The sequence below is a fragment of the Dermacentor albipictus genome, chromosome 1 (genome assembly GCF_038994185.2).
Source record: "Dermacentor albipictus isolate Rhodes 1998 colony chromosome 1, USDA_Dalb.pri_finalv2, whole genome shotgun sequence".
NCBI classification, from domain to species: Eukaryota; Metazoa; Arthropoda; class Arachnida; order Ixodida; family Ixodidae; genus Dermacentor; species Dermacentor albipictus.
This window is the reverse complement of record NC_091821.1, coordinates 354,436,626-354,675,391: the sequence shown is the minus strand read 5'-3', so window position 1 is coordinate 354,675,391 and position 238,766 is coordinate 354,436,626. Positions and strand designations below refer to the sequence as shown.

At 46.7% G+C, this 238,766-nt stretch overlaps 2 protein-coding genes and 3 non-coding genes across 9 annotated transcripts; 3 read left to right on the top strand and 2 right to left on the bottom strand.

Moving 5' to 3' along the window:
* The first annotated feature begins 16,650 nt into the window (after positions 1-16,650).
* On the top strand, positions 16,651-59,091 carry LOC135918578 (propionyl-CoA carboxylase beta chain, mitochondrial-like). Its single transcript, XM_065452205.2, has 14 exons — positions 16,651-17,051; positions 17,136-17,249; positions 17,330-17,398; positions 17,467-17,523; positions 19,700-19,924; positions 22,503-22,544; positions 33,548-33,614; positions 36,781-36,901; positions 39,901-39,982; positions 40,806-40,929; positions 44,674-44,781; positions 51,286-51,386; positions 56,759-56,957; positions 57,346-59,091. Exons 1-14 carry the CDS (start codon positions 16,848-16,850, stop codon positions 57,465-57,467), a joined length of 1,635 nt encoding a protein of 544 aa, XP_065308277.2. The 5' UTR covers positions 16,651-16,847; the 3' UTR covers positions 57,468-59,091.
* A 13,401-nt stretch (positions 59,092-72,492) lies between these two features.
* Positions 72,493-213,879, bottom strand: Pka-C3 (Protein kinase, cAMP-dependent, catalytic subunit 3). 5 transcript variants are annotated; one of them, XM_065452197.2, is made up of 9 exons: positions 212,728-213,879; positions 97,306-97,471; positions 90,764-91,027; positions 85,889-85,999; positions 85,603-85,722; positions 84,469-84,564; positions 82,901-82,958; positions 81,395-81,472; positions 72,493-72,910 (listed from the first exon to the last, which is right to left on the bottom strand). In XM_065452197.2, the coding sequence occupies exons 1-9, from the start codon at positions 212,936-212,938 to the stop codon at positions 72,782-72,784; spliced, it is 1,233 nt and encodes a 410-aa protein (XP_065308269.1). In that variant the 5' UTR covers positions 212,939-213,879; the 3' UTR covers positions 72,493-72,781. The 5 variants fall into 5 exon arrangements, with proteins under 5 accessions (XP_065308269.1, XP_065308271.1, XP_065308268.1 ...); XM_065452196.2 differs by lacking the exon at positions 72,493-72,910 and adding an exon at positions 79,344-80,009 and having other exon boundaries at positions 212,728-213,874; XM_065452200.2 differs by lacking the exons at positions 72,493-72,910; positions 212,728-213,879 and adding exons at positions 79,344-80,009; positions 196,567-196,692.
* On the bottom strand, positions 139,684-139,765 carry TRNAS-GCU (transfer RNA serine (anticodon GCU)). Its single transcript has one exon. It is a non-coding gene; the product is annotated as a tRNA-Ser (tRNA).
* TRNAS-GCU (transfer RNA serine (anticodon GCU)) lies at positions 178,659-178,740 on the top strand. Its single transcript has one exon. It is a non-coding gene; the product is annotated as a tRNA-Ser (tRNA).
* Positions 201,121-201,309, top strand: LOC139055069 (U2 spliceosomal RNA). The gene has a single exon (XR_011511635.1). It is a non-coding gene; the product is annotated as a U2 spliceosomal RNA (small nuclear RNA).
* Positions 213,880-238,766: the final 24,887 nt, after the last annotated feature.

Genomic DNA, 238,766 nt, shown 5'->3' with positions numbered 1-238,766 from the left:
GTGCGGCTTTTCAAGCAGCTGCGTGCCGTTCGTGCCCGACTTCCTCGACCGCTACAGTGCGACCGCTGCGGCGTTTTCGGACACGCCGGCGCCACCTGTTTCCGCGACGCCCGCTGCCTCCGCTGCGGTGAGTCGCATCCTACAGGAGGCTGCCCCGCGGAGAAGGCACACTGTGTAAATTGCGGTGGTCGACATCCCTCGACAGAGCCGAGCTGTCCGGAGTGGCAACGCGAAAGGAAGGCGGCCGTGCTGTTGTCTTCGTCCGAGCGGCCCCTCTCGAGGAAGAAGGCGCTTCAGCTGGCCGGCGCCACATCGCACGAGCCGCATCTAGCCACCCCTTCGAAGAATGCTCGCGCCCCGCAGGGCCGATCCTACAGTGACGCCCTGCGTGGCCGCAACACCCAGACGGCCGCTCCCGAGTCGTCACGCGGCCCACAAACCGCACCAAGCAGCGACCCCAGGGACGCACTCATAGCCGCCCTCGCGGCTGCACTCCGTGCCGTGCTAGACCAGTGCCCAGCCATCGACAGCAACATCCGACAGATGTGCGACGCGGCTATCGCGGCACAGGAAGCTTTGCTGCCTCACCACGACTAGGAGCGTCACCGCGCCTTACAAGCGAATGCAAACAACCTGCCCGCGCACTGTCTGGGCAGCCGCCGCCGCGTCTATCACCCTTCTTTCTATTCCCTATCCCTCTTGTGCAGTGCGGTTGAGGTGTCCTCATCCGAGAGACAGTTACTGCACTGCACTTTACCCCAATTATTTCCTTCCCCAACAAGAACCTCTCTCTCTCTAGCGCGTGAAAGGGGCGCTGCTTCGGACTTTGTTGCGGGTGATGCGGCTCCGCGCCGAGAGGACTGAGAACCCCGAAATTATCGTGTGGTCACGTGACTCAGCTTAACTGAAGAAAGAGAGAGAAAGGCAAAGAAAAGACAGGGAGGTTAACCAGAGATCAGCTTAACTGAAGCTTTACAAAATAAATAATACAGACTGTCTATTTTCAAATTCCTAGGTTAGTCATTCAGGAAAATTCCGCATTGCGCTAGTTGGCTCAACATAATTAATACTGTTGCGCAAAGTGACGAAGGGACCGGACTTAAGCGAGAAAACAACACACCACACCTGATCGCAAGCTATCAACTGGTTTATTTTTCCGCAAACGAAGCGTGCATATAGCCTATACACGCATGCGCATGGGTGCTCTTCCCGGTCTACCTACGCCCTCTATTGTCAGTGATTATGCTAAGCTCTTTATTGCTGAGTGAAATGGACGGCGCGCGGACACGTGAGCCCTGTGGGTCCATCTTGATGTTTTAGTCTTCTACAACTTCTCTTTTTCTTTGGTTCCTACTTTTCAGCGTAATCACCGTCTGTGGAAGATAGCCTTGCACTTGCATGAAGCTCAATAAGTGGCTAGGTACCCTGGTTCTTGTATCAGACTGCAGTTGTAACGATGTTCTCGCATTCTGTCATTTACGCGCCTGCCTGCTTGGCCCACGTGCCTGTTTGGCCCACAAAGCAAGGCAGGAAATTTTTGCGAAGAGGCAGGCATCCAGAAGCTGGCAAAGGCACTCAGAGCAAGTAAGGGTTTAACCTTGACACCATCCTTCTTCGCAAAAACCCACAAAACAGGAACTCCTTTCAGACCGATTGTGGAAGACATTGGAACCTGGCAGAGTACTGGCTGTACCTCAAAAAAAATTTGGTTGAGCTTAAGCTCATGGATCCTTTCCTGATAACAAATTCTGAAGAAGTTGTAGCTTTTGTGCAGGATCAGTGAGCCCATACGTGCTTTTTCTGTGGACGTCACGTGCATGTTTTACCAGCTCTCACAGCAAGTTGCCATCATGGCAGTTGAAGAGGGCATTGACTCATATGACGTTGTAAAATTCCAGAACCAATGTGGAACCATGGCACGTCGAACAAGTTTATCGACCTCCTGCACATCCACTTAGAGTCCCTGTTCTTGTGCTGCAATGACAAGACCTACCTGCAAAAAGATGGTATTTGCTCGTTTCCCGGATCGCCCCTGTTCTCTGTGAACTGTTCCTGGACAGAGGAAACTGGAAGCTGGCAGAGCCGCTAAAAACATTAAGGGTAACCAGGTGCTTCAGGTACGTAGGTGACCTCCTTGTCTGTATACCTGCAGCAAACTTTGCTGAAGGCTGTAAGGACGAGGTGCTCAGGCTGTTCCGCTATGATCACAACGGGCTTCAGTTTACATTCGAACTGCCGCGCGAGGATTGCTTTCAGTTTCTAGACCTGAATTTAACCTTTGACAAGCAGCACACATGATGGACCTACAAGACAAAAAGTGAAAAAAGAATTCGGCTGTATGACTCGGGGCACTAAAAAATATTGAAGAGAAGTGTTGCCACTGCGTGCCTGATCCACGCTACAAAAAAATCATGCGTACACACGGTGTAAGTCGGCGTTTGGATGCAGATCGAGCGCTTGAAAAGGAGTAAATTACCGCACAATTTCATAGCTTCTACCATGAATACTTTGCTTTAAGGAAGCCCTGGTGAGCAAGGTCACAAGGAAGATGCAAGGGGCAAATCTTTCATAACCATGCCATACTTGCACACAGTGTCACAACGACTGAATAAAGTAGCTGCTGGGTATGGGCTTATGAGTGGTTCTCACAGCACCACAAAAGCTAAAGGGATTGTGCACAAAAGTATATGGAATGACCAGAGAAGGGAATACCCATATTGCATGCACTACAAACCACGACAAAAGATTTATTGACTGCGTGACGGGAGTGGTCCACAGGCTACCTAGGATACATTTGTCATGTGGGGCTGATTATATGGGCCAAACAGGCAGGTGCATAAATGACAGAGTGCGCGAACATGGTCCCAACTGCAGCCTCATACAAGTACCAGGGCACCTAGCCACTAATTGCGTTTCATGCAAGTACAAGGCTAACTTCCACAAGACGGTAATGCTGCTGAATAGTAGCAGCCAAAGAAAAAGAGGAGTCATGGAAGCATGCAACATTAATATGGACCCACAGGGCTCATGTGTAAGCGCGCAATCTATTTCACTTAGCAATAAAGCTATTAGCATAATCACTGACAATAGAGGGCGTAGGTAGACCAGGAAGAGCACCCTTGCGCATGCGTGTAGGCTATATTTACGCTACGTTTGCTGAAAAATAAACCAGTTAATAGCCTGCGATCAGGTGTCGGGTGTTGTTTTCTCGCTTAAGTCATGTCTCTTCGCCGCTCTGCGCAACAGTGTTAATTATCCTAGGTTAGCTTATCACTTCGCAATCCTCACAAAACTAAGAAATTTAGTTTTATTTTAAATTTTGTTAATTAGCTACTGCATGTATTCTCATGATTTCTGATAGAGGTTAGTATGCAAAGTTTAAGAATATGGCATTATTTTGACAGATTTTTAAGTGGAAAATTGATTGTTAGGGCGAACCAAAAAATTGAAGATGACGTTGCGTGACCTTGCTGAAAGCATCCATGTAATGCTTAGCATTAATAATGTGAAGCTGGCAATTTGGCTCTAATACCTGAACTGTTTTTCTTGCTTAAGGTCTGAAGTCCACTGTTTGAGAAAGGATAAAACGAGCTGACAAAATTAAAGATCTAACTCAGCGGTTGCACTCTTTAAGTTGGACGGATGTGTTCAAAATAAGTTTTCGATGGACAGCATTGTTAAGCTCCTGTAGGGGATATCTTTGAGGGGTATTGTAGGACTACATTTAAATTTCAGTTACGTATATTACCATTAATTCGCACTCTGCAATAAATGTTTGTTTGTCTTCATAATTGCACTTCAAAACATTCCTTTTCAACTCTGCACTAATTTACATGTGTGATAGGAGTTTGGACTATTTGAATGTCGCGGCCGAATGCGCGTGACTGCTGTGCGGCGGCGACGGACGAAGAGGAAGAGAAGGGCCGGTGTCTGGGCGGAGGCGGCGGCCATGCCATCTGCCTGAGCTGCCTGGGCTGGCCTTCCGAACGAGCCGAGCAGTTCGTCTACCCAAGGCCGGTGTGGTCCTGGGTGTGCTGGCAGAACAGGCCGGGCTGTCCTTAGGCTTCAACCGGCCTGCTCCACTGCTGGGCGAGCATCCGACGCCGACATGTTCCGGTGCAGCTAAGCCTTCCGAACGGTCTACCCTGTGGCGGGCAGACGTCCCGACCCAGGTGTCGCGCGAGTAGCTGGTCGTGCGTCGGGCATCCGCCCCGGCCTCCAGCGCCTGCGCCACTCGCCGCCATCGCCGCTCCGGATTCATCTTTGCGCCTCTTCGTGCCGTGAGTGTGTGATACCGACGAGCTATCGGACGCCTTCGTACATTGACGCTGAGCGTGACTATACCTAAGCGACAGACATTCATGATAGGAACTGTGTGTGTGTTATCGTGTACGTTATCCTAGTCCCGTCCCCGTGTCATTAAAGCCTCTCTGTGTTCATTGTGCCATCCCTGTGTGTTAGAGGCCTGGGCCCACATCTTCCTATCACAACATGATTTTTTTTTATATTTTGGCCATATATTCAAGAGCTGAAAATGCAACATTACTTTGCAGCTGGGTTATATGGAGCAGCCAAGTGAACTTGCATGAGCCATTTCCGATTTCCAGTGAGCTAGTTAAAAAGATTTGTCTATTAAGCTCAGGAGCTTATATATGGTGTGAATTATCTTGAATAGTTTAAGGAATTTCAATGACAATGGCATCCTCCTCACCATGCTCAGCAAAACTTCCCGATGCATTTACGTACGTCGAATAAAAGGTCTCGCAGTACTTTTTGCAATGACCGCTTCTTCTATCAATGCACTAATTGAAGGGCAATTGTACATAGGATATGTGAGGAATATACAAGGTGTTTTTTTAAGTCACAACATTTTTTTTTGTGTAAAGAAAGGTTGTAAGTGCAGCGAACCTGGCATTTTTGCAGAGGAGTTCCTAGGCGAGCTGGACATGGCTTGCCCCGAATAACGTGAGGTTCAGAAGACTAATTAAAAAGCATTTATTACTTAGTTTCCTTTATTAGTGCCTCAGAGGCACGCTTTGCCTTAATTTTCGAGCATGTCCGGCTGCGTGTCGAGTCAGGGTTTACTGCGACATGCTATCGTTCAAACTTCGCTTTTCTTCTTCCTCATTTCCTCGATTGAGCTTTGGAATTTTGACGATGAATATCTCGTATTAGGTGCGATTTTCAAGATTTTTGAAAGATGGGTGGGCACGAAGATGTCACTGCCTCCAAATTAGCTATTTAGACAACTCCTCCGAAGGCACTAATAAAAAATTTATTTAATAAGTTTTGATTAATTAGTCTTCTGAAGCTCACGTTATTAGCCGCAAGGTATGTCCACCTCGCCTAGGATCTCGTGTGGTCTAAAAAAACACCCTGTATGTGTAGTTGAATGACGAACTTTCACGAGTTCACGGTTTTTGTTAGTGCGCCCTTGTGCTGCCAACTGCTATGGTGTCCTGGCTACTATGCAGTTGGTTGAACGGACGGCCACGATCAGGCAGTGGTGCTGGGTTTCACTCTAAAATTTGGGGATATTTTTTTCCTTGACTACAAAGTTTGCTTTTTGAGCAATGCACATGTTTCTTTCGTAGCACAATGATGAATAATCGGGAAAACAGACTCTCGCACGGAAAGCGCGAAACTTCGTGTGCCGCTCGTCAAAGTTTTCAAATACACTACTGTGAAAAGTGGCGCAAATGTAAGAATTCAGGGGTCAAAGACTGATGCACGTCGCATCTAAACGATGAACCGCCTCATGCTGCAGAGGACATTCAAACAGGCTTCGCATAGCCATTTTCTGTCTTAAAAAAAATCAAGTTAAGTTGTATTTGCATTTTTGCCCAGCAAGTATAATCTCCACATAGCACATTTTCCAAACACTAATCCCATTATGGCTGCTACGTTTTTAGTGGCTTCCGTAAGTTTCCATACTTTAACAAGTAATAAATAGTCAAAAAGGCTCATAAAGAAAGAACACTGGACCTTATCAGCACCGTCAGCATCATCAGCCTATAGAGACGTGCGGTACTTTGCTCCATCCCTTCATAGGCGTCATGTCATCTGTAAGTCTTCTGTAAGTGAAGTCCTCAGTGAAAACACTTTGTCCGTTGCACATCTAAGTCATGTCCTGATGTCTGTGCACCGTTTCGGAGAAAGACAGGACATCCATCGGACGTCCATTTTTTTGTTGTCTTGGCCACTACGGACGTCCCAAGGATATTGCACATGGACCTTTTTTGACTTACACTTGAATAATTGTCCTCCAAAAAACACTTTGTACTTGAAGGAGCCCTAAACCACCTCTAGGGCTTGGTGAAATAACGTAGTCCGCAGGTAGCATACGCTGCTATGAACATCTCAGCGAAGTTTTGCTGGCGTACGCGGCGCGTGGAGCTTGCAAGCGGATCGCGAAGTCACCTTTCTCTCAAACGCTCTCTTTTCAAACGAAGGCCCGGCCCACACCCTCTTCTGGGTGCACTGTTTCATCATCGGACGCACTATTTCGTCATTTCCTTAGACAGCTGCTATTGGCCGATAGCTGACATCAAGCTGCGGTCGGCTACAAGGCGTAGATATTGCGGCCGCCGCGGGATGCCGCTACGAGTCCACTGGCTAAGCGCACTGCGGTTCGCTGAGGAGAACCGCGTTTGGCTATGCTTAGCGCGTCGTAGGCACCAAAGGCGGAAGTCGTAGCGACTACGCTAACATTCAAAATGAAATTTCAACTGCACGCCACGGTGAAATTGCGCCGTAGTCTTCGCAGTGCAAGGCATTGAAGAAGGAACGGGAGCACAGCGGAGGCCGTGTTTGAATGCCAATAACTACGCTTCTGCTGAAAGCATTGAAGTACTTTTTGCGGCAAAGTATTTGTGAAATAGGCTATTTTCATTTCAACTGCATTTTCCCACTTCGATTCAAAGTGTTTCAGGGGTCATTTAAGTTTCCTTGTAGGAGAATTGTGTTTTATCGTGGGCTCGAATTGCCATCCAATGCTATTTCTGCGGCTCATGTGTGTCTAGTAGTTTGCGAGCTTTCTGACCCAATTTAGTTTGATAACTTCATTTAGTCCAATGAGCCACTTGGACCTGGCGGATAGGTGAATGTGGAGCACACTGCACTTCCGTGCGCGTGCACATGCACGCGTAACGAGTGCACGCAATGTAGCTACCCTTTCTCTATGGGTGCTCTGCCCATTGTGTCAGCCACTCAGAATAGTCTGCTGTGAACTTCATATTCATTATTGCAAGAAATACGCAAAAGGCCTTGACATGTCGTTGAATTGTACGCAGCATGTTCCCACGATGTTCATCGCGGACATGCAACGAATGTCCGCACGACATGGTAAGTACTTGCGTCCAAACGTCCGTAGGAGGGACGTCCACTGGACGTAATAAATACATCCCTAGGACGTCCATGTCCGGTCAGAAGACATCGACAGGGTATCCCCTGCCCGTCATTGCAGCGGGCGCCACTCGAGGCACTTTGCGTGTACTCGCGGGCTTCCATCACGCTCGGGAAAACACTTTTATGTAGCACGCATTGAGCAACAGAAAGCTGTATCGGAAGTTTCTCATGTTGCTGTACAATTTTATCATTGGCACTTTTCATGTAATTATAATATTTGAGAAGTTGTATACTTAAATAAGACTAATTATGCAATTGAGCGGACTGCACAACATAATCTGGGTATCTTCAAGCGACGGCAAACAATATTATTTTGGTTCTGTCCAGCTGCGTGGTATTTGCATATTTTTAAAAGCTTGGTGCATAATAGCTGAGACACCTTGTGAAAATCATGCCGCCAGGGTTCCGTATCAATTGCTGTGGCGAGAAATCGACGGGATCTTGGCAATCTTCACAACTATTAATGTATAATATATTTTTGTTTATTTCGTATATTCAGGGTTAAATTGTCGTGTTTATTTTATTGCTAGAGTAAGCAGCGCTAGTTAGTTTCGTCACTAATATAAACGATAGCTTTCATTGGACAGGATAAGAAACAAAGCTATACGCTACTGCTACAAGATGAAAAAACATGCCCAGAGGACACAAAGGCACCATATAGGATGTCAAATGAATATCCGGACCCCTGGGGAAATCCTAAACATATATGTACTGAAATCATTGTGAAAAATTCTCAAGTGAAACACTCAAAAATATCCTATTGATGCACCAGCTAGGCCTTTTCTTTTTTTTAGATGTCATTGGAAGATTACTTGGAGGTCGAATCCAGGAATAGGATTTTGTCTATAGATGTTATCGTTGGTTGATGCGACCCTATGGTTTTACAGACTTGTAGTATGTCGTGCAGAGTCACTGTGAAAGTTTCAATGTTTTATTGCAAGTTCCTGTATTACAAAATGTCAATTAATACTACAGCAAAAGATAACGAAGCGATATATCCCTAATTTCTTTACAAATATAACACAAAAGCAAAACCGGCTGCCTATGTCAGTTGCGAGTACTCGACGTGGAAATGTGCAGTGTAACACTGAACGCTACTCATTGCATATATCCCCGCAGGGGCGTCTGCGTAAGCAGGCGTTTGGTGTGTTGCGACACCACGTACCCGAGCACACGAGGGTTGGACCCTCCCGCGTGTAGCCGTGCGCGGCTTAGCCGTGTCTGGGGAAAGGGGGATCCTGGGGGTTGAGCTGAGGCTGGGTGTTTGGACCTTAAAGGCCCCCCGGCGGAGGCAACACACCCCTTTGGCCTCTGCTTCACATAGACGGCACCCCCGGACTGACCCACCCGGGGGAAATCGGTAGTTGCCTTTTCCTGTCTCTCTCTCCCTACAACCTTCGTCTGTTTCTTACTTTCCACCTTTCCTGTCTCCTTCTCATTTCTTTATTACTTCCGACCTTCCTGGCAGCAAGGGTTAACCTTGTGTGAGTAGCCAACCTTGGTTATATCATATTGGGTTATAGTGGCAACGTACAGCTGGCGTTTGCAGGCCCTGTTTTTCAGGCCCTGCAGCGTCCCCTTGTTTGGACTCCATGGTGGGTGGCTAGCGTTGCTGCCGAAAACTACACATCCACACATGGCTGCTTTCTTCCCTCCGCTACCTGATCGCCCTCAGAAAAGAGGGCGCACCGATGAAGTATTCCAGTTTTTTGGCCGCCAAAAAGAATCCTTCCCGCGCTTCCATGTCATTCATTCTGCACAACCAGATAAACCAGTACGAACAATCTCACCCTTCCTTGTTTCCAAGTCATTGACTGAAGTCTTTGGTCCTGGTTATAAGGCGTCGCGGATGGCAAGCGGTGATCTGCTCTTGGAGCTCCGCGATGAAAAACAATACGAAAAAGTGTCAAAACTAGTGTCATTTGGGGAAACCCAAATAATTATAACCCCGCACCGCACGATGAACACCACCCGTGGTGTTATCTCTGACGATGACTTGATGGAGCTCACTGAGGCTGAACTCTTGGAGGGCTTCCGTGACCAGAATGTAATCAATGTTAGACGAATTAAGATGAGGCGAGATGGAAAAGAGATCAAGACGAAACACCTGATACTCACGTTCGGCTCAAGTGTCCTTCCCGAGTCCATCGAGGCCGGTTATATCAAACTTCGTGTACGACCATACGTTCCCAATCCTCTCAGATGCTTTAAGTGCCAACGTTTCGGCCACAGTTCACAGAACTGTCGAGGCCGGCTGACTTGTGCCAAGTGCAGTGACAAAGAACATTCCTCTGAAACGTGCCAGAACACTCCACATTGTGTTAATTGTGACGGTGAGCACGCCGCGTACTCGCGGTCGTGCCCTTCCTGGAAAAAAGAAAAGGAAATCGTTACAATCAAGGTCAAGGAAAACATAACTTTCAAGGAGGCACGGAGGCGGGTATCATACCTGCCCAAGAAAACCTTTGCCGATGTGGCGCGTCAGGGGGCAGCGTCACAACGGCCTCCGGCGGCTGTCCGACTCACAAGCAGTGAGTCGGCAGTTACGCCTTCTGCCCCCGCGGCGGTAGCAGCTAGCGCTGCTCCGTCAACCGAGGAGAAGGGACCATCGACCCCGAAGGTGGGCGCAGCCGAGGCTGCCTCAACTTCCCAGGTCCCTTCCAGCGCTGGCAATGGCCGGCGCAGCCAAATCCCCCAGGGAACCCCATCGACCTCCGGGCTGGTGGGCGCAGGGGTCTTGCCCTCCAAGGCGGGACTCTCCCTGGTAACTTCTCGCTCGCAAGAGCATGTGTCCGGCGCCTCACAAGAGGCAATGGACACTACACCTATCCTCCAGGGGCGCCAAGCGCCTAAGGAGCGGCGAGGTTCACTCGAACGCTCCAGAAAGGGCAAAACCCCGATTACAGGGCCTCGAAAGAGCTCTGTAATCTAATCTCTGAAATCTCTGTAAATAATAGTTTTGTTTCCGTACACACAGCACCTATTTACTCCAAATATGGATACACAGGTAATACAATGGAACGTCAGAGGTCTTCTTAGAAACCTTGATGATGTGCAGGAACTCATCCACAATTACAATCCAAAAGTGCTGTGTCTACAGGAAACACACCTAAAATCCAAACATACAAACTTTCTCCGACAGTACATAACTTATCGCAAAGATCGCGATGATGCTGTCGCATCATCGGGCGGTGTCGCCATTGTTATCCATAAGAGCATTGCGTGTCAGCCTTTACAGCTACAAACGCCCCTTGAAGCAGTGGCGGTTCGAGTTGTCCTACTAAACAAACTCATCACCATTTGCTCCCTTTACATACCCCCGCATTACCAACTGAACAAACATGAATTTCATTGATCGATCAATTGCCAGAACCTTATGCTGTTCTTGGCGATTTCAATGCGCACAGCTCCCTGTGGGGCGACTCTCGTATAGATGCGCGAGGTCGCCTTGTTGAACAGTTCCTTTTCTCTTCTGGAGCGTGCCTTCTCAATAAGAAAGAGCCCACATATTACTCTCTTGCAAACCGATCCTTTTCGTCAATAGATCTTAGTATAGTCTCCCCGTCTGTACTGCTTGAACTTGAATGGGAAGTTACCGACAACCCTTACGGTAGCGACCACTTCCCTATACTGCTAAGATCATATAAAGAAAACCAATATCCACCATACGCTCCTAGGTGGAAGATTGAGACAGCTGATTGGGAGAAATTTCGATCTCTAACTAGTATCTCATGGGCTGACCTGTCTTCGTTAGGAATTGACGCTGCAGTCGAGTTTTTTACAGCATTCGTAATAGATGTCGCATATAAATGCATATCAGAAGTAAAAGGCTTGGCCTGCAAATGGCGTGTCCCATGGTGGAACGACGATTGTAGGATCGCTCGTAAAAAACAGAACAGGGCGTGGGGGTTGCTACGCGCTTCTCCCACTGCAGAAAATCTAGTCAACTTTAAAAAAGTAAAATCCGAAGGCAGGCGAACCCGCCGACAGGCCAGACGAGAAAGTTGGCAGACGTTTCTATCAAGTATTAACTCGTTCAGAGATGAGGCGAAAGCCTGGAACAGGGTCAATAGGATAAGAGGGCGACAAGCACATGCACTCCCTTTGGTAAACACAGAAGGCGATACCCTACAAGATCAGGCGGACTCACTTGGGGAGCACTTTGAGAGCGTGTCAAGTGCCAACCATTACTCGCAATCCTTTCTGAAATATAAACAAATAGAAGAATGTAAGCCACTCATGAGAAAATGCCAACAGAATGAACCATACAATTGTCCTTTTAGCATTGCCGAGTTGAGAGCTGCCTTGAGCGCATGCAAGAGCTCTGCCCCGGGATCCGACAGAATCATGTACGAAATGATCAAAAACTTACATAAAGACACCCAAGTTACACTAGTCACAATTTTCAACACGATTTGGGCTGCGGGATACTTCCCGACTGCATGGAAAGAAGCCATTGTGATCCCGGTTTTGAAACAAGGCAAAGATCCTTCCTCAGTGGCAAGTTGCCGCCCGATAGCCCTGACAAGTTGCCTATGTAAGGTATTTGAAAAAATGATCAATCGCCGTCTCGTGCATCTCCTCGAGTCCAGTAAAATGCTTGACCCATTTCAATGTGGTTTTCGTGAAGGGCGATCTACAATCGACCATCTTGTGGAAGCGAGCATTCGCGATGCCTTCGTGCACAAGCAATCTTTCTTATTTGTATTTCTGGATATGGAAAAAGCGTACGACACAGCCTGGCGGTACGGAATCCTGCGCGATCTTTCCGCGCTAGGTATCCGCGGGAATATGTTAAATACTATAGAGAGCTACCTAGACAACCGTACATTTCGAGTGAAAATAGGTCCTGCACTGTCGCGTACATTTATACAGGAAACTGGGGTACCCCAGGGTGGCGTACTCAGCTGCATGCTCTTTGTCGTAAAGATGAACACGCTTCGTGCATCCTTACCACCCGCCATCTTTTACTCTGTCTACGTGGACGACATTCAAATAGCTTTCAAATCTTGTAACCTCGCAGTCTGCGAGAGACTGGTACAGCATGGCCTGAATAAAGTCTCAGTGTGGGCAGACAAGAATGGATTTAAGATCAATCCTAACAAAAGCTCTTGCGTTCTTTTTACAAGAAAGAGAGGCCTGGTTCCGGATCCTTCCTTAGAACTGTGTGGACAACGAATACCTATCAGCAAAGAGCACAAATTCCTAGGTGTCATACATGACTACAGACTCACTTTCGTCCCCCACATTAAATATCTTAAAGCAAAATGTCTGAAAACAATGAACATAATCAAACTTCTATCCCAGACTACATGGGGTAGTGACAGAAAGTGTTTAATGAATATCTATAAGAGCCTCATTCAATCACGACTAGACTATGGTGCCGTGATCTATCATTCTGCAGCCCCGAGCGCGCTAAAGATGCTAGATCCGGTCCACCATCTAGGAATCCGTCTGGCCACTGGCGCTTTCAGAACGAGTCCCATACAAAGTTTATATGCAGAATCGAATGAGTGGTCTCTTCATATCCAGAGAACATACATCAGCCATACGTATTTTCTGAAAGTCCACTCAAATCCTCAACATCCCTGTTTTAATACCATTCATGACATGACATATGCTACACTCTTTCGCAATCGTCCCTCCGTAAGACAGCCTTTCTCGCTGCGTGTGAGGGAGCTTAGTGAAGAAATGCACATGCCACTCCTCGAGCTTCGCCTAATGCATCCAGCCAAGCTGCTACCTCCTTGGGAGTGGCAGCTCATACAATGTGATATATCTTTCGTGGAAGTCACAAAGCATGCTCCAGAGATTGAAATCAAGATGCATTTCCGGGAACTCCAGCACAAATACTCCTGCACGGAGTTCTACACAGACGCATCAAAGTCACACGACGGGGTGTCCTATGCAGCCGTCGGTCCATCCTTCTCAGAATCCGACGTACTGCACCCGGAAACTAGTATCTTTACGGCTGAGGCCTACGCCCTGCTGTCGGCCGTAAAGCATATAAACAAATCACAACTCCCGAAATCAGTTATATATACGGACTCCCTCAGCGTTGTGAAGGCCTTGATGTCTTTCTGTAATCACAAAAATCCAGTAGTTATTGAACTTTACTCCGCACTGTGCAAATCATATATATCTAACCAACATGTGATCATATGCTGGGTGCCTGGACATAGGGGCATCGAGGGAAACGTTCTAGCCGACCAGATGGCCACATCAATCTCATTGCATGCAGTTAACTCTACTGCTTCGGTCCCTGTCACAGACCTGAAGCCTTCTTTAAGAAGGAAACTACGAAACCACTGGCAACGCATGTGGGACGAAGAAATAAATAATAAACTGCATGTAATAAAGCCACAATTAGGTTTCTGGCCTCCTGTAACAAAATCCCGCCGGACAGATGTCCTATTCTGCCGTCTAAGAATAGGACACACTTTTGGCACACATAACTTTTTACTCACAGGAAACGAGCCTCCAACCTGTGGTAGATGCGGGGAGAGGCTGACCGTCCTCCACGTTCTACTGGAGTGTCGGGAAGCCGAATCTGAAAGAAGGAAACATTTTCTCTTAGCATACCGGCAGCAGATCCCCCTTCATCCTGTTATATTACTTGGTCCAGAACCACTCTGTGACACCAATGCCGTCCTAGGCTTTTTGAAAGATGTTGTATTGCATGTTATTAGCCCCACACATTCGTAGCGCTTCCTCTCTTCAGAGGATGCCGCTGTGATCATTATTTTGAATAGCACATGCCTCTAGGCTCTTGTGGTTCAAGGGCTCAGGCGAGGCAGCAGTGCTCCAAGTAATTCTACCATCTTATATATTTTATATTTTGCATCATTATTCTACGATGGATTTGTTTAGAGTATTCGTCATTAGTCATCGCCATAATTTTATAGCACGTAGATTTTACGCACTTTACAGCGACAATTTTTTAGGCCACTTTACAGCCAAGTCACATCTCCATAATACATCGTCAACATCACCACTTGTCATGGCGCTCTTTGCGCCATTAAACACCACATATCATCATCATCATTGCATATATATCAGATATATGGGGTGCTTTTGTGTGCGTGTGTTTTAAACCATACTGCAGTTTTAAAAGCCTCCTGTGGCAGATAACGCAATTGTAGTCCTTGAGCTGGATTACTAGTAGCAGCTTAATATTGTCGCACGAAAAATCAAAATACGTAGCCGACTAATTCACAAAACTGTATTAATTAGCATTTAATTAATTAGCTAGTCACTCATATTGCAATGCATGAATCGTAGCGGGTGTGTTTACAAGGCACATCCACTTGGAACGGATTCTAAGGATCCCACCGGTTTCGAGATATGCGCCCTGAGACTTGCGGTTAAAATGAACTATTGTTCCACTTACTTTTTTCACCACCCTTTGATGAATTGAAGCGCGAAAGTAACTGGAACGTCCATGCATTTCGTCGCAAGCTTTGGGAAGTAACATTTCGAAACTGGTGTGTGTCATCCCGAAAATTCGTTCCAAATAGATACGCCTTTCCAGGTCGCGGGCTACAATTTATAAATTGCAACACTTGTCGTAAATCAATTAATTAAAAAGGGATTTAGCGCATTCCTGTTGATTAGTCGATTATGCATTTCGATATATATACACACACACACACACACACACACACACACACACACACACACACACACACACACACACACACATATATATATATATATATATATATATATGTGTGTGTGTGTGCATGTGTGCGTGTTTACGAGCGAGAAATCGACAGGCACCCCAGCCTGAAAGAAAAAAAGGAAGAGAAAATAGTGACGAATGATAGGCGCGGTTGCGTTTCGAGCGTGCCCATTTGAATCTATGCGAGTCGGGCCAGGCTTCTTTTCTGGGTGGCGTTGGCCTGCCTCCATCTCTAGAGTTACTGTATATGCTACCAAAGGTAGCTTTGGTAGCATATACAGTAACTCTATCCATCTCACTCTTACAGCTCCAGCCAATCAGCGGCGGTATAAATGGACAGTCCACGAGATGTACGACAGCTCCCGTAACTGATGGAGATATCGAAGACCATGCTCTCACTTATTCCATGCATTTGCGTTTTTCTTCTGACATTCTGAAAGAAATGCATTTAAGGCAGAAAGCTGGGCTAGTTGGTGGTTATTCCTATAAGGGGGCATTGCACTAGCGTAACATGAAACACGCACGCACGCACGCACGCACGCACGCACGCACGCACGCACGCACGCACGCACGCACACACACACACACACACACACACACACACACACACACACACACACACACACACACACACACACACACACACACACACACACACTGCTGCTCTATTTTCGTTCAAATTTTTGCTGCAAAGTTGCATTTTATTGCCTGAATCATTCAGTATAACACTTGGCACTGCTACTTGTGTGATTTGAAAGAAATAGCAACGAATATGCCTTCGCGTGCGCAGCTTGCAGTGAGTAAACTCAGTGAAATGTTTAAAACAATGCCGTTACGTCAATTTTGAAGCCATGCCATGTTTACGACTCTGGAATCGCTTTCGCTCCAAGCAACTTACGAAAGCTGGGCTTTTGCGATCTGTTTTTGAAAATCTGAGACCTTATCGCTTGATAGATTTTGACGCCCTGTCTCTGGACAATAAAGCAAATCTCGAAGGTCATGCTTTTATTTCCATCACTGTAAAAAAAGTTTACGCGCCTTGGGGCTTATCTTGTTACCAAACAATAATCGTCAACTGCCCTGCTTGCGTTTCTTCTCTTGAAAACTCGGCGCTCGCTACATAGATTTAGTATAATTAGTTAGAATAGTAACTCTGTGGCTCGCTACTTTCCTGTCGATAATGCTGTGTTACAGTGTACTAGAACAGTACACTGTAGCTGTGTCAAGCTGATAACGCACAAGCCGTTCGTGACCAGGAAGTACCGGGCTCGCAGCGTTAAACAAAGTAAATATGGGCAAGAAAGATGAAAATTTTTGTCTGGAGACAAAATGCAACCCAAAGGGGGGTAAACTTATTTGAAGTGATGCGTCAAAAGCGAGCGAGATGTCAAAAGTACGTCATAGCTACCATGTTTAATTTTATAATTGCCGATCTTGAAGGCTACGCTTTAGCTGGTTGCATGCGGCGGAAGTGATTTTGGGAGCCGTCATAAATGTCGGCTTCTAGAGCCGCTTATTATGGCTAGGGATCTTGCTGCAGCCGCGGCTACGACTGAGGCTAACGTCGCCTGTTCTTGTTTTTGCATTGTTTCAATTGCTCAATGCTCCAATTTAATTGCTTTTTGCAGCCGGTGCGAGCCAGCTTGGTCCATAGCTTGTTCCACTTTCTGCATTAAATGTGTCGCACGTGACGTTAGTTTTCGCACATAAAAGGAGAACTTGGACATCTCTTTAAACGCTTAACCGCGGCAGTGTCATCATGTCTGCCGCTTTAGCTTACACGACAGCGACAGCGCGTCGTGTTCTTCCGAGGTGCTTCGCGGGCCGGTTTGCAGTTCCCGGGCTGTCACTGCGCTACTGTTCAGTTGTCAACACGCTCCGCGTCAAGCAGGAAATCGAAGAAAAGCGCAAAGCAGCTTTGCTCGGCGGAGGCGAGAAGCGCATAGCTAAGCAGCATGAAAAGGTACGAAAAAGAATCCGTCATATGCATATGTTGTAATGAGCTGTATGAAACACGGGCTTATGCTTACTATTCGTTATCCCACAGGGAAAGTTGTCGGCAAGGGAGCGCCTATCTATCTTGCTCGATCCCGGAACGTTTGTTGAGTATGACATGTTCATGGAGCACACATGCAGTGATTTCGGCATGCACAAGGAAAAGGTAACCATGCGTTAGACGCTATGGAGTTGTGCGAGCGTAAAAAAAAAACTACAAATTGCTTACCGTCGCTCACCTTGCAGTATTCCGGTGACAGCGTCGTGACTGGGCACGGCGAAATTCACGGCCGCCAAGTGTTTGTGTTCAGCCAGGTGTGTACTACATAATACATCCCTAAAGCACATGTGCATAATTTCGCATTCTTGGACTCTTTTAACAGGACTTTACAGTCTTTGGCGGAAGTCTTTCGAGTGTACACGCCAAGAAGATATGCAAGGTAGGTTTCGTATGATACACTTGTGGTATTCTCGGACGATCGCTTTCGGCATTACTATAACTTTCGCGTGACGTAGTACATGGCATATTGGATGATTCGAGCGGTTTTGCTCAACCAGGCATTCGCACTGTAAGTAATATCTCCAAAAGTGATCATCTGAGGACACTTCCCTGCTGCACGCAGAGTTTGGGGGCACACTAACCCGGTCGCACTAACAAATTACAAGAGGCGAGAAGCACGAGGGCGGTGTGCCACCCCCAAGGCTACGCCACTGGCCGCAGTTGTTGGGGTTCACGATCAGACTTTATGTTCTGTAAGTACCCTATGTGTTCGTTAAGGGTCCCAAAAAGGGTGTCCATGAATAGAGAAGGAATAGAAATTAGCTGCATATGTGTATCAGACATCCATGCTACAAAGAAAAGCCAGATGAGCTGCTTGTGCACTTCTGTGCCATTATTTAACGTACCTCTCCCATTAACTTTACCACACAGACAGCACTCTGCGCCAAACTGTTTGTAACACTGATTACTGTGTTTTCCTGTTCATTTTGTGAAAGCTTTGACTGGCAGCAGCTACATTTTGCCAATAAATAATATGGTCCTATCAAATGAGGTTCCAACAGTGGAGCTCTTGATTCCTAGGCTAACATGCCAGCAGATTGAGGCTTAGAAGTCCCCAAGCGACCCTGAGCGCGAAAATTAGTTTTAGGTGGCTTATGTGTACTAATCCACTGTGAACATATTGCCGCAAGAATGTTTTGAAATGGTGCAGCAATAGTAAACGTACTGGTAAAGTTTCATGCATGAAAATGCGACTGCCACTGTTTCTTGCTCTCCTTCACCACCCTTCCCACTCATTCTCTCCCATTTGCTGCATACGCTTTCCAACTCCTCGCAATGCCGCATAATCTACAAGTTGTGCATGCACACTAGGAGAAAGGCACCTTCCTTTATTGGCCACCCCTAATCACCCTCTGTGTGAAGCTCACTGAATGGATGCTTCGTAAAAGGTACAGTGGCGCAGAATGGGGGCAAGCCCTCTTTCATTCTCGGAACACACAGTTGGCTCTGGTCATGTCGGCACTGTCATTCCTCAATGACTGATCAATCGAGTGGTTTTACTCCTGGTGACATCACCCGAAGCACCCTATCGACATTGCAGTGCACAAAGGGCCCACCAGAAATGCTGGAAGAGGAGCATGGGATTGTTTTTTTAATTCATGCCATTCCTGCAGCATGTATCGCTGCTGCCCTTGACAGAGATGATGGTAACAGCATTCTCCATGTGATGCGCGCATTTTTTTGAAATGTGTAAAAAAATGTCACATTTTGTTTCGGTGCCCTTTAAAGGTGCAGTGCATTTAGTAGGAAAAAATAGTGTGTCATGCTAAGTGTGGTCACACACTCTTGCCCATAGGTTGACAGAATAAGTTACTCAGTCGCCAATATATTTGTAGGCTATGCACTCACTCATATTTACCGTATGTTCACTCACTCATCGAAGCTCACTCATGATTCTACTAATGCTCACCAACAATCACTTGTTTTCATAGTCTCTTCCATGTGCACTTACCAACACCCACCCGCACTCATGCTTGCCTGAATTCCCACTCCCCAGCACTTGTTCGCATACATATTCATATACACACACACACTTGCTGATATTCACTCACATTCATACAACCATTCAAACTTGACCACCGACTTTTGTTCGTGCTCGCGTCCACTTCCACCTTTCATCGCGAACGAATGCTCTATTTCACGCCTTTGAAGTGGGTGTGGAGTGAGTTCGAGAGGCAATTACGTTAACCTTTGTTCTTCACAGTGATGACCAGCAGCCAGCTGCTTTTACCTATTCAGGTGTGTAAATTGAAGTTATGGTTATTCTGACTGGGCACACTATTTATGAAAGTCATAAAGATTGCAAGTGGGTGACAGTAAGTTCCACACTGAGCCAGCTTTTCACATGTTTAAGAGCATCACTTGGAGTTGATAACAAAACAAAGAATAAGCTTGAATGGTTAACAGTATAGAAAAAAACAGTTGTGGCAGCTACTGAAACAGTGCATACATGTCAAGCAAGGAAGATTGGACATCGTAGAACTACGAAAGGAAAAGCTTGCTGCTTGCACTGTCAGCTTTATTAACACTGATGGGCATTTTTCATCCCCTGCTAGGTTATGGACCAAGCTATGCTTGTAGGAGCTCCTGTGATTGGTCTCAACGACTCAGGGGGAGCAAGAATCCAGGAAGGCGTGGAATCTCTGGCTGGCTATGCCGACATCTTCCAGCGTAACGTTCTCTCCTCTGGTGTTGTGCCACAGATCTCCGTGATTATGGGACCCTGTGCTGGTGGTGCTGTTTACTCTCCTGCCATGACAGACTTCATCTTCATGGTCAAGGTAGGCACTCATATAAGTAGAATAGGGGCCACTGTGTAGGCATCTGCTAATCAGTACTGGCATATACATGCTAATATTTGTAAAAACAACCACACGCTTCTCGCATGGAGAAGGATGGCACATAGCAAGTATGATTGTTGGAAAACATAAGTTATTTTAATTTGATCCCCAAGGTGGTCTTGAAACTCTGCACCTGGCATCATAGACATCGTTATGTAACTACATGGTATAATTTGCTGATGTCATGTAACTATAAGGCTACGCATGTTGCTGTTGCTCACAAAAACATATTAACAAGAATGCTGCGGGCTTAATTTCGCTACGCTTGCATGGAGCAGGCATAGCGATCGCACAAATTAAGCGAACCACTGTATTGCGATGTCGTGATGCATCCACCTATCTAGTACTGAAACTGGCTCATGTAGACAGCTATTCCAGTAAATTATTTAGGGTGCTCTAATGTTTGCAGTATGTTTTCATTTTCGAGTCTGCATCTCCATTTGAAGCAAAAAAAAAAAAGACATGTCAGGGATGTCATGTCGCAACTCATGTTAACTCTTTTCGTACCGTGCCCATTGGGCATCGTTAGCCCATTAAGAATGATTTGAAATGCCGCTTTCCAGACCTTCTGCGCCGCTCACGTACATACTGCATTATCGGACATGAATGAGCAGAACTATATTTTTATCTTCTAAGCAGTTCGCTTTTTTCTTCCGGGTGGTGATTTTTGAACGCGCTCAGAAGTTCTCGCAATTGTCAAAGCAGAAAGCAAAAATGGCTGCCCACTATCGATGGTTTGAAACGGCACTTTCGAGACCATCCATGCCACTCATGGTCACTCTGCACCATAGGACGTGAAGGAGGAGAACTATATTTTTGTTTTCTAAGCAGCTCACTTTTTCCCCACGGGGTACTAATTTTTAACGAACCCCAAAATTTCTCAATCATCAAAGTAGAAAGCGAAAATGGCCACCTCTGAGAGCAGCGCACGCTTCGAAAGATCGCAGATCTCGCGCTTCCACTGCGTCTGCAATTTATTTTATTGATGGCTTGCGCAACAGCGAGTCTGAGGATGCTGCCGTTTCGTCAGACTTTTGATTCTGAGAGTGATGACAATGCAAGCCAGCCTGGAATGACCGCAGCGCAGCACACTATACTGTAGTGCTTGCACTTCAGTTTATGTAGTGGAATTCCTGTTAAGAAAAATGTTGAATTTTTTGGAGATAGTGCCTATTAGACAGCAGTACATTTCGCATTTCTCATAATTCTTTTTACATTTCTTTCTTAGAAGATATAGAATATAGCATGTCTTTACAAACTTTGTTCAGTTTTATCCAACAATCTTGATTCTGGTAATTTGTGTTTTTATTACATACATCTAATTAATATATTTTTTATGCATGAAAAATCCATTAATTCTGCTTTTTGTTCATGTATTATAAAATATTGAGTGCATTAGTTTATTGAGAAAACAAAATCTGGCGTAACCTACAAATGAACTAGTATTTTCACGACGCTAGGGAAAGATTTAAAGGAATAGTTAACCCAAATACTGTACTGTAATGTTTGTTGTAATCTGTAATAAATACTGTAATGAAAATACTGTAATCTTTGTTTCCTGACTGCATTAAGACTGTCAAGCTGTGGTTGTTTGACTAGCACTGTGATAAACAAAGCAAGCCGCAGTTGTTTAATTTTATATTGGGTAATGTTGCTAGATTTGTTTGAAAGAAAAAACAGGCTGAGGGATTGAATTGAAAGGATCAGTAAATGTGAGCGCTGGATTTGTTCAGAGAATTTGAGGCTATTCAAATGAAATACAGAACAGATATTGTGGTATTTTTTATCCATGCTGAAAGTAGAGCATCCCTGTAGTAAATTATTGATATTTGTTGATGCAGAAACAGTAAACTAGAATGGAATATAATGTGTATAAACGGTCTTAAAACATGCGAGAGCTGCGGATTTCAAGGTCACTGGTTTGATTATGGCAGTAACAGTCACATTTCGATGGAGGCAGAATGCAAAAACACGTGTAATTTTATTTAGGTGAACGTTAATGAACCCCAAGTGGTCAAAGTTAATCCGGAGTCCCCCACTATGACGTGCATCATAATCATATTGTCGTTTTGGCATGCAAAACCCCAGAATTGAGTTTAAAACATGCAGAAGGAAAACTTTGACCTAAAGTGGTTGTTTGAAAGCTTGCCCTAATTGCATACTCAATCAAGATAACTGAACTTGTTAACTCTTCCGGTGTCACTGCCGTACCAGTACATTTTTGGGTTTCTGTCCTGTCTTGTCACAAACATCAGATAGGAATATGAGGACCATACCAAGAGAGCATTGGCCATTATCCATGTCATCTTTTTCCCTTCTGCATAACCAAAAAATAAACCATTGTGTTTGTTTTATAATATCAAAGACAAAATGAAACTGACACTGGAGGGGCATCACCTTCGGAAAAAAACCTGGCACTGAAAGAGTTAAGTAGCTAGCATTATTTCATGTGCTCATTTCTTGAGTATTTTGAAGTTCATCTGCATGTAACTTTTCTTCCCTCTTTTTTTTTTTGCAGGACACTTCCTACCTTTTCATAACTGGCCCAGAAGTCGTAAAGGTATGTAGCAGCATCTCTACATTTTACTTCCATCATTTCAGTTCTCACCATGCTAGGGATTGCTGTATATATTACCTAAAGGGGCCCTGAACCACTTTTTATTGACGTGGAGAAAGGTATTTGAAGTGAAAATGGGCTATTTCATAAATACTTTTCTGCAAAAAGTTCTTCAATGCGTTCAGCAGAAGTGGAGTCATTGGCAATCAAACACGGCCTCCGCTGTGCTCCTGTTCCTTCTTCAATGCCTTGCACTGCGAAGGCTATGGCGAAGTGGGGCATGCCCACAACTCTCCGCCTTCGAAATGGCACTGTGGTGAGGAAATCAAATTTGAATTTATACGTTAACGTAGACGCCACGACTTCCTATTTTGGTGACTTCAACATGCCAAACGTAATCGAAAATTGGAGGACGCTTAAGCTTCGCCTTCAAGAGTGGAACGCGACAGCGTTCCCGTCGACCCGCCAAAGGGTGTAAGACAATGGGCTACAGGGCAGCCATTACTTACGAGGTGCCCCGCATCGGACGCGGTGAGCGTCGAGCCATATGGTCGAGCAACGCGGCGTTCGGCGCAGCAACGAAACGTGCGCCTGAGCAAGCGGAACGAACCAAAGAACTCGGTATCTCGGAGGGGGAAATGATGCACGCCAGCCAAACGTCGTGATCGGCACGGGCAGAGAGATAGACAGATAGTGATCTAAAGAAAGGAAGGACACTTGATTCTGCAGAGAGAGCAAGGCGAAGCGTTGTTAGGGGTGAGAGAGTCCGCGCCGCGACCCACCTCGCACAGCTCCAATGCGCGCGTGGCGCGCCATCTGTCGGGGCAGCGCCGTACATGGAGAGGAGGGGGTCTTCTGTGTTTGCCGCAAGATGGCTCTGCGTGTGCGGAAAGCGCAGAAGGAATGCAGGGGAAACGCACTTCGCTACTAGTGTAATTGCGACTTCTGTAAGTTACATGTTCATAATTACCGATATACACCGCAGTATAACTTTCCACGGCTCGTTTCGAAGGCAACACCGCATTCACTAGAGGCGCGTTTGTACCGCATGGAAGCATCGAACTCGTGGCTGAGTGGTAGCGTCTCCGTCTCACACTCCGGAGACCCTAGTTCGATTCCCACCCAGCCCATCTTGGAAGTTGCTTTTTATTTATGAAGTGCCTGCCGTGATTTATCGCTCACGGTCAACGCCGCGGACACCGACGACGACGACACCGGCTTTTCTGCGACACGAGCTCCTTAACGCTATCGCGTTAAAATGCGAGCCGCAGTGTGCTTAGCCAGTGGACTCGTGGCAGCACACTACATAGAAGACCAAGCTACCAGTAGCAGTCGCATATTGGAACATGCTTTATTACGAAGTAAAGTGTCCAGAAGAGAATGAGGAGCAGGCTTCTGGTTAAAAGAGAGCGTTTGAGAGAAAAGTGTCTTCGTGCCTTCCTTGCGTGCTCCACGCACCACGTATGACAGCAAAACTTGGCCGAGATGTTCCCAGGAGCTTATGCTACCCGCGGACTACGTTATTTCACCAAGCCCCAGGGATGGTTCAGGGCCCCTTTAAGCTTTTCAATGAAGGAACAGTAGTAGAAGGCGTAATACATAATTTGTTCCACACTTTGTTCAAGATGGTGTTGTCGATTTTTGATCCTGTTAAATACAGTTTAGAAGGTTTGGTGGCTAACGCAGCACCTGCAGCTGTGAAGACCTTTTCAGTGATTGCAAATTTGGGACCTTTCAGACATAGACTTAAATCTTTAAGTGCATGGTAGTTGCAAGGAGCCAGTGTGTCGAATGCTTAAGCACTGAAAATCATAATTTTGCTGGTTTCTACTGCTGGAGAAATGATCGTGTTGTGGGCTGAAGCATTATCCTGAAAGAACAACTCTTTTTGAGCATTTGCTTGTTAAACATCAATTTGTGTCAAGGTCACTTTTCTAAAGGTATCGCTTAGTAAACTTTGATGACACTCACTTCTTTCTGGGGTTAGTTCTCTAGAAATATCCAACCTTTATTTCAAAATATAAATGCCATCACTTTGTCGGCTGATCTCAGCATCCAAGACTTCTAGGCATGTGGAGAGCTGCGTTGCAAGCATTCCTTATTTTCTCCTTGGTCTTTGGGTCAAATAAGATTCAGGTCTCATCTAGGGGCACTATGACATAAAGCTATTCCAAACGTTTCGATCCCAATTCTGTAATCCGCCATCCTCGATGGGTCAAAATATTTTCGGGTCACTCCCACTTTGCCTGTCTATCACGTGACTTGACAAGAACCGCGAAAACGCCCAATATGATATGATATGTGCACACTGATTATGCATGATTAGACCGAATGAAACAAAAATAATTATTTCTGATTTGATGCCTTTTTCATCATTAGCCCTCTGCACTACTCAGTACTTTGCCTGTCTGCCACGCGACATCTCAAAAACCATGAAAACTCGCCACAGCAAAGGGCCGTGTACGCGTTAAAGGGGGAGTAAAGGCAACTATTAAGTCAAGCTAAAGTGATTAGTGCTCGAGAATGTCTAAGGTGTCAGTGTTATCGTGAACAGGGGCTTATTAATCGAGAAATTGAGGTAAATACAGGGACATGATTACTGACTCCTCCGAGACATTCAAGTACTGGCCCGATGACAGATGCACTCCTCACATGAATTCTGTCACCAGTACTCAACCACTGGCTATAAAGACATTGTTATATTGCATTATAAAATGAAACAAAATGCTACTTGTCCAGTTCTGCTCCATTCTAAAGAAACAGAACTCGCTGCTATTACTTTTGACAACCACGCGGGCTGTCGAAAAGTTTCATATTTGCACGACTTTGTGCCGCCTGCGCTTTCGAGCTTCAATAGTTTCGCTATTGCGTAGTGCTGCACTGATTTTCCTGGCTCATGAAACTCGCACAAACTGCAAGTAGCAAATAATTCTACGACCATGTGATGTCTGGGGATGCCCAAATGGTCCACGCCACTTGACCGAAGTAGCTGCAGCAGCAAATCCACTGCTCTTTGTTGGCTCGGTTTCTCCATGGCCGTGCATTTGCGTTTTATGCACGTGTTGGTCACCGTTTTACTCGCTGACGGCAGCAAGGGCGGTGATCACACATGCAACGTCGCCACTCCCTGGTTAGGTGGTAAGAGACCTGAATTGTGATGGTGTACCGACCCTTCAGATACAATTTCCTTGTAAACTAATAAGAGCTTTCTTGGCATGAAACGAGTGCTGTGAGGCTTCTGGAATGGTATTTAAATGGTCCACATCAACTTAGTATTTGCCTTTAGTGCCCCTTTAAAGACACGTTAATATGCCAAACAAAACTGGAATTTTTTCTGAATAGCCTGAGACTGCCCCATTCCAAAAGGAATGGAAGATAGTTGCCGCTGATTGCACTGACACTGGGCTACTCAAAGCTGCCAGGAAGCATGGATTTTGTTGCGTATAGGGTCGAGCCCACTTATAACGATACCGGTTTTAACAATATATCGGTTGTAACATTGAGAAGCTGCTGCCCCGTCAACTTTTGTATGTTTTCCATGGTGAAATAACCTGCTTACTACAGTGCCCCGATGCCGCATTAACGGTTATAACGATGAAGTCTGGCTGTTGTATGTCCGAGCCGAAAGGTAGTGAACATGGGCCATTGGATAATCCACGGTCTAATGGGTAAAGCACCGGGCTGCTGTGCTGAGGGAACAGGGCTCAAAACCAACCATCAGACCAACTTGGGTGTCTGGGTGTGTGCCATTCCTCAATGAACTTCTTTCATGCCTACTTGGGGGACATGGGTATGTGCCACTGGGTATGTGCCAATCATGAATGAACTGCTTTGACACCAACTTGCGTGGCTGGTTATGTGCCACTGAAAATGTGCTGCTCTTCAATCATAAAAAAGCCTTTAAAATTTCTCCAGTGTGGGGCAGAATCAAAGCCGCATAATATATTTAAACATTCTTGTATGAATATTAGGGGTGTGCAAATACAAGAAAATTTTGAATAGTATCTAATACCCTTGTAATATTGTATTCTTAATATTCATACACAATTTGAAAACGTTTTTATGTATTCAGTTTGATACAAGTATTCGAAACAAATTGCATATGTTGATGGTCGTGAGGGAGAAAACACTGTTCTTAGCATTTCTCGGTCTAATCTAAATATAGGTGTCCGATTTTGTGCTGAATTTCACCAGTAAAGCATGCTGAACTACTGGACAGCTAAGCTGTGTGATAAAGCCAGCTTCTCAGTAGCTAGGGGGCACTGGTTTGTAAGCAGCAAGAGTGTACTTAAGAGTGCAACGGAAGGGGTTTGAGGTTACTGCACAAAAGAATACAACTCCAATAAGAATGCTCCTTCGGGAGTACGGTCCAATGAGGCTTTCCTCAGCAGTAATTCCTCAATCCTAAGCTTACCGCTTGACAGCAAATGCTATGAGTGACGGCTGGCAGAGGCTCAAATACCTCCAGATTTATGGACATTTGATGCTACTTAATAAGGGACAGGTTGGCGAGAACAGACAGCTAGTGGGAATAACTCAATTTCCCAAGTTAAGATTAGTCAAATGCACTATCCTTTAGTGTAATTAATGACTTACTAGTCTAATTTTTTACCGTTGGCATTGTAATTGTGATGTTCCAACATGTTAAAATTACCAAACTTGCTAATAAATGTATGTGCACATCATTATTCCATATTCGCTTTGATATTCGAAGCCAGGTATTTGTATTCGCTTCGCATTTGAACAATTTGATATTTGCACACCCCTACTGAATATATATTCACACATGTCATGCGTGGACTTTGCAGCGGTGCCACTAGACAGTGCATCATGTCTTGTAGGAAGCGTGAGAGAGGGCCCGAATGTATACACACCTTACGCATGACACATTTCAGCGTTGACAGTGGAATGCATCGCTATATTGCTTCAGTGCTAAATGCATTAACATTGACACTCATCTTGAGATTGGTTCTGCCGTATTTTATTTTGTCAGATATTTATATTATTTTCCACATCATTCAAAAAGTTAACAAAACTGAAGTCTTATCAGCACTCTTACTACTTATTGCTCTTATTGGGCTGCAAAATACAATAAACCACAGGGTAGGGAAAAAGCATTTCAGAGCCAAAAGAACAGCTGAAAGAAAAATGGCGTACTGATGCTATGTAGTGTTGCACATTCCTCATAATTTGGCACATTCTGTCCACTCGCATGGTGTATTTTAAACAAGCTGTTTAGTATTAGTCAGTGACACTAAGCTTGAGGACCTCTAAGCTTGATGACAGAGAGAGCAGCCGGGGCAGGTTGACTTTATGTGATGCAAGCTGTTTTTGACAACTAGCAGAAGTAGCCCCCAATTTTAGTTACTAGAACTGCACACATAAGCTGAGAGACATCAGAATTAGTTTCAGTTATCTGTGGTTGGTTTGAAAGAACAGCCAAGTTCATCCAGATTTTGAAACGAGGCACAATAAATAAACATAGTGAGCCTGCCTCAAGAGAATATTGAGATGAGTTCAAAGCATCCGACAACATGATGAATTAGCAAAGAGCTGGTACAGAATGAACTCATCTAGCAGAGGACAGGAAGGTCGGGCATGCAGAATAATGTGCAAGAGCAGGAAGAATGGCACTTTTATTGGAAGTTGGCCAGCATTGGTGAAGCGAGCAAAAGGCACTCCATTAGCATGCACCAGAAATTACTTAAAACTGTTTGTTTTATTTATTGAGGTGGTCTGAAGCTTCTTAACATGGCAATTGCCAGGGTGTCTACCAACCGGGAAAACCGGGAATTTTCAGGGATTTTGAGTAGTCTAGAAAAACTGAGGGAATTTGTGTTTCCATCAGGGAAAATTAGCTGTAATTTTATTGAAAGGGTCGAAAGTCGAGGTAATGCTGGCTCGAGTAACAGACAGGAATCGTAATGAATTGTCTTTGACGCCCTGTCGTCGGCTGGAGGAGTTGCCAGTGTACAGTCAACGACCGACTTTCCGGATTCCCGATAATTTGGACAGCTTTGCGGCACCACCACGTACCCCATAGAGTCAATGTATTAGAACGTCTGAAATTTCGAACGTAAGAGCTCTTCATCGTCCGATTTTCTGGAGGTTTTTCCGTGACTGCAGGTCCGAAATGGCATTAATCAAAGCCACCACCGCTGCCATTTTGATTACCTTGCTGCCTCGAACAGGCGCTCTCGCACGCAGATCCGCTGGCAGCCGTAACCACCATGGCGGCTACGCTAGGCCTAGCTGCTTCAACATTCGCTGTAAAGCTTCTTGCCGTTGGATGCCGTGTTTTTTATTGAAAGGATTCGCTGCTGTCAGCAATGGCTTGGACTCTGCTTTTGTGGTCCTCGCGATTGGCTTAGAAGCTTGGAAAGCATGGTGCGTTGCACAATGCCGGTTCCCAAAAGTCAGCTTCGCCTCCGTACACAAATGTTACTTGGTGAAGCATATGCTAAAGTATTGCAGTGAAGCATAACAAGCGTGGGAAGGGGCTTCAAGTGGTTTGTGCGGTGAACGAGTGGCGGAAGGAGGACAAGAACAGAAAGGACCCACGCATTGAGGAATGAACGGGAAAGTAAGCGTGTTGCCGCCGATTTGAAGGAGCTTGAGCTCAAAAAACAGTGTTGGCTGATGCCGAGATGCAGGTGTCCCTCACACAAACCAAAATAAACTCTTCGAAGCAGTGAAACACAACACCGAGGTGTAGTGTGCGGGCTGAGAGTATGTCAGGACAGTTGAGGCTTACTTATGAGCTGTTGAGAGAGAATCTCAATTGTGACAAAGTTTGGGCCTCGTACCAATGAGCTTGTTATCAGTTGATAGAAATAGCTCATATTCGAAAATATTTGCTTCTGTATGCATCTCCTTTTTATTCATATTTGAGAATCTCCGACTCGATTTGCAATTTTTTTCGAAGACATTTCATATGCTGTGCTTTTTACTGACCTATCCCGTCTATTCTCTTTTTGAATAACATAAACAATACTCCTTAGTATTCAAATTGGACTAAGTCGTATTTCTTTAAATTTGTCGTATTCTTACTAGAGAGTGACAGCATCGGGCGATCTGGTTTCAGCCAGTTTGACATAAAACATATTTCTGCATCACTCAGGGAATTTCGCAAAGGCACTCAGGGAAAACGTGGGAAACTCAGGGAATTTGTAAACGTCAACTTGGTAGACACCCTGAAATTGCTGATAACTGTGCCCGCACATGGTGTTGTTATAAGGGTTGGTAAGAAGGTTTCATAAGCTAGAAGATTCCGTTCATTTATTTGTGCGTGGTCGTAGACGTTTGGCCAAGATTGGCCAGTGAACCCTGATGAGGCACTGGAGCCAGTGGCGTTGCTTCTTGAGTCTGGTGGTGGTACTTGACCCTATGTCAGAGTTATCATTGTCCTCTTCTTTGACATCATGCAGGAGATCGTGTTTGGCAGAGGAGTCGCAGTTGAAGTCAAATGGTGGTCCGTGGTGCATGAGTGTAGACAATGAAGCCACTCGGCTTTAGCTGCTTGAAGTATTGTGTGTAGTTGCTGAAAGTGGTGGGTGCAACAATGATGTCATTGGGGTGTTGATTTGCATGCCCTGTGTCAGAGCAAAGCACATACGTCAGAGGTTCACAAGCTTGGACAGAGAGTTGAACCTGGAGGACATGGTGTTGTAGGGCTGAAAGTGTCAAGTAGGCCGACAGTGCACCAGCCCATCCTGTCGTGATCTTTGGCAGGAAGCAAACTTGTAGGAGATCTCCTTGTGGAAGAGGCACCTCTGACTTGTGTCAAAAGTGTTGGTTGGCTATGGATACCATGCACCACTCGCTAGGTGTGTCAGGGATTTGTAGGTTGTGAACAGAGGTACTTGTGCTCAAAGTGGTCAGGCTATTCATGTACAGAGGATGAGACGAGACTTGACTAGTGCACAAGGCCTGCTGGTGCTTTTACAGTGCGGCCGAGTACAATGTGTAATTTTCCAAAGGCAGAAGAGCGTGGGGCTGAGAAAAAAGAAATTTGGGGATAGTCGAAGCAGCCGGAGTATTGCCAGTAACCAGTGCAGATGGCATGGGTGGCAAAGTGTCACAGTGATGGTTGGGATTGCTGCGTGAAAAACTTGCAGTGTCAGGTGTTGCTATCACACACTGCTTGAACATCATAGCCTCGAATAGGTGCGAGCTTTTGAGAGGATGACAGGGATTGCAGATCATCAAGAGCAGTTTTCGTCTACAGCTATGGAAATAACGCTCTGCTGTCATTGACATGAACTTAGATCTTGGACACTGCCATGTGCTGTCCTGCAATATGACGTGGGTTTATTGTGGCGCTTTCAGCAGAGCATGAATACAGAGTTGCGCCATCTCTCAGTCATGCTGTGGTCCCAGATTGCTAAAAGAATAAAGGTTGTTTTGCTGCACCGATTCTTTGGTTAATGTGCAGGTGGCTACACAGGATATGTGCTCAACTGCTAAGTTATGTGGATTTGTAGAATAAGGACAGTTCCTGTCATATGCTGTGGCCAAACAGTGAGGTAGACACGAATCTCTGGGCTCTGATGAGACATGTGCAGGAGGGCCAGGTACGCAATGCACTTGTGGCAAAGAAGGAAAACGAGCACGAGGATTGGGCTGGTCATAAGGGCATCTGAATGTCTGTGAGATGTTCGTTGCTTCCATCTCCCGAGCTGGGATGACGCATACTGTGGCTTGGGGTTAGAGGGTCATTAAAGGAAGGTGTGAAATGCACTTGCTTTTGCCGAGAGGGAGGCTGTGCGGAGCATGGAATAGCCAGGGGATATTCATGGAAGGAGGGTGCTTGTCGTTTTTGATGAACAAGGTGAGGATAAATTGAAGCTACGCCAGAATGTGTGAGGATGGTGTGCTTTATAATGGCATATTGGTCATCAGTTGGAGCTCCGAGAAAACTGTCAGTCACAAATGGCTGTGAAGACAGCAGTCGAGAAGGGCAGCAAAAAACCAGCTCGCATGGTGCCGCTTGCCTTGGGATGCAGTGAGTCCAGAATATGCACTTGGATCTGCAGAAACCATAATTCTGGGTCGTAGGCATAGTAAGCGGGCGGAGGGGCTCGCTGTCTGAGTTCATGGTTAATGAGTTTGCAGAGGTTCAACATCATGGGTCACCACTTGAAAGGGGACGCTCTTCATTTATTTTGGCCCTGCGGTAAATATCTGGCCAGCATCAGCTACTGAACCCTGATGTGGAGACCTAAACGTGGCATTGGGGCTTGAGTTTAGCTTGAAGCTTTCATTGCTGTGGGGATTGAGGTTTGCGTTAGCACCATTGTGCAGGCACTCACCTTTTCTGCCATCCCTACGCCTCACCCTCTTCCCACTTGTGACCAGTTGTCAGTGGTGGCACTCCACCTGCGATGGTTTGCGGTGGGGCGGGGCACTGACGTCACGGCGCAACCGTGTTAGGCTGCTGATGGCGGGGAGTGTCTCTTGCCACCGGGACTTCACTTGGTACGTACATGCTTCCTCTCGTCCACCGACACATTTGTGACTAGGACTTGAGCTTGCGCACAGTGCCTTTGCCTGTGTGGGGAGCACGTACTTGGTGTTGATCCTTTCTGGACACTAAGCCGAAGAACAAATGCCTAATGCTCGTGCGAGGTCGTACCACACCAAGCTGCACTTATTGTCGGCCCAAGCCAAATGAGATTGCCCGAGGTCTTGCAAGTTGGTCCATTGGTTATCGTGAGCACAAGTAGCATAGCTGCCAGGCAATTCCAAGCGGCGTGTCCCAGCTTGAGCCTGTGCTCTCACAGCGATGTGCTATAGGCACCCCTGTCTGTATTTTCGCCCTTGGTGCGGCACCCCTTTCGTTCCCATGCCGCCCTGGGACCAGGCATTTTTCCAGTGTTCGGTGCCACTAGAAACAAAAAAACGTTTTTCGTCAACTCGGGGCAATAATGTGTTCTTGTGTGCATTGCTTGGTAGCCCCTTGTGGCCTGAGCTCACACACTATAGGCGACGGCTTTCTCGCTAAGCTCGAACCCATGGTGGCCGGTACTCCTGTGAGACCCTAACACTTGATATTGTCATCTTCTCATGCATCACACAGGCGATGGTTGTGCAGCTACAGGCTTATGGCAATTAGTGCCGCACATGTTTCATGTATTTCTTAAAATTTAAAACATGTTGCAACGACCTTTTAACTCGCCTTTTGTTAAAAGTATTTGAGTGCACGTAGCATAGTAAAGCCTAAACACCCTTTCTTGATCAGTTTAAGCTGTCATCTAGTCGACGAGTGCTATCAAATTTGGTAGCTTTTTCTTTTTGAATTTATAGAAATCATGTGACCTCAGCTAGAGGTCCTTTCCCTGTGTACTAGATTTTAACGCGATAGCGTTAAGGAGCCAGCCCGTGTCGCAGAAAATCTGGTGTCCCGCGTCAGACATTGCATTAGCAAAAGGATTTTCGAACCACGTATACCCAGTCCTTCCACGTGATGCCAGCAATTGACTGAACTAATAGAATATCTCAAGTTAAAATGCGTTGAAAAATTTTAAATTATGACTGGCACACAACCTACAGACATGATAGCTCGCGGATTGTAATTTGACTGTACGAGAAAACAAGCCCTTTCACACACACAAACCGGCCGTGGCATTCTCAGACCGGCTGTGTCTTCCACCATTTTGTACACGGCAGTGCAATGGGTGTCTTGGGGGCCAAGGAGTAGCAGATTTGGTTCTTTGCATTAACTCCAGCTGGCGCTCGTCTCCACCGCATCGTGGCCCATGCAAGGGGCCGAGGTTCCACCACAAAACTTGCCTTCGTGCATAGCGTTCGCGGCAAGCGTTTCCAGGTAAACATTACAGTTACGTACGCTCTAGTTGCAGGGAAGTGTGAGAAGCAGTCGGGGATCTTTTAATGCTATCGCATTCCACTCTTAAGAGGCGAAGTTTGAGCATCCTCCAAATGTTTGTTATCTGCCTCCAGTAGATTCATATTTTGTCGGGATTGCAATCTCTTTATTTCCTTCGCAGGCTGTTACAAATGAAGATGTCACTCAGGAGGAGCTTGGTGGAGCCAAAACTCACACAGTCACGTCCGGTAACTATATCCCTTGCCTTTCAAGATTTAACCTGTAGTTTCATGCGGCTGCTCTGTCGGAGCACCTTGCACAAAAACTCACAGGGTATTTTGTGCTAACTCTAGGGTGACTTGAAAGTGAAAGCCCAAGTGCCAATGCATTAAAGATGGACACATGATGTACACATCCCCCTTAATTTGCTTATTGTACTTTGCTTAGTCATCCCTCTTAATTCCAAAGGTGAAGGGTTTGACTCCCATCCAAGGTCGTGGGTTTGAGTGCCTTGACTCTATCTTAATTAACTGCACCTTATTTAATTATACCTTAATTAACTGTACCTTAATTAACACCAAAGGTTGGGGGTTTAACTCCCACCTATGGTCGTGGGCTCGAGTGCCTTCATTTACTCTAGCTTGATTACATGTGCCTTAATTGCCACCAAAGGTTCTTGGTATGACTCCCACCAAAGGTCGCGGGCTCGAGTGCCGTAATCCTATCTTAATTAACTGTGCTATATCAACGTCGCCTTCATTGACACCAAAGGTTCTTGGTATGACTTCCACCAAAGGTTGTGGGTTCGACTCCTGCTAAAGGTTGAGGATTCGTAGCGTTTTTGTACCTTTCATGTCGTCAACGCATTTTCACTCAAGGTTGACTGACTGATGAGATGTATAAGGCCTTCACCTTAATAAAGGCCTAGATAAGGAGTGAAGGCTCCATAGTAGATATTATGTAGTGGTCAGTCCAGGTCACCAGTCAGAGAATTTCATTAAAACCGAGTCGTGTGGTTTGCTGCCAAACATCATTTTCATTTTTGATATTCTTACCGCATTTTCCTTATCTTATTCATATGACAAGAATGTGACCCAAACTTACGGACATGTTCATTATGCCAAGAACAGGTTAAATACAAACTATGGTAGACTCCCTTAATAGGGACGTTTAAAGTCCAAAATAATTGTCTACCCTAACACTGAACTGTTGTTAAACAGTAACAAGTATCCCAATATAGCTACAAGCAGAAGCAGAGTTTCTGCAAAAAATTAAATAGCAGAAATGTAGGATACAAGCAATTCCACCATATACGGGAGAGATATGAAGCCTATTTAGCAGAAACATACTATTTAGCAGAAAAAGCTTACTAAACTGGTGTGTGCAATAAAATTGGTGTGCCAAAACAAGTTCCCGCTAGCCACATTCTGCCATCATAGATGTCAAACGTGCCCTGCATTGAGGATGCATTTTGCACATGCAGAGGCACCACACCTGCCCCGCAAGAATGGCACAAATTGGCAGGAATAACTGTATCGTCAGTGCCAATGCAGCTCCTGTTGCATACTTCCTGCAAATGACATGATGAAAAGTGCCTCGCTGATATTTGTTTTACCTGCAAATGCTATGGCTGGTTACTATTCAGGCAGTAGTTTGAAGGGGTAATTGATTACTTACCGATTGATGTTCCAATTGTCAATCTAAGCTCGGCTCTGGCAGAACCACGTTTGATGCATGGTGGATAATGCATGGTAGGTTTAAATAACTCGCATGCGACTTAGGAGCTGCTCAAGATGCGAGTTCTGACAGTTTGCATTGTGTATTTTTCATGTTCTGTTTTTTTGTTAGCTGCAGATGTGAGAAAGGGCTTCTCCACATGAAAAACGTTTCCTGATGAATGCTGTTGCATGCATACAACACGCAAAAGAATGTACAAGTACTGAAATAGCTAATGTCCATGTGTATGTCTGCACATATTTGGTGGCGAAAAGGTAGATTTACTACAACTTATGATAGCATCAGCAATGCATTTGATGGGCGTGCCGGTAGCAACAAATCTTCCGGTCCTGCTGCGCTACTCTAGGAATCACTCAACTGGTGTGCTACTTGTTGCAACACAGCAGCAGATGGGATGGCTGATAAACGTGTCACGGTTGAACGACGATGTGGTAACCTGTTTGCAACTGATGACAGATAACATCGTTGGAGCCATCCTTTGATAGGACGAAAAGGAAGCTAAGATTGACAAAGGCAGAAAATATGATGAGCCTGCAGACAAACCAAGAATTCTGACAAGGAAGGCAATAGCAACATTTAACTTTATGTAGCTCTACCTTGTATTGCTGCCGGGTTTTGCTAGGGAGCATGCCATAACTTTGATATCATAGGGTCAGCTGTGCCGCTGTTTTGCAGCGATGCCTTTTTTGATGCTAATGCCCTTTCACGCATTTCACATTTGTAAAGGGCCACATTCAATGTTCTGCCTACAGCGGAGCGTTGCTCTTAAAACTCACGAACACGAAAAGTGTGAAAAGGCAGCGGCATCGAAAAAGCATCGCTACAAAATTGTGACCCTGCAGATGCACATTGTCAGATGAAATCTGCATATAAAAATTAGTGACTGCTTCCACTAAGTATCTCTTGAATTCATGCTAAATATTTTCTTTTTCTGAATGCTCTTGGCCTGCTCTCCTGCAGATAACATTGTGCATGATCTTTACAATGCAGTGACCTTATAACAAAGAATTTTGAGGTGCCAAGTGCTTCATTATTATAAAGATGTTTGTCTATCTATTGTTCTGAATGATGGTCCAATGCAAAAATTCCAGCTGAAATTGTGCATTTTCAACCTGTGGCTGCAGAAATAGTGCTACTATCCAGTTCATCACCTCTACCGGCATTCCCAATGCTTTAATGGGGCGTAAAGGTTAAAATAAGTTGAGCTTTACTAATAAAATATTTTATACTACCACAATACTAAATAAACCTTCCATACCATGGAAGATGCTTGGTAAGCCATAAAAGGATGCAAAAATGAAAGGTGGATAGCAGTACCACATTGAAGTTCCTGCAACAGCTCACCATGACATGCCTTGTATTCTAAAGAAGCCAGAGAATGAACTTCACAAATTTTTAGAACCTTTACTGCAGCTGAACCACTCCAATACGAGAAAATCCATATAAGTCCATAACATCACATAGGCATATGGGGGCTGGGGTTTCAGCGCAAAATTCTTTATAAATTTGAGTGTGGCCTGTATTTTTTTTTTCAAATGATTAAACCCTTACCAGAAAGTAACAAAAATGGAGTTTTGAACGAATACTTTATTGTCCTTGGGCTTAAAATACAGCTCTTCTTTTCTGCTTTCCAGCCCATAAGGCACTGCTCATTTTCATTGTTTTGTTCACGCTCAGGTGTGGCTCACAAGGCATTTGAAAATGATGTGGAAGCCATGATGGAGATGCGTCGTTTCTATGACTTCATCCCGATGAACAACAAGTCTGGGCCCCCTGTGCGGAAGTGTTTTGACCCCTGGTGAGTGCGGTTTGTCAAGGAACGCACTCGTAATTCATCCTAGAAACACTCAAAGCTGTAGACAAAGATAATCATGAATAGCCAGGAAAGGGAACAAGAGTTCAGTATCGCCAATCAGTCTCTAGAGCCTGTGAAACTCGCAGCCTAGGTCAATTAATCACAGGGAACCCTGACCTTAAAAAGGAAATTCACAGAAGAATAAAAATGGGTTTGAGCACATACGACAGACATTGTCAGCTCCTGACTGGAAGCTTACCATTATCAATAAAAAGGACAGTGTACAATCAGTGCATTTTACCGGTGCCGACATATGGCGCAGAAACTTGGACACTGACAAAGAAGCTTGAGAACAAGTTAAGGACCGCGCAAAGAGCGATGGAATGAACAATGCTAGGCGTAACGTTAACAGACAGAAAGAGATCGGTTTGGATCAGCGAGCAAATGGGTATAGCCGATATTCTAATTGACATTGAGAGAAAAAAATAGAGCTGGGCAGGTCATGTAAGGCGTAGGTTAGATAACCGGTGAAGGGAGGAGAGGAGGAAAGAGAAAAGAAGAAGGCAGGGAGGTTAACCAGAATAACGTCCGGTTGGCTACCCTACACCGGGGGAATGGGAAAGGGGAAAGCAAAGATCACAGGGAGAGAGAGGAGGGAAGGAAAGAAGGAAATTGCGGCAAGTTCGCTGACGCGTGTGGTTTTACAGAAATTGCCTTAATAGTCACAGGTGGTCGCACAAACCCGTCGTCCTTAAGAAACACAAAAGTGCCTTCACCGCTTTATGGGCCGACGGGCGATGTGGGCGGTGTTCCAGCAGCACCTCCACAGAAAGCGGCCGATTGTCCAGTTTTTGGAAAGCTTTGGCAAGTTCTTGTCTCTCTAGGGCATATCTTGGACAGTGGCACAGCAGGTGGTTGATGTTTTCTTCGGTGCCACAGACCTCACATGCTGCACTGTCAGTCACTCCAATTAATGTAGATTATGCCTTTGTGAAGGCCACTCCTAACCAAAGGCGACAGAGAAGTGTAGCTTCACGTCGAGGAAGTCCGGGTGGAGGTCGGAGCTGCAGGGAGGGGTTTAGTCGATGTAGTCGTGTCAGTCGTAAGTTTTGCGAGTTCCACTCGGTCACTGTGAGGCTATGTGCCAGGTGTCGAAGCTGCCTTGCAGTGTCAGTCCTCGAAAGCGGAATCGGAACGCTGTGCTCTACTTGATGAGCTGTGCGAGCAGCGTTATTGGCGGAATCATTGCCACTGATTCCACAGTGGCCAGGTACCCACTGAAAAACGACTTCGTGGCCTTTTTGTTGGACGTCATGGTGAAGTTTCATGACTTCGTATGTCAATTGGTCATGACATCCGTGTCGGAGAGAAGGGAAGTGTAGTCAAAGATGGCAGAAGACCAGGTGGCGTGATGAAATTAGGAAGTTCGCAGGTGCTAGTTGGAATCAGTTGGCACAGGACATGGGGTTATTGAAGATCGCAGGGAGAGACCTTCATCCTGTAGTGGACATAAAATAGGCTGCTGCTGCTGATGATGATACACAGCAGAACCCTGTTCATGCATTTTAGGAAAAAGAAACTACAGAAGGCCGTAATAACTGGGTAAACATACAATTTGAAGCTGCACAATTGCAGTCGAGGGGTTTTCTGAAATGAAATATACCCTTAAAAAACATAGTCCCCGTGAACCATGTTTTATTTTCCCTGTTTCATTTTCCCTTCACTCTCTCCCCTCCTCAAGGGCTCAGATGTGCTTTACAACAGATTTTGTCTCTTATCTCGGTCAACGGCTGAATTTAACAGAGCCAGTTTACAAACTTGTAGTGTTGTCTCTCGTGAATGTGTAAACAGGTGTCAAGCATCATTTAGTGGCTGGGACTTGCCTGTCTTTCCTTAAGTTTGTAAATTAACTCAAGCATGCCTCATCACAACAAAACACTTACTCTGTTTTTCCGATGAAGTCTTCAATAAGTTTTTATGCCTGATGTACCATCATACCAGAAAAGTGCTGCTTGTGAGGAAGGCTGTTTATTTATTTGCTGCTTCTGCAAGTAAACGGTGCAGCATGTTGAAACCTATACAGCTTATACTGGGAGGACAATGGCCTTGCAAGAAGAATAACCCAGTGAGGCCAACAGAAGTTTTAAAGGGGCCCTGAACCACCCCTTGGGCTTGGTGAAATAACATATCTCGTGCGTAGCATATGCTGCTGTGAACAGCTGAGACAAGTTTTGCTGTCGTACGCAGTGCCTGAAGCTCGCAAACGGATCACGAAGTCACCTTTTTCTCAAATGCTCTCTTTTCAACAGAAGGAACTGTCCTCACTCTCTTCTGAACACTTTATTTCATCATCGAACGCTTTATTTTGTAATTCCCTTAGACGGCTGCTATTGGCCGATAGCTGACATCAAGCTGCAGTCGGCTACATGGTGTAGATGTCGCCGTAGGGTGCTGCCATGAGTCAACTGGCTAAGCGCACCGCGGTTCGCTGAGGACAACTGCATTTGCCATATGTTTAGTGCGTCTTAGCACCAAAGGCCGAAGTCATGGCTTCTACGTTAACATCCAAAATGAAATTTCAATAGCGTGCCACGGTGACATATAGAAGGCGGAGCGTTATGGTCACACCCCACTGCGCCTTCACAGTGCAAGGCATTGAAGAAGGAACGGGAGCACAGTGGAGGCCGTGTTTGATTGCCAATAACTCCGCTTCTGCTGAACGCATTGAAGTACTTTTTGCGGCAAAGTATTTCTGAAATAGCTTATTTTACTTCAAGTTCCTTTCTCCCGTTTGATAAAAGGTGGCTCAGGGCTCCTTTAAGACACCTAAAATATGGATAGCTCAAACTTGCCCTCAGTTTCACAGTGCACATAAACACACTGATGGTGGTGCTCTTGGTGCAGTGTACAGTGTGTAGTAAAAATGTGGCTGTTCTTGCCGAGCCCACTGACAAGACATTTTTATGTGTGCGTGCCCTGAATTCAATGTTTTCATTCTGCAGGGATAGGATTGTTCCAAGCCTGGACAGCGTGGTGCCCGTCGAGACGACAGCTGCTTACAATATGCTTGACGTCATTCTTGATGTGAGTTCATAGTGGTCAGCATTTTTAGCCATATCTACTAAAGAAAATGCCACTAGAACATCTCATATATAGTGGCCAAACGATTTTTTTGGTGCAGCAAAGGCTGCAAAAATGACTGAATGATCTGGTTGTCCAAAAATGCAAATTTTTAGATAAAAGTATATTTTGTTTGTTTTTACATCTGCATCTGTACAGAATATTTGCTTACAGAGTTTTCTTTGGCGCTGTGGATCAGTCAAGTAACATCAACTTGAGATTTCGTGATGGTTGAGGACTCAAAGGCGTGCACAAACGTAAGCTTGCCGAAGCTGCGAAAACAACAATGCATGCTTCAGGCTACCTATGCCCCACCAGCTTAGCGCACATCAGTGTCTTGTACTGCAATATTTTGCGCAACATTTTGCATTCTGTAGATGTCAACTACAGTTTAGGCTGCCAAATTTTTAGTGACTTTAGATCATCGCACCTTTTCCTTGTTGGTGCATATTTCCTTGAGGTGTTCTGCAAAATGTTTGAACCCGGCGGCGTGGGAGGATGTGCCCCACGACGTAGCGGGGATCAATGTCTCGAAACTTTTCTAATAACGCAACCTGCACACAGAAGGCGCGGTTCGCCACCTGATCTACCTTTGCGCGTGCCAGTGCCACGTGCAAAGTATGAGTAGTTGAGGACATCTGAAAAATAAATCAGTGACTATCTTCTGCCTGGTTGTTTTTCTTTGTGAAAGTTGCTCTTGTGTATTCATTTTGCCCTGATATTTTTTACTTAGTCATTTTATATCTTTGAAGTTGGTTTGTGTGAAAGTACTCTTTCTTCTGTGCAGGTAGTAGATGACCGTGACTTCTTTGAAATTATGCCAATGTATGCGAAGAATCTAATTGTCGGATTTGCTCGAATGAACGGCCAGACTGTTGGCATTGTGGGCAACAATCCTAAGTCAGCAGCAGGTGAGTTTAGAAGCACAACCTGTCATTTGTGCTACAAAGCAGCCTGCATTCTTTTAAATAGAAAGAGCGCCCATTCATAAAAAGAAGTTCCCAAATCTCGGAAAGCAAGTAAAAGATGGCTGCCCGCATTGGGCATCCGGGTAGAAATAACTGGTCTGTCTGTCTGTCTGTCTGTCTGTCTGTCTGTCTGTCTGTCTGTCTGTCTGTCTGTCTGTCTGTCTGTCTGTCTGTCTGTCTGTCTGTCTGTCTGTCTGTCTGTCTGTCTGTCTGTCTGTCTGTCTGTCTGTCTGTGTGTGCGTGCGCGCGCGCGCGCTTGGGAAGAGGAATGCTGTTGTCAGGGCACATTTCAGAAATTCATCAGATGTGGACATTGTTGGCACAGGGAGGTGCATTCTTGACAGTGGAATATTACACTGCCGAAGTCATCTCTCTGTGCATTTCTTGCAGTATTGGGCATGTGTCTTGTGGTTAAGCTTGAGTTGAGTATGTTGGTAAGCACCCATAGTACTGAAAGACAGATGTGCAAACTCAGGCACAAATAGAATGAAAAGAATGGCACTTGTGTTTTCATTCTACTTGTGTCTGTGTTGGCATGCCTGCCTTTCAATACAATGGCAGTTAGGCAAGTGACACTAGTTTAGAAAGGTTGCCAAGACATTACTGGATGGACAGTGATTTGCAGATGGTTCACCAGCTTTTGAAATTAATACGGCAAGAAGCACAGCTACTTTGGTGAACCTGTATTGTGCAAGTTATTGTCATCATTGCTTTTGATGTTGACTTCATTGAAAATGCCAGCCAACAGCATGTGACTGTGAAAACGTCTGAAAAATTGGGCAGTACGAAAAAAACGAATGCATGCGTTTTACTACCTTCCAGGTCTCAAATCACAACAGCCCCATCAGAAATAGCTCGGAAGGCCTGCCAGTACGCTTTATTGGGCATCTCGGTACATGTACAGTGAGGGGAGATGGCAGGTTTTCACATTTATGATTAAAAGTGACCTGTGATACTGGCCCCTTTCTACTCTTCGAATGCTTCACCACAAAACTTTGCACATGCTTGTCAAGGAAAATTGTGTCAATTTGTGTGTTAATATTGAGATTTGAGTGTAGGTCATGAAGAAAAATAGCCAATTGTGTTTCGCAAGTTAGTCCCTTGCGGAATTCGTTCTGGGATTGGTTAAAGAACTTCCTATCAAGAAAGTTAATTATATAGGTGTATATGACATGTTCCATGATCTTGCAGGGCATCGACGTGATGGAAATGAGGTGGTAGTTCAAAGGCAAGCCTTTATTGCCCGATTTGTAGACTAGAACGACCTTGCTCACTTTCCGCTCTTTTGGAAGGTTTCTGGAAGACAATGACTGTGAAAACGGCAATGTTAGACATGCCGCAGAGATGAATTTAGTGCGTTTTAAAAACTTCGATGTGTTTTTGTCGAAACCTGCAGAAGTTTAGTATTAGCTATGATATTTGAAATTCCATATACCAAAATAGGGATAGCAGGCATTGTAGGCATAGAAGGGGCAAAAAAGGAAGGTAAACGTGCATCGGATTTTTTAGTAAACACTGAAGAAAAGCAGTATTAAACGTGTTAGCAGTGTCCGTGTCTGATAAGATTTCACCCTGCTCATCGGTAAGGAGATAGTGCAAGATGGCTGTGGGTTAATCATTTGCCAAAATTTCTTTGGATTTTCACTTATCATGTTGGCTTGGTCGAAATGAAAGCAAGTGTACTTGCGTGCGCGGATTGCTGTTAGATATATATGTTCTGCTTTATAGTACTTGTTCCGCGAGTGATTGTAGGTGTAGCACGGTGAGGCATTTTTTGACGGCATGATACAGTAAAACCTCATTAAACCATACCCGCATAAACTGTAGTTTCGTTTTGAAAGTAGCAAAGTCAAATCTCCGACTCTGTGGTCATCGAACGTAATGCATTTTGTACCCACTTGAACCGTAGCAGCTTATTGTGTACGTATCGGTTAACACATAGTGTTTAAACATTTTGTCGCGCAATCACGACGGTGCGTCATCCCCGTTGGGCAGCCTGGCAGAACAACAAGCCTCAGAGATCAGAACACCAGCCTCGAAGCACCCTGTGGGTTTGTGCATGAAGCCACATCATCATCATTTTGGCGCTATCCCAGAGAGCATTGTGGCATCATGCAAGCTAAGACTCACGTCATGCTGAAGCACGGATAAAAAACACCGGGTGCTCAGCATAGATGAAAAATTGGATATTGTTCGTGCTCTCAAACATGGCATGAAGAAGTCGGCGCTGGCACGCGACAGGGATCGACCGTTGACTACGGTGTGTGACATTTGGAATGCGAAGAAGTTGCTCGGCAGCATTGCTGCGACCATGAAGAGATGTCGGCTATGACGTTCGCCTTTTCGCCATAGTTGCCTCTGTTGTTGCTGAAGTGTCGCCTAACGACAGTGATAAGGACAACGAGGAAAGCAACAGCACGGGCAATTCATGCCCGACAGTTGCAGAAGCTGCACATTACATCAGCCTCATAAATGCAATGGTCACGACGAGAACAGCAACCCGCTGTGAAAAAGGCGCCCCACAGCTTTTGCAGCGCTACCACGCCCGTGCACGGGGAATATGCAACACCAACAAGGAATCTGCCATGAGAGTGTTTGCCGAGAAGAGGGGGCTGGCTTAAAAGCTGGTTTGCAGCTTCAGTAAGCTTGAGGCTGCTGTCGTCGCTGCTAGGCCGCCGTGGCATCAAACAAAAATAACACTTATGTCACGCGAAGTGAATAAATACTGCATGTTTTTGCCCTTTCATTGCACTCTCTCTTAGTTTTGTTTTTGACAGGTAAGTGGGCGGTCTCATACTGCTTTGGTTAAGCAGTGTTAGCGTTTAGTGCAGACTTTTTGGAGCTTCGGCAAACTGTGGTTTAACGAGGTTTCACTGTAGCTGTGTTTCTTCTTGGACACTTTGGGATGACTCGTCAAAGACATATAGCTTCAAGTTGATGTGCAGTGTTTTGTAATGATTGAATAAGGCATAGATTTTTTTGTAAAAGCGACAAGATGGTTCCGCAAATTTTGAACCTGGCGGGAGTAGTCTTCACTAATGTCGAAGAGAGTACCCTTTAACTTGTGGCTATTAGATAAAACTGCTTCTCTGGTTTTGAAGGAACTGAATTTAACAATAATTGGACAATTTCAACCTTGGGTGTGTCTGCCTAGTCGATATGCACGTTCAATTAATTGAGGTCCTAATGTGAATTTAAGGTACTCAGAGTAATGGCGAATAACTATTCCTTCAGAACACGCAAAGGATTCTTTTGGGTCAGAACCTCTTGTCGGCGACGCTTTCGGTGCTGAGTCACATGAAATTTTGCCAAAAGTTAAAGTATCTCCCAAAGTTATCGCCTGAAAATACTGCCCAAAGAAAGTTCCATCTCCTCAGACAATGATGATAAGTGAACTTGTTTTTTGAATTGATTCATTGAATAAAGGTACCATTTCTCTTCATCTCGCGTTACATTTGCAGTTTGATTTTATTTTTTATTTCGCAAACTCAAAGCTCGACCCTCGCAGTATAATCGTGGTCACATTAATTCGAGTAAATATGGCATGTCTGAAAATTGGACGTCCTAAAAGTAGGTCATTGACTGTACATGTGTAAGCAAGAGAGAGGGGGCCAAAAGACCAGTTCTGCTTTTTCTTTTCTATCGACTGTGTCGCTAATCATTTAATTCTGTGTGTACATCTTGCAGGTTGCCTTGACATCAACTCATCCATAAAGGGTGCGAGATTTGTCCGCTTTTGTGATGCATTCAACATTCCCATCATCACATTTGTGGATGTTCCTGGATTCCTGCCAGGTAATTTAGTCTATTTTGATATGACAGGTAAATCTCAATATAACAGACTTCAATACAGTAGATTTTCACTGTTAGACTCCGGTTAATTCAATATTTAGGTTAATTTGATTTCACCAGCACCCCATGCATTTCTATGAGTCCAATCTTTCATTATTTCTATCCTAAAATTAACATTCACCAGAATTTGAACTTCACCAGTCAGCATGCATGTTCCTGACCTCTACGGTGACCCCGATAGCAACCCCTTTAGTGACTGTGTCTGTCTCAGCACAGTTGAGTGGACAGCGAACGCGTTGAACACGTCATTGTACGTTGAAAACGCCATTTTCGGCCAGCCCTAGGCAGATTTCCAAGCAATTACTGTAGCTCACACTGCCCGATTGCAGTGTTTGCCCGGTTCTATTGTGCCATCCTTTATTTTTTTCTTTTAAGAAAATTGGACCGAAAGTTACCTGCGTAGTGCAATCGGACAAGAAACCAAAACTGCTTTTGCAACGTTTCTGTTCTTTACCGCATAACATGAACGAATTGCGGCAAAGCTAATGTTAAGAAGCTTTGTGGTGGAGATAACTTCAGGAGGCTGGCTGTCATTGTGCAAGAATATTTCTTTCTAAAAAATCAGGTGCACATTAGATTTCTTCTTTCTTTAGGAGCTTTAATGTCATTTCGACGTTAGTGTTCTACTTTGGACCCATCGGAAGTTGGCACGTGTTTGATTTGGGGGCATGTTAGACTCGGCCAACTAATGCCAATGGATCAGTGGTGTGTTGTGGCATTTTTTCTGTGTCTTTATTATTTCGACCTGCCGGTTGGCGTCCGTCTCCTTTGCTAGCATGGCTGTGGCTTCACGCAGCTATCAGTGTGGCCTGTTTTAGATGTAATATTCCGCATGTGCAAAGACAGAGTGAGCTGAGATGGTGTGGCATCTGCACTCTTCCCACACGTTTAGTGCTAGAGGTTGCGTTATCTCGAGTTTGGAAGACGCATTAAAGCTAGAGGCAGATAAGGCATTTTGCGCCTCGCTGCCGGCTCTTTTCATGATAGTGTCCCACTGCCACCAGGGCGGAATGAGCGCGAGAGCGTGGCTGGCTTCGCTTCATTCCACCGACATGAAGATGGGGCATGAAACCACATCTTTTGTCGCCGACTCTCAAGTACTACAATTTTTTTTTATTCAAATTTGCTTTTTCCAATTATCTGATAATTCAGAAAATTTCGCAGCTGCTACCATGTAACAAAATCTGTCAGGTGCTGTACTTATTTGCATAAAAAATAGAATTTCAATATAACAGAATATCGATATACTGTAGCAAATTGCCGACTTCACCAATTTCATTATATATTGGTGTTTAACTGTATATTCTTCTCCTTCTTTCTTGGGCTTATACTTGCGGACAACTTTCTGTGGCTATGAAGGGAACGCTATGGGCACGTGGCTGCTGCACATGTGTTACCACACCAAGTGGTCCGGTAGTATTAGTGTTAGACAGTGCTTTTGGTTGCTTGGAACAGACACTGAATCGGTGCAGCTTCCACATGCAACAGTTTTGCGTTTCCCAAGATGCGGAAGGGAAAAGCCGCAACATAAGTAAACCTTTACACTCAGTGGTGTGTTCCATCTTATTTAACTGTTGCTAATAAGGCGTTTGTTTTCTCTTTCCCAGCCTAAACTAACGTGGATTAAAATGCAGCACTTTTTTCAGAAGCGCTCTCACTCGTGCACGCTTTGCCTCCGTAGCTTTCCCTTCATAGCCAGAGAAAGTTGTCCTCAAGTATAGTCATGTACAGTGCTCACGGAATGAAATAGGACAAGGAGCATTTAGTAGAACCCTACATATGTGCAAAGTATGCGAGAGCACCATGTCATGTCGCTAGGAATTTGGTCACCACACGTGACGAGGACTCCGATGTAAGCATACGCGCCAAAATTACGTCGATGTGACACGAACTGCAGCCGGTTGAAACGAAAGTATGCGCATTACTTAGCCCTAAATTGACGCGTTTCATTCCGTGAGCACTGTACATTTGTGGGGCCAGCTCTTCTGCATCTCTGTCTCCATTTCTCTTGATTATGGGCTTTGTGTTGAGTATTGCAGCAACTAGATAAGTGTGTAGTGTGTTTGCCCAGCATTATTTCACCCAGCCCCTTGGATGCTTTTGAGGCACTTCGAAACTGCAGCTGATGTGTGCAAGCCAGTCAGCATCTAATCCGAGTATGTGGCCATATCGTCTAAAGCTGGCTTTGCACCGGCCCGCTTGTATTTTGTTGCTTATTTCTGTTCCCCATCTCCAAAAAATCCTTGGAAAAATGCTGCTTAGTCAACTCTTTTCAAACATCTATGAAATCTTCTGCCAGAGAGTCAATTTGGATCTCTTATGGGGGATAGTGTAAACTTGAGCGTAAAACATGCCCTTTCTGTTTCTACGATGTGTACCGTATTAGGCATGAGTGCACTCAAGTTAAGCTCAGCTGTAACTGCAGGTATTTAGTGGGAAAAATCAGATCTCCATTGTGCATAGTTCAACCAGTTTCATTTTCTTTTCTGACACTTAATAGAATTAAGAGTTGCTCTTAGTGGCAGTCATGACACGAGGGCCTGCGAACAATGGATCTTCTTTTCTTGAACTATACTATAGTCACTTTTTATGATGTCCGGGGCAGCTCCTCGAGTGAAAACATGTTTTGGCGGCTCTCCGTCTCTGAACATTTCCAAAAATATACTTTACAACTTGCACAGGTGCATCCAAAAGGTACCCTTGTGACTCTGCTAGCAGGAAGCAAAACATGTCACAGTCACAAATATGCAGATAACTAGGAAGGGCTGCACTGAAAAAGCAGTGTAGGGGGAAAAAAGGGCCACTGCGCAAATGTACACGCAGAGAACGTGGCACCATAGTATGTGACAAGGCAGCAAACATTCACATACGCAGCCGTGCGTCATGACAATAGGGGTCAGAAGGGAGAAACCAACGTTACTAGATTACTTCATCAGCTTGCAAACTCCGCCGGGGTGCGACGGCAAATGTGGCCCCCTTTGGTTCCTGCTCGCGAGATGGCGCTTCTGACACCATTGGCCCGGTCGCATCATCGTTACAGAGCTTGCGCGAGCGTTAAACGCAATTTACGCAGTTAATTATGTGTAAGGGGAGTTATTTTCGAGATAGTGAGCAAACGTCATTTCCAGTTCGCTACTAGAGTATCGTTTGAGCCACTAGAGCAATGCCACTCGCCAGAGGCGAGACTGAAATGCCTGAATCTAGCTCCTCGTATGCGGGACTCCTATCTATTCAGCTGTGAGGATTCATTGGTTTCCTGTTCTTTTTAATTCAGTTTTGTATAAAATTACATGTTAGCGGTGAGCCAAGTAATATAGGTATCTGATGCCGCTGAAAATACTGAATGCTAAAGCTTTGAACCACCCTTTTGTTCCAGAACACTCAATGCTAGGATACGCGTTTATTAAACACAATATACTGAACTACTTCAGTGAACGCTCACCGTTTTTAAGGCTATAAATCGCGAAATATGACTAGAACAAAAGCCAAATCCAAAACAATTTATTGAATCAATGCAATAAACATCTATTGGGAACCACTTTTCAAGAGCCAGAGTTACAAGAGATGCACTTTTTGTTTGGTATAGCCACCTTTTCCTTGCTTTGTAACCGATGGCTAAAATCGCAGGAGAAAATGTGCATTCTTGTCACACTGACAAAGTTCAATATCTGGCATGGGAATATCTGGCATTTCCAGCTTGTGCACCACACCACACTAACAACCTCAAATGACCAACCCTGCAACTGTTGGCCTGCTGCTGCCATGCCACACAACTCACTGAAAAGCTGTATGTTGTTCCCCAGCACAACAGTGCAGTCAATATCACCACTGCTTTCCCTGGAAATGCAGAAGTTCGACGTCACCGCTTCTTGGTTGTTCTCTTTTTGCTCTTTCTGACGCTTAGGCCCAGGTGGTGCACGCACTGTTGGAGCCTTGAGTTTTCACACTGGCTTCGACGAGTATTTAGGGCAATCGGGAAAAATGCGCGGCACAGCATCTTCCTTGAGAGCCCACTTGTCACGCGATATGACAACTACGTCACCATGAACTTTGTGAACGAAGTCTTTCACAATATCTTCCTCGTGAAAGCGGAGGTCACAAACAGCGCATGAGCTGGACAGCTCCTTATCCAATCTGCGTATAGCCCGTGGCCACTGTTGAAGGCGGAACTCATCAGCGGGTGGCTTAAAAAAATGTCTTTTTTAAGCTTTGGATTTCGTCAAATTGTAGCCACTTCAGCAACTAGTCGCAAAGCAATGAGCCATGTTTTCTCATGTTCAGGACACGTCACAACCAGGCACTACAGCCAACGACCGATTTTTCGGACCCTCTAGGGAACCTAAAAACATCCGAAAATTCAGGCTGGCCGAAAAAATGAATGCATGCAAAAAAACGCACCTTTTTTCTTTTTTTCTCGGATCTAGAGGTAAAGGGCGAAGTACCACGCTTCCGAAACCCTGCCAAAGCATCAATGAACGTGCTATAAAAAGAGGCGTTCAAAAACTCTGTATGCAGCCGACTGCCGGTTTATTATGTACATGTGCATCGTCGGGCAGCCGGTGTTATTGCTGCAGTGGCTTGAAGAACTTGATTGTTGTTTGGACGGCGTTCCGGTTGCATGCGATCATATTCGCCTTGATCTGAGCAAGGGTCATATCAGCACTGTACACCGATGAAAGAGTCAACAGTGCTCGCGCAAACTCGGCGCTTGTAGGCGGCACAGGCATTGGCTCCTCATTTTCAACATCAGAGTTTCTGAATCCCCCACAACCTGACGGACTATTCCCTCGTCAGTCAGTTCTGCGCAGAAGTTGAGCTCGTTGTCAGTGTCAACAAACTGTTCAAAAGTTATTTCTGTGGGTACGGTACTGCTTTCTGCGTTTCGATGCTATCGGCAAGGACGACGAAGACGAAGTGGGGGCCGTCGAAGGGAAGCGATATCCTCAAGTTGCAAACAGTGGAGTTCGCTGACGAGCGTCGAAGCACCTAGGCCTAGCGTCGTAGAGCACACTTGACACAACGGCACAACCACACACCACGCTAGCCAAAATGTGGCCTGCGCAAACAAATGAAATAGCGCCGCTCCGGAAACTCCGCCGGAGGCGGAAGTGCGGCCATTTGCGGCAATGAACATAGCCAGCGTGGCCAGACCAAATCGGTGTGTGACGGCTATATTCGGCTAGTTGTGGTTCAAAGCGGTGATATGCTTCGGCTGCAAGTCGATTTCCTTCGCAAGGGCGCTGTGCGAGGAGCCAAAGGACCTTCCGTCGCGTCAAAAACTCCGGAGAATTGGACGGCAGGGGGTTCGAGCGTCCTAAACTTCAGATGTCCTTATACATTGATTCTATGGGGCTCGTGGCAGTGCCGCGAAGACATCCAAAAATTCAGTCGTTGACTGTATATATATGCACTTGCGATAATCAACGGTGATCAACCGTAGTCTCACATTACGTTGAGAAGCTGTTCTTGCCTTGATATGAAGCGAGCAAGTCAAGCTGCATCACACGATCTGCAAGACGCACAGCTCGGGTGCAAGGATGCCTCACGTGGTCGTAAAAGTGACAAGTTGCAGCGGGAGCACACGCCGCACGAGCTGCGTCGATAGGTCTCGCTGGCACTCACAGGGATAGTGATCACTACACAACACAGTCGAAGGCAACGAAGAAACACTCAGCACGGCACCAAGCCTGCATTGACTTCGCCAGAGCAGTTGCAAAAACGCACCGACAACACCTGCCGAAACCGCCGCCGCCACCGTCAGACCCAACAAGACCGGTCAAATGGCGACGAGCGCGCCCTCGCTCGGAGGAACATGCAAGGGTGACACCCGTGGCATGGGAGTTTGCAAACTGAAAGAGGTAATCAAGTAACGTTGGGAGAAACTGCACAGGCAGTTAGCATCCAAAATGCTGTAGAAGTGCATGCGCATGTGCTCAGTAACATGTGCTAGCAGGCGCTGTGTAAATGAATATTGCAGAGCCAGTGTTATAAGTTTATATGCACCTAAAAACAAACACATGGCAGAATAAAGAAAATGAGCAAGAGTAATTGGCCTGCATGCAGATAAAAATTTTACTTTAAACTACATTTGCTGTATTAGTTCACAAATGGTCAAACTACATATCAATAGCAATGCCCAACTTCTGGTGGTTTTTATGAGTTGCCCTATTACTCACTATGTTTAATATGTGATTCCGTATACTGACGACCTTTAAGTCCATTATTTCAATGGAGAATGTACTTGAGTTGTGTTCATTTTTCATAAAACACAGGAAGCTGCATGCACCACAAGTTCGTTAACAGCTTTCTATTTTATAATACTGTACTCTTTGTTCTAAAGTGCAGTGCTATCAAGGGCCAGAATTTATTATGCAACTTCTTTAGGCTGTGCTCTCATCCGAACCTGCCATGCAAACAGCTTTGCTCTTGTCTTTCTTGTCTGTAAAGGTACTGCTCAGGAATATGGAGGCATCATCAGGCATGGGGCCAAACTTCTGTACGCCTATGCTGAAGCGACTGTACCGAAAATAACCATAATCACCAGGAAGGTGAGTATACCCCTTCACACAACTTCTAAATATTATAAGGGGCCTTAACATTTTCCTGCCCATGGGGAAAGCAGTACACTTGAACCTCGTTATAATGAAGCGAGATATCACGAAATAATGAATATAACAAAGTACATGGATCCCCATAGAGACCCATGTATTTAAAACCTCATTTTAACGAAGTGAAGTTGTCCTGCCAATGGATATAATGAACTAGATTCGTTTCCGTAACCAAAAGATATCCGACCATTGCACGCCCAGTACATAGCTTTCCATGGGGTTCGTCATTCATTTGCCACAGCAGTTCAAAACTCCCACGTCCCCGCATCGAATATGTCGTCAAGCAACACAACTTTCACACCGCGATGCGTAGTTGTGCACCTGCGCACAATGAGCAGCTCACTGTCGCACATCTCCACTGACCTCTCTCTCTAGTGATTGCCTGGCTGCGCAAGTCGTGTCGGGCTGTCCATGTGCAGATGTGCAAAAGATTAGTGCATTCACTTCTATTGGGCAAACGTGCCACGCAGGCAGGCGTAGTTGGCCGTGGCCTTCGAGATCTCTCTAGCTCAATCTCGGTGGTCACATACAAGGCTGCTCGATTAGGCCATGCTGCGCCACTACGCAGAGCAGTGTGAAAGATTAGTGCATTCTTTTCTCTATGGCGCACCACACCGGAAGCCACAGCTGGGCCTGGCCTCGGAAATCTCCCCAGCATAATCTCAATGGTCACACCCAGGCCATGCATTCATTTCTCCCACTTCCTGCGGCGTGCCCTGCGGGCTTGCAGGTGGGCGTGGCGTCTGAGATCGCATTAGCAATGGTGCAATTTCAGAGCCCACGATCCGGCCAACCCAAGCCGGCACGGCGAAGTTCACTTGCCTCCTCGGTCACTCAGCGGAACGCTGATGAGACGGTCATTTCAGGAATCGCCCGACATTTGTGTGCAGGCACAAGTAAAAGCATGTGCAAGAGATAAAATTTGGGGGTTTTTGCTCCTTGAATATCTGACTTTGCCTAGATACTACAGAGGAGAAGTTTTGTATGCGTTTGTCCCCAGGCTTGCTGGCATTCAATACAAAGTATCTGTGCAATATTCCAGCACATCATGACTTTCTATGGAGAGAATTTCTTGAGATATACAAGAGAATGTTAACAAGGTGTTGCACCAACCGGGAAAACCAGGAAAACTGGGAATTCTCAGGGATATTGAGTAGTGTGGAAAAACTTGGAGAAAACTTAAAGAAATTGTGGCTCTATCAGGGAAAGTTCGCTGTAATTTCATTGAAAGGGTCGAATGTCGCGGTAATGCTGGCTCGAGTAACTAACAGGAATTGTAATCAATCGTCTTCGACGCCCTGTCGTCGGCTGGAGGAATTGCCAGTGTACAGTCAACGACTGACTTTCCGGATTCCCGATAATTTGGACGATTTCGCAGCACCACCGCATACCCCAGAGTCAATGTATCAGAACGTCTGAAATTTCAGACGCAAGAACGCTTCAAACAACGATCCCTGATCGCGCCCCAATCGTGGTGCAGTAAGTACTCACTTGAAGCTTCACACAAAGTATTTATTTATTTGGCTGAAAGTACTGCAGCAGTGTAAGTTGCTTCTTATTGGCAGCCGCGTGCTTAAACACAGAGTCCTCAACATAGTCTACGCAATCCACAAGCAATAGGCCGGTGCCCTCTAATGCACTGCAGTAGTGGCGTAAAAGGGCCGAAGCCAGGCCAAAGCCAGGCTAAAGCAGCTACAGCCCCAATTGAAGTCGGGAGCAGGGCAACATAAGCACTTGCGGGCTCAACCTTGGCAGCATCTTAGTTTGGCCACTACTTCTGCTGCAATATCCACGTCTGTCAAAGTATTAGGTGGCTTCTGCCAAGGAGTCTATGAGTGAGCCCAGGAAGTGCGCGCTCTTGCACGTCTTAGTGGATGCAAACCACCAGACCTCGTGAGGCGGCGGCAGGTGCAGAGCGCGGCATCGAGGAGGAGTCCGTGCAGTAAATGAAATGCATCATTGAAATTGTCAAACCAGCCAAGCCGCCGCGTGCGTTCGCCACTACCTTCAAATGGCGTCCTCGACGCAGCAGTCGGGAACACAAATCGGGCCACTGCTGTTGCAAGAAAGCTCACCGACTGTCACCAACTGCGACATGTAATCTGGGGTGGTGGTGGATATATGCAGTAATTTGCTATATCCATGTTGGATATATCGAGGTTCGAATGTAGCATGATGTGTAAGCATGTATTTTAGCATGTAGCATTGCATATACATGGTTTGTTGAGTCTTCTGTAAGCCTTCCAGGGTGTCTACCAACCAGGAATTCTCAGGGATTTCGAATAGTATGGAAATACTCGGGGAAAACTCAGGGAAGACTGAGAGAATTTGTGCTTCTATCAGGGAAAATGATAAAATTTTATTGAAAGGGAATGAAAGTTGCGGTAATAGTGGCTCTAGTAACGGAGAGGAATCGTAACTAATCGTTTTTTGACGCTGTGTCGTAGGCTGGAGTTGCGAGTGCGCAGTCAACGAACAATTTTCCGAACGCCCGATAATTCGGACTGCTTCGCGGCACCACCACGTACCCCATAGAGCCAGTGTTTAAGAACGTCTGAAATTTCGGCCACAAGAACCCTTCGCAGACCAATTTTCCTGACTTCTTGCCGTGACCGCAGGTCCGAAACAGCAATCAAAGCCACCACCGCCGCTGTTTTGATTACCTTGCCGCCTCGAACCAGTGCTCTCGCAGGTAGTCCTTCTGGCAGTCGCAGCCAACTCGGTGGCAACACTAGGTATAGCAATGGCACTGACTCCAGCTTTCTGGTCCTCGCGATTGGCCTTTCTGGTCCTCGCAAAACGTAAACGCGCGGCCAGAAACGGAGCCATGACAGCCGACAGCAGCGCCAAAGCGGAACTATGGTGGCTAGCGGAAGGGAAAGCGCGCGACGATAAGCTGGTTCTTTATTCTATGACGCCAACTTTGACGCTCGTTGCAATGGATGACCCTGACAACGACACATTGGCTCACGATGCTGGGCTCGACTTCAGCGATTGAAGCACTGATGAACGTGACCTGCTGGTGAGGGCTCTTGTTGCTGGCATCGTTGCGTACTACTACGACGGCAACTTTATGTCATGGCTGTGGATATTCGCTCATTTGTAGCTTTTCCTTCGTGAAAACCAAATGCCGCACTCCCCACCCCGTCTTCAACCTGCAGTTGTTCTTGCGCTTTGGAGAATGCAGGCACGACTGATGGAGCAGCGCTACGGGAAAGCATTGCTTTGAAAGGCACACCACACGACTTCAGTAAGTCGGCGTTGAACTCGTAATCCTCTGGACGAAAGTGTAGCGAGCACACTATGCAATTTTTCGGCTCTTTGCCAACGCGCTGTGGCACAGGCACTTAACCACTTCGAACGGAGAGGTTCACTCGTTGGCACACAGTGATAAGTAATGTGGATTCTCCGCTGCAACTGCCCTTGGCCAAGTTCCGCGGACCGTTCGTGCATCCCACGACATCAAATGGACGTGGCACTCTCCCTGCTTGTTCCAAATGCAAGTTTTGCGAGCCAGCAGAACTAGCGCAGCACGACGCCATAACGAAACAACTGAAACTCCAAAGCGCGCGTGGCGCAGAGTCGAGCGAAAACAAAACCTTTCGACCACCCGTACTATACTAAAGGGTAACGTCAAAATGTTATTTTTTCTTAGAATCGAACAGAAGTAGACAAGTAGCATTTTCTTCCGTCTTATAACCTAATGAAATGATCTTTTTAATATGAGTAGTTGAGTATTAGTGACATAAATTATGATGAGGAGTGCCTTCTTCATCGAGCTAGTACCGGAATGTCGCTGGGGGGTCTCAAATCATGTCATGCATTTACTCAATTTCTCGGTTACTAAGGCTCTTTTCACGATTATGTTGACGCCTTAGACGTTCTACAGCATTGCTTTATAACTTTAACTTGACTCCATAGTAACCTTTAGGGTCCCTTTAAGGGCAGTAAAAGACATGCGTACATTTTTTTCGAACTGACTGATTTTTCGGTCGTTTTCGCGGCCCCTAGGGAGTCCGAAAAATCGGACGTTGACTGTACAATTACGAGGACGCTTCAAATGGTATGTGGGGTGAACGTTCGTGGAAGGTCGATGACAACAGAAATGACCTATGCATTGAGAAATAAAGAAAAAAGGAAGCGTGCCAGCGCTTCTTTGAAGGAGCTTGAGCTCAAAAAACAGTGTTGGCTTACGTTGCGATGCAGTTGTCCCTCATAGAAACTAAAATGAACTCTTCAAAGCAGTGAAATGAAACACTGAGGCATTGTGCGGGGCTGAGAGTATATCAGAACAGTTGAGGTTGGCATTTACCAGCTATTGAGACAGAATCTCACTTGTGACAAAGTTTGGGCCTCATACCTGTGAGCTTGCTATCAGTTGATAGAAATAGCTCATATTCTAAAAGATTTGCTTCTGTACGCATCTCCTTTTTATTCATATTTGAGAATGTTCAACTTGATTTGCTTGATTTTCAACTTGATTTTACAATTTTTTTCGAAGATATTTTTTTCGCTGTGCATTTTACTAACCCCTCGCTTCTTTTTCTTTATGAATAAAACAAACACCACTCCTTCTTTTTCAAACTGGATTAAGTCGCTATTCGAACATGATTAAGTCGTTTTTATTTTTAACGTGGTTACTATGGAGTTACAGCATCGGGCAACATGGTGTCAGCCTGTCTTGACATAATGCAAAGTTCTGTCACTCAGGAAATTTTGCAAAGGTACTCAATGAAAACCTGGAAAACTCGGGGAATTTGGAAATGTCATTGGTAGACACCCTGGCCTTCGAATGTGCTGCGCTAGGTTCCTCCTGACACAATTTAAGTGCAGAGGAATGTGCGCCTGTCTCGTATCTTTGTCTTTACATGCTGTTATGTTCATTGGAACACTTTTCTATTAGGAGCAAGTTTACTAATTTTTATTTAAAACATTTTGCACGACATGAAAAAAGCAAACTGCCATAAAGACTATTTTCACATTAAACGCATGTTTTCACTGATTCTTCAGGCTACAGACCCATGTCATTTTGTTTAATACTGCTAGAGCCACACTACACTCATGGACAGGTCATCATTTTGACTGCACCACAAGCTGAAATTCATGGACATTTTCCATATTTTAGCGTTGCTGAAGAGGCACACTTGTCATTGGTACTTATTTACCATTGTAAAGTAGGGGTACCAAAACATAACAGATCTTTAAAAATTTTTCTTAGTTTTATCATTGTAGCATTTCATTTCCATTATAAAAATCAAAGTCCCAGTCAACCTAAAACAGCCCTTTCCTCACTTATCACAATACATGTGCAGGCATATGGAGGTGCCTATGATGTGATGAGCTCCAAGCATCTCAGGGGAGACACCAATTATGCCTGGCCCACGGCTGAAGTTGCTGTCATGGGAGCCAAAGGTGCCGTTGCAATCCTGTATCGGGGCAAAAAGGATGTGGCGCAGTACGAAGAAGAGTACATCCGCAAGTTTGGCAACCCTTTCCCGGCTGCCATCCGAGGTGGGTAATGAGTTGGTAACCATCGATTGGACCTACCGATTCCTGTAGTTACTTTGTAAGGTACTGCAATTGAAAACCTTACACAGTTAGAATGAATATGCATTCAAATTGGCCTCCTTCAGTCAACTGCTAGTGCACTCTAAACAGTGTTTGATTCCATTGCATCTACTTTGAGCAGCATGTCAAGCTCTCCCATAGAAGTTTTGTAATCACAAAATAAGTTTTCAAAACACCCTGACACTGTCCTTAGAATTGTGGCTTCCTGTTGACTATAAATAATGAACAGTGAAAGAAAATTCTGGGGTAGTTAAAGGCAGACTAAGAAAAAAAGAACTTTGAGACTTATTTACAAACTGTTTATGCTCAGTAAAAAAAAAACTTTTTGCAGGCTTTGTTGATGACATCATTGAGCCACACATGACTCGCAAGAAGATTTGCAAAGACCTAGACCTGTTGCAGACCAAGAAACTGAAGAACCCCAAGAAAAAGCATGGAAACATTCCTCTATGATTCCATTTGCAACATTCTTTGTTGCTAGCCACCAGACATTTTATAAGCATATTCTATTGTGTCCATAGTGTGAGGAGTGTATCTGGGGCTTTCCAGTGTGTGTGCATTTCAGGTTGTACAGTGTTGATATCGTGGGTTGTCTTTCTGCTGAGATATTGTGGAAAGCATGGAAAAGAAGTACAATGTGCAACAATAACAGAAGTCATGAAAAGCTGCTGTGATTAAATCTATTTTTGAAATGTCACATGTTGCATATTGCTAATTCTGGGATATGTATATGTGTGGCTCTTACTCTTTTTCTGATGCCACTGAGTTGTTTCTGTGTTAGCTTTACAATTGTGTACTATCTTCCAAGCTTGTTCTGAGTGCAAAAGAGGAAAGCAAGAAGCTTGCTTTTTTTTATTTGTTTTACATCATCTTGAGAACTTCGTGTTGTCTTTCAAGCTTGTCATCTGTAACGGGGGGGGGGGGGGGGGAAGAAAAGCTTGATTTCACTGTGGGTTGCATTTACTGCAAAGCTGACTGTTTCCTGAGATACATCGGCATATACTTTTGTTGTCTCACTGTAGTCATGTCATCTGTGCATTTTTTTGAGCATTTTATGTGCTGACTGCTGTTCATGACACTATTGTTATGTGGCACTTTGCATTTGCAACATCCAAGCCCAAGGCTTGAAGAGTAACTGAGTGAGATTTACACATGTTAATTTCTTTTTTCTGAGGGAACATTTAAAGGGTTGCGTGTCGTGTTCCATGAAGCATGTCTCGAGAACTGCAGTGTGAAATCTGTATACGAACTGAACATAACACAAATGCTTTACCCAACTCTTTGTTTTATTAATTATGTTTTATTTGTTTGCACCTTTCTTGCACGCTAACTCTGTTTTTTTGTAGCTAGTGAATCTCGCTGGTGCTTTGTGTAACCCAGAGATTGCATTTTGTGCCTCCACTATTCCTGCTACTCATGCATGTTTTAAGAAACGATGGTGCATGCACTGCACTCCTTTTTCGTTATTTCAAAATTTTTCTTTTTTTCAGAACTTTCACAATTTCTTTTCCTTATAATTTGCGCATACATGCTGCTTGCTATGTGAATTTTTACTCTATATGCTCCCACTTTTGCCCAGTGCTGTTTTGACATTTTGCCATACATAACCATAACAGAATTTAGTGAAGGTAAATAAATGCCTTTTGTGCTATCCAGAGTTTCTGTGCAATTAGTTATGGTAAACATAATTACTTGCCATGAATCTTGAGATCACTGGAAGGCCAAGAATTTTTTTTTTCTTGTTGAAATTTTGCTTTTTCAGTGCAGTGAATGGCAGAGTCTTTAAGAAAAGTTTACCTGATATCTGATTTGCTGCTGCTTAGTAGATTTGTGACTCACTGGTGTAGTGAGACTGCATATAAATCAATTCTTTAATTAAATGGAGGCCTTTTTATTGTATTCATGTTGCTTTGCTTTATCTTAGAGTGTCTATGCTCATTCCACACTGGTTTTATATTCTAATGAATGCTCTGAAAATATTCTTTTATTTCCCTGTTCCTAGCAAATACTTTGTCATTTGTTGCAACAGGTGAATGTGTCAAATGAAGTCTTTACAAACCTTCTTGTGCATTTCTTCTATGTTTTGCTTTACATTTGTGTCATCATCCTTTTCTAACTTGAATTTGTCTTTGAGCCTGAATGGTTCGCAACACCACTTTTATGGGGTGTTTTTATTTTTGCTTTTGACAGAGTACCCACAAATGTAGCGGAGAACTTGCACAGTCGCATATCGTAGACACAAGTATGTTTTATTGCAACTGGTTGAAGAGCTCACCAAATTTTGCACCTTCAAGTTATTGACGTAATAGCCATGATTATGGGAATGTGCAACTTGTAGGCAATGTACAGGAACACCTGAATAGGGTGTTCTGACATGCTAACCCTTGCATACTCGTTTTTTATGGGTAAGCAAAGTAAGCCCCTGAAATAAAAAAAATGCTGCCACTAGCAGCCATCGTCATCCTCCTCGGCCGCCTTTTATATATGGCGCTCTCTGGCACATGTCTCGTGTTTCATGCTGTGAGGTCAGAAGAAGCAAAAAAGTTTTATTCAGCTCCTGCTATCGGTCCAAACAGTTCTCAGGCCTTTTGCTCGCTGACTCGCACATTGGTGTAGTGAACCTAACCTTGGTTGCTAAAACGTGGTGACCTGGACGTAATTGTACGGCGAGCACAATGTCATGGAGAGGGCCACGAATTAAAAACTGATGACTGCACTGTGGCGAAGGCCTCGCCACAGTGCAGATTCATCCGCCGCCCTTTTGGCCTCAAAATCCTGCAGGCTGGTTTACTCGGGTGGAGGCCATCTTTGACCTTTGGCGTATTACCTCGCAGCATGCGAGGTTCCTCCATGCGACCTCAGCACTGCCTACAGAGGTGGTTGAGGAATTCTAAGACGTGGATGCACAATATGACACCACCCCCTATGACCATTTCGAAACGACAGTGCTGCAATGAAAGTCGGTGTCTGTGCACAGGCACCTCCAGCAGCTTCTCAGCGAAAAGGATCTCGGCGACCGTCAACCATCAGAACTTCTATGTTGTATGTGGCGGCACTTCAATGACTGTAGGCTGTATGCAAATAACCCACTGCTGCCTGAACTGTTCCTTCAGCACCTGCCTCAGAATCTGGTAGTCACCTGGCAATCTCACAGGCTAGCCTGTCTCGGCGCCAAAAGATGACAATGAAGCGTATGGTGCCCTGTATCTGCCTTTTGAACATAGCTATTATAAATGACAAACCTTCAGCGTACTAGAAATTACAGCTTGAGTGATACTGTGTAAAATAGGAAGAACTCGGAAGCAATATTTTTTGTAACTTGTTTAGCCAGCAACTAGCCTATGCAATGCGGTCCTGTACAAAGGGTGCGGGGCCAGAGACCGCATTTTCTTATGTTTTGACTGGTTGCCTGAATGATCTCATTCTGTTCGTGCAACTTGGCGAGATAACGGCTCTGGCTTTTCACTCAAGATCACTTGAAGGCCGCCGACAACAGGAGCTAAAAGCATTTCATGCTTAAAAGCGTTTCTGCATTTTACATGTATTTTAATAAGCAGCATCGAAGTTGGGCCCAAGCTAAAGCTTCCTCTTAACAGGAAGCTTTAGCTCGGGCCGAAATCCGATGCAGCCTATTCAAATACATGTAAAATGCAGAAACACTTTGCTGAGATAAACCCTAGACCGATTTTGATGAAGTTTGGTGCATTTGAGAGAGAAAGGTAAATGCTAGTGACTGCTGGAAGCGGAATTTCTATTTAGGGCCTGAATTTTCTTGAAAAATTTTCAAAAATTCGAAATTTTGAAAGAAATAGAAGCATGGAGTTTACAAGTTAATAGCTCTGCATCAAGAACAGATATCGCGGTTCTGTAAAGGGCTTCCGTTAGATGATCATAAGCGGACAAATTCAATATGTCAATTTGTTCTTACATGAATTTGTACGTTGTGTACAAGGGTTCTGCAAAAGCTGTATTTCCATATTACATTTTTTGAGATTCATGTGTAACTTGTCAATTTTGTCTACTTTAGATGTACCATTAGATGCAATTCAAATAGTTGTGATATAATTTTTCATTGCTTAGTTACAGAGTTCTAAACTTGACAGTTTCGTTTTTGAACATTTTCGATTTTTGCCAAATTTTTGATAAAATGTTGACGGCCTAAATCAAATTCGAAACCAGCAATCGCTAGATTTTCTTTTTCTTTTAAATGCAACAAACCTCGTCAAATTTTGTGCAGTAGTTGCTGAGAAAAACTATTTCTCCTTTTACATGTATTGAGATAGGAGCACCCGAGCTAAAGCTTCTTAACCTGTTTCGCTTAATGAGGTCAAGGGAAGAATACTTACTGGTCTGTGTAATACACGATAGAACACTTTCTTAATTCATAAGGGCACATTTTTTCCAACTGATGGTGGCACGAGTCATTCAAGTTAAAACGGAGTGCTATACTCGCCAACAACGTTTTGTGTGGCGAAAGGGAAAGTACGGAGGCAAAGCGCGCACTAGGAAGGGCGCTTCTGAAAGATGTCCCGCATTCTCGTTAGTTCATACTAGGGAAGAAAAAACTTAAACATCATATTTACAACAACAGCGATATCTGAGGGTTAAATATGACCACTAAGGATTAAATATACTTACTTTTCTGCAGTTTTCTTCCACGTCTGGAAAAATGTGAAACCATTGCACGTGGACGCTACGCTGATACCAGCATCTGCAGGGCGTCTACCACCCGGGAAAATCTGGAATTCTCTGAGATTCTGAATAGTCTGGAAGTACTCGGGGAATTTCTGCTTGTATCAGGGAAAATTGGGTGTAATCTTTTTTTAAAGCACGAAAGTCGCGGTATTGCTGGCTCGAGTAAGAGAGGAATCGTGAAGAATCTACCGTGTCGTCTGCTGGATGAGTTGCCAGTGTACAGTCAACGAGCGGTTTTCCGGACGCCCGATAATTCGGACAGCTTCGCGGCACCATCACCTACCCCATAGAGTCGGTGTATAAGAACATCTGAAATTCCTCATGCAAGAACCCTTATACCGTCCGAATTTCCGGACTTTTTGCTGTGACCGCAGGTCCGAAATCGCATTAATCAACGCCACCACTGCCGCTATTTTGATTACCTCGCCGCCTCGAACCGGCGCTCTTGCACGCAGATCCGCTAGCAGCAAAAGCCACCAACCGCGGAAACGCTAGGCCTAGCTGCTTCGACGTTCGCTACCAACCTTCTTGCTGTTCGACGCCGTGTTTTTCATTAAAACAATTCGCCGCTATCAGCAATGCCATCGACGCCGCCTTTGTCATCCTCGAAATTGTCTTCGAAGCTCGGAAAGCACGACGCGTTGCCTAATGCCGGTTCTTGAAAGTCAGCTTCGCCGTAGTACATAAGTGCTACGCGGTGATGCATAAGTGTGGAAAGGGGGCAAATACTGGCAGGCTTTTTAGGATGTGCCTATGGCGATTTGAGTCCAAAAGGACCCCTCACCAGCTCCGGCCATTTTGAGCTGACAAGCGCAGAGCATACATTGTGTGATAACAGTCCTGTTCGCAAAGTATTGCATCGCTACGCACCGCGGAAAGACCTGAAATTTCAAACCGAACGCCGTTTTCTCTTCTCCTCGCGGCCGCCGCGTACCAATGACATACACGTGCTGTGCGCCTACGTACACGTGTTTGCACTGTGGCGTCGCTCGTGATGACACGTCACTTCAAGAATTATTCAAGTCAACATCTGTTTGTATAATATGTTGCTTGAATAGACGAATTAAAGCTTAGAGAAATAACACAAACCGAATTTCTGCATGTTTTTGTTTTACTTCGTACCGCAGCAAGAGAGGTGCACTTCCGTTTCAGCTGCTTTTTCCCACGTCGTGCAGTCGCCCGCGCAGACACCGAAAGCGCGGGATCATGCTCTGTGATCCGCTTGTGTCTGCCTCATTTTAAATAAGAGGGGGGAAAGGACCGAACCTTGAGGCGTTCCTCGATCCCCCAGGTAGATCGGTTGGGATGTCTCCTCTCCTATTCTGATCCTTGCCGTTCGGTTACGAAGAAAGTCTCGGATGTAGTTGTAAGTTTTCACTCCACAACCTTATTTAACCTTATTAACCACCCTCTTATTTAACATGGCTCTCCTGCCGTTGCCCAAGCTTCTCGAATCAATAGATGGTCTGGGCCATGCATTATATGCCGACGACATCACCCTCTGGACTGCGAGGGCAGGGTCGGATGGCTGGATAGAAAACACGCTCCAAAAAGCGGCTGACACGATCAACAGCTATGTGAAGACATGTGGCCTTTGCTGTTCGCCTCAAAAATCGGAGCTGACCATTGTCAGACCACGTGCATCACGTACACAAGCAGAAAATATAGAAATCACTTTGGAAGGGAACCGGATCCTCCCGGTACCACAACTCAGGATCCTGGGCCTCCTGATCCAGGCAGACGGCAAGGCAACAGCCATGATTAGAAAAATGAAGCTCACGTCAGACCAAATCTTGAACATGATCAGACGAGTGGCCAACAGGTGGAGGGGTCTGAAGGAATCGGACACCTTGCGCCTCGTTGAGGCCTTTGTTATATCACGAATCGTCTACGCGGCGCCGTACCTGCAGCTCCTCAAGAAGGACGTCTCACTACTTGACGCAATAATCAGGAAAGCCACGAAGCAGGCCCTGGGTATTCCCATAAATTCATCCACGACAAAATTACTTCAAATGGGAGTCCACAACACAGTAGCCGAGCTCGTAGAAGCCCACCTATCCAATCAAAGGGTACGCCTTAGCCAGACCAAGGCGGGCAGAAGCGTCCTCCGCAAGCTAGGATGGCAAGAATCGCACTACACCCGCCACGACCAATTACCCGAAAAGTTGAGTGAGAAGTTGGAATGCAAACCACTACCACGCAACATGAACCCCACAAGGCATGCCGGACGACGCGACGCCCGCGCAAGAGCCATCTCCAGGATCCTGGAGGAAGACGACACTGTTTTATATACAGACGCCTCTCTATCGAAACGCTCCACGAGGGCAACAGTCGTGGTCACCGGGCTAGAAAAGCTGGTCACCTGCGCATCAATCTACACTCCGTCTTCGGAGGAAGCAGAAGAAGCAGCGATAGCTCTCGCACTCCTGCAACCAAACGTCACCAAGATCGTCACGGACTCACAAGCTGCATACAAGAACTACAGATCTGGCTGGGTGTCCCTTGGGGCACTAAAAATTCTTGGTAAAGCTACGCCTCCTAAACAAGCAATCGAATTAGTTTGGGTCCCAGCTCACTCCTTAGTTGAGGGCAATGAATATGCTCATCAACAGGCCCGAGCGCTAAACTCCCGGGCCAACGAGGAGGAGGCAAGGGGATGGCAACCCATCACAAATTACAGAGATATAGTCAGATATTACAGGGACGGCAGGAAGACATTCCCGCACCCCCACCACTCCTTGACCAGAGCCGAACAAACAATATACAGGCAAATCCAGGCAGGATCCTTTCCCCACCCCTGCCTCCAGAACAAAATGTACCCAGAGAGATATAAGAACACATGTCCTCACTGCAATGCATTAGGCACCCTTCGGCACGTCATAGGAGAGTGCAATTTTTCCATAGACCACCCCCCACCTATACCCATAACTAACCCCCCTGCTATCCCCACTCTTTCCGAGCGATGGGAGATCATGCTGTCCAGCTCCGCCCTGGAAGACCAGCTCCGACTGATCCACAGGGGCCAGGCGGCCCTGGAAGCATATGGAGCCCGCGAAGAGGGAGCCACCCCATCAGACGCTTAACGCGTTTCAGTTCATAATGCACCAGTAAAGTTGTTTCTCTCTCTCTCTGTCTGCCTCAGTATTCGTGTAGCACTGACTTACATAGCTAGTCAGGTGTCCTCGTACACAGGATTGCGCTGCGCGAAACGGGACAATCACAACAGCTCGCGCGCAACGCCGTCAGCGCAAGTGCGCAGCGTCACAAAAAAAAAAAAGGTGGGGGGAGGGAGGGGGGGCGAGGGGAAAGAAGAAATGAAGCCGGGGCCCGTGTCGTATGAGTCGCGCGCTCCTCGAGCGCCGGTGGGGGAGAGCGCAGGGAATTTCGCTTGCAGAGGTTAGACGGGGTGAGTGGAGAGGGTGTCTTGCTTGGCAGTGGAGCTCACCTGAAATCATGGGTTGGTGGCACTAAAATACTTCCATCTCGGTTATTAATGAGCCGATTTTATTCTTTATTTTATTTTTGTGGTAGAACGCTTTCTAGAGGACACGTAACAACTTCCAGCGTATAACAAAAATTTGTTATGGGGCCTGGTGAGTGGCCCTTTAAGGGCAGTAATATACATGCATTCATTTTTTCGAACTTCGCTATTTTTCAGACCTTAGATTTAGGTGCACGTTAAAGAACCCCAGGTGGTCGAAATTTTCGGAGTACTCCACTACGGCGTGCCTCATAATCAGAAAGTGGTTTTGGCACGTAAAACCCCATAATTTAATTTTTATTTTTTGGACGTTTTCGCGGGAGTACGAGAAATCGGACGTTGACTGTGCAACTGACCAAGAGGATGCTTCAAATGGTCTGTGGGACGAACGCGTGGCAGATGAAAGACGATAACAGAAAGGACCTACGCATTGAATAATGAAGGGGAAAGAAAGCGTGCCACTGCTTCTTTGAAGAAGCTTGAGTTCACACACACACACAAAAATGAAGTGTTGGCTGATGCCGAGATGCATGTGCCCCTCGTGCAAACAAAATAAACTCTTTAAAGCAGTGAAACGCAACACTGAGGCGTTGTGCGTGGGCTGAGAGTATGTGAGAACAGTTGAGGTTTGCTTAAAAGCTGTTGTGAGAGAGAATATTACTTGTGAGAAAGTTCTGGCCTCATACGAATGAGCGTGCTATCAATTGACAGAAATAGCTTATATATTATATCTGCTTCTACATGCATCTACTTTTTATTCGTATTTTAGAATGTTCAAGTCAATTCGCAATGTATTTTGCCTTTTTCTTTCTCGAAAGTATCTTATTTGCTATGCATTTCACTAACCCCTCCCTTCTGTTTTCTTTACTCTACTCATTATTAAAACTGGATTAAGTAGTTTTTCTTTGTTTTTAAGATACTAGAGAATGACACCGTGTCACCCCGCCTTGTAATAAAACAAAGTTCTCTCACTCGGAAAACCTGGGAAGCTCAGGGAATTTGGAAATGTCAACTTGATAGGCACCCTGTATCTGTTCCAAGAAACCAAAAGTTCTGTCAAACGCTGCTGGACTACAGACGCAGTAACTTGTGCAGACGTTCAGCCCCCATAGCTTTCCCTTCTTTGCCACAGAAAGTTGTATGCAATTACAGCTGCACATGCCAAGGAAGAAAAGAGGTAAAAGGCAGAGAGGTTACACCAGATGAAGTGTCCGGTTGGTTCTGCACAGGAGGATGGGGTAAGGGAAGATAAAAAAGGAACGCATTAGTTCGCACATTCCATAGTTTTTCTATGGAATGCTGTTTTAAAGCAGGTCGTCCCACGTCGGCTGGGAGAAGGGTCTAATAAATATTCTGCCTTCCGTAAGGGGGCGGTTGTCAATCTTGTGAGACATGGTGCTCAGCATTTTGTGCATTGAAACGACGACAATCACATAGAAGGTGCGCTATCGTCTCATTGCGCCCGTAAACTTTACAATCTGGACTTGCGGCCATTCCAATGAAGTAAGAGGACGCATTGGTAAAGGTTACTCGACATATGAGAGCTACCTCCCGTCGTGATAAGCCACGTGGAACACAGAGCTTCAGATCAGGATCCAGGGAACAAATAAAACTCTTGCTTGGGCTAGTTGGTTCATGCTTGAAGTAGGTAATGGCAAGGCGCAGAAGACTAGCCCAACTAGCCCAAGCAAGAGTTTTACTTGAGCACATTTCTTCTACATTGGGCCCTTTCTTTCATCAAAGCTTTCGCACCGATCCTGCCATTTTGTGGGTCAACTTGATCGCCGTCTCAGCTTGCCAGTCTCGAGTGGCGCCCGTCTTGTCGTTTGTGTTCTTCTTCCTAAGTCCTGGTCTTCTGCGCCTTGCCATTACCTACTTCAACCAGGGAACAAAGGCGCTTGTTCTTTAAGTCTACCGAATTCAATTGAGCCAATGAAAGCTCGCGAGCAAGCGCACCGAGCTTTCGCGCTGCGTCTGTTCTTGGCAGCGGGATAGCGACACAATCGGCACTGGTACGTGAATATCGAGCGACTGCATCTGCTTGTTTCCATGGATAGAACAATGACTTGGCAACCATTGAAGTACGATATCATGTCCTTTCTCAACTGCCCGAGGGTAAATTTCATGTGTGTTCGCGAGAAGTTGTTCGTGTGGTCCACAGCGTAATGCAGAGAGCAAACTCTGAAGGGCGGCCTTGTAATCGCAGATTGACCATTTCTGGGACGTTTCCTGATCGGTCAATTGAATTGGCACACGCAAAGCTGCAAGTTCAACAGCCGTCATTAATGTCAAGTGCGATGTCCTGAATTTTATCACTAAGTTTTGCTGGGACAAATACTGCATGCAGCTACTACACTTGAGTGCATGACTGGCCCATCGGTGTAAACATGCAAGTGGTCACTGTGGACCTCATGTAATAGCAATAATGCTGCCTGCTTCAATGCCGCTGACGGCATTTCTGCCTTCTTCTTGATGCCTGGAATGATAAGGCATACTCGTGGTGAATGCAGAGACCTCGGTGACAACGAAGTCCATGCTGCTGGGACGTAATGGGTGGTAGCGATGATCCGTGAGTTGTTCGCAGGCAAGCAAGATGGTGAAAGGGTGTCATGCTGCTATAGGGGGGTCCTGCACTACGGCGATTGTGGCTGCCGTGGGTGCACACTTAGGGAGGCTGAGGCACGTCGGTAGAGCTTGGGCTTGTATACCCAAATGTTCGTTTTACTGGTGCTTCCCAGCACGGGCGTGCTGTATCACGGGAAGCCCATAAATAATTCATGGTACAGTTGAAGCAGCGATTGCACAGATGCGCTACAAGACTTTTAGTCAACAAATTTGAATACATAGGCTGTGCACTGACTGTCAGCCTCTTTTTCATATAGGAAATATGTGGCGTCCAAGACAAATCATGGTCGATATGATTCCGAGGAAACGGTGCTTTGTTTCGTAAGCAATTATTTGTCCGTTTGTGCGCATAGCATATGAAGTCATTGTTTTGCGTGCAAATGCGACTACTCGGGTCTTTTCTGGCGAGCGTTCTAGGCCTTTCGTATGCAGGTAAGAAGACGTTTGCGGAACGCCTTTTGCAGCCTCGCTCGTGTCTGCGGACGTGTCACGCCGGACACTGTTACGAGTGGCGTGTAACGCCCCGTCCAAAAGGATGATCGAAAGACTATGCCTAATCGAAACGGAGGATGGATCCCTAATTTGCTGTGGGTGTCTCGAGAGGTAGCCGGTCTGGCGGGCGCCACGCTGTGATTACGGGCCCCTTTGTGTGTGTGCGTGACAGGAGAGAAGGCCGCCTTCCATGAACTGTGCGACTCAAGGGGAGACTCCTTTCCGCGAACCAAACTGGACCCTAGGGTTGCCGCCAGAGGAGGCAAGCACGTCCAATGTCGCCGAGGAGAGGGAGCAGCCACCCATCACCGACCGGACTCAGTACATGTCACGTCACGTTGACGTGAGCAAAATCGCGCCTACGATTTTGGCGGGCCTATTTACGCGGCCCCGCAATGTATTTTGATTATTATTCTCCTCTTTTATATCCTTCAACTATCATGGAATAAACAGTGCAAGTTTCGCACTAGAAATCATCTCGCCCCTGCCTGGTCGCCATGGTCTAACGGACGCCTGCACTCTGTCGACAACGCCATGCTACCCAGTAGTAACGCCGGACGAGGTTCGAGTAATTGGCGTCGCAATCATGCCCAGTTGCAGATATCGTTTGCACATGCCAGTGGACATTTCTCTTATGCATGGTTACATCAAGACAGCAACGTGTACATTTTGCATCTCATAAGACAAGAAAACTGTGCTCATATCCACTGATTGCAAAAACGAATATGTTGTCATTATAATTTTGCAAACTGCCTCACAGGATGGCCAGCTGGACACTGGACACAGAACTGCAGCTTCATTGGCTTGTTACTGTATGTTGTTACATTCCATTTTTTATGTCTGGATATTAAGTTAGAATAATACTTTATTTCTCCTTATGCCGATATTTCAACTGTATACTTTAGCATTACACATCCTTCATTCCACTTAGAATCCATGACAATGGGTAATCTAAATTTTCCTCGAACACCACAGAAAAAGCACCAGCTTAGCCTTGGTGCTTAACTTTCAACTCCCATGGAACAGCTTCTTTGTTCACTAAAATAGAAGTTGTTTACTAACCTCGTGGTCACCGTGGTGTCGTCCTCGTAAGCACTCCCTTACTCTATAGTATTCAGCACCACGTGTGCTTCATGGCAACTTTGAATACAGTTTAGAGTGTTCGAGAAGGCAAGGGCTGACTTTTGGCATTGTTGGTAGGACATCTTTTCCAGTGGTTAGCCAAACCAGATGGAGAAAAGAGGAGACGCACGCAAGCACTGCTTTCAAGAATTATTTATTAGTAGCTGGATCATGGGTTTATACATACAAGGCAACAAATCAAGCATGCACAAACTATGAGGCACCTAGAAATGACATTTCTTTCCTTGATAAACATAGCGGAGTCGTACTTACACAATCTTGGCCTAGCTTGTGTATTGTTGCCGACTATATTATTGCGATAGCAATTATATGGACACGCCAGGCGCATTTTTGCCGTTGGCATTACCGTTGCATTGCCGTCGCCGTGAGGTTCCGCATATATTCCAAGGTCCACGCATAAAGTCCATAAAGTCCATGCTGTATGCGCGAGTGAAGGCGTGCGAGGTTCAGCCGGCGGACGAGGCTCAACCTCGCGTGTGCGACCGAGGCAGGCTGGCCGGAAGCGAGCTCTCTGCTGTCACGCCCAAGGCACACAGGGGCGAGGCGAAGGAGGGGGCTGGGGGTACTTACGCGGCGGCTACTGCTTACGGCGCGGCCGCGCGGTCGCAGTATCTTGAAAGCGATCTGCTACGTGGCAAAAGTGCGCGCCCGATCGGGCAGCATCTTCAATGCGATCTGCGATGTTTGCAGAGTGCACGCAGTGCCGATAGCTTCGTACGCGCTGTGATTTTGGCGCTAAGTATGGACAGCTGGGCTAGTTGGTTATGATGTGCCCTATGTTCCCTGTGTGCCCTATCTTGGAGGAAATCTGCGGCGCGCACAATGACTGGGCGATCCGATATGGCTGGTGGCGTCGCGTTTGCTGCTGTGCTCTCGCGCGCCTGGTGTTGGAGGTCATGTATCAGAGGCGCGTTAACGTGAGAAGCAGCACGTTTACTCGCCGCTGCTTGCGCTCTTCACGCCAGCGCTGTGACAGTGACTGAAATTGAAGCATTGATTCGTGAAAGGAAAACTGCGACTTTTCCTTTGCGTTTTAATTCAGATTTTTTTTAATTGTGTGGAGCATATATATTGCTATTCGACTTGTTCAGGTGGATTACTTGGGAGATTACTATGGAGGACGAAATTGTGCTTTTTAGAGGATAGTCGCGTGAGTTGATGATCGGTGTTCCCCTTATACAAGGCCCCTTGTCAGGCCCTGTAAGAAATTTTGGCTATTCACTGGAAGTTGTAAATTGAGCGACGTCCAGAAAGCGTTAAACCACAGAAATTGTTTAAAATAAGGCATAGTTGTAACTGATATGAGCGCAATTAATGGAACGTCGCGAGGTCATGGTGCGAGGTAACGAGCTTCCCTCCCCGCAGTAGACTCTCTCCGACATCGCATCGACAAGTGCCTGGAAGACCCACTCCTCTCCTTCCTTCTCCCATATCGAAGCCGAGGCCACCGGCCCAAGCGCACTTCCAGAGGCGGCTTCGCGCGATCTGCGTTTCACGGGAATCGCCGAATTGTTCACACTTCAAGCACTACGACTTTCATGCGGAACATCACCTCTACTGTGACATCTACTGTGCGTTTTACATCGCCTCTACTGGTGAGCTCGGAGTGGCTCCTCCGAGAAAAAGGGCGAGCGGGCTTTTGCATGCTTCAATATTCACCGGTTTTCTACGGCGGGCTTACGTGTTATACCTTGCATACATGCTAGATCGTTACCGCGTGATGTACTCATTGCGCTTGCCAGTTTGCAGAGCCCAAATCTAGTGAAGTGCCCCTAAAGGTATCGACTTAAGCCCGCTATATAGCCCGACTTCATGCCGAGCACTGTGTACAACTCGAATATGGAACGACAAAATTTGCTTTTATGCGTTTGTCTGGCTCAACAATATCAAGATGAAACAATTAGGATAATGTTCTAACCTTCTGCTGTCTACAACCCTGCGAAACAACGGGGCCGCAATTGATACTCGTGCAGCGTTGACCGGCAGCTAAGGCAGTCACAGGAAGGCCCTCCGGCTGAATTGTGATGATCTGTCACGCGAAGGAAAAAAAAGGACACTTCTTTTTTATACGTGACCCGCCGTGGTTGCTCAGTGGCTATGGTGTTGGGCTGCTGAGCACGAGGTCGCGGGATCGAATCCCGGCCACGGCGGCCGCATTTCGATGGGGGCGAAATGCGAAAACACCCGTGTGCTTAGATTTAGGTGCACGTTAAAGAACCCCAGGTGGTCAAAATTTCCGGAGTCCTCCACTACGGCGTGCCTCATAATCAGAAAGTGGTTTTGGCACGTAAAACCCCAAATATTATTATTATTATTTTTTATACGTGTTTATTGGCTGTGTAAAATGCCTCGTTTTGTTACATTTGTAGACGTGTAGTATAACGACGGCCTTTTCTGCAGTTACAAAGCCCACGCAGGCTGACCAGATGAACCTGCCTTGGTAACCGAAAAAAACAAAAATAACTCTGAAAATTCTGCTATAGTCGCCTACTTCTTTCACAGTATTCTCGAATTAAAAAAAAATGAAAGAAATAGAGGAAAACGCGTAAGTAAAATCGCAGGTTCTTCCGCTCATCTTCTCGTACGGATACGGTGAGCATGCACTCTGTTCTGCCGGTTCGCTGCTGTTGAAAGTGGCGAGGCTTTGGTTTCCCACCCCACATCGCCAAGAACGGCTCCGGTCTAACGAGGCCGACCGTTTGTCGCTGTGTAAGTCTTGCGTAAATATGCATTTACGTAAGTATTTCCAGTGAACGAAACTTGTATTTGACGAGCTAAAAGTTCGAGTTCGCAAACCTAGGCACTCCATCTTCAGCAGAGGCAAGTCGGCGGACCTATAGGTGCTCGCCTGCTTCGTACGACAGGCAAAGGTGAGCGAAACAATATGGACTTTACTGCGTGCAGAAGTTTCAGAAGTTCAGAGCTCTTAAATAACAAAAAGGGAATCTGTCGGAAAGGTGACCTTTCTTCTTTTTCTGAACAAACGTCCAAGTTTAAAATGTCATTGTCTGATCGGACGGTAGTTAGACTAATATCAACAATAATATAGTATTCATGAGCGCACGGCCTCAACTACGCGAGCTCAAGCGAGCTGACAATTCGGCGCAGTTCGTTTCCAGCGCAGAAATAAAATGGAACTGCGGTCCAGCACGGCAACAATATAGTCTTTGGAGAAATTGATGCAAAAAGGTCGGACGAGCAAAGCTCCATCTTGGAAGTGAAAAAGGTTAACACGGGAATGCTGACCACAGAACATTCACTTGTGTGCGTGTGACATTTGCGTGTGTTTGCGATCTGTTTGCGCGACGCTCGGTAAATATAAATGCGCGAGTCAGAAATCGTCGAAGAGTGCCAGCTCCTTCGGCGTCAGTCCGTGCTCGCTCGGCACCACTTTGCTCTCCGGGCAGCGGTCGAAGTAGCGGGTGTCTCCGTCGTGGGCCACGCGAGGCACGATGGGGGGCTGCAAAGGAACCGACGGGGACAAAGAACATGTGCATGCACCTTGCGAACATTTCTGGAGTTCGCTCCCGAGTGTGGATAAAGGACACTGAAGAGCAACACGAGGTCAAGTTAGAAGCGTATTCTCTGAAACCTACTTGTACTCACTTGGCTGAAAGAGGACGATTACTAAGGAAGGCAAGATTTCCTTTGCTTTTTAATTTCGCGCCCAAAACAAACTCAGTGCGTGCCTAAAAGGTACCCGGAGCTAACTACGTCGATTATTTCGTTCATTTGTATTGCAATGTAGTCCTCAGTTTTTGCCAAATATATGGCCTCGAGCGGACACTCTCCGAATTCATGACGTCACGGGAAGATGATGCGGAACGTCAGAGTGGCGTCGCCATTTGTCCTTTATATTTCACGTCTTTTTCTGGTTTCTTTTTCTTATCTGCTTTTTACACCTTCACGTTCTTGGCGTTTCAAAATATGCTTTAATAATCCAGCATAAAGTTCCGCTTTAAGTGTACCATTAACAATAAAGGCAGGGCGGTCAGCCTGGGCTGTGGTGTGGGCCAGCAAGCAGCGAAGGGAGCAGCCGGAGGATGGGGTAGAATAGAAGGGTGAAGATATGATTATGACGACTTAACTCTGCACACTTCTCAGCTAACTCGTGGTCTTCAATTTTGTAAATGCACAACTGCAGGCTTCGCTCGAGACGTCTGCTGTTGCGGATTTACTGAACATAAGAGGGAAGAATGACGATGCGAAAAGATGGCGTACAAGTAGGGCCACTTTCAGAAGTTAATGGAACACGGTATCAATAAGCAGGAAACCAATTTTCGCGGCCATCACCGCGTGTGTCCATGAATTAACTGAGCTGCAGACTGCAGTTTTCTGCTCAACATAAATATACATGTACATCAAAACGTTGGAAGAAAGCTTAGCTTTTTTTCAGAACACTTGTGTCCTGTTTACTTGTATATACGACTGTGCACATTTCTGCAATAAATATGTTCTCTTAAAGCTATGCGAGTTCGGCCTCCGCTGCTGTGAAAAATGTTGAGCACTCGTCCCTGGCTGTGCTTGTTTTTCTACTGCAATACAAGCTTTCTAAAGAAAAATATGTCCTACTAACTGGAAAGAAACGCAAAGACGACCTTCCTTCCTTGAATTCGTCGCTCAAGCGATCGTAACACAAATCCTGCAATTTCATAAAAACCTTGATCGACAGTAAACACTTTCTTTCTTTTTTTCACATGCGGAGGGATCGCGTACTTGTTTATATTGTATCGGTGCTTTTACCTGTTGTCCACCATTGTCACAGCTTCTTCATCCGTGGTCGGAAATACACAACCAGAAAAACATTTCGCCGAAGTTGCCGGGAGCTATCTCATGGGCTCCTAACGGTTCCGCTGGTCAGCCGCCGGGGTGTCTTTGGCTGACGTCTATTTTAGATTACTTGATCAATCTTCACAAGCTCTGCACAGATGCAGAGGCCCCAGATTTAAGGAACTTCACCCATCTCTGGAATCAAGCACAACTCTAGTTTTCGGAGTGCATAGCATGCAAAGGAAGTTTCCGGCTACGAAAAAAATAAAATAAAAGGTCCCAAAAGAAAGAAGGTCATACAAACGTGCCGTTACTCACCGTTGAGTCGTGTAACCCGTTACCAACCGTTTTAGTCACATGCTCAAGAGGGGAAAAAATACTACAGATGCATGCATGTTTGTTACACTGTTATACTAAGACTTTCCAAGTTCTTCTCCGGTCTTGCATGCCCCGACTGAATGACATCCTTCGTTTGCCAGGAAGTCGTCCCCACCCATATGCATCATTTTATTTAGCGTTATCATTACACTAGCTGTGCTTGACTTCCTGAAAATAAAACTTCGATGAGGAAGCACCGATATGGAGATCAAAACTGCTTCGACCAAAAAACCGAGGCAGCAGCGAGGCATGTTGCGACGCTTGAATGAAACAACGTTCAACGCCACTTTTTTTTCTTGCCGTGAAGCAGCGGCAGAGCTTTTATTATCACATCATCTTGTATTCTTCGAAAACTAAGAGAACAAACTACTGTTCACGTAGAAATAGCGTCGAAATAAAACTAAGCTCACAGCTATATATATACGTTGCACGGGGACACCAAATAAGTGACTGGCGCGAAGTGTATCTCACAAAGCGCAATACAATACACAACGGTTATGTGCCTTGTTGACACTTCTCATGGTTCCTATACACGCTACAAAGAGCCGGGAAAGAGCCCTGTACTCAAAGCAGGCATCGTGGCAAGCCTTTGATCTTTCTGCGCTAACACCACACAACCTGGCAGCGAAAATTTCGATGCCGACTTCTTGGGCTCTGCTGTCCAGCATAATTACTTGGCACAATACTAAAGCTTTGACAGTGTATTGGCCATATGAAGGATTATCCAATACTCTCTCTTTCCATGATCACGCTTTTGTGTCCAAGAAAATCGCGATGAAGTTGACTTCAATGGCCACACAAGCGCATATTTCGCGTTTTGTCCATATTCGCATTCCACCCTCCCCGCCTCCTTTTTTTGCCCTTGTTTCTGCACTCAGAGATTACCACTATATATGTTTCCATTCGCAGTAGAATTTTTCCCCTTCATTTACGCGCCACTATAGCTTTCACAAAGTCCCTGTGCTCACGATGTCAGCTTTTCAATTCGTATTTCAAAGCTGGGACGGTAGCTCGTATTTCGTCGCTGTAAAAACAGATTGTCACCCGGTCGATCAGCTGCTGTTCATGCAATATATAGCACACGAATAACAAAGGCACGTAAAGAACGCAATTTATAGCACTCATGTTTTTCTGTACATCAAGGGAAGATATCGCGGAATATGGTTTTCAAATTGATACATGACACGCGTTTATATTCTTAATTACTGTCTTTTTATAATATAAACTTTGCCTGGAACAAAACGAATATTGCACATATTACAGGCGTTAAACAGCACTGGTTCATATGTATGTGCCGTCTGCCTTACAAGCGATCAGAATCTGCAACTTCTTTCGGCAAGCCCCTTTTAAACACCACAAGCATGTGCCGGCTAAGCGAAGTCGTGCATCAGCGTGTTGGTACAAAGACGCTCATAATTAGCTGCGGCGACGACATTTGCGAAGTGGCTGCCGCTTTCACGTCGGCTGCAAGCAACAAATGCTCAATAAATGGGCCTATAGATATAAAAGTCGCCTCGAATACCTCCGCATCAAAGCCGTGCACTGAAACATACTCGCTTCAATCAAAGGTGCCATCGACGTGTCGCAATCACTAACGTGAGTCTAACATAATTAAATCCATTTTGGCATGGCGTAAACGAACTGGCTTAAACGTATACCGGGGATACCGGAAGACGCGTAGATGTGAACATCAATGCTTGTGATAAAATCTCGTGGTGCAGTAAAACACGTTGTGGGGTTAGTTGGTGCATCCCCTCGTGGTGCCGTGCCTCAACGGAGCACTCACAACTCTTACAGCAATCACCTACTTTGTTCCAGTTATCTGGGGCACAATGTGTCGGCAGCTAGGCAATCAACCCGAATACCTGGCTGGCACACCCACGTTTTCCCACTGCTAGCGCATCCCTCCCTCTTCCTTCTTTTTTTTTTTTTTGTCCCCTTACCCTACCCCCCGGGTAAAGGGTAGCAAAACGAACACGGTTGTGCTTGATGTCTGTATATTTAACTTTTATATTCGCTTTATCTCTTCTTCGTATAGAATGATAAAAGTTGTATGCGCAGGAATGAGGGTGCCTCAGAAAGACTGGCGGACGTTTCGATAGGTGGACATATCTTTTTCCTAACTATACCGTCGATAAAGATCGGTCCATTTATCAAAACGTCGGCCAGCCTGTCTGTGGCACTCCAAGGCACCCTACCTCTGTTCACCCAGTTTTTTATCACATCGCGTTTGCATCTGTCGGCCCCGATATTAACTTTGAACTTCGTACAAATGAGTCGTGCAGCACAACATTTCGAGCGTGTAACGCGTGATCACAGCTTCGATTTTTCTCTGATATATCTTCGCTGTTCAAGAACACGTCTAAGCTGTATACGTCTAAGCTTCACCAATACACTCGAATACTTGTTGTTGCTAAGATGATCAGTTCATCTGGCGAAAAACAACAAAGCGCAACTTCGATGACAGCGTAGAAGAAAAATGGAACAGATGCTACTTTCGCACCCGGTACACCTCGTCGCAATCAAAAAAATTTGGTTACGAATTGGCGGCTCCTGTACTATATTCTCCGTCTTCAACGGATGTTCCTCAAGTGCAAATGAGAGCACTGAAATCCTGAATATTCATCATAATGGATAGTGGTGTTATGCCTGAGCACCGTGACCAAATTCGTTCTTAATTCTTGTATCGCTTATTATACCATAATCTGAAATTCATTGTTGTGACTGTACATTTTTCTCTTCATTGCAGCAGGTGCATTACAATTTTCACAAACCTGAGATTGAATGGTTGAAATGCGCCAGCGGCCAAGTTGATCGCCTTTGCTTTTTCTATGTTGTGCTCATATCTCCTCATATGAGAATGAGGCGTAGGGAAGCCAGTGACACAAGTTGCCTACATGTCAAGTGTCACTATATCAATCAATCCACCCTCTGCTAGTAGTAATCAAAGTTGCGCTTCTTAGTTCTTGTTCTTACCGAAAAAAAAAGAAACGGATTAGGTTTTTCTTTAAATCACCTGGTAGACCCGTTGCACGGTCACAAATCTCAAGAAAGTGGTGACCCTCAGAGCTTTAATTCTGCCTACTAAGCTCAATGTTTTACCACCCGCACCGCACGCACGCTCGTCTTCCCCGGGCCCAAACGCATGGACTCAGTTACAGTTCTTGGCATGGTCACAACGTCTGAGTGAGTGAATGTTTCTGTCAAGTGTCACGTCGCGCGAGAGATGAAAAGGCAATCAGCTAAGCGCAAATGCGCGGGTGCCGGCTGTTATTTGTGCTGTGCACCTTCTAGCACGTCGTTTCGTTGAAGTGCGGCTGGCTCCGATGTGTATAAAAATAGCAGGCAGTATAGCTAATAAAACCCTGTTTCTCTCAGTGGTGGCACGTTATAGTGCGTTGTAAGCACTTGCGTCTTCCCCTGCTTGGCTACGCCCAGCTCTTTATAAATGCTAATAGAAAGCCCCTGAAAACTTTACACTCATACGACAAAATGCCGTCGAATGAGAATGTGACGTGTAACCGTCGCGCGCGGATATTTCCATATACACGGGCGCACACGGGTATCGTACAAGCGCAGAGCTGACGGTGTTGAAATTTCCCACTCGGCATCCTACAGCTTTTTCTTTATTTTCTTTCTTTTTTACTTTTTTTCACGTACGCTTCTCTGTGACTTGCAAATGAGCACAAAAAAAAAACTTCGTCTAACGTGTTGCATCATATTCATCAAAAAGAAATCCTTCAAATGAAGTTTGATCTTCGCAAAGAATAGTTAATGCCCTATAAGAATGCCTCATTAGTTCCGCTCGTGCAGAAAGTTTGGCACTGGTTAGGGGCACATAGTGTTGGACGATCTTAAAAAAAAACTGCCGTATCAATTTATCTCTTATTATTTGTCCAGTCCATTTTCCTGCCTTTATTGTGTGTGTGCCTTTCGTGGTCCCTGGCGATATCTATTGCGGCTGCTTCATAGGTAAGACATGCGCTTTTCTCTACACTCGTAAGCAAACTTTTTTGCAGTGAGTACTATTTCCTAATCCTGCAGAGCATACTCAAGTTTTCTGCATTGGTTGCGCTATGTTTGGGATCACTGTTGCCAGAACTGTCCCTTTCCGGCGTGATGTTCCTAGTGGTCGAAAATGGCCAGCTAATTGGCGTTAGCAAGGCAAGGCTAAGCTGTAAACTGACCAGAGCTTCGCTTCGGAGCTGAAGCTACGATGCGCACATCTCTGTAGACAATGAAGCCTGATGGTCATAACTCGCAAAGAGTTTGCACAACGACTACATGCACGTGCTTCTTTAACAACAGTCAATCTACGACAGAGCAGCCACTTACATATTCAGGGTTACAACGCGGCTTCGAAAACATGTAATAACACTACAGACTAGAGGGCAAAATCAAACCCATAGTGACTAGACTAACATGAGCATGTGATAAACACAGCCATTTTGTCACACCGTACACTTCTCGAAGTTGTTTTTCAATGTCACACTGTTGTAACTTTCTTGTGGTCATTAAAGGACGTAACCTCCAGCTATCAAGCTTAACCTCCAGCCACTGACATGCACTGCGCCAAGAATGACGGCGGTCAGCCGACAGTCAGTCGGGGTTACCGCCCGAAAGGTTGCAACTACGAAATTACCAATGTATGTGCAAACGTCAGAATGTGATCAAAACAGGCTGCTCATGTAGCTACATCAAGCACTTCGTTATAATAAATGATCACTCAACGCTCTAACTCGGCGCAAGAAATTTTCGACACTGTGCCGATGGCATGATAGCGTGACAGTGTCGTCTCTCGTCTTAAGAGACAGAAAAGCTTATGCGAAAGTAGAGGAAAAAAATACAATACTACAGATCAATGCGAGCACAACGAATGTCCTCCACTACGGCGACTTTTGTCTAGCGAGAGCAGCGAAGGCTTGTACACGGTAGCCATGCGAACCGCAGCATATAGCCGAGGCAATTGCCGTGACGGACAGGTAGACGCCGGCGTCTCGTAGCACGGCCACAGTTCATGTTCAACCACTGCGGTGCTAACGACGCTGGACGTAGTGCGTTCGTGTAGAGGACGGCTGTCTGCCTGGTTGCGAGGGATCACGTGACATGACCTTCTCCCCCGCTGAATCCTTTAGGCCGCCCTACTCAGCCGCACTAGCCAACGTCCTTTGCTGAGTCAAAGTCTTCCGCCGAGGCCGAGACAGAGTGAGTAAAGGCTCGCACCGTCTTGCGCTGCATGTGCTGGGTTGTGAGTGGACGCTCGCTCCTCAGAAGTCGTCGAACGTCTCCACGTCCTTTTCGCTGAACGACGAGCAGGACGAAGTGGGTCGCTTCTTGAGACCGTCCCGTTCGGGATAGTCGTCGAAGTTCCCGGTGTCCCCGTCGTGCGACACCTTGGGCACTATGGGCGGCTGTGTTGTGGTGGTGGGCCGTACGCGATTGGTGCAGGGGGCGGGCAGCGGGCAAGTGAGAGGAGGAACCCATGGCCAAGTGCAGTTGGTTGGCAGAAGTGGGTGTTAGACCACGTTCCGTGCAATGAGGAAGAGGGAGAGAGAGAGAGAGGGAAAGAAACATTGGGAGAGGAGAGAGAAGAAGAGACGAGAGTCAGTCAAAGAAGGTTAAACTGTTACGCGCCCATACCTGTTCCTCTAGTGGCAAATGGCGTCAGAGAACGCGACGGACAAAAAGAGGTGACGAATACGATCAGAAGGCGCGTTGTGATCGTTCCCGTCTCTTTTTCTTGTCCGTCGTGCTCTCTGACGCCGTTTGCCACAACAGTAAACCAACTAGCCCAGCAATACGTTTTAACCTGTTCATCTAGCCTTTTGTCAAAAGTCCGCGGGCAACTTCGCAAACTGGTTAGCGCAGACGCCGCGCCGCGTTCCGAGCACTATAAGCCCTTCCGAGGCGACAGAAAGTGAGGAAAGCGTTTTCTTCGTATGCAGCCCTACAGCTCCAAAGCGCCATCATCGTAGTAGGTATTCCAGCGGTGGACCCTAAAGATCGCTCTGGCCACTTGCAAATCTACAAAGATTCTAATACAGGGATTTTTTCAGCGAACATCATTCATCGTTAACATTTGCGAATGCTCTTGTTGAAACGTCTGCTTTGTTCACGCAGTTAAACAGCAACAGCGATTGACAGACCTAACAATACGATTTTTTTTTGCGACCAGTGGTTTGTCTGCCCGCGATAATGCGACGTGTTGCCGTAGATCAGCTTTGACATTTAAATTGTGGTACTTAAACTGAGTATTTATGCCATCAAGCAAGTTAGACGTAGTTCGGTAAGGATCCTATTTATAACACGAGAACGCTCATTACCTGCATGCAACGTCACTACGCGCAGCAGCTTGTGTTCTTAATGTAAAGCGAGCTGATGGAATGTGGTCTGCAGAAAACTTAGTTGGTTTCGTCGCACGATTCACCGGTTTACAGAAGCGTCACCGAAGCAGCTCTGCTGGGTATGCCAAGCTTCCTAACATTTATTTTGCTGCAGCACCGGTTCGTCATGTATTGACTCGTTGCTAGACTAATTACGTTTCTGGGTGTTGCGCCCATCTAGGAGTTATACATCGTACTATAGTCCGGCAAAAGAAGCCCGAAGCGTCCGTGAATTTTACTGTGTTGCTTGTTACTTGGCACTTGCACAAAAATGATAATTAAAGAACACATTTATTTTGTAACTGGCAGCTGGCTTTCAACGTATCGCCAATGGTTCCTTCTGGGACGTTTCTAGTACCTCGATATGCAAAAATCGTATACACTTCGTTAAAGAAGTAAATGTTCCTGCTCACCTTGAGTTTCTTCTCGAGGACGTCTTCCCAGTTCGTCCCTTTGAACCATCTGTGCCGCTTGACGTCTTCGGCACCGTTCTGAAATGTGTTCGCGTATATAAAGCCATATTTCAAGACCAAACAATTAAACAAGATTTCCTTGTACGACTATAGTCTATAAAGAAACTACGCTAGGAAAACAATCTGAGAACAAAGGAAGCATTAGTGACCTCTTTTTGCCTTATTAACTGCTACCTGCCCCAACATGTACGGCCCTAGCACAAGGACCCGATGTGTGCCCCCTGTTGTGGACTTGCCCAGCCAAGTCCACAGCAACTGGTACAGCAGGCTTCATATCCAGCAACCCTTGATTAAAAGGTATTACCTCCGCAGTGACCGGCTTAAGTGGGTTAAAAAGGGCTCTTATTACAAAGCTGCACTTAAGTTCCTGCACAATGTGGGTTGCATCCGTTAATATAACGTCTTTTTTTATGCAATCGTACACCTAGAAACATCCTTTGTAAAAAAGTATAACTCCGTGTCCCCTATTTAACGTCATTCTTGAAAGCTTTCGGAGAACTCCTAACGGAGTATACAATCACTCTTATTCGATACAAGCAGAATAAACCTACGCCATTCTAAATAGTGTGAGAACTATTAGCAGCGGAGTTGAGCCCAATACATTATCATGCTCCTACACAAAGGAGTTTGCAGCCCTCAATCGCTTTCAGAGTAAAGGTTCGGTAACATCACCGTAACCTACGATAAACATTGACTGTTTTCATCATACACAGAACATTGCCACTGAGAAATTAAATCCGGCTTTCATCAGGGATCTGCGGACCACCCGACCTTGCGTCATAATGGCAAACGGTCAATCCGTCGAGGTATTAAAGAAGCTTAACCGAGGAAGCACTGCTTATGCCGAAACCGGACGGTGCTACGGGGAGTGACGTCATCAAGGCAAGGGTATAATGATTTGCTCTCCTGCCACACTGCTTAATTAAAACCTGTCACGCAGTGCTCCTTCGTTTCATGAAAGCCATGCACAGGCCGACCCTAATTAACACCCTTAAAACAAGCAAATACAGAAGCATAATTAAGGTGTCATTACAAGTATCCTCACAGCAGGCGGTATGTACACATCATGCAAATACTTGCACAGCACACCGTGGTCAATTTACGAAACTACGAAGGCTTCGCTGTGAGGCAGCGCATTCGAGAATTTTTTATTGGAACTGGCTAATGAGAAACCAAGAATGTGCAAAAATAAAATCTTTGACATAGAAGAGGAACCTATCTGAGCGCGGTTCCCTACGGGCTCGTTAACAAAAGTTCGTTTGACATTTAGGGAGTACATAAATGAGAAACTAAATTAGTAAGCTAAGGTATTACTCATTTAACAAACTTTACGAGGCTACAGAAGTGAATCTGGGTTCTCCTAATCATAGATTGTATTCTTTCATTGGAAGAGAGGTGTAGCACATGCGACTTCGGCAGTTGCAACACAAAGGCGCCGAAAATTACCTTCATGCTTCCAAGCCTTTTCGTCCGGTCGTTCACCAGGAGCTTCTTTATCAGGTCTCTAAAAATGTGAAAGGTAAGCTTAATGAATTTCTATTATAGTCTAGACTGAAAACCTTTACTTTGAGTCACGTTAACCGTGAGAACTGTTCCTTCGTGCAGAAGTTTCAACTAATGCAACAGGACTCGGCAGAATCATCTTTTCCATCACTGGAGTTTACGCCCCTTGCTCCGCACTAGCGTTAACAACCATTATACTCCTTATGTATACAATCTTATACAAGAAGCAACACGTTAATGTTTTTGAAGGCTTAAGAACTCGGGAAGTCTACGTGATAACTACCTTAGTCTGCGAGGCAAACAGTGGTCGAGTTCTTTATTTTTAGGATGGTGTGCGTTTGTGTGTTCTGCTATTGCATCTATAGCACGGCACTTAAAGTAGTAATACATCCGATTGTTATAAATGTCATTTAAATTCATTCCATGCAATAATAAATGCGCCTTCTTACTTTTTTTTTACTTTTTGTAGATTTGAAGTGGTGTCTTATTGCAGAGACACGTTCCCAATTCACTCCAACGCTTGGGTTTGACCTTGATTCGGAGTTTACTTTTTAGCCGCAAATGTTGGCTGGTTCCAAAGCTAGCCAAAACTGAATCGCACCCATAGTTGTCAGGCTACTGCTGTGTTAACGCTACAGCTGAAGACCAAGGGCCGAATTCAGAAAGCTTTTCTTTCGTAAGTGCTGTTTGTTACCGGCCGGTCGCAATCACTAATAGTGTCTATACAACATCACGGTTGGCTGACATCTCTTCTCTGAGAAACAGTTTTGGCGTGAGAACGTTTTGTGAGTACGGACCCAGTAAATAATGCGGTTGGATGCGGTGGGCTTGGGGAAAATAAGTTATTTTATTGACTCTTGACATAACCTGGCGATTAAGCGACGTATATAGTGCCTCACCGTGTGAAACGGTGCATACAGTAAATGGAAACGCGTGAAAGCTCGCTTCCAGATGCATGCGCAAGTACGGCGTATACGTGACAAACATCGTATGTGACTATTTTCACGTAGTAGTTAAGATGCTGTTACTGGTGATCGAGCTCTTCATTTGAGAAATTGGCCGCGGACCATTGCCACGGGTTACATGTCCTGCTTATGTATGCGTGTTTGTCTTCTTTGCTTCAAGAAAGTGTATAGAAGGTACACTCTTCAAGGTTCGCCATATAGATGTTCCTTTCATCAAGTACGGAACACTCTTACGACGCGAATACAGGAAACACTGCCTAGCTCAAATGTCCTTTTCTGTATTTCGAACAGGCGATGTTATTTCTGCGTTAAGATAACTACAATTTCAAACACAGAACTTGAGAGAGAGGAAAGGTAGGGAGATTAACCAGCTGAGAGTAAATTTAAATATTTATGACTTACGTATAGTTAACTATTTCGAGTACAGTGAACACATATAACTGAAATCTTGGATTCGGGTAGGGGAGAGAGTTACGGAAGTCGGTCTTTGATTGCCACCAAATGAAACCTTTGCGCTACCCACTTTGACTAAAGACAAGAACTTACTTTGCGACGGGATCAATGTGTCTTGGCCACTCCACCTTTCCGGCCAAGATTTTCTCGTAGATGGCAAAGGGGTTGTCGTCGAAATAAGGAGGGTACCTAACAGAGAGCAAAATCAAAGTGAGGTGCAGCGGTGTGCGCGGGACATACGCGCTGTGGATTTAACCAGCAGGCAAATGAACCGGAATGGCGCCGTTGTGCGTTCGCCAGTGTCCGTACATTGACATAACTCGTTTTCAAGCGCGGATACGCACTTCCCCCTAGCTACCCTTTCCCCTCGTCTTTCACGTTTGTGCCGTTATATGGCAAAATCGCTCGATCTAGCGGAAGCAGTCATTTTCCTTCAGCGTTCCTTTACACCAGTATGGTTTGGTTGTTTCTGTTTCGCAAGATTTCTCAACTAAAACAGTTACTACTTCTATTTTCGTCACCGGTAAGGAATTTGCCGCCTTGAAGGGAAGTTTAAGGCCGCACACAGCGGAGATAAAATTATATATGTACGTGCTGTCATGTGTAATGAGAGCAACAGCCTAAATGGGTGGCAAGCTAGCCTCGAGCAAAGCGTTCAAGGGGCAAACCAGTGACTCCGGCGGACAGCCTGACATGTCACAAACGCTCTAAGGACGGCTTGGCGTAGGCGAGATATAGCTCTACTACACAGGTGCTCTCGAGCGTGGTTTATTTTGTCGATTGCTGGTCTAGTTGGCGTTGCATATCGATCATTGCGCTCAGCGGGGTGAAAAATGTCGCAATAAAAGAGGTGAAGTGGACAGGACAGTCGCTCGTCTGTCCTGGCCTCTCGTGGCCTCTCTCTTCCCGACATCCCCCCACCCCCTCTGCTCAGCGCAGTTATCGCTGTTTAGTCAGTACAGATCAACCTTGGTGAATATGGAGCGTTGCCACATGGCACTTGAATTCAAGCAAGCTTCACTCTCACGCTTCTTTGTGTCAGAGGTAAGCTCATCCTAAACGGTTAGAAGGATAACCAAAAGCAGCGAGATTGTATTACAACACAAACATAGCACAAAAACGACGACGCGCAAGGCGTCATCGCGAGATTATAGTACGATAGGCTGGCGTATGCACAACGACGCTATTTTCATACTGCATAGCAAGTGTACTGGACAATGGACGTACCCAGCAAGCATCTCGTAGATGAGGACGCCCAGCGCCCACCAGTCGACGGCGCGGTTGTGTCCCTTGCTCTGGATTATCTCGGGTGCCAGGTACTCGGGCGTGCCGCACAGCGTCCACGTCCTGCATTTTGTGTGTGCGCGCGAGTGCGTGCGAAAGAGACAAAAAAAAAAAGGAACAAGGGTTACACGCAACATTGTCGAGGCCACCGCGTAATTTCCACACCCGCAATCCTCCCCCGCCTTTATTTGTATTTTTTTTTCACGTCACGATTAGAGGCCGGATTCACCTAATTGACTCCTCTGAGAGGTCGTCCCTTTCGGCAACCAACCGCAACGGCGGCGACTGGCTCCTCAATCCTCCGCGCAGTGCCACGGCCATCGCCAGCAACGACCAGTCGCTGCGACGCACGATGGACGAAAGGAACGATTGGTTAAAGGAATCGATTAGAGAGTTCGGCAGCGCGCCGGGTGATTATTGCCGCATGCGGCGAAAAGTTGCAATATTTCGGAAACGATTCACGTGCATGCACTTTTTTTTTTTTGAGCGGTATGTTACGGGATTTCGAGGTGGATACAATGATTAGAGAGAGAGAGAGAGAGAAAGAGAGAGAGAGAGAGAGAGCAAGGAGAGTATGAGTAGAAAGAACAACCAGACGATCGTCCGGATTGCTACCCTACACTGAGGACAAGATAAATGGGGAACAAAGAGTGAGAGAGAGAGAGAGAGAGAGAGCAAGGAGAGTATGAGTAGAAAGAACAACCAGACGATCGTCCGGATTGCTACCCTACACTGAGGACAAGATAAATGGGGAACAACAAAAGTAGAAGGATGACTTTGTGTTCACTTCTTTTGTATACCCATTTGTGTTTGCTGCCAGTAAGTGGTAGGGTGTTTCGTGTTGGAAAGAACGGGGTTGAGAAAGTAAAGGAGACGAATGACGTGTGTGCCTGTACCTATAGTGTGAGGACACTTCAACCGCGCCATATAGGGTAAAGGCAGATAGAAGAGAATGATATGAGTGGATTAACACGGCAGTGTTTGGAGGGTGGTTCATAGGAATAAGTCGAACTCGGAGGATCAAAAGGCGCTTGCGTACAGGCCCGTTTTTCGTTGTTCCCCAGTGGCCCCTCTAAGCGAGCAGTCTGAAGTCTGTATTCACGAACGGATTTCAACTCGATCTCCCTCAAATTAAAGCATGCAGCGTATATGGAACAACGTCGCTGATGTTTGAATAGCGCTCCTCGGTGATGCATTTCTCCCCAAAGTTCGGGAATTAATATCTATGAACTGGTGTCATCCTGAGAAATCGTTCCAAGTGGATACGCCTTGCGAACTCCACGGCTGGAATATGTAAATTGCAATATGGGCCATAAATTTATTTAGCGAAATTCTGTTAATTAGTTGATTATGCATTTCAAATGTTTTTGCAAGTAATGTCCGCCTCTTCGAATAGACCAGCACATGAACTAGAATTGTGATATCTCTCATAGTTAACCTTTAAAGATTTTTGTAAGTGTTCGCTGAAACACCCTGTACATATCCCCAATGAGTGACGCTAGAACTGCGCTCTCAAGACATTCTTTCAGTCAGGGCCTGACTGCAGCGCCTTGGCAAGTACGATCACTAAAGTCGCACCCTGAGGCAAAATACATCTCACGACGGTCGGATTACAGGTAACCGTCATTCTGTATGACTGCGCCAGGAATCATACCGAGAAGAAGAGCAACTCGTCGTCACCGTCAAGCTTAAAGAAGCGCCCAGACTTCGCAGCTCTTATACGCGTAAAAGCTTTTGCGCATGTGAAAACGCTAACCTTCTTTCCAGGCAATACGGGCTTGGGATGTTAGAGGAACCCACGCGCCTCAGCGACGTATAAAAGACGCACAAGCGCGAGCTTTCGACTCGTCGCTCCGCAGCGCGAGCTCGCTGCTTGCGAATGCAGCACTTGTAAAAACACGGCGCCCGTGTATGCGCCGTCTCATGAATTGTGCACGGGTCTGTGGAAGCAGAGGGCGCGCACAAACACGCCGCTTCCTACGCGACACATATGGCGGACACTAAAACGACGAAAAGTCCCCGAGCTCGTGAATTTTGCAGCGCGCACGTAGGCTTATAAGAAATGTAGCGATGGTAAGTCGTTTCGAGAAGAAATGTGTCCGGGCGACGCGAGCACAGATGCCACCAGTATCGACGAAGCGGCTATGAAGATGCAATTCTTCCCTCCTGCCGTTGCGACTTCCTCCAAACTGTAAGTGCCAACGTTGACCGAATGCCGATAAAGCACGGAGAACGATTACATTTGTGCCGGCGCTGATTCTTTCCTAAACTATATAATATTTTGGTTCCTTTATCGGCAACGATTTGGCGCCAAGAATCGGTAGGAAGAAGGCATGTGACACTGTCTTGTGTCGACTCAAAATGTTACATTCCTTTCTACAACTCTCGCGCGCGCAACGTCAGATAGCCATGTAGCCAATTCATATATACATGAAAAGTTGACAACGTCGGTCGACGGGCACCACTCTGAACTGAGGGGTCGGAGAAAACCAGACACGCGTGACGTTTCGACAGCACCGCCAGCACGGGAGAGCGGAATGAAATGAAACTAGATACGCAAGCGCTTGGATTGCCGACAAAGAGAGGGCGGTGCGAACGTCAACATGGCTGACGCGGAATGCACAGCGGCAAATCTTTGATAAGCCTTTATTATCTACGGGGGAGTCTACTGAACTTGAAAAAAATGGTGCCTATTGATAAGTAATCTATACTCAAAATGCATATCCGAAAGGCGCCGACGAGCCAGCTCTGAAAGAAGACGTTGACGAACGCACGAGCAGTGGTACAAGCGCATGCGCGGAACCTGTGCATTTGTTGATGCAGAAAAATAATGAACGGAGGTCTAGCCGTGAACAGCTCCGCTGTAAAAATCCGAGGGCACCTAAGCACTTGTTAGTAGTTGTGAATGCGGAAGCATTAATGTCCAATTGAACGCCGCTGAGCGGTCCTTCGAGTTATGAACTCCTCGCGGGCAATTTGGTCTTACCGAGGCGCAGTTAGAATGCAGGTGAGAGTTTGCGCGGACAAGGAACGCGCGGATAAGGCAGGTTTGCGAGAGCGAGGGTGATAAGGCAGAGCGCGCTTGACCTGCCTGATGGAGAGCGATTTGGTGTTTCGGCGATGGCCACTCCCCTCATGCAACACCTGGCGCGTAAATGCCACAGCAGCTGTTCGCTTTCGCCCGCTCTGCTCCGTCGAACCGCGCTCGTGACGTGGCGGTACAGCCAATGGGAATTTAGGTGCCATTTCGCTGCTACAGACGCGAGACGCCGGCTTTCTCGCTCGATGAGTCATTTGACGCATCAAAAGATGAAAAAAATCGGCCACCATTCCACCCCGTGAAAGTGAATGTACGGCGAAGATGTTTTCGACGTTAGACAAGCACCACTACCACAAACGACGTACGTCACGCGCGCACCCACGTGTGCGGAAGTGCAACATACATCCTCATTCTCCTAGGCCCTATGCCAAGCGCAACTGCATTACTGAACTAATTGAATTTTTCAAAGTAAATTGCGTCAGAAAATATGTAAAGTATGACTTACACACAAGCTGCTGAAACGATAGCTTCGGATCGCAATTCGACTATACGAGAAAACATAATTGTGTTATGACGAAACTCAAGGACAAAGCCGTTTTCCAGCTGCCGCTTGAGGTCTGTCTGAGTACATGGCCGCTAGCTGGCGGTACTGTTCTTGGATGAGCACGAGCCCACGAAAAATTCTGACCAACCCAGAGGCTGTAGCAGCTTCGCTGGGGAAAAAAAAGTACAGGTGCAACGACCTTACACGCCTGACTCTGCATGCTGCCGTCTTCCGCAGACGACGAGGCAGAATGCTGTTCAAGAGCTCAGAGTAACGCCCTCTGTTTTCCGCATGTGCCCGTCTTACCGCTTCTGACGGCTTCAAACTGCGGGTGCGCGAAGCGCGTACCTAAAAGCGTGACTTGAAGACAACACGCGCGTATATTTAGCTCTGTTCCTGGAAACGCCTACGCTGCCAAGTCTCGCTCTGTGGCCAAGTGGCGACGGAAGCTGCTTCCCTAAATGACTATACTAGTTCCTGAACATCGGCCTTTGCTTTACGTGGGAAGAGTGTCTACCTCGAATAGACAAGCGACCGCTTATGTTTAGGTGCAAGCACCGAATAAGCTCGTAAGCGACTTAAGAACATGCTAATACAACATTCTCTGTCAAAACGTGACGACTAAGAAGTTTCTTGGGTGTCTATACCGTGATAAAATGAGGCAAGAAACGCAGGCACAGCGCCATTCGAAGAGAAGTGAATCGTCAAAATTTGCAAGCATACGGAGAAGTCAGACGTTTCTACCGTGCGCCAGTGTTCTGCACCGTCTCTTTTACTATGAAGGAAGTCGACGCCGCTTCTGGGACAGGCGTACACCATTTTGTTGTAGTTATTTAAGATTATATTTTCAGTGTGAATTGATAAACCTCTTTTGAGAGGTCAAAATTTTAGACATATATAGCAGTATTTCGACGCTCAGTGCTAGTTTTCTTTTCCTGAGTAAAGGCTGATGGAACATTATGTCATATTTGTGTAAAAAAGGCTCCTCTAAGGTCTTCAGGAATATCATTGCCTTTTCACCAAGTTTCAGACGACAGTGCCTTTTTTACATGGCTATCTAAATGAATGAATAAGTAAGTGAGTCAGTGGGGGACCCGGAAAAGAAACATTGGGCGTTGCCTATGAGTAGCACCGTGTTGTTATTTTTGTAAAACACTCGGCAGTCAGGCCAGCCAATAATTTGTTTCATTGTTCCCGCAACATGTGATGACGCACAGGCCACCAATGTTGCAGGAGTGATGAAACACAAGACCAGCCGGTATTACTGTCGAGCGCTTTATTCAAGGCAACATGACATTCATGCCGGACGCGCGCCGTCTTCTCATTATGTCTGAATGAATGAATGAATGAATGAATGAATGAATGAATGAATGAATGAATGAATGAATGAATGAATGAATGAATGAATGAATGACAGATTTCTAATCGCGCTGACACGTCTTTTTTGTGAGGGTGTTTCAAATGAATCCAGGAGGCAAGTGTGTCAGAGAAAGAAAAGAGAGAGAGAGAGCGACAAAGACCTGTCGTGCAGCTTCTTGGCGAAGCCAAAGTCGGTTATCTTGAGGTGCCCCTCTCGGTCCAGCAGGAGGTTCTCAGGCTTGAGGTCCCGGTACACGATGTGCATCCGGTGCAGGTACTCCAGGGCGAGCACGATCTCAGCCGCGTAGAAGGATCCCGTGGCCGATGTGAAGCGACCCGCGTTGCGCAGGTACGTGAACAGCTCGCCGCCCGAGACGTACTCGAACAGCATGTACAGGCAGGTTGCGTCGTGGTGCGTCCAGGACCTGCGCGCCGGGAGCACCGGACGGGGAGAGAGTTGTTCTGAACGTGACTTACAAGCAGCAACTGAAAGCAATCTTCATACCACCATTTGCATTCTACAGGTCCACGACTTATATGCAAGCTTAAATGTGTTGATAATGCGCCCCGCGAATTAGAAATGGCTAGAATTTTCAAGCTCGTTTATTGTGGCTGCACTAGCCTCGTGCAAATGTAAAAACAAACAAAAAGAACACGCACTTGTGGGCCGGGCAGGCTTGAAAGAAAGCTCTAAAGAAGCTACGACAAGAACCACGTCAAATGCTACGAAATACCAGCTCCGCAATTGGCTTCGCTCCAAAAAGTCAATGACTCAGCCTAAATTTGTCTCTGAGGTCTCTGCACCTTGCGTGGGACATCTGAGCTCGGGCCATCTGAGAAAGTGGCCGCGCGAACACCGAGTCAGACATAAAGAGCACTTTTCCTAGACAGCAGAACTATTCGTAAATGTAATATGCTTCCCCAACAGCTTACTACATTGACTCGTTTTTGATCACTTCTTTCTTTATTTATTTACTTGTGTTACATTTATATTTCTTCTATATCACTCTTTAATATTTAATGTTTAGAAGATGTTGGCGTCTTTAATTGGCGCCGGCAACTTCTTTTCCCATAGAAATACAAATAACTAACACTACAGACAAAAAACATTACCTAATATCATACTCAAACTTATAGTCAACTCACACACACACACACACACACACACACACACACACACACACATATATATATATATATATATATATATATATATATATATATATATATATATATATGTGTGTGTGTGTGTGTGTGTGTGTGTGTGTGTGTGTGTGAGGAATATATATATATATATATATATATATATATATATATATATATATATATATATATATATATATATATATATATATATATATATATATAAGGCAAGCCCATATACAAAGTCAAGCAACATAAATAAGTGAAGCGCATTCAATCTTAAAGCCAAGTCACATATTTTTAATCCCTTTAACCTGGTACAAAATAACGCTGTTTTTATGTGCATGCAGTTTCCTTCTGTCTTTTTTTTAATTAGTCTTTCTTGTGACATTATCTTTTGACCAGTGGTTTAATTTTCTTTCTATTGTTTAATAACAATAACAATAATTTCTGAACTGGTCAACCTTAAGCCCACTGGAAATAAGTATGATACACGCCAGCATAATCTCTGGTTAGTACCTCGATCATGCACCAAGTATGGCGACCAGATGGTATGCAAGTTATTCCAAAGATGGTAAATTATCTTATCGGCATTGATGTGAACATAGAAAGTATGACTGCAACAGATCTTAGTTCATAGTGTTTATAACCTTAGTGCTAATTTATAGCAGCCATTCATTATAAGTGTGGTTTATCCAATTGCATAACAGTAATCCAGTTCTATGTCTTTTCAACGTGCGTTTATATTTTACCTTCTAATTTTTTAATGCTTGAGCAATAACTATTGTATTGTGTTAAACTTTGCTCTGTAATAATTCTGAATTATTGTTGTAATAATTATCCGATCTTATGTTTGATATCTTATGTTTATTACTAGCTAGTCAAGCGGCTTTTGTGCAGCTTTTACTGCCGCCATCCTTCATGTACAGCACATGATAATAAAGAGTAAATTCAAATTTCTATTATAATTTTGGGCTATCCACCCAATTGTCGGCCAATTCTTTGTTGTGGGTGTGAGTCACGAATTGAGTGAGTGAAATAACTTTATTGGAGGTCCGGCGAGGGGCGCCTATTCGGCGCGCACCCGGCTAGTCCCACGGCCACAGGGACGAATTGATGAAAGGAAAACAGCCGACCCTAGCCAACAACTCGTTCGTTTTGTCGGCTTCCTCGCACGCTTCAATGTTCGGCAGAAAAGTCCGCTTGCGCGTAAGCCGCTCTTTTCTCTTTTTCTACCCCCCCCCCCCCCCCTCTCTCTCTCTCTGCACTAGCGAGTCTTACGGACGAGGACATGCGGCCGCGTACTACGTCGTTTCCCGGAGAGCTACTGAGATTCCGAAGCGCGTGCCTAAGAAGGCTATTTGTCGGAACCCTTTTTTCGCCGACGTCTTGGACAAGATAAACAGAGAGGACGTATTTCCTATCCGTGACAGAGAGGACGGCTAACAACCCCAGCCACAAACAGGATACTTCTACGCATGCAAATATGCTCATCGCAAAGAAGCCCCGACGCGTAAGGCGTGTGCAGCGCATACCGTCAACGTTCCTCGCAAGCTACACGCAGTTCATTCAACCTCAGATGAAAATATTTTCATTCCAATCTTTCCCCTCTTCTCGCACCTGCTGCTTCTCCGCACGAGAACATCAATCCTTTGGCAACCATTTCATTCACCTTCGCTGTTCTGAAAGTTGGAATCACAAGATATGGCAAATATTTGGCCATCGTTCGTAGCATAAGACATTGAAGAAGAAAAAAAAGAAGAAGAAACGGGCTAAAGCTTTTAAAGTTCGGCTTAGCTTCGCTCTGCAAGCACTACAACTCATGAGTTTCTTTTCCCGACTGTGGCTGCGTGTTTCGCTGAAGTGCAGTTAAGCCCGGTAAGCGCCACGAAGCTCTCACCGTAATTGAAACCACGTGCTTTTTCGATCACTCTCCCGAGCGGCCTCGCAGGCATACAGTACATCCCTGCTGAGAACCAGAAGCGCTTCGCTTTCCGGAAGATTGACCGGCACCTCAGCTAGCGCTTCCTTTTTTCTTTTCTTATGTTGTACTGACGTTGCGCCTGAGATATTCCCTCCTTTTACTTTACTTTTCACGCGTCTCCCTGCAGAAGGTGTTAACAAAACAAGAAGCCGGGAGAAGTTTGAGCTACCACTCTGTTGTCTAGTGAGTTCGAGCGAATGAAGCAAAGCAGCAACAGCACCGAATCCGTTTACGGGGAGTCGAAAACGTGAGACACGTGGCGTTTACTTTGAATCGTGTTCGGCAGACGTGGAGTGAATATGCGCTGTGTCCGCTCTCGTTTCAATAAAATAAACACAGCGTCGTTTCCTGTGAAATATTATAACGCGTTCACTGTCACCGTCAGCGGCGCTTAGCGGGGCCAAGTCGGGACGTATCCTTCCTTGTAAGACCGCCCTGACTTGATTTGACTTGTTTTCGAAACGACGCTGCAAACAAGAGTGAAGTGATCATTTATGTATTTCACAATGTTGGCTATGCACTTGCTTTCGTTACGCCTGTGTATTATTATGTTTTTCTTTAAATCTCGTATAAGTCTGAATTATTTGCCTGACAATGCCATGTTTAATAGCCTTTGTGAACTGTTTCTTTCTTTGTTCCTTTGATGATGTTATTCAGTTCCCTCTGTGTGTTTTTTTTTTTATTCCTGTGGAGTTTTGTCATCCGAGCTAAAGTTTGGGATAGGCGGACCTTTACAGTGAGAGAGGGAGAGAGAGATGAAGAGAAAAGGCAGAGAGGTTAACCGTATATCAGTCTCTGGTTTGCTACCCTACACTGGGGATGGGAGATAGTGGTTAGAAAGATGACAGAGAGGAAAACGCTTAAAAAACACATACACACACACAAAAGGTGCTCCAGTTAAAGACGTTCGCAAAGGCCAGTAGATCGCAGGAAGCGCAATAGCGCTTGCACGGCCTTCTTCTGGGACGTTAGGTCCCTTCAGTGGCGTAGTATTCTTTTTTCCGACAGCGGCTGATCGTCCAGTTGGTCAAGTTCGTGACCTTTACAGTGAGAGAGAGAGAGAGAAGGGAAGACGGAAAGGCAGGGAGGTTAACCAGACTGAGTCCAGTTTGCTAGCCTACACGTGGGGAGGGGAATGGGGAGTGAAAGAGGAAGAGAGAGAACTTAAGTGTAGGATATCTATAGTCGGGCACTCAAGTCTGTTGCCTTTAGGTAGCGAAAAAGCGCTCGAACTGCTTTCTGGGCCAATGAACTGTGAGGCCAGGCTCCCAAGATCTTCGCTTCCGTAAATGGCCTGTCATCCAGTCTATTTAAGGCACACTGGAGAGTCTCACGTTGATTATCGAAGCGAGAACAGTGGTACAGAAGGTGACTGATGGTCTCTTCACACTTGCACTTGGCGCACATTGGTGAATCCGCCATTCCAATATGGTAGCTGTAGGAGTTGGTGAATGCTACTCCTACCCACAGCCGACACAGCAGTGTTGCGTCACGTCGTGGAAGGTTCGCTGGTAATGTAAGTTTCAGTGATGGGTCGAGGCTGTGTAAACGACACTTAGAGTTCTGTGGTGTATGTGAGTTTTCTTATATGTTTCTGAGCTTCATGCACACAGTCTTTTCTGCGTAGGTCGCTATGATTATACTTGTATGTCGGCCGTTACAGCTCTTTGTTTCGTTGAGACGCAGTGCATAAGATGCAGAATAAAGAAAAAGAGATAGATCAACAAGAGGAGCACCGTAAAATGTCTCTAAGCAATCTATACTCCCAACTTCGTTATTGATCTGCTTTAATGTGACACTGTGCTTGAAAACAGAGGTGGTTCAAACCAGGTTGCGTGGTAGCTGTCCTCTGTGGCCTGTATAGATGACCATTACCATGGTAGGCTTGATTTTTTTTATTAACAGCGAATCTGCAGTTCCACGAGCCCGCACAAACCTCCAGCGCTGTCGAATGTTCAGAACAGCGTCAGTTCAAACGTGTTCACTCTCCCTACCATGGGGAAAATAGGTGTTTTTGTAGGTTACGCCAGATATCTTTTTCTGAAGGAACTACTGCACTCAATATTTTATGTAATACCTAAAAAAACGCAGAATGAGTGCACTTTTCACCAATTAAATTTTTATTAAGAAGATGTAAGTCATAAAAGACATAAACTGCCAAAATCAAGATTGTGGTATAAAATTGAAGAAAGTTTGTAATGACACGCTTGTATCTACTATTAAAAAAATGAAACAAAAATTATGAGATATGCAAAATGTACTGCCGTATAATTGGCACTATTTCCGAAAAAACCAATAAATTTCACTGAACAGGTATTCCACTACAAAAATTTAAGTGCAAGCACTACAGTTTGGCGTGCCAGGCTGCGGCCGTGAATGTTCCAGGTTGGCTTGCGTCGTCATCGGCCTCAGAGTCAAAGTCCGAGGAAAAGGTAGCATCCTCAGACTCGCTGCTGCTCGAACCAAGGATACAGTCAGCCGCAAACGCGGCGGAATTGCGAGGTCTGCGGCCTTTCGAAGCGCGCGCGCCGCTCTCGGAGGCGGTCATTTTTGCTTTCTGCTTTGACGATCGCCAAAACTTCGGAGTGCGTTCAAAAATTAACGCCTAATGGGAAAAAAGAAAACTGCTTAGAAAAGAAAAATATAGTTCTTCTCCTTCACGTCGTATGACGCAGAGTGTCCGTGAACGGCGCGGAAACTTTCGAAAGCGGCGTTTCAAACCTCGATAGCGGGTGGACATTTTTTCTTTCTATACGTTGAGGAGCGCAAAAACTTTGGAGCGCGTTGAAAAATGACCGCCTGGGGGAAAAGGGCAAACTTCTAAGGAAACTAAAGAATAGTTCTCCTCGTTCACACCCGATAGCGCAGTGTGTCCGTCAGCGACGCGAGAAGTTGTTTTAAACCATAGTTAGCGGGCTAACGATGGCCAATGGGCGCGGTAGGAAATAAGATAGCTCCTCCATCCGGAAGCGAACCAAACCCACTCGCCACCGAATGATGCAGTCTTTCTTGGACATCATTTAGAGCACCAACAAACTATAGCACAAATATTGTGGTCACCTTAGCGAGATGCGTTCATAAGGTTAATCTGTTTCGGTCTGCGGGCACTGTATAGTCTTGGAAAACGTTCGGTATTTTCTGTTTTCTGCATGAGATGTCAATACTCCAGCGCACCGGGGAAATGGTACACAGCAGCCTGTCTGACCAAGTTGCTGTTTGCAGATATACCACACAAATATGTCTTAAGCACGAGAGCCTAAAGGTAGAAGTCTCATGCAAGAGCTATATAATTGAAATCCTTTCCATGGAAAGCTGGTTTGCGACCGTGCGCCCCGCGCCTGTTTCCAGCGCATTACACTGGTGCTCCTGATGATGATGATATTTTTTAATGACACCGCCTTAGTACTCGGGTGGTGGGACCCCTTCCCCCTTCTCCCTTCCCCATGCCATCAAGCTCGTTCTTTGAAACATTGTGTCGCATTTCTATATTTCAGTATCCATACACTCTAAGCTACAAGGGAACCCTGCTGAGCGCAGGTGGGAGACGGCAAAAGGAGATGCATCGTTTCAACTCACATGCGGATGATGAAAGGGTGTTGCACTTGGAGTAGGATGGCCTTCTCATTCTTGACGTGCTCGACCTGTTTCAGCCGGATGACGTCCGAGATCTCCAGGATCTTCATGGCGTGGAAAGCTCCGCTCCGGTCACGACACAGGCAGACGCGGCCGAAAGTTCCCGTTCCTGCGTGGAGGAGAGACGCCATCTTAAAAAAAAAAATGCTATCACCTTTACGAACGTGGACGGGCCTTCTGCAGCCCGTCTGTGCTGTACCTTCATAATGGAGTGCCTGACGTTAATCGCCGGACGTGTGGCTCACGCCATTGTTTTTACTAGGGGACTTCGTTGGGAGTGCTCAATCGGCACCCACATAGGGAACGCATTTCTGGAGTGTTTTCTGCGCGGCGGCGCAGATAGATTGATATTGTTTTCAAAAAGGCATCACAACGCACGGACTCTCTATGAAGAAAGTGTGGTGTTTGCAACTTCTGCGCAGAGTGAACGACGAGCGAAAGTGTTCAGTCGTGAAGTATACGGGAGTGAGAGCGGCGTCTTTCCGCTGGTCGTATTGCCGTGGAATTCTAACAGAGGGAGAGTCCGCACGTCCACTTTCTCCTGTGGCTGAATAATGCGCGGAAGGAGGAATTGAGCAATGAAGCATTGGATACTTCCCTCAGGAGTTGTAGTGGTGGTTTTCAACAGCTTCGCTGGAAATCCACTTCCGCAGGGCCGGGATGGCGAGTCAATTCTAAATTTTTTTTCCTATGTCATCGTGCGCAAACAGTGGAAATGTGCATCTGTCAGAAAATATGGCGTGGAGGTGGTTATAGTTTTACCGTGAGAGACAGAGCGTGTTATAAGTGCACTTGGACACAAGGATACTACGTCACAAATGGCCTAGGAAGATGCAGCAAAAAGGAAATTAGAAACAATGTAAGCAACTAAACAGAACGATCGAGGAGTCGAAGGGAGAGAGGGGAATGAAGAGACGCTGTCCTATATGTCTAGTTTTCTGTACCATACAGATACAGAGAAGCTGACTTTGACAAGCAAAGTCAAGCGGAACAGAAACGGAAGTAAGGTAATATAAGAATAAGGAGGCAAGAATTCGCGGCGGCGGTGTCGTAAATCTGCAGAATGACATTATAGGAGCTTGTGTTTCGTTTAGAAACGCAAAAGAGTATTAGGAATGGCCGCCGACGCAATATTTCGAAATCGCGAAACGAAATCTGGCGTGATGGTACAGTGAAACCGGTGCCCATTCGTTATACATCTTCCCAGATGAATTCAACCTGACCATCAATAAAGGGTGCGGCACAGCATAGCAATATCATGGCGAGCGAGACTGCATTCTTCTGCGGACCTTTGCGACTGTTTACACTTTCGTCACTGTTTTTTTCCTACGCCGTGGAGCGTTACGAGTTCTTTCTTTCTTTCTTTCTTTCTTTCTTTCTTTCTTTCTTTCTTTCTTTCTTTCTTTCTTTCTTTCTTTCTTTCTGTCTTTCTTTCTTTCTTTCTTTCTTTCTTTCTTTCTTTCTTGCATTTTCTTCTCCTTTTCTTGGGCTCTGTATACGAGGAGTTTCAGAAGAAAGAAAGAGAGAGAGTGAGAAAAGTACGCCAAAATATTTGAACGTTTTCAACTCTCCCGCCTACTTCATGCGCGACTGCGTTTGAATCAAAGTCTGCGGCCCGCTCTTCCAACGTTTTTCGTGGTATGATTTCATCCGTGGCTGAAACAGAATAAAGATCGGTACGCGATTTCAATCGGCCTCCGTTCGTGTGAATGTGAGAGGCAAGAAAAAACCTTTTGTTCCCACGCGTGCGACGCTTTCAAGGGGCCCGTTTACTCAGACGGCGGAATGCTAAGTGCTTTCGTGAAAGAAATGCTTTTTTCCATCTTTCTTTCTTTCTTTCTTTCTTTCTTTCTTTCTTTCTTTCTTTCTTTCTTTCTTTCTTTCTTTCTTTCTTTCTTTCTTTCTTTCTTTCTTTCTTTTTTTCGGGTCGCCGCTATCTTCTTGCGAAAGCGTATGTAGCGCCGCGAGCCATTTATCTTGGAGAACGGCATCTTCGTGCGATACATTGCTAAGGTGTTTGTAAGGCACAATGCCGGCGAGAAATAAGAATTGCAGAGGCAGAAACAGTAGCGTTTGCGCGAGACCGTCGACAGCGATGAATCATAATTCGCTTGAGTGGAGAAATAGAACAAAACTGGCGTATATAGGCGGGCAGAATAGGTTTCTCGCTCTCTCTCTCTCTTAAAGCAAATGCGCGTTGCGCCCCTGGAGTGACAAATGATGGCCGCCACTGCATTAATACACTGAAAGCGCCATATATTTCTGCTTGCCGACTTTTAAAAAGAAACGTTTATAAGTCGCGGAAGGCATTCGCAAAGCAGATAGTGCCAATAACAGCGCGCTCACGATGTACCTGGTTTGTGATGATAGTTGTTCGAGACATATCAAGCTGGACAGAGCAAATGAGCATCACATGCGATTTCTCTAAACGAAAAGCGATAGGTCCAATGCCCGTGTCAGCAGCGACTATAGGATGGTATAGTCCCCCTCAGTCACCCTCAGCCAAAATGTTTTCAGACCCGAGGCACCGCAGAGAAACATCAACGAAACACCGTGAAACCTATGCGCTATCTGACAATAATACGTCACTGGCGCGGGAGTTACCGGGATGTGCTTACCGGAGCCTGAGCAGATGATTTTCGGTTCGTGAGTGCCACCATCTTGAGCCGTAGCACAAGACTTAACTCAATTGTGTGGGCAGCAACGTCACGCTACCACGCTTGTCAAACGCCGGACGCGTCCGTGTAGGCATTTTCATCTTCAGAAATCAACACGGTACGTTGCAGAATTGTGGCTGATTAATCAGCATTAGCAATGCGTGATGGCGGCCGCTCCAAGGCCTCAATAAAATAGTTTATAGGGCTACGCGCCATCGCCATCGTAATTGATTGGCTGACTCCAGCTGCAGTTACACATTATTGATGGTGAAACAGAATAGCAATCTGTGTGGGTGTGCAGTGCGGTGAACTCTCAAATATATACAGGCAGAACATGTTACCAACAGGATGCTTGCGTATAGACAGTGTGTCCCAACTATCATGCACTAAGATTTAAATGTACGCAAATACCACATAGCTAGACAGAACCAAGGTAATGTTGTTTGCCGTCGCTTAGAGATACTTAGATTATTATATTTTTTTTGCGTTCCGCCTGCATAGATAGTCTTAACTATTTATCAACTTCTCAAATATTATCATTGTTATAAAGTGTCAATGAGAAAATTGTAGAGCAGCATGAAAAACTCCCGCTACAGCTTTCTGTTGCTCAATACGCACTACATAACTGTTTTTCACAGCGTGAAAGAAGCCCGCGAATACACGCTAAGTGCCTCGAGCGGCCAGTCGCGCGGCAATTTTGCTTGTATTCGCGGGCTTCTGTCACGCTCGAAAAAAAAAACATTGTTACGTAGAACGTACTGAGCAACAGACAGTCCTATCGGCAGTTTTTCCTGTTGCTCTAAAATTTCTCATATAACGTTTCATCTAAGTATAATATTTAAGAATTGAGAAGTTGAATAATTAAATAAAAACTAATTATGTAGTTAGGCAGAATGCAAAAAAATGGTTGAAGTATCTCCAAGCAACGGCAAAGAACATTACCTTGGTTCTGTCCAGCTACGCGGCACTTGCATATTTCTAAATCTTGGTGCGACCTATGCTGGGTCACCGTGCATAGGTTGCGAGATAACTTGATAGTGTTGTGAGAAAGAATAGCCGGCGGTTGTTTAGCTGCAGCCGGTAAACAACCGCCGCCACCGAAGCATCACGTTTCTGTTTAATGGCGATGTAAACCGAGGAATACGGGGTACCGAAAGAGTGCCTATCCCAAAATCACCAGTAGTAAACCCTAGTGACTATAAAAGGAAACAAAACAGAGGCGCAAGGAAATGACGCGGGCAGAGGGATAATGACGCATGAGATAGTTTATACGTAGCCTTCCAGTTCAACTTAATATGACGCAATGAAGTTCGCTTGAAACATTATCAATGCTTTTTACATTTGCTTACTTGAAAGTAATTTAGATGCCATGTTGAAATGATTTTTCAAACTTAATATCCCACGAATTGTGTACGATTTTTTTTATTTGTTTACTTGTTCCCCTGTTTTTAGGGACTATAACCACACAAATTGAAAAAAAAAAACATATCTAGGACGATTTAGCCATACAGCTGCAGTAAGCAGCCAATGCCTTACGGTAAAAGCATCGATAAAAGCAAAAGACAACAAGATTGAGCATAATAATAGGTAGTCTTATGCTTCGTACCCCAAGGTATATGAATAAGGCTAATTTCCGTTGCATGGGAATAATTTCCCATGCTACGGAAATACAGCAGCTCCAATGCATCATCTGAAAATATCCGTGTAAAACTTCTCTGAAAAAAAGAAAAAAAAAATTGCCTATGGAATAGCTATAGAAAGCGTGGACTGATTTGCTTCTGTATAGACTTGTTCTCCTGGCTGTACACAGAGCTTATAGTGGGTCGGTAGACTAAGCTCTTTAGGACGTCTACATATTTGGGCACATTTGTGACTCACTGACTTCCACAGAGATTGCTGCCAGAAAGTCGGCAGGCATCAGTTGTGTAAATACGTGTAATCCCACACGTCCACAGGATGTGTACTGACATTTCGCGTATTCGCTTCATAGTGAAACGCCCGCGAGGCTTCTACAGACTGTCCAAATGCATCGTTTATTGGGTTTACCGCGCACACAAATCCCTCCCTTCCCTGCAGTTGCACGCAAGGCAAAGTGACCGTTTCCAACGTGAGCAAGTCTGTCTCCGCACATTCGCTCTTCCGAATGCCCGGTGGATCGATGAGGGAAACAAAGGTCACCACCCATCGTTTCTTATAACGGCCGGCTTTCCGCGTCCGTCCCGCAGGCACGTCGGGCGGCTGCCTGCTTGCGCTGTGCGACACGCCACAGGGAGCGGTGGCACGTATACGGCGAGGCTCACACGCAAGACAGCCGGACGTGCGTAGGAGGTGCGACGTGTGTGTGGCGGCAACCAGCTCCGCTTCCGGCGAGCCAGAAGCAGCGGCCTAATTAGGCGTCGCCCTTCGATGTCACTCGCTTCCCGATCGCCTCGTCCGATCACTGTTGTGCCATTACCACAAGCCCGGATTCCGAATCTGCAAGATGCGGAATCTATCCTGCGAGCGCCATAATTCTCCCTTCACAAGACAAGATGCTGCGCCGTCGTGCGGGAGAAGCCTCGGCGAGCAGCGTGTTTTGACGTGTCCGCGTGTGCCCGACGGCCCGGCGCCGCACCTCCCTTGCCTGGAGGTCACCGCGCGCGCGAACTTTGAACCGGGTGGCCAGCGCGGTCGCTGGTTGGACCCCTCGGACGACCGTCGTGTGCTGACTTTGTATTGGGCCGTTTGAGTGACAATGGGCCTCGGGGATTATAAAAGCAGCGACACGCCGCTCGAAAACAGGATCTGCCGACCCCACCGGGAGAGAGTGTCGCTCCCGACTGGGGTGAGATGTGTAACGCGTTTTCGCCGGACGTCGTCGTGCGAGAACAGTCGCGTTTGTTGTGAGCACTCGGCCCCAGTGCCGACCCGTTCATGTCCTGTATGATAACCTGTATATAATGTATAAAGTCCCTTTTGTTATTCTCATCGACGCCAGGCTCGGAGTCTTCGCTACCAACGCTCTGTCACGAAACGGGTGACGAGCGCTACGGGACCACAAAGCCGTATTCGTGGTGCAGCGGTGCAAGTTCGTAACACTGCTGGCACCGGTTGGATGTCCGTAACACTGGTGGCACCGGTTGGGAGTTCGTAACACTGGATGGCAGCTACGGGATTGACCGGCATCAGCTACCTCGGCGCGGTGAGTGCCTGAAGTTTACCTCAAACACCAGACTTTCTCTGACACAGGTTATAGTAGCTTAGGGAAGGATTTGGTGTTGCATTGTGATAACCTTGTGTGGTTCAAGCCTAGTAAGAGTGTTTTGAAAACCAGGGGATGCTGAGGGGGTAAACAGGGCAGTGTGTGATATACTTGCATATGTCTTACTAGTAGTGTTATAGTAGCGTACGGCAGGTATATTCAAAAAGGGTAAACAGCAGGAGGACAGTGTGAACGATGGAGAAGTACAAGGTGAAGGAACTTCTCGAAATTTGTGAGGAGTTGGGCATTGAATTGGGCTCAACCAAAAGAAAGAATGCGATCCTTGAGGTCATGAGGGCTGGGGACGTAACGGCTGAGGAGGCCGCTGAGGCCTGGGCGGATATCAATGAACGTCGGGAAAGGGAGGAGAAGGAACGTTGCGAGCAGGAAAGGAGAGAACAGCAACGTCGCGAGGAGGAAAAGGAGGAAAGGAGAGAACAGCAACGTCGCGAGGAGGAAAAGAGGGAGAAGGAACGTTGCATGGAGGAAAGGAGAGAGATTCGTGAGCACGAGCTTAAAATGAAAGAGTTGGAGACCCGAAATAGCTCGCCAGCGCCTAGTCTCACTTCTAATGTTCCAAGAATACGCGATCAACTTCCACCCTTTGTCGTCGGAGAGGATATGGCCAAATACCTCGTGAAATTTGAGCACGTGTGTGAACGGAATAGCATTGAGCGATCCCTTTGGGCACAGAATCTGTTAGCGTTGCTTCCTGGGGAGGCATCAGACGTAATAACTTGCTTATCGAAAGAGGCGTTTGAGAGCTACAGTGATGTGAAGGAAGCGCTACTGCGGAAGTACAAATTGTCGCCCGAAGCTTTCCGGCAGAGGTTCCGGTATGCAAAAAAGGGTAAGGAGTCGAATGTTGACTTCGCGTTTCGTCTAAAAGCCGACTTGGTGGAATGGCTGAAGGGCGAAGAGGTTTACGACGACCGCGACAAAATTGTCGAATGCATCGCGTTGGAGCAGTTCTACCGTTGCATTGATGAGGATGTCCGGCTCTGGCTGCAAGATAGGCTAAAGGAGGTTAAGCTAAACAAGGCAGCAGAGTTAGCGGAAGAGTATTACACCCGCCGCAGCTTGCACAGCAAGGCAGTGCGCATAGAAAAAGCAGATAGAAGAGATGGGTTTTTCGGGAAGCCCGACGAACGGAAGGAAATCACGCGTCGCGAGTTTCGGGACGACGAGTCCCTTCCCAAAGAAACTGTAAGGGATGGACAGAATGCATCTCAGAATGATGACGATGGTCCGAAACAGCGAAACGAAATGACGCGTTCTTTTGAAAAACGGAGACCGTTAACCTGCTACAATTGCAAAAAGCAAGGGCACATCGCTGCAAGCTGCCCAGAGAGAATTGCTTTTGCAACGATACAGGAAACTCACAAAAACATACGTCTATTGGAGCCCTATGTGCAGGAAATTAAGGTAAACGGCAAGAAGTGCCGAGCACTGCGGGACTCTGCAGCAACTATGGACGTTGTTCACCCGTCTTTCGTCTCCTCGAGTGATTTTACGGGAGAGTGCGTTAGGATACGGCAAGTGGCCGAGAAGGAGAGTGTCTGTTTACCGATCGCAACGGTTAGCATTGAAGGAGAATTTGGGAAACTTAACACCGAAGCCGCTGTGTCAGCCGCCCTCCCGGAGCAGTTTTCCTACCTCTTCTCAAATAGCTCGGAGCAGTTGCTAAGGGATCACGGCAAATCATTCTTTGCCGACGTGGCGTACATGGCCCCCACGCGATCCAAAGCGCGCCCGCTGTCGAGGGAACTTGACTTAGCGTCGGTGAGCGAACAGCGGTGCGGCACACGGACCGATCACGGTAACTTGAGTGGCGAGCAGTCACGGGAGAGGCAGAGCTCGGAGGCTGGCCTAGACGAGCGGGTCCTGGAAGTGAGTGGGAGTGACGCGTGCAGTGCTAGCCGCGATATAGACTCGACGCCGCAATTAGGCGACGCGGGCTCCGCACTCGCTCCGGTTTCCGCCAGCCGGCAGGAGCAGGCTGCAGTTGAAAGAAAAAGTCTGATTCGCGAACAACAGGAAGATTGTTCACTAGCCGATCTGAGGAAGAGCGTCAAACGGGGAGTGAAAGAAAAGGGGGTTTCATTTGGCAAGGAATCTGGCTTATTGTACCGCCGCTACACGGATAAGCAGGGTCGCAAATATAAGCAGCTTCGGATTCCGCGAAAATATCGCCGGGAAAAATGAATGACCTCATTTGCTTCCTCAGTAGTATGTTTTCGGTCCAAGCGATTTCAAGGGGACCATTCTATTTGTAATTATTATTGCTGATTAATAATTGTTTCTATTTTGTTGTGTTGATGATTTGAAAACTGGGGCGCGATCGGAGATATTTTGTTCGCTGCGCGTTCTGTTCAGTTGCTGCAACGTCACAAAGTTGCAGTATGCAAAATTTGTGACAGCGGGGCGGAGAGAGCAGCCAGTCAGGAAGCGGTGACCTCCCCGGAAGTTTACTTCCGTCGTTTGTCGTCTGCTTGCAAGCAGTATACTACAAAACCAAATGTTTCTCGTCTTCCAAATGAATTAAATCTTTATCTAAAAAAAAATGTATTTTTCTTCTCAAGCCCAAACACGTTTTCAAATAGTAGTACGTGTGACTACTGCAATTTATAACTACAAGGTTCTTTGCGTCGTCCCTAGGTGGTGTCGCGCACAGCGAGAAGGAAAAAGAAAAAAAAAACGACGGGAAGAGTGGCGCACTTTTCAAGAGGCAGCGACAACATCCCAGTGGCTCGCTGGCACCGATGATGTTGTCGATTTCTCTGTGCAACCGACGAATTATTTGTTTCGAGAAAGAAAAACGACGCCGGAATTCACTTTCTGTAATTTCTTCAAACGCGTTTCGCAAACGTGCCATTCTGCAGCCGCAAAGGCCGCCTGTTGGATCCAATCCAATCCACCAGACGCGCCATGCGAAGCCGTATGATCGCTCCAAACTTCTCAACTCCCGTCGCGTTCGGACGAAATGCTCGGTGGGCGGATGATTGACAGGAGCGGGTCGTCATTTTGACGTCACCAAAAACGGGGCGGCGCCCCGCGGCTGGCGACGTCGGCGCGGAGTAGGCCAATCGCGCGCGCCGGTAACCGAACGAACGCGCCGAACAACCATCTCCGATCGCACCCCTGATTGTTTAAGCCTTGTGTGCTAGATCGTACACCTGCCTCTTGTTGCAGCGGGAGAAAAAAGGGGAAAACAATTTAGTTAGGTTGATTTGAATTATGGCCTTGTCTGGTGTTTGACGGGAGACAGAGGGCACTTGTTCGTGTTGGGTGTTGCCTTTTGCCGGTCGGTTTTGCAAGCTGCAGAACGACCAAGCGGGACCAGTGGCGAGAAGCAAGGTCTTAGGAACGACCCGAGCGGAGCTGGTCAAGGTGCCTTGGCGACGACGTGGTGAGCAGAGCTCCTGTCCTGGCGAGTCGGACCTGGGCACGTGATGTTACCTGGCGTCCCGACACTGGACGTGAACTTGGACGAGCCTGACGAACGTGCGCGCCTGGCATCCGAGCCACGTGGAGGCAGCTCGTCTTCCCGGCGCCTTATCTGAGGGCGGGGATGCTGTTGTGCCATTACCACAAGCCCGGATTCCGAATCTGCAAGATGCGGAATCTATCCTGCGAGCGCCATAATTCTCCCTTCACAAGACAAGATGCTGCGCCGTCGTGCGAAAGAAGCCTCGGCGAGCAGCGTGTTTTGACGTGTCCGCGTGTGCCCGACGGCCCGGCGCCGCACCTCCCTTGCCTGGAGGTCACCGCGCGCGCGAACTTTGAACCGGGTGGCCAGCGCGGTCGCTGGTTGGACCCCTCGGACGACCGTCGTGTGCTGACTTTGTATTGGGCCGTTTGAGTGACAATGGGCCTCGGGGATTATAAAAGCAGCGACACGCCGCTCGAAAACAGGATCTGCCGACCCCACCGGGAGAGAGTGTCGCTCCCGACTGGGGTGAGATGTGTAACGCGTTTTCGCCGGACGTCGTCGTGCGAGAACAGTCGCGTTTGTTGTGAGCACTCGGCCCCAGTGCCGACCCGTTCATGTCCTGTATGATAACCTGTATATAATGTATAAAGTCCCTTTTGTTATTCTCATCGACGCCAGGCTCGGAGTCTTCGCTACCAACGCTCTGTCACGAAACGGGTGACGAGCGCTACGGGACCACAAAGCCGTATTCGTGGTGCAGCGGTGCAAGTTCGTAACATCACGCGCAGGTCCCTTCTCTGCGCAGCAGTCTTCCTCATCCTCCCCTTCTTCCCGCTGTAGTGTCTTGATATAGGCTATTCTCTTCTGCCCAGAAAGAGCGCAGCAGTAGGTCGTTATCGCGTTAGCCGCGCGTGCCACGTGGCCCAACGAAGGTGTGCGCAGAGGTGCCTCCTCGAACCAAAGGAGCCGGAACTTCACACAGGCGCCACTCAGTAATGTATACGGCAACTCTTGTAAGCCTTCATGTGAGCGAAAAAGGTTGGCGTTGTCAAACATCTGACAATAACGAGTACGTATTCTGAACGGTAGTACTGCATGCGAGTGGAAAGTGCGCTGGCGAGATGGAGGCAGGCGCGTGACAGCATGCAGTGATTGCCGGGCCACACCAAGGGGATACTGTCTTAATTCAGCGAAACCCTCCTCCTATTTCCTGTTGGGTGCAACGAGAGTGGGAACGCAACAGGAACAACTGGATTTCAAACAAAGGACCAGGCGACTGCTCTCCTCAATAACACGACGACGTGTGTGCGCGTACTTCCAATGAAAAGCCAGCGTGACGGAGGTACGTTTTCAGGCGACGCTTTCTTTGCGAACGTATACCCAACTTTCCTTACCGTGGATACTAGAATAGTTCCTACTTAAAGCTGCTGTGTTGCCGAATAATTCAAACTTAAAGGAAAATGAATCGCGTGCCTTCTGCTGGGATGCAACACCAGTCCTTCAGCGATAGCACAGCAGCCCGATACACTATACCATTAGGCCATTGTCGCACCTTATACGTCGATATAGCGCCAACGCCAACTAACTCTTTGGAATTATCTGCGCTCGTGTCGCATCGCGTAGCACGGTTGCGCGAGAGCACATGCGCGAGCACCAGTTTCTTTAGTACCAAAGACGCAAGAGTGAAAAAGGCAAATTTATAGCATTTCAAAAATCGCTTCACGAAATCTTCGCCTTACATAGATTCCAAGATGCGCGTTGGATGTGCACATTTTTTTTTTCGTTTCGAAGGGACGGGGATGGAGGGGAGGGGGTTCTTGCAATCGAGCTCGACCAAACAAACGATACGCCAAATTCTTCAAGAGGGCTTCCGTGCATAATTCCTACGCCTCCTATTGCCGTGTCACTCTCCTCTTCCCTTTTCCTCATGCAAAACGCTTCCTTCGTAGACAAAAAGCGGAGAGTGTGCGTGCGCACGTACTCACGCGCAACTCTCCTGCACAGCGAGGGCCACAGCTCGTTGCTTTCCCGGAGTTACGTCCCGAAGTCATCGTAACTGACGACCGACAACGTCTTAAAGCCTTCTATAGGGCAGAAACGGCGCCAAGCTCCACCATCCACATTGGACAACGCGGGGAAAATCGTTAGCAGAATCTCGGTGCTTTCGACAACCGCGTTCTCTCAAAATTATAAGGGGCTCCTATGCTGATCGTGTTTCGAGACATATCATTGAAGCCCTGTACTCGCAGCGCACATGACGGCTACACAGAAAAGAAAAAAAAAAGAAACAATCGCGGCGCGCGTCGCCACTAGCGCGTGAGCTATAGGGAACTTAGAGTTAGTGAAGCGCGAGCCGCCTCACTGAACCCGTAAGAGGTTAAGAAAAAGAAACATAAAGCGTGTGAGCAACTTGTTTTCAAAACACTGGAACGGCGCCGACGCAGTTTCAAGCTTGGCTTTACGAGCTTGCACAGTACTCCCTGTTTTAGCGAGAGGCTGTGCTCTTCCCGTGAAATCACGCGGGTCCGTTTACTTTACAACGCGCCTGTTCGAAGAAAAGGCCGGCCAAGAACCACCTGGGTTCTACCGCGCTGAAAAGCGTCGTGTGTTTCTGCGCCGTCCAAAGATCGTGCTAAACACACACACAGACACACACACACACACACACACACACACACACACACACACACACACACACACACACACACACACACACACACACACACACACACACACACACACATTATATATATACTAGATTTTTTGCCGTGTTTCTGGCTCTCAAACCCCCAGAATTTCATTAAAGTTTCACATATTTGTTATGATGGGTGTGGAATTGGAGATTAGCATAAGGACGTGGCAGCCGTATGGGAAGTCGGTCGAAGCGGTAAAGTGACTTGTCGACCTTGTGGCAGAGAGCACACACGTCCTGAATATAGGAGTTGTTCGGCTGTGCAGCTGTCTGGGCTCGAAGTGCGAGTTCTTTCTTAACCGCTAGTTGCCGTCCGATCGGTTTCCCAAATAGATCGCGTAATTTCTGCTTACAGACGTCCCAACTTGACAAGCCTTCCTCATGTGTCTCGAACCAGAGTCGCGCAATGTCTCGCAAATAGAAGAATACCTTAAGGTATCAGCGTCGGCATGAAAGAGGTTAGACACGAGAACCGACAGTTATATATCGCAAAGTGCGTGAAGCATCCTAAATGTGGTATTTGCATTAAAAGATGAGAAAGAGAGAGTAAAAAATATACAGAAGGAGAAGGAAGACGGTGGGCAACACGTTTACTATGGCATACGGTGAAAGGCGCTTGTTAACGCAGGCCTGTCGTTCTCAAAAATCACAGAAAGGGCTTTACGTGCAGGTTCAGTGCTGCTTTCTATTTCAACCATCCTTAGAATGTGCAAGGACGTTTATCTGCTAAGTTTGCAGAGCCATAGCCGTGAACTTATCGCCTTACAGTTTTGAATGTTGCCTATGTGTTGTCTGTAAGCCGTCCGTTCGCAAATCTAATCAAGAAACACAGTGGAAAAATTATTAACACAAGCACGAGAGGCTTGTCAGGCGCTTGCTCATCATGCTACTTTAGATGAAGGTCTATGGAACAAACAAAAACAAACAAACAAACAAACAAACAAGCGAAAGATGTGCTAATGAAATGGTGGAGTCATTCCTAACGCGCAAGATAAAAGAGTGTACACAATTGATTCGAGAAAGAAGCACACACGCGCACATGCACAGGCACCACATATTTTTAACCCTTACCCCATTCCCAATGTAGGGCAGCAAATCGAATGATTGTCTTCCGATTAACCTCCCTGCCTTCTACATCTTATTTCTCTCTCTCAATGATTTGGTGCCCAGCGCTTGCTATGTCTGACAAAATTTCTAACGAGTTCTTTTTTTATAGAAAATCTATAAAAGAAGAAGACTAAGACAGAAGGAAGGCAAGTCAGTCTCTTAAAGATCTAGAAATATTTTAGATACAGTGTCTAAATTCCTTTCTTTAAGGCAGTGCTTCTGGTCTAACTAAGTAGCTCGGTATGGTAAGTGAGGCAAGTCCCGTCAGACCTCACGGCCTCGAGCTGTACCTCCCTTTTCTGCGGAAATAAAGCACTGTGTTCTGTTTAGACTTACAGAAAATTAAGAAAGACTAAATAAATGAAGGAAACGCAGCAACCGGGCAGAATGAACTGAATGTACGTGATATATGGCATTAACAAGGCTACGTTTAATTTCACCCTTTATTTCTCGTTCACATCCCTAAATTGGTCACGATACACAGAAGCGTATTTACACTGGTGAGTTGTATTCACGTAATTTTTACTAATATTCAGCGCCTACGTGGCACAGGAGTCGCTTTAATCCGGAGAGAGCAAATACAATTTAGTGAACAAGAATTTTCATATCAAGTAGATGCTTGCTTCTTGTCTTGTCTTCCATTGTATCCAACAAACAAAAAAAGAAAGGATTAAGAGAGACAGAGAGAGATGTTTCTTCACAAGAACCAGCCAATAAATAAACGGGGCAGCAAAGGGATTGCACGTTTATTTACGTCTGTCCACGCGTCTTTCCCCCTTTCCTTGGTTTTCTCGTTTCTCTTCAGAGGAGACTTATTTATTTGAAAAAGTCGTGCAGGTGCATCTATCGAATACGTCACGTCACCCGCGGCGGCCCGTTGCCTGCAAGCGTTTACCGCTTGCCTGTTTGACTAGGCGACCTGAAACTGACGCCACTCTGTGCGATGCGCACTAGCCCGGAAAATGGCGATGAGAAAGCAGCATAATGCTTAACGGCGGCACGCATTAGAGTGCGAGACAGACGTAAGAAGAGAGAGAGGGAGAGAAAGAGCAAAGGGCTCTTTAATAAAAACTGAAGAGGTCGGCCTAGCAGCATACCCATCATGCTTTGCCGGATGAATGGAATGATAAATGAAAGGGGGACAGCAGCAGTGGACTACAACAGTGGTTCATATAAGCACTCAAGTACTCAAAAGTCAACGCGTTTGGCACGAAATGCCTATGGTCCCTGTAAACGGGCGCTGCGCTTGTTCATTTTCCTCGTGTTACACTGCGACTACTGTTACAGGGTACTGGCTATGAAGCTTTTCAGGTTTAGAAGAAAACGCTTGTTATTTCAAACACGAATAACATTACTAAGCTAAATAGCACCTTAAGTGACACTTCAATATATATTGTACTAAGTACAGGTGGTGGTAAAAACGTTTTTATTTAAAATTCAAATATTGGCCTATAAGCCTATGTTGGTCATGCACTTTTTTTCTCCTTCAGGCTGAAATCAAGTGGTACGCACCTTACGTGCGGCAGTTAGACCACTCATTAACACCTACCACGACTATGCTAGAAAATAGAGAAGAAGAGAGAGAGAGGGAAAGAGAGAAAGAGAAATAAACGTTTATTCGTGAAGCAGCTATCAAAGACTAATCCTTGACAGGCGGGCGGTATCCCTAGTTCAGGAAACCAAATTGAATTCTTTAAATTTAGCTGTGGACTTTTATTCCCGACTCTGTATGGCCAGAAAGGATGCACTATAGCGTTAGCAGAATCACGAAATGGCAGCTCGCAAGCACCACAAGCGAATCACCAGTGACGACATGGGCTCATGCATCACAAACCTGCACACATGCACAATGGATGAACGACAAACAGGTTCTTACAAAAGTCTTACGCAGAAGGCATCTTTTATATATGTCACCTGCGAGATGCTATACCCCCGAACGACCACCTACTGCCTCTTGGTCTATACCATGCGCCAGGTAAGTGCTTTTTTTCCTGCTGCAGTCTGGCTTTGCCCTCACGCCAGGTGTGCTAGAAAAGCAGCGCACATACGTGAGACGTCTGGGCCGAAGCAAGTCAGCGAGATGCGCACACTGACAACGACGCATACTGGCGCCCTCAGCAGCGGCACACCTCAACCGACTGCAAGAAATCCTTACGAACCACCGTCAAGCACCCTGATGTGGGACTGTGTGGCACACGAAGTGGCGCAGACATGTCATCACCACCACAAATATATCCCGAGTTACGAGGGGTGGATCCGAGCGGTGAACGGCCTATAGGGTCCGTCGGGCAGTCCTGAAGACTCTCCTTTAGCTCTTGCCAGGGAACCTGGGCTATTACACCGATTGTAAATCCTGCTCCTCGCAGCGCGCCTTCCATCCCCGACAAACTCTGTTCCCTTTTCCATTACTGGTATCAAGCCAAATGGCCAAACCATTGAAAATAAAACATTTACGCAGTCAATCAATCAATTTGGTCCGGTTACTCCTTGCTGTATTGTACAACTACCATATTAAAAAGCTCGTGTTGCAATTCGATTTATGTATAGGTATTTCCCCGGGAATTCTGACAGACGCGGAGTACTTGCATGATCGATAAAACGTTTTTCTGCAACGCATGCCTTTCAGCCAATTTCTGTCTTTATTTCTTTCTTTTTTTGTGCGCAAAATCATTCATAATGTCAGACAATATTGCCAAGCCTGCAGCACAAGAACACAACGATGTTGCCTACAGTCACGCAAACATGGCTCGTACGCTATAACAGGTACGTTCGGGCAGTTTAGCCAAGCCGCTGCCGCACCCTTGTATGCAGTACAGTACTACTTAGGAACACTATGCTGCGAATTGAGCCATTTCCGGCTCGACGCAGAAGAAAAGAAAATAACGTGCAAGTCTGTCGGCGCAATAAGGTTAGGCAACCAGCACAAGTCACTGCTGGCAAGAAAGAAAATAAGAGAAAAGAGCGACAAGGCTTAAGCGACGCTAGCTACATTCTTAACCTAACCTCTCCGACCATATGGAAATCGATGCGCGGCGACACTGCGCTTAGACCGGCGTCGCAGGCGCTTGGAGGCGCCAAACAGACCGCCGCACGACTCCCGTGTCTTAGGATTCAAAGGGCGCTTTTACATACGTACACACACGCACACGCACTTTTTCCAGCACCGTGAACAGAGCAGCGAGGGCTCGGAAAGGGCATCCAGTCATTCATCACGCCTGGAAGGCACCCGAGGCCGAGGGGAAAGCGTGACCCGTTATAGCCTCGCGCCAAAGAAAGTCGTCCCCAGACGGCACGATGCTAATGAAATTTGTCCGCGCAGTCTTTGTCTTTCCCTCTGTCTCACGGTGGGGCAGAATGTGTACTCTCACTCTGTACAGGGAGGTCTGGCACATGTGTCTGCCTTGGAACCCATGGTAGGCGCAGGATCGGGCACAAAGCGAGCGAAAGCTTCGGAAATCCACAAGGTGGAAGTAGATAAAAGTGAGCAAAACCTGTCATCCACCTGAAAGTACGGCACCAAGCTATGAAGGGAAGTGGTTATTCAGACAGAGAGCTTTCAGGTTGATCCAGGAATCCAACACGGATCTAGCGCTTTTCCTGGCAGTTGCTCTGGCATTTGAAATAATGTTTACGACAGGGCTGGGGTGAAATAATCGACAACTGCGCGATCTCGCACTGCTGTACTCGTATCAATTTTTCTTCATCTGTGAAGCTCTCTTCCCGAAGAATTCGCATGAGTTTGCTATTTATATTCGTTGTCTTCTGTCACGCAGACATCAACTTTGCTAATGAATGTGTGTCTTCTGTTTAGTGGTATAGTGGTACACTTTGCCAGTGTATATCTAGAACAGAAAGCAGCTTCAATTTAACACGGAAGCTTGAAGAGTAACTTTGCATCAAGCGATCTCTGCGAACGCATCATATTGACTGCATCTTCCCCATAATTTGAAGAAATGTTGAAGGTGTGCTAGTTTCGATACCAATTTCCTGTTCCGTCTAACCATGGTGCGCGATCTCAAAGAATGTTCCACACAAAGGTAGGTCCACCTAACGAAACGTCGTCGAGCCTTTTCGGGACACTTTGTCCCTGTTTATACAACTCATACCCACACAATCGCAGGAAGTTATTCGTATGTTCTAGGGACTATAAGAAGTAGACTGAATTTCAAGAAGGGGGCTGACGACGGCAGAGAACGTATGAAGGCTCCCTTGGTACTGCCATCATGATCACAAGGCAAGAACTGGAAGCATTAGGAAGTTTAATCTAGCTCAATCCCTGCACGCCGTCGCATTGCGAACAGCCAAACTACACATGCCGCCAACCGTACCACATCATTTGTAAGCCAGAATCTACGACAGCGCGCGTAGATGTATACCCAGGACAGGGGCGTAAACAAATGTTCCTCCTCAAGAAGACGTGCCAGACGTCGGCTCGCAAAACAAAGCCCTCCACGCCGTGATCGCACAAAACGGGTCTTGGCAGCGCGGCCTCTTCGTGTGCCGCTGCGTGCTGTATAGCGGGGCCCCAAGGGCCACTTGTTGCCAGCTGGCCCCATGTGGCCTATTTATAAGCGTGCTCACCTCTGGCGCGCTTCGAACGCTGCGTTCACGCGACCACAGTGCGTCTGCCTGCCTGAGTTGCGTGCCGGGCTAGCCCGGGCCCGTTTGCCGATCGGCGAAAGCGCGTTGATCGCAAGCGAGCGAAAGCGACGCCATCGGTCGTTCTCGGTCACGCTATGCCCGCGGGGTCACGTCTGACCGCTACCGGTGGGGAGGAGTTGGGACGTCGATAGGGTAAGGGCGTTTGCAGAGCCGCAAGGGCTGGCGCTTTACTTTGGCGGCACGAACCGAAGTCGGCCACGTTAACCACGGACTAACGACTGCGGTTAACTTGTGCTTACCGGGTCACTATGATTAAGAGAAAATTAGCACGTACTTTTGAAAGAGAAAACTAGGTCGGCGTCAGCGAAGATAGTCCGATTCGGTTGAGGGAAATTTTGAAGCCAAGAAACTGAGGTAGGAGTCGGTAAAATGAAATGAATCGGCTCCGTGTATAAATGGGATCAACGTGTTAGGCAGGGTGAAATAAAGGAGGAGGAGGAATCGTACGTTCACGTTCTGCGCGCATCTTTCTCTTTCACTTTTCTCTCGTCTCATCATTTACGCTTTCGGATTTCTAAGCCTACGTAGCAAATAATACGGTGCAAAACTTTGTTTTGCTTCGTGCCGAAGAAATCCCGACATCAAACCAAGCATTGCGTATGTGCTACTTGGTCTGCCGCTCTTCAATGACTAATAATAATAATAATAATAATAATAATAATAATAATAATAATAATAATAATAATTCAGATTTCTCCTGTGCTCGTCGGAATTGAACACGCAACATGCGCAGACTTCGCGGTGGCGCCGTTAGATGGCGCAGCGTCTGCAGTGCGCGGTGCGAGGAGCCCGGCCGCATGCACGCTTCGGCGTTGACACACGGTGTCGCTAGATTGCTTCAATGCTAATAGCATTCTCGTCGACATTCGCCGTGATACAGATTATGCCCCGATTTTCCTCCATCAGTGCCCTCTTCCGTTATCGACCTTACTTGTCCCGGTTTGTCTAATTTCCTTTAAAAGGCCAGTACTCGCAGAGCCGTCCACATACTTCGACATCTGCTCGTCAAAAAGAGGCGCCAACCAATTCGGATACCGAACCGTATTGTTCGCGAAAGTTGCCGGCCGACGACAAGCTACCTTGTCAAACGGAAAGCTTCGCAAATTCGGCCCCTGAAATGGAGTAGGCATATCGCAATATAAACGCACGCGCGCTTTCCTCCCTTGAAGACACTGCGATCGTTCATCTAGCAGGACAGAAACGGTATTTATTGACTGCCCATAAAAAAAACATTTTTTTCCACTCTGTCCAGCAGCGCCGCGTCCTCTCTACACTCCGCCCCCTCCCCCTCCCCACCTGCGCTCCCCTTTTTTTCGTCATTTTAAGTTTTCATGCGGAAAACTGCTGCGGGTCCTCCTGGAAAAGTTCGCGAGCGACAACACCGCGCTCTCACTAAGCAAAAGGACGAGCTGCGCGGCGCAGGAGGGAGCTGCGGCTCGGGTGTCCGGCTCGAAATAAACCTCGCCCGGAGTCCCGGAAGTGCGGCATGCAGCCGCTTCAAAGGGAATAACCGCGCGGAACAAGAGGCGCCGCGCTTTCTCTGCGCAGCCTCCCGACGCAACAGCGCGCGCGGCCCGTGGCAGCGCGAGCATCAAATACAAAGCGAGAAGTTTGCTCTGTGCAGACGGCGCAACGAAGGTAAAGCGTTTCGTTTACATACTTCTGTCTACAACTCAATGTAAAAACACCGCAAATATAGAAGAAAGCCTTGTGACCGCATCACTATGGACCTCTCGCTTGGTTCTGAGCGACCACGTAAGGAACTGGAGCAAAGCAAAGCGAGCGAGTGCTTTTGTGTGTGCGGAAATTGAATAACAAACTCTGCGATATTCTTTTTATAGCGCTACTTCACCGTTCGTACCTGCGCTAGGCGCACAGCTGCTGCGTTGCCAAACGATTCGATGGCTTCCGCCTATGGTAAGGGAGTCGCCGTCAGCGTTTTTAGTTTGGTACTTTGTCGTTGCACCAACGGTGACGACAGGCGGCAACCTTAAATGTGGCGACCGACATTATAGTGATATAATAAAGCGCTCAGCTGAGTGGAGGAATCTTAATTTGAGCAATCCATATATCTCTGCTGTGACTTGATTTCGTCGAAGACGATATGAAACGCCCAGTCGTAGGGATCTCCTTGTCCGTTTTGGTATTTTTACTTTGATCAGAACGGCTGACCTTAAGGAGAGAAGGTTTTGGGATAGAAAACCTGCAAGCTTCACGGCGTATCCTAAATATGGTATAGCTAGCTTACAGACAAGTCGCATGTCTGTAAGCAGGGAAGCGTGTCGATGCCTATAGTGCCTGCAAAAGATCAGACAAACAGTATGACACTCCGTTTCTATGCATCACCGTTCGCTGCTTCTAAGAACGATATTTTCCAAGTATCCGTTTCAAAACATGCTCTGAAACGTTGTTATTGTCTTGCGAGAAAACTCACACTGGTAGAGTTTTTTTCGAAAATGTCTTTCGGACTTAAGTCAAAGTAGCGGCCGTTGTAGACCGCGACGGGGCAAAGATATGACTTAAGTCAAATCTTTGCCCCGTCGTGGTCTGCAGCTTTGCCGCACCTCTTTCCGCTAACACCGTGATTTTTCACCAAAACTATAAGCTGGTGTCACCTCACTGAGCGATAAAAGTTGGGCAAAGCTGCTGTTTACGTTTCGCAGTCATCGGTGAGTGGCCCGCCGCGACTTAGCCACCGCATAACTGGCTATCTTGTTTCGCATTGCTACACCTAGATCTCCCTGGTGTCAGCTGCTGGAAAGCTTGAGTTAGTCACGGCACACCCACGCGCTAGCCTTGAATTGTATAGGCCCACGAACCAAACACGTGACACCGCTATACCGTTCTCCTAAGACCCTCGCATTCGGGCGTCCCTGGCGTCCGGGGCAGCCCACAGATTCAAGCCTCGTGATACATGGAGCTAGGGATAGAAAAGGGAAGGGACGTAACGTACGGAGCTTGCGGCAAACCTGCAGAGCTCACTCCATACGCATGCACTCACTCACTCCCGTGGCGATCTGCCCAGGTCTCTCGTTTCCCAGCCGTAAATCACACGTGCCCCTATACTATATACACCATGCGCGGTTCAAGCGTTGCGGCCCACGGGCCCACGCGGCCGGAGCCAGGCGACAACAAACACGGCTCCGGCGGTGGCGGCGAACAATACGTCAGTGGAAAAATAGGCACGGCGCAGCGGCCGTCGCTCATAACGGCGCACTGAAATAGCCGCAACGCCGCCCGGAGCGGCTATTTTCGTTGGTCGGGCGCCAGGCGCGGCGCGAGCTGCAAGTGGACCGAGGGCACGCATCGCGCGGACGCAGGCGAGCGGATCCGGAGAAACTTTTTGCGAAGCGGCCTTCTTCGCGGGCCAAAACAAACCCGACCAGGAAAAGAAGGTTTCCGCAAAAAGGTCTGGCGCTATAGATAAGAAAGAAAGAAAGAAATTCGGGGAGAAACCGAGAGACAAAAAGAAAACAGGGAGCATGTCAACTCCAGTCGGCAGCGTCGGGTAAAAAGAGTAAGCTCATATTGGATAGCTGCGTCGCCAGGGTCCTTAATTCATGACTGATTCGGGCAAAGGGCAGCGCTGATTCCGTGCCGAAGAACTTGCCGAAGACCTACACTGCACGGCTTCTTTTTCAGGGCGACTTTGAAACAAAGACGATGACGACTACAAAAAGAGAACGAGCGAAAAAAAAAAGATACTGGGACTCGTGGCGGCTCTGTGTACAGTAGTCAGACGGCATAGTCGTAAGCGTTGTTTGCCTTGAACTTGGCGAGATCCGCTGACTGAGCGCTTTAGGCGGCGGGAACAAAAGACGATTGGAAGTTTACGGAAACGCCTTGCTAATGTAGTGCTTTTGATTTATTAAGTGAGCTTTCGCGCGAAGATTCTGCGCCCGAGGCTGCAGAAGTCAATTATTACGAAGAGCCTTTACATTTGTAAACCTTCGACATTTTCACCGTTCGACGGAAACCAGCACGACGACGTTGCTGCCGGGAGCGCACTCATCTCGCAGCAACGAAAAAGGCAGGAAATAATTTATCGAAAGAAGAAAGAGAAGAAGCAAGAGGAAGACGTTAATCACCGCTGACAAAAGGCCTTCCCGCCATAGAAGAAACGAAAGATTCAAATTAAGTATTTGTACACTTGTCCGGAGTACCGTCGTTCACCGTGGCCTTTTTTTTTTTCCAGCGCTCAGATCCGAGGTTCAAGCCAACGCTATCTTGGGCGGAACCTGACAACTTAGAAACAATAAGGCAGAGGAAAATTGAAACAATATTTCGTATAATATAAACATCGTAATGATTAAGCGGTGCACGTCAGGTACCGTCAAATCAAATACTATTTGTCTAAGCCAGTTATTCTTTGCTTCTATTCATCGCTAATAATTTTCTCCCTGCCCCCTCCATCATTTGGGTAGCGTATTAAAGCAGACACGACAAAGAGTAGGCCCAGAACCAAAGCAGCTTGTCTTTGGGGGCTGGAGAAAGAAGCGCCAAATTACCGCGACATAAGCAAAAAATTCAAACAGGGTTTAACAATTGCCTTTCCAAGAATCGATGTACAATATAATTTAGTTTCTCTGACAAGCGGGCCTTTTACTACAGCTCGAAAGCCGCGTGCTCCTTTCTATTCCAGGAGGACTTGTAATCACGGAGAACTGTTATCGCCCTTGTTCTACAGCCTACGTCTTTCTTATGCGGCAGCCAGATATCTCTTCAATAGGGTTTCTTTCTTTAGTAGCAGCAGCTCTGTTTGAGAAATTTCCTCAACTAGCGTAGGATGAAAATGCTAAAAAGAAAACAATGATCAGGCGAAAGAAAGCGATACTATTTTCGAATAACAGTCACCGTTATTCTCTCGACAAGACATGGACTTTCAATGGAGTAATTTCATTCGTTTCTTTTTCTTTCTTTTTTTCTAGATCCGATATAAATGAAATAGACCTCATTGAAAATTTACGGCTGAATGGTTCTGCTGAACGCAGCTGAGTGAATTTTTGTTTTCCTTTTCTGCATTTCATCGCATCTGTGCCGTTGTACATAAGAGATGATGTAGCCCCAAGTTGGTAAAGCCAAATAATTATAAACAAAACAGACACAGCTATACAAAGCGGCTTGACTTTATCTAATGTTTTCAGGTGAATAGAAAAAGTAAATGTAAAAACAGAAAAGCAAAATGAAGAGTGAGGCTAAAGTGACAGTATAATTAAGTAGTTATTTCTCTATCTATTTCGTTTTCTTTTTTTTTGCTTTTTGATACAACATGCCATTTTTTTTTTGTTTCTTTGCCTTTCCGCTTTCTTTCACCTTTCGATACTACGTGCCATCGACATTTACAACATTGCCCTCAAGAACCAATCTGGATATCATCTATTATGTCCATTACAATTAAAAAATAGTAGACAAAGTTAAATATTTTTTTCGTTCTAGCACTGCTAAAAGAAACGGAGGAAAATTGTTATTTCCTTGTCCCACTCCTTCCTAATCACAATTTCCCAATTAGTTTTTTTCCTGGCCTCTACACATTCGAGACGACTATCAGCACTTCCACTAGCATCGAAGTCAGTTTGCCCATATCCGTGTCTTATGGCCACCTGGGGGAACGTAAGCACATGTGAACGCTCTTACTTTTGATGACTTACATTTTTAAAAAATTTAAAGCATAAAAAGAGCATGCACACACTGAGAAAGAACGTAAGAACGTCTTCCAGGGCATTGTTCATGTAAAAGCTCATATCAGCAGTTATATCGTATTCCATGCTTACTGCTGGCGTTTTAGCAAACTGCTCCGGAAAAGGAAAGAAAGTGTTAGCAGATTTTAGCGATTCCCCGGCTATTAACTCATTTACTCTCAGCAGGATAGCAGACTCTCAGAACGAACGCAACCACTTGCGCATATGCGAAGGGTAGGACGTCGTCACAGTTCGCTACGTTATTTTTCTATGTGGTGTCCTGAAAGCATGCAAGGACGTCACCAGTCTCAGAATCTGTATATGGTCCACAAAACTCCGCACAAATTACCATGTGTGTGTATGTGCGCGCGCGCACGTTTGTGTGTGTTTGTGCTCACCGATAACGAAACCTGCTGGTGTTACGAACCTAGGGCAAGTAAGCCACTTTTACCGTTTCATTCCGCGCATACAAAGCTTGTGAAGAGGGGAATCGCGAAGATGTGTTTCAGCGAAGCACTAAAAAAATCATGCCAACACCTAATGTACGATAGCTTCGAACGGCAAGCCTCGCGTTTAAGCTGCGCTGGTTACCCGAGCCACGTGCTTGTGTCAGTCGCAGAAGGACTGCTTAAGAAGGCGCAGCAAAGCAGTTCGGAGCAGGTGCACGTGTCGAGCACTGACATGAACAAAGGAAAGGTTGCCGTCATCCCCTATATACACGGATTCTCCCATAGAATAAAGAAGATTGCTGGAAGGAGCGGCATTAACGTTGTGTTTTCGGCACCTAATAAATTGGTCAGCCTCTGTAAAACCACAAGGCCGGAAAGAATCCCACGTAGCGCATGCGAAAAAGAACATAAAAACAAATTCGTTGGTTGCATCGCCGGCGTGATATACCGTATTCCTCTCAGCTGTGAACAATCCTACATCGGTCAAACAGGTAGATGCATAAATGACAGGCTACGAGAACATAGTAACAAAGTTAACAACGTGGCCGCTGACGGCTTTCTTGCCATCCATTGCCAGAGATGCAAGTGCAGACCAAGATTTAAAGAAACAGTGATCATGAGTAAAAGCAGGTGTGAAATGACGCGCTTGATAATAGAAGCCAGACACATAGCAACATTCGGCGATGCATGCGTCAGTAAAACTTCCATTTCATTATCATCAAAAGAGCTGGATTATCTTTGTTCGCGTTGAACGTGTACATGTCTTTGAATATGTGAATCAAAAACTGCCTACGTGTGGTTCCCAGTTTATATCTTTTGTTTATTTTTCCAAAAATGTTACACGTGGTGTATGACGGGTCGAGGGTGTATATATAGCGACGAGAACGAGAAATAAACCTATTGTTGAAAGTAGCGCTGTGTGTGTCTGATGTGCCTTCTTTTGTCCTTGTCAAGCTTGCGCTATAACAAAATAAGATATGCCGTACCAACAAGCCCCTATTGCTATCAGCATGCAAGGACGTCACCAGTCTCAGAATCTGTATATGGTCCACAAAACTCCGCACAAATTACCATGTGTGTGTATGTGCGCGCGCGCACGTTTGTGTGTGTGTGTGCGTGCGTTGTGTGTGTGTGTGTGTGCGTGTGCGTGTGTGTGTGTGTGTGTGTGTGTGTGTGTGTGTGTGTGTGTGTGTGTGTGTGTGTGTGTGTGTGTGTGTGTGTGTGTGTGTGTGTGTGTGTGTGTGAGGAGAGGAGAGGAGAGCCAGGGAGGTCAACCAGGCATGCGTCCGGTTTGCTACCCTGCACTGGTGGTAAGAGAAAGGAGGAATAGAAAGAAGGTGGGCGTAGGCAATGCGTGGGCGCGGGAGAATGGGTAGGAGGACAATAAACGGTCATAAAGGCCAACGTCATAAAGGCCAACTGTACTATAGTGCGCGAATGGCCTTTCGGGCCAGGCACGGATGTGGCCACGGTCCCAGCCATGTGCTAATCTTGCACTAGCTATAGTGGCTATCACTTCCGGCGCTCAACTGCACATTGCCGTAGGAACAGGCGTTACATAAGCCGTGATAATCAGTCATAAGGCGAGGCTGGAACCGAAAATGAGGAGATGGCCCGAGGAGGACACGAACACGGCGTAATGACATCAAGAAATGGAAAGGCGGGCACACCAAACCAATTTCGAGCTTTTAACCGCTGTCGCTGTAATAAAATGAATCCGCGCAGGTATAGCTGGGATCACGCGTTTTTTCATGTCCACAGCACTAGTAAAAAAAAAAAAAGTACACTCGAAGCGTGCGATGCTACATATAAGTGTATACAATAAACCTTCACAGATCATTAAAGTTGTGGACAACTGCTTAGAACACTGGCAAAGAGAGGTTCAACAGTATGTGCTATACCCGCAAACTGGTTGGAGGTCGAAGTTGGAGTGCCTGCTGGCTCGCACATGCTTTGACCTTGGTGCCATCGCGATTGCCTAGGAACAGGTTTACGTTGGAGAAACGGAGGCTTCCGAGCTCACACGTGAGTCTCCAAGAGTGCAAAAACGCAGCACGTATACGAACACGCCGTAGTGTACACGTGTCGGTGATTAGCCTCGCCGCGGACTCCGAGCTAATGTGCGTTTCCACTCGGGTTTTCGAAACAAGCACTGCGGATTTCGAGTCAGATACGCGCGTGTCGAACCTGGACTCTTGAGGGCCGGCCCACAGGAGCAGCAGGGTGGCACCCTGGTTGCTGGCGACTATATCGCCACCGCGGGTACCATGGTGGCTCCAAACTACGCGGCTACCGCAGGAGCACGGGTGACGGTGATTTACCACACCGCGGACTCTATGCCAAGTTCGGCCGTGCTGGTTCCAGATTTGATACGGCGCAGCCCAAAGAAGCACCTTAATTGTAAGCATCAGGGCAATATAGTGCTTGGCGCCCCCGTGGTAACTCCAGCCAGACCAAGTGCATGTCGCTTCCCGAGCACTCCGGTTAACCGTCATTGGGTATCGGTGATTTTTATCGCTACTGCGGACTCCTATATAGCCATTCGACGAACTGTTTCTTTTGACTCTACAGGAGCGACGTCGTATTGCACGGGTACCTATACCTCACCCGTCGTAAACGGTACAGTAATCAGCGGCGGGGCACGGACGGAGAATATTACCGCTCGCCATGGTGTATTTCCTTTTGATAAGAAGCGTGGCTAAAGCTGTTAATACTTTAATGCTCAGCGTTGCTGCATTCTTACCTAGAAGAAACGCACCAATGCTTGTGGCAATAATCTCCGTACGGCGAAATGCAACAGGTGCCCCACATCTAATTACTATACCGTTTACGGTGGGGCAGGTAGGCACGTTTCCTTACGATAGTGTATAGTAGCGCTAAAACTGCCCGTTGATGAGTTTTGTCCACGCACATTATTGCCTGGAAAAATGGATGAGGCGCAGTGCTGCTACCGCTGCAGAATGCAGCATTAGTCAGCACGGGTAACAGTTCTCTCTCCCAGAATAACTTCAGTTTGGCCTAGTTGATGCTTACTGCACATCATATCGACCGCTAATAAAGACGAGGACAGGGGAAGAGAACGCAAAACGACGACACGGGTGGTAACATTCAACTTATTTATTCACGGCTACACGTGGCAATATATAAACAAATATAACATGCGCAGAGCACAACAGCAAGACCACTCATCAACCTAGTGGGGCAACCACTTACAAAAAAAAAAAGAAATCTATCTCCGATTCAAACAGCCTAACGGAAGTGTCACTAACACAGTCTTGGCCTTTCTTTTCAGATGATATGCCTCCATGAGTTCGCGTGCAGTCTGGTCCTGGCTTCTCCCCAGAATGTTTATCTCTTGAAACGTGGTTTACAGGTGTAGACATTGCAGTACGCAGGCAAGCGCGCGAATTCGTCTATAGTTAACTTTTGTTCATGTTCCCTGGCTCGATCATTCAGACACCGTCCCGTCTGCCCTATGTAAGACTTACCACACGCCAGGGGTATTTCACACACAACTCCTACATTGCATTTGGCATAAGGCTTGGCATGCTTCTTGCCACAGCCTTGCCATCTTTTAGGATCGCCGGAGGTGCGATGGCAGAGCTGCGCGAGCTTAAAAGGGGCTGAAAAGACAAGAAGGACTCGAAACCTGCCCGCCACCTTCTTTAGGTTGTGAGTGACCCTGTAAGCATACGGTACCACTTCAGATCTTACGGCTATAGTAGTTGTCTCCACCCTTGCTTTGCTCCTCGATCCATTTACCTTCTGCAGGAGGGTTTCCAACACTGGCGTTACCATCGAGTCAGGGAACCCTACCGTCTTAAGACGGGAAATCTGATTGTCAAATGCAAGCTGCATCTTGTGCACGCACGACTTCCGGAGAGCCGATTCTAAGCAGAGCATCGCTACTGCTCGTTTTACAATTTTTGACTGGGAGAAGTCATGTGGCACCACACTCCATACCCGAGGGAAGTACGTACTGCCAGCACGCGTGGCCTTTAGCAAAGGAAATGCTTAGGTCTAAAAAACGCAGGGAAACCGCCCGTGTCATCGTTTCGTGTTCTCTTCCCCTGTCCTCGTCTTTATTGATATGCAGCTCCCTATTTGCCTGCTCAAATAACGCCACGTCTTTGACATGCTGCATTTCAAGGAGCGGAAAGATGTAGTGTTCGGCCTTGTGCTTCTCCGTGCTGTAATGCAACAAAGGAAAAACTCGCGTTACGCAATTGCGCTCTATTAAAAAACTGTTAGGTAGCTTTGCAATGCGACGTCGTTCCCGTGGGGGCAAAATAAACGGCTCGTCGAATGGCTAGGGGTCCGCGATGGCACCAGAAGTCACCGACACCCAACGGCACTTAACCTGAGTGCTCCGGTGGAGCACCGTTTCCTGTAGGACTGCGAAACATACTTGGTCTGCGGCTGGAGTTACCACGCCGGTTCCCAGCTGGTACTTGGTCGCGGTAAGTGCGATGGTACAGCGACACCGGAGTGCTAAATTAAAGCATGGCGTCGCAGGTCAGACGGCCGTTGGCGCGACGTACGCGATCTGCGAGCGCGGTGCGACGCCGAAGACGCCAGCTACGCCCGCGCAGACACCAAGCTGTGCGTGCGCACCTTTCAGCGCATTGCGACATGTTAAAAATCCTCGAACCTCTGACAGGGCCGGAGTTGTTCCTACCATAATCAGCTTCTCTAAAGGCGCTTTTACAAGAAACTGCGACGCGTTTAACTGCTATACGCTTTCAGAAGCTTCGCAGTTCCTTTGAGCGGCTTATGTCACGCACTTCCTAGAACGACTGCATAGGCTTCGGCGCCAAAGCATATTCCGGACTCATAAACTTCGAAGCCAACGCACCACGAAGACTTTCAGCATGCCCCCTCGCAAGGCCTGTCACGTTTCCTGCTTCTGTGCTAGACTGTTTTGACACTCCCCTTACAGTATGCCTGGCAGGTCATTACTCAGGAGGGCCATTAGCGAGGCTGCTTAATAACAATATATATATATATATATATATATATATATATATATATATATATATATATATATATATATATATATATATATATATATATATGCGTCCTTTAATAGCTCGCAGCGTGTTTATGAGCTATTCATATTGCTTCGGTGAACAGGAAAAAGTTGCTTACACGGAAAGGCAAACGAGGAAGCCCAGTCCTTCTATTCGTCACGATAAGGTGTTTATTCTCTTCGAATATATATTATTTTTAAACTCTAGTACTTCGTTGGTTCCCCCACGCTCTACAAAGATTAATTAAGCGTTTCTTGTCTAAGCAGATCTTATGCGCCTGCGGATGTTTTTGTTATCGAAAGTAACGTTTAACTAAACTAAGGAACTAGAATGAAGTAACGCGGGAGCCTGAAGGCTACATTAAAACTGCAGCACAAGCATCACAGCGCATCGAAACTAAAGAAGCTTACTTTATGGAATAATACAACGAAAAAGCATAGCAAGTGCAAGTAAAATTCGAGGCTAGTGCAAGCCTCCAGATTGTAAGTTTCTACTTAGAAACTTGTCACTTTCTGAAAATACTTAAACTGCCTCACCTTGAAGTCGCTATTGCGAAACTTCGAAATAAAAGATGCAGCCGCCTGACATGCATGCTTTCCCTGCAGCCCCTAAAAATATCGCTTTCAACGATCCGTCTTAGCGCCGCAAGGGGGAAAATTTTGAAGTATTTGCTCCCAGAAAACGTTAGCGTGAGGACATGACGTAATACTTTATGACTCCTGTCTGTTCTTGATGAGCACGAAAATTGCGATGATGAAATCGCTGTCATACAATAAAGCAAACTCAATGACTGGTTGAACTAATGTTATACTTCCCTGCTATTACAGACCACGTAGTGTAGTAGGCACCAATAAAAGTTCGATATCTTCATCTGCTTGAATCTTCTCTCCACTCACGCGAATATATAAATATATATATGTCGACGTCAGCCTATCTTCGTGTTCACTGCAGGACGAAGGCCTCTCCTTGTGATCTCCAATTACCCCTGTCTTGCGCTAGCTGATTCCACCTAGCGCCTCAATTGCGCTTCCTTTTCCTTGGCGCCCTTTATGTAATTGTAATGGTCCACCAGTTACCTACCCTACGCATTGCATGTCCTGCCCAGCTCCATTTTTGTCAACTGGAATATTGGCTAGTCACGTTTATTCTCTGATACACACCGCTTTTCCCTCTCTCTTAACGTATATACGCCTAACTTTTTTCGTTTCATCGCTCCTTGTGCGGTCCTTAACTAGTTCACTTCAACACATTTTTATTCTTCTGTAAATTTCCTTCTCATGATCAGGGTCCCCTGTGAGTAAATGACCAAGATAAACCTACTCCTGTGCAGACTCAAGTGGCTGACTGCCGACTCTGAATTATTGTTCCCTTGCAAGGCTGTTGAGCATCATCTTTCTTTTGTGCATACTAATCTTCAACTCCAATCTGACACTTTCTCGGTTATGGTCCTCAATCATTTGTTGTAATTCGTCCCCACTGTTGCTAAATCGGACAATGTCATCTGCCAACCGAACGTCGCTGAGATATTCGCCGTTGATCCTCACTCCTAAGCCTTTCCATTCCATTAGCTTGAATGCTCCTCCTAAGCATGCAGTGAATAGCATAGGAGAGATTGTGTCTCCCTGCCCGACACCTTTCCTGAAAGGTATAACCTTCTAATTTTCTTGTGGAGAACCAAGGCAGCTATATGGGATCTTTGTAAATATTTTCCAAGACTTTCACGCATGCGTCCTGTATTTCCTGTGTATCGTGTCTATGAAGAATCCAGCCTTGCGTATGTGCGCACGTGAGCAGGCTGTTACGAAACCACCGGAGCCGGGCACGACTCTCAAAATAACCGTCGCCGCCAACGCGACCCTGTCACTCAGAAGTCCGGTGGTGGAGCCCTGCAGAATACGAATGACCGTGTCCCCTCAACGCCCGCGAGACGACACCTATAGAAGAGCCGTGCCGTTGCTTGTCTTCGCTTTCTCTTCCCCATCTTTTTTGTTTCTTTTTGTAATATTTCTTTACTCGTTGTCGAGGTCTCTGGCTGTCGCGACGAGACCTCGACCCAGACACGGCTGACGTCGCACGTGGTATATAACCGCGACTTCGGCGAACGCCGATCGAAGGCCGAATGAATGCGCGGCTATAAGCAGCGTGTGCGGTTTGCGTCTGTCGCGGGCGACAGGCGGAAACGGCGTCTTCTCTTAAACGTTTCTTGCTGAAATGGCGACTTCTTCCAGCTCGTAGGAGAGTTCGCAGATATACGAAGAGAAACTTGCAGCACCATATATATCGTAGCATAACGGCTGCAAAACAGGTGAAGCGTGAGAGAGAGAGAAAGAGAGAGAGAGAGAGAGAGAGAAATTTTACTTACATGAAATGCGGAGAGTTCGACCTGAGCTAAATTTTGGATCAAGCAGCACTGAGCGTCAAAACACGCGAAAGTCGAAGCTTAAAACTTGTATTGCGCGAAATTCGTTTCTTCAGTGACCGGCGTTCGGGTGCCTGCCACTCAGGAAGCGATCGGCGTGATAACGAAACGGTCACAGGTGCGATGGGCCGATCGCCAACAGCTCTCTGTCAATAATTAAAGTGGAGCAGGCTCCACAATAATGTGTGTCTGTCGCCACATGTATCAAGCACGCTTTATGCTTAAGTGAAGAGAATGTTACACAATACCCAAAACGAGAACTCGTATTTCCTCCTAACCTATCGAAGAATTTTTTTTTTTTTTTCAGCGACGATCCTTTCGTCTCCCACTGCACGAGCAAGCGACAACAGCCGCCTCTTCGGCAGCAGCGGCAACGGCGCTTTCGAACATCCTCCAAAAGGCGACGACGCCGGCTGCGACCTCGACCTCCCCGCCTCAGTGGCCTCCTCGCCGCGCACGACGCCGCCGCGACGAGGACAGTCGGCTCCCGAAGCGCAGCCAAAGCCAACATCGCCACGCGCTGGCCGATACACTATACCACCCGTCGATGAGGAAAGGGGATGAACCACCGCACGGCGAGGAAGGGCGCGGGCAGACCGAGCGAAGCTCTCTCTAAAATGGATCCAGGTCACGCAGCTCGCTCGCCCTCGCCTTCAGGCACCCAACCCAACCCGTCCCGTCGTCTCCTCGTTCGACCCGATTCCTCGCGCCCCGCGCAGGAGAGGCGGCTGGGGGTCGCCGGCTATCGGAGAGATCCTGTTGCGCCGCTCTGACGTCAGCCGTGTCGTCAGCAGCAGCGGTGCGAAGGCGAGAAACTCTTCAGGTATCCAGCCGGCGAGCGCACGCCCCTCCCTTAAGTCGGCGCTTCTCGCGAGGAGTGGGCGGCGCGGGGTGCGAGGAAGCGCCGGCGCACACTTTGTGTGTGAGGTGTTCTCGGAAGGCCTGCCTTTGTGTGTGCCATTAGCGACTCCATTTTCACCGACCGGGAGAGAGTGAGAGAGAGAGAGAGAAATATCGAAAATCAAGCAGATTAGGCGCTAGGCGATCAAGTTGCTGGGATGCAGCGGTCCGGAGGATGCGGATTAAAAGGGCGTGGGCGCGCGCGTGTGTGTGTGCGTGGACGCACAGACAAACGCGAAAAATAAACCACGCTTTCGTAATCTGGAATGCCGCCCTCGTCTTCAGTTTCCGTGAATAAAGCTTGTCGGTCCCTCGCACCGCTTCACTCCCTGAATTGTTACAGACACACGTGATGGAGCTCTGCACGGTGAAGAAGCGCGTGTTTAACAGCGCTCCCTTATTTCGCGTCTCGGGGGTGAGCCCAGTGTCCCGAAAAAATTTGATGACCGCTATACACCGCATTAAGGGGGATGGACGACCAGACGTTGTCCGGGTCGACACAACATGCTGGAACACGAAGCTCAGCAGTCAACTCGCATGAGGCTTTGAAAGGGCTTCTGCACTTTTATTAGGTGGTCTGACCTTCGCGAATGCAAGTGACAGCATGAGACTCTTCCTTTTTTTTTTTTGAGCTAGCAACATTATGAGTTTTTCTCCCCCAGACTTTATTGGAACGGCCTGCTGTTCAGTGGCCTGGTTTCCTTAACTTTCGTCATCTAACTGACGGCACCATTATCCTAACGTAATGTCTTCCGTTCGGTTGGATGTTGGTGAGAGCAGACGAGGGAGGGGTGATTGCTTCAGGCGGTGTTTGCCTGGCATTCAGTGAAAGCAATCATTGCTCCGCAGGAGCTCTTTCTTTAAGGGGCAGAAAACTCTATAACCGTTCACAATCACAAAGAAATGGGGGAACACCTACATGCGTAATAGGTGCTTCCGGAAACACCACGTTCCGCGCGAATTCTCGGGGAACACGTCTGCTCGCCAAACTTCCAACTAATTCCACGCTCCGTGCCATGAAGCCCGGTTCATCAATTTTCCAGTTGGCATTCAGCCCGCTGTAAGTCTTGTAAAGCTTAATCTCAGGCTCCTTCTCGCATTCATGTTTAACTTGCTTTTTTTGCTCTTTTGAGAGAGAGAGAGGGAGGAGGTTACACATGTTGCCGGTCCCAGTTCATACATCCTAGACTGTATGGGCGCCCAACTTGACGCCCTACTGGCGGGCATCCGAGCCAAGAACTCTATACGAGGTGCCAATGTGCGCCGCTTCGGAATCAAACAATGTTTCCGAGAAAATGACGCGATAAACTGAAAACTGAATAACTAGAAACTAATTACTTTATGAATTCAGCAGGAGACGTGTACGTAAGCGTGGCCTCCACAGCGCTCCATTCAGTATAATGTGATGATTGGAAGCGGTTATGATGATGATGTCCGCATCTATAAAGCCGCTCAGTTGATGTTTCAATAAACCCACTGCTCGATATAACGCATCGCCGTGTGTCTCCGTGTTAGTCACGCATTTCGTCGTTTACGCGCTAGATAACATTAGTCTAAATAAACGTGGGCGGTTTTCCTCGTCTGTCTCACGTGTCCTTGTCAAATTATTTGCACTTATAGTTCTCCTCCAGTCAACGTGTCAGGCCGACTAGCCCAACAGCGTCCCTCTGAAACGTGAGACTCGGCAATCGCCAACTGGCCCAAACCAACATATCTGTCTGCAAGCTTTCCTCCACTTTCTGTCGTACATCTCCCTCTCTCACACAAGGTACGCTCGTCGCGATGTGAAGGGATCATCACGTGTCTCCGCAAAGTGCAGCAAAGCGCGAGATTCGACGAAGGTGGAGAATAGGGCGCGAAAAAAAAAAAAAACGCGACATGAACACGGCGCGAGGTTTCCTCATAGGCTTATACGTGCAGTGCCCATTTCAACGGATGGCGGGCTAAAAGCAGTCTTGAGCTCTTATCGCTCCTTTGGGTGAAAGAACGGCGATCGGTTTGTCTTTCTGCTTCCAGCGAGGAGGAGAAGAACGCTGCGACGACGTTGGCCCCGCACTCGGCGGTGAAGCTTTTCTTTCCTCTGCTGAGCTTCGGTGGGTAGGTCGAAAGCCTCGCTGACAGCGTTGTTTTTACGTGGGTGCAATCCACAAACGACCGCGCACTTATATTTGTGCGTACCTGTGCTTTACCTTGCGCTGAAGGTCAATCCGCAACTGCGAACATTGCCGTTTTCATTTTTCCTTTGTTTCTTGTTGTTTTCTCTAGATATCAGTTATTAGCGCGGACATGAAAGCCTGCTAAAATTATCCTTCAGCTTGCGATGGGTGGCACATAGAAAAAAGAAAGCAATGCAACGCCTTAGGAAATAGATGAAAGCTTTCTTTTTCTTTTCTTTAGAAATTGCTGTGAATTCCTTTGTTTTTAATTAAAATAGACAGTACAGAGAAATCAAATGAGCAACGCCTTTTAAAAACAAATTGTTAGACTATCGCTTACTATAATCAGACCCCGTAAAATTAGCACGCACCAAATGTTATACTTGCAATTTTCATTTGGACACCTCTCTTTTTTTCCTCCAGACTGCCCGTTCCTTAGAAATACGAACAGCGACAATATCATCAACTTTTTACTCTCCGTTATTAGCACAAGCTTCGTTTACCTTTCGGCAGTAAGGCGGAGAAAAGTAATATGGAAGAAACGAAGGAAAACTCAAACAGGGAGCTCTGTCCAACGCTGACACTATTTCAACGTCGACAACTTGTCCGGTTCATCTAAAGCCCCGGCCGTACACAATGACGTATGCAATAGAGCTGCCCTTGTATTTATATTATATTTCTTTTTTAAACGATGTAAGTGATCGTTGCAGGCCGAGAAAATAGGCAACGCGTTTCTTAAGTAGGGAAATTCCGTGAAATGGTGCCTTAGTGGCGCGCTAATTACGCAAACTGTGACGCTGGCTTTTCTCCGATTACTGGCCGCGGCGGAGGGGCAGTGGCGGTGGCGTTCCGCAGGTCGCAGGTTCGACTCCAGGCCGCGGCGGCCGCATTTCGAAAGGGGCCAAATGCAAAGACACTCGTGTACTCAATTTGGGTGCCGGTTAATGAGCTCAGGTGGCCAACAGTAATGCGAAGCACTGCACTAGGACGTCCATAACAGCCCCAATGTGGCATAAGGGAGATCTATCTATCTATCTATCTATCTATCTATCTATCTATCTATCTATCTATCTATCTATCTATCTATCTATCTATCTATCTATCTATCTATCTATCTATCTATCTATCTATCTATCTATCTATCTATCTATCTATCTATCTATCTATCTATCTATCTATCTATCTATCTATCTATCTATCTATCTATCTATCTATCTATCTATCTATCTATCTATCTATCTATCTTTCTTTCTTTTTGTTCGGAATCTTCCAAATGATTGAGAGCGCGGGATGACTCGGCTAAGTAAACCACATATATACGCAAGCGCTTACTGACAACTAAAGGCGCATCATCGTAATAGGTGTAAAGTGGGAAGAAGCACGAAAGAAAAGACTACGATAATACGATTGACTGCGCAAATGATACATTATTTTTCTCTAGGGAAGGGCAATCGAAGGTGCGCTGGCGTACGAAGCGTCCTCCTAAACGGAATAGCAGATGAGGCTTCGAGCACCTTCCGTGATGCTTTCTTTGAGCGTTTCCAAGACGGCATTCTTTGTCCCTATTTCTTTCTCCTTTACTGCCTCTCTGCACGCAGGTCCACGTTTTGCTACTTTAAGTCACGCTTTCGCTTCTGTTTTTCCTTGTATAGTGTATCGAACGAATCGTGCAACCATCTCCGACTCACGAGAAAGAAAAAAAAGGAGAAAAAAAAAAAGACTCTTCCAGGTGGGTTTTTTGTTCGGCCGGCCCAATTTCTACGAAATAACTATCACCCTCGTCGTGCAGAGCCAATCGGGCGTTTTGGAGCAACTCGGTCTACGTCTTGAAAGGACACGAGCAGAACTTAAAAAGAAAGAAAGAAAAAGTAAAGAAATAAAGAAAGTTAATGGGCATCCTGGATGCTGCTCGTCCTGACTTCTTGATGGAGACTGCGAAGTCCATTTGTGTGTGTGTGTGTGCGTATATATATATATATATATATATATATATATATATATATATATATATATATATATATATATATATATATATATATACACACATTGTAGCGCGCCAGATTGAGTTGTAGCGCCGCGAGTGCGGCGCAGAACGGCATATTTGCCGTGGCACGCCACGAGGACCAAGCAAACGCAAAGCGAAACGAGAGGCCCCGTGTGCAATCGGTGACGCGCGCGCGGGTCTTGTGTTTCCGCAAGAAAACAGGCTGCTGGGCTGTTTTTCGTTCTGGGCTGAAAACAAACAAACAAAAAAAGGAAAAAATAAACGGGGTTACGGAAAAACAAAACACTACCGCAGGGAGAGAAGGCGCCTATATGCCCGGAATTTCAGCGAAACCGCTGCATTGAAGTGACTTTATTTAGACAGTGGCTCACATATGCGTGCTTCGGTCATCCATGGGTATGCAGATGCGCGGCATCCGTGCGGCGTGCGCTTGAAGTTACAGACTGGGCGGAATGAAAACGGAACGAATGAAGAAGGGGATTGGACTCGAGGTGACCAAAATTTGTTTGCAGCATTACTTTCTTCCTGCCCTGCACGTTTATAGCAGTAGTGATACAGAGGGTTAAAAAAGTCGTTCCCGCGTCCGCGTTACATTTTGCGATTACCGATACAGGGAGTGAGAGAAGAGAAAGAACAAACACAAAAGAGTGTAGCGACGTTATAATCGTTGTATACGAGGAAAAGGGAAACTATCAGAAGACGCAAGGGACAGCGGAGCACAGGGCAAAGATTTAGATTTTAGTGCATAAGGTTAAGGCGTACGACGTTCAACCCCGGTCTCTCGTTCGTATTCTTGACTCTTTCTTAAGTATAGCAAGCGCAGCAGTGGTCTCTGCAGAAATGCGAACAGTGTGGGCCTCCCTAAAGCTTGCCTAGAGCACGCCGAAAGCTGCTCAGAAGGAAGGAGCACGCGAAGTTAACCCGAGTGTCCTGAAGGATGAACCCCTCATCGTAGAATGCATTTGCAACCCCTCATCGTATGCAACCCCTCATCGCAGAACCCCTCATGAAGGATGAACCCCTCATCGTAGAATGCGTATTTCCTCTTTTTGTGTGTGTGTGTAAACTGAACGACTACTCGCTCAGATAAGCATCAAACATATATCCGACGTTGATTCATCTACCGCGTTGCCGAACACGAGGTCGCGGAATCGATTCCCAGCCGCGTGTGTCACTTTCCGATGGGGGTTAGCTGCACGTTAGCGAACCGTAAGTAATCAAAATTATTCCGGTGTGCCCCTCCATAAGGCGTCTCTCAAAGTTTAAGTGCTGCTCTGCGGCGTTAAACGCCATGAGTAAGACATTCCTTCGCGAATCAGATATTTCTTGATAAATCAGACAGACATTCCTTCGAGATACTAGTGCGCTTCCATCTCAAGAGAACCCTGGACTCCCACTGCTGATATGTTGACTTCCAGCGCCGTGGGCCCTGCTGACGTATGCGTTTATTGCCGAAACCAGCCTGCATCCTACACATTGTAAACATCCCTGCTCGCTGGGCGAAGTTCCAGAAAATAAACAAATAATAGAGTATTTCTCTTAACGGACGTCAGCAAGTCAAGGGGGTAAATACACTTTTGTCAACCACAGACCCAGGCAAACATGGCTACAAATCACTGCATGGGAGCTTATAGCTTTTTGCAGAGGTGTTTTTTTTTTTTTACTATAGCGCCTATCTTCAGCGTTCGAAGCATACATGCAATGATTTAGTAAGGCCTGCTTGTCTCCTTTTATATTGTCTCATCTTCTTTCATGTTCCTACTCAGTTACCTACCTTTGGATATACACGAGCGCGTTTTTTTTTATATCGAATGGATGATGATAAATGAGTTATCTGCATGCAGCAGGCGTCGGTACACAACATGGCACCCATTACATAGTTCCTTTCTCTATGTCCTGTACATCTACATTTGTCGCATGATTGGCGGTTAAAAGCCGAAGTGATGGTCAAGTTCACTAAAGTATAGCTCTATACTGCGTTACAGTTTCAGCGGATTCGTGAGGTGTTTATACTCCTTGCCCCTTAGATGTATCAGCTGCTCCAAAATGTGGGGAGCCGGCCGAGGTGGCCGAGAGGTTAAAGCGATCCAATGCTAATCCATTGTGATCTGCCCGTGTGAGTTAGAGCCCCATCCTCGGCGTAACGCTTATTTATTTATTTATTTATTTATTTATTTATTTATTTATTTATTTATTTATTTATTTATTTATTTATTTATTTACAATTACTGCAAGGAGAGATATATATCAGCTGCACGAAGATCTGGTCAATCTCGCGCGGTGGTCGAGAAGTTAAGCCAAGGATTGATAATCCATTGGGCTCTGCCCGCGCGGTTCTAACAACGTAGTTGTACAGAGTTATTATTTTTATTTCAAGGCTATTTAGCGAAATAAGACTGACGTATCATCTTCAAGAAGAGTTGGTCAGGTCTTTTCTACGACGTGGTTGGATCAAAAAGATGAACAGACGCCTGTTAGGCCTCAGCTGAGTTAGAAGGCAAGTATTTCAGCGTATAAATGAGACGGATAGACGGTTGCCTCATGTGGGTCTAGCGGGGTAGCATGCGGCTATCTGAAAAAAAATTCAGTTTTGTTCAGCTTATTAATGCATCTTTGACGCGTCACTCCGATGCGGCGAGTTTTCGCGGTTTTGTGACGTCGCGTGACAGGCAGGTGAACTGGGTGCAGCCCTAAGTCTCTTGACGAATAGCCGAGGTCTAATGGCGAAAAGGCTGCGAATCAGAAATAACCATTTTTCTATTGTTCGGCCCAATCATGCATGATCAGTGTGTAACGTCATATCAGATGGGGAGCTATCGCGGTTTTCATGACGTCGCGTGACATACAGGCGACGTGGGGGCGGTCCAAAAGTTTTTGAACAATCGCGGAGGGCTGATTGCAGAAATTGAATAGAAAAACTGTGAATAGCTTTACGTTGTAGCGCCCGAGCTTAACCGCTCAACTCAAAAACTCGAACGTACGCAGCAGCCGGCATAAACAAGAGAAATGTCAGCGCGGCAGGACGCGATACCGCACTGTTAATTTGTTGCTTCGCCAGAGCTTCCCGCCAGCTCCTTCTACTTAACATGCCTAAAGGCTCTACAAAAACAGCCATGAACAGCGCTGTATAAGAAGGCAGCATGGTGATCTCTTCTTCTATCTTTCTCGCGTCTTTCCTTTTGGTCTCGAGCGAGTCGCATCCACGCGATATGAAATAAGTGCGATGATGCTGCAACGTGCACCTGTCGCGACGCAGCACCCGCTCTTTGATTGTGTACCGTCTCTTTTTCCTTGAGTACGTGTGCACCTCTCGTTGGCTCCTTCAAGGGCGCAGCCACTCCAGGATGCCATGTCTCTCGATGAACGGGCCCCGCGGTATAGCGCGCATTTTCTGCAATCTGGCCATCAAGGGTAAAATCAAATCACCTCGTCGGAGCTTGCCTTACGTGCGCCAGTCTCGCATTGATCCGTTTTGGAGAAGAACGCACTCTTGCTAGTAGCAGGCCACGGGGCGCTGGATGCAGAGCGGATTAATTTGCGGTCAGCCGCACTGGTCTCGCGTCGAGAGCCACTAGGGTTGCAGCAACAGGATGGCAAGGGAGGGAGTGTGTATCGCTTTATATATCGGTTTGGGAGTGAGTCCACTAAATGCGAGAACCGTTGGGCAAGCCCAAATACAAACAGGCAAAATATTTGCGGTAACAGGTGCATTTTTTTTCGTCTTTACACTCATGGGGGTACACCGCCGCACGAAAGAGAATGTCGAAGATCGGAATGACTGACGTTTAGTCGCAGGTACTTCTTGTATCACATTTGGAGCAGAGAGTATTGACTGATTTTTTTAAGCTCACAACGAACAGTGACAGACGCCTCCAGATTATTTTGACCAGCTGAAGTTCTTCAGTGGGCAGCTAAATCTGAGTACATAAGTGTCCCTGCAGCAGAACTGATAGTTGGGCGAGTTGGTACGAATTCATAGTAAAATATTCTTGCGTGCACAATTGACAAGGACCCTTCACTGTGTCCTTGTCAATTGTGCGCGCAAGAATCTTTTACTATGAAGTGTCCCTGCATTCTGCCACCATTCAAATTAGACTACCGATGCTGGGAATCGGATCCTCAACCTCTTGCACTGCAGCAAAACGCCACGGCCACAAAAGTAAGATGGGTTGTTGAGAACCGGGCTTGGACGACCCTGGCTTCATGCCGCGAAGCAGTAGTTAGCTCTTGAAGATAATGCGAGGTGTTTGTGCTAGTCACCAGTGCTTCACATTTTTTGTGTCCATTGCTCCAGCTCCTACTTGAGCCGTTTCTTTCCTGGAAAAGTTAGGCCATTCAGCGAAATCATCGACGGATGTCGAAACTCGGTTGTTTAGTTTTGAGTTCTGAAAAAAAAAAATTTGTAGACAAATGTGCGAATTGTCTCGCCGTATTTAAAGGCACTGCCTACGTACCGCATGAAACGGTACAGTGATAATTCCAAGAACGTATTCCAAGAACATCCACTGCAGGCGGATGGGAGAAGACACAATAACGCGCGGTGCAGCTTTGACATCATACCTGTCGTCCTACCGCAATCTGCACGAAAACGGAACAATGCGCGCGTTGTCTCACACCAAAGCGTACCTGTGCAGTGTGGTTGCGAGGGCCAGCTCGCTTACTGCCTGCAGTGTCCGTTATCAGGGAGGCGCCGCACGCGAAGACGTCTCAAAAGATGAAACGACGCCGTCTTGCTCGTACCAAAATCGCAGCGCCGATCTCTGTGTGAGCGCCAGATTGCTTCGGGTCCATTAGGATGTTGTGTCATGTAAAAGGCCTTGGCATCGTCCCAGTTCTTCTTTTCTTCTCTCGACTGCCCCGTGAAATGCAATGCACTTGCACTAGGAGCTTGCCGCAATCGATGGGAAACAAAGAAACGCAATGCGGCTATTCCGGGTACAGAAACACTGCAGCCTGTAACAAACGACGGGGGGAGAGGAGGGGGGGAGGAGAGAAAGACAGAAATCCCAGTTTCATCCAAAGAGGGAGAGGGAGCAGGGAAGGCAAGAGATATAGAGCAAGCTCCAAGCGCGTCGCTTGCTGAATTTTCTTATTTCTTATTTTCTTCTGCCTTATTAGAACGCGGGAGGGCCATAATAAGGACTTAAGAGGGAATGGGGAGGGGAGCGCTTCTCGTTCGCTTTGGAATAAACGGTGCTTCAGGGAGCAGAAACGCTCATGGAAGACCTCGGCACAGGGCTTGTACGTTCGGGTTTGGCAATCTGTTTTCAGTCGCCGAACGTTCAAGCTCATCCTGACATATTCGTCTCGCGGTCAATATAATATTTCATATGCGCTGGATAGTGCTTTTTGTGTGTGTGGGCTGCTGTGGTGTCTCATTATTGTGCGCATATTTTAGTCACGTATTCTTGACTGATGTACTTACGTCAGTGCAAAGATGAGTGATAACAAAGCAAAACTTCGCTTCCAGTAGAAAGAATCAAGAAACTGCGCGACAAAGGGGAGTGATTGGGAGCGACGCACAAAGAGGCATTCCATCTTTTTCTGCCATCTCGTCTTTATTATTATTTCCATTTTTTTTATTGCCTTGCTGGACAACAATACTCACCAAATCAGCCACGTGAGTTCACTTTTAAAACCCATCGAGACACTTGACTCAGCAATCCGAGTATGTCACGCGGTCAGGAGGCTCGCGTGTGCACGCGATACAGATCTCTGTCACACACGGTATTCGTAATGACAATTCCCCACACCGGACGGCGAGCGCTTGGATCCGCATGTCTCGGTCACCTCGTCAAGAAAGGCCAGCAGTGCTTGCTCCTGACATGCTGTTAGCCGACGTACAAAAAACAAACGCTGAAATAACAAAAAAATGAAATGAAAAAGAAAGTACGACGAGGATGGGATTCGAACCCACGCGGGCAGAGCCCAATGGATTAGCAGTCCATCGCCTTAACCTCTCGGCCACCTCGTCCGCCGGCGAAGCGCGTTCTTTCAAAGACGGCCAACGGTACAAGCTGGCGATAAGAATGGCCCCAGCCGTAAGCTCAGTATTTTAACTTTTCTTTTTTCCTTACTGTCAACAGCGCTTTGCGCTCTCGCTGCCGCGCAAGACAGATGGCCTTATGCTGCGCGCGTCATTGCTTTCGTTTTTTTTTTCTTAACGTGTGCTTTCGTATAGCGCAGATAGAACGCGCTCGTTTCTGGAGAGAATTGCACTCAATTTTAGCGCTATTCCATTTTTTCAGTGCCGTTTCTTTCTGAAAAATTTCCACTTCGGCATATGCCGGCATCATGATGCGAGGGTGAACGCTCGGTTATAAACCACGCAATTAAATATCACACGTTCTTTGCTACCAAATTAAACGATTCCCGGTTGCTTTAATTACGTCGTCTGTTAACGACTTTTTACTCAGTGCGTACGTATGTGTCATTCCATTGTTTCTTTTTCTCAGTCGTCTTTACCGAGACAGTTATGTAATTTTGTGTATCAGGATTAAGCGAGCATCAAGGTCAACGATTAGTCACGGCGAAACATGAAATGTCACAAAAGATGGCCGCGGAGGTATGAGGAGGGCGCCCCTAATAAAATAAAATAACTTGAAATTGCGTAATTGACTTGAAGAATATATCCGCAGTAAAAAGAGAATGGAAAGAGAGAGAGTGTGTGTGTGTGGCATGCTGATGACAGCCAATGCGTACAACATAGTGGTTGCTTCTGCCTCTTCCGTATAGCGTCTCACGGAAAAGCCCTGAATACACTTATTTGAGCATATAAAATATTTCTTATTCGGTATAGCAACCCAACCTTTAAAAGAGACAGCGGTAGAAAGCAAAAAAAAAAAGAAACCTTCTCACAGCCATCTTTTCTGTATTCACTATATTCTCCAAGGTCGGGTTTTCGCTCCGAATGCAATATTTACTCAAACGTAAAGAAAATTAAAAAAGAAAGGAAAAAAGTAAACTTTATGATGTGAACGCAAGCGAGAGAACGCCAGGAGAGAGAGAGAGAACTGAAGTGCGAACATGACCCAAGGGCATCGTTCTAGAAGCCAATTTCGCCTTAGCTTTTGTGGAGCTCGACTCTGTCGAAAGAGTTGAAGAGATAACAAATAAATCAGCGAGGCGGCTGGAAACACTGAGGTCACACACAAACGCACAAATGCGAATTCCAACCCCGTCGACGAGTTGAGTTGCCAGAAGTTCTCGGCTCTTATCGGCTCAACTTTCACAGCGCGGAAGAAGGGGAAATGAGAGAGAGAGAGAGCAAAATAAAGATAGGTTTGCAGAAAAGCGCGAACCTAAAGAATTAGATAGCATTCTTGAAGTCATAACTTAAGCACAGATGCCCGAACATTGGTTTATTAGTTCTTTCTTCTATACTTATACCATTGTGTCTTTCTCTTATCATTTCTTTCACACATTTCTGCGGTGGAATTTAAGCAGTGAAGTGTTATGGTGCTGAATTTATCTCCAGATCCCTCGCGTAAAGTCGAAAATGGCGCTCACAAGAGCCGGCTGCACTAAAGAAATTACTCGCTAGTCTACAGAAAGAACGACGGTTTCAATTACACCCCGCAATCAAGGCCTTCGCATTTCTTTTTTTTTTTTTTTGCACGATCGAGTAGAAAGGCAATGCTGTACGATGCGACGGATATCCCACTGTGAGCCTGAAACAGCTGAGGTAGATCCGCGAGGAGACCTTCCGGCCACCACGCACGCACCCGACATCGTCCGCACAAGACCAGTTATGATGTTTCCGTTTCCTCTCCGGGTATTTCCGTCGAATATCAATAAGCTGCCGTGAAAACTGGTGAAAGGCTACTCAACATCAGAAAAAAAAAAATTGCACGCAGTAACTCTTCTGGGAGTTGTCTAAGTACGCTAAGCATTGTGCCGCTTGCTCATATCCATGCCACCGGGTGTCATTATCAATCTTATGAAACTTGATCCAACCAGTATAAAGCTTATCAGCTAAGGGTTGGTATTAATCAACCCTTATCAGTCGTTATCAACTTTATTGGACTAGATCCGACCCTTATCAACCATTATCGGTTGTCATCAACTTTATTGGAGTCGATCCGATCTTTATCAACTTTTATAGGTACTTACGAACCTTATCGGACTTGATCCGACCCTTATGAACCGTTGTCAGTGCTTATTAACATTAACAGAATTGATCCGACCATTATAAGCCCTTATTGCTCTTTAGCCCCTTATCTACCCGCGTCGAACCATTATCAACCATGATGGGTCCCATCTAACCCCTCATCAGTCCTTATCATTTTTATCAAGTCATTTCCTGATTATCTGTGCTGAGCGACGTGAAGCGCATGTGCCCTCATATAGATCCGTGGAATTTCGGTTGGCGGAGGAACGCCCCAACGAAACGCGCATCCGGCGACCACCGAAACGCCACGGGGATGCGGTGTGTTCGGCATTAAATTTTCCCAAAATCGGAATTTTCGTGTTGTCTACGATGCACTAAGTCGGCTCTACATGAGGTTCTAGAGATGGCTTTTATTCCATCAGCACCAAATCTTTCAACAAAACCTTCATAGAAATTGTTTGTTTTATACATTATTTCCTTTATAGCGATTCGTCTTACGTGACGGACAACTTTCCTGTTTGGGTAGGCATAGAAATACTTGCGCATTTGAAAATTGCGCAAGCAACGTGCTCGTGCAGTCGCTTTGAAATAGCGCCACAGATGTACCAAGGCCGTATTCCAGATTCATGAACAAAACGAGACTACATTTACAACCGTACGAAGCCCTTATATTCATATAATATGTAATCGTCGACAAATATGTCCCTCTGTACTAGATTCAAAAAGATTGTATGAAAGGAACATTTAGGAAAACATTGTTACAACGAATGCTCGCTGCCAGTGAAGATTTACGATGTGAATAAACGACGAGTGAGTAAACGATGGAATGTAACACGGGCAATGTTAAGTCATCTAAGTGTTGCGCGGTTCTAAACTATAGTTAGACAAGAAGCGTTCATTTTTCTAATTCATACTTCAACAACAACAACAACAACAACAACAACAACAACAACAACAACAACCAGAATGTTTTGGCGCAAGTCGTACACGCGAGAAACGTCTCGCCGATGTTACACCTTTCGGCAGGAGACCACGAAATGCAGCGTCGATCCAGTGAGAAATATTCTAGTGAAAACGTAACGACAGATAACCGAACTCGCAGAACAACCTTTCGCTCTGACGTCACTAATTTTGTCAGACGGTCGTACTTTTGACCGAAGGAGAAAGACACAGAGCTCCTCTGTGTTCGAAACGTGGCAGACATGAGAAGGAAGAGCCGCTTGGAGAGGCCAGTCTCCTTGTTGTTCGGAAAAGAAAAAAAGAAGTGGGATAAGTGCAGTGCAGTAAGCGTCTCTCAGGTGAGCACACCCAAAACGCATTCTTCGGTAGAGTGCCCTCACGGCGGTGACGCTGCCTCTCGACCGTTCACACCTCGTCCGCCTCGCAAAACGCACACGAAAAGCCCACTGCGTAGCGCGTTGTTTATCGCGCCGGAGAGCGTGCTTCGAGCCGCTGGCTGAGTTTCTGTTTGGTCAATGAACCGGATCACTTCTATCGTCAAGAGGCCGCGCGAGCGAGGGAGCGCTAAAAGAGACGCGCAGGCACACGCACCCGTGCCAGTGCTCAGGGTGTTTGTACGGCGGCCGATGTGTGCCCGGAGTTGCTGCTGCTGCTGCTGCTGCTGTCGCTTGCATGGTCACCAGAGTGAGCCTCTATAAATAGACATATCGCTATTCCTAGCTGCTGCGTCCTTCCCAAAATGCAGCCGCTAACAGGTTTCGCGTTAAAGCGTGCGCGACAAACACGCCGCTCCCGATCGGCTTCTCGCTCGTCGACAGCATCGGAAGTACGTGTATGAGCACGACGTGGCACGGACACACGAGCAGAAAAAAAAAGGAGCAGTATCGTGGTACTGGAAAGGAGATATGCGATGTGGCTGCCATTCCTCCGCTATATTTTTTTTTTTTTGTAGTACTTGTCTTAATTTTATTTTGCAGTATCACAGACAGAAATAGAGTAGGCAGTGTAATTTATACCCTGTTCTGTCCACAGCAACCTGTTTACGGCGGAGCGGAACAAAGCGCTTTCCAAGTTGAGTGAACGTGTATAGAAGACAGGTTGGCATCTCCAACCGGAGGCGCCATTCACTGCGACACGGAAAGACGACAGCTAGCCCATTGGAGGCGCATAAGAGGACGCTTTGCGCAAGAAAGGAAGAAAGGGGAGATGTGCCGAGGGAGAAGAGCCGTATTTAAAGGGCGTATACGTTCTCGAAATATTTATCAAAGCCGTCCTGTACTCTTTCATGGCAGGGTTTTTCGATCGATGGACTTTTTCGAGCAGTTTGATTACGACACGAAAAGCAACTTTTCACGAACTGAGCTCATTTATGCGGCAGTGCATAGAGACACGTATAATGTTACAAAGTACTGCAGCTCTTTTCATGGCGAACTTGCGCCTGTGGGAAGTTTGTATAGTTTTTTTTTATTTGCGTTGCGAGGCTGGCGGACACAACCAGATGAGCTATTTATGGAAGCTTCTCTCGCGAAGCCTACTTTCGCAACAAGCTGGAAGTGACCTCAAGCTCGTCTCACCACAACCATCTCTGTTAAACCTCCGTGGCTTTATGTATATATATACATATGTGTGTGTGTGTCGATCATGTGCACTCGCGTCATACACAGCACACGGTTTGCGCACCGTAAATGTCCTTTATGTGAGCTGAATGCACTGGTTAAGGTTACACCGAGCTAAAGACAAATACGACAGTGTGGAAAGCACGCGTTTCATCAAGCACGGGCGAGGCAGAGAAATGCAACGCGCAGAATGCAAACACATTAGTGGAATATTTTTACACAGCCTTTTTAAAGTACAACATGCGCAGATTACACGAGATGTTTCATGCTTCGTTAAGCTAGCGATGTTGTCTGTAAAATCATGTCATTCTGCGATGGCACAGGGATATTCACAAAGTACTTACATATTGCTAACTTTCACGTTTTTCCGTGAAGTTACAGCCTTCTCATTATTGCGTTCGATGGCTTATCACACAATCGGCTATAGTTCTGATGCAAAAAAAAAGAGGTATGCATCGGGGGCATTATAAGAGCAGTAACGTAACAAGGAGACTCATATGCCAACGACGAAAGTTTGCGGCAATACCCGACTACCGTCTCTCAGTGCCAAAGATTTCCGTCGGTCGTTACGTTCGTGCGCTGTTCGCTTTTGAAAACCACCTCGCCGCATCGCAACAAGGCGCAGGAACAAGCCTGGTCATTCGCGCAGCGACGTCATGACAAGCTCTACATGGTCGGTTTTCGCTGAAGGCCTTTTCAACGAGAGCTCTCTGGCCGCCGCCATAAACCCACTCAAAAACACTATATGAGAGTGGCAGCGCGTATCGTCCCGCACCTCTCGGCACGGTCACCTGCAAAACAGTCCAGAAAACAGACGTCCTGACTCTGCTTTGTAAGCAGCGGAAATAGGCGTACGCCAGGTGTTGTTTTTCTTCATCTACGCAAATATGAGCGCGAGCCGCCGAGGATACATCGCGGAACAACTGTTGCCCGCGCAGCACAACTACACTCGCACCTGTTTCAACGAGCGGTTGCCGAGAGACGGAGTCCCCTTCCGGTTTCCAGAAAAAGAAAAAAAAAAGCGGTGCACACGGGCTCTTGTGTGTGCCACTTCGGCTAGCAGTGCTTGCTCACGATTCCCAATGCAGAAGCGCTCAAGGTAGTGTGCCGTCAGCGGCGCGCGTGTGTGTGTGGGACCAGGGAGGCCCAATTAAGGCAGCTCGCGTGTGTATTTCAGGTCCGTCTCCCTCTGCTGCGCAGTGGCTTGGCACTGCCTGCAAAACGCGCTGCGCCGCACATCCTTGGCCCGACGCGCCGCTAAAGCCACGTGCCAGCGCAGAGGGCATTGCCCTCCTCCGCGTTGCTGCCGAGGATGCGAGAGACGCGGGGGCGCGCCGCGGTAGTGTTGGGTTCCTAATGATTAGATTGCTTAGTCACACGAGCGGTCAAGACGAGGGCCGAGACAGAGCACAACACAAACGCTAGAAAAGCCCCAGCTTGGTGGCATTTGCTAATTCCATTTTAAAGGCACTGCGTATGTACTTCTATCCAACCTCCATACGGCAGGTGCATTCTTATGGGTGGGGAGGGTAAGGTTGCAAGAACGCTCGCATGCCGTACACTAGGTTCACGTGAAAGGACGCCATGTGGTCAAAGTTAATTTGGAGTCCCCGACTACCCGACTGCGGCATGCCTTATACTCGGATCGTTGTTTTCGCACGCAAAACCACAGAATTTAATTTAATTACGCTATAGCTGCTTTATTTCACCCCGTAGGGTCTGGATACAAATTGCTCCCCACTGAAGGGCTTATTGCATTCCTGCGGGATACAGACCGCCAGTGAGAGTGCGCAAATAACTTGTGTGCTAGCGTATTTCGAGCGCGTGTTTACAGGGTGTACCTCGTAACTGAAGCCAAACTTTAAAAATATGCAAATGCCTCGTAACTGGGCCGTACCAAGGTAATTTTGTTTGCCGTCGCTTGGAAATACTCAGATTAATTGTTTGCATTCTACCTAATTAGATAATTAGTCTTCATCGATTAATCAGCTTCTCAATTATTTCAATAATATGAAAAGTATCGATGAGTAAATTGCAGAGGAACATGAGAAACTCCCGATACAGCTTTCTGTTGCTTAGTACGTACTGCATAAAAGTGTTTTTCCGAGCATGAAAGAATGCCGCGAATACACTCAAAATCGCTGCGCGGTCATTTGCTTCGCGCCAAACATCTCGGGGACCTGCTCTCATGAGCCTCGCCTCGCTCGAACGCTAGAAGTGCATAGCCTGCTATAAAATCAGATGGCCCAGCAGAAAGACGCTCAAGTGGCACTGGCTAACGCTACCAGCTGAGCTAGATCTTGTAGGCATGAACAACCGAGTTAGCGGATGGGTTGGTGGCCGTTGCGGTAGCACAATTGGTAGTGTATCGCCTGCGTAATGCGAAAGTTGCGGGTTGGGTGCCCACCGACTACAAGTTATCTTTTCGCCCACTTTCATTTCCCCATTTCTTCATTATTTTTCTACATTTCAATTTCAACCACATCTAATTACCCCTACGCTTTCTTGGGCTTCATTGCCTGCTGGCTTTATACGGCCATGATTAACAAAATTGAGCCCCTCTCTTTCCCTCATTCTCGTTCAAACATATATGAGCGCCGCTATTTTGGTGAAAGCATAGAAACTAAAGAATCGGGAGCAAACCAATGCCCGATGGAAGACATTTGAGAATAGGCTATATTCGCCGTCGAAGATGTGCAGTTTGCTAAAAGTTTGAGCATATCTGCGGTAATGTTTAGATTACTTCAACATATTGTGCCCGGTAGCCTCGTGTTGCTTTGGTCACCTTCGCGTAAAGTTGGCCTATGTGAAAAACTCCTTTCTTGTTACACAGGCCCATATCGCGTGCTCCGCAAAGTGACCGATGTCACCTATGAAATCGTTTTAGCCACGCCCACTACGTCCTCCGCTGTGACAACCAGTGACATCGTCCACGTCGCCTGACTCAAGCCCTACAACTCTCCACGCGCCTTGGATATTTAACAGCACCGTGACGGTGCTTTTGCCGCCGGGGGGTAGTATTACGATATGCTCAAGCGATGCTCAAGAAACGAGCCACCGCGAGAACGACGACGAAGTTGGTCGGTGCGCTTGGCGCGAGCGAGTGTCAGCCTGGCTGCCTGGCTGCAGTGTAAATAGCCTGTGAATAGCCTCTTCTGTCTGTGTCTTTCCACACGCAACAATATTTTTAAACAGAAGCACGGATACACCCTCATTGCAATTTGATGTTCCAATTGGGCCCAAGATCAAGCTGTCTGGTGGTGAACTGTGGATGGATGGATGGATACAAAACTTTAATGAAGGTCCTGAGGTACGCGACTCAGCGCGCTGCGGGTATTATATTCTGGGCGTCTCCTAAAGGCGAACTGCGGAAGGAATAAATTATATTCTGGGTAGCGTCTCCTAAATCCCGGAGACTTATTCAAGATAGGGGTGCGTCCATATTCGAGTAATTTTTCTACCATCATGTGCCTGCTGAATTATTAGGGCGACCCACATCTGTCCTCTACCTGCATTCCAATAACTGCGGCACTTCCCCGGAACAACATGCAGACCTGCGACATTATCCTGTAGTTTCCTGGTAAGTAACCAAAATTCAAGACATCAACTGCGTCAGAAATTCGAGTCAGTAAATGAATGTCACGAGATACCAAGCGGCTTCTCAGTGGCATTTTGACGTTTAATTCCACGCGCACCAGACGAGATTCTGCATTATGCTGCGGTGTGCAGGAGCGCTATTCTGTAAATGTCCACCTAGTGGGAATGTTCATTTCGTCTGCTTCTAGTTGACTGGGGGCGCCTGTCTCCTTCTGATACGTACCCTGGAGCCCAGCCAATCAGAACACCAGCAGCAGACTAAACGGGCATGTCCACTAGGTGGACACTTGTAGAATACACTCTCCCAGCTTGGCGCACATCGGTACAGCTCTTTCTCGCTCGACGCCGCAGCGCTGATACCTTCATGGAAATCCAAGCGGCGAATACAAGCAACCTCTCGATCCCGGCAACCGATCACCCATTTAGAAAGGCCTACTGGAGCTCCATAGACGAGCCTGGCTGCAACCGCTTGTGTCGCGCTGTCTCGCCTTCGAACGCAGCCTTAACCGTGCAGAACAGCCAGCGCTTTGCCAACCGCGCCCAATATGCGTTTAACCATGCCTCTGCTAAAGACCTCGCCCCACACCAACGACGACGAGTGTTCCCTTTCTCGACTTCGTCCAGCCGCTTCCTCCTTAAGCACACGAATGTCGTCGTTGTGCAAGCGATTGCACGAGCCGTGGTTCACTTTGGACTCGCCCCAGTTTTCTATTCCTGCAACCACGATCGCAGAACGGAACGAACGCCTAGCCCGGACACCCCACATCTGCTCCGTGGCTCAGTCCCAGCGGTATACACTGCTCGTTTCATACTTTTTTTTCCGATCTGCTTGAAGTGCATAGCCACATCTTGCGCAATCACCGAAGCCCTTTGACAGACGCGCTCTGGCAGTGGTAACAGTTCTGACATCTTTTCACTTGTGCCAAATGGTGAACTTTGTTGCTTCGTCCCAAGGCCTACTTTCTTTATGTATGTTTTTTTTTTCTTGTTATAACGTGTCTTGAGAAAGAGAAGGGCGAAAAAGAAGAATAAGCTCCTTTCGAAAGTTGCACACTAAGCCCACAACGCCATCACCTGTTACCCACAATAAGCAGCAGTCCTGTGCTTGATTCAACCTCTTTCTTTCTTGACACTTATAGTTCAGCAACTTTGTCCCTGCGCGGACTATTTCGAACCTTTGCACATCAAGTGATTGAAGCGATTGTGGCCTCACTCTGTGTCCCTCTTACGCGGCTCTGTACAGGCTGAAGTGCGAGGGGACCTATTCAGGTGCTTTAGAAAGGACGCTTCCAAATCCCCAGCAGTGACAACACTGAGCACGACGCCTAATGGAAACATTGCGTAAGCGCTAAGCCGAACAGATCTAATGCCACAATTGAAAGCTGCTGATGTAAGTGCCCGTCGCGACTCGCGGGTAGAAAGAAAAGACTGAACGGCGGTACCGGAATGAGAGGGCGTTGTCTAGGTTTTCAAGCGTCCTAGGGGAGCAGAAAAAAAAGTGGTCGCGTATAAGACGTTCACGACCGACGAAAACAATTTTCTGAACATTCGGTGAGTTTCGGGAGAAGCTCGAACGCAAAACAAGCTTAAAATCAAGACAACCTATTTCTGCTTCGAGGGAATGGAAAATACGTGCATTATTGCCTCATCTCCTTCTCACGCTAAATATATATATATATATTAAGAGAGAGGCGGTTTACCATATTTCGCGCTACAACCACAAGCGACACAATGTGTTTTCGTCGGTATACGTTCTGCAGTCGTCGAATCGTCACAGCGCACAGCGTGCGAATAAGAGTTGAATCAACAAACATGAATCATCGGCAACAATCATGTCACTCAGCTCGACTTGCACACGCAGTTGGGCAGCAAGAACAGGTTGAATAGAACGTTAAGCGGTGTAGAATAAACCCGAGAAATCGAAATGCGATTACTTGCTGGCGCAATATCTTAGTAGGTCTTAAGCCACTCGGAAATGCCCTTATATTGTGATTACTGCGTGGTGAAAGAAAACTTTACCGGTTACTCGGGGTTGTCTATTCACCGGTCAGCTTGTGCTGAAAACCTTGCTGTTCAACCACTGTTCGTGGTGAACACTGATGTAGTGTACGGTACGCCTCACGTAGCACAATACGTGAGCAATATATATACATACATATATATATATATATATATATATATATATATATATATATATATATATATATATATATATATATATATATACTTTTTACAGCCTTAGACTTCTACGGGCTCACTCCTTTGGTAATTTTGATATCCACCAGTGCCGTCACTGGAATCCCGAAATCTCTTGCGAGAAAATTACAAGGAAAGAGGAAAGAAAAGAAAGAAAAATTCTTCTTGTGAGCGAGAATTCGAACTTATGACCAACATATTGGCTGTCTAGGGTTCAGCTTCACAGCCACACCGGGGATTTTCTTTGTGTTATCACACGGGAGCGAAATATTTAGAGAAACAAAGCACTATAAAAATTCGAGGTGACTCAATATATAGACTCAAATGTCGGACAAGCAAGCGCAAGCTTCCGATAACGACATGTAGTCCGACGGTGTTTCTAGCGCTGCCTACGCACTATCTTTTTTTAAAATTCCTGCGACCTATACCCCATGATTTGTTCATGTCAGTGGGTCACCTTTGGCGAAGTATAGAATGCATGAAAGGCATGCTTGCTAAGCTACAGCGAACCACCTGGTCGTTGGTTTTCGGAAATAGCTGCTGACGTCTTCAGCCACTCTGCCGATGCTATAATACACTGGAGAATAATCGCGCCAGCAGCTGCCCTGATTGGCTAACGCCCGCACATCAACATGTGTGTACTGAATAGCGCTGGCGTCGGCACCCCCCTTCGTGTTCCGGCACGTCGCCATCCCAGATGCGGAGGTCATCCTAAATTACGCTTTCACTCTCTACATGTAATGACTATGATGGAGCGCGTCTACTCCATCTTCAGTAGTCTTCTCCTTGTAGCGCCCGGCTTCTTGTCATGTTTACTGGATGGTGCTGACGCCGTGCTGTCTTTTTTTCTCTCTGTTCTTTCAGGGATAGCCTAAGGCAAATAATGGGTTATGCCAAACATATATATATATATATATATATATATATATATATATATATACTTTGAGAAAAGCCGAGCGAATCCAAGAGTAACAAGCAAAACGTTTGTTTTAGTAGAGACTCGTGGCTAAATCTAGATGATAAGACGGAGGAATAAAAGCGGAGACGTTCTCCTTCACCAAGGGGAGGTGCATCTTCCAGGCCACAAGCGAATAGGACTAACACTTTTACTTCTCTAAAGGGTATTGCTCGCTCGCGCCCCTGAATGTTTAGTCCAACAAACACCGCACGAAAAAGTCTAAGGCATTACTGCGCATTATGATTCATCACCTGTCGCGTTGCTTCTTCGTCTTACGGGCGAAACTGCATATTTTTTTCAGTGACAAAACCTCGATAACACTTGAGAAGCTGGAGAAATTGCAAAGGGTCAGAATTTTTTTCTGCGACCAAAGTTAAATGCTCGAAATCAGGTTTTACTGCGTCCGTCCGTATCTCTGTCCGTCTGTCCTTTCCGTTACGTTGACGACGACGGCCGCCTTAGGCTGTGTTCCAATACTTGCCGTAGACGGTTGAACATACACCAGTCACCGGAAGTCGAGTTTCAATTCTGACGTACCCTGACGAATCCGGCAAAAAGAGATAGTTTCGCGAAAAGAGCATCAGTCGATGACGATGCAGGCTGCTTTGCTGCCCAAACAATATGCCGGTTCAGCCGAATGTTTGGAAACTCGACGGAAAAGTAGCCTGCGGGCAAGAAAGCACACAAGCTTTCGTTTGAGATGACTGTACGGCGCGTTGTGTCTAATTTCGGCGGTTCGCACCCGCGAAGTGTTCAAATAGAAGTGTAATATGGGCTTTTCTTATCTTTTTATTGTCGGCGTGAAACGACGTCAAGTCGAAGAGACTTGTTAGACTTGTGAGACTTGTGAAGAGACGCGTTATATTGCTCGAGCTCGAAGCTGTCTTGGTAGTCAACGTAGGCCGTCTTCAATGCTGGCCAGAATTGGAACGCACCATAGTCGTCGTTATGAGGTCGTCGCAAGGCCACCTCAAGATATTCCTCAGTCTTGCCCACCACCATCACCTTACAACGCAAGAAAAACGCACCAATATATACGCAACTCAATATATATATATATATATATATATATATATATATATATATATATATATATATATATATATATATATATATATATATATATATATATATATATATATGTACACCATCGGCCAGGAAAAGGTGCTTTCGTTCACTCATTCGCTTATACGTTCATTCGCGCTAGTGGCTTACCATTGACAACCATCGTCGATGGTCTCTGCAACAACAACAACAACAAAAAAATCATTTATCTTAAGAGGAAGCTTTCAATTTTCACGCGGCCTATTCAAATACATGTAAAACACAAGTACACTATTTTGAGATAGCCCCTGGACAGATTTTGCTGAAATTTTTCGCATTTGAGAGAGAAAGTTAAATTCTAGTGACTGTAGGAAGCGGAATTTCGATTGAGCGTATGAATCTTGTTAAAAATATTTTGAAAATTTCGAAAGTTCGAAAAACAAGAAGAGAAGAATCACGAAGTTTACACATTGGTAGCTCTGCATCAAGAGCAGATATTGCGGTTCTGTAAACGAAATCCACTAGATTATTCAAAGCGGACAAGTTTTATATGTTAATTTATATCATATGTCAATTAGTTACGTTGTATACAAGGGATCTGCAAAAGTCATATTTCCATATTACTGAATTTTTGAGATTCATGTGTAACATATCAATTGTGTCCGATTTCGATGTTCGATTATATGCAATTCACGGAATTGTGATATTATTGATAATATGACAGTTAAAGAGATGTAAACTTGATAGTTTCATTTTCAGAAAATTTGCCATTTTTGCCAATTTTTAATAAAAACTTGACTACCTAAATAAAGAATTCGAAACCAACAGCCACTAGAATTTATAATTTTTCCTTTAAATGCAACAAACCTCGTCAAGTTTGGTGCGGTGATTGTCGAGAAAAACGAATTCTGCTTTTACAAGTATTTAGAGAAGAGCACCCGAGCCAAAGCTTCCTTTTAAGAGTGGAACGCGATAGCATTCAAATCTCCCCGACTACTTCTCACGCTTCCCGGCGACTGAAGCGTATGTAACCGTAATATTTACCGGGAAACGCTGGCCACGAGCGTTATGCACGAAGGCGGGCTTTATGGTAGGAACGCGTCCTCTTGCGTGGGCCGTGATGGATGGAAGGGATGGATGGATGCTATGAGCGTCCCCTTTGGAACGGGGCGGTGGGTTGCGCCACCAAGCCCTTGCTATTATACTGCCTGATGTCCTGCCTAGGTTAAACAATAAAAAAATGAAAACACTTTGAACTCCAACAACCAAATTATCTGATCCCCCATTGCGAACTGTTCTTTGTACGTCTCCGTTTCTTGTCGTTTCCCTACTTTTCTTCCACCAATCCTCCAATCGATGCGACGGAGGCGAGCGCCAGCTGGAGGGCAAGTAACTAGGCCTGTCGCTTTGTGGCCTCCGAGACACCCGCGCGCCGGCGCGCAAATGGCGGACGCCGCGGCTGATTTGTGAATGCAGAAACGCTGGAAATGGGGTTTCTTTGAGTTTTCACCAACAGATTTATGTTTTCTCGTATAGTCAAATTACAATCCGACAGTTATCATCTCTGTAGGTTGTGTGTAAGTCATAGTTCACGATTTTCCCACGTATTCTAGCTTGGAAAATTCAATTAGTTCAGTAAGTTCCTTGCGTCACATGAAGGGCCTGCGTATGGGTGGTTAAAATAAAATCCTTTCGTCGACACCACGTACGACGCCGACATCGGAATTTCTGCAACCCAGATGGTCTCTCTCCTGGAAACTGGCTACAGGCTAAGGAGAAGCTTGAAACCCGGATTGAGGAATTCAGCGCGTTGTATGTCCATTGACTGGTCGAGCGACAATCCCGCGCCCACTTCTGTTGTCGTTCCTGACGTATATGGCGTGTGTGTCTCCTGTTCCAACCCGAACCAAGCTCGTCTTGGAGAGGGTCCTCTTTCGCTTCTTCTGGAAGGGTACAGAAGAACAGAGAGAGAATGAAGAGGAAAGGCAGGGAGGTTAACCAGATATGAGTCTCCGGTACAAATGGTTGTGTAGCTAGGCGGGTGCTCAAGTTGCCCAAGGATAAGGGAGGACTCGGAATTCCCGACCTGGGCATCGTGGCAACTGCAGAACACGTCAGATGGACCCAGGTCGCTCTCAACTCGTATATGTTCCTGACTCGAAGCTTTACCTCGTTTTTCCTTAGCACCCGACTCCGCTTGTTTTCGCAGAGCACATTCTCCCACTGTGTTCCTCGCTCAGGTACCCCGTCCACCATTTATGCGGCGGCTGCCAACTCTTTGGTAAGCCTCCGCACGGTTCGCCCCGACATCGACGTAGTTTCAACTCCACTCCAAGAATTAGTAGATATCCTCACCCCAGGCCTCCCCTGCATTGCCAAATATATGACCTGTCCATTCACAGGCCAAACTGGAAGCGCATCATGGCCAGTTTCCTCGACGCTAGGCGAGCTACGTTCATGTGCCGCCTGGCACGAGGGTGCCTGCCGTTGGGCTACAGGCCCTTCACAGCCGTCCCGGCTCGTGGAGTGTGCCCGTTCTGTGGCGCTCGTGAGGGCTCGGTTCATACCTTTACGCAATGTTTCCTTCCTGCAGCTCTTCCCCGAAGGACCGCTAGTCTATTTAAGCTCCCAGGCATTTCTCATCAGACAGTTCGATTTTTGCACACTTTGCCTAATCAGGTGGCCAACCAGTTCATGCTTCTTCTGGCCGAGTGCTCCTACCAAGTTTGGTTGGCACGCCGCGATGCAGTTTTCGGGGGTCGGGCACTGAGCCTTCACGAAGTGCTTGCGAAAGCACGGAAGAGGTCTGGTTCCATCTCACCCGGGAGCGGCACCGCTTTGGCGAGAAGTTTCTCGAAGTGTGGGCCCGTCCTGCTATGATTTTTTATGAGTCAGGTGGAAAGCTATCCATTAAGTTATGATGCATGGTCCTAAGGCCGCTAGACTCTGCCGTGTTTGCCAGTCGATCTACGGGGTTTTGTATGGCTCAGTGGAACCCAGAGCTGGAACCGGTGGTGGCGCACCTTTGGGTGGTCGCGCTGCTCCGCGGACGGCTTCGGTGCTCTCCATGGTTGTATGCCCTGGCCTCTTTTGCGTCAAGGCAGTCCGAGGGTCAGTCAGGCTTGTGTCCTGTAAGACTGACAGGGCTGTTTGTGTGTGGAGTGCAGTAACTCAGTACTGCTGCACCACAAGAGCGCCCTTGTCTGAGAAGGACCGTTGGCCTGAACCAAGGCCCCCCGCCCAGTCAAATGGGGTTGAGGGGGGGAACCGGGGTCAATGTATCGAATGATGCTGGGTTGATGAGTACATGAAAGCTCATGGACGCGGCGCCTTCAAAGGTGCCAAGCCCTCTCCCCATCTGACAACGGTTCCTTAACGCTATCGCGTAAAAAATTCTTATCGCAATAAAAGACATGTCGAATAAGTGGCAACAACTAAAGGGACGACGCTGTATTGTGAAGTACGCCGAGCGGTCGCATGCAGCGACTCGACAAAACAACGGTCGTGATAACTGCGACGCCCGCGTTGAATGTGCGCGTCACTTGTTTTCCTCTACGCTGCACGTAGATAAACATCATCAAGATGGACGTTTGCCACAGCGGTCGTCCATTATAATCCGTCATTTCTCTCTCCTCCATTCCTGTCAGTCTCCGTGTCTTTCACTCAGCGCGGAGGACCTTGCTGTTCCGCTGGGACTCACCACGTTGCTCTCATTACTACATAATTTTGTGTTTTTGCTTCTTACCCCTTTACAACTGCCGCGTATAGCCGAATGCGAACATGCTACCGTTTCTTAAACGGACACGAGGCGCAAACGCTAAATCAGCATGTTCTCGTCGTACACTGCTTGTTGAAAGTTCGCCCGGCGTTTCTTTGTTGGAATAGATAATCGCTATGCAGGAATTCGTGTCAAATGATGCAGCTGGCTTCCTACAGCATTCAGTAAGCTTTCTTTGTAAGAGCTATTGAATGTCAAGTGGAACTCTTATAAAGGACCAAGGAAATTGAAGTGCGAGCTTCTTGTTCTTGAGTTTCGCGGCTAAACCGCGATTCGAGAGTCGAAACGGCATAAATTCCACGGCTTCTCGGTGTATGTGGGTCCTTTCTGTGCTGACTGAATTCGCCGAAGTTGTCAGGCACATTTCCTGTTTATACTTCATTACAATGTATTTCTTTCATTTTGTTAAAAAGGAATTTACGTAGCCCCAACCAGACGTTGCTATAGCTACACGACACCACGCAGAGCGAGTAGGGGTATGTGGGTATCTAGACCAATCTAAGTGCAGCTTAAGCTCAGGCAGGCTACCTTGTCCTTACGTAATTTTAGTGTGCTTTTCATATTAAAAACAGCATTTTGATAAGCGGCCTTTGCGATTTTATATAACACAGGATTACAGAGTCTTATAGCGAAAAAACAAACAAACGAACTAGTCGCGCGTTAATTGGCTAAGTTCTCATGATATTGTTATGCAAAAATTTTCGCCGTGGCACACGGTGCACAATGTTCAACCGTGGAAGCCCTGAGCGGGAGGCACTTTATAGGAAACGCATGAGATGCAATCATAACCCTTCTCGACGCTCCGAAACGTGCAAAACGACGTCGCGCTCTCTCCGACTTGTACATCCGCATTTTAATGTCATAACTTTCTTTGGCTCCCTACTCCCCCCCCCCCCGCCCCCCATTTGGGGTTTGTTTGTATGTTTTTGGTCGCTTATGTAACCTTGAGGCGACCTTGGCACGTGGCTATGTATATATAAAGAAAATCCATTTCCATAGTTTTGAAACCGGTTCCCCCAGCGCGGAAACCCGACGCTCTATATCCATTAAGCCGCGTGCTCAAGCCTCTTCCTCTCCAGATTCACTCTCTCTATAAAAAGACGACATAGAATGGAATAGATAGTACCAGGTTATTCGGACATTTACGAAAAATCTCCCGGGGGCGCCCGGACACGTTTACGAATTTCTCTCGTGAAAGCCAGCACTTTGATATGCTTGGCACGTGGCGCGTCGCGTGGCAACCATTTGCTTCTAAAAAGTGAGCGCGCACGCCTTCTAGCTGACGAATAAATATATAGAAGTTACGTCGGCGAACATCTAAGCTCTACACCTACAAATTCGCTGCGCGCATCTCATATCGCAGCGTGGCACCATGGCGCTATATATATATATATATATATATATATATATATATATATATACCAATATCAAGTGCGCTCACGCATATATCTACCCCACGTTAGTTCTGCCGGGGTTGTTTATCTCTGCGTCAAACTCGGATATAAATCTAAAACTACAAAACATACGTCCACGTTAAACAAGCGCAAGTATTCAGAACAAATCCCCAGCCTTCCACTACACAACGGCTTTCCCATAACAAAACCAAGTTGTTGCTTCAGGACGTTTAAACAGCACCATCCAACAAAATGAATAAAAGAAAGATATCCCTTGTATATATAAGCTATACACAGAGAAGATTTGCATACTTAAGCCATCCGCCGATACCTTATCATATCATCCCGAAATGCGCCCTTTATGCAGGTCTGTAAAATACACACAGGGATGCGTACCATATTCTTATTTCATGTGGAGAAAAGCAGAAAGAAACACGCACTCAAAGAAGCACTACCGTGCAGCCTTCTGTATCGACCGCTACGAAACGTTGCAATAAGCTACCATTTTTTTTTTTTCAGTGAAGTAATCGCTGAAGCTGGAGTGTGTTTATTCCCGACCTTCATTTTTGCACGTAAAGACAGCTACATAACACGAGGCCTGGTACCATCATTGAATACTCGAGGACTGCACTGCATGGCCTAGTGTGTCTTGCATCCTGACCGTGGTCAGAATGCATCGGCTATCGCGCGCAACGGTGTCATTCACGAGCGAAATGAGAGCAAGAGTAGTTGCGCATTTGCAGCAATCGGTGCTTTATTATATTTACATAATTAAGACCGCTCCTTCTTCGTTACATTCTTTCGGCAGTAGCGGCGCGTGTTTGCGTAAGAACGCATGTCATTGCTTTTAACATTGCCTCGCGATACGAAGCGTCCACGGGCTGAAACTACTAGCTTGAAAGCAAATCAATGTCTCTGGGCAACGCAGCAATGTATTCTGTTCAGTTCTGTTAAAGACGGGTTGCTGTGGAGAGATTTATGTATGAGTATCTAGGCTGCAACTCCATCTCTCTGCGTTATAAATAAATAAATAAATAAATAAATAAATAAATAAATAAATAAATAAATAAATTTGTAGTTAGGCTCTTCACGACGAAATCACTCCCAAATCGAGCTATTTCGTTCTTGCTGAATAAATGAAGGTTGGAGGTACTTTCTGTGCGAAATATTCAGTATGAAGTTCACGATGACAGCGGGTAATCGGGGGATCGCATAGACAACTTCAAAGGGTTAAAAATTTCTTATCAGTGTGTAAAAAAAAAGGATAACTTGAACCATTTTGTTTTCTATCATACTGTTTCTAGAACAGCTTTAGATATGCTGACAATGGCCTTGTACATTTACGCACACATTCAAGACGTATAGTCGAAATTAATCCGGAGCTGCCAAGCACGGCGTCACTGATTTCAAAGCTCCGACTACGAGGTGTAAAACCAAATCAGCTGCGTAATTATGCTGCTTGTGTTTTCCCACCAGAAGGATTCGTAATTATACGCCAGACTGCATCCGCGCAGGGCACGTGCTATAGGTTACTGCTTTATTAACGTTACTTGTTATTTTTGATATAGCCTTCGCTTTGGGACGTGTAGTATTTCCCGTTCTTAGTCTGCAGGTTCCGCCATCTCTATTTTTCTCTCTGAGAATAGGCGGGCGTCGAGCTAATTTTGGTGGCCAGTAATTGCCGGCCTACACTTTCCTGCTGTGGCCGCGACAGTGTACGGAGACGATCGCTCGCGACTGCGCTAGCTTGCTCCGATCACAGACCATGATTGCAGAAAAAAACATTCGTGTATACCGACCTCATAGGCAATCGCAGCAGAGGGCGGCTGAGACACTGCAGCATCTTTTAGGGACAACAAACCTTCGATAACGGCTCAAGTTTTCATTGGTGTTGGCTGTGCTGCATGTGATCCCGTGTTGTGAGGGTGTGTGGTTATTGCGACCGGCCGTGATCGATTGTCTGTCTGTGCCCACTGTTCTATCTCTCTATCCACTCTCCCTTCTAACATTTCTACCTTCCCATTTCACGAGTGTAGAGTAGCAAGTCGAATATTCCTGTCTGGTTAACCTCCATGCCTTTCTCCTTTCCCTCGCCACTCTCTCTTTCTCTCTCCTGCTTTTGTTCTTTTCGATCTGTCTTTATGGACTCTCGATGAATCACAATAATGCTCAGCCATTAAATTTGCCTCCCCCCCGCCCCGTCCCTCCGTTGCAGTGTTCATCGACACGAGACGAAATTTGCGAGTCGTCCTCAAACACTGCACCGCCATCGGCGAAGCGTTCCCTTCGATGACGTCAAGGACACTCCTCGACAGCAAAGGTTGCAGGAGCGTGACGGCGGGTCAAGCATCGACGAAACGGGCTCGAACGAAAGGCCGCAGACGTATCCTCAAATGAAAGCGAAGACGGCAGGCAAAAAACAAGCTCAAACAAGCACGCAGAAAAAAAAGTTTCATTTTTCCTGATTCTGCGACGTTGATTACACGACCGATCAGAAGAAAGAAAAAAAGAAATGAAAAGAGATTAGAGCTGCGTAAAAAGGGGTGTAGAAAAGGGGTACTGAGGGGGGGGGGGGTGGCACGGTTCATTGAGAGGAAAGTTTCCGAAAAGTTAAGACTGGTACTGCGCCAGCGGAACTAAAAACGGATTTCGACGAAACGCGGCACCCTGTGACGTTGGGCACCCCCTGCAGCCTATCGCTCACGCAAGCAAAATCGCGCAACGTGGCGGAGGCGGCGGCGGATGCATTGGAGGGGAACGCGCCGGCAGAAACAAACAACAATAAACGCCGCATCCGTAAATAAATAGGCCCGAGCGGGGCAGGCACAAACCGGCACCACCCCGCCCTCGTATTCCCTTCACCTTTCGCGTTCCCTGTGCCAAGAGCAGCCGCGAAACGTCAGTCAACTGGCTTCGGAAAGGACGCAAGAGGAAGGAAAATGCCGGACGACGGACGTCTGTCTAGCTGCCACTTCACGAGATACCGCAAAAGACCATCCATGTGTTGCCTATAACTCTTGGCCTGTTCTACTAATTTCGCTCTACTCGATTTTATTTGCTTCGCGCTTTCATAACTGCCCTTTCTGTTCGATGGATATTTTTTGAGAACATTGGCTTCTGCGCGCTTCTTCCTAGGAACTGCATTGCGTAGCGATCACCATTCGCACATGTATTCTTTCTTTTTTCTCTCATCTACGCACTCTGAATTTGTATTATCGCGCTCCCTTTCGGGAACATTATGAGGTGAACCTAATTCTGCTTCATCTACTGCCGACAAACTCATCAAGGAATAGCCAGTTCCATCGTAGCGTAGCGTAACTTCCGGAGCTGTTGCGAAGACTGACGAGTTCCGTCACCTTGCTTTCTCTGACTGCTTTATCGGGGAGCGCATTCTCTCTAATTGGCTCAAATGTGTGATCCAACGGTGCCACGAAATGTCCAAAAGAGCACCATTCCATGCACGTTAGTTAAACACAGTCCTGTTACACGTGCGATTGCCCTTAGGTAAAGTATACACGACAACTCTTCGCCGAAGCTGAAGAGAGAGACAGAGAGAGAGAGAGAGAGAAAAGGGGAGGAAAGGCGGGGAGATTGACCAGTGTAAGTACCGGCTGGCTACCCTGTGCAGGGGAAAGGGGTAAAGTGAATAAAAAGAGAAAGGAGAAAAAAAAACTGAGAAAAATTCACGCAGCAACGCGATGCTACGCGCTACAACATTCAAAGACGGTCGCACAATTCGCATGTCCTTAAAAACTTCAGCAATGCCCTTAAGGCCTTGAGTGCCGAAAGCCGTCTGGACCAGTGTTATAGAACTTTTTCTTCTGTAAGGGGCGATTGTCCAGTTCTTCGAGCGCGGTCACGAGCACTTTTCTTGGCACATTGTAACGGGGACAGTCACAGAAGAAGAGCGCGATCGTCTCCTCGCAGCCGCAGGCGTCGCAAGTAGGGCTGTTGGTCATTCCAATGTGGAAGGAATAGGATTTCGTGAATGCCACGCCGAGCCACAGGCGGCCGAAGCTGAAGTAACCTCAGAAGTCCAATAACGTCTTGCGCGTTATTATCTGGCGACAAACAACTGTACGCAGACACAGTCTGATGCGTCCACTCAGAGGAGCGGATGACATTAACCTGCGGAGCAAGCGTGGTCCACAGCTGCGCGTTACGTTCGACTAAAATGACAAGGAAAGAAATGGCCACGCTGTTCGCTTGCGTCTATGCGACGATGAGCCCGCTTTGATCCACAAAGAGAAATGCGTAATAAATGTTGAAAATTATTATGGGGGTTTGCGTGCCAAAACCACGATCTGATTATGAGAAACGCCGTAATGGAAGACTTCGGATTAATTTTGACCATCTGGGGTTCTTTAACGCGTGCTTAAATCTAAGTACACAGGTATTTTCGCAATAATTCCTTTCCGCTGTATTTGCTTTTTCTCCTTTGCTAATCCTTCAGTTTGCATACCTCGTATTGAGCTAATGAACGAGCTAGTTGCAACCGTATTAACAGGGTGTGCTCGAAAAGGCGTATTAAAGAGCCCCAGGTGGTCTAAATTACTTTGGAGTCATTCTCTACGGCGCCTTTCAGGTCCCAGTGTTGCTAGTGGTGAGCAGCGCAACCCGGATGAAAGTACACGATGCGAGCACTCGTATCGTGTACTTCCTTCTGTCTTTCATCCGGGTTGCGCTGCCCACCCCTGAAAACATGTTCAATCACCAACTCGCCCAGCTTGCCATGCTAACCCAGTGTTGCTTTAGAGCGGTAAACCTCGCGAACCAATCCTTCGAATTGAGAAAAGGGGGTGGTCTTAATATTAATTAATTCATTCATTGCTTTTTTCTACATTACCTTTTCTTTCTTTCTTTCTTTCTTTCTTTCTTTCTTTCTTTCTTTCTTTCTTTCTTTCTTGCTTGCTTGCTTGCTTGCTTGCTTTGCATGTTCTCCTTTACCGCTAAACCTTTCGCTCGCCCCTATACCTGGCTCCCGGAAGTAAACCCCATCTCGGCTGCACCCACGCATGTTGTCCTCGCGACGCCAGGAACACGAGCCAAGGGGAGGAGTGAGAAGGGCCGCGCGGCGACGGTCATCAGAGCGGGAACTTGGTGCGATCAAAAGAACAGAAGGCGGCAAGCCACGTAGCAAGCTCTGGCTGAAAAGAAAGACGAAGAAGAAAAAAACGGGAGAACGTTCGAACGAAGGGAACGCGTATACGACGCAAGAAAGCAAAAGAGAATTCGTTATGAAAGCTTTCGAGTGAAAGACATGCGTTGACAGACGGGCGCCCTTTGAGGCAAAGCGCTGGCAGTTGGCGGCTTTGGGAGCGGCGCAGACGAAAAATCAGCGAATGCAGTAGCAGCCAGGCAACGAACAAAAGAGACCTGAATGGCTCCGGAGAGTTGGGCTTATATGCGGAACAGCGCACGGTTTCTAAAAGCATCGCATCACTAAAACCGCGTCGCATGCGGGCGCTCCTTGCGTTCGAAATATCCTAGTAGGAAGGTTCGTTCGTCGGGACGATATAGCTGTTAAAGTACAAGTGTAGCTGTTAAAGTACAAGTGTACCGCAGTACTCTTGAAACGTTGAGCTCCGGTCTTGCGGTCAGCAACCAAAAAGGGGAATGTGTTCTTATTTAAGAAGCCACCGGCAGTACAGAGGCGCATGTTCTTCATTGCACCAAAGACCTTTACATTGTAAGGTAATAACTCCTGCACGTTAAGGATAGCTCGCACAATTCAGCATACATGAAAGCGGAATGATCTCTCAGATTTCGCGAGTTTGTATAGTTTCCTACTGAAGGTTGATTCATTATTGAAGGAAACCGTGCGAATGGTGGTGCACCGATACGTAAGAAATCGATTATACGTAGTTAACGGAGGCTCTAAGCCTTCGCCTTCACTGCATGCTATTGTAAGGAGACAGAGTATAAGGAGGCGCCTGGCCCGTGTCACCCGTTAGGCAAAGCAGACCATTGCTCTCATCCGAAAATATATAGGCGCCGGCTGGCGGTTTGTCCTCACTGTGGGGCAATTGGTTTGCTCCTCTCCTGCTTCTTTTCTTTTTTCTTCTTTCTCCATTTTGACGTTTCCAGCGTGAAAAGCTATGCGCCTTGACACAGCCACTTTTTTTCTCTTCTTTTGAGCTTTTTCATCTTTTTTTTTAAGGCGCCGAACGGTGGAGTTCTTGCAGCGCATTGTGAAAATAGCTGCAGTAAAGAGCGCACATTTTGGAAAGACGTTTTTTTTTTCATTTTTTTTCTGGGTCAATTTACGCGAAGTAGCGCTAGAGGGAGAAACAAGTTCGGCGCAGACGATTCGCTAAGCGAGTCGCTCCTTCTGCATTTGAAATGAAAGCGAAACATTGACTTAATCATGTTACGGTGGTGACACCTACTCCTTTTCACGTGAGTTAGTCGGGTTTGGTACCCAAACACAACACTAGTTAAGCGGAAGTCACAATGAAGAAAATTACTGAAGAAAATTACTGGTCATATCCGTCTGGCATTTTTTCAGGACTATAGACTCGGGAATCTGGTAGTGGGCGGATTAAGTGCGAATCTAACGTGCGTATCAACGATAGGATCCATCGTACGACGTCTGCTCGTAACAACGCTTCTAATGATTTCTGAGCAGGTTTTAAACAAAGCTTTCCACGTGATTCTGATAGTCCGAGGAGCCATCTTAGCGAAGCCTCGCCCAGCTGATCGGATGGCTTTGACTCACATGTTAATTGCCAAATTAAACAGGAGGCACGTGGTATGCCATGGTGTCCCACGCGAACTGCATTGCATCGTGTAGACGACTGCTCCTACGATCAGGACCGGTTGAAATGCATTAGAAACTTGTACGCGATTGTTGGTACGAGTGGCCGCACCAACGATTGCACTCCGCTGAATCATTTCCTGTGTCCACTGCGAAAGGCAGCACAGTAAAGGTAAGAGGGCGTTCTCGTTTCCTTATTATTACCTTTAAAGAAAAACAAAAAAATAGAGGGTTGGGATGGGGAGGGGGCAACGGGGGCACGTTATTTACTGCTGCGGATGAAACGACTTGTACGACGATCACTAATAGGTTCATTAATTAACAGGAATTACCCCTTTAAAGAAAACGGCGCTCATTTCCTATTTGTGGTACAGCTGGTTGGAGCCCGCAACCATTGATGAGGAATGCCGCGCTCAGTAAAGGATCCCGAGTTTGCCGCGAGTTTGCAGATTTGCGTAAAAAAAAAATCACCTACAAGGCATCTTGGTGCTTCTAAGGACACTGGCTTCCACTGCACGAAAACACAGGGCGCAGCAAGAAGGACAGGTACACAGCGCTATCTCTGCCTGCGAACTTGACCTGTCCTGCGCTGTGTGTGTGTACACACGTGTCCCCTCATTACTCAAGCCTGTGTTCTCGTGCTGTGACAACTGAATTGAATTATGAGATTTTTACCTGCCAATACCCCAATTTGATTATGAGGCACGCCGTACTGGGGGACTGCGGATTAATTTTGACCACGAGGGGACCTTTAACGTGACCCCAATGCAGGGGACACGGGCGTTCTTGCTGCGAAAAGTGACAAAAGAGTGCCGTACCAACGCACGAAATGTACAACACTCGGTCTTACTTTGGCGTTGTTCCACTGACCCTGAACGCCTAGCTTTCTGACGTGCTGTCGAAAACTGCTACTTGAAATGCGATGGCTTACTGTGTCGAGGTTGAAGACTGGGCGCGTTGGTATAGCATATTAGAGGTTGGATTGCGCAACATATTGACGAGACACACAGAAGAGAAACACACACCACAGAGCGCTACTTGCAACTATCGTTTTATTCCCATGACAGTGGAATAAATACAGGATGCTCAAAGGGGGAGAGCGACAAAAAAAACTTTACAAACAGGGCCATCCACCAATGCCAAGCCGGTTTTATCACGTGATCATTTTTGCTGCACTCAACATCGCAAAGAAGGAACGAGGATAAAAAATTTCAGGTTAGCGCGTGAGGAAATCTATTTCTTTTGCGCTTAGGGAGACGGGTGGCATGCCTACGCACATACTTTCCACACGCGCAATCTCAGCGACTTCGATTATCTCTCGCTTCATTTGGCTGCCATCTCGGCTCACAATCTTGCATTTCTTAAAGAACGGCCGACATCCGCAATCTCTACAATGTATACCAATGTGTCCGGCGACTGATTTTGAAACGCTATAATCACGCTCCTTTAATCTTTCGTTCAAACATCGTCCATTCTGTCCGATGTACTTTCTGCCGCACTGAAGTGCAATAGAATATACCACTCCCTCAGTGCAGTCGACGAACTTCTTTCTGTGTTGTGTTTCACAGCCTCGTTTCTGCATGGCACCTGCGGTTACCTTCGCACACATGCTCAGCAATTTTTTCGGTGTAGAAAGCACCACTTTTACATTGCATCTTTTACTAATTTTTTTATGCGGTGCGCGATCGAATGAATGTAATGCATCACCACTATTTTTTTCACGTGTGCTTAGACCGCAAGGTTCCCTCCCAGATAATGGTGCCCTCGTTCCGATTTCCTTGAGCAATGATTGTGTCACAATCGCTAATACTAATATGATTGTGCCACAAATACTAATACTTGGAAAGGATAACCTGCCGGCCGTGAGCCTGCGTGTTTGCTCCCGAAAGCTGACAGCAATGCTATATCACCGTACGAAAAAAAAAAAAAAACGCGGTGCAAAAATCGTGTTAACATAGCATTGCTGACAGATTTTGGGTGCATAACTGTGCATGAATGTGCATAAACCAAAAGCTGACTGGTTTCAAGTTTAGGCGTGACTACAGCATGCACATTTTCTAAAGTTAACCATTGAGATGTGATTTTGCGTACGCTTTTGTTCGTATTCGGAAAGGAACTATTCAGTATTTTTGAGTAATCAACACTAATCAAATATTTCGTAAGTACGGACTGGTAAAGTCTGGTCAGTGCTCTCCGTTTGCTAAATAAAGTATCGCAAATCATAAGTGACACAGCGAGAAAAGATTTCGAGTGTTGCGATAACAATACGGGTTACACGAGCTTTGTTTTCGGTTTCTTCGCGGAAGCCTACACGAGAATCAGTGATTATTGCTTGTAATCTGCCAGTTAGCGTCTTTATTTTTTCTTCACAGTTTGCTAATGCAGTAGTTTTAGCCTTTATGCTGCAAGCAGTGACGTTTTCCTTGCAAAGGGCCTTTTTACATTGTCTACGACACACAAGTCCACCAAAAGCTTCTTTTTTTTTCTTTCTTTCTTTCTTTCCTTCTTTCTTTCTTTCTTTCTTTCTTTCTTTTTCACAACGTGTGATTGTATTTCGGCAACCATACTTTAGCGTTTTTGGAAAGCTAGTTATACAGCAGCCATTCATTTTTGGAAATGTTCATTTTCAACCAGGCTTTAAAGATGTTGAGAGGCAATTCGCGCAGTTTTGTAATGAAAGTTAGTGATCATGTGTTTAAAACTAATGCTTTGTTTCTAATCAATAGCATAATTTGTTTTGCATTTGTCAGTACAGGTGTGGTACCCAATTATACCAAAATAAATATTTCTACTGTAAATACGTATATGCGTCTGCGTTTGACCTTTCGATGCATACTGTTCGCATTCGAAAAAAAAAAAAGTTGATATTCGCCCACCTTTAATACATGCACAAACAAATTTAGGGTTGCACAGGTATCATCAACCGGATATACCTTCACAGAATCGAGAACAAAATATTATTCTAATAATAAGATGTAAAGTCTACGACCGAGGTTCTCACGAAACAATTCTACAGCTAATATAGAAACAACTGGACGGAGAGGAAATATCCACCTGGCAATTTCTTTTTGGGAAATAGATTTGCCCCCATTACACAGAAGATAATACACGCTCGCAGCGCGAACAACAGAAAAAAAAAGAACAACACACGCGCTCGGGAAGGAAGAGAGCGAGCGTGACAGCTCCACGAAATGCCGCCGAAGTGCCGCCGAACGTTACCTAACAAAAACAATTGGCACCGCTCAGCCGACATATCAGCACGCGCCGGATTTCAGCGCTCGGCGACGAAAGAAGCGACAGCCGCCCGAGCCGTACAACTTCCCTGAACCGAACAAACACCGGCTGCGAAAGGCAGGCGCCGCAGCTGCTGTCGCCCGTTGTGGAAGAGCTGTGGAGAAACAAACAATCGGGAAATGCGCCCGTCCGCCGAGCCGCTTACGCGAGCGCGTGCCTGCGTCATCTGCGTGCTCGCTTGCGCGCCGCACGGAAGAGGGAGCCCGTACTCGATAGATTCCTTCGTGTCAGTTTTGCGCACCACTTGCTCGCTCGCATCTATCGCATCTATCGCAATCTATCGCATTGACAGAAAGTCCCTGTAATGTATACATATATGTTTATTATTATTCGAAGGAATTGGTCTCTCAGCGTGTGTAGGTGTGTCTGTGTGTGTGCGTGTGCGAGTGGGCAATGTTTGGTGATTCCAGAACTCCCGCTTACGTCTGTCCGCTTTCGCGAGCAGACACTACGGCTGGGCTGCGACTGACGTCCCATGAATGTACTTTGCCCCTGTGAGACGTTTTCACCGTGTGTAGTTTGCATTTATTGTCTCCGGACATATGGATGCACCTACTGACTGGGTTACCGCGACGTGAACAGACCATGCTGTACCGTCTGTGGCTAGGCGTTGCATTTACGAAATCGTATGCTTTGCTTATTGGCATGGCCAACAGCCCCACGTGCGACATATGCAACAGCGATGAGACGCTCGCACACATTATCTGTGTCTGCCCGCGATATAGCGTCCAGAGACAAGCGATGTGGACAAGTTGGACAATCGTCCACTATCAGAAAACAAAAGCTTTAGGTCAGTGCTCCTAAGGAACATCCGCGCTGAAGGCCCTACTAGCGTTACCAAGGTTCCTGCGGTTTACGGGGCTTCACGATAGCCTTTAAGAACATCGCCCCCTACCGCTCTATAGTGTATGCGATTTGTTCGTGCTCGTCTCTCTTTCTCTCTATATACCTCCCCTTTCCTCTCTCTTTCTCTTTTTATCCCCCTTAACCCTTCCCATCGTGCAGGGTAGCCAAACGGAACTACCTCTGGCTAACCTCCCTGCCTTTCTATGCATCCTTCTTTTTTTCTCTCTCTCTCTCCAGAACTCCCGTCACTCCTTCAGCCAGGAACCACGTCTCCAACTCAACGCCCCGAGGAAGCTTACATGGACCGTCATCGATTGTCGTTTCACCTAGGATCCCGCTCTGAGGCGTCTTGTTGACATTTCGTACGGCCGCACTGATTGCGTTAATCCGGGGAGAAAGCGCAACAACCCCCCCTCCTCCCTCCCTGGATCCTCTCTCTGCCCCCCATCCCAGCTCCCTTTAACCGTAGCCACCACTGTTCTTTTAGCGGAACGTCGCCTTTGCTCTAATTTGGCTTGTGCATGCGCATTCTCTCTCCCTCAGATTACTTCGATTCTTTTTTGCTATTATTATTATTATTACTATTTGTCTTAACTTCGGGCGTATCGCGCGGATGTAGAACTTGGCGACGACAAAGGCAGAGGAAAGACCTGGCGACATGATTAGGGAGGGAGTGTGCGGGCGTTTCAGGCCTGCGGAGAAAGACGCCGGCGAGCGCTAGTTCCTTGCAGCAATGTGGAAGCTACTAGGAATTATTAGCCAATAGGAAGGCTGAATGCCCCTCGAGATGTGCCCATCCGCGCCGCGTCGTCTGCTCAGCGTCTGCTTGCCATCCTGTCAGTACATGTTGGTGGATTGACGCAAAAAATGTTTTGACGCCGTAACCATAAGCTCCGTTTACATGCATGCGACATCAGGGCTTTGCTTCACCTGTACGCTTTCCCTGCAGCCTCCTTAGCAAGTAGTAAGGGCGAAGGCCCTTATAAGTGTTCATCTGCGCCACAGCGTCTGCTCGGCGTATACTGGACATTTGCACGCTATCGACAACACGTACCATGGTAGAGCAGGGTAGTAAATTAATGATGCAGTGAGCAATGAGGCCTCTATAGCGTTCGGCATCATCAACGCATCACCAGTGCTAATGCTGTAGCGCTATCTGCTAACTAGAAATCAAACCAGTTTTACAGCCGTCAGCGCCGTGTCTGTAGTCCTACAGCGTGAAAACAAACAGCCGATCTTAATAATTACGACAAAGCATATCTAATGCTTTGACCTCAGCTTGAGATGAGCCTTAGATGTGACGTATTTTGCCGCCTTTTTCTTGCTGACAGGGCGGAGCACCAGTAACAAGCGCGAATTCGTATCGAAGCGGTTGGTCGGCGCTATATCTGCCCTGCCATGTTGCTAGGTAATCACGGTTAAGGTTATCGGCGATAACTGCCACAGTAATTCTCGGTATACGACATGCACGCGCAAATGTCCTAACATGTAACGTATCGCTGTACCGTATCATTTAGCGAGCAAAAATAAAACTCTCCAGTACAGCCAATCAGTTACGCCCGGAACTATATACCGCTGCACGAGGTTATTGCCTGGGTAGACGCACGCCTCGCACGTTCGGCCGTGCTGCAAGGTACTTGTGCGATGGAGTATAAGTGCACCTGACGTCGCGGGGAGAACGGCCGCCGTGCTTCTCCGCCTGACTCCATTACTTAGCTCACTGCGTGCCTTGGCGAAAGAGCCGAGCCCGAACTGTTAATTTCCTTCGTTAAGCAAGCGCCGTGCAGCCACTGCTCGCAGCCCGAAGGTGTGTAGTATACCAGCAGTTCACGGATGCAGAGCGGACCTCTTCAACGCGACGCCGTCGGCGAAGCACTCGATTTGGCTCGGCTGGTGCGCCTGGCGGCTGGCGGTGGAACCTTATTTTCATCTCTGCAGTATTTTGTTCCGAGGCCGACCAGTGTATTGTAGCCCCGCTTCACTGAAGCGAACGAACATATCTGCGAGCAGTTGGTACGTAACGCTGCGTTGTAGTCACATACTATTACAGGGAAGCTGTTATGGGCTACTTTCCCCACTATCGTGCCCGCGAACAGAAAAATATCCGGAAGATAGTGCAATGCCAGGAGGACTCGAGGCGGAGGTGACACAGGCGTTAAGCACTCCCCATGCGTGCAGGCCGATTCCGAAGATAGCATAATACCGGGCCGACTCGCGGCGGAAGTGAAGCAGGCGTTAAACACTACCCATACGTGAGCCGACCCCAAAGATAATGCAATGCCGGGCCGACCCGCGGCAGAGGTGCAATTCGCCATTAAGGGGCCCACATACACAGTCCTTTTTCATACAGTAGGCACTGAGCTTTTTTTCTTTTTTTCGAAGGACAATTTCATTATGTCCTGGACTTGAGAGAGAAAGACAGAGAGAGGGGGACAGAGAGAGAGCGTAGAATATGGAAAAAAGTGCATTTCCTTTAATTAATCGAGCTCATGTCCAATAAAGAAGGTTGCATATTACCATACGTTTTGGAACATGCTTTTAACAGAGTATTTCAGTCTAGCGCTACCGTTCTTCCTTTACTGTTACCGGCCTCTCTGACCAGATAAAAGCGTAAACGCGACGGAATATGGGATTGTCTATATAGAGCAGCGCCCCAGTTCCACGAATATCGTATCGACGTCAAACTCGACCTTTTGGAACACGACCACTGTTTACAATCCAAATTGGGAGCCCCTTGAACCGATGGAGGAGGCTTAAGAAAACTATTGTACCGAAGAAAAGCGGTATCTTTGCGAGGCGTTACCGAACCCTTATAGCCATTTCTGGGTCCGCAACTGAAGCCTGCTCAAGTGAACATGTCTCCGCATAAAGAGACTCTTTATTCAAGCAACTGCAAAGATACGTTGTTTTTTTTATGCTTCCTCGAGCCTGCAGTCAAAGTCAGTTTCAGCTTCAGAGCACGCGCTGACTGACGCCTCGGCACTCTGTTGGCTCGGTCAGCGTGCAGCATCTCAATGAAGAACGCGCGCGCAGGCTCGCCAAGAAAGCAGTGGACCGTGCAGACGCTTCCGTCGGCGTCGTGGCGCTTGACGCAACGCGTTCCAATTTTCTCCGGCCATTGTAATCGAATATGAGACGACGGCCGCCTCAAAGGAAGACGGCGACGACCTCTTTCTCGATGGGGAACATGCTCGCGGATGGCGGCACGCGAATTGACGTCAGTGTTCAGCCGCCCGCAAATGTGGACCCACTTTTGAAGCGAAGCGGTGACTGCGTCCCAAGCACTTCAAGCACACCTCGCGACGTCCGAAGGCGCTTCCGCGAAGTCTGGTTATAGAGCACGCAAATACGGAAAGCCGGGTTAGTTTGGTGCCGGATTATAAGTGGACTTCCCTGTCTATGCTGCGCAGAGCCGCGCGACTATAGCGGTGTTTTCCGTAAACACTCGCTAACGCGAAGCCTCGCTGTCCATTAGGGATGTGGAGAATGATGTCGTTTCTGGCCGCTTTCGGATTGGTTATCTATAGTGCGTACGTCCCTCGACAATAAAGAAAAACACATGCTCTAGCTCCAATACGGAGAAACGGCAGGCGTGATGAACCGTTCATTTACCGAAATAATCAACGGCCCAAACCAACACACAGCTATGATAGAATGGCGGCCGCCTCTGTATTAGGTTCTTTAAACGTTAATCCAAACCTCGATATAACCTGTTCTTTTTTTTAATTACGGCCGGATCAGAGTTCTGCAGCCTCGGCTCGGAGTCAAACCTGCGACGTCGTGCTCAGAAACAGGACACCGCGTAAGCACTGGGCCATAGAAGAAGTTAACGGTAATCGGGTGACTGACTAAATGTAAAATACATGCTCTCACCAAGAACCACAATCCCCGTGCTCTTGTTTCACGCTTGTTTAAGCCTGTATTCTCGCAGTCGCTGGTCATGGTTCACAAGGAGGTCTTGGGCCCGTGGCCTCGTGCGTCTGCTATTTGCAACGCCACAAAGGCGCTGCTAGCGTCTCTCAGAATGCACCAGCCTGTATGACCACCTGTGACTGACTCATTGATGAATACTTATTGTGCGTGCAGTAGTGCGAACTGTAATCTTTATTCCTTTTCATCTTTCAGTCCCCCTTCCCCAGTGTAGGGTAGCCTACCGGGCTCAGCCTCGATCGTTAACCTCGCTTCCTTAATTTCCCTTATTACTTGTCTCTCTCTCTCTCTCTCTCTCATGGTCAAGAACGATGACAATGCACTTCCTACATCCAGCATGATGTGGAAGCAGTACTTCAATTGGAGCTGAGTGCATACCTTAATTTCTTCTCGGCGTACTAACCATAAGCATTTACTTCTTCCGTGGAACATTTACGCCATTATTTATTAAGCATTTGCAATTGATATCATCAGAGATATGGGCAGAGTTGCTGGCCTGTGGTAAAACTTCCATAGCTTGGCGCTCTGCAATGAGGGATGGAAGGACTGAGCGAGGAGCGCCCATTAATACCGGCAGTATCGGGCTTGCCCAAGGAGTTCGCTAGCTTCGGGATTGTAAGTTCGCTCCGTTTTCCTTCTCAACTTACGGTTTCTTGGATTGGTCCAACCTGTACGAACTCAAAATTCGATAGACAGATTGTGAGCGAGACCAGACGGCTTGTGAAACCGTCAGCGAGGCCTAAGTTGCTTCACAGGCCGCTCGGAACGTTGGCTCTTCCCAGGGAGCTCCTTGGCAAGTCTGCTTCAAAACTCGCCGCTGTCTGCGCTATGCTGCTTGGCAGACGGTACAAATGGGAGAAGATCGACAACGAAGAACCCTGGCGGTGGCGTCTGTTGATGTGACCCGGTATTCGAGAAGACACGAACCTCCGTCATCTGCAAACGCAGCCCGTGAACCCACGCAAGTGACGGCGACGATGTGACACCGTGCCGTGCTTGCGAGACAGGGACGGAACACTTGGTTCAGCGTTGTGAGCTCAGTGGGCGTGGACTGGCTGTCAACCGAGCGGTCCTAGGCACCTACGCATACCCGACCAGTCACCATTCAGCGCAAGCCTTAAGAAAAAAAAGAGAAAAAAATTAAAAAATGAAAAGAAAGGAAATGGTAAAAATTGACACACGCGTCGCGAGGCCACACGTCGCCGACCCCGAAATAGCGACGACTCGGTCAAACTTGCCCCTGCTTGTACTCTGCTCTGCAAGAGTATATGAAAGAAGTGCATCAACGACAAAGAAAATAAAAGAACGGAAAGATAAAAAAGAAAGAAAAGCGCCTATAGGTGCAAAACGCGTGTGCAACCGGCTGCTACCACACCACGTCCGTTAGTGCCCATTCACTGAAATCCACATAGCTACGCATTTCCGGCGCTCGCGTGACGTTGTGTGCATTGCGAGCGAGCTTCTAAGAAGAAGAAGAAAACGGGAAGGAGGGGAGTGACAGGTTTTCGCGTAAAGCTGAATGGGAACCTGTGTTCTCACTTAGTGTGTGCGTACGCTTGTCACCGAAGACACAATGACGTGTGGAGAGGAAGGAGAGAGAGAGAGAGGTTCTTGTTGGGGAAGGAAATAATTGGGTTAAAGTGCAGTGCAGTAACTGTCTCTCAGATGAGGACACCTCAACCGCACTGCACTGGGGGGGATGGGGTAGAAAAGAGTGGTTAAAGGGAGAGGGAAGCAGCAGCAGCGGTCGAAACACCGTAAGCGTGGGGAGGGGGCTCAGAGGCGATCGGCCAGGGCGATGTCCTCGGCGAACACCAGAATCGCTCGGAAGAGGCGCTTCTGGCTCGAGATGCAGCCTGAGGGGTGCAGCAGATTGTCCACCGTGGCACAGGGAAGTTTGTGCGAACGGTAGACTTTTGCGAGGGCCGCGCGCGCGTTCGAAAAAGTCGGACATTCACAAGACAACAGACGGCAGTTGAGCAAGCAAGCTCAGCTATACTCGTATGGGTGCCGTCATACGTCGGCTGAGAAACGGACACTGGCGGTTCTTTCTTGCGCACGGTCGCCATCTCGGCAGTTGTCCATGGTCCCCCTCCTTTTTACCGTATGCAAGCGTCGGGACAAACTGCACAAAGGACGTTAGTGCAAACTCTGCTGTGGCCGGTGTAACTGAGCGGCCCGAACGGACTGAAGAACGAACAGTGCCTGTGGCCCTTTCGTTCAAGGTTACAAAAGTTCCACACATTGTCATAAACTTTGCTGCTCGGCTCAAATAATCATACAAGCTCACAGCAGAAAAAAAAAGTAAGGTTCAGCGTGCTGTGCACGGCTGGTCTTAAAGCACGACCAGGCAAACAAACGTCTCATCGTCACCTGGCTTCCACGTACACTCTCGCTTGCCCAATCTCGATCGCACTACCAGAATTCCATGCTTTTCTGTTTTGTTCTTGTGCTCTTCATATATCAATTGTCGAGTCTTGCGCGCCGTTTGCCGTGTTGGTGTAGAGAATAATTTCGAAGGCAGCCTCAAGCGCCAGAGCCCAACTCATAGCTTCCACTCGTGTAACGAAGTGATGCCTGTTTCATCCTTCGTGATCAGGCAAAGCAAATAAAACGCCCGCTAAAAGTACTCCACGCATTAGCGTACCGAAGCATGGTGCAATGACGTAAGCTGTGCACAAAGGGTAACGGGTAATCCATGACAGCGGCCGGAGACGTAATCAGCAGAACCTGTTTCCTACATGGGCTCCTAGGTTTCTACGGGTACTGCGACTTTGAAACTCCGATCGTGTGCAAGGGACAAGAGGCAGCGAACAACGCTGCAAAAAACTGGGTTCTTGCACCGCTTCTCTTGTGTCTATGCCGCACCGCGTGCATCTCGCACGGCAACCGCCGCTTCAGCTCAGCGTTGTGCTGCTGAGAATGAGGTTTCAGGTTCGACTCCATGGCCGCAGCGGCCACATTTCGATGGAAGCGACATGTACTATATACGTCGTTTGCCAGTGGCCGTCAAAATTATTCCGGAGCCCTACATGCACTTGGGCGTCTCTCAGGGACTTGGTGTTGCTTTGGGACATTAAACCCCCCAAATAAATCACCTAGCACTAACATATACTGTGCTCTTGAATACCGGGACCATCAGTGTTAGCATCGACGGGATTAGAACGTAGCCTCCATTGTTTGAAGCATGCGTGCCAATCAGCGACGCAAATCTCCGCAAATTGCAAAGTTTAGTTAAGCCTCGTGGCCCTCAAGAACGTCAGAAGCGTTTTCGTGGCGCACTACGGGTTTAGCAGCGCACAGTTATGACTCCCGAGGAGCAGCGTGAATACGAGGAACAGCAAAAGGAAAAGAAATGGTGATACGACCAGCCGCAGCGTGGTGTAAAAATTGCCATTACTGCAATTACTCTAAAGCAGTAATTCAGTGCATGCCTCCCTCAGCAGTTGTAGTGGTGGTTTTCAACAGCTTCGCTGGGCATCCATTTTCACAGGGCCGGGATTGTGAGTCCATTTGTTTCTTTCTTATAGCACTAATATTAATCAGCAGTGTAAGGCGGCGACGGAGCGTAACACTAACGATTGTAAACTGCACCTGTCTAAAGTTATATACGTATAACGTTGAACACTCAGTTTGAACGTTCCGCTAACATTCACCTTTCCACCAACGTTTCACGCCATGTTAATGAAAGACTGGACCTCCTTTAGAGGCTGCAGACCGCGTATGCGAAAGAAACGTCGCGCGAGCAAGATTTCCGATTCCGACGTAACTGGCAGAGCATAATGATGCAATAGTGAGCGCAGTAACAGCGTCCGAAATTGTTCTATAGCCCCCCCATTGATACAGAGTTTCGTTTTCCGCGAGACGTCCTCCGCGTAAGCGCACACAGCGGTCCACGCAACGTTGCTTGTTTAATGGCTCCTCCATGTGTTCCGAGACGACGACGCAGATAGTTAGCGCGGGTGAAAGACCAGAAGCGCCGATGGAAAGATACCTTCAGCACATAAATATCTGCCTTAAATCCCGAGACACTCGGAGAGCGAAAGGGTGGCTTGCACTGTTCTCGGCTTTCGTGTAATCCGACGTTCTGTATACCCTTCAGTTTTCCGCTCCTCGGCCGTGTGGCAGATATCTTTTTTTTCTTTCTTCCGATTCATTTCTTCCCGTTTCCTGCACATCGAAGTGAGCCCAGCTGTTTCCCACACGTTTCTCTTTCCTTTCCCGCTCTTTGTTCCTCGCCTGTGTAGGGTTCAATGAACCGCGTCCGCGGAGCATTCAGTAGTCGCTTCTACAGAGCCCGCGGAACGATGAACACCCACGCACAGCGCCGACGGAGCGCTAATATTTCCGCAATGCCCGAGAGAGACTAAGCTGGCGTAACCTTACAGCGACCCGGCCTGTCTCCTCCTTCACTGCCGGTCAATGAGCGTGGGAAGAACTATTATACGTGTTCGCGATTTCGTGCTAGCTTTGCGTTCAGGGGCGTTAACCCGAGCACGATGCCAAGTTTTGACTCGCAGCCTATTCTGAGTCTTCACGCTCCCTCGATTTGCACGCCCAGAGCTGCCTGTTTTTATCTCTGACGAACCGTGCATGAGCCTTCGTACAGTCTGAACCACTGTCTGTTCCCTTCGTATGAATGCAACAAGATGGCACTTCGCACTTGCTAGGATTTAGGTGACTTGTTTCTTGACTGCTCTATGCAACAACATATACCAGTTCGTGTTTCTTATTGTTATGTCTTTCATCGTTTAACGTTTTTACTCGCTTCTGCGCCCTTGTCACATAATCTGAAGTTGAGCAGCTTTCAGACGTGCGTTGTCTAAACAAGATAGTTAGGGATCGCACTAAGAACAGATGGGTTAGTGTTACGCCAGTAAAACCTCTAGATGCTAAATTCCTTTTGCTTCCCGTTATTTATGTGTGTGTGCATGTGCATGTGTGTGTTTGTGTGTGTGTATGTGTGCGCGCCTGTGTGTTTGTTTGAGTTATCTCTCTCTGTATTTCTCCGCAATAAAGTTGCAGTATTTCGGTGACATTATGAGAAAATTCAGGGCTCCCTTGAGAAAAGAATGTGACACTGAGTTCTTAACGAGCAAAATGAATGGGTCTGCAGAGGACCTGAACTGTAACTGTACTGAAAGTAACTGAACTGTACTATGCAGATAACTATTGTTAAGTTAAGCGGCCGGTGTGCAGCTAAGCAAGAAAGGCAACACTCGCTTGCTTTGATGGGTAGAGTCGTATATAGAACCTAATAAGTTTGACGACTAGACATCAGTACACTATATCTGGCTGCTAACTAGCTCCCCTGGAAACCTTGGTTGTATTACGTTCTTACTGCAGGAGTGTTAAGTAGATGGCGCTGACACATTCCTTGCAACAGAAGTCCTGGTTTTATGTGAAACGGAAGACTGCGTTCTGTGGCGATCGCCGCTCGGCTATAAGCGTTCTAGAACTCGGTATGAATTCACGACGTCTGATAATACGTAGCTGCGAACGCCGTTAGCGAGTCGTCGAGCAGTATTGTCGTTGAACAAAAGTGCTGTCTGACTACTCTGTTTAGATCCAGAAGCTGAATCAGTAGCCACTGAAGCAGTCTAGCGTAGGCAAGTATTCGAGGAAGGTCAGCTTGCCGAAAACCCTATGCACATGAAAAGAGGTGAACGATAAGCGACTGGATGGGCTTCAACTATGACGAATTCTCGCAACCTAACTTAAAAAAAAAACAACAAGAGGAACTGGAGCACTAGATGTACAGTCGTATTCAATATGAGTTGTAAAACAGTGTCCGTGGTCGACGCCGCTCCAGGATTCCCCAGTGGCGTCGAAAAGAAAAAGAAAGAAAGGAAGAAAAAAAAAGCTGTTTGATAAATGCCTCTAATTATAGGAAGGGTGTTTAGTTTTCTAATTGTTCGTATGTAGGTGCCGCAGTGAACTCTTCGAGCCCCTTCAAACACAAGTACTGTGTTGCAGCATATACTGAATGCAACTGTATGTGGTTCACAATAACAAAGCGCAGAAATGATACATACTGTAAGCAACCGCACTACACGTCTAGCCAACAATATTACAGCTTTCAAACTGCACTGCAATATAGGCACAACGAATAAAAAAAAACAGGAAAAGAAGAAAAGATAAGAAAACGAAAAAGAAAAAAAAACACGGTGCGAGAGGGAGTTCAGAAAAAAAAAATCGTAAGTTCAGAACAACTGTTTCATGGCGGCAATGCAACAAGGCCAGCGAGCTTCTTGTTAATTCAGCCGTCGTCGGATGACGGATTTTGCAGAGAATGAATAAATAAAAAAAAGCTGGAGCTGCAACCGGTTTGCCTATCGTGCAGCCCGAACAGTTTGCCTGCAGCTGCAAAGAGCGCAGGTCGTCCGCGACGAGGTGGCCGAGAGGTTAAGGCGATGGACTGCTAATCCATTGGGCTCTGCCCGCGTGGGTTCGAATCCCATCCTCGTCGTAACTGTTTTCTTTTTTCTTTCCGCAAGCTTCATGTGAACGGGATTTCGCACTTCCGGCAACCTCACCCTGTTCGGACGGGGCGGCGGAGAGGTTAAATCGATAAACGGCAAATCCGTTGGGCGACAAGCGTAGGTGCACATCGCTGTGTGTGTGTTTTTTTTTAACTCTTCTTTTCTTTTTCCCCCTTTCTTTCGTCTTTTCCTTTCCTGTTCTATTTTTCTTTCTTACTTCTTTTGCGAAGTTCTAAACTTCATGTGAACGGACTTCTTTCTTTTCCGGAAGGGTCTGCCCGTCCGGACGAGGTGACAGAGAGGTTAATGCGATGTAGAGCTAATCCATCGGTCGCAGTCACAGGTAAGCGGCACACTTCTTCCTGCCAACCACAAAATCAGCGCGCACAGCAAGGTAGGCGCTCTTGAATACAGCACCGAAAAATGAAAAGAAAAGCACACGAGAAAAACAAAGGACGTACTATGCTATTTCATGCATCCGCCTGTATTAACTCGCCCAGCAATCCGTTCACCCCGGGTTAAACAAAGGCGCACGACCCACGCGCGCGTTGACTTTTCATCAACTGTATAGCGCATACCAAGCAAGCGGCACACCGCACGCATTTCCTCATGCGTGGTCTCAACAGGTATACACGGCAAAGCTGCTTTCATTTTCCGCATTTCCTCGGAGTCCTCAGCTTTTTTGGCTTCACCGTTCTTCTTTCAAGGCAAACAATTAAGAAGACGCGCATTTCTCAGCTGAAGTGAATACAAAGGCAGCCGAGTGATTTCATACTTCAACCTAATCGGCCATTGCGTAGTGTAAGGTATATATAGTAATACACTAGAGAACTAAACGCTGCTACACTAATGACACGATTGTACAGTCACCTAAACTTCACCTGATCGCGGCTACCCAACTTTGCTGCAGCGAGATGTAACCCGAGCGGTAACCTGGGCGTGTAACCTGAAGCTCGAATAAAAGTACAATTAAAGAAAGAAACGGCGGGTGCGACGAAAAGAAACGAGAGTAACGCAATCCCGCAGGCGACATCCAGACAGGAAACAGAAGCCGATGGAAGACGGAGAAAACGGAAATCTTACCGGAGGCGCCGAAAATCGGGACAGCGCGCAATTAAAGTAGACATAAGTGCGCAGGAAATAATATCCGCTTCCTAGTTCCACCACGCGCGTCGGCTTGCCTTACTTTCCGCCGTTTCTTGGACCCTCGTCCGAGCTACAGGGCTGACCGAACACTCGCTCCCGTAGCCCAGCAGAAGCAACAAAACGCGCACTGTGTTTGCAGCTGCTCACACTGTGGTGTGCGAGCGAAGATGACAGAGTGGGAAAATCGTGCAAGCGAAGCAGGGTTTGTCGCAATATACAGACTAAAGGGCACACCACAAGCCACGAGGCAAACACGTTCAATTTTAAGGTCGCACGTTCAACACCTTATTTGACAAGGTGTGCACCGTGCCTTGAGAGGAATGCTATAAATAGAAATGCTTTATCATGTCCTTTTCGCAAATCGAAGGCTTTCTTTCTTCGCAAATCGAAGAGATCGTTAATCAGTTCTGTATCACAATATCCGGAATCAGTGTCTCGGCAGCGACCGCGGTTGCCAAATGGCTATGATTTGCTGCTGCTGCACCCGACTGTTTATGGTGTGGATGGTGACAATAATGTATATTTTACTGTAGTATGTTATTGTAACCTAGCTAGCATGTTGCCACATATCTACCTTATCTTGTAGAGTTACCTATGCCTGCGACAATCCCGTTCCCCTCAGTTCTCTGTTTTCCTTTACTGGGCGTTACTAGACGTTTCTACTAGGGTGCTTCGATGTCCGACTTCGCTACAGGGTCGAGACACAGCAATGTGTGGGCGCCATCGTGGTTCGAACGTTCCCGTTCGCTGGCACTGCCCGACGTGCAGCAATCGAGTGCTTTCGGTAAAATGCGCGGTAATTGGGCTCATTTAATCCCTTTTGACGGTAGGGCTCGCGCATATATTGTTAGTAACATAGAGGTGAGGCTTTATTTAACGTTAAATTTAAGCTAAGACGTTTGGTAGTTCCAAATCCAAAGCTATTTGGCTTGTTCATTTTCGTTTGCGCGGCACCAGTACTTACTTCTGTGCACTGAACCGCTGCTACTATTCTCTATCTTTATCTCCTACTTCGGCTTTCATCCTTTGCATAATTTCTCCTGTAAACACTTTCTGATTCATCTCCGCCGCGATTCTTTTCTGAGTGATTCACACACAACCAAGAGCCGCAACCGCCTACATGAGTGTAAAAAAGTTGCAGACCTTAGATTTCATTTTTGTAATTATCTATGCAGCGCTTCTAAGCAGTACTCGGTAGATAGCATCACCGCCACAATAGGGCTGAGGCGCTTTATTTTAGGTCTAATGCTGCTAATTTTTCGTTTATGAATCTCTAAACCAGATATTGGTATTTTTGGCAAAAAATGAAAACACCAGTGTACGTTGACGAGCATATATTTTTGTTGAACCGATCGAGTCGCACTGAATTGATGTCAGTTTACACTGAATTGGGATGGATTAAAATAAATCTGAAATGACTTAGGAAGACGGAACAAGTGGAGCTGTACAAACAACATGGTGATATACACAGACACATAATTACAAGAAAACAGAAAACACATTGCTAATCACAAACAAAAACTGCCATATCTACTCTTTCCGATTTGCAGCAGCTCAATCAGTTACACCAGAAAATACATGGTGCTTTTCACTTCAGGTTTCTGCCTGCAACGGTTTGGTATGGATACGACCGGAACAGTTCTCCCGATGCGTTCAACCAGAGCGTATAAATGCGAAGTCGAATGGAAACAAAGCGGCTTAGCAGCTTTTCAGTCGTCTCTGGATGTCTGAAACAAGAAATGTGTTGCACACCGAGATGTTTACTTGTGGCTGCTTTCAGACGGCTGACATCTTCCTTCTCACAAACGTGCTTGAAGACCCTTTCGCATTGAAACACAACGTTAAGAACCTCCCGTAGGTTGTATATAGAAAGTTATTATCACCTTTAACGTACCCCTTCAACTGAGTAAGTCTGTGCTCCTTGCTTGTCAGTCAGCAACATTTCAGTGCCGTCTCCACAAAGCTCCACAGCCGAAATTGTTGGCTTTAACAAGAACCCAGTCAAGTACACTAGGATGTCTCCCTCTATTGAGGGAACTCGTCAAGGTCTACATTTTTCTCGGTGCCGTCTTCGTTGCCTTCTGGTTCACCTGTGCTTTTGACTTGCTGTATTTATCCGGATAAGAAGTCTACCAAATAAGCACTGATCGTCCATGTTGTAGACAGACGTCTTTGGTAACTTCAAGAATTGGCTGAAATAAACTATTTTATGGACACTCTTTGAATCACATGAGCTCGGAACTGGTTTCCTGCTCCTAATGAAGTAGAAAAGGTTCTCTACACACTCCTGTACAAGCCTGCCAGTGAGTACAAACTTGCTGCCACATTCGTCTAGTAGTAAAACAAGGAGCTACATAACAACGTCCGTAGATATGAGGACCCCTGACTGTTACGAGGGAAGCGAAACATCCGTTGGCCTTACGCATTTGAAGTAGCACACTGTGGCACACAGCATCCTGTCATAGATTTCATTCAACAACTGATGTAATATTTTAAATGAAAAACCAACGCAATTACAGCACCGTCCCCGTGCTAGGCACTGCACCTCTCACAACGCAACGCCAGACACTTTCGAACCAACATGACTCCCCGCTAAGATACGGTGGCACGGCCGAGGTCAAGAGGTGTCTCCACCCTGAAAGCGACGGCGTTGGCATCGAGGCACCCTAGTTTCTACTAGTTTCTACGCGCTTGGGACGCACTCACGCGGCCAACAAAAGAAACGCCCATTTAGCAAAGTGCCCCGCAGCGGACCGAGGAGGTTTGCTTATACTCCTCACTTCATGAGCCCACATACATTGTGAACCCATTTTAACAATCTGTTTGCAAGTATCGTAGTGCTGAAACATCCTTGTAGAAATATTTTATAGTGAAAGGAAAGGCCGTCCCAGAAGTGGGCATTAAGTTTTAATGTGCCGCACTCAGAAATATAAATAAATAAATAAATAAATAAATAAATAAATAGACGGAACAACTGGTGTAGGTGTGCCCTATCAACTTGCAACGCCTTTTCCACGCGCAAATTGTAAATGGGATCACTTCGTTGATCTTTCTTTCTTTCTTTCTTTCTTTCTTTCTTTCTTTCTTTCTTTCTTTCTTTCTTTCTTTCTTTCTTTCTTTCTTCCTTTCTTTCTTCATGTGAATACCGTATTATATATTTTTGTTTTAGAGTAAACAAGGTATGACAACGCCCTGAATGCAAGAACACTTTGAGGATTTTCGCTATATGAAAAAAAAAAACGGGAGTGTCATTTCTTAAACACCACGCGAAAGCAATAATAAATAAGAATATAATTCGAAATACAAAGGAAAAAAAGATAATTTTTCGAAAATTTTGTTCCGGGCGAGTGAACTATCAACAAAGGCAGCAGAGCTTATTTCTGTGCCCCGAGACATGTTTACTCGCGCGCCTCCTGTCGACAGCAGTATGCATATAATGCCTCACTGCATAACGCGATAGCGAGCGAGTAACTTAAGCCCCGCCAAGGCGACCCGCGGCGTTCTTGAAGCGAGCGAAGGACCGTCGAAAAATGAATATAGAAACAAATAAGGCGATGTCGACGCGCAGCGGGAGCAACAACCACGTAAGCCAGAGTCAAAAACCTTCGACGCGGACATCTTGTTATTTCTTCCTTCAGGATCACAGTGTCGCCCCTCTTTTGCCCTTTCTATTGTACGGCGACCGCATAGTGAGGTCGTGGTGCTGGCTACGTTAATCCCTGCAAGGTGCGTGTCACAAAACAGCGATGTTTCTCGGTGTCGCTTGTACTCGACGACGGCTCTTTTCGCTCGCTTCCATCCCTACGCTCCGCGACGGGAGTTATATTTTTCTTGTTACATTTAGTACCGGGCAGTGATACGGCACCCGAGGTGGCTTCCATTGATGGCGGATGAATGGAGGCGTAGTAGCGTGTTGAATCAGCATTGTCAGTGACCATAGCTAGTTGCCCGTGAAGGGCTAAAGAGCTCTTAACAACTCTAGTTGGTCGTCGAAGCGTTTGTGCACCTGTTTCGCGTTTACAATGTTGCTAAACAATGCCATTGAGGCGTTTCGCGAAAGTTATAAATGCACCGTATATGACATTTGCGTAGAAAAAATGAAAACAAGCGAAAGTAAAACAGGAGAGCGAAACATCGAGAGCAGTAACCGCAGCTGACGACCGCACCTTGTTCAGCGCCTATGTGGAAATGTAGGAATGCCAAACAGACGAGCGCCCGGTTTGCTACCCTAACTGGGAGTAAGGGAAAGGGACATAGATCCGGCGCACATGGCTGCACGAATAATGCATGAAGTGAGCGTATACGCAGATGCAGACATACATGAACACGCTAGCCCTGCAGAGCCGTGAGTTACCCGTTGCAGGCGTCCAGAAATAGGCTAATGCGAAGAACAGCTAGTTCACTCACAAAAAATCGTGTTGAAAAACAAACCCTAGGACACATTAACGGAAGGAGAAAACTAGGAATTAGGGCCGTTTTATGACGATTCATTATGCCTGTTTCGTTTCTTTTTTTTTTCGTTTATTTCTTGCCCTGTGTCTGCTCACTTGCAGTCATCACCATTATGATAGAGAAAAGGGGCTAAGGGTGAATGCCGGTCCTAAAGCGTTGAACCTATAGAAAAATTAGACACCCGTGGTTATAAAGTGCATTTGAGTACACGGTGCAATCAATAATGCAGACTGCACCAGCTGCCTGCCACATTTCCAACTATATTCAAATAGATCAGTCATTTACGCGTATGGAGGCTTATGCAGTTCGAAAGCCGCAGGAGAAAAACAAAAGATAATGTAACTGTTGCAGTACGAGATATGGTGTGCGAGAGAGAGACGCGGACAGGCATTCGGGACAAACAAAGTAATGTCGGAGATTCCAAATCAAACACGAAATGAAGAACTTACGGGAAGAACCACAAATGGTGTCTCGAAGAGTTGGGCATGCTTCCCGTTGCTAGGACCACAAAGGGGACTTCTTCCAGTAAATGCTTCATTTCGTGTTCCATTTGGAATCTCCGGCATTACCTCGTTTGTCCCGAATGCCTGTCCGCGCCTCTCTCTCGCACATCATATCTCGTACTGCAAACAGTTGTCTCGCGAGGCCTTTATCCTGCCAGCCGTCGCACTTTTCCCATGGCGAAGTTGGTTTTAGCGTTACTATCCGGAGAGTCAAACAAGCTCCATGCACGAAGCTGGCTAAGCTGTACATTTTAGCTTCTTTTCCTTGAAGACTTATTCATATTTTGTTTACTTACTGCAACACCTATTGTTGCTGTCTCAACAATGGTGACAATCATTGTGCGTCCCACTGGTGGTTTTCAACACTTTCTAAAGGTGCTTAGTATATATATATATATATATATATATATATATATATATATATATATATATATATATATATATATATATATATATATATATATATATATATATATATATGCGAAATGGTATCCAAATCCAAGATGCGCTGTCTTGCCTGTATACGGTGTACGTGCCTGCCGCTTGTTGCTCGTGTGGACAGCTCTGTGCCTCCACGTGTGAGCCGAACTGAGCCCTTATTATAAAAGCTCCCGCCCTCGTAAAGCCGTTAATTCCCAAATTCCACCTGCAATAACAGTGCGAGAACATCGTTCGCATGGTACAAAGCCCGGTTCTACTTTGCCGCTCCTGACGGATTAGCCGGTCTCTCATCTACGTTCGTGGGAAAGCGCCGCTACATTAAACCTCTCCCCACTCCCACTCTACATACGGCCTTTATTATTATTATTTCTTTTTCACCAAGCGCGGCTGTGGAATTGAGCAGCAAAGGGCGCAGAGCCCGAACCAGCCAGCTGCAGTTTGCTAAACACAACGGCCAGACCGTGCTCGGCTCAGTGGTGCCGACAAGTTAAGCCGACACGACCGCCGAAGGACGGCGAAAAAGGATTAAGCGTCTTCCGCCTGGACTTGGCTCGCAGAAGCGAATCGTCTCACAGCTTGAATACGTGATGGCCGTCACAGTGGGCCGACGCGGAGACGCAAAGTATAGCTGGGCCCGGCTGAATGAATGTACGTCAGGTCTTGGCGGTGTTTTAGAGAGGGAAGTCGAGTGCTTAGTATAAATGGAGAAGTTTGTTCGACAAGGAGCCGGCAGGTCCAAAACTTTGAATGAATCTTAAGAGTAAAGAAGAAGCAAAGAAACCGAATTAAAAGCAAGGAGAAAACAAACATACACTTCAATAAACTGACGGCACCTTGTGTGTGTCGTGTTTGATGCATTCTGTATAGACGGTACACTTAGTAGTACATGCGCGCGCCCTTATGTTGTGATGGAATATAATATAAGAACGTAGGCCACCTCATACAAGCAACTGACCCTTGCGTGCACACCTTCGCAATAATGGAAGCGCCAACATGTCGTACCCCCTGTGTGCTGCAGTTCCCGTGGCGCTCCTGACGCTCCGGGCATCTGGATGGTGAGTATACGAGAGTTCTTTTCATCCTCGAGGGCGTTAGAGCTTACGATATACCGCAGGAATTCCACGAAAAAAAGCTTGTAGTCAGCATTGTTGGTACAAGCAACGTAGTCCGTATACGTTTGGCAAAGAATGTGCATATTGCGTTCCCTTTGTGTGCTACATGTTACATAAACATCGTACGCATGCACCGCACCGATTAGTCTAAATCCCCGGCATAACATAGACCACGCACTGTTGAAGCGAAATATAATCGGTGAACTAGCTGAAATGTTGAGCCAAAATAAAGTTGGTTCCTTGTCGCAGTAATGTCTGTTGGGCTTCAATGAGTGCGATCACTGCGAATAACCAGTGCATCGCGTATGTGCTACGGTGTAGTTTGTGCTGCAGTTTGAGCGACGTCTATCAGTCCATCGGCGCTAAACAAACTATACTTTATTTGATGCAGGCATTCCGCCTGTATCGGTGGCAGGGAGCTGCGACCAAAGCCCCACTATATTCGTTCAGTCCCTTCTAATCTTCCTACGAGCTTTGGAGAGGAGCACCGACCAGCTCCATCGTCGAATATCGGCGCCTGCTGGTGTTGAAGGCCGTAGAAGCAGGAAGTGCTCAAGGAGTCCTAGACTGAAGGCTTCTCCTCATTGCTTTGTCGCGATAAAAATGTTTATTTTCTCTCTCTCTCTCTCTCTCTCTCTCACCTAACCATCGCCATCATCATTTGGCGCTGTTCCATATACTTGTATGAGGTGCAGGCATTCGCCTGCAGATAGATACGTCGTGTAGCACTTGTGCCGTTTCAAATATCTTCACTGACAGAAATGGAAGCCGCCAGCCGTTGCCTTCATTCTGCACGGATCAGAGTCTCGGGCCCGTGACTACGTCGGCTGCGCGTAATTCGGGGGATTACAGCATTTCTGCAATGAGAACAGGCTTAAAGTTTGCGTTATGTAATGGTGCATCATTTATTAATGGCACTGACATCTGCATAAGAGACCTGAAACGCTTCAGTTCTTTCTGGCAAAAGCACAAAGGTCGCAAAGGAAAGAACCACATCCGCGGTGCTTGCATGCTTCTCTTCTTCTTCTGCTGTTTCTTTCTCCCTTCATTAATGTTTTTCTTTTTTGCAGCGTGCCTCTTTCCTTGTCCCTTGTTGTGTCGTTGCCAAAAATGTGAAGCCCAGCTTACGCAACTTGCAGACGTCCGGCACGACAGGCTTAAAAACGCAAGGCCCGGAACGTGGATTTTGGCGCTGTGCTTCGTCCATGTATCAGCTTCTTCAGCCACGTGCCACTGCGGTGGCGTCGTTAGAGAGAGAGAGAGAAGCATAGGGGGAGATAGCGGATGACATTTATAAACAGTAGAAATACCAGCTGATCCACAGGGCAGACTTGCTACGCCACTCGAAGGGTGAAAGGTCAGCCGAGGTCCACGCGGAGCAAAGTCATTCAAGCGGGTGCAAGTGCACAGCCGCAAAGCAGGAATGACTTCTCATAATTGCTTATTGTTTTTTTTTCCGAATAGCTTTTCATCACTGACCAGCTTATCGGTGAATGTCGCCATTAGCCACAGCCCGTTATTACGGTGTCAATTTTACGTAAAGACGGGCTGACGAAGTCATAGAATCTTAGTGAAGCCTTCAACATAGCTTTCAATCCCAAAATAACTCGGAAGTACGTTAGTGGCGCGCACCTCGCAGCAAGCTACGGTCAGCATTAGCAATTAGACTAAGGGATCAATTAACACACCTACACAAGCATAGGCTTTGTGTCAAGCGTCCTGCCTATATAACGGGCGTTCAAAATTGAGCTCTATGGTTTTCTTAAAATTAGGCACTGGGTGTCACGCGAGGACCACCTGTGCAAATAAGTTATGTGGCCAGGGGGACACAAAGTGAGATGATAATTATCGCTGTCAGCAGTCCAATTAACTAAAATTGAACAATTAACTTTTTGCTGACTGCCCCGTTGACAGACTAAACGCCGCATGCAACAGCCGCGTCACATCAGGGAGGAGCTTTGCGCCGATTCTAACTCTCTTGCATGCGTAATGATGCCAGCGACAATTAAAATTTGGAGTCGGATATCTCCGAGCACAGACACGCTAGAAGAATTCTTCCAAATGATAATGTGTAGAAACACGGATGCCTCAAGTTTCAAATACAAGCATGCCCACTTACAGCAGCCAACAACAACAAAATAATAGTAATTTTCTCTCTGTGTCTTGGTGTAAAGCGGCGTCCATTTCTGTGGCAGCACTCCTGATGCGGAGGCCTGCACCGCGCGCAGCGCAACTTTCTCGGATTTGTGTGCTGGCCCAACAACGCCTCCTCGGACTCCGCGAGCAACGCCTTTCAAAGCGTGTCACCGACCGGCATCGCGCCCTCGTATACAAGCACGGCCCAGCTGCGCGTTGTTTGCCGCCGCTCCCCATACAAAGTTCAGCGCAATCGTTCGCACAGTCGTTCGCAATGCGTTTCTCGACCGTAGCCGTCACGGTATGTGTCACGGAACTCGGCTTCAATGGTACTCGCACGAGGTCTGTCGTTGTTGCTTCTCTGTCGCTGTTTTTTTCTTCTTCTTTTATTGCCCTACTCGCACAACGCGTGTATAACGGGTGGCGCGTTACGCCTAATCCTTCCATCTGCTCCGTCTTCCATCTGTAACTTGACTTTCGTCATCGAAATCACTCATTCAATTCGTTCATCACAACGACCTACAAAATGTGGACCCACAAACGTGGAACGAGCGGGACGAACATTTTCGATGTACGATGCGAAAGATAAAGGTCAGCGCAGCCTGGTCATTTGTCCTGGTGCATTTGTTAACATTTGTCTCAGTGGCTCGAAACAGTTTTCCCCCTTTTCACTTCGCTCACTGCAGTGTGCAAAGGAGCAAAACAATTTGACTACAATTTCCTGCGCACGAATTACCCTTACTGTTCCCTTTCCCCATCTCGCGTCGTAATCGAGAACAATAGCGCTCAGTAAAGATGCCCAGCGCACACCAACAGCACTTGCGAATCGAAAATCCTTCGTCCCATTGACGCAACTTTTGAGCAGACCTCGTGCAATTCACGCGCACGCGAGATCTTCCTGATCGACCAAAACCTCGGTGGTTTAGGTAGCGCTCGAAATGTGGCAGCACTCTAATTGGAGCAAATGCGATTAGCTGATAAATCGAAAAAGAAAGAGAGAGAGAGAGAGAGAAGAAAGGCATACAGGCCAACGAGACATATTTCCGGTTTGCTATGGCCCAAAGAGGACGAAAGGAGGGAAGAGATGATTAAAATTGAACACCGCAATATTTTCACACTTCCGGCAAACTAGACAGCATGCTCGACAGGTTCGAAGCAGTAATAATTAAGGCTATTTGTGGTTAAGAGCTAGAATGAAGAAAGAAAAGTGGAATTTTGAAAAGCGAATTTCTGTGCAGTGTTATATTACTCTTCAGAGCCAGACCTCACAAAATTTATAGGCCGTGCCAAGCCAGTGCCGACCCGCCTACGAACGCTGCAATTGCCGTTCTTTGCTCAGGATACCCTGCACATGATTGATTGATTGATTGATTGATTGATTGATTGATTGATTGATTGATTGATTGATTGATTGACATTGGACATGCTGGTAATAAGTATGTCGCTGGCCTCTACACAACAGCAACTGAAATTTTTGATGCGCAAAGAGCGAGTATAGTGAATTTGAAGCACTTAGCCATTCGGAAAAGGGAGAGAGCTAATCCATCCTAAACAATCAGCGAAAGAAACCAGGGAACACGGGTTTGTCTTGAAGTTCTTGTTTTGCTTGTTTATCATCATCAGCAGCAGCATAATTATCACCATTATTATTATTATTATTATTATTATTATTATTATTATTATTATTATTATTATTATTATTATTATTATTATTATTATTATTATTATTATTTACTTTGACCAACGGATTTGACTTTTTCTGTCTTTCTCATAGTAGATCATTCCGGCTTTTCGCAAGCACTTCAAAACTTCACAGCCATCACGCCCGGAGATGGTATAAACGCGCGTGAAATAAACGTAACGCTATTGCTTTAACGATAGTCGTAGCGCTAACCGGCCAGTCTACACTGACCAGATCCAAGAGAACAATATGGCAGTACAGAAAGCACCCTGTCGACTGGCTGCCGTTCGAAGAATCCAAAGCATGCCCGACACTGCTGTATCATCGGCTGGAATTCTCCGATTCGTTCTCTCCGTCTGCAGTCCGTGCGCCTTTCTCTTCCTCCGCGATAGCAGGAGAGGATGCCATCACGCTGAGGACGTCGCGCCGTCACTGACAGGAGCAACAAATAAACCTTACAAAAAAATATGGTTGAAAGAAGAGGAGGGGGGTGGAGTGGGGAGCACGGGCGGCGTGGAAGGAGAAGGCCTATAGCATAAGATAGAGACAGCACGACAATCCGATTCGGGTCGGCAACTGTGCCATGGTCGGCGTGCCACGTCCGTCGCTCATCGTCAATTGTGGCCGCGGAACCCGCAGTAACGGGATTCCCGCACGCCGCCAGAGGCGAGGTCGTCCGTCACCGCAGCGCCCGCATCTGAAACGTGCGAAGGTGCGTCGTCCAGCACGTGCGTCCGTGGTCCGCGAAACAGGCGCCGTGAACGCTGAATCAGCTGCCGCTTGTGCACAAAAAGTGATCAGAACGGCCGTGGAAAGAGCACTAACGGCAGATGACATGTAGCTAATGCTAATGTGGTAATTACAGGGGGGACTTACGAGGGCGGTGGGGCGAATTGTTTGCTGCGGACACCGTGACTCTCACGCTCTAAGCGTGTAGCTTATGAAGAGTGCTGCTGGCGAACACCGGTCTTTTGAAGAGTCTGACATCTGCGTTTCCTTGCATTCGGGCACATAAGTTAACACACACGCACGCACGCACGCACGCAAACACACACACACACACACACACACACACACACACACACACACACACACACACACACACACATACACGCACACACACACACACACAAACACACACACACACACACACAAACACAAACGCGCGCGCGCGCGCGCGCCCCGTCAGTCGTGCCTATAGCGTACCGCCTGTGTCATGCAAGATGCGATGGAAAACATACCAATACACTCTGAGGCAACGCGATATGTGTAAATAATATGAAGAGTCAAGATACTCACTGTAGCTCAACCTTCTTTAGTTAGCAAACACCACCCCCCACGCCGTCGTACGTGTATACACTCGAAGCGCCAACGCAAGGAAGACAATACCCGCAATCGTTGTCCCAATCTCTCACCGGACCGGTTTCCGTTTGTGTGGCATCGACAGGCAGGCGCCTTTCAGCCCTCCCCTACTCCATGAGCCACCACTATTGTATCGGTTACCGTACAAGGACCTTCCATGCTTTTGCGGCAGAAAAGTCTCGCACACTCATATGCGCACAGCAGCAACAGCTGTTTGGCCGCGTGGCCTAACCCGCCGACTATATCGACGGAGCTAGCATGCTGTATTATCTCGGGCGCTCGGAAAATCACATAACGCGTTCTGCCACTTCCGAGGAGACTGGTTTCAACGTAGCCACGCGCGACCAACAGGCTGGCACAATGCAAACGTGCCTGTCTTTGTCTTCTGTAGAATAATACGACCACAGGCTCATTTTGAACTAAATGTTCAATCTGTCCGCGATACTCGTGACACGTTATGCACTGGAGCACTAGCTCTGCAGTTTAATTTTTTTTCTTTCTATAACTAGCCTATATCGTACACAACACAGCTATATTCAACTTATCGCGTCGCTCAGGAAATAACATAAACCAAGAGCGGCAGGTTAGCCTCAATTTGTCCCTTTGTATCCCCATGCCTTTCGTCCCATCTCTTTCAACTGCGGTCTTAAAAACAGCACCTTACGGCGACCTATTTGCATTGCACGCAGCAGCGTCGAGGCTTCAGAGCAGTGAAACAAACAGCACTTGAAGGTATTGTTAGCTATCCCTTTCTTTTCTCCTCCAAACTACGCTCTGGACTGTAAATGTGCAGGGATGTCAAGTTGTGTGCCACGGCAATCTGGCTTCTATGTATCCATGGTCCAATGAGTCCAGCTACTTCTCACTTTATTTGGATTCATATTCCTTTTGTGTCGTTTGCGGCACAGTGCGCAGAAGGTTACGCTGAGTAAGCAATAGACGTTTCCTTACAACTTGTGTAGGAGACCATAAGCAAACAATGGAAAGAGAATTGACAGAACGAAGTAAACCTTTGCTGTCAGTGTGAGGCAATGAAAGAAAGGTTAAGGTATAATATAAGCAGGAGTACTATCGGTGCGCAAAAATTCTCGCGATTCGAGATAAGCGGGAAATCTTAAACCGGACGCAAAGTGCAGGAAAGCAACCTGGAATCGAATACTGAAGTCAGGTTCATAACTCCGAAATATACAGCAATTCGTGCGAAGCGAGAGCTACGTTCTCGCGCCAGGGGTGGGCGCGAGAATTCAACGCAAATTCGGCGATAACCTAACGTTTAGCGCCTATAGTACACGCGTGTGCCATCAATGCATAGCATTTACAACCCACAGCACGTGATACCGCGGTGGCATAATGGGCGCGTGGAGGGCTTCTGCAGGGTCGCCGGTCCTGTTCCGTGAGCACTATAGAGCCCGACGACAAGTAACTCCCAAGCTTTTACAAGCCATGCGTGTTGTTTTAAGTCTTAACATCTGAGGCCCCGAAAAAAGAAAGAATAAACAATTGCAAGTACGTTTTTTTTTGCATTATCGTAACATTCCGACCCTAAAACCCCAGCTTGGTTATTCAAGACTGGGCTTCGCGCTTCCCCACTTTGTGTTTTCTGTGGTGACATTGGCGACATCGAACATTTCATTTGGCTATGCCCTCAATTTGACACAGAAAGAAAAGTGATGGTCGACAACCTACAAAAAAGCGGTTTCCCGCACAGGACCTACGAAGACGTTGTTTTCCCCAGAGGGCCCGCGGCATTCAGGAAGAGAGCGCAACGACTGCTGATAGCCTTCCTGCGAGACACGGGGCTCATCGACACCTGCTGACACACCACTGATCTCAACTCGAAGGAGGATCAGGCGGAACAATTGCCGGCTATGTATGCCAGGCTAACCCCGCCTGCTTCAACATCACCACCACCACCACCACCAGCATCTCGTGCTTCACAACTGTTGTAAGTCAGCTGGCATTCTTTTTACTTCATCTCTCAGTGCACATACGCTCTACTTATAAACGCTAACGACAGCGTTATACGCAGGAGTGAGAACAACGTCAACACTTCGTAGGTCTCGCCTTTCGAAAAAGAAACGCATTAAAAACCGATAATCTTCGCCGGCCCTGTCTCTCCTCTCTTCACGGTGACAGAAGGTCGGACTGTTGGTTTAATGACGGCATGTAACATTGGCGTCTGGCTCGAAATAAAGCTCTTAATTGTGCCGTCGATATAGGCCAAGGCTATCTCGAAGCCGGAGCACAATGCGCCGAAACTCTTGAATGCGCACTCTTTATGCGCGATTAAAAGGGGCGAAAGCAATAGCCTTGAGCGGACTTGACGAGAAGCTATCCGCCTCCAGATACAGGTAATCAACACCTCGCAATGTCGTAACGGCGGTTCTTATTTCACAGATCAAATACAGGCATACCTATAGGGCGGTCTGTTCGCGTTCATTCCCTCAAGGACAGAGGTTTGGTCGCGCTAATGTGCTAAGCTCTTCTACGTTGCATATTCGGTTAACTATCATTGCCGGCGCATCATCTTAGGTCCGACTGAAGATGTTAACAACGCAGCCATTTGATGATGACGTTGCTGTTGCTGATGATACGAAGATCGTGTTTGAAACGGAGTGGTAGCACATACCACCGCGATGGTAGATATTATTGTTTTTGTGTAAATTAATCTGCAAGTATGTTCATGCTTTAATTAAGATTGTAGAAAATAAGTTCTCATCATATCCTGCTTCCAGTGCCTTTGCGTCACCAATATTTCGACCACCTTCTACGTTTCTACTTTTCTACTGTTGTCATTAATTAAGGCCAGCTTGACCACATTCATATTTATCGCTGGATGGGTACTGTGAAATTTTCACAGGCCTTTCTTGATGACTTCTGCACAATTTACACACTTTACTTCGACGTTCGACGTTAACGGAATACTGCGGCAGGTTGTTTACAAGACTGATGCATGTGTTAAGAATTGGTAGCGACCGTCGCGCGTTTCTAGCTGCAACCATGGTTGGGGGCCCGGCGACGCACGAAGAGGGAGCCGGCGAACGGACGAGGGGGCGCCCCGCTGGGCTGGTGTCCCGACCGGCGCCTCGACCCGCAACCTGATCCGTGCCCCGCGTTTTCGGCGGACCGCCTGCTGGGCGCAAATGGCCGGCGCTTCCGAGAAGGACGAAGGCGTCAGTGCGGCCAACGGACAACTTAGATTTTGTATTTTCTTTTCTCTTCTTTTCTAGTCACTGCGATGTCTTTTGTAAAATAAACGTTCAGTCTTGAAGCGAACCCCGACGAGTGAGAATCGTTCCTTCGAGGCTCCTGCGTGCGCGGCCGCTGTATACGCCGCCGCCCGGAAGCAGTCTCACGCAGCAGTTCAGTTTTGTTGTAGTCGCACTCGCGAAGTGACCTCCACAGAGCGTTGGTCGTAGCCCTTTAATTATTCTACAGCATGATCGATCTGGGCGTATATAAACGCACTTTGAGTCTGCTCATATGAATATTGTTCAGTGGAAAATGCGCGTTTTCTTGAATCACCTAAATATTACATTATTCTGAGTGCAATGAACTCACTGAATTTTGTTATTTTCAGTTACGTCTTCATTTCCAACCACCTTTCCTTGCTTCGCTTGTGCTTGATTGTGAATACATGTTTGGTATTCTTTACATGAATTTCGTTATTTCACCAGTTTGGCTCCTTATTGTGATATTTATGCAAATATGCGGTTCTGACATGCATCGTTGGAATATATATTTCCGAAAGCATCGCTTGGTGGCATAAAAAGTGCGATCACCGCTACGTGCCTCACCGCGCCTGCGAAGCACGCTCAGCTCCTTCTTTCCCATTTTCATCTCCTTTCTCGGCGTACTTTACACCTCCTGCTCATTCCTCCACATAAGTGAAACCAATCGGACCCATGGTTTCGTTAACCTCCATGTCGTTGCTGTGATTTATCCATCCATCCATCCATCCATTCATCCATCCATCCATCCATCCATCCATCCATCCATCCATCCATCCATCCATCCATCCATCCATCCATCCATCCATCCATCCATCCATCCATCCATCCATCCATCCATCCCTCCATCTATCCATCCATCCATCCATCCACCCATCCAACCATCCACCCACTTACCACCCATCCATCCACCCATCCACCCATCCACCCAGCTTATAATAGTGATCTATAATGATCAACAACGGCACGAATCATGAAACAATATCCTTCAAATCAAAAGTGTACGAAGCATGCATACTGCCCGCACTTGTGTTATTACATTAGTATGGAGCCGTAACTTGGAGGACAACAAAGAAATCTGTGAAGGGTCTAAGAACCACAAGGACCATGCAACACACAGCTAAGCAGACACTCGCAGACATAAAGCTATAATAGAAAGGAATAGATGACAGCGTAGACTGGAAAGCAAACGGGAATAGTTGATACTCCAGTTGACATCAAGAAAAATAATAAGATTTGAGGAAGTTACGTAATGTGCAGAACAGAAAAGTGCTGGCATCTTGGAGTAACATATTGGATACAAATCAAAGGGAAATCGTGTCATTGATGGCAGTGGAGGACAAGATGGAGTGATAACCTTATGAAATTTACAAGCATATAAAATACAGTTGGCTGACGAAGTACAAAAGGGAACTGTGGCTCCCTAGAACCTGGGAACATTCAGTCTGCGCTGCAGTGGATCTAAACAGCCTGATTATGGTGAAGATAACAATGATCCCCTCTGGTCGACCTCACTGCACCGACTGTAACTTGTAACAGCTATACTAGAAATGACAATGGGGCTACTTGGCTGAAAAGCATAATTTTAACGGCAGCGTATAAACCACACACGTACAGAGAAGAAGGGCTGTGTTTTCGTGTGGTCCTTCTTCTTGTACGTGTGTGGCTGCGTTGTTGCCGTTGAAATTATGAGTGCCAACTTTGCTCGCCCATTCATGTTGTGACTGAAGTAGAGTAGTCGAAAGCAGACCGCTTCGAAGAACGCCGAATCCGCTCCAAACAAAGCCTGCCCACGTCTCTCCAGGCACGATGCCGTGGATGTCGGAAGGGCCCGGACTTCCTCCCAGGAGAGCGATGGGGTCTCAGCGTGGTGTCACGGTTGGCGGCCAGCGGCGTTCTCTCGATCCCCCGCTGCCACTCTCGGTTCATTTACGCGAGAGGCCACGCACTGCGGCCTCTGCGGCGACCGCGCCGGGTCTAGCCGGGTCACGGACGCAGCGCCCCCACGCAGGCAGTCAAGGCAACGCGCGACTAGTATAAGCAGTGCGGAGGAGAGACGACCGCTCAGGGACACGCGTGCCAGCGACTAGCGCAGAATGGAAGACCGGGCAAAGAGAAACGGGGTGCACGGTTCGGAGGGAGGTGGAAGGGGCGCAAATAATGCCCGAGACGAACCACGTTCGCTGGTAGAGCACGACGCCGGCGAGCACGGTCGTTAAGCCTGTTTGTCGCTGCTCTTGTTTCGTCTACGTAGGATGCGAGAGCAGATGCTCGAGCGTGAAAGACGCGCTTCATGGTCCTTGTCGTACGAAAGAGTACGAAAAGAAAGGTACAGTCGTTATAGAAGCTCCAGAAGCGTTGTAGGTGCGCACAATACGGTCGCGAATACGAGCCTGTCTGAACCAAAGGAAGCAGGACGCTGTGAGATGAACGGATCGATTGACGCACTTCCGGTTGACACTACTTTCATATCTTGCTGTGGTCGAGTATACTGACAGCGTCGGAAGAGGGAATGTCGTAGAATCGCAAAATACGCGTCAATGCAGTTAGCACGATGAGGAGGAGGAGGAGGAGGAGGAGGAGGAGGAGGAGAGAAATATAGAAAAGGTATAGGGATGTCAACCAGACGCGCGTCCGGTTTGCTACCTTAGGCAGGGGAAGGGAATAAGGGATAAAAGATCACACAGAAGCTCCTCTAGGAGTTGTCTAAGTATGCGCAAGTGCCCCTTGCTCATCTTCACGCAGCCCGGTGTCGTTAACAATGTTATGAAACTTCATTCGACAAGTATAAACGATAGCGCTGCGGTGACAAGGACAGCTGCGGACGGCGGCGTGAGGTGGATTGATGACGCGTGCAAACCACTCCAGGTGGCGGTGCCAGGTGCGCCAATGACGTTCCGATCATTATAAGCCATTATCGCTCTTTAGCGCCTTATCCATCCGCGTCGAACCATTATCAGTTGTGAACAATCATACTCCGGTGGCGGCTGTGTATGGCGCAGCCGCGCGAGCCCTATCTTGAAAACGATCTGCGATGGGGGCAGATTCAGATTCAGATTTATTGGTTCCAAAAACGTAAGTAATTACATGACAAATATACAGACGAGGGTCCCAAAGTGAAAGAACTGTAGTGGGACCCTCGGTTAATAATAACAACATTGATGGTGACATCATTGATGGTGAGCGTATTATAAACAACATCTACAGATCAAATACATCATTAGACATGTCATTTACAATCAAACACGAAAAAGCAGGTTATAAAAGAAAGTCGGAAAAAAGCATGGGTGAAATACAAGAAATGACATGTGAGATAAAAGTCAAAGGTACACCGCCAGATCGTAGTTAAGTTATCGCAGGAAATTATGCTTAAGGTGATTTTTAAAAATTGCAAGAGAAGTACAGGATTTTATGATTGATGGTAATTCATTCCAAAGAGAAATTGCAGCGAAGGAAGATGTCTTTTGTCGTAGTTGGTATGAACCATGGGTAATAAGAAATTGTTGTTTGTCAGAGTGCGCCGAATGCTGATAGCTTCGTGTGCGCTGTGTTCTCGCCGCTTACTTTGCGCTGAAGCGACACGGGCCCTATTTTGAAGTCTATCTGCGATGGAAACACAGTGCGCCGAGCGCTGATGGCTTCGTGTGCGCTGCGTTCTCGCCACTTAGATCGCGTTGAAGCGAGAGGCAGCACGAACGTCCATTCACTCGCTGCTGCGGGCCCTATCTTGAAAGCCTTAGGCGACGGACGGACGGACGGACGGACGGGTTTCCTCGTTAGGCAGGCGGAGATATGTTTACGAAAAAGGAAAAATGGGAGGGAAGCATTAGCAGCGCGAACACGTGGAGCTGCCCATCCAGCCTACAATCGATCACTGAGGTCAGTAGACTTCTTCATTATATGCCCGCGTTGCTTTGTATGTCTGTGACGCATGGGGCCATGGTCCAAGAGGCTTTGTATTGAAAAATGGCTCGTTGCGTTGAATGCAATGCGACATAATTATGAGGAAAACGCGGGACCTAAAAAACAGAAGATACACTATAACGCATGAACGTTGAGCATTTATCGCATGTCCCATTATGCGATGTCTCGCCTCGTCCACCCTTGGACCCCCGTTAAAAGAAAATCCAACCCGTAAATAATAAGTGCGTGCAATGCGAAATCATCAGATCCAAAAAGAAAAAAAAAGCCCCTCCATCAGACGCTCTGCGTAGAGCCGGGAGCTTCTTGCATATTAATGAGTCGGCAGTCACTGATGACTCTGCCTCTAGTTCCCAAACACCAAGTTCTGTACGTGACCATCGTTATTATTTTCGTTTTTATTTAGGCAGTATTTCATTTATAACGACCTTTACTGAGAATATTATTTTTCTTTAAGAAGTCGTCTTATAGATGTTCGCCCCAACACCGCACTTAGCGGGATGGTTGGGGTTGGGTGTGAAGCCCGTCGGGGTATAGCCCTACGCAAAAGATGAATATGGCTCGACTCCTGCTACGCACGATTTCATCGTTCATTCCAGAGTTGAAAAAATGGCATTCCAGAGTTGTACACGGAGTGGTAGGAAGCTGGTAGTGTCGCCGTGTCTTGTGGTACACAAGGAAAAGAAGATGGAGAACCGAAAGGAGGCCGCTGGTGACCATAATATAAACCTCTTCTTTTAATTCACTGCAACTCTTCTTTACCCGTTATAGCATATTACTTTAGCTAAGTGATATTCACCTAAACCTGCATTAATTTCATCATATACGCTACATCCTTGTCGAAAGAGTTTCATATATACTAGGGTCCGCTTTTAAAGGAAACACGTATATGTTGTAATAAACCTAACAGAACTGAACTTCTTCCACTTGATCTAGATAACAAAAATGACTTACAGGACGCACTGGGCTGACATGTATACATTAAAGCATACCCTACGTGCCTTCACGAAGTGATAATGCTGTAAGCGGTAGGACGACACCAATTGGGCGCTCATTTTTACAACAGAGTGCACAGTGCCGTGTTCCCAACAATCGACGATAGAAATAGGCTTTAGTCAAGCCCCTGGGATTCGAAGCTGCTCATTGTATAGGATGTCGCCGATACAATCCTGCATCTGAAATACAATAAGTTATCTTTAAAATGTGTATTTGTCTAAATGCCACAGACGTTTCCAAAGCTAATAAACGTGGGACCTCCAGCCTCCGTGCGCAACAGGATTCAATGACAGATATGCGACTATGAAGGGGTGGAAGAACGAATGTTATTTACGATTACCTTTTGAGGATGCCTAAAAGCTGTGTGCCACTTAACAAATGCCACCCCTACCAGTATGCCCGAGGCCTGTATTTCTTTCTTTTTAAATTATTGCTTACGCACTGCAATCAGAGTTTCGTGTGCCTGTGTACAGTTGCACATGGAACACAGAATATATGCGTGCACGTCTGAGGAGAAAGTGCGAACAACGAGACGCCGCCAGTATTGTCCATCTTTACGCACCATCGTTGTGTTCAGCACCGCAGCTAGGCATAACTGTGAGCCGCATATAAGAAGGGAAACAAATATGTTCGCCCGTGGAGGAAGCGAGATTTGCAGCATGATTCTTTCTTTTTTTTTTCAAAGCTTCCTGCTTGAACGTAACAACCCTTTTCGAACATGTGACTCCTACACGGCGCACCAGAGTGAGCCAAGAAAAAGAAAAGAAATCATGAGCCATTCCCTGTGAAGGCGGATGACCAGCGAAGCTGTTTAGCGCACGACATAGAGGGGACACACAGAGAGAGAGAGAGAGAGAGAGAGAGAGGGAAAGGGGAAAGGCAGGGAGGTTAACCAGAGAAAAAAAATCCGGTTGGCTACCCTACGCTGGGGAGAGAGGGGAGGGGGAGGTAAAGTGGAAACAAAGTAGAAATAAGGAAAGGAAAGGAAGGAGCATAGACACACAATCACAATAGGTCACTGTCACCGAACACTGTCATCGCACAGCACACTGACACTTGGTGCACTATCAACATCTGTTCAGGCTACAGTCGCCTGTCCAGTTCTGTCGCCCTCAAGAACCGCAACAGTGCCCTCGTCGCCCTCTGCTGCGATGGCTTATGATGGCGGTATCTGAAGATGAGGGGACACAGAATTTTGAACAAACGCACGAACTCATTTACCGCGATTTTTTTATACATTTGCGTGGACGGCGGGACCGCCGCCACGAGGATCCGGAGGAAACTGGACACGCGTGACGTTTCAACAGGACCGCCACTAGGGGCAAGTGGAAGGAAAGGAAAGTACATACGCAAGCGCTTGGATCACCGACAAGAAGAGGGCGGTGCGAACGCAAACAGGGCCGACGCGCGTCAAAGTGTAGTATCTGTCCTTATCAGTTCAATATTTGATACGGGTTCTATTTGGATCCAAGATATTAAACTTATTTTTGCAAGTTGGCGGAGTGCTTGAAGCCTACTTCACCTCCGCCGTGGGTCGGCCCGGTATTGCACTATCTCTGGGATCGACCCATGGTTCTTGCACACGCAGACCAAAAATGCGCGGAGCCCTAGCCATAAACAGCTTCGCTGTAAAACAATAATATTAATAACTAACAGCGCTCGTAGCTAGGGACGTCTTGTTCCCCGTGGCCATGGATTTTGCCTGTTGTCCCTTTATTTGCAAACGTCCGATGCACAAAATTATATCCTTCCTTTATTTATTTATTTTTTTCGCGCTTATAGTTCGAAGAAGCCACAACACAGTGTGGCATTTTTGATGTCCGCAAGTATGTACGGTCACTTATCGAAAGCTTCCAGTCTACAGCGCGCACGGGCACGTTGACTTCGTGCCTTATAGCGAAGCTTTCATTCAATCCTAAGAGCTCCAGCGTTACAAAGAAGAAAATAGACACCGTTTCGCATCATCCACAGTTTCCAGCGACCAACATTATCCCAGAACACCCCCCTCCCCCACCCCCACGTTAGAATGTCAGCATGTTTGCGTGCGGCGTGGCCTGGAAAATTTTGACCAAGACTGTACGTGCGAGCGTCGACTGTTTTGTTCATACGAAAGTAGCAAAGTCCTTGCGCTACGAGGGACGCCGTTTTGGTGGAATTGGGAATCGTTTCGGTGGTATCTAGTCCCTTTTTTGAATGTGATACGCGTATTCACATAATGGTCAGTACGTGCGCTGCGCTCTTTTTAACACGGAATAGAAATAAGGGCATTGAAGTTTCTAGCAAAATGCCAGAAAGTGGGCGCGTGTAGGGCGAGGGAACGACCGTTCCCGTTCACCGCGAAAGGCAGGCATCATGTCGATTATACCAGCAGTGCATGAGAAGAGTAATGCGCTTCACTAACGCTTGCTTGGAAATATTGATTGATTGATTGATTGATTGATTGATTGATTGATTGATTGATTGATTGATTGATTGATTGATTGATTGATTGATTGATTGATTGATCAAACCTACAACCTCGCATGTTCGATGTCGAGGACAAAAAATGAGTGAAGGCAAAGAAGAACGAATGAAATGATGAATGAAGAAATTAAGAAAATTAGGAAGTGACAAGCCCAAATATCCTTCCGCGCCCTTAAGTTGAAATAAATGAAGTGAAATAATACGAAAAGAAAGGCGGAAGGACAGAAATAGAGAAAGAAGGAATGTCAGAAATAAAGAATAAAAGTGAACAAAAGGATAAAACGAGAAAGAAAGGCTGAAACTGCTACTACTTTAACTTGCCTATAAACGGATTGAGCGGCGATGATATGCTGTAGGACACGAATTAACGAGACCGGAAGGCGAACTCAGAGAAAGCCATGGCAGTGTGGGTGGTATTTACGTTGACTGACATAGCTGACGTTCAGGCACGTCAGCGATTAAGGCATGGACACGTTTCACAGACGGAAGCGAACGTCCGAAGGCTTCTCAATATTATGTTACCACTAGAGACGAAAAAAAAAAAAAAGTCTGGGGGTGAGGGGGAGGGCTAACGTGTGCAATTTGCTAAGCAGTGCTACCGCCAGGTTAACGGCTCACGCGAGCGATGCTGCACTGAGTATAGGTTGCGAGAACGCATGTGGGATGACGAAACACCGAGAAATACGAAGAGAGAGAAACAGCATACGTTCGCGGCTGGCACGCCAGCTTCACGTTCGTCTTTTCTCAGCTAAGAAAAAAAAATGAACGAAGAACGAAAGAAAAGAGAGACATATCAGCACAGGATGAAACGCTGATACGACATCTGTTTCGATTTATACGTTCATTACGATACAAATCAAACACATAAAGGAATCGAGCGCGCCTCGATCCCCCCTTCCCGTTGCAGATGGCGGGACGCTTACAAAACGACTCTAACGGGAAGCGAGAACAAAAAAAAAATCAACCCGCCCACGCGTTCTGCGAAGTCGCCAGTTCTGCACAACGCTCTCTCTCTCCTTCAATATCTTCCTCTCTCCCATTACTTGATGCTATTCGAGGATGAGATGCATAAGAACAAGACCGTTCGCGCGGAGAACGAACGCAGAGAAGCAGCAGAATAAATTGGCGGCCCCCGCGCGGTCGTGCCTCTCTAATGGATTCCGCAACCGGCACCGCTCGGGATCATGCACAGTAAAGTAATAACGTCCGTGTTTTCCGAACTCATCCGACCGCCAATATGATCGCGGAGCGATGGGGGAAAACAAAACAGAAGTAACGCGAGACGAGAAGGAAAGCGAGGCCGGGGGCTGTTACCACGCCGTTTCTGCGCAGGCGCATTACGTCTCGGGCTCAACACCGTTCGTTTCCACTCCCCGCGCAGGTACACTTTGCACTCGGGTTTCCTTCAATTCAAAACCTGTTTACGCCCATATACACATGCGGGGTTTTGTAATAACAAAGGCTCCTGGTCGACTGCCTTTCGTTGCTTTACGGCGAACACATCGCGCTTAGCTATACTTTGTTTCTGATTAGATTCCTTCGCTTCCTTTCCACGAACTGAAATAATAAAACGGTGCTACGAGGGGGCTTAGCGCAACGCACTGCAAATTGCCATTCAACTAATGAGGCTTCCGAGACGAACATCGTAGCGATCGCATTAGCATTTTGCTTTGCTTTTTTAATCTGCCGCTAACATCTATGTTTAGCTTTACTGCGCAATACTGTATTTCGCAACCCCGTTTCGGCAGAATGCACAAGTGAATGCAGCCTTCACGCCTTTAGAATGAAGAACTTAAATGTTATAGAAACAGGAATACCACAATAAAATTGAGTAGTTATAGCATGCAAGAAAGGAAATGAAAAAAAAATATATAGGCCGCGCCACCCCCACAACGTCCTCAAGAAAAGCGTTAGTGCGAGCTTCTTGCGGTCTGAAACGAAAATTTAAAAAAAAAACGAAGGGGGGGGGGGGGTGACGAAGGAAGGAAGAACAAGAAGTGGCTCAAGGAACGAAACCAAGCAATCTAATTCATTTTTACTTTTTTTTCCCTTCTCCGGCTTTGTTACGGTGGGGGGCGATTGCGAAAGCGTGGAGAGATATCGAAGAACCCTGTTTTTGGCACGCCGATCGCGCAGGGAATGCTGCTTAGCCTCCCTCGCGACGAATCGAATTTTAAGTGAGAAGAGGGAGACCGCGGCGCAGGGTGGTGACCTTATCTGCGAGCTTGCACTACGCTGCGGGAACCACGTCGTGCGCGCCAAGCAAATGTCGACGGCCAATTCAAGGCCGTGTACGGTAGTCGCCTATATTTGCTGAGGGTCTGAAAGCACATCCACCTCAGTGGTTTGATAGTTTTGCGCGATGGTTGAAGTAGATAGCGTTAGTAATGAAAATGTCCGCACCACAGCTGAAAGCATTCACGTTGTCTAAGCGATCTTTCAAGATTTGTCAGAGCAACACTTACCAGCAGCGCCACGCGGTAAATACAACAGGTGGTATGACACGCTTATTCAGCCCAAGGCTAATTTGGCGAAGTCTTAGGTGGCCGGGACATGATAGATTGCCGTCGCGTATGCGAAAGCAGTGAACCAGCATTTCAAGTGCTCACTCGCAAGCCTATTGTAACAACGGAGGTGAAAAAAAAATTAATTATGTGGTTTGATTTGTCAAAACCACGATCTGATTATGAGGCACGCCGTAGTGGGGGACTTCGGAAATTTGGACCACCTAGGGTTCTTTAACGTGCACCTAGATATGAGTACACAGGTGTTCTCGCATTTCGCCCTCATCGAAATGCGGCCTAGAGCTTATCCACGACTTAGAGCTTAGCAGGCCCAACACCATAGCTCCTAAGAAACCACGGCGGGTAACAACGGAAGTATGAAACATAATTCGTTTCAAATGCAGTAATAAAGAGATGTAGAGAGAGAACGCTAATGCGAACTCAAGAAGTCTATATTAGCGCCCGAGATCTTTGAGTGGCTCCTTCCCTTGTGATCGACTCCTTCCCTTTATCCCACGATTGGTGACCACGCAAAGAAGAAAGGAGGCGAATTAATTTCGGCCTTGTATTTTCACTTTTCGAATATCGATTGTTATATACACGACTCCAAGAAACCACCGACATTTCTGCGCGCAAAATACGACGGCCCCGATAACGCAAAACCTTTGCACGGCGACCTTCCCAGATTTTAACGCCGCACGGAAACAGTCCCGACCCTGCTTTCTGCCTCGATCCTGAAGCTGCCGGGCCCTTCTCACTCCTCGCTCGTCCATCGCGCGCAGGTGTTCCTCCTTCCATGCCCAGTTCGTGCTCTTATCCGCGCGCCCTTCCGCCTGTTTACCTTCGGAGGATGGCGCCGGAAAGAATCGTGACATAGATCACGTCCGGCTGTGGCAACGGGAGACGTATTGCGTTATTCAAACGTTGACCTTATGTGCCCGTGTGCGTATCAGTGCCATCGCAAGGTGCTCCTCCCTTCCCCACCTCCTCCTCAGCTCCGAAGTAAAAACAAAGCGATGCTTAGCGTGGCCGCAGACATCTACTCAAGTGCGAGCGCCGACATCTTCGTCCCTCTTAACAACTTCTTTCCTACTAAGAGTAGGCAGCCGCTCTCTCTCTCTCTGTGTGTTAAGTGACGGATGTGCTACCTTTCCTGCTTCATCCCATTACAGTGTTCTTTCTTTCTTCTTTTCGCGAAACGAGGATATTGGCACAGTCATCACAAAATCCAAAGGTGGCAGAAACGAAAAACAGCGGGTAGTAAGAAATAATGAACACGAAATAAGTAAACTATAGATGAAAAAGAATAGAACCTAACAGTCTGACCATTTTGTAAGAGTAGCTTCAGGCGAAGACACACACACACACAAACAAACACACACACACACACACACACACACATACACACACACACACACACACACACACACACACACACACACTGCAAAACAAAAAGTAGAAAAAATACAGAGTTCTTGCGTAATACGCTGCGTGGCAAAGTCGAGCAACAAGTAGCTGAGATTCAATCTGCGTTAACAGAACGTTTTAATCGTCTGTTCCAATTTCCGCGTAGACAGATAGCTGTATAGGCCAACGCATTCGCATTATTTCCTAAAATTAAATAGCAGTAAAGATGATTATACGACGAAAGGGCTTGTAAAACCGCAAAACTTATTCATCACACTATAAGGTTCAACGAAAAAGAACGAAAACATAAAGTAGAAGGTAAAGTTATAAACGCAGCCAGGAGGACGCTGCAACAAATAATGTATTAAGGTAATTAGGTGCACAGAAGTGTACGCTGGTCAGATTATACCCTCCTCTTGAAAGCGCAGCAGGAGAAGTGATACGCCGCTACGTACCCTTCATCTCAGCGGTCGATCGTGCACTGAAAATTGTAGCTGACAAGTATTTATTTTTTTTTACCCTAGTTCTTGCCGCTCCGCCACCTATCCCGCACTCTCGGTGGCATTCCACAGCAAGAATGTCTTTACAGAGACGCCAGCCTCTCCGGCTCTTCTCTGAAAAGTCAATCTGCCCTTCATGACCTTGTCAGAAGGCTGTCTTTTTTTTTTTTGGCGCTGCCGGGCTTTGTATTTTCTTTCCAAATAACATGCTGGTTCCAAACTGAGCTGGCGCGTTTTGAAAGGTATGCAGCAGGGCAGCGATAGAAAAGAAAAGAAGGAACAAATAAGTATACAATGTGTACAGGCGTTGGCGCGCGGCCCTTCAGACGCCTTTTCTTGCTCTCTCGGGCGGCGCGCGACGTTGGCGCGCCGGGAATTTTTGTCACGGACCAACGGACTTCGGTCGCTGGTGCCCACGTCGGCAGGGCCGTCACGACTCGAACTTCGAGGTGGCAGCTGCTCCTGCTCCGCCCGTATCACCATCATCTACCGGAGAGTGCCAATATCGTGCAGAGGAAAAACGCACGTCGCACCCCCAGGACGCCAAATAAACAGCTGACAACTTGGAGAGCTTTTATTTAGATGGAACAAAAATCACGTGTTAGATCTACAATCGCTTTTGTTCATCGCAGGAGGCAGGACAGTACCCGGGACATTTTCTCGGTGGCAAGAGGCAGAGCGGGTATAGGGGTGTTCATTTTGAAAGATCTATGTTGACTTGTTTTCGCGCGTGAATGAAGACATCGCTAACACATGCTGATGTAAACACATATGTAATGGCATGTAGACATAATTTAGCGACACATATGTAAGTTGTGCTGAGCAGTAGGTCACCAGAGCGATATATTTCGGCGGCGAATGGAGAGCGTCAAAATCCCCGCACCACCTCGCTCCGCCTCGTTACGGCCCTGACAGGAGGACAAACTATGGTGGACACCCAAGGGAATACGCATGCTCTCACAGAATAAACGATTACAGGAACTTGTCAGTGCGCGTTGTGTAGCAAAGTTACAGTGAGAAGAAAAGAATATCGATCGGGCATACCTAATTCACGGACACCAAGTGAGGGGGGCATCATTTTCCGTAGATGCGTTTCCTTAACGAAAGAAGCTATACGTTGAAGAGTGAGCAGCGAAATGCTAGGGACAACGCATACGAGCACAGGGGCGAATTACACCGAGATGTGAATTCGCGTTTGTTGGCCTCCCCGGACAGTCCACGACGCACGTCGCGCACAGTTCTCCCTCTAACCTCAAGACACCGGTCCCTTCGCAAACCCGCCTAAATCCCACAACTATCTGCGCAGGCTAAATACCGATCCGAGCACGCGTACTACAGCCACCACGGAAGAAGCACAGCGGGCGAAAAGTTGTCAGCCCCGCTCGGTCGCCTGGCTTCGCCGTAGGGTCGTGTCCGGTGGGCCGTTATTCCCCGAAAGGAGTCGTGGGAGCGGCGACGCTCAGAGGGCCGGACGGGGCCGCAGTTTCTCGGGTAACGACGGCCTACTTGTGTCGTCGCCGCCAGTGGCTCGGCCCGTAATTACGCGGCGCGCTCCGTGATGAGCGGCGACCTGCATAGGAGAGAGATCGCCCGCTGCGGCGGCGCGTGCTGCTTCCGCGCGCCCCGCATCCGCTCCTTCCCCGGTAAATACTGCTAGCTCGTCCCTGGAGCCACGCCACACCACAGCTGCCAGAGCACGAGCAGCGCGGTGCCCAGTCGGCGGGGGGGAAACGCCCCGCTGTGCGCCCGGTCGCCCCTCGAACGTTGTGTGATGGGTTTTTATTACGCACAAGCGCGTGTAGTGCCGCCTATTCCAGCGGAAGCCGGCGGCAAGGCTCAGCGCCTAACGACATAGAGAAAGCGCCACTAATCGCGCCCTAAGTACGTTCTGCGCGTCGTCGGCCGCATGCTGGCCTGCTATACATGACGTGGAATTCGTCTGAGCGAAACCGCGCAACTACACGGAACTGCTCGCGACGGAACACTTTTGTGCGATTGAAGGTCGAGTCGCTTTTGCGCGCGAGATCGGGCCCGGTCGAACGCGGTGAAACCGATTCACTTGCATAATAGCCGGCTTGGCGGCGGGGCTGACACGTATCGCAGACGCAGGAATGAGTGAAATTACCTGCACTGTATCCACGCGAAAATGCCCAGTATTTAAGTAGAGGCAGTTTTATCCGAACGCGTAGCGAGCGCACATATACACTGGGGCTGCAGAGGTTCTGTGCAGAGCGATCGCCTCTGGCCGCGTGATCGAAGCGGAAAATTCGATCGTGTCTGACTGAAGCGCAACTCACCGCTGAAGCGTAAGTGACTCACCGTCACTTACGCTGCGCCAAATATTTGCGAGGCGGTTGGTGTACGCGCTACAACCGAGCACGGTATATGCCTCGCGCACGAAGTAGAACGGTGCATTGGCGGCGTGCGTGCCCGCGCCAAAGTATACGCACGCGCACACGCTGCTCGGCAGTCACGGCAGGGCGTGAGAACAGGGAAAGCAGGCGCGAACGAGCTCCGTAATTGCGAACACCGATGCGATGATGAAGCGGCGGTACCACGTTACGATGCAAGGACCGCAACGATTGGTATCGCCGTCCACTCCAAGAAAAGGAACGCGTGCAAGACCGAGCATCATCAAAATGCATTTTCTCCGTGAGGCGGTTTGTTTTGCCTCGAGGGGCCACCAGCCCGTTCTTCCACATGAATGCTATTACAGCGAGTACTCCATCTATCGCCAGCAGGCTTACTTTTTGTTTTGCCTTGCTCCGCTATTCATGGCGCGCTGCCGGCTGATCGAGAAGGGTAGAAAGAGAGAGAGGGGGAGAGAGAGAGGGATGGCACGATGCAGGATGATACAAGATGCTCTACTGCATGGGAAGCGCAGTTACGCGGACGAGCACTCACACAGGGACATGCCACATACCACGTGGCCCGCTTCGCGGCAGACCCTTAGAAAAAATTTCATAGAAAGTCTATAGACAGTCTATAGACGTCTATAGACTGTGTATAGACTTTCTATAAACCATTTTGTAAGGGGAAGCTGCCACCGCCCACACAACTACATACGTGAGGGAAGAGACATGCGATCAATCGCCGCCGCTCGGACCGCGTCGTAAAAACACGAAGGAAACTAGGAAACCGGGAAAGTTTATGGTCAAGAGAAATAACGCCAAGGTCGCTGCATTCTTTTTACTCAACGCTGTCGAGGAACTTTTTGTGTGCGTGTGTATATGTACGTTCTGTCAGCGAACGCGCGCGCTCGAGTTTTGTTTAAGGATGGGCCAATGGTGAGCCCTGAGACCCTAGAGTCCTGGGTTTCGTTGCTGAGTGGAGTTGGTGTTGCGATGGAAACTGAAGTGATCATATGTACTCTTGAGTGTACCGCCTGGAGTGATATACGAGTGCATCTGCGATTCATCTAAATATCGGCTGGCCTAACTGGCATGTGTTTCGAAAATGTTATTACGGCAAAAGAAAATAAAATAAATCCCGACTGTGCTCTTTCTTTCTTTCTTTCTTTCTTTCTTTCTTTCTTTCTTTCTTTCTTTCTTTCTTTCTTTCTTTCTTTCTTTCTTTCTTTCGCAAAAGCGCGTTTTCTTGGAATCCGGCAGCAGACATGTGTGTTGACAGGTTTTACGATGGGTTCCAACGACTTTCGTAAACCAAGATGTAAGCACCTGCCGTGCTTCTTATCCGTGAAAAAAGTTGTATAAGTTGTGCTGTCGGCAGCACTTTTCATCTGTTCATGCACTTTATTTCTTTCACTTCAAGCCTACGCTAGTGGGAAGCCCTAATCAGCTCTGAGTGATAGAGCATTCTTTAAAAGCTCTATCTGTCTTTTTTCCAGGAGGAAGGTCGATCAGCTGTGGATGAAACTATGTCCAAATTGTCCTTTTCTGAAATTAGTGCACACACGGTGTCCACGGTGACGTCACACATAAATTTTACTGTAATAATACATATTCTAGCCACTTCATGTACATAAAGAATGATTAGAAGAGGCTAGGTTGACTTGTAGTACTTTGGAGTGTAATTTAATCGTTTTAAATTGACAGAACACTAACTCCAAGCGAATACTGTCAATATATGCGACGTTGCAGAAGCTGGTGCTGGAGTTTCCGCCTACCGGAGCCACTTGGGTTTTGTATTCTCGTTCTTTCATAAGCAGCAAGCCTCTGTACTAGGTACGATCGGACTATTTGGCCATTCCAGAAGTGTAATCTACAAATCTAGCTTAACATTCCTCTTTATAGCGACTGCGAGTGACACACGGGGTAATACATCTTGAGTACTGTTGCCTTTATATATTGAAAACGCTCGTAATAGGATTTCACCCAGATATAGTGACACAGATAATAATAGTATAAGCTCTCAGCCTGCCTTCTGAAGAAGAAAATGATGTTAGTCTGGAACGACTTCGGAGGTTAGCGCTGCTCTCTTAAATTTCACAAAAAATTAGCAAACGTCACTCCTTAACTTGAAGTCGTTTTCATGCCTTCTCCGAGTGCGAAATGCGCCAGCAGATGGACTATGCAGTGGCTCATTTTTTCAAATATGTATGTGTATATCTTTTGTATGTGTTGTAATGCTTTTATATGTGATGCAAGGGGTAGGGGAGCAGTGTTAAGGGCGCGCTGTATCGAGTAGTCGGACATACCATGCATGTTCGCGTTCTGTGAACTTCACGGCGTGACACGTTGCCTGTGTGGCAACAGTGGTCCATGCGCGGAAACCGCACGGGACATCTTTATGGCCTCAGAAATGAACTCGGGAGATACTATTAGGTTTCCTCGGCACATCAGCGAGACCAACCTCGCCAAGCAATAGACATGCATTATTCTAGATGAAAGCGTAACCAAAATTACTAAAGCGTCAGCGCTTTAGACGGTGACCGCACGGAACAAATTTCGACCGCAATTACAGTGTCCCCATCGCGCAACATTGATCGGCATTTTCGGGGAAAGAAGCCGAAAGCGCCTTCCACGCGGTCGCGACTTCAACCTCAAACGATGAATTGTTCGACTGAATATTCAAAGATCACTGGTGCCATTGTCGAGAGGCTTCGGAGTGCGCGCGAACGTGGAACATTGACTTCAAATCGCACATTACACATTATACAGGCCCGAAAGATGATGGCACAGTTCCCGGGAGGGGGGGGGGGGGGGTAGAGTAAGTAATATACAGTGCATGTTTTCCTTTCGGCGTTTCCACTTGTCTGTACCTCTCGGTCGAATTCGAACTGAACAAAATTTGACACGTCGACATTCGGCAAACCTGTTTCCGTTTAAGGCGGGAGCAAATGCAACAGAACCTTTGCTGCAGCCGCAGTTTACCGATGGTGTTCTCATGTACATTTTGCCCTCCATACACTTTTCGTTAAGGCGTTAGGGAGCTGACAAGCAGGTGTTAAAGCATATTCAAACGTCAAGCTGCTGAAGCCTCGAGTAGCCTTGGCATACAGTTACTGCTGCATGCACAGCTGATTCGTCGTGCTTGCAAATCGAGAGAAAATGGAACGAAAGGTCACGATGGCATTTCTCGCAGCGTCTTACTTCTTTAACATGTATTTAGAAATATCGAGCAAAGAAAGCGAGCATCTGTATGGTGACCTCGCACAGTATCAATTTCTAGGATGTCAAATAGCACACATAGGTCCTCAGTGGGACAAGGTAATATTTGTGATAAGGCTGTTTTTTGCTCTAAATGCCGTGTACGAACTAGCCCAACAGCAACCTTTCTGGAAGAGTAGCACACGCCAAATGGTTAAACTGCCATAAATCAAGCAGCACCATTTGGTGCGGACGCCTCATTATAACCGCAACGATCTTTTTTATGCGACGTGGCTGCAGTGCAGGATGTGCTTCAATGCTGATATTTTCAGAGAGCTCTAGCTGGCATTGCTAGAGCGGAAATGTGGCGGACAGGTGTGCGCATTTTAAGGGACGAGGGCTAGGCGTTTATAGCGTTATCATGACGAGTTCGCTGTATATACAAAGACACACGTACACACATACAAGGTGATTCCTGACATACGTGCAAGAATTGATACTCGTCCGCATAGGACTTTAGTGCACTCTCAGACGAATAGTACTGGAATGTGCCAGGCGACGGCCGACTCACCTATCGTCTTGATCATCTCGAAGTCTTCCAGCACTGGCCGCTTGCGGTACGATGATCCGGTGGCATCGCCCTTGGTCCCGGCGGCGGCAGCGGTGCCATCCGAATCGTTGCCCGAGTCTTCCCTGGAGGGGCTAGCAGCCCGAACCTTGCCCTGGGAGACCACCATGCCGCCGGAACCGTTCGACAAGAGCACGCGTGGACTGGACGCCATACAGCGTCCCGCGAGCAGGATAGTCGCCTGGCCGTCAGTCACGGCGACGAACACCCTTGCGGGACGTTCAGACCGCAGCTGTCAACACAAGTAACCACTGAACTTGAGCTACCCTTCTTCAAGCAAAATGAAACTCGGATAGGAAAGCACCGCACACACAGAGCCTCGCCTCTTTCCTCTGCACTCGGAGATGTGAAAGGACGCTCCTTGTCGTCCCGCACGCTCAGTCACTCCACCGCTAACAAACTTGTCACTCGAGAAGATTCAGCTGGAAGATGTCGACAGCGCTAGTCATCGTCGTCGAGCAGCGTGTAGAAACCATTTCCCTCGAGACGGAAAGAAGGCACGGCACATCCGATGAAGAGGCACTGGTGCGGGACCGTTGCGGCAACGACAGCGTCTTTTGTCTTGGCACACTATCAGTCACACACTGCGTTGCCAGGAAGATGTAGCCCGTGCCAGAACCAGCACCGTAATCGTGGCAGCGAGCGGACGAACCGCGCAGACCGCGCCGCCGTACGCGGGTGGTAGCGAGCTGGCGCAACACCAGCCAGCCGTCAGCGCGAGCACCGACCGACGCTCGAGCCGGGTCAATGCATTTCGACGGCAAGTGGATGACCGGGGGACCGTCGCTGCAATTCCGACTGCTCGTCGTTGCCGGCAACGGAGGAACAGCGGTTGACAACGAGCGGGCTCGTTTCCGCGTCGTCTGCTATTCGCCAGGGGAGGAGCACCGACGCTGGAGCTCGCTGCCGGACCAACACGCACGCGGCTTTGTGGCGCGAGCGGAGCGTTTTTTCGACGACTCAAGCCGAGACCTCGCGGGCCAACTCCGCGCAGCGACCGGTGCAAGCAGGCTTTACCTCCTCGCTCGCCGCGCACTTCGAGCGTAGCGTCGAGCCAGCGTCGTCGCCGCTCTTTTCACACAAAGGCCGGGCGGCGGCGCTGGCGGCGTCGGCGCAAGAGCGGAGCAACCCCCGCCGAACGAGGAGGAAGAGGAGGAGGAAGTGGACGAAGGGAGGTTGGTGCTGTTGCAAGCCGGTTTGCGTTGAGGGTAAGAGAAGGGAGGGTGGCAGCCAGGTTAGTCTTTTCATCCTTTGCTTTTTGTTTTTCAAAGATGGCGCGCGCCCGTCGCGAGGAATAAACGGACCGGTGCAGGCTGACCCCCACCGTTCTCTTGCTGCCCTTCATCAAAATCTTACTTTCTCTCTCTCTCTCTCTCTTTGCTGGTTCCGTCCTGTCCAGGTGATGTGCACTTCTTCCACTCTCCTCTTCCTCCCCGACGGGCGGCTTTGAGGTCCAAGTGAGGGAAACAGCTCGCTTCTGGCGTGCGGCGAGCTGCGCGGGCCGTACTTGCGTTGCCAACCCGCTCGTTTCTCTTGTTGCGCAATTTTTTTTCTTTATTTTTGAGTGAGTGAGTTTATTGTTTCCCCAAGTTGCGACACTACGGCCCTCCAGAAACACGGCCAATGAATAAAGCAACGCCAATATTCTCGCCTACCTACCAGGCGCGCCAAGTGATACCGGGGCAAATCGACAAGTATTGCTTAGTTCCAAAAAAGTCTTCACGAACTAGAAAACTAGAATACACGGAAAGTGCCTCGAGCGGCCAGTCGCGCGGCAATTTTGCGCGCATTTGCGGGTTTCTTTCACTCTCGGAAAAAAACACTTTTTCAAACAGTTTTTCATGTCGCTCTACAAGTTTCTCATGAGTACTTATCATCTGATTATAATATTTGAGAAGTTGATAAATTAATGAAGACCAATTATCTAATTGGGTGACAGGAGAAAAAAATTTGAGTATCTCCAAGCGACGGCAAACAACATTACCTTGGTTCTGTCCAGCTACGAGGCATTCGCATTTATTAAAACTTCGGCTAAAGTTATCTCGGACAACCTGTATACTTGCGTCCACTCACAATCGCTGACAGTCACTCACGTTAATACGCACGTATATCCAAATTGGCCGTCTCTGACGTTTGCTTGTACTCACCTTAGCCGGCACCCTCCCCCCCCCCCCCCCCCCCCTTGCCCACCCTGTGTTCATACTCGCATCCACTCACTCCCTTCGTCACTCGGCTGTAAAGTGAGTGCACTCGTGAGTGAGTATGCCGACCTAGGGAGACACCGATAGCGCTTTCAATTGAACTGCTTGCAATGCCGGAACTTTCAATCTAGTAACGGCTAGTAATAGTTACGGCTAGTAAACATACGAGAATCGGCAGCTTAGCCACAGCCTCAAATGTGCAAAGGAAAAGGTAGTGGGAGCAGCCTCAAATCTGGGATTAACTTGAAGATCTATTTCGGACCTCCAAGTAGCGGTGTGTCTTTCTTATGGGAGTTTCCTCATGATGGTCAGCAAGACTTCGCTGCTCATCTGACACTCCTCTTCCCCCCTTCCCCCCCAGTTCTAATCTTGTTATGCCCTTTAACTCAAACATCATGCAACCCTAGACAGCAGACTTACAACGAGAGGATAATCCCGTTACACGAATGTCAAGAAGCGCTATAGCCTACAGGATCAGAGTTAATCGCTCGAGTTACCACCTTTCCTTGTCTAATTTCCATCATCCCAGCCACAAGGGCGTGGCGCACATTATCAAAGACGCATAAGAAGTGCCATAACTAAATCGATAACGCTAGCGCGGCGCGCACGGTGTGGCTTGTCCCGTACGTCCCGTCTCGTCCCAGTGTGGCCATCTGGCGAAGAGGGCCCGCTCAAGGTGAACAAAGAGAAAGCGAGCTAACCGGTTCGTCGCGTTTCTTCTCCTTTTTGTCGATGCAACAGCTTTCCGACGGCTCCTCGCAAAGAAGATGCTCCCGCCTGGATGGCTCACACAATCTGCTACGGTGTAGCCACGGAAGCCGGCGCCGACGCCGTCCCCGTTACGTCCGCCACACGACGAGGACGAAGGGGCTGCGGTTATCGCCGATGTTTCGCCACGGAGGCTGACGGCGGGAGTGCTTCACCGTAATATCCGCGTGTTGGTTTAACCATGCGCGTTGAGAAACGCTGTTTGGATATTTAGCCGTCTCCGTCGACTATATGTTCTGAAAGTTAATATACAGGATAGCAGCTAGAAGATGTATGCGCCGTATTCCTGGTGATAATTTATAGTGTTTGTTGACCACATAAACCTACAGGGTTGAACGAGAAGCAGCTGGACACGTCTCAGCCTGGCAACCATCACTCACGTGGTCGTTACATTACTAGACCATTCACATGCACTCAATGTTTCAGCAAATCTGGGGCCCTTTTTCACAGGCCATGAGACCGATATTTGAGTAAAGACGTTTACGTCGCCACTATCTTTTTGTTTAAGCACTCTAATCAAAAACGTTTCTCTTCTTCTAAAAAAAAGAGGTTTTGTACCGAATAAACCGCCACCTATTCGCCAAGACATTCACGATATCAAACAAAACCTATTTCCGGTTAACCTCTCTGACTTCCCTGTTTTTCTCCATCTCTCTTTCCCTTCTAGTCTTACACGTTCTTCACCTGTATTATATTTCTATTCCACGAAAAAGAAAAAAAAACAATATACAGCCGACCACAAAAAACGCCAGAGCACGGAATTCGCGAAAAAGGTTTAATATCATCGTGAGGTTGAAACTTCACGTGAAATCTGTGGACTCGTATGAGCCTCGGTCTCTAAGGGTGCAGTCAAGAAAGAAATATCTGTCGACTTTTGTAAGCAGGTCACTAAACTTCAAACGTGAGTTTAAGTTAGCAGTGGAGGGGTCATTCGAGGAAGTATCTACTGCACGTTTCGATGCGGAAGCGCGTGCATGAGTTACCATTTGCGGTCGACAGTACATGGCCTACAAAAATGTAAGGGGACTGATTCCTCTCCGATCTGGGTTGAGGCTCACTACGTTCTACAAAATACTGTTCAGAAACTATGAAAAAAGAAATGTGCATGGAAAAATGGGATATCTGTTGACAGTGTAGTGATAAAATCTTAGCGAGAACGTTCGTATACAAACTGCAGAGAATGCCGGAATTTCGAGCGACACGTTGCCCAAAGCTAACCTAATCCCAAACTTTTCAGGGGGGAGGAGGTGGCGTGCAACTAGCTGTAGGCCGGACTAACCTTGGAAAATCTGTCGGCAATTGCTCAACCATAAGCGCCACCCTTCGATTCTAAGGCGCGTCGCAACACGTACTAATAAGGCTATCGGCGAGGACGGAGTTCAAACGCGGCGCAGCATGCTGTAGGCCAGCTATCCCATTTCGCCCTGCTAGCCCGCCCACACGTCTCACCATTCAAACTACAGCTTTATATAACGGATGAATTTGACCAGGAACGAAACAGCTTCATAATAAACGTAGAATGCCTCGCAGGAACGAAATGTCATTTGCGCTTGCGCGCGGAGCCGTTCTAAGCCTGAGGCCACCTCTTAAAGCACTCTGCTCTGCATCAAATTCATGTCACTCTAAGAAATAATGGTCACTATTGCCCGTAGCTTGACAGTGCACAGACGAAGATGACGAGCTAAGTCCTGTTTTGCACCGACATGCTGGAGTTTGCGCTGACCCTGCTTAGATGCGCTGACCCTGCTGAAAGCTTCGTTTTTAGGCGTACTATGTTGATGACACAAGGTCGGTGCGGTGAAAGCCACAACGAACGAAAGCGACTTAAAACAGCCTGCTTCATCGGCGTCATTGTGTTCTGGAGCCTTGTTCGTTGGTCAGAATGGTAAGGCTGCCAGCAGGTTCGTTGCCTGTTACGCTTACGTGCGAGGGTGGCCACTGAAACACGATGTTAACGCATATGATGAATAATTCTTTACCAGTGCATGGTATACGCTGAATAAAATGGTTTAGTAACAGTCATATAATACGGGGTGTTTCAGCTAACTTTATGCAGAGTTTAAATATATGCCGATGCACTCTAAGACGACGCGACCAAATGCATGTTGCTCACCAAATGCATGTATGTAGTGTGTCACGCTATTTTTTGTACTTTACTTAGTTAGACAATTAGTCAAGATGAACTAACCAACTTCTGAAGCAACAAAGTTAGGCAGAACATTCCAATTAGAAAATTGTAGAGCGCCTTGCAAAATGTCCGAATAAACAGTTTCTGTCTTTCACGAATACATGTCCTGGGACCTTTTACATCTTTACCACCTTGTACATCTTTTTAACACATAAACAATATGTGCTTACAAAAAAATTGCACGATATTTACTGAAAGTGCCTTGTCATATTCAATGATATATTTTTTTTCATTGGACCCGTTACTAGCCTTCGGCTATGGGTCCAAACATTTCTTGCACATATTGTACGACGTATTGTATAAACAAGCAATAAACTTGAAACTTGATACTCCTAACCACAGCCAACATAGATGAGATGCCTCATGTCGATGCAGTGCGGCTGGAGGTCAGAGTTGCAACGAACGGTTATGTTCATGTAATCCAGTGCCCCTTATTTTCGAGATATTCCACTCAGCTAATGAGTGCCTGTCAGGCGGGAAAGACGTCTCAGAGATTCTGTCGCAGAAAAAGAAATCGGGACGCAGTGACCTTTTCCATGCGACTCTCGAGAGCTGCGTAGGGGACTAGGCAATATACAGACGAATAAAAATGCATTGCAGCTCACTCGCAAGACACTCTCAAGTGATGAGCTTGTTTTGTTCTTATTGTATGGTATTTAGGAGATGATGTCGCCTTTAATTGGCGCCGGCTACTTCTTTTCACATAGGGATTTAAGAAAAAAAAGGATAAATCATAATAAAAATAATGAAATCATAGCAACACAAATTCCAGTCCCATAATTACACTAATGCCACACTATAACTGGAAGTTTTGGTTTTGATTTATTTTACAACATCAATACATTTGTACCACTAAAGAATGTAGCATTTATGGTGAGAATAGCATGGTGAAAGATGCATATCTGCAGCTTGACCAGCCCCGCTACCCTCTGGCACAAGAACAGCAATATGCAGTACATAAGAGTAAGTCGTACGCAAAATTTGAAGTCGCAATTCCAAAAACTATATCATATAAACGCTCAAAATGTCATAGTTACATAAGAAAGAAGAAGCATTCAAAGACACCATATTTAAAATTGAATTTTTAGACATTGCACGTAACCTGTCATCTGTTAGTTTGAATTTGTTTAGTACATTGCGTAGGTAATACTGCAGTAGCTGCGATCCATAGTTTGTAAGCGGCCGTGGAGTGTGCCAGTGAACAGTGTTTCTTGTTGAACGCACAAAAGGATTAAAATTAAGTTTGCTAATGTACGTGTGTGGCGGCTGTTATGGATAAGTTCTGATCCAAATGTTGTTAAGAGGTAGTACTTGTAGAAAGTTTTGATTTCTAAAATATTAAATCTTGCACATGATTCGGACATATGTGCATTATACAGTATACCTGCTGTGAAACATATGGCGTTTCTTGCAATATGATTAAGTCATGTAATAATTTCTTGGTCCCGGTATCTCAAATGAAATGGCAGCATTGCAGATAAAGAGTAAATACAGCATTACATATAAGTTTCGCTGTTCTGGTAATGTGCGATGACATTTTCTTAGGATTCTTACTACTTTACAAAGTTTATTTCTTATGTAATTGGTGTGGCGGTCCCAGGACATGTATTCATGAAATACAACTCCCAATGCCTTCGCAAAGGAATATAATTCTATGTTAACATTATTTAGGTATAAAGAATCGAGCATAGGGCATGTTGCATATCTGGCTCGGAAAAGAACAGCGTTTGTCTTAGAACAGTTTATTTGTACTGTTTTTTTACCGTCCAAATGTACAGTCTACTTAGTGTGTCATCTGCCAATGCTATGATATTATCATCCTTCATTTTAGAAAAGAACAAACTGGTGCCATCTGCACAAGTATCATATTCTATTGAACTGTCTGCTCTTACGATGCCGTTTATAAAAATGATAAACGAAAGTAGGCCAAGTATGCTACTCTGCGGTACGCCATGTTTAAACTTTGCTAGTCGACACTCGCACCAATGTGTATAGCGCTTCCCTAAAGCGCAATTACTCAGTTACCCAGTGCGAACCCCTTGCTCTTGTTTGGGCCATCTCCACATTTCGGCCGTACCTCTTTGGCCGCGAGAAATAAGTCTGTCGCATTAGGCCGGCGTCGATGAAGGAGACGTAGAAGTTGCTCGCCGCCATCTTGGCTGCTGTGATTCCTGTGCTGTTCGCCTTACTTGTAAATATTTGTAAATATACGTTCTTTTGTGCAACAATATTATGAGGGGAACTTTTTCCTTCGCTTGTTTGAATAAATACTGATCTGTCATTCAAGAAGTTGGATATATATCCACCGTAGCGTCCTTCCAGAGACTCCCAGTTCTAGCTGACCACACAGTATATGAGCATGGCTGACTGCGTGGAAGGCTCGTTTAATGTCTAAAAAACCGCTATCGTGAGATTTCCCCTAACGTGTTCGTGTTCAACATATGTAACAATATCCAAAAGTGCATCCATGGCGCATCATCGCCTCCGAAATCCTGCCATGTGATCGGGAAGTGGTTCTGTTTGCTCACACCTCCATTGCAGCCTAGTGTCAGTCATTTTCTTCTTGACATTGTATAAGCAGCTCGTCAGACTCACAGGACGAAAAGACTCAAGAGAAAGAGGTGTTTTGCCAGGCTCAGTATAGGTATTACACGTACCATTTTCCAAGAGTCAGGAACAGACTCCTTTTTCCACAAGTCATTGAGTGATTCCAAAAGTGCTAATCGACTACTAGGTCCCATGTTTTGCAACTTACCGTATGTAATGAAATCTGGACCTCCAACAGTCTTTGTCTTACAAGACGCAAGCCCACATTTTAGCTCCATGATAGAGAATTCATAGTTTAATTGTACATGCTGCTACTGAAAAGACGCAAAAACTTTTTGTTTTGCCATTTCAACCAATCATTGAAAGTCGGCGTAAGTAATGGATACGGTTGTTCTAGTTATAACTTTGCAGAATTCCTCAGCAATCACTAATTGTCAAGTATCCTTGGCTATGGTAGGAGCACTAAATGGTTTTGTTTGAGCAACAGGGCCGCTTAATGCACGAACCGTCATCCATATTCGTAAAACTGGTGTCAGGGGAGACAACGCATCGCAGAATTCACGCCATCTTTTCCCCCTAATTTTTGTAGTCGTCTCCGCATGACTGAGTTGATTTGCTGCGAATTTCTGTCTGATTCTATATTTCCGCGATAAGCTCTTTCTGCTCTTCTTCTTACAGCTCTCAAATGTTCATGTTCTCTATCAACTGACATTTGCTCGTCAGGAATGGGCACTTGCTTCGTACACAATTTGATTGTGTCTTGTATCGCTGATGTAAGTTTTTCTACGTCAGCTTCACAATCCACTCTACTGGACTAGTGTTACCGAAAGAGCTGCCAGTTTGTTATATCCACGTATCTTCGTTTTGCAGTGCTTCTTACACCCATATGTGATATGAGAATTGGGAAGGTATATCGTTTCCACGTGTTTCTCGTCTGTTGTCCACCCAGCGTCGGTAACAAGATCATTAGAGCGCAGTGTTACATCTAGGCCTCCGGACATACGGATGCACCTCCCGCCTGGGTTACCACGACGTGAACAGACCATGCTCTACCGTCTGTGGCTAGGCGTTGCCTTTACTAACTCATATGCTTTCCTCATTGGAATGGCCAACAGCCCCACGTGTGACACATGCAACATCGACGAGACGCTCGCACATATTATCTGTGTCTGCCCGCGTTATAGTGCTCAGAGACAAGTGATGTGCAGAGTACTGGACCAGTTGGACAATCGTCCACTATCAGAACTAAAAGCTTTTGGTCAATGCTCCGAAAAAACATCCGCGTTGAAGGCCTTACTCGCGTTATTAAGGTTCCTGCGGTCTACGGGGCTTCACGACAGACTCTAAGAATGCCACCCCCTACCGCTCTTTACTGTACGCGCTTTGTTCATGCTTGTCTCTCTTTCTTTCTATCTTCCTCTTCCGCTATGTTTCTCTTTTTATCCCCTTTAACCCGTCCCCCTGCGCAGGGTAGCCAACCGGAACTACCTCTGGTTAACCTCCCTGCCTTTCTCTGCATTATCTTATCTCTCTCTCTCTCTCTCTCTCTCTCTCTATGCAACTGGCGTAGCGATATCCCCGCATAAATGTGACAGATCCATCATTTAATACTGACAGATTGCATCTTTCCGCGGCGCATTGAACGGTATTCCCATGGGCGCTGCAGTAATTACTCCCCCCACCCCTGCTACCTTGTGTGCGTTAAAGACTCCACATATAATGATGTTTGATCCTGTGATGCTAAAGATATTTACCAAATTATCAATCGTAATACGTCTCGAAGCTTGAAGGTAAATGCTTACGACTGTTACACATAGTTTTTCGAGATATACTTTGCAGGTAACATATTCAGGAAAGTCTGAACTGCTTCATTGAATCAGGTGAGAGGCCGAATCTTTTCGAACGCAGAGCATTGTTCTACAGTTTCCGGCTGGACGAGAGGATTTATACATTGTCTAATTAGCAAGACGGAAGTCATCACGTACTCCAGCCTTTTCTATACGTAGCGCAGGGAAGCTGTTTTGTGTGACTAACTTGCGAAAATCAGCATATTTGGATCGAAGGCCATTAGCGTTCCGCTCAAATACTACGACATCTTTGTATTGAATATTCAGGGTTGCCATCCGGTAGCACTGATGTGGACAGCTGGCTCACTGATTGCTCCATAGACAACAGTGCCTTTACCTCTGGAAGCTTGATCGCCTGAGGTACAGCTGTGATAATTGCTCGACCTGTAGCAAACAGCATGGGTAGCATCAGCCGTCCAACACTGAGTGGCGCGGTGTTATCCTGGAATGCCGATGTTCCGGTCGCCGTCTGCGGTGATCGATGGGTGACGTTCTAAGATTCCGGAGGTTCTCCTAGGTTAGGTCGCTGATATTTTTCATGATGCGCGGTCGTCAATGGCCGTAGCAGGATGATGACTACGCTGTCTCTCGAACAGTTGCGCAGCTTGCTGCTTTAATGCCGTCGAATCCGATGCTTCTTTTGAATTTTGTTCAGTTGCTGTAAACTGGCGATTTTTCGTTGGACTTATTGCATCAAGGTTCGGAAGAGACTCCTTGTGCCGCGGTTGTTTCCCATGAATTAATTCATATTTGCGTAGCATGGATGCACCCTTGTTCTGGAGACATCCTGAGAAAGGAGCCGTATGATTACCCGCACATTTTTTTAAATTTAGGCTGTCGCACACACTTGCATTCAGCATGCTCATGGTTCTCGGAGCAGATTTTACATCGACGTATCCCGCGACAATTTCTTGGTAGGTGTCCAAACCTCTGACACAACATCTAAAGGCAGGTCCAAGGGTGTCTGGTGAAACCCAAGTGGATTGCCTGAGGCAGTGGCTTGTCATCTCCAAAGTGAAGGATTACACTGTGCAAAGAGCGCGATTTAACTGTACCATCCTCCAGACGGTAGCATCTTGCTTGTCCGCGGACTGATATTACTCCAAAATCTTTCAAAAACTCGAGCAGTTGCCCTTCAGTGTACTGAAGTGGCACGTGACGTATCTTTCCGATATTTCGAGTGTACAAACCCGGTACGCAGGGCTTAACTTTTCCTCCCACTCAGTGGCTTCATAATCGCTTAGGTCATAGCTTGAAGTACTCCCGTTGAAGTACTACCGCTGAACCGACTTCCCCGAAAAATGTTAAATCAATGAGTTCTACCAGCACAAAACACTGGAGCCGAAACTTAGAAGATGCAAAAGAGACTTGAAGTGAAGCCGAGTTACGCACATCAAGTAATGGAACGGGAAATTACCGTTACGTTAACGTTACGTAACGTTAAGCAAGAGGAAACGAAAACAACTGTGCATGTTAGACGAAAAGTAACGCGCATAGCTGATATTTTAGTTCAAACTAAGAGGAAGAAGTCGACTAAAGGAAAGGAAGATATCTTGCAAAGCCTAGAATTGATTACCGGAGGTCTTGTAGGATTTACCGTAGATACAATACCTGGCCTGCAAGAACTATTTATCTTGGCGGGTGATCGCACGACACAAAGCAGGTATACACATTTTTTTTTTCAGTGGAGCATAAGGTTAAACAAATACAGTTAAAATTTAAATTAAATTCTAGGGTTTGACGTGCCAACACAAAGACATATTTAAGAAGCACGCCGTAGTCTCCGGAAATTTCGACTAGCTGGGGTTCTATTAACGTGCCGCTAATGCAGTGGACACGGGCGCTTTTGCACTTCGCCCTCCACCTACGCCCCTTCGCACCTACGCACCTTCGCCCTCCACCCCACCCCCCCCCCCCCCCCTAACAAAAACAAATTGTCGTAGGTTATGTTTACCAAGGCTGGCATGCTTACATTAGGTTTTTTCCATCATTCTATCAAATCGGCTTCAAGAATGACACAGGCGTTCCTTCGAAGAAGCAGCATTCGATGGGGTTTCTCGAACTTACTTGAAACTGCACGCATATATCCTCCATTGCGCTATTTGATATGCAGTTATTGAAAGCCATCGGTCAAATGGCCCGAACTAGGATTCTCGTTTGCTGCGACACGAGTATACTTGTAAAGATACGTTTACACTGTCTGTAGCCATCACGGCACTCGGCAGCTGAGCTTCTCCAGCGACATTGCGACCCGGGTGCATCATTCGGTACAAGAGATCGCTTTTACCGTGCGATTGTCAACAATGCCACTCCACTGAAGACAAAACGATCGATTCGCGTTATACAGACGTCACGTCCTAGCTCTCTCTTTCCTCTCTCTTCTTATTCTCCTCTCTCTGTTTTATTGCTTCACTTGGCTCGTCGCGGTAACCTTAACTTCGTTTTTTTTTCTTGCGAAGTAAGATTTTCATGGCAGAAAATTTTGTTTTTAAGAGCGCTCTGGTAGGTTTCTGAGGACGTCTGAATAAGGCGTGATTCTGAGAAAAAGACATGAAGAAAAAGTTCGTTTATATACAAACTATAAAGGAGTCTGTGCGCCATGCTGTCAGTGCCGACTCGGTGGAGGAAAAGGGTCGATGTTGAATCTCAGGAGACGGGCCCGTCCGCGACCTGGCTGAAAGCGAAACAAGTGAGGGCGACAGACTTTGAGATTCTTTCTTTCTTTCTCTCTTTCGTTTTTTTTTCTGCTCTGTTTCCGCATAGCGCGTTACAAAACCGAGAGAAGTGTTTGGGGGATTAAAAAGATGGGACAGCGCGGGAAATCGGACGGAGACGTCTGACCAAGAAGCATGTTGGAACGAAAAAAAGCAAAAAGAAGAAGCTCGCGTGAGCACTTACGTCGTCGAAATAAGCGTCCCGACCGAGCAAAGACGTATTTGTACGTCGCGCAGAATTGTTCGCGCGTAAAAGAATAGTAACGTACTTCAATTTTCTGTAGTTTTCTTAGCCCTGGAAAGCGGGACGACGGCACAGAGAATGGAAACAGGTAAAGACGGAAGAAAGAAAGAAAGAAAGAGAGAGAGAGAGAGAGAGACCTAAAAAAAGGAATAGGTAGAAAAATCTGAACACTAGAGCCCCTAGTTTTGTGGCGCAAATCATTTCCCCACCTTCCGCCGCCGCTTGTGCAGCGCATATAAGGTGGCCCGAAGGTCTCTGCTTCCCCGGGAGATTACCGGAAGGGAATCTGTTGGGACAACGTGCCTAGAATTCGCGACAAGAAATTGAAATCGGAAAGAAAACTTTGCAAAAAAAGTAAGAAATGACAAATAAAAATGGGAGAGCGAGATGACTCGATTGAGGGGCGTGAGATCCGGACCTCTCGCGTAGTCGCGCTTCGGTTACGAAAGAATAAGCCGGCTGTGTGGCTTCGACTTTCGAGCGAACAAGTATTCGTCGGCTGCAAAGGCAATAAACTTTCATCGGGCGAACGACAATGGTTAGTAGCGGTCGTTTGAATACCGTTCGGCGTAAGGTTGTGGGGTGTTAGAAAATTCGGGGGGAGGAGGGGGGTCACGTTTATCGCTTTTGTCCTATTTGCTTTTCCCACTTCATTTCCCTAGCTTTCGCGAAATTATAAACGAAGCAGAAGGGGCACGCGAGAACGGTGATACTTATCGAGTTGCTTTTCTTGAGTTTGATTCGCTCACCCTTTTTATCTTAAAGTTTTTTGTGCGCTTCGCTGTCATCGCTCTGAACCTATTTTCCCGATTGCGTAGTGTGCTCCCGTCGTTACTCTGAACGCCAGCCACGTCAGCTCCAGGAAGCTTCTGTTTTTACGTGCACCAGTAGTTTTGGGCGTTCACCACGCGGCATTAATGTCCTTCTTTTTTTTTCCGACTGATACCAATGCACCCACACACAAAAAAAGAAAGATAAATGAATTTTGTGCACCAATTTATTTAACTTTGTGTTTCAATCTGTGTAAGCTCTTGGACACGTGCGCCTTGTTTACGGCATGACCCCGAAGCGAATAATTGTTTTATGCGTGTGTGTTCATACATAAAAAGATCATTGCACTGCTGCTTCTATGAGTCCATTACTAAAGAGAAAGCAAGCGACCTCGGCGAGCAACTTGTTTATGTGTAATCTGTTGCAGCCATGATAAAATTACATTCCCTGAAGGGTAGGTGCTCGGGCTAGCAGGTATGTACATGTCACTAAAATGGTTAAACTAGCGTGAAACACACGGGACAGAAAGAAGGCATGAACTAGCGCTCGTGTTGTCCTTATGTTCTTTCCGTCCCCTGTGTTTTGCGCCAGTTTAACGTATTGATTTTTTAATAACTTTCTTTTACCTAGAAAGAGAAAGAAGGGAAGAAGGAAAGGCAGGGAGGTTAACCAGATTGAGTCCAATTTGCTACCTTACACGTGGGGAGGGGAATGGGGAGTGAAAGAGAGAGAGAGAGAAAAAACTTAGGTGTAGCATGTCTATAATTGGGCACTCAAGTCTGTTGCCTTCAGGTATTGAAAAAGCGCTCGAACTTCTTTCTGGGCTAATGGACTGCAGTGAGACCAGGCTCCCAAGATCTTCGCTTCCGTAAATGGCCTGTCATCCAGTCTATTCAAGGCGCACTGGAGAGTCTGACGTTGATTATCGAAGCGAGAACAGTGGCGCAGCAGATGACTGATAGTCTCTTCACACTTGCACTTAGCACACATTGGTGAATCTGCCATTCCAATACGATAGCTGTAGGAGTTGGTAAATGTTACTCCTACCCACAGCCGACATAGCAGTGTTGCGTCATGTCGTGAAAGGTTCGCTGGTAATTTATTTTTCAGCGATGGGCCGAGGCTCTATAAACGACACTTAGAGTTCTGTGGTGTATGCCAGTAACTTAACGTGATGGTACGAGCGAGACTGCGAAGCTCTCTTGCAGCGTCGACTCTCGGTAAAGGTAAAAGGAGTGTTGGTGCGCCAGCCTGGGCGCGTCGGGCAGCGTCATCGGCGAGGTGATTACCAACGACACCACAATGTCTCGGCAGCCACTGAAATATGATATCATGTCCTCATTCAGAAGCGCAATGACAGGTTTCGTTGATTTGTGACACCAGCTGTTCATAATTGCCACGTCGTAAACGTCGCAAGCTCTGGAGAGCTGCTTTCGAACCATAAAATATTGCCCATTTGTTGGGCGGTTCTTTTTCAATGTATTCGACAGCAGCGCGAAGAGCGGCCAGTTTGGAACCTGTAGCTGTCGTTACATGTGAAGTCTTAAACTTGATGACGACCGATTGAGATGGTAAAACAATGGCGCCCGTAGAATGCCCGTAGACCAAACGTATATTTTGAGAAATACTGTCGTTAAATATCGAGCACCTGGCACTGCCTCCTTAAGTTGACAGCTAATACGACGCTCTGTCCTAATGCTCTCCCTACCAATACAGGGCTGGGAAAAGATACTCTTTAAGTATCATGATACATTACAAGAAACTGGGGAAACAAGTATTTGAGATACAGAGGCAAGATACTACCGCAATTACTGTATACGATACGATATTTTCCACTTGTGTCTTAAGATACTTCGATACATTCGCCAATTTATTAATAAGGATCTGTATAATGTACCAGCGAACGCGTACGCACAAAAATGTTTTCTGGGACATTTCTTAACTCCAACCAACATTGTTCGATTTGAAAGAAATGTCTGCTAGCATCTCAAAATTTTTGTTTTTCTTGCTCAAAGTATAATGTTTTCATTAGTAAACAATTTATTGCGGTTGGTTTAGCTGCGTAACATGAATTCAAAACTCTTCATACGCTGCGCTGTGAGTGGTCTTTGCCTGTCCCTTTTGTAATTGATGGTAGCTGTGGCTCTGTTTACCGACCACATAGCGGGTTATGATCTAACTACAAGAACGTCAATAAGAAGCCTCCGCACGATAGCGCAAGTACCGCTGTGGCGTTTCGCCTTGTCCGTAAACGCATTACCACTTACGCAATACCGGATTACCGGAGAGGTGTGCAGAAGCCACAAGGCTGGTAGCGGACATTTCTTGTGACGCATCGTGTATAGAAAAAGCACATAAAGGTGTAATGACCTTTCATATTCTTATTTGCAGGCGTAATGCGTTCGTTAGCGACACATTCATTAACCTGCAACCATCGGCGCCATAACGTAAAGCCACTCCAAACTTTTCTATTCCAATTCTGCAGTCAGCCCTCCGCGATTGGCCAAAACTTTTTAGACCACCCCCACTTCACCTATCTGTCACGCGACATCACAAAAAGTGCGATAGCTCCCCACCTGATATGACGTGTACACACTGATTCATGATTTGACCGAACAAAAGAAAAATAGTTATTTCTGATTCGACGCCTTTTCGCCATTAGCCCTCGGCTATTGTTCAAGAGTTTTCAGGCTGCACCGACTTCACCTGCCTGCCACGCGACGTCACAAAACCGCAAAACTTCACCGGGTCAAAGCGAGGTGTACGAGTTAAAGATGCATTAATATGCCGAACAAAACTGAATTTTCTTCTGAATAGCCGCAGGCTGCCCCGTTCTGAAAGGAATAAAAGATGGCTGCCACCGATCGCTCAGGCACTGGCTACTCGGACTTGCCGGAGAGCATGGGTTTATTTGCGTGTAATAAAGCTTTCTGCGTTGCCATGTAACGTTTTCGAGCACTTTCTGCACGTTTACGGCCTCGTTCTGGCAACTCTTCTTTGCTGAGGATCCGTTTTAGCGTCATTCTTAAGCTTCCGTTGCATGCCGCCGCGATTGTCGACGAGCCACCGCAAGCTAGGTAAGAGAAAGCGGACCAATCGCAGACGCCGGCTTCACCCTCTGCATCCGGTTACCGATTTTCAGTGCAGTGGCTTGGCCCCATCGAATCCCTTTCCACTTGAGCGTGCTCATCGCCTCTTGAGGGCCAATTAGATAAGACAACCCGCTCAGTGTAGGCAATGTTATTTGTTTTTTAAGCCAACAGAATTGATCTCCTATGAATGAAGAGAGCGCTTGATTGGTCTGTTGAGACAACCCTGCGGTTTACCGCCCGATGCTTGCGTCGGAGGTTACGCAAATTTGACGTAAGGAGATTGAATAAAAACATGTTGGAATAGTTTTACGTTATAGGGCCCCGTTTTACGATCTTTCTTCGACGAGAAAACTTGTGCCGATCTAAAGCGTGTCATGTAACATAGGCCAAAAGACAAAAGATGCGCCTTCTACGCATTGGTTCACAACAGTGAAACGTGCATACATAAGATCGTTCAAATCACTTATGTGTCAGATCCACTAGACGCAAGACAACCCCCTTCTTGCATTCTTCAGACTTCATAACAAAGCACCAAGCAAGATAAACTTCGATAATGACATTACAGCGGCATCATAATTTGCGCGAAAGACGCCTCCCGCATTGGCGTCCGCACCACAGTACGGTGGCTATACGAGCAAGTTTCATGACACCGACACAACTAAAAAAGAAGTGGCAGTTTCGCCCGAAAGCCGAAACGTCGATTGCGATAGCATATTTGTGGACAACTTTACGAAGTAAGGATGGTCATTTTATCGGTCGTGTAAACTTGTAAACACAGGTATACTAAATAAATTAACAAGCATGGTGCCAGGCGCGCGCAAGCAAACATGAACTCACCTCACTCAGTGACCGCGGAAACTCGCTGTCAAAACGCTGGAGTGAGGAAGCGCGGCAGCAGCAGCGAGCGAATTGACCTTCGTACTGCCTTTTAGAGACATCAACGCGAAGTAAACAACGGAAACAAAGCGCACAGGCGGACCCTGTCCCCGTCGTAAATGGCTTTCAAGATACACCGTTGCCGGAGTAGAACGCGCCCTGCTCCGTCCCCTCTCACCGGCGCACTAAGCGCTACGGAAGACGGCACGCTTCCTCCCCACTTTCCTCGCTTGCATGCGCGGAGATTGTGCCGCGATCCCCACCCCACCGTCGCACGCTTTCACTCGGTGCAAGGCGACGGTTTTATTGCCCTTGGACTTTTGCAGAACCTCACAACGACGGCGATGGCAACGGCGATGGCGACGGCAGAAATGCTCATGGAGTGCCCATACAGTTTCTTTCGCCAGAGAACAAAAAAAGAAAAGAAAGCTCAGCTACACGCATACGTTCGCGCGCTTGTTTTTGCCGAGATGGCTCGAGCGCCACCACGTGACTACATGTGACCCTGCTCCACTAATGGAGGCGCGCAGTCCTCGTCGCCTGTCCTCGCTGCAGGGCCCTAATGGAAAGACAAAATAATGTCGCTGCCTTTAGTTGCATTCAGGTGGCTTAGTGGCACCAGCAGAAGCTTCAGAAGTGGACTTCAGCCAACGTTTATAGTTTCACACGGTGATCTTGCGATACCAGTACCATGTATCTTAAGATACACGATGAATTCTTTGATGTGTCCGTTAGTGATACACGTCTTGCCAGACGTATCATAATACAGGTACAGGACACCTAAAGAGTATCTACGATAGTATCTAAGATACATGTATCTTCGATACCGCCCAGCACTTTTACCAAGCCGCTTTCTTCTTATGCGACATAAGTATAACGATTATTTTTATTGGGCCAATGATACGGGACAAGAATACGTGATAAAAGAACAAGAAATAATCGTCGGAGAAACGTTACTTCTAAAGAAGCCTTTCAAGAACACATAAAGTTACTGAACAGAAATCCGGTTAACAGCGAAACTTTTAGTAACTTCCCTGCAAAGCTCCAAGTTTCTTAAAGGACCCCCTCAGCTGGCTCCTTCTAAAATTTTACTTATTTACCGGAAGTTGTAAAGTTCGGTCTACTCGAAGCTTTCTTACGCAATAATTTTTTAAAAATTGAGTCATCTCTAGAGAATGGGAAAAGTTTAAATGTTTCGGTGCCATGCTACCTAGAGGGGAGCTTCACTGCTAACATTGGCCCTACCCCCCTTGAGATCGACATGCGTCCGCGGGAGACATTCCTTGCCGGCCTTCACCTATACAGCAGCCGAGAGAGCGCGTCAAGCTTACGTCACGCGCCCAGCCTGCTCTTCAAAGCGAAGTACCAACAAACGGATTTGCATATCATTTTACCTTTTACTGTGGCGATGAGCAAAACGAGAACAAGGTAAAAGCGAGATCCAACGTTTCGACAGGTGCACTTGCCTTTCGTTGGCTCCCGCTTTTACCTCGTTCTCGATTTGCTAATCACCTTGAATTTCCATTTCCCGCCTCCCTCGTGTTTTCTCACCTTTTACCATGTATTTTCTGGTGTCTGCGTGTTTTTTCTTAAGAAATGTAATTACAATTGATGTGCTGACATAATTAATTTATTATTTCATTTATTTGCTGTATTGGTATTACGAAATGGTCAAAAAACGTTTCATTATTGGTGCTTCAAATTTACGATATTATTTATTATACTTCTTGGTTATTTTTAGTTGTAGTCCCAACTGCCTTGTAAAGAGTTCATTGGCCCTGTCAAGCTGTCCATAGCAGCTTTTAGTCAATGAACTTCTCCAGAATCTATTCTTTCTAGGAAATAAAAAATCATTTGATTTCATTTGATAACCCCTCTATGCTGACTGGGAAAGTAGCGCCAGTGAGCGCATTTGCAGCTTTGTGTAAAAAACAAAATTTCTAACATAAACAAATAATGTCTGCTTATAAGTGTCTTTAAAGCGCACCAACCTCCTAACGGAAGTGTATATTATTAAACGGATTCTTTGATTTTTTTTTCAATGATTAAGCCAGTTGGTTTGTGTCATTGGCCACGTACCACTTGGCCCATAAGATGAGCCCATTCTTGGCTAATTCACCAGAATAGGTACGTGCCACTTCGACACGGGACGTGCAACGTTAGGACGTACTCCCTCCACCCCCCCTCCCTCCCCCAAGAGACCTCTTACATTTATTTACCAATCTGTCGTGTTCCTCCTTGTATTCAGTTGTGATCACCGTTTCCCAGACGAGTATCATACATCACCTTTGTCCTCCCGACAACTGTGTCTGGCATCCTGCGGCCGCCAGATCTAGTGCTTGCATTTCGGCTAAGCTCGTGAACGGCGTAGTGCAAAAAAATAAACAAATTGCATGACATTAAAGTAGCAACCTTTGCAGTGCATAAGCGTAAACATTGCATGAGAATAAATGTTGCACAGGGTGAAAATAAATATAATTGTCGGCATCGCTATTAGCTGTATAGCATTTCATTATTGTCGTCCCTAAAGCTTCGCTTTACATGGACACCAGCGTGTGCTTCGGATCTGTGCGTTTCTTTTCTTTTCTTTCTTTCTTTGTGTGCTCACCCACTTTTGCTTGACGGCGAACTTCTAATGGTGGTTCTGCGTGTTCTGCATTGGATGATTTACTGAAATCAGGTGCCATAATCGATGACTTTGCAGGCATTCAGTGCAATGCGGACGCGCCTACAGTGTGGTGTTTTCTCTCTGCCGTTAACTGATCAGACTGATGGAAAACCAATTGCATCTAACTAATCACTTATAATCAACTACAGTTTTAGATAGTATTGTAACTGACAAATTACATTGTTCGCTGCGCCCACTGTAATTAAATTACTTTTTTTTTCAGCGACCAATTACATGCAGCCAGTTACTTGATTGACGAGGCAAGCTGTAACTGATGACGCACCATTGAGAACTTGAATTCGGCACTAACTGCAGCCAGAAAGCCCGCAGTCGTGCCTCGCAGCATCTTCGGGGACGCTCATGTTCAGACACGCAAGACCTGACGCCTAAATATTTGTTTTCTTATCTCATAACGCTCCACCAGCTGTTGTGCGGTGAATTGAACCAGTGCTGGTATGTCCCGATAGGAACGGGAATCCACTCCGGACGTTATAACGCCAGGAAATCACATTAGGACAATCTTTTTCAGCTTTTCACAGGCCTATGCCGGGAGCGCCTTCTTCGAGTCCCAGCCACAACGAAGCACTGGGCTTCATAGATGATCAAAACGCGGGCACCGTGGTACTGAGCAGCCGCAATCTTTTGCGCATGGCTGTTCCAACATTACAACATCTCCGGTGGCACGCACACCGAGCAAGTTTTTAGTGTCGCTGCTGATGTCCTTATATATGTATATATATGTATACGAGAAAACGAGGGAAGATGAGTGACGAAAATTTTGAAAAGCAATCGTTAGTGAAGATAAGGAATTTGCGAAGGGCTGCAGAGGACGAGGCTATGTCGTTCTATCTATACTGTATCTGTGCAATGTTAATAAAACATCGCAGGAAATTAGCGTAAATGTAATCCATGACGTTTGAGTAATTCGTCAATTACTTTCTTGAAGCAGTGATTGGTAAATGCAATCAACAGCATCTTTGTTTTAAGCAATTGTAATTAAAATCGGTTACTTTGTTTCTGTAGCGTGTACAAGCCCGGAAGAGATGTCCGTCGAAAGCAAGGGCGCGCAAACTGCCATTTGAATTTTCAGCTGTTTTCGCGGCTAACATTTGTGTAACACCGTGCATACTCGATTCTCCGCGCGTGATCTACGCCCCACGCTTGTGTGTTTGCGACGCAAAAACGTGTTGAGGAGCCAAACATGATGAGGCGTCCAAACGTGATGAGGGATGCAAACCATGATGAGGCGTCGTGATGAAAGAGAAAGAGAAAAGATGAATCTACGCCACTGTTTTATATTACGGAAAATTGCCCTCGGAACAATAACCTCAGGCACTGACGCCATTTCGAAACAGTAGCTGCTAGTCTGAATATTAATTTCTTCCCTCAAGGTTGTACATATTCGTTAATTTTATTTAATTTGAGAGGGATGTCGTGCTGCGACATTGCGTTTTATGCTACCGAGGACAGGTTGGCGCCGTAAACTAGGTCTAACTTTCGCATGTTGAAGCAGAAATGGTGTTTTGCATGGGCGAGCGCTTCAAGTGTCAGCCTAAGGAAATGGCTGAGGGAACAAACGTAGGCTTAAATCTCGGGTGGTGGTGGTGGTGGTGGTGATAAACTTTATTGAAAAGGGGAAGGGTAAAGAGGGACGTGGCTGAGCGTTAGGGCTCAAGTAAGGCCCTGGGCCTGCTTGGCCTTTTCCGCCCAGTCCACCAGTTCCAATTGTCGGTCGACGTCCTCGGAACTGAGCCAGGCTGTCCAGTCAGTCTCGCTGCTGACGGGGGGATGAGAGAACGGGAGCGAGGTGCATTCCCACATTATGTGTGTGAGTGTTCCTGTCGTTTGTTTACATTTCTTTGCAGCTCAAAGGCACATACGGCATAGGAACTTTCCCGAGTGGAGGGAAAGCGGGTTGAAAGCGATCGGGAAGCGCCAAGTACTCAAGCAATCTGCCGCACGAGTGCCTCATTTGAACGTGGTGCGCTTAGGGAAGTGCTACAAGTACTCGCTGCCATGGTAACCGCAGTATAGCCCATGTCAGAGCGACGAGCAGCCACCACCTGGCACTGCAAATTATTTTTCCTCAAGGGAACGAGTTAGTGCTGCCATCTGCAGGCAGACAATGCACCACGCTGACGGCCGTTTAACGAAAGCAACGGTAGGTAGCGGAGCGAAGCCAGAACCGAGCTTTTCTTCGTGGTTGGCCAACCGTTTCGCTAATAGTATGTCTGCTACTCCCATTGGCTGGTTCCTTTTCTTACTTCCCGCTTTTTGTAAATTGGGGACGGAAAATAAGAACACGGCAGAACAGAGATACGTGACTGAGACTTGTCGGGATAGACGCCCCGCAAAGCACTGCGGGGCGCTTAGGCCGAGATGCTTATAGTCATACAAAGAAAGAAAAAAAAGAAAGAAGAAAAGAGAGAAAGAAAGAAAGGAAAGTTCGTGGTTGTTTACCATGACCATTAAATACAGAAAAATTTCATTGTATAAGGAATCCAAGCATATTTAGCGCCAGCAAACAAGGACGTAAGGGAGACGACAACACAGACGACAAATATGCTTTCAATTTACCAACACGCCCAACAAATGGCAATGCTATAAGGAATCCATCGGGTCATCAGTAACGTCCTCGGGCGACATTCGTGCAAAAACAGTGCTGCCCATAAAGACAGAGGTTTCGTTTGCATAGTACGCTACTGTGTAACCGCATTAAATTTATATTATTTACACAGGTGTAGTCTGGAGATCTCATTTCTGAAAAATTTCCGTAAAGATGCTGAATGTATTGATGACTATTATTTTTATTTTGTCACTTGTTTGTTTGTCTAATGTAAGGCTTCTTGAAGGTCCGCTTCGTAAAATTAGTTTGAATTGCAATTCCTTGCTCTCTCACAGTGACGTGTTTGGAGTGGTGTCATTTGTTTCACGTTCTTTGTTTTTCTTATAACATATTTCTTCCTAATTCTTTTTCTATCTGAATCAGTCAATGAATCTTCTTTCCGTTTCTTTTTTAATGGAAGCGTTCATTGTTCAGTTAAGGAAACGACCATGAGAGCACCAAGACGTAGCCGCTATTTCGTGACCTACATGACACGCATATCATGACATCCATGTCATGATCTATCATTTATGTTCGTCATACACCCTTGTCGTAGCAGCAGAAGCTTGATGTAGGCGAGTTGGTGTAATATACTTGAAGAAAGAACAGCGCTAGAAAGACGCAAAAGAACATGTACGATGGGCAGGCGCTAACTTCCAACTAAATTTTATTTGAAGAAACAGGGCTTAATTAGATGGGAAAATCGAATAGTACCACCATGACGTCAAAACATCTCTGTCACATCAAAAATGAAATCTATTTTTCAGCAAGTACCACTCACAAGCAACTAATTCACATGCCCTCGACCCTAGCAGTGTAAAACGCTTCTAATATCTCCCTTTCTAGTCTATCTCCAGAACGCGCCAGAAACTTGGTGTCATGAAGATACGGACGGTATTTCTGACGTTTACAATGTTCAGCCACATGACCTCCCGCATTGTCCTTTACGGCCCCATTGTGCTCTCGCGCCCTTTCATTGTAACACCGCCCCGTTTGCCCAATAAGGGTATCTCATATCTCTTATCTCGCATCTCTTAGGGTATCTCATATACGATATTTCTATTGCATTCCGTGCACTGCGCTGCATGTTTCTTGCAGCATGATCCTGGTTCTGAGTTTTTTCAGCATAGGACATCTCTTGGCCAATTTACATGATGCGCTAAAGACAAGATTAACATTGTGCCATTGCGCATTCTTGAGGTTGTGGGACATCCTGTGCCAATATGCAATCACTTGTACTTCCTTTCATCTGACTTTTTTTTGTTAGTTCCCTCCCCGTCCTGTTTGATCTTTTGAAGAAGCTTGTCTTCGAGGGTAGCTAGAAACTATACAAGAAGGGAAACCAGCTAGGCGCAGCCTTGTAACCTGGTTGTTAAAGCTGCTTTCTGCTTTCTGGATGCAGCATTTATTTAGAGCTTCCTTTAGAAAAGTCATTGCAACTCCTCTTTTTACCACCTTGGAGTGGGAACCGTCATATGATATCAACTGCTTGTTCAGCGTTGGCTGGTATTCCAAACAAACATGCATGTTCAATAAAGTGAGATTCAGGCCCAGGAAACAAATACAATTATCACTTGTCCTTTCGCACGTGAAATTTAGAACCTCCGATGCATTTCTAAAAGTGGTAATTACTGATTCGATGTTGTCATCTAGCCTCGATCCTGGTACTATGTTAACAACCACCAGGAAGTCATCAACGGACCTCAGTATGGTAGGGGCACATGAACATGCACGACTGAACCAGAATGCTATTTACACATTTGTCAAAGGCACTAAGAAAGATATCCGATAGAATGAGGACTAGCAACGATGCAATGCAAATACCCCTGCGTTGTACTGTTGGTTTTTCAAACTAACGACGGTTTATTGAAGGTAAAAGTTCAAAAGTTGTAGAAACTGGTCACTATGCCCTCCGGTTGCACAACTGAACCTAACTTCACCAAAGCCTTCGACCTTGTTCCTAATGGCGCGGAGCACTCCCCCATGCGGAATCGCATAATACAAGTCTTCCGCGTCCAGTGAAAACGCGTACACATGGTTCCAAGTTCCTTGTTCTGAAGTCAGCACAACTTCACTTGAGCTCCGCACGAGGAACGGGTCATCTAAGGGCAATTGGCATAAATGGCGCTTGAGGTAATGCCCTGCTTGCATCTGCCAAGTCTTCTTCTCAGAGACAATAGCCCTAAAGGGGCATTCAGGCTTGTGAGTTTTTGCGGAGAAGAATATCTCCAAAACGCCCACCTCAGCCTTGTTTGTCGCCTTCCCAAGAGTGTCCAGGTTGAATTTCTCAACCAGTTTGATCGCTTTGGATTTTTTCTTCGTACTGCCTCTCGGCTCAATGCGGACTAAGCGGCGAGAACAGAGCGCACACGAAGCTGTCAACATTCGGCGCACTTTGTCGCGTATCGTGCCATAAGCAGCCATCGTAGTAGAAGGCCACATCCCACCTTCCTTCCTTACCCCCGACGCCTTGCGCGCGACGGAAGACGGCGTGCTTCCTCCCCACTTTCCTCCCTTGCCAAGTGGATGGACAGTGATGCTAGATTCGGTGACTGCCAGTGTCGCGATGACACTGGTAGTCAAAGAAAATTTCATTCTTCAATCAATCTTTATTCAAATTCAATCTTTATTTAGTCACTTCATATGTTGCGCCAACGTATGCCGCTTTTACTCTCAACGCTTCGGCTGCCATTTTGTTCGTCTGCTCCTAGCGCTTTTTATGCATGCATGGCACGTTTTTCGTACGCTCTGCAGTAAACGATTTTCTTTCTGTACCCGCAAACATTCCCCCAATGTCGGAAAAACTGAGAAAAGGGAACAAGGCGTGCTGCGCGGCTGTGTCGTGCGGCAACTCGGGGAAGAATTCACAAGGGCGAAATTTGTCCGCTTCTCAGCGGACGAAAGGTAAGCCCGCTTTTTCTGCAGTTGTTATGAAGAAACAAGCGCTATCCTCATCAAAAAGCCATAAGACGAAACGAAAGCTCTTCCTCGGTTGTTTTCTAGCGAATAAGACTTTTTCTTTTTTTTTCCTTTTTGGCGCGGTGCATATTTCTGCGGTGTTGTAGGAAACTGAAGCTACTTGTTGACAGTTATTGATGAGCCGATTGATGCTAGCTGACGCGCAGACGGAAACTTATCTTTGGTATACACTAGCGGTTGCTCTTTACTTTTTCCACGAGTAGAAAACTTGCAATTTATATTTGCTGAAGGTATTTGAATGCTTGCTGCACAAACTGGTGACGCTGGCGAGTACGCGTAATGGAGAGTACGCGAAGAACGCGTAATGCGAAGACGTGGCATCGTTCCCCACCTGTGGCAAGTTGTATTTTCATCCACTTTCATTGCCATTCATTTATCTTTTCTTTAATTCAATTGGTAAGTACAAGTAATTTCCCCTATGTTGTTCTTGGTGTCTTTGTTGCCTTCTCATGATATGATTAATAAAAATCGGGCTCCTCGGT

Coding starts and splice junctions, on each gene's coding strand:
- Pka-C3 (XM_065452196.2), bottom strand. CDS start 212,938: ATGGCGTCCAGTCCACGCGTGCTCTTGTCGAACGGTTCCGGCGGCATG. Junction 97,472..212,727: donor CGAGATGATCAAGACGATAG/GTGAGTCGGCCG, acceptor TCCTCCACGCAG/GAACGGGAACTTTCGGCCGC. Junction 91,028..97,305: donor CACCCTTTCATCATCCGCAT/GTGAGTTGAAAC, acceptor CCCGGCGCGCAG/GTCCTGGACGCACCACGACG.
- LOC135918578 (XM_065452205.2), top strand. CDS start 16,848: ATGTCTGCCGCTTTAGCTTACACGACAGCGACAGCGCGTCGTGTTCTT. Junction 17,399..17,466: donor AAGTGTTTGTGTTCAGCCAG/GTGTGTACTACA, acceptor CTCTTTTAACAG/GACTTTACAGTCTTTGGCGG. Junction 56,958..57,345: donor TTTCCCGGCTGCCATCCGAG/GTGGGTAATGAG, acceptor AACTTTTTGCAG/GCTTTGTTGATGACATCATT.